At 34.4% G+C, this 288,358-nt stretch overlaps 1 protein-coding gene across 1 annotated transcript; it reads right to left on the reverse strand.

Moving 5' to 3' along the window:
• Positions 1-100,782: 100,782 nt before the first annotated feature.
• Positions 100,783-237,624, reverse strand: LOC102807599 (atrial natriuretic peptide receptor 1-like). The gene is made up of 18 exons (XM_085499906.1): positions 236,955-237,624; positions 210,281-210,405; positions 163,984-164,160; positions 163,441-163,579; positions 162,728-162,961; positions 159,929-160,104; positions 159,324-159,461; positions 158,667-158,744; positions 158,279-158,455; positions 157,964-158,129; positions 157,715-157,867; positions 111,023-111,203; positions 109,906-110,046; positions 109,515-109,707; positions 106,291-106,465; positions 104,424-104,522; positions 104,205-104,296; positions 100,783-101,642 (listed from the first exon to the last, which is right to left on the reverse strand). The coding sequence occupies exons 1-18, from the start codon at positions 237,622-237,624 to the stop codon at positions 101,544-101,546; spliced, it is 3,213 nt and encodes a 1,070-aa protein (XP_085356032.1). The 3' UTR covers positions 100,783-101,543.
• Between the last annotated feature and the right edge of the window lie 50,734 nt (positions 237,625-288,358).

Below are 288,358 nucleotides of genomic sequence, written 5' to 3' on the forward strand. Positions count from 1 at the left end.
AAATTGGATTGTATATATGTATACAATATCTTGTATAACGAATCGGATTGTATATATGTATACAATATCTTGTTTAACGAATCAGATTGTATATATGTATACAATATCTTGTATAACGAATCGGATTGTATATATGTATACCATATCTTGTATAACGAATCGGATTGTATATATGTATACCATATCTTGTATTACGAATCGGATTGTATATATGTATACAATATCTTGTATAACGAATCGGATTGTATATATGTATACAATATCTTGTATAACGAATCGGATTGTATATATGTATACCATATCTTGTATAACGAATCGGACTGTATATATGTATACCATATCTTGTATTACGAATCGGATTGTATATATGTATACAATATCTTGTATAACGAATCGGATTGTATATATGTATACAATATCTTGTATAACGAATCGGATTGTATATATGTATACCATATCTTGTATTACGAATCGGATTGTATATATGTATACAATATCTTGTATAACGAATCGGATTGTATATATGTATACCATATCTTGTATTACGAATCGGATTGTATATATGTATACAATATCTTGTATTACGAATCGGATTGTATATATGTATACCATATCTTGTATTACGAATCGGATTGTATATACATGTATGTATACCATATCTTGTATAACGAATCGGACTGTATATATGTATACCATATCTTGTATTACGAATCGGATTGTATATATGTATACCATACCTTGTATTACAAATTGGATTGTATATATGTATACAATATCTTGTATAACGAATCGGATTGTATATATGTATACAATATCTTGTATAACGAATCAGATTGTATATATGTATACAATATCTTGTATAACGAATCGGATTGTATATATGTATACCATATCTTGTATAACGAATCGGATTGTATATATGTATACCATATCTTGTATAACGAATCGGATGTTATATATGTATTCCATATCTTGTATTATGAATCTGATTGTATATATGTATACCAAATCTTGTATTACGAATCGGATTGTATATATGTATACCATATCTTGTATAACGAATCGGATTGTATATATGTATACCAAATCTTGTATTACGAATCGGATTGTATATATGTATACAATATCTTGTATTACGAATCGGATTGTATATATGTATACCATATCTTGTATTACGAATCGGATTGTATATATGTATACCATATCTTGTATTACGTATCGGATTGTATATATGTATACAATATTTTGTATAGCGAATCAGATTGTATATATGTATACCATATCTTGTATTACGTATCGGATTGTATATATGTATACAATATCTTGTATAACGAATCAGATTGTATATATGTATACCATATCTTGTATTACGAATCTGATTGTATATATGTATACAATATCTTGTATTACGAATCGGATTGTATATATGTATACCATATCTTGTATAACGAATCGGATTGTATGTATGTATACAATATCTTGTATTACGAATCTGATTGTATATATGTATACCAAATCTTGTATTACGAATCGGATTGTATATATGTATACAATATCTTGTATAACGAATCGGATTGTATATATGTATACCATATGTTGTATTACGAATCGGATTGTATATATGTATACAATATCTTGTATTACGAATCGAATTGTATATATGTATACCATATCTTGTATAACGAATCGGATTGTATATATGTATACAATATCTTGCATTACGAATCGAATTCTATATATGTATACCATATCTTGTATTACGAATCGGATTGTATATATGTATACAATATCTTGTATTACGAATCGAATTCTATATATGTATACCATATCTTGTATTACGAATCTGATTGTATATATGTATACCATATCTTGTATTACGAATCTGATTGTATATATGTATACCAAATCTTGTATTACGAATCGGATTGTATATATGTATACAATATCTTGTATTACGAATCGGATTGTATATATGTATACAATATCTTGTATTACGAATCGGATTGTATATATGTATACAATATCTTGTATTACGAATCGGATTGTATATATGTATACAATATCTTGTATAACGAATCGGATTGTATATATGTATACCATATCTTGTATTACGAATCGGATTGTATATATGTATACCAAATCTTGTATTACGAATCGGATTGTATATATGTATACAATATCTTGTATTACGAATCGAATTCTATATATGTATACCATATCTTGTATTACGAATCGGATTGTATATACATGTATGTATACCATATCTTGTATAACGAATCGGACTGTATATATGTATACCATATCTTGTATTACGAATCGGATTGTATATATGTATACCATATCTTGTATTACAAATTGGATTGTATATATGTATACAATATCTTGTATAAAGAATCGGATTGTATATATGTATACAATATCTTGTATAACGAATCAGATTGTATATATGTATACAATATCTTGTATAACGAATCGGATTGTATATATGTATACCATATCTTGTATAACGAATCGGATTGTATATATGTATACCATATCTGGTATTACGAATCGGATTGTATATATGTATACAATATCTTGTATAACGAATCGGATTGTATATATGTATACAATATCTTGTATAACGAATCGGATTGTATATATGTATACCATATCTTGTATAACGAATCGGACTGTATATATGTATACCATATCTTGTATTACGAATCGGATTGTATATATGTATACAATATCTTGTATAACGAATCGGATTGTATATATGTATACAATATCTTGTATAACGAATCGGATTGTATATATGTATACCATATCTTGTATTACGAATCGGATTGTATATATGTATACAATATCTTGTATAACGAATCGGATTGTATATATGTATACCATATCTTGTATTACGAATCGGATTGTATATATGTATACAATATCTTGTATTACGAATCGGATTGTATATATGTATACCATATCTTGTATTACGAATCGGATTGTATATACATGTATGTATACCATATCTTGTATAACGAATCGGACTGTATATATGTATACCATATCTTGTATTACGAATCGGATTGTATATATGTATACCATACCTTGTATTACAAATTGGATTGTATATATGTATACAATATCTTGTATAACGAATCGGATTGTATATATGTATACAATATCTTGTATAACGAATCAGATTGTATATATGTATACAATATCTTGTATAACGAATCGGATTGTATATATGTATACCATATCTTGTATAACGAATCGGATTGTATATATGTATACCATATCTTGTATAACGAATCGGATGTTATATATGTATTCCATATCTTGTATTATGAATCTGATTGTATATATGTATACCAAATCTTGTATTACGAATCGGATTGTATATATGTATACCATATCTTGTATAACGAATCGGATTGTTTATATGTATACCAAATCTTGTATTACGAATCGGATTGTATATATGTATACAATATCTTGTATTACGAATCGGATTGTATATATGTATACCATATCTTGTATTACGAATCGGATTGTATATATGTATACCATATCTTGTATTACGTATCGGATTGTATATATGTATACAATATTTTGTATAGCGGATCAGATTGTATATATGTATACCATATCTTGTATTACGTATCGGATTGTATATATGTATACAATATCTTGTATAACGAATCAGATTGTATATATGTATACCATATCTTGTATTACGAATCTGATTGTATATATGTATACCATATCTTGTATTACGAATCGGATTGTATATATGTATACCATATCTTGTATTACGTATCGGATTATATATATGTATACAATATCTTGTATAACGAATCGGATTGTATATATGTATACCAAATCTTGTATTACGAATCGGATTGTATATATGTATACAATATCTTGTATAACGAATCAGATTGTATATATGTATACCATATCTTGTATTACGAATCTGATTGTATATATGTATACCATATCTTGTATTACGTATCGGATTGTATATATGTATACAATATCTTGTATAACGAATCGGATTGTATATATGTATACCATATCTTGTATTACGTATCGGATTGTATATATGTATACAATATCTTGTATAACGAATCGGATTATATATATGTATACAATATCTTGTATTACGAATCTGATTGTATATATGAATACAATATCTTGTATAACGAATCGGATTGTATATATGTATACCATATCTTGTATTACGAATCGGATTGTATATATGTATACAATATCATATATAATGAATCGGATTGTATATATGTATACAATATCTTGTATTACGAATCAAATAGTATATATGTATACCATATCTTGTGTAACGAATCAGAGTGTATATATGTATACAATATCTTGTATAACAAATCAGATTGTATATATGTATACCATATCTTGTATAACGAATCAGATTGTATATATGTATACCATATCTTGTATAACGAATCGGATTGTATATATGTATACCATATCTTGTATTACGAATCGGATTGTATATATGTATACAATATCTTGTATTACGAATCGGATTGTATATATGTATTCCATATCTTGTATAACGAATTGGACTGTATATATGTATACCATATCTTGTATTACGAATCGGATTGTATATATGTATACAATATCTTGTATTACGAATCGGATTGTATATATGTATACAATATCTTGTATAACGAATCGGATTGTATATATGTATACAATATCTTGTATAACGAATCGGATTGTATATATGTATACCATATCTTGTATAACGAATCGGATTGTATATATGTATACAATATTTTGTATAGCGGATCAGATTGTATATATGTATACCATATCTTGTATTACGTATCGGATTGTATATATGTATACAATATCTTGTATAACGAATCAGATTGTATATATGTATACCATATCTTGTATTACGAATCTGATTGTATATATGTATACCATATCTTGTATTACGAATCGGATTGTATATATGTATACCATATCTTGTATTACGTATCGGATTATATATATGTATACAATATCTTGTATAACGAATCGGATTGTATATATGTATACCAAATCTTGTATTACGAATCGGATTGTATATATGTATACAATATCTTGTATAACGAATCAGATTGTATATATGTATACCATATCTTGTATTACGAATCTGATTGTATATATGTATACCATATCTTGTATTACGTATCGGATTGTATATATGTATACAATATCTTGTATAACGAATCGGATTGTATATATGTATACCATATCTTGTATTACGTATCGGATTGTATATATGTATACAATATCTTGTATAACGAATCGGATTATATATATGTATACAATATCTTGTATTACGAATCTGATTGTATATATGAATACAATATCTTGTATAACGAATCGGATTGTATATATGTATACCATATCTTGTATTACGAATCGGATTGTATATATGTATACAATATCATATATAATGAATCGGATTGTATATATGTATACAATATCTTGTATTACGAATCAAATAGTATATATGTATACCATATCTTGTGTAACGAATCAGAGTGTATATATGTATACAATATCTTGTATAACAAATCAGATTGTATATATGTATACCATATCTTGTATAACGAATCAGATTGTATATATGTATACCATATCTTGTATAACGAATCGGATTGTATATATGTATACCATATCTTGTATTACGAATCGGATTGTATATATGTATACAATATCTTGTATTACGAATCGGATTGTATATATGTATTCCATATCTTGTATAACGAATTGGACTGTATATATGTATACCATATCTTGTATTACGAATCGGATTGTATATATGTATACAATATCTTGTATTACGAATCGGATTGTATATATGTATACAATATCTTGTATAACGAATCGGATTGTATATATGTATACAATATCTTGTATAACGAATCGGATTGTATATATGTATACCATATCTTGTATAACGAATCGGATTGTATATATGTATACAATATCTTGTATTACGAATCGAATTCTATATGTGTATACCATATCTTGTATAACGAATCTGATTGTATATATGTATACCAAATCTTGTATTGCGAATCGGATTGTATATATGTATACAATATCTTGTATAACGAATCGGATTGTATATATGTATACCATATCTTGTATTACGAATCTGATTGTATATATGTATACCATTTCTTGCATTACGAATCTGATTGTATATATGTATACCAAATCTTGTATTACGAATCGTATTGTATATATGTATACAATATCTTGTATTACGAATCGGATTGTATATATGTCTACAATATCTTGTATTACGAATCGGATTGTATATATGTATACAATATCTTGAATTACGAATCGGATTGTATATATGTATACAATATCTTGTATAACGAATCGGATTGTATATATGTATACCATATCTTGTATTACGAATCGGATTGTATATATGTATACCAAATCTTGTATTACGAATCGGATTGTATATATGTATACAATATCTTGTATTACGAATCGAATTCTATATATGTATACCATATTTTGTATTACGTATCGGATTGTATATATGTATACAATATCTTGTATTACGAATCTGATTGTATATATGTATACCAAATCTTGTATTACGAATCGGATTGTATATATGTATACCATATCTTGTATAACGAATCGGATTGTATATATGTATACCATATCTTGTATTACGAATCGGTTTGTATATATGTATACCATATCTTGTGTAACGAATCGGATTGTATATATGTATACAATATCTTGTATTACGAATCGAATTCTATATATGTATACCATATCTTGTATAACGAATCGGATTGTATATATGTATACAATATCTTGTATTACGAATCTGATTGTATATATGTATACCATATCTTGTATAACGAATCGGACTGTATATATGTATACCAAATCTTGTATTACGAATCGGATTGTATATATGTATACAATATCTTGTATAACAAATCGGATTGTATATATGTATACCATATCTTGTATTACGAATCTGATTGTATATATGTATACAATATCTTGTATTACGAATCGGATTGTATATATGTATACCATATCTTGTATAACGAATCGGATTGTATGTATGTATACAATATCTTGTATTACGAATCCGATTGTATATATGTATACCAAATCTTGTATTACGAATCGGATTGTATATATGTATACAATATCTTGTATAACGAATCGGATTGTATATATGTATACCATATCTTGTATTACGAATCGGATTGTATATATGTATACAATATCTTGTATTACGAATCGAATTGTATATATGTATACCATATCTTGTATAACGAATCGGATTGTATATATGTATACAATATCTTGCATTACGAATCGAATTCTATATATTTATACCATATCTTGTATTACGAATCGGATTGTATATATGTATACAATATCTTGTATTACGAATCGAATTCTATATATGTATACCATATCTTGTATTACGAATCTGATTGTATATATGTATACCATATCTTGTATTACGAATCTGATTGTATATATGTATACCAAATCTTGTATTACGAATCGGATTGTATATATGTATACAATATCTTGTATTACGAATCGGATTGTATATATGTATACAATATCTTGTATTACGAATCGGATTGTGTATATGTATACAATATCTTGTATTACGAATCGGATTGTATATATGTATACAATATCTTGTATAACGAATCGGATTGTATATATGTATACCATATCTTGTATTACGAATCGGATTGTATATATGTATACCAAATCTTGTATTACGAATCGGATTGTATATATGTATACAATATCTTGTATTACGAATCGAATTCTATATATGTATACCATATCTTGTATTACGTATCGGATTGTATATATGTATACAATATCTTGTATTACGAATCGGATTGTATATATGTATACCAAATCTTGTTTTACGAATCGGATTGTATATATGTATACCATATCTTGTATAACGAATCGGATTGTATATATGTATAGCATATCTTGTATTACGAATCGTATTGTATATATGTATACAATATCATATATAATGAATCGGATTGTATATATGTATACAATATCTTGTATTACGAATCGAATAGTATATATGTATACCATATCTTGTGTAACGAATCAGATTGTATATATGTATACAATATCTTGTATAACGAATCAGATTGTATATATGTATACCATATCTTGTATAACGAATCAGATTGTATATATGTATACCATATCTTGTATAACGAATCGGATTGTATATATGTATACAATATCTTGTATTACGAATCGGATTGTATATATGTATACAATATCTTGTATTACGAATCGGATTGTATATATGTATTCCATATCTTGTATAACGAATTGGACTGTATATATGTATACCATATCTTGTATTACGAATCGGATTGTATATATGTATACAATATCTTGTATTACGAATCGGATTGTATATATGTATACAATATCTTGTATAACGAATCGGATTGTATATATGTATACAATATCTTGTATAACGAATCGGATTGTATATATGTATACCATATCTTGTATAACGAATCGGATTGTATATATGTATACAATATCTTGTATTACGAATCGAATTCTATATATGTATACCATATCTTGTATAACGAATCTGATTGTATATATGTATACCAAATCTTGTATTGCGAATCGGATTGTATATATGTACACAATATCTTGTATAACGAATCGGATTGTATATATGTATACCATATCTTGTATTACGAATCTGATTGTCTATATGTATACCATATCTTGCATTACGAATCTGATTGTATATATGTATACCAAATCTTGTATTACGAATCGTATTGTATATATGTATACAATATCTTGTATTACGAATCGGATTGCATATATGTATACAATATCTTGTATTACGAATCGGATTGTATATATGTATACAATATCTTGTATTACGAATCGGATTGTATATATGTATACAATATCTTGCATAACGAATCGGATTGTATATATATATATACCATATCTTGTATTACGAATCGGATTGTATATATGTATACCAAATCTTGTATTACGAATCGGATTGTATATATGTATACAATATCTTGTATTACGAATCGAATTCTATATATGTATACCATATTTTGTATTACGTATCGGATTGTATATATGTATACAATATCTTGTATTACGAATCTGATTGTATATATGTATACCAAATCTTGTATTACGAATCGGATTGTATATATGTATACCATATCTTGTATAACGAATCGGATTGTATATATGTATACCATATCTTGTATTACGAATCGGTTTGTATATATGTATACCATATCTTGTATAACGAATCTGATTGTATATATGTATACCAAATCTTGTATTGCGAATCGGATTGTATATATGTATACAATATCTTGTATAACGAATCGGATTGTATATATGTATACCATATCTTGTATTACGAATCTGATTGTATATATGTATACCATATCTTGCATTACGAATCTGATTGTATATATGTATACCAAATCTTGTATTACGAATCGTATTGTATATATGTATACAATATCTTGTATTACGAATCGGATTGTATATATGTATACAATATCTTGTATTACGAATCGGATTGTATATATGTATACAATATCTTGTATTACGAATCGGATTGTATATATGTATACAATATCTTGCATAACGAATCGGATTGTATATATATATACCATATCTTGTATTACGAATCGGATTGTATATATGTATACCAAATCTTGTATTACGAATCGGATTGTATATATGTATACAATATCTTGTATTACGAATCGAATTCTATATATGTATACCATATTTTGTATTACGTATCGGATTGTATATATGTATACAATATCTTGTATTACGAATCTGATTGTATATATGTATACCAAATCTTGTATTACGAATCGGATTGTATATATGTATACCATATCTTGTATAACGAATCGGATTGTATATATGTATACCATATCTTGTATTACGAATCGGTTTGTATATATGTATACCATATCTTGTGTAACGAATCGGATTGTATATATGTATACAATATCTTGTATTACGAATCGAATTCTATATATGTATACCATATCTTGTATAACGAATCGGATTGTATATATGTATACAATATCTTGTATTACGAATCTGATTGTATATATGTATACCATATCTTGTATAACGAATCGGACTGTATATATGTATACCAAATCTTGTATTACGAATCTGATTGTATATATGTATACAATATCTTGTATTACGAATCGGATTGTATATATGTATACCATATCTTGTATTACGAATCTGATTGTATATATGTATACAATATCTTGTATTACGAATCGGATTGTATATATGTATACAATATCTTGTATTACGAATCGGATTGTATATATGTATACAATATCTTGTATTACGAATCGGATTGTATATATGTATACAATATCTTGTATAACGAATCGGATTGTATGTATGTATACCATATCTTGTATTACGAATCGGATTGTATATATGTATACCAAATCTTGTATTACGAATCGGATTGTATATATGTATACAATATCTTGTATTACGAATCGAATTCTATATATGTATACCATATCTTGTATTACGTATCGGATTGTATATATGTATACAATATCTTGTATTACGAATCGGATTGTATATATGTATACCAAATCTTGTATTACGAATCGGATTGTATATATGTATACCATATCTTGTATAACGAATCGGATTGTATATATGTATACCATATCTTGTATTACGAATCGGTTTGTATATATGTATACCATATCTTGTGTAACGAATCGGATTGTATATATGTATACAATATCTTGTATTACGAATCTGATTGTATATATGAATACAATATCTTGTATAACGAATCGGATTGTATATATGTATACCATATCTTGTATAACGAATCGGATTGTATATATGTATACAATATCTTGTATAACGAATCGGATTGTATATATGTATGCAATATCTTGTATTACGAATCGGATTGTATATATGTATACAATATCTTGTATTACGAATCGGATTGTATATATGTATACCATATCTTGTATTACAAATCGGTTTGTATATATGTATACAATATCTTGTATTACGAATCGAATTCTATATATGTATACCATATCTTGTATAACGAATCCGATTGTATATATGTATACCAAATCTTGTATTACGAATCGGATTGTATATATGTATACCATATCTTGTATTACGAATCTGATTGTATATATGTATACCATATCTTGTATTACGAATCGGATTGTATATATGTATACCAAATCTTGTATTACGAATCGGATTGTATATATGTATACAATATCTTGTATTACGAATCGGATTGTATATATGTATACAATATCTTGTATTACGAATCGGATTGTATATATGTATACAATATCTTGTATTACGAATCGGATTGTATATATGTATACAATATCTTGTATAACGAATCGGATTGTATATATGTATACCATATCTTGTATTACGAATCGGTTTGTATATATGTATACAATATCTTGTATTACGAATCGAATTCTATATATGTATACCATATCTTGTATAACGAATCGGATTGTATATATGTATACCATATCTTGTATTACGAATCTGATTGTATATATGTATACAATATCTTGTATTACGAATCGGATTGTATATATGTATACCATATCTTGTATTACGAATCTGATTGTATATATGTATACAATATCTTGTATTACGAATCGGATTGTATATATGTATACAATATCTTGTATTACGAATCGGATTGTATATATGTATACAATATCTTGTATTACGAATCGGATTGTATATATGTATACAATATCTTGTATAACGAATCGGATTGTATGTATGTATACCATATCTTGTATTACGAATCGGATTGTATATATGTATACCAAATCTTGTATTACGAATCGGATTGTATATATGTATACAATATCTTGTATTACGAATCGAATTCTATATATGTATACCATATCTTGTATTACGTATCGGATTGTATATATGTATACAATATCTTGTATTACGAATCGGATTGTATATATGTATACCAAATCTTGTATTACGAATCGGATTGTATATATGTATACCATATCTTGTATAACGAATCGGATTGTATATATGTATACCATATCTTGTATTACGAATCGGTTTGTATATATGTATACCATATCTTGTGTAACGAATCGGATTGTATATATGTATACAATATCTTGTATTACGAATCTGATTGTATATATGAATACAATATCTTGTATAACGAATCGGATTGTATATATGTATACCATATCTTGTATAACGAATCGGATTGTATATATGTATACAATATCTTGTATAACGAATCGGATTGTATATATGTATGCAATATCTTGTATTACGAATCGGATTGTATATATGTATACAATATCTTGTATTACGAATCGGATTGTATATATGTATACCATATCTTGTATTACGAATCTGATTGTATATATGTATACAATATCTTGTATTACGAATCGGATTGTATATATGTATACAATATCTTGTATTACGAATCGGATTGTATATATGTATACAATATCTTGTATTACGAATCGGATTGTATATATGTATACAATATCTTGTATAACGAATCGGATTGTATGTATGTATACCATATCTTGTATTACGAATCGGATTGTATATATGTATACCAAATCTTGTATTACGAATCGGATTGTATATATGTATACAATATCTTGTATTACGAATCGAATTCTATATATGTATACCATATCTTGTATTACGTATCGGATTGTATATATGTATACAATATCTTGTATTACGAATCGGATTGTATATATGTATACCAAATCTTGTATTACGAATCGGATTGTATATATGTATACCATATCTTGTATAACGAATCGGATTGTATATATGTATACCATATCTTGTATTACGAATCGGTTTGTATATATGTATACCATATCTTGTGTAACGAATCGGATTGTATATATGTATACAATATCTTGTATTACGAATCTGATTGTATATATGAATACAATATCTTGTATAACGAATCGGATTGTATATATGTATACCATATCTTGTATAACGAATCGGATTGTATATATGTATACAATATCTTGTATAACGAATCGGATTGTATATATGTATGCAATATCTTGTATTACGAATCGGATTGTATATATGTATACAATATCTTGTATTACGAATCGGATTGTATATATGTATACCATATCTTGTATTACAAATCGGTTTGTATATATGTATACAATATCTTGTATTACGAATCGGATTGTATATATGTATACAATATCTTGTATTACGAATCGGATTGTATATATGTATACAATATCTTGTATTACGAATCGGATTGTATATATGTATACAATATCTTGTATAACGAATCGGATTGTATGTATGTATACCATATCTTGTATTACGAATCGGATTGTATATATGTATACCAAATCTTGTATTACGAATCGGATTGTATATATGTATACAATATCTTGTATTACGAATCGAATTCTATATATGTATACCATATCTTGTATTACGTATCGGATTGTATATATGTATACAATATCTTGTATTACGAATCGGATTGTATATATGTATACCAAATCTTGTATTACGAATCGGATTGTATATATGTATACCATATCTTGTATAACGAATCGGATTGTATATATGTATACCATATCTTGTATTACGAATCGGTTTGTATATATGTATACCATATCTTGTGTAACGAATCGGATTGTATATATGTATACAATATCTTGTATTACGAATCTGATTGTATATATGAATACAATATCTTGTATAACGAATCGGATTGTATATATGTATACCATATCTTGTATAACGAATCGGATTGTATATATGTATACAATATCTTGTATAACGAATCGGATTGTATATATGTATGCAATATCTTGTATTACGAATCGGATTGTATATATGTATACAATATCTTGTATTACGAATCGGATTGTATATATGTATACCATATCTTGTATTACAAATCGGTTTGTATATATGTATACAATATCTTGTATTACGAATCGAATTCTACATATGTATACCATATCTTGTATAACGAATCCGATTGTATATATGTATACCAAATCTTGTATTACGAATCGGATTGTATATATGTATACCATATCTTGTATTACGAATCTGATTGTATATATGTATACCATATCTTGTATTACGAATCGGATTGTATATATGTATACCAAATCTTGTATTACGAATCGGATTGTATATATGTATACAATATCTTGTATTACGAATCGGATTGTATATATGTATACAATATCTTGTATTACGAATCGGATTGTATATATGTATACAATATCTTGTATTACGAATCGGATTGTATATATGTATACAATATCTTGTATAACGAATCGGATTGTATATATGTATACCATATCTTGTATTACGAATCGGTTTGTATATATGTATACAATATCTTGTATTACGAATCGAATTCTATATATGTATACCATATCTTGTATAACGAATCTGATTGTATATATGTATACCAAATCTTGTATTACGAATCGGATTGTATATATGTATACAATATCTTGTATAACAAATCGGATTGTATATATGTATACCATATCTTGTATTACGAATCTGATTGTATATATGTATACAATATCTTGTATTACGAATCGGATTGTATATATGTATACCATATCTTGTATAACGAATCGGATTGTATGTATGTATACAATATCTTGTATTACGAATCTGATTGTATATATGTATACCAAATCTTGTATTACGAATCGGATTGTATATATGTATACAATATCTTGTATAACGAATCGGATTGTATATATGTATACCATATCTTGTATAACGAATCCGATTGTATATATGTATACCAAATCTTGTATTACGAATCGGATTGTATATATGTATACCATATCTTGTATTACGAATCTGATTGTATATATGTATACCATATCTTGTATTACGAATCGGATTGTATATATGTATACCAAATCTTGTATTACGAATCGGATTGTATATATGTATACAATATCTTGTATTACGAATCGGATTGTATATATGTATACAATATCTTGTATTACGAATCGGATTGTATATATGTATACAATATCTTGTATTACGAATCGGATTGTATATATGTATACAATATCTTGTATAACGAATCGGATTGTATATATGTATACCATATCTTGTATTACGAATCGGTTTGTATATATGTATACAATATCTTGTATTACGAATCGAATTCTATATATGTATACCATATCTTGTATAACGAATCTGATTGTATATATGTATACCAAATCTTGTATTACGAATCGGATTGTATATATGTATACAATATCTTGTATAACAAATCGGATTGTATATATGTATACCATATCTTGTATTACGAATCTGATTGTATATATGTATACAATATCTTGTATTACGAATCGGATTGTATATATGTATACCATATCTTGTATAACGAATCGGATTGTATGTATGTATACAATATCTTGTATTACGAATCTGATTGTATATATGTATACCAAATCTTGTATTACGAATCGGATTGTATATATGTATACAATATCTTGTATAACGAATCGGATTGTATATATGTATACCATATCTTGTATTACGAATCGGATTGTATATATGTATACAATATCTTGTATTACGAATCGAATTGTATATATGTATACCATATCTTGTATAACGAATCGGATTGTATATATGTATACAATATCTTGCATAACGAATCGAATTCTATATATGTATACCATATCTTGTATTACGAATCGGATTGTATATATGTATACAATATCTTGTATTACGAATCGAATTCTATATATGTATACCATATCTTGTATTACGAATCTGATTGTATATATGTATACCATATCTTGTATTACGAATCTGATTGTATATATGTATACAATATCTTGTATTACGAATCGGATTGTATATATGTATACAATATCTTGTATTACGAATCGGATTGTATATATGTATACAATATCTTGTATTACGAATCGGATTGTATATATGTATACAATATCTTGTATAACGAATCGGATTGTATGTATGTATACCATATCTTGTATTACGAATCGGATTGTATATATGTATACCAAATCTTGTATTACGAATCGGATTGTATATATGTATACAATATCTTGTATTACGAATCGAATTCTATATATGTATACCATATCTTGTATTACGTATCGGATTGTATATATGTATACAATATCTTGTATTACGAATCGGATTGTATATATGTATACCAAATCTTGTATTACGAATCGGATTGTATATATGTATACCATATCTTGTATAACGAATCGGATTGTATATATGTATACCATATCTTGTATTACGAATCGGTTTGTATATATGTATACCATATCTTGTGTAACGAATCGGATTGTATATATGTATACAATATCTTGTATTACGAATCTGATTGTATATATGAATACAATATCTTGTATAACGAATCGGATTGTATATATGTATACCATATCTTGTATAACGAATCGGATTGTATATATGTATACAATATCTTGTATAACGAATCGGATTGTATATATGTATGCAATATCTTGTATTACGAATCGGATTGTATATATGTATACAATATCTTGTATTACGAATCGGATTGTATATATGTATACCATATCTTGTATTACAAATCGGTTTGTATATATGTATACAATATCTTGTATTACGAATCGAATTCTATATATGTATACCATATCTTGTATAACGAATCCGATTGTATATATGTATACCAAATCTTGTATTACGAATCGGATTGTATATATGTATACCATATCTTGTATTACGAATCTGATTGTATATATGTATACCATATCTTGTATTACGAATCGGATTGTATATATGTATACCAAATCTTGTATTACGAATCGGATTGTATATATGTATACAATATCTTGTATTACGAATCGGATTGTATATATGTATACAATATCTTGTATTACGAATCGGATTGTATATATGTATACAATATCTTGTATTACGAATCGGATTGTATATATGTATACAATATCTTGTATAACGAATCGGATTGTATATATGTATACCATATCTTGTATTACGAATCGGTTTGTATATATGTATACAATATCTTGTATTACGAATCGAATTCTATATATGTATACCATATCTTGTATAACGAATCTGGTTGTATATATGTATACCAAATCTTGTATTACGAATCGGATTGTATATATGTATACAATATCTTGTATAACGAATCGGATTGTATATTAGTATACCATATCTTGTATTACGAATCGGTTTGTATATATGTATACCATATCTTGTATTACGAATCTGATTGTATATATGTATACCAAATCTTGTATTACGAATCGGATTGTATATATGTATACAATATCTTGTATTACGAATCGGATTGTATATATGTATACAATATCTTGTATTACGAATCGGATTGTATATATGTATACCATATCTTGTATAACGAATCGGATTGTATATATGTATACCATATCTTGTATTACGAATCGGATTGTATATATGTATACCATATCTTGTATTACGAATCGGATTGTATATGCATGTATGTATACCATATCTTGTATAACGAATCGGACTGTATATATGTATGCCATATCTTGTATTACGAATCGGATTGTATATATGTATACCATATCTTGTATAACGAATCGGATTGTATATATGTATACAATATCTTGTATAACGAATCGGATTGTATATATGTATGCAATATCTTGTATTACGAATCGGATTGTATATATGTATACAATATCTTGTATTACGAATCGGATTGTATATATGTATACCATATCTTGTATTACAAATCGGTTTGTATATATGTATACAATATCTTGTATTACGAATCGAATTCTATATATGTATACCATATCTTGTATAACGAATCTGATTGTATATATGTATACCATATCTTGTATTACGAATCTGATTGTATATATGTATACCAAATCTTGTATTACGAATCGGATTGTATATATGTATACAATATCTTGTATTACGGATCGGATTGTATTTATGGATACAATATCTTGTATTACGAATCGGATTGTATATATGTATACAATATCTTGTATTACGAATCGGATTGTATATATGTATACAATATCTTGTATAACGAATCGGATTGTATATATGTATACCATATCTTGTATTACGAATCGGTTTGTATATATGTATACAATATCTTGTATTACGAATCGAATTCTATATATGTATACCATATCTTGTATAACGAATCTGATTGTATATATGTATACCAAATCTTGTATAACGAATCGGATTGTATATATGTATACAATATCTTGTATAACGAATCGGATTGTATATATGTATACCATATCTTGTATTACGAATCGGTTTGTATATATGTATACCATATCTTGTGTAACGAATCGGATTGTATATATGTATACAATATCTTGTATTACGAATCGAATTCTATATATGTATACCATATCTTGTATAACGAATCGGATTGTATATATGTATACAATATCTTGTATTACGAATCTGATTGTATATATGTATACCATATCTTGTATAACGAATCGGACTGTATATATGTATACCAAATCTTGTATTACGAATCGGATTGTATATATGTATACAATATCTTGTATAACAAATCGGATTGTATATATGTATACCATATCTTGTATTACGAATCTGATTGTATATATGTATACAATATCTTGTATTACGAATCGGATTGTATATATGTATACCATATCTTGTATTACGAATCTGATTGTATATATGTATACAATATCTTGTATTACGAATCGGATTGTATATATGTATACAATATCTTGTATTACGAATCGGATTGTATATATGTATACAATATCTTGTATTACGAATCGGATTGTATATATGTATACAATATCTTGTATAACGAATCGGATTGTATGTATGTATACCATATCTTGTATTACGAATCGGATTGTATATATGTATACCAAATCTTGTATTACGAATCGGATTGTATATATGTATACCATATCTTGTATTACGAATCGAATTCTATATATGTATACCATATCTTGTATTACGTATCGGATTGTATATATGTATACAATATCTTGTATTACGAATCGGATTGTATATATGTATACCAAATCTTGTATTACGAATCGGATTGTATATATGTATACCATATCTTGTATAACGAATCGGATTGTATATATGTATACCATATCTTGTATTACGAATCGGTTTGTATATATGTATACCATATCTTGTGTAACGAATCGGATTGTATATATGTATACAATATCTTGTATTACGAATCTGATTGTATATATGAATACAATATCTTGTATAACGAATCGGATTGTATATATGTATACCATATCTTGTATAACGAATCGGATTGTATATATGTATACAATATCTTGTATAACGAATCGGATTGTATATATGTATGCAATATCTTGTATTACGAATCGGATTGTATATATGTATACAATATCTTGTATTACGAATCGGATTGTATATATGTATACCATATCTTGTATTACAAATCGGTTTGTATATATGTATACAATATCTTGTATTACGAATCGAATTCTATATATGTATACCATATCTTGTATAACGAATCCGATTGTATATATGTATACCAAATCTTGTATTACGAATCGGATTGTATATATGTATACCATATCTTGTATTACGAATCTGATTGTATATATGTATACCATATCTTGTATTACGAATCGGATTGTATATATGTATACCAAATCTTGTATTACGAATCGGATTGTATATATGTATACAATATCTTGTATTACGAATCGGATTGTATATATGTATACAATATCTTGTATTACGAATCGGATTGTATATATGTATACAATATCTTGTATTACGAATCGGATTGTATATATGTATACAATATCTTGTATAACGAATCGGATTGTATATATGTATACCATATCTTGTATTACGAATCGGTTTGTATATATGTATACAATATCTTGTATTACGAATCGAATTCTATATATGTATACCATATCTTGTATAACGAATCGGATTGTATATATGTATACCATATCTTGTATTACGAATCTGATTGTATATATGTATACAATATCTTGTATTACGAATCGGATTGTATATATGTATACCATATCTTGTATTACGAATCTGATTGTATATATGTATACAATATCTTGTATTACGAATCGGATTGTATATATGTATACAATATCTTGTATTACGAATCGGATTGTATATATGTATACAATATCTTGTATTACGAATCGGATTGTATATATGTATACAATATCTTGTATAACGAATCGGATTGTATGTATGTATACCATATCTTGTATTACGAATCGGATTGTATATATGTATACCAAATCTTGTATTACGAATCGGATTGTATATATGTATACAATATCTTGTATTACGAATCGAATTCTATATATGTATACCATATCTTGTATTACGTATCGGATTGTATATATGTATACAATATCTTGTATTACGAATCGGATTGTATATATGTATACCAAATCTTGTATTACGAATCGGATTGTATATATGTATACCATATCTTGTATAACGAATCGGATTGTATATATGTATACCATATCTTGTATTACGAATCGGTTTGTATATATGTATACCATATCTTGTGTAACGAATCGGATTGTATATATGTATACAATATCTTGTATTACGAATCTGATTGTATATATGAATACAATATCTTGTATAACGAATCGGATTGTATATATGTATACCATATCTTGTATAACGAATCGGATTGTATATATGTATACAATATCTTGTATAACGAATCGGATTGTATATATGTATGCAATATCTTGTATTACGAATCGGATTGTATATATGTATACAATATCTTGTATTACGAATCGGATTGTATATATGTATACCATATCTTGTATTACGAATCTGATTGTATATATGTATACAATATCTTGTATTACGAATCGGATTGTATATATGTATACAATATCTTGTATTACGAATCGGATTGTATATATGTATACAATATCTTGTATTACGAATCGGATTGTATATATGTATACAATATCTTGTATAACGAATCGGATTGTATGTATGTATACCATATCTTGTGTAACGAATCGGATTGTATATATGTATGCAATATCTTGTATTACGAATCGGATTGTATATATGTATACAATATCTTGTATTACGAATCGGATTGTATATATGTATACCATATCTTGTATTACAAATCGGTTTGTATATATGTATACAATATCTTGTATTACGAATCGAATTCTATATATGTATACCATATCTTGTATAACGAATCCGATTGTATATATGTATACCAAATCTTGTATTACGAATCGGATTGTATATATGTATACCATATCTTGTATTACGAATCTGATTGTATATATGTATACCATATCTTGTATTACGAATCGGATTGTATATATGTATACCAAATCTTGTATTACGAATCGGATTGTATATATGTATACAATATCTTGTATTACGAATCGGATTGTATATATGTATACAATATCTTGTATTACGAATCGGATTGTATATATGTATACAATATCTTGTATTACGAATCGGATTGTATATATGTATACAATATCTTGTATAACGAATCGGATTGTATATATGTATACCATATCTTGTATTACGAATCGGTTTGTATATATGTATACAATATCTTGTATTACGAATCGAATTCTATATATGTATACCATATCTTGTATAACGAATCGGATTGTATATATGTATACCATATCTTGTATTACGAATCTGATTGTATATATGTATACAATATCTTGTATTACGAATCGGATTGTATATATGTATACCATATCTTGTATTACGAATCTGATTGTATATATGTATACAATATCTTGTATTACGAATCGGATTGTATATATGTATACAATATCTTGTATTACGAATCGGATTGTATATATGTATACAATATCTTGTATTACGAATCGGATTGTATATATGTATACAATATCTTGTATAACGAATCGGATTGTATGTATGTATACCATATCTTGTATTACGAATCGGATTGTATATATGTATACCAAATCTTGTATTACGAATCGGATTGTATATATGTATACAATATCTTGTATTACGAATCGAATTCTATATATGTATACCATATCTTGTATTACGTATCGGATTGTATATATGTATACAATATCTTGTATTACGAATCGGATTGTATATATGTATACCAAATCTTGTATTACGAATCGGATTGTATATATGTATACCATATCTTGTATAACGAATCGGATTGTATATATGTATACCATATCTTGTATTACGAATCGGTTTGTATATATGTATACCATATCTTGTGTAACGAATCGGATTGTATATATGTATACAATATCTTGTATTACGAATCTGATTGTATATATGAATACAATATCTTGTATAACGAATCGGATTGTATATATGTATACCATATCTTGTATAACGAATCGGATTGTATATATGTATACAATATCTTGTATAACGAATCGGATTGTATATATGTATGCAATATCTTGTATTACGAATCGGATTGTATATATGTATACAATATCTTGTATTACGAATCGGATTGTATATATGTATACCATATCTTGTATTACGAATCTGATTGTATATATGTATACAATATCTTGTATTACGAATCGGATTGTATATATGTATACAATATCTTGTATTACGAATCGGATTGTATATATGTATACAATATCTTGTATTACGAATCGGATTGTATATATGTATACAATATCTTGTATAACGAATCGGATTGTATGTATGTATACCATATCTTGTGTAACGAATCGGATTGTATATATGTATACAATATCTTGTATTACGAATCTGATTGTATATATGAATACAATATCTTGTATAACGAATCGGATTGTATATATGTATACCATATCTTGTATAACGAATCGGATTGTATATATGTATACAATATCTTGTATAACGAATCGGATTGTATATATGTATGCAATATCTTGTATTACGAATCGGATTGTATATATGTATACAATATCTTGTATTACGAATCGGATTGTATATATGTATACCATATCTTGTATTACAAATCGGTTTGTATATATGTATACAATATCTTGTATTACGAATCGAATTCTATATATGTATACCATATCTTGTATAACGAATCCGATTGTATATATGTATACCAAATCTTGTATTACGAATCGGATTGTATATATGTATACCATATCTTGTATTACGAATCTGATTGTATATATGTATACCATATCTTGTATTACGAATCGGATTGTATATATGTATACCAAATCTTGTATTACGAATCGGATTGTATATATGTATACAATATCTTGTATTACGAATCGGATTGTATATATGTATACAATATCTTGTATTACGAATCGGATTGTATATATGTATACAATATCTTGTATTACGAATCGGATTGTATATATGTATACAATATCTTGTATAACGAATCGGATTGTATATATGTATACCATATCTTGTATTACGAATCGGTTTGTATATATGTATACAATATCTTGTATTACGAATCGAATTCTATATATGTATACCATATCTTGTATAACGAATCTGATTGTATATATGTATACCAAATCTTGTATTACGAATCGGATTGTATATATGTATACAATATCTTGTATAACAAATCGGATTGTATATATGTATACCATATCTTGTATTACGAATCTGATTGTATATATGTATACAATATCTTGTATTACGAATCGGATTGTATATATGTATACCATATCTTGTATAACGAATCGGATTGTATGTATGTATACAATATCTTGTATTACGAATCTGATTGTATATATGTATACCAAATCTTGTATTACGAATCGGATTGTATATATGTATACAATATCTTGTATAACGAATCGGATTGTATATATGTATACCATATCTTGTATTACGAATCGGATTGTATATATGTATACAATATCTTGTATTACGAATCGAATTATATATATGTATACCATATCTTGTATAACGAATCGGATTGTATATATGTATACAATATCTTGCATAACGAATCGAATTCTATATATGTATACCATATCTTGTATTACGAATCGGATTGTATATATGTATACAATATCTTGTATTACGAATCGAATTCTATATATGTATACCATATCTTGTATTACGAATCTGATTGTATATATGTATACCATATCTTGTATTACGAATCTGATTGTATATATGTATACAATATCTTGTATTACGAATCGGATTGTATATATGTATACAATATCTTGTATTACGAATCGGATTGTATATATGTATACAATATCTTGTATTACGAATCGGATTGTATATATGTATACAATATCTTGTATAACGAATCGGATTGTATGTATGTATACCATATCTTGTATTACGAATCGGATTGTATATATGTATACCAAATCTTGTATTACGAATCGGATTGTATATATGTATACAATATCTTGTATTACGAATCGAATTCTATATATGTATACCATATCTTGTATTACGTATCGGATTGTATATATGTATACAATATCTTGTATTACGAATCGGATTGTATATATGTATACCAAATCTTGTATTACGAATCGGATTGTATATATGTATACCATATCTTGTATAACGAATCGGATTGTATATATGTATACCATATCTTGTATTACGAATCGGTTTGTATATATGTATACCATATCTTGTGTAACGAATCGGATTGTATATATGTATACAATATCTTGTATTACGAATCTGATTGTATATATGAATACAATATCTTGTATAACGAATCGGATTGTATATATGTATACCATATCTTGTATAACGAATCGGATTGTATATATGTATACAATATCTTGTATAACGAATCGGATTGTATATATGTATGCAATATCTTGTATTACGAATCGGATTGTATATATGTATACCATATCTTGTATTACGAATCGGATTGTATATATGTATACCATATCTTGTATTACAAATCGGTTTGTATATATGTATACAATATCTTGTATTACGAATCGAATTCTATATATGTATACCATATCTTGTATAACGAATCCGATTGTATATATGTATACCAAATCTTGTATTACGAATCGGATTGTATATATGTATACCATATCTTGTATTACGAATCTGATTGTATATATGTATACCATATCTTGTATTACGAATCGGATTGTATATATGTATACCAAATCTTGTATTACGAATCGGATTGTATATATGTATACAATATCTTGTATTACGAATCGGATTGTATATATGTATACAATATCTTGTATTACGAATCGGATTGTATATATGTATACAATATCTTGTATTACGAATCGGATTGTATATATGTATACCATATCTTGTATAACGAATCGGATTGTATATATGTATACCATATCTTGTGTAACGAATCGGATTGTATATATGTATACAATATCTTGTATTACGAATCTGATTGTATATATGAATACCATTTCTTGTATAACGAATAGGATTGTATATATGTATACCATATCTTGTATAACGAATCGGATTGTATATATGTATACCATATCTTGTATAACGAATCGAATTGTATATATGTATACCATATCTTGTATAACGAATCGGATTGTATATATGTATACGATATCTTGTATAACGAATCGGATTGTATATATGTATACCATATCTTGTATTACGAATCGGTTTGTATATATGTATACAATATCTTGTATTACGAATCGAATTCTATATATGTATACCATATCTTGTATAACGAATCTGGTTGTATATATGTATACCAAATCTTGTATTACGAATCGGATTGTATATATGTATACAATATCTTGTATAACGAATCGGATTGTATATTAGTATACCATATCTTGTATTACGAATCGGTTTGTATATATGTATACCATATCTTGTATTACGAATCTGATTGTATATATGTATACCAAATCTTGTATTACGAATCGGATTGTATATATGTATACAATATCTTGTATTACGAATCGGATTGTATATATGTATACAATATCTTGTATTACGAATCGGATTGTATATATGTATACCATATCTTGTATAACGAATCGGATTGTATATATGTATACCATATCTTGTATTACGAATCGGATTGTATATATGTATACCATATCTTGTATTACGAATCGGATTGTATATACATGTATGTATACCATATCTTGTATAACGAATCGGACTGTATATATGTATGCCATATCTTGTATTACGAATCGGATTGTATATATGTATACCATATCTTGTATAACGAATCGGATTGTATATATGTATACAATATCTTGTATAACGAATCGGATTGTATATATGTATGCAATATCTTGTATTACGAATCGGATTGTATATATGTATACAATATCTTGTATTACGAATCGGATTGTATATATGTATACCATATCTTGTATTACAAATCGGTTTGTATATATGTATACAATATCTTGTATTACGAATCGAATTCTATATATGTATACCATATCTTGTATAACGAATCTGATTGTATATATGTATACCATATCTTGTATTACGAATCTGATTGTATATATGTATACCAAATCTTGTATTACGAATCGGATTGTATATATGTATACAATATCTTGTATTACGAATCGGATTGTATTTATGGATACAATATCTTGTATTACGAATCGGATTGTATATATGTATACAATATCTTGTATTACGAATCGGATTGTATATATGTATACAATATCTTGTATAACGAATCGGATTGTATATATGTATACCATATCTTGTATTACGAATCGGTTTGTATATATGTATACAATATCTTGTATTACGAATCGAATTCTATATATGTATACCATATCTTGTATAACGAATCTGATTGTATATATGTATACCAAATCTTGTATAACGAATCGGATTGTATATATGTATACAATATCTTGTATAACGAATCGGATTGTATATATGTATACCATATCTTGTATTACGAATCTGATTGTATATATGTATACCATATCTTGTATTACGAATCTGATTGTATATATGTATACCAAATCTTGTATTACGAATTGGATTGTATATATGTATACAATATCTTGTATTACGAATCGGATTGTATATATGTATACAATATCTTGTATTACGAATCGGATTGTATATATGTATACAATATCTTGTATTACGAATCGGATTGTATATATGTATACAATATCTTGTATAACGAATCGGATTGTATATATGTATACCATATCTTGTATTACGAATCGGATTGTATATATGTATACCAAATCTTGTATTACGAATCGGATTGTATATATGTATACAATATCTTGTATTACGAATCGAATTCTATATATGTATACCATATCTTGTATTACGTATCGGATTGTATATATGTATACAATATCTTGTATTATGAATCTGATTGTATATATGTATACCAAATCTTGTATTACGAATCGGATTGTATATATGTATACCATATCTTGTATAACGAATCGGATTGTATATATGTATACCATATCTTGTATTACGAATCGGATTGTATATACCGGTATGTATACCATATCTTGTTTAACGAATCGGATTGTATATATGTATACAATATCTTGTATAACGAATCGGATTGTATATATGTATACAATATCTTGTATAACGAATCGGATTGTATATATGTATACCATATCTTGTATAACGAATCGGATTGTATACATGTATACAATATCTTGTATTACGAATCGAATTCTATATATGTATACCATATCTTGTAATACGAATAGGATTGTATATACGTATACAATATCTTGTATTACGAATCGAATTCTATATATGTATACCATATCTTGTATTACGAATCAGATTGTATATATGTATACAATATCATGTATAATGAATCGGATTGTATATATGTATACAATATCTTGTATTGCGAATCGAATAGTATATATGTATACCATATCTTGTATAACGAATCAGATTGTATATATGAATACAATATCTTGTATTACGAATCGGATTGTATATATGTATACCATATCTTGTATAACGAATCGGATTGTATATATGTATACCATATCTTGTATAACGAATCAGATTGTATATATGTATACCATATCTTGTATAACGAATCGGATTGTATATATGTATACCATATCTTGTATAACGAATCGGATTGTATATATGTATACCATATCTTGTATTACGAATCGGATTGTATATATGTATACAATATCTTGTATTACGAATCGGATTGTATATATGTATACCATATCTTGTATAACGAATCAGATTGTATATATGTATACCATATCTTGTATAACGAATCGGATTGTATATATGTATACCATATCTTGTATTACGAATCGGATTGTATATATGTATACCATATCTTGTGTAACGAATCGGATTGTATATATGTATACAATATCTTGTATTACGAATCGGATTGTATATATGTATACAATATCATGTATTACGAATCGGATTGTATATATGTATACAATATCTTGTATAACGAATCGGATTGTATATATGTATACCATATCTTGTATTACGAATCTGATTATATATATGTATACCAAATCTTGTATTACGAATCGGATTGTATATATGTATACAATATCTTGTATTACGAATCGGATTGTATATATGTATACAATATCTTGTATTACGAATCGGATTGTATATATGTATACAATATCTTGTATTACGAATCGGATTGTATATATGTATACAATATCTTGTATAACGAATCGGATTGTATATATGTATACAATATCTTGTATTACGAATCTGATTGTATATATGTATACCAAATCTTGTATTATGAATCGGATTGTATATATGTATACAATATCTTGTATTACGAATCGAATTGAATATATGTATACCATATCTTGTATTACGTATCGGATTGTATATATGTATACAATATCTTGCATTACGAATCTGATTGTGTATATGTATACCAAATCTTGAATTACGAATCGGATTGTATATATGTATACAATATCTTGTATTACGAATCGGATTGTATATATGTATACCATATCTTGTATAACGAATCGGATTGTATATATGTATACAATATCTTGTATTACGAATCGAATTCTATATATGTATATCATATCTTGTATTACGTATCGGATTGTATATATGTATACAATATCTTGTATTACGAATCTGATTGTATATATGTATACCAAATCTTGTATTACGAATCGGATTGTATATATGTATACAATATCTTGTATAACAAATCGGATTGTATATATGTATACCATATCTTGTATTACGAATCTGATTGTATATATGTATACCATATCTTGTATAACGAATCGGATTGTATATATGTATACAATATCTTGTATTACGAATCGAATTCTATATATGTATACCATATCTTGTAATACGAATCGGATTGTATATATGTATACCATATCTTGTATAACGAATCAGATTGTATATATGTATACCATATCTTGTATAACGAATCGGATTGTATATATGTATACCATATCTTGTATTACGAATCGGATTGTATATATGTATACCATATCTTGTGTAACGAATCGGATTGTATATATGTATACAATATCTTGTATTACGAATCGGATTGTATATATGTATACAATATCTTGTATTACGAATCGGATTGTATATATGTATACAATATCTTGTATAACGAATCGGATTGTATATATGTATACCATATCTTGTATTACGAATCTGATTATATATATGTATACCAAATCTTGTATTACGAATCGGATTGTATATATGTATACAATATCTTGTATTACGAATCGGATTGTATATATGTATACAATATCTTGTATTACGAATCGGATTGTATATATGTATACAATATCTTGTATTACGAATCGGATTGTATATATGTATACAATATCTTGTATAACGAATCGGATTGTATATATGTATACAATATCTTGTATAACGAATCGGATTGTATATATGTATACCATATCTTGTATAACGAATCGGATTGTATATACCGGTATGTATACCATATCTTGTTTAACGAATCGGATTGTATATATGTATACAATATCTTGTATAACGAATCGGATTGTATATATGTATACAATATCTTGTATAACGAATCGGATTGTATATATGTATACCATATCTTGTATAACGAATCGGATTGTATATATGTATACAATATCTTGTATTACGAATCGAATTCTATATATGTATACCATATCTTGTAATACGAATAGGATTGTATATACGTATACAATATCTTGTATTACGAATCGAATTCTATATATGTATACCATATCTTGTATTACGAATCGGATTGTATATATGTATACAATATCATGTATAATGAATCGGATTGTATATATGTATACAATATCTTGTATTGCGAATCGAATAGTATATATGTATACCATATCTTGTATAACGAATCAGATTGTATATATGAATACAATATCTTGTATTACGAATCGGATTGTATATATGTATACCATATCTTGTATAACGAATCGGATTGTATATATGTATACCATATCTTGTATAACGAATCAGATTGTATATATGTATACCATATCTTGTATAACGAATCGGATTGTATATACCGGTATGTATACCATATCTTGTTTAACGAATCGGATTGTATATATGTATACAATATCTTGTATAACGAATCGGATTGTATATATGTATACAATATCTTGTATAACGAATCGGATTGTATATATGTATACCATATCTTGTATAACGAATCGGATTGTATATATGTATACAATATCTTGTATTACGAATCGAATTCTATATATGTATACCATATCTTGTAATACGAATAGGATTGTATATACGTATACAATATCTTGTATTACGAATCGAATTCTATATATGTATACCATATCTTATATTACGAATCGGATTGTATATATGTATACAATATCATGTATAATGAATCGGATTGTATATATGTATACAATATCTTGTATTGCGAATCGAATAGTATATATGTATACCATATCTTGTATAACGAATCAGATTGTATATATGAATACAATATCTTGTATTACGAATCGGATTGTATATATGTATACCATATCTTGTATAACGAATCGGATTGTATATATGTATACCATATCTTGTATAACGAATCAGATTGTATATATGTATACCATATCTTGTATAACGAATCGGATTGTATATATGTATACCATATCTTGTATAACGAATCGGATTGTATATATGTATACCATATCTTGTATTACGAATCGGATTGTATATATGTATACAATATCTTGTATTACGAATCGGATTGTATATATGTATACCATATCTTGTATAACGAATCAGATTGTATATATGTATACCATATCTTGTATAACGAATCGGATTGTATATATGTATACCATATCTTGTATTACGAATCGGATTGTATATATGTATACCATATCTTGTGTAACGAATCGGATTGTATATATGTATACAATATCTTGTATTACGAATCGGATTGTATATATGTATACAATATCTTGTATTACGAATCGGATTGTATATATGTATACAATATCTTGTATAACGAATCGGATTGTATATATGTATACCATATCTTGTATTACGAATCTGATTATATATATGTATACCAAATCTTGTATTACGAATCGGATTGTATATATGTATACAATATCTTGTATTACGAATCGGATTGTATATATGTATACAATATCTTGTATTACGAATCGGATTGTATATATGTATACAATATCTTGTATTACGAATCGGATTGTATATATGTATACAATATCTTGTATAACGAATCGGATTGTATATATGTATACAATATCTTGTATTACGAATCTGATTGTATATATGTATACCAAATCTTGTATTATGAATCGGATTGTATATATGTATACAATATCTTGTATTACGAATCGAATTCAATATATGTATACCATATCTTGTATTACGTATCGGATTGTATATATGTATACAATATCTTGCATTACGAATCTGATTGTGTATATGTATACCAAATCTTGAATTACGAATCGGATTGTATATATGTATACAATATCTTGTATTACGAATCGGATTGTATATATGTATACCATATCTTGTATAACGAATCGGATTGTATATATGTATACAATATCTTGTATTACGAATCGAATTCTATATATGTATATCATATCTTGTATTACGTATCGGATTGTATATATGTATACAATATCTTGTATTACGAATCTGATTGTATATATGTATACCAAATCTTGTATTACGAATCGGATTGTATATATGTATACAATATCTTGTATAACAAATCGGATTGTATATATGTATACCATATCTTGTATTACGAATCTGATTGTATATATGTATACAATATCTTGTATTACGAATCGGATTGTATATATGTATACAATATCTTGTATAACGAATCGGATTGTATATATGTATACCATATCTTGTATAACGAATCGGATTGTATATACCGGTATGTATACCATATCTTGTTTAACGAATCGGATTGTATATATGTATACAATATCTTGTATAACGAATCGGATTGTATATATGTATACAATATCTTGTATAACGAATCGGATTGTATATATGTATACAATATCTTGTATAACGAATCGGATTGTATATATGTATACCATATCTTGTATAACGAATCGGATTGTATATATGTATACAATATCTTGTATTACGAATCGAATTCTATATATGTATACCATATCTTGTAATACGAATAGGATTGTATATACGTATACAATATCTTGTATTACGAATCGAATTCTATATATGTATACCATATCTTGTATTACGAATCGGATTGTATATATGTATACAATATCATGTATAATGAATCGGATTGTATATATGTATACAATATCTTGTATTGCGAATCGAATAGTATATATGTATACCATATCTTGTATAACGAATCAGATTGTATATATGAATACAATATCTTGTATTACGAATCGGATTGTATATATGTATACCATATCTTGTATAACGAATCGGATTGTATATATGTATACCATATCTTGTATAACGAATCAGATTGTATATATGTATACCATATCTTGTATAACGAATCGGATTGTATATATGTATACCATATCTTGTATAACGAATCGGATTGTATATATGTATACCATATCTTGTATTACGAATCGGATTGCATATATGTATACAATATCTTGTATTACGAATCGGATTGTATATATGTATACCATATCTTGTATAACGAATCAGATTGTATATATGTATACCATATCTTGTATAACGAATCGGATTGTATATATGTATACCATATCTTGTATAACGAATCGGATTGTATATATGTATACCATATCTTGTATTACGAATCGGATTGTATATATGTATACAATATCTTGTATAACGAATCGGACTGTATATATGAATACAATATCTTGTATTACGAATCGGATTGTATATATGTATACCATATCTTGTATAACGAATCGGATTGTATATATGTATACCATATCTTGTATAACGAATCAAATTGTATATATGTATACCATATCTTGTATAACGAATCGGATTGTATATATGTGTACCATATCTTGTATAACGAATCGGATTGTATATATGTATACCATATCTTGTATTACGAATCGGATTGTATATATGTATACAATATCTTGTATTACGAATCGGATTGTATATATGTATACCATATCTTGTATAACGAATCGGACTGTATATATGTATACCATATCTTGTATAACGAATCAGATTGTATATATGTATACCATATCTTGTATAACGAATCGGATTTTATATATGTATACCATATCTTGTATTACGAATCGGATTGTATATATGTATACCATATCTTGTGTAACGAATCGGATTGTATATATGTATACAATATCTTGTATTACGAATCGGATTGTATATATGTATACAATATCTTGTATTACGAATCGGATTGTATATATGCATACAATATCTTGTATAACGAATCGGATTGTATATATGTATACCATATCTTGTATTACGAATCTGATTGTATATATGTATACCAAATCTTGTATTACGAATCGGATTGTATATATGTATACAATATCTTGTATTACGAATCGGATTGTATATATGTATATAATATCTTGTATTACGAATCGGATTGTATATATGTATACAATATCTTGTATAACGAATCGGATTGTATATATGTATACAATATCTTGTATAACGAATCTGATTGTATATATGTATACAATATCTTGTATTACGAATCTGATTGTATATATGTATACCAAATCTTGTATTACGAATCGGATTGTATATATGTATACAATGACTTGTATTGCGAATCGAATTCAATATATGTATACCATATCTTGTATTACGTATCGGATTGTATATATGTATACAATATCTTGCATTACGAGTCTGATTGTATATATGTATACCAAATCTTGTATTACGAATCGGATTGTATATATGTATACAATATTTTGTATTACGAATCGGATTGTATATATGTATACCATATCTTGTATAACGAATCGGATTGTATATATGTGTACCAAATCTTGTATTACGAATCGGTTTGTATATATGTATACAATATCTTGTATTACGAATCGAATTATATATATGTATACCATATCTTGTATTACGTATCGGATTGTATATATGTATACAATAGCTTGTATTACGAATCTGATTGTATATATGTATACCAAATCTTGTATTACGAATCGGATTGTATATATGTATACAATATCTTGAATAACAAATCGGATTGTATATATGTATACCATATCTTGTATTACGAATCTGATTGTATATATGTATACAATATCTTGGATTACGAATCAAATTCTATATATGTATACCATATCTTGTATTACGTATCGGATTGTATATATGTATACAATATCTTGTATTACGAATCTGATTGTATATATGTATACAATATCTTGTATAACGAACCGGATTGTATATATGTATACCAAATCTTGTATTACGAATCGGATTGTATATATGTATACAATATCTTGTATAACGAATCGGATTTTATATATGTATACAATATCTTGTATAACGAATCGGATTGTATATATGTATACCATATCTTGTATAACGAATCGGATTGTATATACCGGTATGTATACCATATCTTGTATAACGAATCGGATTGTATATATGTATACAATATCTTGTATAACGAATCGGATTGTATATATGTATACCATATCTTGTATAACGAATCGGATTGTATATATGTATACCATATCTTGTATAACGAATCGGATTGTATATATGTATACAATATCTTGTATTACGAATCGAATTCTATATATGTATACCATATCTTGTATTACGAATAGGATTGTATATATGTATACAATATCTTGTATTACGAATCGAATTCTATATATGTATACCATATCTTGTATTACGAATCGGATTGTATATATGTATACAATATCATGTATAATGAATCGGATTGTATATATGTATACCAAATCTTGTATTACGAATCGGATTGTATATATGTATACCATATCTTGTATAACGAATCGGATTGTATATATGTATACCATATCTTGTATTACGAATCGGATTGTATATACCGGTATGTATACCATATCTTGTATTACGTATCGGATTGTATATATGTATACAATATCTTGTATTACGAATCTGATTGTATATATGTATACAATATCTTGTATAACGAACCGGATTGTATATATGTATACCAAATCTTGTATTACGAATCGGATTGTATATATGTATACAATATCTTGTATAACGAATCGGATTTTATATATGTATACAATATCTTGTATAACGAATCGGATTGTATATATGTATACCATATCTTGTATAACGAATCGGATTGTATATACCGGTATGTATACCATATCTTGTATAACGAATCGAGTAGTATATATGTATACCATATCTTGTATAACGAATCAGATTGTATATATGTATACAATATCTTGTATTACGAATCGGATTGTATATATGTATACCATATCTTGTATAACGAATCGGATTGTATATATGTATACCATATCTTGTATAACGAATCAGATTGTATATATGTATACCATATCTTGTATAACGAATCGGATTGTATATATGTATACCATATCTTGTATTACGAATCTGATTGTATATATGTATACCAAATCTTGTATTACGAATCGGATTGTATATATGTATACCATATCTTGTATAACGAATCGGATTGTATATATGTATACCATATCTTGTATTACGAATCGGTTTGTATATATGTATACCATATCTTGTGTAACGAATCGGATTGTATATATGTATACAATATCTTGTATTACGAATCGAATTCTATATATGTATACCATATCTTGTATAACGAATCGGATTGTATATATGTATACAATATGTTGTATTACGAATCTGATTGTATATATGTATACAATATCTTGTATAACGAATCGGATTGTATATATGTATACCATATCTTGTATTACGAATCTGATTGTATATATGTATACAATATCTTGTATTACGAATCGGATTGTATATATGTATACCATATTTTGTATAACGAATCGGATTGTATATATGTATACAATATCTTGTATTAAGAATCTGATTGTATATATGTATACCAAATCTTGTATTACGAATCGGGATGTATATATGTATACAATATCTTGTATAACGAATCGGATTGTATATATGTATACCATATCTTGTATTACGAATCGGATTGTATATATGTATATCATATCTTGTATAACGAATCGGATTGTATATATGTATACAATATCTTGTATTACGAATCGAATTATATATATGTATACCATATCTTGTATTACAAATCGGATTGTATATACGTATACAATATCTTGTATTACGAATCGAATTCTATATATGTATACCATATCTTGTATTACGAATCGGATTGTATATATGTATACAATATCATGTATAATGAATCGGATTGTATATATGTATACAATATCTTGTATTACGAATCGAATAGTATATATGTATACCATATCTTGTATAACGAATCAGATTGTATATATGTATACAATATCTTGTATTACGAATCGGATTGTATATATGTATACCATATCTTGTATAACGAATCGGATTGTATATATGTATACCATATCTTGTATAACGAATCAGATTGTATATATGTATACCATATCTTGTATAACGAATCGGATTGTATATATGTATACCATATCTTGTATTACGAATCGGATTGTATATATGTATACAATATCTTGTATTACGAATCGGATTGTATATATGTATACCATATCATGTATAACGAATCGGACTGTATATATGTATACCATATCTTGTATAACGAATCAGATTGTATATATGTATACCATATCTTGTATAACGATTCGGATTGTATATATGTATACCATATCTTGTATTACGAATCGGATTGTATATATGTATACAATATCTTGTATTACGAATCGGATTGTATATATGTATACAATATCTTGTATAACGAATCGGATTGTATATATGTATACCATATCTTGTATTACGAATCTGATTGTATATATGTATACCAAATCTTGTATTGCGAATCGGATTGTATATATGTATACAATATCTTGTATTACGAATCGGATTGTATATATGTATACCATATCTTGTATAACGAATCGGATTGTATATATGTATACCAAATCTTGTATTACGAATCGGTTTGTATATATGTATACAATATCTTGTATTACGAATCGAATTCTATATATGTATACCATATCTTGTATTACGTATCGGATAGTATATATGTATACAATATCTTGTATTACGAATCTGATTGTATATATGTATACCAAATCTTGTATTACGAATCGGATTGTATATATGTATACAATATCTTGTATAACAAATCGGATTGTATATATGTATACCATATCTTGTATTACGAATCTGATTGTATATATGTATACAATATCTTGTATTACGAATCAAATTCTATATATGTATACCATATCTTGTATTACGTATCGGATTTTATATATGTATACAATATCTTGTATTACGAATCTGATTGTATATATGTATACAATATCTTGTATAACGAATCGGATTGTATATATGTATACCAAATCTTGTATTACGAATCGGATTGTATATATGTATACAATATCTTGTATAACGAATCGGATTGTATATATGTATACAATATCTTGTATAACGAATCGGATTGTATATATGTATACCATATCTTGAATAACGAATCGGATTGTATATACCGGTATGTATACCATATCTTGTATAACGAATCGGATTGTATATATGTATACAATATCTTGTATAACGAATCGGATTGTATATATGTATACATTATCTTGTATAACGAATCGGATTGTATATATGTATACCATATCTTGTATAACGAATCGGATTGTATATATGTATACAATATCTTGTATTACGAATCGAATTCTATATATGTATACCATATCTTGTATTACGAATCGGATTGTATATATGTATACAATATCTTGTATTACAAATCGAATTCTATATATGTATACCATATCTTGTATTACGAATCGGATTGTATATATGTATACAATATCATGTATAATGAATCGGATTGTATATATGTATACAATATCTTGTATTACGAATCGAATAGTATATATGTATACCATATCTTGTATAACGAATCAGATTTTATATATGTATACAATATCTTGTATTACGAATCAGATTGTATATATGTATACCATATCTTGTATAACGAATCGGATTGTATATATGTATACCATATCTTGTATAACGAATCAGATTGTATATATGTATACCATATCTTGTATAACGAATCGGATTGTATATATGTATACCATATCTTGTATTACGAATCGGATTGTATATATGTATACAATATCTTGTATTACGAATCGGATTGCATATATGTATACCATATCTTGTATAACGAATCGGACTGTATATATGTATACCATATCTTGTATAACGAATCAGATTGTATATATGTATACCATATCTTGTATAACGAATCGGATTGTATATATGTATACCATATCTTGTATTACGAATCGGATTGTATATATGTATACCATATCTTGTGTAACGAATCGGATTGTATATATGTATACAATATCTTGTATTACGAATCGGATTGTATATATGTATACAATATCTTGTATTACGAATCGGATTGTATATATGTATACAATATCTTGTATAACGAATCGGATTGTATATATGTATACCATATCTTGTATTACGAATCTGATTGTATATATGTATACCAAATCTTGTATTACGAATCGGATTGTATATATGTACACAATATCTTGTATTACGAATCGGATTGTATATATGTATACAATATCTTGTATTACGAATCGGATTGTATATATGTATACAATATCTTGTATTACGAATCGGATTGTATATATGTATACAATATCTTGTATAACGAATCGGATTGTATATATGTATACCATATCTTGTGTTACGAATCTGATTGTATATATGTATACCAAATCTTGTATTACGAATCGGATTGTATATATGTATACAATATCTTGTATTACGAATCGAATTCAATATATGTATACCATATCTTGTATTACGTATCGGATTGTATATATGTATACAATATCTTGCATTACGAATCTGATTGTATATATGTATACCAAATCTTGTATTACGAATCGGATTGTATATATGTATACAATATCTTGTATTACGAATCGGATTGTATATATGTATACCATATCTTGTATAACGAATCGGATTGTATATATGTATACCAAATCTTGTATTACGAATCGGTTTGTATATATGTATACAATATCTTGTATTACGAATCGAATTCTATATATGTATACCATATCTTGTATTACGTATCGGATTGTATATATGTATACAATATCTTGTATTACGAATCGGATTGTATATATGTATACCATATCTTGTATAACGAATCGGATTGTATATATGTATACCAAATCTTGTATTACGAATCGGTTTGTATATATGTATACCATATCTTGTATTACGAATCGGATTGTATATATGTATACAATATCTTGTATAACAAATCGGATTGTATATATGTATACCATATCTTGTATTACGAATCTGATTGTATATATGTATACAATATCTTGTATTACGAATCAAATTCTATATATGTATACCATATCTTGTATTACGTATCGGATTGTATATATGTATACAATATCTTGTATTACGAATCTGATTGTATATATGTATACAATATCTTGTATAACGAATCGGATTGTATATATGTATACCAAATCTTGTATTACGAATTGGATTGTATATATGTATACAATATCTTGTATAACGAATCGGATTGTATATATGTATACCATATCTTGTATTACGAATCTGATTGTATATATGTATACAATATCTTGTATTACGAATCGGATTGTATATATGTATACCATATCTTGTATAACGAATCGGATTGTATATATGTATACCATATCTTGTATTACGAATAGGTTTGTATATATGTATACAATATATTGTATTACGAATCGGATTGTATATATGTATACAATATCTTGTATTACGAATCGGATTGTATATATGTATACCATATCTTGTATTACGAATCGGATTGTATATATGTATACAATATCTTGTATTACGAATCTGATTGTATATATGTATACAATATCTTGTATAACGAATCGGATTGTATATATGTATACCATATCGTGTATTACGAATCTGATTGTATATATGTATACAATATCTTGTATTACGAATCGGATTGTATATATGTATACCATATCTTGTATAACGAATCGGATTGTATATATGTATACAATATCTTGTATTAGGAATCTGATTGTATATATGTATACCAAATCTTGTATTACGAATCGGATTGTATATATGTATACAATATCTTGTATAACGAATCGGATTGTATATATGTATACAATATCTTGTATTACGAATCGGATTATATATATGTATACAATATCTTGTATTACGAATCGGATTGTATATATGTATACAATATCTTGTATTACGAATCGGATTATATATATGTATACAATATCTTGTATTACGAATCGGATTGTATATATGAATACCATATCTTGTATAACGAATCGGATTGTATATATGTATACAATATCTTGTATTACGAATCGAATTCTATATATGTATACCATATCTTGTATTACGTATCGGATTGTATATATGTATACAATATCTTGTATAACGAATCGGATTGTATATATGTATACCATATCTTGAATTACGAATCGAATTGTATATATGTATACAATATCTTGTATTACGAATCGGATTGCATATATGTATACCATATCTTGTATAACGAATCGGACTGTATATATGTATACCATATCTTGTATAACGAATCAGATTGTATATATGTATACCATATCTTGTATAACGAATCGGATTGTATATATGTATACCATATCTTGTATTACGAATCGGATTGTATATATGTATACCATATCTTGTGTAACGAATCGGATTGTATATATGTATACAATATCTTGTATTACGAATCGGATTGTATATATGTATACAATATCTTGTATTACGAATCGGATTGTATATATGTATACAATATCTTGTATAACGAATCGGATTGTATATATGTATACCATATCTTGTATTACGAATCTGATTGTATATATGTATACCAAATCTTGTATTACGAATCGGATTGTATATATGTACACAATATCTTGTATTACGAATCGGATTGTATATATGTATACAATATCTTGTATTACGAATCGGATTGTATATATGTATACAATATCTTGTATAACGAATCGGATTGTATATATGTATACCATATCTTGTGTTACGAATCTGATTGTATATATGTATACCAAATCTTGTATTACGAATCGGATTGTATATATGTATACAATATCTTGTATTACGAATCGAATTCAATATATGTATACCATATCTTGTATTACGTATCGGATTGTATATATGTATACAATATCTTGCATTACGAATCTGATTGTATATATGTATACCAAATCTTGTATTACGAATCGGATTGTATATATGTATACAATATCTTGTATTACGAATCGGATTGTATATATGTATACCATATCTTGTATAACGAATCGGATTGTATATATGTATACCAAATCTTGTATTACGAATCGGTTTGTATATATGTATACAATATCTTGTATTACGAATCGAATTCTATATATGTATACCATATCTTGTATTACGTATCGGATTGTATATATGTATACAATATCTTGTATTACGAATCGGATTGTATATATGTATACCATATCTTGTATAACGAATCGGATTGTATATATGTATACCAAATCTTGTATTACGAATCGGTTTGTATATATGTATACCATATCTTGTATTACGAATCGGATTGTATATATGTATACAATATCTTGTATAACAAATCGGATTGTATATATGTATACCATATCTTGTATTACGAATCTGATTGTATATATGTATACAATATCTTGTATTACGAATCAAATTCTATATATGTATACCATATCTTGTATTACGTATCGGATTGTATATATGTATACAATATCTTGTATTACGAATCTGATTGTATATATGTATACAATATCTTGTATAACGAATCGGATTGTATATATGTATACCAAATCTTGTATTACGAATTGGATTGTATATATGTATACAATATCTTGTATAACGAATCGGATTGTATATATGTATACCATATCTTGTATTACGAATCTGATTGTATATATGTATACAATATCTTGTATAACGAATCGGATTGTATATATGTATACAATATCTTGTATTACGAATCGGATTATATATATGTATACAATATCTTGTATTACGAATCGGATTGTATATATGTATACCATATCTTGTATAACGAATCGGACTGTATATATGTATACCATATCTTGTATAACGAATCAGATTGTATATATGTATACCATATCTTGTATAACGAATCGGATTGTATATATGTATACCATATCTTGTATTACGAATCGGATTGTATATATGTATTCCATATCTTGTGTAACGAATCGGATTGTATATATGTATACAATATCTTGTATTACGAATCGGATTGTATATATGTATACAATATCTTGTATTACGAATCGGATTGTATATATGTATACAATATCTTGTATAACGAATCGGATTGTATATATGTATACCAAATCTTGTATTACGAATTGGATTGTATATATGTATACAATATCTTGTATAACGAATCGGATTGTATATATGTATACCATATCTTGTATTACGAATCTGATTGTATATATGTATACAATATCTTGTATAACGAATCGGATTGTATATATGTATACAATATCTTGTATTACGAATCGGATTATATATATGTATACAATATCTTGTATTACGAATCGGATTGTATATATGTATACCAAATCTTGTATTGCGAATCGGATTGTATATATGTATACAATATCTTGTATTACGAATCGGATTGTATATATATATACAATATCTTGTATTACGAATCGAATTGTATATATGTATACAATATCTTGTATTACGAATCGGATTGTATATATGTATACCATATCTTGTATAACGAATCGGATTGTATATATGTATACCAAATCTTGTATTACGAATCGGTTTGTATATATGTATACAATATCTTGTATTACGAATCGAATTCTATATATGTATACCATATCTTGTATTACGTATCGGATAGTATATATGTATACAATATCTTGTATTACGAATCTGATTGTATATATGTATACCAAATCTTGTATTACGAATCGGATTGTATATATGTATACAATATCTTGTATAACAATTCGGATTGTATATATGTATACCATATCTTGTATTACGAATCTGATTGTATATATGTATACAATATCTTGTATTACGAATCAAATTCTATATATGTATACCATATCTTGTATTACGTATCGGATTTTATATATGTATACAATATCTTGTATTACGAATCTGATTGTATATATGTATACAATATCTTGTATAACGAATCGGATTGTATATATGTATACCAAATCTTGTATTACGAATCGGATTGTATATATGTATACAATATCTTGTATAACGAATCGGATTGTATATATGTATACAATATCTTGTATAACGAATCGGATTGTATATATGTATACCATATCTTGTATAACGAATCGGATTGTATATACCGGTATGTATACCATATCTTGTATAACGAATCGGATTGTATATATGTATACAATATCTTGTATAACGAATCGGATTGTATATATGTATACATTATCTTGTATAACGAATCGGATTGTATATATGTATACCATATCTTGTATAACGAATCGGATTGTATATATGTATACAATATCTTGTATTACGAATCGAATTCTATATATGTATACCATATCTTGTATTACGAATCGGATTGTATATATGTATACAATATCTTGTATTACAAATCGAATTCTATATATGTATACCATATCTTGTATTACGAATCGGATTGTATATATGTATACAATATCATGTATAATGAATCGGATTGTATATATGTATACAATATCTTGTATTACGAATCGAATAGTATATATGTATACCATATCTTGTATAACGAATCAGATTTTATATATGTATACAATATCTTGTATTACGAATCAGATTGTATATATGTATACCATATCTTGTATAACGAATCGGATTGTATATATGTATACCATATCTTGTATAACGAATCAGATTGTATATATGTATACCATATCTTGTATAACGAATCGGATTGTATATATGTATACCATATCTTGTATTACGAATCGGATTGTATATATGTATACAATATCTTGTATTACGAATCGGATTGCATATATGTATACCATATCTTGTATAACGAATCGGACTGTATATATGTATACCATATCTTGTATAACGAATCAGATTGTATATATGTATACCATATCTTGTATAACGAATCGGATTGTATATATGTATACCATATCTTGTATTACGAATCGGATTGTATATATGTATACCATATCTTGTGTAACGAATCGGATTGTATATATGTATACAATATCTTGTATTACGAATCGGATTGTATATATGTATACAATATCTTGTATTACGAATCGGATTGTATATATGTATACAATATCTTGTATAACGAATCGGATTGTATATATGTATACCATATCTTGTATTACGAATCTGATTGTATATATGTATACCAAATCTTGTATTACGAATCGGATTGTATATATGTACACAATATCTTGTATTACGAATCGGATTGTATATATGTATACAATATCTTGTATTACGAATCGGATTGTATATATGTATACAATATCTTGTATTACGAATCGGATTGTATATATGTATACAATATCTTGTATAACGAATCGGATTGTATATATGTATACCATATCTTGTGTTACGAATCTGATTGTATATATGTATACCAAATCTTGTATTACGAATCGGATTGTATATATGTATACAATATCTTGTATTACGAATCGAATTCAATATATGTATACCATATCTTGTATTACGTATCGGATTGTATATATGTATACAATATCTTGCATTACGAATCTGATTGTATATATGTATACCAAATCTTGTATTACGAATCGGATTGTATATATGTATACAATATCTTGTATTACGAATCGGATTGTATATATGTATACCATATCTTGTATAACGAATCGGATTGTATATATGTATACCAAATCTTGTATTACGAATCGGTTTGTATATATGTATACAATATCTTGTATTACGAATCGAATTCTATATATGTATACCATATCTTGTATTACGTATCGGATTGTATATATGTATACAATATCTTGTATTACGAATCGGATTGTATATATGTATACCATATCTTGTATAACGAATCGGATTGTATATATGTATACCAAATCTTGTATTACGAATCGGTTTGTATATATGTATACCATATCTTGTATTACGAATCGGATTGTATATATGTATACAATATCTTGTATAACAAATCGGATTGTATATATGTATACCATATCTTGTATTACGAATCTGATTGTATATATGTATACAATATCTTGTATTACGAATCAAATTCTATATATGTATACCATATCTTGTATTACGTATCGGATTGTATATATGTATACAATATCTTGTATTACGAATCTGATTGTATATATGTATACAATATCTTGTATAACGAATCGGATTGTATATATGTATACCAAATCTTGTATTACGAATTGGATTGTATATATGTATACAATATCTTGTATAACGAATCGGATTGTATATATGTATACCATATCTTGTATTACGAATCGGATTGTATATATGTATACAATATCTTGTATTACGAATCGGATTGTATATATGTATACCATATCTTGTATAACGAATCGGATTGTATATATGTATACCATATCTTGTATTACGAATAGGTTTGTATATATGTATACAATATATTGTATTACGAATCGGATTGTATATATGTATACAATATCTTGTATTACGAATCGGATTGTATATATGTATACCATATCTTGTATTACGAATCGGATTGTATATATGTATACAATATCTTGTATTACGAATCTGATTGTATATATGTATACAATATCTTGTATAACGAATCGGATTGTATATATGTATACCATATCGTGTATTACGAATCTGATTGTATATATGTATACAATATCTTGTATTACGAATCGGATTGTATATATGTATACCATATCTTGTATAACGAATCGGATTGTATATATGTATACAATATCTTGTATTAGGAATCTGATTGTATATATGTATACCAAATCTTGTATTACGAATCGGATTGTATATATGTATACAATATCTTGTATAACGAATCGGATTGTATATATGTATACAATATCTTGTATTACGAATCGGATTATATATATGTATACAATATCTTGTATTACGAATCGGATTGTATATATGAATACCATATCTTGTATAACGAATCGGATTGTATATATGTATACAATATCTTGTATTACGAATCGAATTCTATATATGTATACCATATCTTGTATTACGAATCGGATTGTATATATGTATACAATATCTTGTATTACGAATCGAATTCTATATATGTATACCATATCTTGTATTACGTATCGGATTGTATATATGTATACAATATCTTGTATAACGAATCGGATTGTATATATGTATACCATATCTTGAATTACGAATCGAATTGTATATATGTATACAATATCTTGTATTACGAATCGGATTGCATATATGTATACCATATCTTGTATAACGAATCGGACTGTATATATGTATACCATATCTTGTATAACGAATCAGATTGTATATATGTATACCATATCTTGTATAACGAATCGGATTGTATATATGTATACCATATCTTGTATTACGAATCGGATTGTATATATGTATACCATATCTTGTGTAACGAATCGGATTGTATATATGTATACAATATCTTGTATTACGAATCGGATTGTATATATGTATACAATATCTTGTATTACGAATCGGATTGTATATATGTATACAATATCTTGTATAACGAATCGGATTGTATATATATATACCATATCTTGTATTACGAATCTGATTGTATATATGTATACCAAATCTTGTATTACGAATCGGATTGTATATATGTACACAATATCTTGTATTACGAATCGGATTGTATATATGTATACAATATCTTGTATTACGAATCGGATTGTATATATGTATACAATATCTTGTATAACGAATCGGATTGTATATATGTATACCATATCTTGTGTTACGAATCTGATTGTATATATGTATACCAAATCTTGTATTACGAATCGGATTGTATATATGTATACAATATCTTGTATTACGAATCGAATTCAATATATGTATACCATATCTTGTATTACGTATCGGATTGTATATATGTATACAATATCTTGCATTACGAATCTGATTGTATATATGTATACCAAATCTTGTATTACGAATCGGATTGTATATATGTATACAATATCTTGTATTACGAATCGGATTGTATATATGTATACCATATCTTGTATAACGAATCGGATTGTATATATGTATACCAAATCTTGTATTACGAATCGGTTTGTATATATGTATACAATATCTTGTATTACGAATCGAATTCTATATATGTATACCATATCTTGTATTACGTATCGGATTGTATATATGTATACAATATCTTGTATTACGAATCGGATTGTATATATGTATACCATATCTTGTATAACGAATCGGATTGTATATATGTATACCAAATCTTGTATTACGAATCGGTTTGTATATATGTATACCATATCTTGTATTACGAATCGGATTGTATATATGTATACAATATCTTGTATAACAAATCGGATTGTATATATGTATACCATATCTTGTATTACGAATCTGATTGTATATATGTATACAATATCTTGTATTACGAATCAAATTCTATATATGTATACCATATCTTGTATTACGTATCGGATTGTATATATGTATACAATATCTTGTATTACGAATCTGATTGTATATATGTATTCAATATCTTGTATAACGAATCGGATTGTATATATGTATACCAAATCTTGTATTACGAATTGGATTGTATATATGTATACAATATCTTGTATAACGAATCGGATTGTATATATGTATACCATATCTTGTATTACGAATCTGATTGTATATATGTATACAATATCTTGTATAACGAATCGGATTGTATATATGTATACAATATCTTGTATTACGAATCGGATTATATATATGTATACAATATCTTGTATTACGAATCGGATTGTATATATGTATACCATATCTTGTATAACGAATCGGACTGTATATATGTATACCATATCTTGTATAACGAATCAGATTGTATATATGTATACCATATCTTGTATAACGAATCGGATTGTATATATGTATACCATATCTTGTATTACGAATCGGATTGTATATATGTATTCCATATCTTGTGTAACGAATCGGATTGTATATATGTATACAATATCTTGTATTACGAATCGGATTGTATATATGTATACAATATCTTGTATTACGAATCGGATTGTATATATGTATACAATATCTTGTATAACGAATCGGATTGTATATATGTATACCAAATCTTGTATTACGAATTGGATTGTATATATGTATACAATATCTTGTATAACGAATCGGATTGTATATATGTATACCATATCTTGTATTACGAATCTGATTGTATATATGTATACAATATCTTGTATAACGAATCGGATTGTATATATGTATACAATATCTTGTATTACGAATCGGATTATATATATGTATACAATATCTTGTATTACGAATCGGATTGTATATATGTATACCATATCTTGTATAACGAATCGGACTGTATATATGTATACCATATCTTGTATAACGAATCAGATTGTATATATGTATACCATATCTTGTATAACGAATCGGATTGTATATATGTATACCATATCTTGTATTACGAATCGGATTGTATATATGTATACCATATCTTGTGTAACGAATCGGATTGTATATATGTATACAATATCTTGTATTACGAATCGGATTGTATATATGTATACAATATCTTGTATTACGAATCGGATTGTATATATGTATACAATATCTTGTATAACGAATCGGATTGTATATATGTATACCATATCTTGTATTACGAATCTGATTGTATATATGTATACCAAATCTTGTATTACGAATCGGATTGTATATATGTACACAATATCTTGTATTACGAATCGGATTGTATATATGTATACAATATCTTGTATTACGAATCGGATTGTATATATGTATACAATATCTTGTATAACGAATCGGATTGTATATATGTATACCATATCTTGTGTTACGAATCTGATTGTATATATGTATACCAAATCTTGTATTACGAATCGGATTGTATATATGTATACAATATCTTGTATTACGAATCGAATTCAATATATGTATACCATATCTTGTATTACGTATCGGATTGTATATATGTATACAATATCTTGCATTACGAATCTGATTGTATATATGTATACCAAATCTTGTATTACGAATCGGATTGTATATATGTATACAATATCTTGTATTACGAATCGGATTGTATATACGTATACCATATCTTGTATAACGAATCGGATTGTATATATGTATACCAAATCTTGTATTACGAATCGGTTTGTATATATGTATACAATATCTTGTATTACGAATCGAATTCTATATATGTATACCATATCTTGTATTACGTATCGGATTGTATATATGTATACAATATCTTGTATTACGAATCGGATTGTATATATGTATACCATATCTTGTATAACGAATCGGATTGTATATATATATACCAAATCTTGTATTACGAATCGGTTTGTATATATGTATACCATATCTTGTATTACGAATCGGATTGTATATATGTATACAATATCTTGTATAACAAATCGGATTGTATATATGTATACCATATCTTGTATTACGAATCTGATTGTATATATGTATACAATATCTTGTATTACGAATCAAATTCTATATATGTATACCATATCTTGTATTACGTATCGGATTGTATATATGTATACAATATCTTGTATTACGAATCTGATTGTATATATGTATACAATATCTTGTATAACGAATCGGATTGTATATATGTATACCAAATCTTGTATTACGAATTGGATTGTATATATGTATACAATATCTTGTATAACGAATCGGATTGTATATATGTATACCATATCTTGTATTACGAATCTGATTGTATATATGTATACAATATCTTGTATTACGAATCGGATTGTATATATGTATACCATATCTTGTATAACGAATCGGATTGTATATATGTATACCTTATCTTGTATTACGAATAGGTTTGTATATATGTATACAATATCTTGTATTACGAATCGGATTGTATATATGTATACAATATCTTGTATTACGAATCGGATTGTATATATGTATACCATATCTTGTATTACGAATCGGATTGTATATATGTATACAATATCTTGTATTACGAATCTGATTGTATATATGTATACAATATCTTGTATAACGAATCGGATTGTATATATGTATACCATATCGTGTATTACGAATCTGATTGTATATATGTATACAATATCTTGTATTACGAATCGGATTGTATATATGTATACCATATCTTGTATAACGAATCGGATTGTATATATGTATACAATATCTTGTATTAGGAATCTGATTGTATATATGTATACCAAATCTTGTATTACGAATCGGATTGTATATATGTATACAATATCTTGTATAACGAATCGGATTGTATATATGTATACAATATCTTGTATTACGAATCGGATTATATATATGTATACAATATCTTGTATTACGAATCGGATTGTATATATGAATACCATATCTTGTATAACGAATCGGATTGTATATATGTATACAATATCTTGTATTACGAATCGAATTCTATATATGTATACCATATCTTGTATTACGAATCGGATTGTATATATGTATACAATATCTTGTATTACGAATCGAATTCTATATATGTATACCATATCTTGTATTACGTATCGGATTGTATATATGTATACAATATCTTGTATTACGAATCTGATTGTATATATGTATACAATATCTTGTATAACGAACCGGATTGTATATATGTATACCAAATCTTGTATTACGAATTGGATTGTATATATGTATACAATATCTTGTATAACGAATCGGATTTTATGTATGTATACACTATCTTGTATAACGAATCGGATTGTATATATGTATACCATATCTTGTATAACGAATCGGATTGTATATACCGGTATGTATACCATATCTTGTATAACGAATCGGATTGTATATATGTATACAATATCTTGTATAACGAATCGGATTGTATATATGTATACCATATCTTGTATAACGAATCGGATTGTATATATGTATACCATATCTTGTATAACGAATCGGATTGTATATATGTATACAATATCTTGTATTACGAATCTAATTCTATATATGTATACCATATCTTGTATTACGAATAGGATTGTATATATGTATACAATATCTTGTATTACGAATCGAATTCTATATATGTATACCATATCTTGTATTACGAATCGGATTGTATATATGTATACAATATCATGTATAATGAATCGGATTGTATATATGTATACAATATCTTGTATTACGAATCGAATAGTATATATGTATACCATATCTTGTATAACGAATCAGATTGTATATATGTATACAATATCTTGTATTGCGAATCGGATTGTATATATGTATACCATATCTTGTATAACGAATCGGATTGTATATATGTATACCATATCTTGTATAACGAATCAGATTGTATATATGTATACCATATCTTGTATAACGAATCGGATTTTATATATGTATACCATATCTTGTATTACGAATCAAATTCTATATATGTATACCATATCTTGTATTACGTATCGGATTGTATATATGTATACAATATCTTGTATTACGAATCTGATTGTATATATGTATACAATATCTTGTATAACGAATCGGATTGTATATATGTATACCAAATCTTGTATTACGAATTGGATTGTATATATGTATACAATATCTTGTATAACGAATCGGATTGTATATATGTATACCATATCTTGTATTACGAATCTGATTGTATATATGTATACAATATCTTGTATTACGAATCGGATTGTATATATGTATACCATATCTTGTATAACGAATCGGATTGTATATATGTATACCATATCTTGTATTACGAATAGGTTTGTATATATGTATACAATATATTGTATTACGAATCGGATTGTATATATGTATACAATATCTTGTATTACGAATCGGATTGTATATATGTATACCATATCTTGTATTACGAATCGGATTGTATATATGTATACAATATCTTGTATTACGAATCTGATTGTATATATGTATACAATATCTTGTATAACGAATCGGATTGTATATATGTATACCATATCGTGTATTACGAATCTGATTGTATATATGTATACAATATCTTGTATTACGAATCGGATTGTATATATGTATACCATATCTTGTATAACGAATCGGATTGTATATATGTATACAATATCTTGTATTAGGAATCTGATTGTATATATGTATACCAAATCTTGTATTACGAATCGGATTGTATATATGTATACAATATCTTGTATAACGAATCGGATTGTATATATGTATACAATATCTTGTATTACGAATCGGATTATATATATGTATACAATATCTTGTATTACGAATCGGATTGTATATATGAATACCATATCTTGTATAACGAATCGGATTGTATATATGTATACAATATCTTGTATTACGAATCGAATTCTATATATGTATACCATATCTTGTATTACGAATCGGATTGTATATATGTATACAATATCTTGTATTACGAATCGAATTCTATATATGTATACCATATCTTGTATTACGTATCGGATTGTATATATGTATACAATATCTTGTATAACGAATCGGATTGTATATATGTATACCATATCTTGAATTACGAATCGAATTGTATATATGTATACCATATCTTGTGTTACGAATCTGATTGTATATATGTATACCAAATCTTGTATTACGAATCGGATTGTATATATGTATACAATATCTTGTATTACGAATCGAATTCAATATATGTATACCATATCTTGTATTACGTATCGGATTGTATATATGTATACAATATCTTGCATTACGAATCTGATTGTATATATGTATACCAAATCTTGTATTACGAATCGGATTGTATATATGTATACAATATCTTGTATTACGAATCGGATTGTATATACGTATACCATATCTTGTATAACGAATCGGATTGTATATATGTATACCAAATCTTGTATTACGAATCGGTTTGTATATATGTATACAATATCTTGTATTACGAATCGAATTCTATATATGTATACCATATCTTGTATTACGTATCGGATTGTATATATGTATACAATATCTTGTATTACGAATCGGATTGTATATATGTATACCATATCTTGTATAACGAATCGGATTGTATATATATATACCAAATCTTGTATTACGAATCGGTTTGTATATATGTATACCATATCTTGTATTACGAATCGGATTGTATATATGTATACAATATCTTGTATAACAAATCGGATTGTATATATGTATACCATATCTTGTATTACGAATCTGATTGTATATATGTATACAATATCTTGTATTACGAATCAAATTCTATATATGTATACCATATCTTGTATTACGTATCGGATTGTATATATGTATACAATATCTTGTATTACGAATCTGATTGTATATATGTATACAATATCTTGTATAACGAATCGGATTGTATATATGTATACCAAATCTTGTATTACGAATTGGATTGTATATATGTATACAATATCTTGTATAACGAATCGGATTGTATATATGTATACCATATCTTGTATTACGAATCTGATTGTATATATGTATACAATATCTTGTATTACGAATCGGATTGTATATATGTATACCATATCTTGTATAACGAATCGGATTGTATATATGTATACCTTATCTTGTATTACGAATAGGTTTGTATATATGTATACAATATCTTGTATTACGAATCGGATTGTATATATGTATACAATATCTTGTATTACGAATCGGATTGTATATATGTATACCATATCTTGTATTACGAATCGGATTGTATATATGTATACAATATCTTGTATTACGAATCTGATTTTATATATGTATACAATATCTTGTATAACGAATCGGATTGTATATATGTATACCATATCGTGTATTACGAATCTGATTGTATATATGTATACAATATCTTGTATTACGAATCGGATTGTATATATGTATACCATATCTTGTATAACGAATCGGATTGTATATATGTATACAATATCTTGTATTAGGAATCTGATTGTATATATGTATACCATATCTTGTATAACGAATCGGATTGTATATATGTATACCTTATCTTGTATAACGAATCGGATTGTATATATGTATACAATATCTTGTATTAGGAATCTGATTGTATATATGTATACCATATCTTGTATTACGAATCGGATTGTATATATGTATACAATATCTTGTATAACAAATCGGATTGTATATATGTATACCATATCTTGTATTACGAATCTGATTGTATATATGTATACAATATCTTGTATTACGAATCAAATTCTATATATGTATACCATATCTTGTATTACGTATCGGATTGTATATATGTATACAATATCTTGTATTACGAATCTGATTGTATATATGTATACAATATCTTGTATAACGAATCGGATTGTATATATGTATACCAAATCTTGTATTACGAATTGGATTGTATATATGTATACAATATCTTGTATAACGAATCGGATTGTATATATGTATACCATATCTTGTATTACGAATCTGATTGTATATATGTATACAATATCTTGTATTACGAATCGGATTGTATATATGTATACCATATCTTGTATAACGAATCGGATTGTATATATGTATACCTTATCTTGTATTACGAATTGGTTTGTATATATGTATACAATATCTTGTATTACGAATCGGATTGTATATATGTATACAATATCTTGTATTACGAATCGGATTGTATATATGTATACCATATCTTGTATTACGAATCGGATTGTATATATGTATACAATATCTTGTATTACGAATCTGATTGTATATATGTATACAATATCTTGTATAACGAATCGGATTGTATATATGTATACCATATCGTGTATTACGAATCTGATTGTATATATGTATACAATATCTTGTATTACGAATCGGATTGTATATATGTATACCATATCTTGTATAACGAATCGGATTGTATATATGTATACAATATCTTGTATTAGGAATCTGATTGTATATATGTATACCAAATCTTGTATTACGAATCGGATTGTATATATGTATACAATATCTTGTATAACGAATCGGATTGTATATATGTATACAATATCTTGTATTACGAATCGGATTATATATATGTATACAATATCTTGTATTACGAATCGGATTGTATATATGAATACCATATCTTGTATAACGAATCGGATTGTATATATGTATACAATATCTTGTATTACGAATCGAATTCTATATATGTATACCATATCTTGTATTACGAATCGGATTGTATATATGTATACAATATCTTGTATTACGAATCGAATTCTATATATGTATACCATATCTTGTATTACGTATCGGATTGTATATATGTATACAATATCTTGTATTACGAATCTGATTGTATATATGTATACAATATCTTGTATAACGAACCGGATTGTATATATGTATACCAAATCTTGTATTACGAATTGGATTGTATATATGTATACAATATCTTGTATAACGAATCGGATTTTATGTATGTATACACTATCTTGTATAACGAATCGGATTGTATATATGTATACCATATCTTGTATAACGAATCGGATTGTATATACCGGTATGTATACCATATCTTGTATAACGAATCGGATTGTATATATGTATACAATATCTTGTATAACGAATCGGATTGTATATATGTATACCATATCTTGTATAACGAATCGGATTGTATATATGTATACCATATCTTGTATAACGAATCGGATTGTATATATGTATACAATATCTTGTATTACGAATCTAATTCTATATATGTATACCATATCTTGTATTACGAATAGGATTGTATATATGTATACAATATCTTGTATTACGAATCGAATTCTATATATGTATACCATATCTTGTATTACGAATCGGATTGTATATATGTATACAATATCATGTATAATGAATCGGATTGTATATATGTATACAATATCTAGTATTACGAATCGAATAGTATATATGTATACCATATCTTGTATAACGAATCAGATTGTATATATGTATACAATATCTTGTATTACGAATCGGATTGTATATATGTATACCATATCTTGTATAACGAATCGGATTGTATATATGTATACCATATCTTGTATAACGAATCAGATTGTATATATGTATACCATATCTTGTATAACGAATCGGATTTTATATATGTATACCATATCTTGTATTACGAATCTGATTGTATATATGTATACCAAATCTTGTATTACGAATCGGATTGTATATATGTATACCATATCTTGTATAACGAATCGGATTGTATATATGTATACCATATCTTGTATTACGAATCGGTTTGTATATATGTATACCATATCTTGTGTAACGAATCGGATTGTATATATGTATACAATATCTTGTATTACGAATCGAATTCTATATATGTATACCATATCTTGTATAACGAATCGGATTGTATATATGTAAACAATATGTTGTATTACGAATCTGATTGTATATATGTATACCATATCTTGTATAACGAATCGGACTGTATATATGTATACAATATGTTGTATAACGAATCGGATTGTATATATGTATACCATATCTTGTATTACGAATCGGATTGTATATATGTATACCATATCTTGTATAACGAATCGGATTGTATATATGTATACCTTATCTTGTATTACGAATAGGTTTGTATATATGTATACAATATCTTGTATTACGAATCGGATTGTACATATGTATACAATATCTTGTATTACGAATCGGATTGTATATATGTATACCATATCTTGTATTACGAATCGGATTGTATATATGTATACAATATCTTGTATTACGAATCTGATTGTATATATGTATACAATATCTTGTATAACGAATCGGATTGTATATATGTATACCATATCGTGTATTACGAATCTGATTGTATATATGTATACAATATCTTGTATTACGAATCGGATTGTATATATGTATAACATATCTTGTATAACGAATCGGATTGTATATATGTATACAATATCTTGTATTAGGAATCTGATTGTATATATGTATACCAAATCTTGTATTACGAATCGGATTGTATATATGTATACAATATCTTGTATAACGAATCGGATTGTATATATGTATACAATATCTTGTATTACGAATCGGATTATATATATGTATACAATATCTTGTATTACGAATCGGATTGTATATATGAATACCATATCTTGTATAACGAATCGGATTGTATATATGTATACAATATCTTGTATTACGAATCGAATTCTATATATGTATACCATATCTTGTATTACGAATCGGATTGTATATATGTATACAATATCTTGTATTACGAATCGAATTCTATATATGTATACCATATCTTGTATTACGTATCGGATTGTATATATGTATACAATATCTTGTATTACGAATCTGATTGTATATATGTATACAATATCTTGTATAACGAACCGGATTGTATATATGTATACCAAATCTTGTATTACGAATCGGATTGTATATATGTATACAATATCTTGTATAACGAATCGGATTTTATGTATGTATACACTATCTTGTATAACGAATCGGATTGTATATATGTATACCATATCTTGTATAACGAATCGGATTGTATATATGTATACCATATCTTGTATAACGAATCGGATTGTATATATGTATACAATATCTTGTATTACGAATCGAATTCTATATATGTATACCATATCTTGTATTACGAATAGGATTGTATATATGTATACAATATCTTGTATTACGAATCGAATTCTATATATGTATACCATATCTTGTATTACGAATCGGATTGTATATATGTATACAATATCATGTATAATGAATCGGATTGTATATATGTATACAATATCTTGTATTACGAATCGAATAGTATATATGTATACCATATCTTGTATAACGAATCAGATTGTATATATGTATACAATATCTTGTATTACGAATCGGATTGTATATATGTATACCATATCTTGTATAACGAATCGGATTGTATATATGTATACCATATCTTGTATAACGAATCAGATTGTATATATGTATACCATATCTTGTATAACGAATCGGATTTTATATATGTATACCATATCTTGTATTACGAATCTGATTGTATATATGTATACCAAATCTTGTATTACGAATCGGATTGTATATATGTATACCATATCTTGTATAACGAATCGGATTGTATATATGTATACCATATCTTGTATTACGAATCGGTTTGTATATATGTATATATATGTATACCATATCTTGTGTAACGAATCGGATTGTATATATGTATACAATATCTTGTATTACGAATCGAATTCTATATATGTATACCATATCTTGTATAACGAATCGGATTGTATATATGTAAACAATATGTTGTATTACGAATCGGATTGTATATATGTATACCATATCTTGTATAACGAATCGGACTGTATATATGTATACAATATCTTGTATAACGAATCGGATTCTATATATGTATACCATATCTTGTATTACGAATCGGATTGTATATATGTATACCATATCTTGTATAACGAATCGGACTGTATATATGTATACCATATCTTGTATAACGAATCAGATTGTATATATGTATACCATATCTTGTATAACGAATCGGATTGTATATATGTATACCATATCTTGTATTACGAATCGGATTGTATATATGTATACCATATCTTGTGTAACGAATCGGATTGTATATATGTATACAATATCTTGTATTACGAATCGGATTGTATATATGTATACAATATCTTGTATTACGAATCGGATTGTATACATGTATACAATATCTTGTATAACGAATCGGATTGTATATATGTATACCATATCTTGTATTACGAATCTGATTGTATATATGTATACCAAATCTTGTATTGCGAATCGGATTGTATATATGTATACAATATCTTGTATTACGAATCGGATTGTATATATATATACAATATCTTGTATTACGAATCGAATTATATATATGTATACCATATCTTGTATTACGTATCGGATTGTATATATGTATACAATATCTTGTATTACGAATCTGTTTGTATATATGTATACCAAATCTTGTATTACGAATCGGATTGTATATATGTATACAATATCTTGTATAACAAATCGGATTGTATATATGTATACCATATCTTGTATTACGAATCTGATTGTATATATGTATACAATATCTTGTATTACGAATCAAATTCTATATATGTATACCATATCTTGTATTACGTATCGGATTGTATATATGTATACAATATCTTGTATTACGAATCTGATTGTATATATGTATACAATATCTTGTATAACGAACCGGATTGTATATATGTATACCAAATCTTGTATTACGAATCGGATTGTATATATGTATACAATATCTTGTATAACGAATCGGATTTTATATATGTATACAATATCTTGTATAACGAATCGGATTGTATATATGTATACCATATCTTGTATAACGAATCGGATTGTATATACCGGTATGTATACCATATCTTGTATAACGAATCGGATTGTATATATGTATACAATATCTTGTATTACGAATCGAATTCTATATATGTATACCATATCTTGTATTACGAATCGGATTGTATATATGTATACAATATCATGTATAATGAATCGGATTGTATATATGTATACAATATCTTGTATTACGAATCGAATAGTATATATGTATACCATATCTTGTATAACGAATCAGATTGTATATATGTATACAATATCTTGTATTACGAATCGGATTGTATATATGTATACCATATCTTGTATAACGAATCGGATTGTATATATGTATACCATATCTTGTATAACGAATCAGATTGTATATATGTATACCATATCTTGTATAACGAATCGGATTTTATATATGTATACCATATCTTGTATTACGAATCTGATTGTATATATGTATACCAAATCTTGTATTACGAATCGGATTGTATATATGTATACCATATCTTGTATAACGAATCGGATTGTATATATGTATACCATATCTTGTATTACGAATCGGTTTGTATATATGTATATATATGTATACCATATCTTGTGTAACGAATCGGATTGTATATATGTATACAATATCTTGTATTACGAATCGAATTCTATATATGTATTCCATATCTTGTATAACGAATCGGATTGTATATATGTAAACAATATGTTGTATTACGAATCTGATTGTATATATGTATACCATATCTTGTATAACGAATCGGACTGTATATATGTATACAATATCTTGTATAACGAATCGGATTCTATATATGTATACCATATCTTGTATTACGAATCGGATTGTATATATGTATACCATATCTTGTATAACGAATCGGACTGTATATATGTATACCATATCTTGTATAACGAATCAGATTGTATATATGTATACCATATCTTGTATAACGAATCGGATTGTATATATGTATACCATATCTTGTATTACGAATCGGATTGTATATATGTATACCATATCTTGTGTAACGAATCGGATTGTATATATGTATACAATATCTTGTATTACGAATCGGATTGTATATATGTATACAATATCTTGTATTACGAATCGGATTGTATACATGTATACAATATCTTGTATAACGAATCGGATTGTATATATGTATACCATATCTTGTATTACGAATCTGATTGTATATATGTATACCAAATCTTGTATTGCGAATCGGATTGTATATATGTATACAATATCTTGTATTACGAATCGGATTGTATATATATATACAATATCTTGTATTACGAATCGAATTATATATATGTATACCATATCTTGTATTACGTATCGGATTGTATATATGTATACAATATCTTGTATTACGAATCTGTTTGTATATATGTATACCAAATCTTGTATTACGAATCGGATTGTATATATGTATACAATATCTTGTATAACAAATCGGATTGTATATATGTATACCATATCTTGTATTACGAATCTGATTGTATATATGTATACAATATCTTGTATTACGAATCAAATGCTATATATGTATACCATATCTTGTATTACGTATCGGATTGTATATATGTATACAATATCTTGTATTACGAATCTGATTGTATATATGTATACAATATCTTGTATAACGAACCGGATTGTATATATGTATACCAAATCTTGTATTACGAATCGGATTGTATATATGTATACAATATCTTGTATAACGAATCGGATTTTATATATGTATACAATATCTTGTATAACGAATCGGATTGTATATATGTATACCATATCTTGTATAACGAATCGGATTGTATATACCGGTATGTATACCATATCTTGTATAACGAATCGGATTGTATATATGTATACAATATCTTGTATTACGAATCGAATTCTATATATGTATACCATATCTTGTATTACGAATCGGATTGTATATATGTATACAATATCATGTATAATGAATCGGATTGTATATATGTATACAATATCTTGTATTACGAATCGAATAGTATATATGTATACCATATCTTGTATAACGAATCAGATTGTATATATGTATACAATATCTTGTATTACGAATCGGATTGTATATATGTATACCATATCTTGTATAACGAATCGGATTGTATATATGTATACCATATCTTGTATAACGAATCAGATTGTATATATGCATACCATATCTTGTATATCGAATCGGATTGAATATATGTATACCATATCTTGTATTACGAATCTGATTGTATATATGTATACCAAATCTTGTATTACGAATCGGATTGTATATATGTATACCATATCTTGTATAACGAATCGGATTGTATATATGTATACCATATCTTGTATTACGAATCGGTTTGTATATATGTATACCATATCTTGTGTAACGAATCGGATTGTATATATGTATACAATATCTTGTATAACGAATCGGATTGTATATATGTATACAATATCTTGTATAACGAATCGGATTGTATATATGTATACCATATCTTGTATAACGAATCGGATTGTATATACCGGTATGTATACCATATCTTGTATAACGAATCGGATTGTATATATGTATACAATATGTTGTATTGCGAATCTGATTGTATATATGTATACCATATCTTGTATAACGAATCGGACTGTATATATGTATACCAAATCTTGTATTACGAATCGGATTATATATATGTATACAATATCTTGTATAACGAATCGGATTGTATATATGTATACCATATCTTGTATTACGAATCTGATTGTATATATGTATACAATATCTTGTATTAAGAATCTGATTGTATATATGTATACCAAATCTTGTATTACGAATCGGGATGTATATATGTATACAATATCTTGTATAACGAATCGGATTGTATATATGTATACCATATCTTGTATTACGAATCGGATTGTATATATGTATATCATATCTTGTATAACGAATCGGATTGTATATATGTATACCATATCTTGTATTACGAATCGGATTGTATATATGTATACAATATCATGTATAATGAATCGGATTTTATATATCTATACAATATCTTGTATTACGAATCGAATAGTATATATGTATACCATATCTTGTATAACGAATCAGATTGTATATATGTATACAATATCTTGTATTACGAATCGGATTGTATATATGTATACCATATCTTGTATTACAAATCGGATTGTATATACGTATACAATATCTTGTATTACGAATCGAATTCTATATATGTATACCATATCTTGTATTACGAATCGGATTGTATATATGTATACAATATCATGTATAATGAATCGGATTGTATATATCTATACAATATCTTGTATTACGAATCGAATAGTATATATGTATACCATATCTTGTATAACGAATCAGATTGTATATATGTATACAATATCTTGTATTACGAATCGGATTGTATATATGTATACCATATCTTGTATAACGAATCGGATTGTATATATGTATACCATATCTTGTATAACGAATCAGATTGTATATATGTATACCATATCTTGTATAACGAATCGGATTGTATATATGTATACCATATCTTGTATTACGAATCGGATTGTATATATGTATACAATATCTTGTATTACGAATCGGATTGTATATATGTATACCATATCTTGTATAACGAATCGGACTGTATATATGTATACCATATCTTGTATAACGAATCAGATTGTATATATGTATACCATATCTTCTATAACGAATCGGATTGTATATATGTATACCATATCTTGTATTACGAATCGGATTGTATATATGTATACAATATCTTGTGTAACGAATCGGATTGTATATATGTATACAATATCTTGTATTACGAATCGGATTGTATATATGTATACAATATCTTGTATTACGAATCGGATTGTATATATGTATACAATATCTTGTATAACGAATCGGATTGTATATATGTATACCATATCTTGTATTACGAATCTGATTGTATATATGTATACCAAATCTTGTATTGCGAATCGGATTGTATATATGTATACAATATCTTGTATTACGAATCGGATTGTATATATATATATACAATATCTTGTATTACGAATCGAATTGTATATATGTATACAATATCTTGTATTACGAATCGGATTGTATATATGTATACAATATCTTGTATAACGAATCGGATTGTATATATGTATACCATATCTTGTATTACGAATCTGATTGTATATATGTATACCAAATCTTGTATTACGAATCGTTTTGTATATATGTATACAATATCTTGTATTACGAATCGAATTCAATATATGTATACCATATCTTGTATTACGTATCGGATTGTATATATGTATACAATATCTTGCATTACGAATCGAATTATATATATGTATACCATATCTTGTATTACGAATCGGATTGTATATACGTATACAATATCTTGTATTACGAATCGAATTCTATATATGTATACCATATCTTGTATTACGAATCGGATTGTATATATGTATACAATATCATGTATAATGAATCGGATTGTATATATGTATACAATATCTTGTATTACGAATCGAATAGTATATATGTATACCATATCTTGTATAACGAATCAGATTGTATATATGTATACAATATCTTGTATTACGAATCGGATTGTATATATGTATACCATATCTTGTATAACGAATCGGATTGTATATATGTATACCATATCTTGTATAACGAATCAGATTGTATATATGTATACCATATCTTGTATAACGAATCGGATTGTATATATGTATACCATATCTTGTATTACGAATCGGATTGTATATATGTATACAATATCTTGTATTACGAATCGGATTGTATATATGTATACCATATCTTGTATAACGAATCGGACTGTATATATGTATACCATATCTTGTATAACGAATCAGATTGTATATATGTATACCATATCTTGTATAACGAATCGGATTGTATATATGTATACCATATCTTGTATTACGAATCGGATTGTATATATGTATACAATATCTTGTGTAGCGAATCGGATTGTATATATGTATACAATATCTTGTATTACGAATCGGATTGTATATATGTATACAATATCTTGTATTACGAATCGGATTGTATATATGTATACAATATCTTGTTTAACGAATCGGATTGTATATATGTATACCATATCTTGTATTACGAATCTGATTGTATATATGTATACCAAATCTTGTATTGCGAATCGGATTGTATATATGTATACAATATCTTGTATTACGAATCGGATTGTATATATATATACAATATCTTGTATTACGAATCGAATTGTATATATGTATACAATATCTTGTATTACGAATCGGATTGTATATATGTATACAATATCTTGTATAACGAATCGGATTGTATATATGTATACCATATCTTGTATTACGAATCTGATTGTATATATGTATACCAAATCTTGTATTACGAATCGGATTGTATATATGTATACAATATCTTGTATTACGAATCGAATTCAATATATGTTTACCATATCTTGTATTACGTATCGGATTGTATATATGTATACAATATCTTGCATTACGAATCTGATTGTATATATGTATACCAAATCTTGTATTACGAATCGGATTGTATATATGTATACAATATCTTGTATTACGAATCGGATTGTATATATGTATACCATATCTTGTATAACGAATCGGATTGTATATATGTATACCAAATCTTGTATTACGAATCGGTTTGTATATATGTATACAATATCTTGTATTACGAATCGAATTCTATATATGTATACCATATCTTGTATTACGTATCGGATAGTATATATGTATACAATATCTTGTATTACGAATCTGATTGTATATATGTATACCAAATCTTGTATTACGAATCGGATTGTATATATGTATACAATATCTTGTATAACAAATCGGATTGTATATATGTATACCATATCTTGTATTACGAATCTGATTGTATATATGTATACAATATCTTGTATTACGAATCAAATTCTATATATGTATACCATATCTTGTATTACGTATCGGATTTTATATATGTATACAATATCTTGTATTACGAATCTGATTGTATATATGTATACAATATCTTGTATAACGAATCGGATTGTATATATGTATACCAAATCTTGTATTACGAATCGGATTGTATATATGTATACAATATCTTGTATAACGAATCGGATTGTATATATGTATACAATATCTTGTATAACGAATCGGATTGTATATATGTATACCATATCTTGTATAACGAATCGGATTGTATATACCGGTATGTATACCATATCTTGTATAACGAATCGGATTGCATATATGTATACAATATCTTGTATAACGAATCGGATTGTATATATGTATACAATATCTTGTATAACGAATCGGATTGTATATATGTATACCATATCTTGTATAACGAATCGGATTGTATATATGTATACAATATCTTGTATTACGAATCGAATTCTATATATGTATACCATATCTTGTATTACGAATCGGATTGTATATATGTATACAATATCTTGTATTACGAATCGAATTCTATATATGTATACCATATCTTGTATTACGAATCGGATTGTATATATGTATACAATATCATGTATAATGAATCGGATTGTATATATGTATACAATATCTTGTATTACGAATCGAATAGTATATATGTATACCATATCTTGTATAACGAATCAGATTGTATATATGTATACAATATCTTGTATTACGAATCGGATTGTATATATGTATACCATATCTTGTATAACGAATCGGATTGTATATATGTATACCATATCTTGTATAACGAATCAGATTGTATATATGTATACCATATCTTGTATAACGAATCGGATTGTATATATGTATACCATATCTTGTATTACGAATCGGATTGTATATATGTATACATTATCTTGCATTACGAATCGGATTGCATATATGTATACCATATCTTGTATAACGAATCGGACTGTATATATGTATACCATATCTTGTATAACGAATCAGATTGTATATATGTATACCATATCTTGTATAACGAATCGGATTGTATATATGTATACCATATCTTGTATTACGAATCGGATTGTATATATGTATACCATATCTTGTGTAACGAATCGGATTGTATATATGTATACAATATCTTGTATTATGAATCGGATTGTATATATGTATACAATATCTTGTATTACGAATCGGATTGTATATATGTATACAATATCTTGTATAACGAATCGGATTGTATATATGTATACCATATCTTGTATTACGAATCTGATTGTATATATGTATACCAAATCTTGTATTACGAATCGGATTGTATATATGTATACAATATCTTGTATTACGAATCGAATTCAATATATGTATACCATATCTTGTATTACGTATCGGATTGTATATATGTATACAATATCTTGCATTACGAATCTGATTGTATATATGTATACCAAATCTTGTATTACGAATCGGATTGTATATATGTATACAATATCTTGTATTACGAATCGGATTGTATATATGTATACCATATCTTGTATAACGAATCGGATTGTATATATGTATACCAAATCTTGTATTACGAATCGGTTTGTATATATGTATACAATATCTTGTATTACGAATCGAATTCTATATATGTATACCATATCTTGTATTACGTATCGGATTGTATATATGTATACAATATCTTGTATTACGAATCGGATTGTATATATGTATACCATATCTTGTATAACGAATCGGATTGTATATATGTATACCAAATCTTGTATTACGAATCGGTTTGTATATATGTATACCATATCTTGTATTACGAATCGGATTGTATATATGTATACAATATCTTGTATAACAAATCGGATTGTATATATGTATACCATATCTTGTATTACGAATCTGATTGTATATATGTATACAATATCTTGTATTACGAATCAAATTCTATATATGTATACCATATCTTGTATTACGTATCGGATTGTATATATGTATACAATATCTTGTATTACGAATCTGATTGTATATATGTATACAATATCTTGTATAACCAATCGGATTGTATATATGTATACCAAATCTTGTATTACGAATCGGATTGTATATATGTATACAATATCTTGTATAACAAATCGGATTGTATATATGTATACCATATCTTGTATTACGAATCTGATTGTATATATGTATACAATATCTTGTATTACGAATCAAATTCTATATATGTATACCATATCTTGTATTACGTATCGGATTGTATATATGTATACAATATCTTGTATTACGAATCTGATTGTATATATGTATACAATATCTTGTATAACGAATCGGATTGTATATATGTATACCAAATCTTGTATTACGAATCGGTTTGTATATATGTATACAATATCTTGTATTACGAATCGAATTCTATATATGTATACCATATCTTGTATTACGTATCGGATAGTATATATGTATACAATATCTTGTATTACGAATCTGATTGTATATATGTATACCAAATCTTGTATTACGAATCGGATTGTATATATGTATACAATATCTTGTATAACAAATCGGATTGTATATATGTATACCATATCTTGTATTACGAATCTGATTGTATATATGTATACAATATCTTGTATTACGAATCAAATTCTATATATGTATACCATATCTTGTATTACGTATCGGATTTTATATATGTATACAATATCTTGTATTACGAATCTGATTGTATATATGTATACAATATCTTGTATAACGAATCGGATTGTATATATGTATACCAAATCTTGTATTACGAATCGGATTGTATATATGTATACAATATCTTGTATAACGAATCGGATTGTATATATGTATACAATATCTTGTATAACGAATCGGATTGTATATATGTATACCATATCTTGTATAACGAATCGGATTGTATATACCGGTATGTATACCATATCTTGTATAACGAATCGGATTGCATATATGTATACAATATCTTGTATAACGAATCGGATTGTATATATGTATACCATATCTTGTATAACGAATCGGATTGTATATATGTATACCATATCTTGTATAACGAATCGGATTGTATATATGTATACAATATCTTGTATTACGAATCGAATTCTATATATGTATACCATATCTTGTATTACGAATCGGATTGTATATATGTATACAATATCTTGTATTACGAATCGAATTCTATATATGTATACCATATCTTGTATTACGAATCGGATTGTATATATGTATACAATATCATGTATAATGAATCGGATTGTATATATGTATACAATATCTTGTATTACGAATCGAATAGTATATATGTATACCATATCTTGTATAACGAATCAGATTGTATATATGTATACAATATCTTGTATTACGAATCGGATTGTATATATGTATACCATATCTTGTATAACGAATCGGATTGTATATATGTATACCATATCTTGTATAACGAATCAGATTGTATATATGTATACCATATCTTGTATAACGAATCGGATTGTATATATGTATACCATATCTTGTATTACGAATCGGATTGTATATATGTATACAATATCTTGCATTACGAATCGGATTGCATATATGTATACCATATCTTGTATAACGAATCGGACTGTATATATGTATACCATATCTTGTATAACGAATCAGATTGTATATATGTATACCATATCTTGTATAACGAATCGGATTGTATATATGTATACCATATCTTGTATTACGAATCGGATTGTATATATGTATACCATATCTTGTGTAACGAATCGGATTGTATATATGTATACAATATCTTGTATTATGAATCGGATTGTATATATGTATACAATATCTTGTATTACGAATCGGATTGTATATATGTATACAATATTTTGTATAACGAATCGGATTGTATATATGTATACCATATCTTGTATTACGAATCTGATTGTATATATGTATACCAAATCTTGTATTACGAATCGGATTGTATATGTGTACACAATATCTTGTATTACGAATCGGATTGTATATATGTATACAATATCTTGTATTACGAATCGGATTGTATATATGTATACAATATCTTGTATTACGAATCGGATTGTATATATGTATACAATATCTTGTATAACGAATCGGATTGTATATATGTATACCATATCTTGTATTACGAATCTGATTGTATATATGTATACCAAATCTTGTATTACGAATCGGATTGTATATATGTATACAATATCTTGTATTACGAATCGAATTCAATATATGTATACCATATCTTGTATTACGTATCGGATTGTATATATGTATACAATATCTTGCATTACGAATCTGATTGTATATATGTATACCAAATCTTGTATTACGAATCGGATTGTATATATGTATACAATATCTTGTATTACGAATCGGATTGTATATATGTATACCATATCTTGTATAACGAATCGGATTGTATATATGTATACCAAATCTTGTATTACGAATCGGTTTGTATATATGTATACAATATCTTGTATTACGAATCGAATTCTATATATGTATACCATATCTTGTATTACGTATCGGATTGTATATATGTATACAATATCTTGTATTACGAATCGGATTGTATATATGTATACCATATCTTGTATAACGAATCGGATTGTATATATGTATACCAAATCTTGTATTACGAATCGGTTTGTATATATGTATACCATATCTTGTATTACGAATCGGATTGTATATATGTATACAATATCTTGTATAACAAATCGGATTGTATATATGTATACCATATCTTGTATTACGAATCTGATTGTATATATGTATACAATATCTTGTATTACGAATCAAATTCTATATATGTATACCATATCTTGTATTACGTATCGGATTGTATATATGTATACAATATCTTGTATTACGAATCTGATTGTATATATGTATACAATATCTTGTATAACGAATCGGATTGTATATATGTATACCAAATCTTGTATTACGAATCGGATTGTATATATGTATACAATATCTTGTATAACGAATCGGATTGTATATATGTATACCATATCTTGTATTACGAATCTGATTGTATATATGTATACAATATCTTGTATTATGAATCGGATTGTATATATGTATACCATATCTTGTATAAAGAATCGGATTGTATATATGTATACCATATCTTGTATTACGAATAGGTTTGTACATATGTATACAATATCTTGTATTACGAATCGGATTGTATATATGTATACAATATCTTGTATTACGAATCGGATTGTATATATGTATACCATATCTTGTATTACGAATCGGATTGTATATATGTATACAATATCTTGTATTACGAATCTGATTGTATATATGTATACAATATCTTGTATAACGAATCGGATTGTATATATGTATACCATATCGTGTATTACGAATCTGATTGTATATATGTATACAATATCTTGTATTACGAATCGGATTGTATATATGTATACTATATCTTGTATAACGAATCGGATTGTATATATGTATACAATATCTTGTATTAGGAATCTGAATGTATATATGTATACCAAATCTTGTATTACGAATCGGATTGTATATATGTATACAATATCTTGTATTAGGAATCGAATTCTATATATGTATACCATATCTTGTATTACGAATCGGATTGTATATATGTATACAATATCTTGTATTACGAATCGAATTCTATATATGTATACCATATCTTGTATTACGAATCGGATTGTATATATGTATACAATATCTTGTATTACGAATCGAATTCTATATATGTATACCATATCTTGTATTACGAATCGGATTGTATATATGTATACAATATCATGTATAATGAATCGGATTGTATATATGTATACAATATCTTGTATTACGAATCGAATAGTATATATGTATACCATATCTTGTATAACGAATCAGATTGTATATATGTATACAATATCTTGTATTACGAATCGGATTGTATATATGTATACCATATCTTGTATAACGAATCGGATTGTATATATGTATACCATATCTTGTATAACGAATCAGATTGTATATATGTATACCATATCTTGTATAACGAATCGGATTGTATATATGTATACCATATCTTGTATTACGAATCGGATTGTATATATGTATACAATATCTTGTATTACGAATCGGATTGCATATATGTATACCATATCTTGTATAACGAATCGGACTGTAAATATGTATACCATATCTTGTATAACGAATAAGATTGTATATATGTATACCATATCTTGTATAACGAATCGGATTGTATATATGTATACCATATCTTGTATTACGAATCGGATTGTATATATGTATACCATATCTTGTGTAACGAATCGGATTGTATATATGTATACAATATCTTGTATTACGAATCGGTTTGTATATATGTATACAATATCTTGTATTACGAATCGAATTCTATATATGTATACCATATCTTGTATTACGTATCGGATAGTATATATGTATACAATATCTTGTATTACGAATCTGATTGTATATATGTATACCAAATCTTGTATTACGAATCGGATTGTATATATGTATACAATATCTTGTATAACAAATCGGATTGTATATATGTATACCATATCTTGTATTACGAATCTGATTGTATATATGTATACAATATCTTGTATTACGAATCAAATTCTATATATGTATACCATATCTTGTATTACGTATCGGATTTTATATATGTATACAATATCTTGTATTACGAATCTGATTGTATATATGTATACAATATCTTGTATAACGAATCGGATTGTATATATGTATACCAAATCTTGTATTACGAATCGGATTGTATATATGTATACAATATCTTGTATAACGAATCGGATTGTATATATGTATACAATATCTTGTATAACGAATCGGATTGTATATATGTATACCATATCTTGTATAACGAATCGGATTGTATATACCGGTATGTATACCATATCTTGTATAACGAATCGGATTGCATATATGTATACAATATCTTGTATAACGAATCGGATTGTATATATGTATACCATATCTTGTATAACGAATCGGATTGTATATATGTATACCATATCTTGTATAACGAATCGGATTGTATATATGTATACAATATCTTGTATTACGAATCGAATTCTATATATGTATACCATATCTTGTATTACGAATCGGATTGTATATATGTATACAATATCTTGTATTACGAATCGAATTCTATATATGTATACCATATCTTGTATTACGAATCGGATTGTATATATGTATACAATATCATGTATAATGAATCGGATTGTATATATGTATACAATATCTTGTATTACGAATCGAATAGTATATATGTATACCATATCTTGTATAACGAATCAGATTGTATATATGTATACAATATCTTGTATTACGAATCGGATTGTATATATGTATACCATATCTTGTATAACGAATCGGATTGTATATATGTATACCATATCTTGTATAACGAATCAGATTGTATATATGTATACCATATCTTGTATAACGAATCGGATTGTATATATGTATACCATATCTTGTATTACGAATCGGATTGTATATATGTATACAATATCTTGCATTACGAATCGGATTGCATATATGTATACCATATCTTGTATAACGAATCGGACTGTATATATGTATACCATATCTTGTATAACGAATCAGATTGTATATATGTATACCATATCTTGTATAACGAATCGGATTGTATATATGTATACCATATCTTGTATTACGAATCGGATTGTATATATGTATACCATATCTTGTGTAACGAATCGGATTGTATATATGTATACAATATCTTGTATTATGAATCGGATTGTATATATGTATACAATATCTTGTATTACGAATCGGATTGTATATATGTATACAATATTTTGTATAACGAATCGGATTGTATATATGTATACCATATCTTGTATTACGAATCTGATTGTATATATGTATACCAAATCTTGTATTACGAATCGGATTGTATATGTGTACACAATATCTTGTATTACGAATCGGATTGTATATATGTATACAATATCTTGTATTACGAATCGGATTGTATATATGTATACAATATCTTGTATTACGAATCGGATTGTATATATGTATACAATATCTTGTATAACGAATCGGATTGTATATATGTATACCATATCTTGTATTACGAATCTGATTGTATATATGTATACCAAATCTTGTATTACGAATCGGATTGTATATATGTATACAATATCTTGTATTACGAATCGAATTCAATATATGTATACCATATCTTGTATTACGTATCGGATTGTATATATGTATACAATATCTTGCATTACGAATCTGATTGTATATATGTATACCAAATCTTGTATTACGAATCGGATTGTATATATGTATACAATATCTTGTATTACGAATCGGATTGTATATATGTATACCATATCTTGTATAACGAATCGGATTGTATATATGTATACCAAATCTTGTATTACGAATCGGTTTGTATATATGTATACAATATCTTGTATTACGAATCGAATTCTATATATGTATACCATATCTTGTATTACGTATCGGATTGTATATATGTATACAATATCTTGTATTACGAATCGGATTGTATATATGTATACCATATCTTGTATAACGAATCGGATTGTATATATGTATACCAAATCTTGTATTACGAATCGGTTTGTATATATGTATACCATATCTTGTATTACGAATCGGATTGTATATATGTATACAATATCTTGTATAACAAATCGGATTGTATATATGTATACCATATCTTGTATTACGAATCTGATTGTATATATGTATACAATATCTTGTATTACGAATCAAATTCTATATATGTATACCATATCTTGTATTACGTATCGGATTGTATATATGTATACAATATCTTGTATTACGAATCTGATTGTATATATGTATACAATATCTTGTATAACGAATCGGATTGTATATATGTATACCAAATCTTGTATTACGAATCGGATTGTATATATGTATACAATATCTTGTATAACGAATCGGATTGTATATATGTATACCATATCTTGTATTACGAATCTGATTGTATATATGTATACAATATCTTGTATTATGAATCGGATTGTATATATGTATACCATATCTTGTATAAAGAATCGGATTGTATATATGTATACCATATCTTGTATTACGAATAGGTTTGTACATATGTATACAATATCTTGTATTACGAATCGGATTGTATATATGTATACAATATCTTGTATTACGAATCGGATTGTATATATGTATACCATATCTTGTATTACGAATCGGATTGTATATATGTATACAATATCTTGTATTACGAATCTGATTGTATATATGTATACAATATCTTGTATAACGAATCGGATTGTATATATGTATACCATATCGTGTATTACGAATCTGATTGTATATATGTATACAATATCTTGTATTACGAATCGGATTGTATATATGTATACTATATCTTGTATAACGAATCGGATTGTATATATGTATACAATATCTTGTATTAGGAATCTGAATGTATATATGTATACCAAATCTTGTATTACGAATCGGATTGTATATATGTATACAATATCTTGTATTAGGAATCGAATTCTATATATGTATACCATATCTTGTATTACGAATCGGATTGTATATATGTATACAATATCTTGTATTACGAATCGAATTCTATATATGTATACCATATCTTGTATTACGAATCGGATTGTATATATGTATACAATATCTTGTATTACGAATCGAATTCTATATATGTATACCATATCTTGTATTACGAATCGGATTGTATATATGTATACAATATCATGTATAATGAATCGGATTGTATATATGTATACAATATCTTGTATTACGAATCGAATAGTATATATGTATACCATATCTTGTATAACGAATCAGATTGTATATATGTATACAATATCTTGTATTACGAATCGGATTGTATATATGTATACCATATCTTGTATAACGAATCGGATTGTATATATGTATACCATATCTTGTATAACGAATCAGATTGTATATATGTATACCATATCTTGTATAACGAATCGGATTGTATATATGTATACCATATCTTGTATTACGAATCGGATTGTATATATGTATACAATATCTTGTATTACGAATCGGATTGCATATATGTATACCATATCTTGTATAACGAATCGGACTGTAAATATGTATACCATATCTTGTATAACGAATAAGATTGTATATATGTATACCATATCTTGTATAACGAATCGGATTGTATATATGTATACCATATCTTGTATTACGAATCGGATTGTATATATGTATACCATATCTTGTGTAACGAATCGGATTGTATATATGTATACAATATCTTGTATTACGAATCGGATTGTATATATGTATACAATATCTTGTATTACGAATCGGATTTATATATGTATACAATATCTTGTATAACGAATCGGATTGTATATATGTATACCATATCTTGTATTACGAATCTGATTGTATATATGTATACCAAATCTTGTATTACGAATCGGATTGTATATATGTACACAATATCTTGTATTACGAATCGGATTGTATATATGTATACAATATCTTGTATTACGAATCGGATTGTATATATGTATACAATATCTTGTATTACGAATCGGATTGTATATATGTATACAATATCTTGTATAACGAATCGGATTGTATATATGTATACCATATCTTGTATTACGAATCTGATTGTATATATGTATACCAAATCTTGTATTACGAATCGGATTGTATATATGTATACAATATCTTGTATTACGAATCGAATTCAATATATGTATACCATATCTTGTATTACGTATCGGATTGTATATATGTATACAATATCTTGCATTACGAATCTGATTATATATGTATACCAAATCTTGTATTACGAATCGGATTGTGTATATGTATACAATATCTTGTATTACGAATCGGATTGTATATATGTATACCATATCTTGTATAACGAATCGGATTGTATATATGTATACCGAATCTTGTATTACGAATCGGTTTGTATATATGTATACAATATCTTGTATTACGAATCGAATTCTATATATGTATACCATATCTTGTATTACGTATCGGATTGTATATATGTATACAATATATTGTATTACGAATCGGATTGTATATATGTATACCATATCTTGTATAACGAATCGGATTGTATATATGTATACCAAATCTTGTATTACGAATCGGTTTGTATATATGTATACCATATCTTGTATTACGAATCTGATTGTATATATGTATACCATATCTTGTATAACGAATCGGATTGTATATATGTATACCAAATCTTGTATTACGAATCGGTTTGTATATATGTATACCATATCTTGTATTACGAATCGGATTGTATATATGTATACAATATCTTGTATAACAAATCGGATTGTATATATGTATACCATATCATGTATAACGAATCGGATTGTATATATGTATACCATATCTTGTATAACAAATCGGATTGTATATACCGGTATGTATACCATATCTTGTATAACGAATCGGATTGTATATATGTATACAATATCTTGTATTACGAATCGGATTGTATATATGTATTCCATATCTTGTATAACGAATCGGACTGTATATATGTATACCATATCTTGTATTACGAATCGGATTGTATATATGTATACAATATCTTGTATTACGAATCGGATTGTATATATGTATACAATATCTTGTATAACGAATCGGATTGTATATATGTATACAATATCATGTATAACGAATCGGATTGTATATATGTATACCATATCTTGTATAACGAATCGGATTGTATATACCGGTATGTATACCATATCTTGTATAACGAATCGGATTGTATATATGTATACAATATCTTGTATAACGAATCGGATTGTATATATGTATACAATATCTTGTATAACGAATCGGATTGTATATATGTATACCATATCTTGTAAAACGAATCGGATTGTATATATGTATACCATATCTTGTATAACGAATCGGACTGTATATATGTATGCCATATCTTGTAAAACGAATCGGATTGTATATATGTATACCATATCTTGTATAACGAATCGGATTGTATATACCGGTATGTATACCATATCTTGTATAACGAATCGGATTGTATATATGTATACAATATCTTGTATAACGAATCGGATTGTATATATGTATACAATATCTTGTATAACGACTCGGATTGTATAAATGTATACAATATCTTGTATAACGAATCGGATTGTATATATGTATACCATATCTTGTATAACGAATCGGATTGTATATACCGGTACGTATACCATATCTTGTATAACGAATCGGATTGTATATATGTATACGATATCTTGTATAACAAATCGGATTATATATATGTATACAATAACTTGTATAACGAATCGGATTGTATATATGTATACCATATCTTGTATTACGAATCTGATTGTATATATGTATACCATATCTTGTATTACGAATCAGATTGTATATATGTATACCATATCTTGTATAATGAATCAGATTGTATATATGTATACCATATCTTGTATAACGAATCGGATTGTATATATGTATACCATATCTTGTATTACGAATCGGATTGTATATATGTATACAATATCTTGTATTACGAATCGGATTGTATATATGTATTCCATATCTTGTATAACGAATCGGACTGTATATATGTATACTATATCTTGTATTACGAATCGGATTGTATATATGTATACAATATCTTGTATAACGAATCGGATTGTATATATGTATACCATATCTTGTATAACGAATCGGATTGTATATACCGGTATGTATACCATATCTTGTATAACGAATCGGATTGTATATATGTATACAATATCTTGTATAACGAATCGGATTGTATATATGTATACAATATCTTGTATAACGAATCGGATTGTATATATGTATACCATATCTTGTATAACGAATCGGATTGTATATATGTATACCATATCTTGTATAACGAATCGGACTGTATATATGTATGCCATATCTTGTATTACGAATCGGATTGTATATGTGTATACCATATCTTGTATAACGAATCGGATTGTATATATGTATACAATATCTTGTATAACGACTCGGATTGTATAAATGTATACAATATCTTGTATAACGAATCGGATTGTATATATGTATACCATATCTTGTATAACGAATCGGATTGTATATACCGGTATGTATACCATATCTTGTATAACGAATCGGATTGTATATATGTATACGATATCTTGTATAACGAATCGGATTATATATATGTATACAATAACTTGTATAACGAATCGGATTGTATATATGTATACCATATCTTGTATAACGAATCGGACTGTATATATGTATACAATATCTTGTATAACGAATCGGATTGTATATATGTATACAATATCTTGTATAACGAATCGGATTGTATATATGTATACCATATCTTGTATAACGAATCGGATTGTATATATGTATACCATATCTTGTATAACGAATCGGACTGTATATATGTATGCCATATCTTGTATTACGAATCGGATTGTATATATGTATACCATATCTTGTATAACGAATCGGATTGTATATATGTATACAATATCTTGTATAACGACTCGGATTGTATAAATGTATACAATATCTTGTATAACGAATCGGATTGTATATATGTATACCATATCTTGTATAACGAATCGGATTGTATATACCGGTATGTATACCATATCTTGTATAACGAATCGGATTGTATATATGTATACGATATCTTGTATAACGAATTGGATTATATATATGTATACAATAACTTGTATAACAAATCGGATTGTATATATGTATACCATATCTTGTATTACGAATCTGATTGTATATATGTATACCATATCTTGTATTACGAATCAGATTGTATATATGTATACCATATCTTGTATAATGAATCAGATTGTATATATGTATACCATATCTTGTATAACGAATCGGATTGTATATATGTATACCATATCTTGTATTACGAATCGGATTGTATATATGTATACAATATCTTGTATTACGAATCGGATTGTATATATGTATTCCATATCTTGTATAACGAATCGGACTGTATATATGTATACCATATCTTGTATTACGAATCGGATTGTATATATGTATACAATATCTTGTATTACGAATCGGATTGTATATATGTATACAATATCTTGTATAACGAATCGGATTGTATATATGTATACAGTATCTTGTATAACGAATCGGATTGTATATATGTATACCATATCTTGTATAACGAATCGGATTGTATATACCGGTATGTATACCATATCTTGTATAACGAATCGGATTGTATATATGTATACAATATCTTGTATAACGAATCGGATTGTATATATGTATACAATATCTTGTATAACGAATCGGATTGTATATATGTATACCATATCTTGTATAACGAATCGGATTGTATATATGTATACCATATCTTGTATAACGAATCGGACTGTATATATGTATGCCATATCTTGTATTACGAATCGGATTGTATATATGTATACAATATCTTGTATAACGAATCGGATTGTATATATGTATACCATATCTTGTATAACGAATCGGATTGTATATATGTATACCATATCTTGTATAACGAATCGGACTGTATATATGTATGCCATATCTTGTATTACGAATCGGATTGTATATATGTATACCATATCTTGTATAACGAATCGGATTGTATATATGTATACAATATCTTGTATAACGACTCGGATTGTATAAATGTATACAATATCTTGTAAAACGAATCGGATTGTATATATGTATACCATATCTTGTATAACGAATCGGATTGTATATACCGGTATGTATACGATATCTTGTATAACGAATCGGATTGTATATATGTATACGATATCTTGTATAACGAATTGGATTATATATATGTATACAATAACTTGTATAACAAATCGGATTGTATATATGTATACCATATCTTGTATTACGAATCTGATTGTATATATGTATACCATATCTTGTATTACGAATCAGATTGTATATATGTATACCATATCTTGTATAATGAATCAGATTGTATATATGTATACCATATCTTGTATAACGAATCGGATTGTATATATGTATACCATATCTTGTATTACGAATCGGATTGTATATATGTATACAATATCTTGTATTACGAATCGGATTGTATATATGTATTCCATATCTTGTATAACGAATCGGACTGTATATATGTATACCATATCTTGTATTACGAATCGGATTGTATATATGTATACAATATCTTGTATTACGAATCGGATTGTATATATGTATACAATATCTTGTATAACGAATCGGATTGTATATATGTATACAGTATCTTGTATAACGAATCGGATTGTATATATGTATACCATATCTTGTATAACGAATCGGATTGTATATACCGGTATGTATACCATATCTTGTATAACGAATCGGATTGTATATATGTATACAATATCTTGTATAACGAATCGGATTGTATATATGTATACAATATCTTGTATAACGAATCGGATTGTATATATGTATACCATATCTTGTATAACGAATCGGATTGTATATATGTATACAATATCTTGTATAACGAATCGGACTGTATATATGTATGCCATATCTTGTATTACGAATCGGATTGTATATATGTATACAATATCTTGTATAACGAATCGGATTGTATATATGTATACCATATCTTGTATAACGAATCGGATTGTATATATGTATACCATATCTTGTATAACGAATCGGACTGTATATATGTATGCCATATCTTGTATTACGAATCGGATTGTATATATGTATACCATATCTTGTATAACGAATCGGATTGTATATATGTATACAATATCTTGTATAACGACTCGGATTGTATAAATGTATACAATATCTTGTATAACGAATCGGATTGTATATATGTATACCATATCTTGTATAACGAATCGGATTGTATATACCGGTATGTATACCATATCTTGTATAACGAATCGGATTGTATATATGTATACGATATCTTGTATAACGAATCGGATTATATATATGTATACAATAACTTGTATAACGAATCGCATTGTATATATGTATACCATATCTTGTATAACGAATCGGACTGTATATATGTATACAATATCTTGTATAACGAATCGGATTGTATATATGTATACAATATCTTGTATAACGAATCGGATTGTATATATGTATACCATATCTTGTATAACGAATCGGATTGTATATATGTATACCATATCTTGTATAACGAATCGGACTGTATATATGTATGCCATATCTTGTATTACGAATCGGATTGTATATATGTATACCATATCTTGTATAACGAATCGGATTGTATATATGTATACAATATCTTGTATAACGACTCGGATTGTATAAATGTATACAATATCTTGTATAACGAATCGGATTGTATATATGTATACCATATCTTGTATAACGAATCGGATTGTATATACCGGTATGTATACCATATCTTGTATAACGAATCGGATTGTATATATGTATACGATATCTTGTATAACGAATTGGATTATATATATGTATACAATAACTTGTATAACAAATCGGATTGTATATATGTATACCATATCTTGTATTACGAATCTGATTGTATATATGTATACCATATCTTGTATTACGAATCAGATTGTATATATGTATACCATATCTTGTATAATGAATCAGATTGTATATATGTATACCATATCTTGTATAACGAATCGGATTGTATATATGTATACCATATCTTGTATTACGAATCGGATTGTATATATGTATACAATATCTTGTATTACGAATCGGATTGTATATATGTATTCCATATCTTGTATAACGAATCGGACTGTATATATGTATACCATATCTTGTATTACGAATCGGATTGTATATATGTATACCATATCTTGTATAACGAATCGGATTGTATATATGTATACAATATCTTGTATAACGACTCGGATTGTATAAATGTATACAATATCTTGTATAACGAATCGGATTGTATATATGTATACCATATCTTGTATAACGAATCGGATTGTATATACCGGTATGTATACCATATCTTGTATAACGAATCGGATTGTATATATGTATACGATATCTTGTATAACGAATCGGATTATATATATGTATACAATAACTTGTATAACGAATCGCATTGTATATATGTATACCATATCTTGTATAACGAATCGGACTGTATATATGTATACAATATCTTGTATAACGAATCGGATTGTATATATGTATACAATATCTTGTATAACGAATCGGATTGTATATATGTATACCATATCTTGTATAACGAATCGGATTGTATATATGTATACCATATCTTGTATAACGAATCGGACTGTATATATGTATGCCATATCTTGTATTACGAATCGGATTGTATATATGTATACCATATCTTGTATAACGAATCGGATTGTATATATGTATACAATATCTTGTATAACGACTCGGATTGTATAAATGTATACAATATCTTGTATAACGAATCGGATTGTATATATGTATACCATATCTTGTATAACGAATCGGATTGTATATACCGGTATGTATACCATATCTTGTATAACGAATCGGATTGTATATATGTATACGATATCTTGTATAACGAATTGGATTATATATATGTATACAATAACTTGTATAACAAATCGGATTGTATATATGTATACCATATCTTGTATTACGAATCTGATTGTATATATGTATACCATATCTTGTATTACGAATCAGATTGTATATATGTATACCATATCTTGTATAATGAATCAGATTGTATATATGTATACCATATCTTGTATAACGAATCGGATTGTATATATGTATACCATATCTTGTATTACGAATCGGATTGTATATATGTATACAATATCTTGTATTACGAATCGGATTGTATATATGTATTCCATATCTTGTATAACGAATCGGACTGTATATATGTATACCATATCTTGTATTACGAATCGGATTGTATATATGTATACAATATCTTGTATTACGAATCGGATTGTATATATGTATACAATATCTTGTATAACGAATCGGATTGTATATATGTATACAGTATCTTGTATAACGAATCGGATTGTATATATGTATACCATATCTTGTATAACGAATCGGATTGTATATACCGGTATGTATACCATATCTTGTATAACGAATCGGATTGTATATATGTATACAATATCTTGTATAACGAATCGGATTGTATATATGTATACAATATCTTGTATAACGAATCGGATTGTATATATGTATACCATATCTTGTATAACGAATCGGATTGTATATATGTATACCATATCTTGTATAACGAATCGGACTGTATATATGTATGCCATATCTTGTATTACGAATCGGATTGTATATATGTATACCATATCTTGTATTACGAATCGAATTCTATATATGTATACCATATCTTTTATTACGAATCGGATTGTATATATGTATACAATATCATGTATAATGAATCGGATTGTATATATGTATACAATATATTGTATTACGAATCGAATAGTATATATGTATACCATATCTTGTATAACGAATCAGATTGTATATATGTATACAATATCTTGTATTACGAATCGGATTGTATATATGTATACCATATCTTGTATAACGAATCGGATTGTATATATGTATACAATATCTTGTATTACGAATCTGATTGTATATATGTATACCAAATCTTGTATAACGAATCGGATTGTATATATGTATACAATATCTTGTATAACGAATCGGATTGTATATATGTATACAATATCTTGTATTACGAATCGGATTGTATATATGTATACAATATCTTGTATTACGAATCGGATTGTATATATGTATACCATATCTTGTATTACGAATCGGATTGTATATATGTATACAATATCTTGTATTACGAATCGAATTCTATATATGTATACCATATCTTGTATTACGAATCGGATTGTATATATGTATACAATATCTTGTATTACGAATCGGATTGCATATATGTATACCATATCTTGTATAACGAATCGGACTGTATATATGTATACCATATCTTGTATAACGAATCAGATTGTATATATGTATACCGTATCTTGTATAACGAATCGGATTGTATATATGTATACCATATCTTGTATTACGAATCGGATTGTATATATGTATACCATATCTTGTGTAACGAATCGGATTGTATATATGTATACAATATCTTGTATTACGAATCGGATTGTATATATGTATACAATATCTTGTATTACGAATCGGATTGTATATATGTATACAATATCTTGTATAACGAATCGGATTGTATATATGTATACCATATCTTGTATTACGAATCTGATTGTATATATGTATACCAAATCTTGTATTACGAATCGGATTGTATATATGTACACAATATCTTGTATTACGAATCGGATTGTATATATGTATACAATATCTTGTATTACGAATCGGATTGTATATATGTATACAATATCTTGTATTACGAATCGGATTGTATATATGTATACAATATCTTGTATAACGAATCGGATTGTATATATGTATACCATATCTTGTATTACGAATCTGATTGTATATATGTATACCAAATCTTGTATTACGAATCGGATTGTATATATGTATACAATATCTTGTATTACGAATCGAATTCAATATATGTATACCATATCTTGTATTACGTATCGGATTGTATATATGTATACAATATCTTGCATTACGAATCTGATTATATATGTATACCAAATCTTGTATTACGAATCGGATTGTGTATATGTATACAATATCTTGTATTACGAATCGGATTGTATATATGTATACCATATCTTGTATAACGAATCGGATTGTATATATGTATACCAAATCTTGTATTACGAATCGGTTTGTATATATGTATACAATATCTTGTATTACGAATCGAATTCTATATATGTATACCATATCTTGTATTACGTATCGGATTGTATATATGTATACAATATCTTGTATTACGAATCGGATTGTATATATGTATACCATATCTTGTATAACGAATCGGATTGTATATATGTATACCAAATCTTGTATTACGAATCGGTTTGTATATATGTATACCATATCTTGTATTACGAATCTGATTGTATATATGTATACCAAATCTTGTATTACGAATCGGATTGTATATATGTACACAATATCTTGTATTACGAATCGGATTGTATATATGTATACAATATCTTGTATTACGAATCGGATTGTATATATGTATACAATATCTTGTATTACGAATCGGATTGTATATATGTATACAATATCTTGTATAACGAATCGGATTGTATATATGTATACCATATATTGTATTACGAATCTGATTGTATATATGTATACCAAATCTTGTATTACGAATCGGATTGTATATATGTATACAATATCTTGTATTACGAATCGAATTCAATATATGTATACCATATCTTGTATTACGTATCGGATTGTATATATGTATACAATATCTTGCATTACGAATCTGATTATATATGTATACCAAATCTTGTATTACGAATCGGATTGTGTATATGTATACAATATCTTGTATTACGAATCGGATTGTATATATGTATACCATATCTTGTATAACGAATCGGATTGTATATATGTATACCAAATCTTGTATTACGAATCGGTTTGTATATATGTATACAATATCTTGTATTACGAATCGAATTCTATATATGTATACCATATCTTGTATTACGTATCGGATTGTATATATGTATACAATATCTTGTATTACGAATCGGATTGTATATATGTATACCATATCTTGTATAACGAATCGGATTGTATATATGTATACCAAATCTTGTATTACGAATCGGTTTGTATATATGTATACCATATCTTGTATTACGAATCGGATTGTATATATGTATACAATATCTTGTATAACAAATCGGAATGTATATATGTATACCATATCTTGTATTACGAATCTGATTGTATATATGTATACAATATCTTGTATTACGAATCAAATTCTATATATGTATACCATATCTTGTATTACGTATCGGATTGTATATATGTATACAATATCATGTATAACGAATCGGATTGTATATATGTATACCATATCTTGTATAACGAATCGGATTGTATATACCGGTATGTATACCATATCTTGTATAACGAATCGGATTGTATATATGTATACAATATCTTGTATTACGAATCGGATTGTATATATGTATTCCATATCTTGTATAACGAATCGGACTGTATATATGTATACCATATCTTGTATTACGAATCGGATTGTATATATGTATACAATATCTTGTATTACGAATCGGATTGTTTATATGTATACAATATCTTGTATAACGAATCGGATTGTATATATGTATACAATATCATGTATAACGAATCGGATTGTATATATGTATACCATATCTTGTATAACGAATCGGATTGTATATACCGGTATGTATACCATATCTTGTATAACGAATCGGATTGTATATATGTATACAATATATTGTATAACGAATCGGATTGTATATATGTATACAATATCTTGTATAACGAATCGGATTGTATATATGTATACCATATCTTGTAAAACGAATCGGATTGTATATATGTATACCATATCTTGTATAACGAATCGGACTGTATATATGTATGCCATATCTTGTATTACGAATCGGATTGTATATATGTATACCATATCTTGTATAACGAATCGGATTGTATATATGTATACAATATCTTGTATAACGACTCGGATTGTATAAATGTATACAATATCTTGTATAACGAATCGGATTGTATATATGTATACCATATCTTGTATAACGAATCGGATTGTATATACCGGTATGTATACCATATCTTGTATAACGAATCGGATTGTATATATGTATACGATATCTTGTATAACGAATCGGATTATATATATGTATACAATAACTTGTATAACGAATCGGATTGTATATATGTATACCATATCTTGTATTACGAATCTGATCGTATATATGTATACCATATCTTGTATTACGAATCAGATTGTATATATGTATACCATATCTTCTATAATGAATCAGATTGTATATATGTATACCATATCTTGTATAACGAATCGGATTGTATATATGTATACCGTATCTTGTATTACGAATCGGATTGTATATATGTATACAATATCTTGTATTACGAATCGGATTGTATATATGTATTCCATATCTTGTATAACGAATCGGACTGTATATATGTATACTATATCTTGTATTACGAATCGGATTGTATATATGTATACAATATCTTGTATTACGAATCGGATTGTATATATGTATACAATATCTTGTATAACGAATCGGATTGTATATATGTATACAATATCTTGTATAACGAATCGGATTGTATATATGTATACCATATCTTGTATAACGAATCGGATTGTATATACCGGTATGTATACCATATCTTGTATAACGAATCGGATTGTATATCGTTATACAATATCTTGTATAACGAATCGGATTGTATATATGTATACAATATCTTGTATAACGAATCGGATTGTATATATGTATACCATATCTTGTATAACGAATCGGATTGTATATATGTATACCATATCTTGTATAACGAATCGGACTGTATATATGTATGCCATATATTGTATTACGAATCGGATTGTATATATGTATACCATATCTTGTATAACGAATCGGATTGTATATATGTATACAATATCTTGTATAACGACTCGGATTGTATAAATGTATACAATATCTTGTATAACGAATCGGATTGTATATATGTATACCATATCTTGTATAACGAATCGGATTGTATATACCGGTATGTATACCATATCTTGTATAACGAATCGGATTGTATATATGTATACGATATCTTGTATAACGAATCGGATTATATATATGTATACAATAACTTGTATAACGAATCGGATTGTATATATGTATACCATATCTTGTATAACGAATCGGACTGTATATATGTATACAATATCTTGTATAACGAATCGGATTGTATATATGTATACAATATCTTGTATAACGAATCGGATTGTATATATGTATACCATATCTTGTATAACGAATCGGATTGTATATATGTATACCATATCTTGTATAACGAATCGGACTGTATATATGTATGCCATATCTTGTATTACGAATCGGATTGTATATATGTATACCATATCTTGTATAACGAATCGGATTGTATATATGTATACAATATCTTGTATAACGACTCGGATTGTATAAATGTATACAATATCTTGTATAACGAATCGGATTGTATATATGTATACCATATCTTGTATAACGAATCGGATTGTATATACCGGTATGTATACCATATCTTGTATAACGAATCGGATTGTATATATGTATACGATATCTTGTATAACGAATTGGATTATATATATGTATACAATAACTTGTATAACAAATCGGATTGTATATATGTATACCATATCTTGTATTACGAATCTGATTGTATATATGTATACCATATCTTGTATTACGAATCAGATTGTATATATGTACACCATATCTTGTATAATGAATCAGATTGTATATATGTATACCATATCTTGTATAACGAATCGGATTGTATATATGTATACCATATCTTGTATTACGAATCGGATTGTATATATGTATACAATATCTTGTATTACGAATCGGATTGTATATATGTATTCCATATCTTGTATAACGAATCGGACTGTATATATGTATACCATATCTTGTATTACGAATCGGATTGTATATATGTATACAATATCTTGTATTACGAATCGGATTGTATATATGTATACAATATCTTGTATAACGAATCGGATTGTATATATGTATACAGTATCTTGTATAACGAATCGGATTGTATATATGTATACCATATCTTGTATAACGAATCGGATTGTATATACCGGTATGTATACCATATCTTGTATAACGAATCGGATTGTATATATGTATACAATATCTTGTATAACGAATCGGATTGTATATATGTATACAATATCTTGTATAACGAATCGGATTGTATATATGTATACCATATCTTGTATAACGAATCGGATTGTATATATGTATACCATATCTTGTATAACGAATCGGACTGTATATATGTATGCCATATCTTGTATTACGAATCGGATTGTATATATGTATACCATATCTTGTATTACGAATCGAATTCTATATATGTATACCATATCTTTTATTACGAATCGGATTGTATATATGTATACAATATCTTGTATAACGAATCGGATTGTATATATGTATACAGTATCTTGTATAACGAATCGGATTGTATATACCGGTATGTATACCATATCTTGTATAACGAATCGGATTGTATATATGTATACAATATCTTGTATAACGAATCGGATTGTATATATGTATACAATATCTTGTATAACGAATCGGATTGTATATATGTATACCATATCTTGTATAACGAATCGGATTGTATATATGTATACCATATCTTGTATAACGAATCGGACTGTATATATGTATGCCATATCTTGTATTACGAATCGGATTGTATATATGTATACCATATCTTGTATTACGAATCGAATTCTATATATGTATACCATATCTTTTATTACGAATCGGATTGTATATATGTATACAATATCTTGTATAACGAATCGGATTGTATATATGTATACAGTATCTTGTATAACGAATCGGATTGTATATATGTATACCATATCTTGTATAACGAATCGGATTGTATATACCGGTATGTATACCATATCTTGTATAACGAATCGGATTGTATATATGTATACAATATCTTGTATAACGAATCGGATTGTATATATGTATACAATATCTTGTATAACGAATCGGATTGTATATATGTATACCATATCTTGTATAACGAATCGGATTGTATATATGTATACCATATCTTGTATAACGAATCGGACTGTATATATGTATGCCATATCTTGTATTACGAATCGGATTGTATATATGTATACCATATCTTGTATAACGAATCGGATTGTATATATGTATACAATATCTTGTATAACGAATCGGATTGTATATATGTATACAGTATCTTGTATAACGAATCGGATTGTATATATGTATACCATATCTTGTATAACGAATCGGATTGTATATACCGGTATGTATACCATATCTTGTATAACGAATCGGATTGTATATATGTATACAATATCTTGTATAACGAATCGGATTGTATATATGTATACAATATCTTGTATAACGAATCGGATTGTATATATGTATACCATATCTTGTATAACGAATCGGATTGTATATATGTATACCATATCTTGTATAACGAATCGGATTGTATATATGTATACAATATCTTGTATAACGAATCGGATTGTATATATGTATACAATATCTTGTATTACGAATCGGATTGTATATATGTATACAATATCTTGTATTACGAATCGGATTGTATATATGTATACCATATCTTGTATAACGAATCGGATTGTATATATGTATACAATATCTTGTATTACGAATCGAATTCTATATATGTATACCATATCTTGTATTACGAATCGGATTGTATATATGTATACAATATCTTGTATTACGAATCGAATTCTATATATGTATACCATATCTTGTATTACGAATCGGATTGCATATATGTATACAATATCATGTATAATGAATCGGATTGTATATATGTATACAATATCTTGTATTACGAATCGAATAGTATATATGTATACCATATCTTGTATAACGAATCAGATTGTATATATGTATACAATATCTTGTATTACGAATCGGATTGTATATATGTATACCATATCTTGTATAACGAATCAGATTGTATATATGTATACCATATCTTGTATAACGAATCAGATTGTATATATGTATACCATATCTTGTATAACGAATCGGATTGTATATATGTATACCATATCTTGTATTACGAATCGGATTGTATATATGTATACAATATCTTGTATAACGAATCGGATTGTATATATGTATACAATATCTTGTATAACGAATCGGATTGTATATATGTATACCATATCTTGTATAACGAATCGGATTGTATATATGTATGCCATATCTTGTATTACGAATCGGATTGTATATATGTATACCATATCTTGTATTACGAATCGAATTCTATATATGTATACAATATCTTGTATTACGAATCGAATTCTATATATGTATACCATATCTTGTATTACGAATCGGATTGTATATATGTATACAATATCATGTATAATGAATCGGATTGTATATATGTATACAATATCTTGTATTACGAATCGAATAGTATATATGTATACCATATCTTGTATAACGAATCAGATTGTATATATGTATACAATATCTTGTATTACGAATCGGATTGTATATATGTATACCATATCTTGTATAACGAATCAGATTGTATATATGTATACCATATCTTGTATAACGAATCAGATTGTATATATGTATACCATATCTTGTATAACGAATCGGATTGTATATATGTATACCATATCTTGTATTACGAATCGGATTGTATATATGTATACAATATCTTGTATTACGAATCGGATTGTATATATGTATTCCATATCTTGTATAACGAATCGGACTGTATATATGTATAGCATATCTTGTATTACGAATCGGATTGTATATATGTATACAATATCTTGTATTACGAATCGGATTGTATATATGTATACAATATCTTGTATAACGAATCGGATTGTATATATGTATACAATATCATGTATAACGAATCGGATTGTATATATGTATACCATATCTTGTATAACGAATCGGATTGTATATACCGGTATGTATACCATATCTTGTATAACGAATCGGATTGTATATATGTATACAATATCTTGTATAACGAATCGGATTGTATATATGTATACAATATCTTGTATAACGAATCGGATTGTATATATGTATACCATATCTTGTATAACGAATCGGATTGTATATATGTATACCATATCTTGTATAACGAATCGGACTGTATATATGTATGCCATATCTTGTATTACGAATCGGATTGTATATATGTATACCATATCTTGTATAACGAATCGGATTGTATATATGTATACAATATCTTGTATAACGACTCGGATTGTATAAATGTATACAATATCTTGTATAACGAATCGGATTGTATATATGTATACCATATCTTGTATAACGAATCGGATTGTATATACCGGTATGAGTACCATATCTTGTATAACGAATCGGATTGTATATATGTATACGATATCTTGTATAACGAATCGGATTATATATATGTATACAATAACTTGTATAACGAATCGGATTGTATATATGTATACCAAATCTTGTATTACGAATCGGATTGTATATATGTATACAATATCATGTATAATGAATCGGATTGTATATATGTATACAATATCTTGTATAACGAATCGGATTGTATATATGTATACAATATCTTGTATTACGAATCTGATTGTATATATGTATACCATATATTGTATTACGAATCAGATTGTATATATGTATACCATATCTTGTATAACGAATCGGATTGTATATATGTATACCATATCTTGTATTACGAATCGGATTGTATATATGTATACAATATCTTGTATTACGAATCGGATTGTATATATGTATTCCATATCTTGTATAACGAATCGGACTGTATATATGTATACCATATCTTGTATTACGAATGGGATTGTATATATGTATACAATATCTTGTATTACGAATCGGATTGTATATATGTATACAATATCTTGTATAACGAATCGGATTGTATATATGTATACAATATCTTGTAAAACGAATCGGATTGTATATATGTATACCATATCTTGTATTACGAATCGGATTGTATATATGTATACAATATCTTGTATTACGAATCGGATTGTATATATGTATACAATATCTTGTATAACGAATCGGATTGTATATATGTATACAGTATCTTGTATAACGAATCGGATTGTATATATGTATACAATATCTTGTATAACGAATCGGATTGTATATATGTATACAATATCTTGTATAACGAATCGGATTGTATATATGTATACCATATCTTGTATAACGAATCGGATTGTATATATGTATACCATATCTTGTATAACGAATCGGACTGTATATATGTATGCCATATCTTGTATTACAAATCGGATTGTATATATGTATACCATATCTTGTATTACGAATCGAATTCTATATATGTATACCATATCTTTTATTACGAATCGGATTGTATATATGTATACAATATCATGTATAATGAATCGGATTGTATATATGTATACAATATATTGTATTACGAATCGAATAGTATATATGTATACCATATCTTGTATAACGAATCAGATTGTATATATGTATACAATATCTTGTATTACGAATCGGATTGTATATATGTATACCATATCTTGTATAACGAATCGGATTGTATATATGTATACAATATCTTGTATTACGAATCTGATTGTATATATGTACACCAAATCTTGTATTACGAATCGGATTGTATATATGTATACAATATCTTGTATAACGAATCGGATTGTATATATGTATACAATATCTTGTATTACGAATCGGATTGTATATATGTATACAATATCTTGTATTACGAATCGGATTGTATATATGTATACCATATCTTGTATAACGAATCGGATTGTATATATGTATACAATATCTTGTATTACGAATCGAATTATATATATGTATACCATATCTTGTATTACGAATCGGATTGTATATATGTATACAATATCTTGTATTACGAATCGAATTCTATATATGTATACCATATCTTGTATTACGAATCGGATTGTATATATGTATACAATATCAGGTATAATGAATCGGATTGTATATATGTATACAATATCTTGTATTACGAATCGAATAGTATATATGTATACCATATCTTGTATAACGAATCAGATTGTATATATGTATACAATATCTTGTATTACGAATCGGATTGTATATATGTATACCATATCTTGTATAACGAATCAGATTGTATATATGTATACCATATCTTGTATAACGAATCAGATTGTATATATGTATACCATATCTTGTATAACGAATCGGATTGTATATATGTATACCATATCTTGTATTACGAATCGGATTGTATATATGTATACAATATCTTGTATTACGAATCGGATTGTATCTATGTATTCCATATCTTGTATAACGAATCGGACTGTATATATGTATACCATATCTTGTATTACGAATCGGATTGTATATATGTATACAATATCTTGTATTACGAATCGGATTGTATATATGTATACAATATCTTGTATAACGAATCGGATTGTATATATGTATACAATATCATGTATAACGAATCGGATTGTATATATGTATACCATATCTTGTATAACGAATCGGATTGTATATACCGGTATGTATACCATATCTTGTATAACGAATCGGATTGTATATATGTATACAATATCTTGTATAACGAATCGGATTGTATATATGTATACAATATCTTGTATAACGAATCGGATTGTATATATGTATACCATATCTTGTATAACGAATCGGATTGTATATATGTATACCATATCTTGTATAACGAATCGGACTGTATATATGTATGCCATATCTTGTATTACGAATCGGATTGTATATATATGTATACCATATCTTGTATAACGAATCGGATTGTATATATGTATACAATATCTTGTATAACGACTCGGATTGTATAAATGTATACAATATCTTGTATAACGAATCGGATTGTATATATGTATACCATATCTTGTATAACGAATCGGATTGTATATACCGGTATGTATACCATATCTTGTATAACAAATCGGATTGTATATATGTATACGATATCTTGTATAACGAATCGGATTATATATATGTATATAATAACTTGTATAACGAATCGGATTGTATATATGTATACCATATCTTGTATTACGAATCTGATTGTATATATGTATACCATATCTTGTATTACGAATCAGATTGTATATATGTATACCATATCTTGTATAACGAATCGGATTGTATATATGTATACCATATCTTGTATTACGAATCGGATTGTATATATGTATACAATATCTTGTATTACGAATCGGATTGTATATATGTATTCCATATCTTGTATAACGAATCGGACTGTATATATGTATACCATATCTTGTATTACGAATCGGATTGTATATATGTATACAATATCTTGTATTACGAATCGGATTGTATATATGTATACAATATCTTGTATAACGAATCGGATTGTATATATGTATACAATATCTTGTATAACGAATCGGATTGTATATATGTATACCATATCTTGTATAACGAATCGGATTGTATATATGTATACCATATCTTGTATAACGAATCGGACTGTATATATGTATACAATATCTTGTATAACGAATCGGATTGTATATATGTATACAATATCTTGTATAACGAATCGGATTGTATATATGTATACCATATCTTGTATAACGAATCGGATTGTATATATGTATACCATATCTTGTATAACGAATCGGACTGTATATATGTATGCCATATCTTGTATTACGAATCGGATTGTATATATGTATACCATATCTTGTATAACGAATCGGATTGTATATATGTATACAATATCTTGTATAACGACTCGGATTGTATAAATGTATACAATATCTTGTATAACGAATCGGATTGTATATATGTATACCATATCTTGTATAACGAATCGGATTGTATATACCGGTATGTATACCATATCTTGTATAACGAATCGGATTGTATATATGTATACGATATCTTGTATAACGAATCGGATTATATATATGTATACAATAACTTGTACAACAAATCGGATTGTATATATGTATACCATATCTTGTATTACGAATCTGATTGTATATATGTATACCATATCTTGTATTACGAATCAGATTGTATATATGTATACCATATCTTGTATAATGAATCAGATTGTATATATGTATACCATATCTTGTATAACGAATCGGATTGTATATATGTATACCATATCTAGTATTACGAATCGGATTGTATATATGTATACAATATCTTGTATTACGAATCGGATTGTATATATGTATTCCATATCTTGTATAACGAATCGGACTGTATATATGTATACCATATCTTGTATTACGAATCGGATTGTATATATGTATACAATATCTTGTATTACGAATCGGATTGTATATATGTATACAATATCTTGTATAACGAATCGGATTGTATATACCGGTATGTATACCATATCTTGTATTACGAATCGGATTGTATATATGTATACAATATCTTGTATAACGAATCGGATTGTATATATGTATACAATATCTTGTATAACGAATCGGATTGTATATATGTATACCATATCTTGTATAACGAACCGGATTGTATATACCGGTATGTATACCATATCTTGTATAACGAATCGGATTGTATATATGTATACAATATCTTGTATAACGAATCGGATTGTATATATGTATACAATATCTTGTATAACGAATCAGATTGTATATATGTATACCATATCTTGTATAACGAATCGGATTGTATATATGTATACGATATCTTGTATAACGAATCGGATTATATATATATGTATACAATAACTTGTATAACGAATCGGATTGTATATATGTATACCATATCTTGTATAACGAATCGGACTGTATATATGTATACAATATCTTGTATAACGACTCGGATTGTATAAATGTATACAATATCTTGTATAACGAATCGGATTGTATATATGTATACCATATCTTGTATAACGAATCGGATTGTATATACCGGTATGTATACCATATCTTGTATAACGAATCGGATTGTATATATGTATACCATATCTTGTATTACGAATCTGATTGTACATATGTACACCATATCTTGTATTACGAATCAGATTGTATATATGTATACCATATCTTGTATTACGAATCAGATTGTATATATGTATACCATATCTTGTATTACGAATCGGATTGTATATATGTATACAATATCTTGTATAACGACTCGGATTGTATAAATGTATACAATATCTTGTATAACGAATCGGATTGTATATATGTATACCATATCTTGTATAACGAATCGGATTGTATATACCGGTATGTATACCATATCTTGTATAACGAATCGGATTGTATATATGTATACGATATCTTGTATAACGAATCGGATTATATATATGTATACAATAACTTGTATAACAAATCGGATTGTATATATGTATACCATATCTTGTATTACGAATCTGATTGTATATATGTATACCATATCTTGTATTACGAATCAGATTGTATATATGTATACCATATCTTGTATAATGAATCAGATTGTATATATGTATACCATATCTTGTATAACGAATCGGATTGTATATATGTATACAATATCTTGTATTACGAATCGGATTGTATATATGTATACAATATCTTGTATTACGAATCGGATTGTATATAAACAAAACCACTACGTTAACTGATGATTCTTATATAATTGATTTGAAACATCGTTATTTATAATAATGAAAAATTACCACATTTTTTTCATTTATAATGAGTTTATATCCTTAAAAACGCGATATAAATAAATGCACAAACGACACCCATACTACCTCAGTTTTACATCGCATTGTGTGTTAAATTAGCCTCGTAGCGTCAATTTGCTTGTACAGCATTTTGACTTGTTCATTTGTATGTGGCAATATTCAAACAAAAAAGGTTACCGTAGAAGCCTACTTGTAAAATTGGTCATAAATCGCATGACAATGTTCATTGGTTTATTATGTACAATCATAGAACTAGTAATCTTAAAAAGAAGTGAAAATGGTTTCTAAATGGCAATCCTGTAAACCGTTGGGTACTATAAATATTTGGCTATACTTATTTCAAGTAGAAACACTTGGGGTAAAGCGCAACCACGCTTACACAACAAGCGCGAAAGGACATGAACACAATTTTTCGTATGATAAGAAAAACTGCTTGCCTCACCAAGATTATTTTAAATTATTTGATAGTATGGTTTTGCCTGTTTTAAGCTATGATGCTGAAATATGGGGGCATAGTAAATACCAGGTGATGGAGAGAGTACAGCTAAAATATTGTAAAGCATTTTTAGGAAGTAGTTTGGGAGAATGTGGCAGGTTCCAATTTTCTTGCATACATATAAGAAATGTTTCGAATACTTGTTTGAACTACTAAAAATGTCCCAAAATAGTCACTAGACAAGCATATGATTTGGCTATTTCACTTCATAATAACTTTTAATGCATTTTTAGACCTGTTTATGATCAGAGCATCTGATATATTTCAAAAGAAAAGCTGCGGACATATCGAAATATCACGTAGTATGGTGTGACGCCACTCACTGACCATTTCATAGAACGTAAACAAATTCTTCTTTTGAAAGTAGAAAAAGTATGTTTGAAATATGGTAAATCTGAATGTTTGCTCCATGTTTTCGTTTTAAGTCACGTATGCGGACATCGCTTTTCCTAATTCTCCCAACCTGTAATCATATCCAATGCAGTGATTTGATTACATGTGAGATGTGTGAACGCCGCTGATGGAATTTAAATTTAGTTACAATTGTCGTTTTGTCGTATTGATGGCTCCAAATTAAAAAAAAAAAACATTTTCTTCGTGGCAGGTAATGAACTGAAGATAATCTGCGTTCATGTATGCAAATAATATGGATTGGACCCGATAATAAGATTTGGGTGCCACTGATTCTGATATTAGTTATTTTGACAAATATCAAAATTCGTGATTCATGAGATCAAATTTAATACACTCTTTCCGTAATTTCCATACCACTACACTCATTTAATCTAATATGATATGATAAATCCCTCATTACATAGTCTCTTTTCATCGTGTTGTATACAATGCATAGTGTACATTTCAAATAAATTTGTAATGTGAGGTCTAGTGTTATATAGGGCCAAATACACAACAATCAATTTAATTGAATGCACTATTTGAATTAGATGTTCTATTTTTGAATTACATAAATCGTTCGTGAAAAAATAAGTTTGATTTCAATAAATTTAGTCAGTTTATTGAAAATAATTATAGCAATAACCTGTATCTTTTACTGTCAATAATTGTTTCGTCCCCACTAAATATGACATACAACAAAATCACAAGTTGCTAAGTGACTTATACTTATACGATTCACTTTTTGGCAGATAGCAACGAACCTCAGAAAAATATTTCTCATAAGGTATTTATTTATAAGTACTTGATAAATATTTTTAATTTTTGTTTTAGAAATAAGTACAATTCTTTCACATTAGCTTCAATGTGTCTTCTCTTATAGCAGTACTGGATGTACACCCAGTCGCACATAAATGATTTCAATGTGTCTTCTCTTATAGCAGTACTGGATGCAGTTGTAAGATTTCACGGTGAAATAAAATAAACAATGTTGCAATAAAGTCTGTATATAGATCACTCATTCGGGTCAAAGAAGTTCGTATTTGATAATTTTGATGAATGCCACAAGCAATTTTAGTGTCCATCAGAGAATTAGTCTACCAGTACCGAGTTTACGTCCTCCACTCTTGGTAGGGGTTTGTCGAAATTACTTTTTCCTGTCAGCCAATATGTCGTTTGAGTGCCTATCCCCTGGAAAGTGAAATAAATTGAACGTGAATCGCTAGAATGTTTGATATAGGAATATAATAGCAATATATCATGTGTTTTGACATAGGAATAGAAATATATCGTCAGTCTGACACGGAAACAGATATATATATCATGTGTTTGCCATGGTAATATAAATATATCGTGTGTTTGACATGGGAATAGAAATATATCATGTGTTTGACATGGGAATAGAAATATATCATGTGTTTGCCATGGGAATAGAAATATATCATGTGTTTGACATGGGAATAGAAATATATCATGTGTTTGACATGGGAATAGAAATATATCGTGTGTTTGACATGGGAATAGAAATATATCATGTGTTTGACATGGGAATAGAAATATATCATGTGTTTGACATGGGAATAGAAATATATCATGTGTTTGACATGGGAATAGAAATATATCATGTGTTTGACATGGGAATAGAAATATATCATGTGTTTGACATGGGAATATAAATATATCATGTGTTTGACATGGGAATAGAAATATATCATGTGTTTGACATGGGAATAGAAATATATCATGTGTTTGACATGGGAATAGAAATATATCGTGTGTTTGACATGGGAATATAAATATATCGTGTATCTGACATGGGAATAGAAATTTATCGTGTATCTGACATGGGAATATAAATATATCGTGTATCTGACATGGGAATATAAATATATCGTGTGTTTGACATGGGAATAGAAATATATCGTGTGTTTGACATGGGAATAGAAATATATCGTGTGTCTGACATGGGAATATAAATATATCGTGTGTTTGACATGGGAATAGAAATATATTGTGTGTTTGACATGGGAATATAAATATATCGTGTGTTTGACATGGGAACAGAAATATATCGTGTATCTGACATGGGGATAGAAATATATCGTGTATCTGACATGGGAATATAAATATATCGTGTGTTTTACATGGGAATATAAATATATCGTGTGTTTTACATGGGAATATAAATATATCGCGTGTTTGACATGGGACTATAAATATATCGTGTGTTTTACATGGGAATATAAATATATCGCGTGTTTGACATGGGACTATAAATATATCATGTGTTTGACATGGGAATAGAATTATATCATGTGTTTGACATGGGAATATAAATATATCATGTGTTTGACATGGGAATAGAAATATATCATGTGTTTGACATGGGAATAGAAATATATCATGTGTTTGACATGGGAATAGAAATATATCATGTGTTTGACATGGGAATATAAATATATCATGTGTTTGACATGGGAATAGAAATATATCATGTGTTTGACATGGGAATAGAAATATATCGTGTGTTTGACATGGGAATATAAATATATCGTGTATCTGACATGGGAATATAAATATATCGTGTATCTGACATGGGAATAGAAATATATCGTGTGTTTGACATGGGAATAGAAATATATCGTGTGTCTGACATGGGAATATAAATATATCGTGTGTTTGACATGGGAATATAAATATATTGTGTGTTTGACATGGGAATATAAATATATCGTGTGTTTGACATGGGAACAGAAATATATCGTGTATCTGACATGGGGATAGAAATATATCGTGTATCTGATATGGGAATATAAATATATCGTGTGTTTTACATGGGAATATAAATATATCGCGTGTTTGACATGGGAATAGAAATATATCGCGTATCTGACATGGGAATATAAATATATCGTGTGTTTTACATGGGAATATAAATATATCGCGTGTTTGACATGGGACTATAAATATATAGTGTGTTTGACATGGGAATAGAAATATATCATGTGTTTGACATGGGAATATAAATATATCGTGTGTTTGACATGGGAATATAAATATATCGTGTGTTTGCCATGGGAATAGAAATCTGTCATGTGTTTGACATGGGAATAGAAATATATCATGTGTTTGACATGGGAATATAAATATATCGTGTGTTTGACATGTGAATAGAAATATATCGTGAGTTTGACATGGGAATATAAATATATCGTGTGTTTGACATGGGAATATAAATATATCGTGTATCTGACATGGGAATATAAATATATCGTGTGTTTGAAATGGGAATATAAATATATTGTGTGTTTGACATGGGAATATAAATATATCGTGTGTTTGACATGGGAATAGAAATATATCGTGTATCTGACATGGAAATAGAAATATATCGTGTGTTTGACATGGGCACATAAATATATCGTGTGTTTGACACGGGAATATAAATATATCGTGTGTTTGACATGGGAATAGAAATCTATCATGTGTTTGACATGGGAATAGAAATCTATCATGTGTTTGACATGGGAATAGAAATATATCGTGAGTTTGACATGGGAATATAAATATATCGATATAATAATTGATATAACATCTGAAACAAACAAACAAGCAAACAAACGAAAACACTAAATGACAACAAATGAATCCGAGTCTCAATTTCCATATAAACTCACCTACGAACAAAGAAAACTACAATATGAGTTTCGGAACGACATGACTCATGGATCTTATCGGAAGCATTATAAATACCTTCATTTCGATAAATCCTCTCTTTCCGTACTTATAGTCACCAAGCTCGTCTAGGTGTGTTATAGTTGTGAGGCTTACGTGGATCCTAAGAGCTAAACATAGATGTATTTAAAAAATAAGTCAACATATTAGCGATATTGTGTGGAGCACTTTCGACTGTAGCAGCACGGTCATTTACATGCTTACGTCAACATGTTGGAGAGAATAAAACCAACATACCTTCGCCCGTAGATTCGTATCTTGATGCCGTATTCACCGTGTCACCAAACAGACAATATCGTGGCATAGTTAGGCCCACAACTCCCGCCACACATGCTCCTATCATATTTAAGACAAATGAGTATTTAAAGAAAAAAACAAAATCAAAAATTATTGCTACTACTTTAGTAGCTTGTTGGCAGTCTGTCGACAATATAGTTTGCTGGCAGTCCAACAAAATTGTCCTCATAGTGTGTCAATCGGTTCATTGAGGGCGTCCTCACAGTATATTTCGTGATCGGTAATCTGAACAATCCCGCTATGAAACCCGATTAAAGATGTCGGACAGCAAGTATATAAAGGTTTTCAAAAAGTTTACAAATTTTAGCTAATTTCATGTGCTATTTTATACACTTTTACATCATTTCGTAAAATTGAGTGAAAGTGTACGGTTAAAAAAGAACAATCATGATTGATTCTGTAATTTGTTTACAGCCTCGATTTCAGTAATGGCGTGAACTAATCATAAGACCACACTGATTTAATTTTATGGATGACATCCTCTGAAGGCCCCAAAACTAATGCGAGAGGGCGAAAAAAAAATTTGGCCAAAAAAAAAAATGCAGCTAAAACAACAGGACTACGGAGCTATTATTACGAATTTAACCACAGTGTATCAAAAAAAACAAGTCTTAATTTGTAGGAGGCACATGCTGATGTACACATTTCGTACTGTATTACTGTCACAGGTATCATCACTTTTGATTTTGAAAAGGCAAGAGGATAAGTCAGATGTTAGCTTTGCCAAAGGCATACACATCAACTCAATAATAAAGAAAAACTCACTGTGTTGTATTGAAAAAAAAAAAAATTAAAAATGAACAATAAGTTTGTCAACAGCAACCTGGAAATTAACTTCTTTGACATTCAAACTACAGCTTTTAAAGTGACACTTCAGATAGACTAAGTGTAGACACAAATGCTCTAGAACTACTTCAACTATGTAACAAATTATAAGAGGCTCGATATTGAAAAAAAAAACACCAACAGAGAGTCAGCAAAAATTTGGATGCAGAAAATTATGTACATGTATCTTGATGAAGATGGGTCATATGATCAAAATATTACTGAATGTGTGTGCAAGCAAATTATCTGAATCAGAAAATGAAAAAAAAAATAATAAGGGGACTTCGGCCAAGGAGCTTCTGCTGCTTTCGTTGCAGTTTTGTCGACTTCAATGCAGACAAAGCAACCGAACTGATTTGTCGCCTGACCGACTTTTATGCCACCATACACCTCCACTCCTCTCCCATTTCTCTCATCATTGCAGAAGAAACGCGGGACAGCCACTCTGGACAATATGTTCTCAAAGTTGTCTGGGCGAAACTCGCTTGCCGCTACCGACCTCTCGTATAGCTGTGTAAACGTCTCCCTGGCCAACGTCAATTGCGTACCAGTCTACAACAATCCCTCCGTTTCACCTCTGAACTTTTATGCTCACGTATTTTGGTGGTGTGGTCGCCATGTTGGATCACTTATGGCAAAATTTGCATGTTTTGAGGCAATCTCTTTCCCATAGGTCTTTGCGCTTTACGTAACGCGCATCTAACTGTGCGGAGTTTGGTTTTGAGGTAGTATAAAACGAGTTTTACGACAAGTCGGCGCTTTGCGACAATATGAGTCGGCAAGTTCCGAACAGAAAACCGATCTGTGGAGACTCGTCATCGGAGGTTTTTTTTGAGAACAGGCGAAAACTAATGCGCGCGCGGATGTCATCCATAAAATTAAATCGGTGTAGCCTAATCATGACTTTCCAAGTCGAATGAACCCCTGAATGAATGAGGGCGTCCTCACAGTACCTGAATGCATGAGGACGTCCTCATAGTACCTGAATGAATGCCAATCCTAAGCTGTAATACTTTGTGTGGAAGATGACGTATTGTAAATTTGGACACAGCGCTCAACAGATCCAGTGCCATTGTAGCTATCTCACCAGCATGTCTATTTCCATTACGGATGGGCAAACCACTGGCTACCATGTAGGCATCGCCGATAGTTTCCACCTTGGTAAACAGAAATACAATCATAGCTTAGTTCTGTTCAAGTAATAAAAAAAAAACATTCGCCACGGCTGAACTTGATATAATGCCATCAAATATTTTATCTAGTATACGTCACAACTTGATTACTACCTTTTACTAAAATATGTTTGGATATTTAGATTACTAACAAAATCCCACTTCCGGTCCGGTTAGAGGTAAAATGCACCACGAATATTCACTTTTGAGATATTTTTTTGTATGTGTTGGTTCTTGGATATCTAAGCTTCGTTGTCCTGTACTTCGTTTAGTAATTCGAACTCTCCAGTTTGCGTAAAAAGGGGGAGTTTTGCGATTTCGACATCGAAAATTCCTTTGCTTCATTATTTGCTGAGGGACGGCCGCTTTGGTATGTCCTCTGTAACTTGCAGCACATGAACCTAAAAGCCTTAGGTAATCAAACAAAAATGACTTAGTACTAAAGTCCAAAAAGTACGTTCAAGGTCTTCATTTTTTCGTAGCATAAACACGATTTGCTCCCTCGCTTATTGTGACACCCTCAAATCAACTGATTTCCATTCCCCCCAAGCGTCAAAATGGTATGTGCCTCAATTTTACGCCACGACTTTTTTGCCTGACGTGTTCATTTGCCTTCAATAACGTTTCAGTGGCTGTAGCTGTCTTGCCGATATCATTTTGATTCAAATTCATGTACCTATCGCTAACTTAAGCTAATTTGTATAAAAATGTTTTTGCCCTTGGTCGCCATATTGGACACCGCATACAATTAGAGAAGTTAGTAGGGAAATTCACTCGCATTGAAATGCGTTCGCCGTGATAAGCAAAAATGTATTCCCACTAAAATACGTTCAAGATCTGCACTTTCTCATAGCATAAACACGGGTTTTTCCCTAGCTTAGTAAAATTAAAATATGATTGGGGTCGCAGTCACCGTAGCTGCATGTCGCCGCGGTAAGTAGTCTCTCACCTCTTGGTTATAATTGTCGTCCAAATAATTCACGTCCCAAATTTTGGTTCTCTGGCGCTTCTAATAAATAAACTACCGAAAATGGATGAATGGGCGAAAATAGTTTCTTTTTTTTTACCCCCGACATTTTTCGCTCGGAAAGCCATTCACGCTAAATTACCCGGGCGCCTCTAATAAATAACCTATCTAAGCGCTCTGCTGAATCATTCATATCGCCAAATAAACATGGAAGAATAGGCGAACATTCGTCGTGATATTGCATTACTTGCATTACATTCCGACTTAATTTCAAAGGACGCGGGTCGTTTGGATCGAACGATTTCTTTTGTTTCAAGTTCGTGAAATTCACGTGCAGTAAGTTACGTTTTCGGATTCCCCCAAATATTTGTTTTGACCTTTGTCACCTATTCCCACATCAAAGTGAAATACAGCATGAATATTTGTTCCCCGGGAATCTTCGCTGGTATTTTCGCTCAGAAACACCAGGGCCATAAGACTTGTTTGCCAAGGACGCAGGTCGTTTGGATCGAACGATTAATTTTGTTTCAAGTTCGTTGCACAGTATTAATGGAAAAATGACAATCCCCCTTATTTAAAATCTCATTTACTAGGATTTCCGCATAAAGTAACATATCATTATATCAAGGAAAAATAAGAATTTCTTTTGTCCAGGTTGTATAATGAATTATATAATTAATATATCATGGGTATTTTTGTAAAGTGTACCTTTATATACTACCGGTAAAATATATTGAAATTTCTTAATTTTATTAAATCGCGGATGTCTGGATCTAAACATACAACCGACATATCAGGGTTCGTGGGGAAGGTTCATGCGTTGAAAACGGATAAATAGCACATATACACACGTGTTCGTAAGTAAGTTTACTTTATTGAAAAACATCACAGCTTCCATGCCCACCAAATATCTTACCTTGTATACGCCATAACTTGATATACTCAGTAATGCCATCAAATATCTCATCTTGTAAACGTCATAACTTGATATAATGCCATAAAATATCTCACCTAGTATACGTCATAACTTGATATAATGCCATAAAATATCTCACCTAGTATACGTCATAACTTGATATACTGCCATCAAATATCTTACCTAGTAAACGTCATAACTTGATATAATGCCATCAAATATCTTACCTTGTATACGTCATAGCTTGATATAATGCCATCAAATATCTTACCTAGTAAACGTCATAACTTGATATAATGCCATCAAATATCTTACCTAGTACACGTAATAACTTGATATACTGCCATGAAATATCTTACCTTGTATACGTCATAACTTGATATAATGCCATCAAATATCTTACCTTGTAAACGTCATAACTTGATATAATGCCATCAAATATCTTACCGAGTAAACGTCACAACTTGATATACTGCCATAAAATATCTTACCTAGTAAACGTAATAACTTGATATTATGCCATGAAATACCTTACCTTGTATACGTCATAACTTGATATAATGCCATCAAATATCCTACCTAGTAGACGTCATAACTTGATATACTGCCATGAAATATCTTACCCTGTATACGTCATAACTTGATATACTGCCATGAAATATCTTACCTTGTATAGGTAATAACTTGATATACTGCCATGAAATATCTTACCTTGTATACGTCATAACTTGATATAATGCCATCAAATATCTTACCTTGTATACGTCATAGCTTGATATAATGCCATCAAATATCTTACCTAGTAAACGTCATAACTTGATATAATGCCATCAAATATCTTACCTAGTAAACGTAATAACTTGATATACTGCCATGAAATATCTTACCTTGTATACGTCATAACTTGATATAATGCCATCAAATATCTTACCTTGTAAACGTCATAACTTGATATAATGCCATCAAATATCTTACCGAGTAAACGTCATAACTTGATATAATGCCATCAAATATCTTACCTTGTATACGTCATAACATGATATAATGCCATCAAATATCTTACCTTGTATACGTCATAACTTGATATAATGCCATCAAATATCTTACCTAGTAAACGTCATAACTTGATATACTGCCATGAAATATCTCACCTTGTATACGTCATAACTTGATATAATGCCATCAAACAAAGAGTACAAATCGTTAAGCAGCATCACGACTTGCATAGGGGTGCTCATAGCTGATAGGCTCGTGAAACCAACAATGTCAGAAAAAAATATTGTGACGTCGTCAAAGCTTTCTGGTTCCACAGATTTCCCGCACTTTAAATGTTCAGCCACCGATCTGTAAAACAAAACGTTTCATGTCAAATATTTTGGTGTGCGTACCACCACATGCCATGTCCGGTTGTGACTATAACCCTACTATCTATTTATTACACAGCCTCATCACGTCTGTATTCGGTTTGTGAATTATCCACCTTCTATGATTTATTGAACAGTGATATAATGTCGAATCAGTTCACACACAGTTAATACTCACGGTGGTACCATTCGATGTAACAGTTCGTCCGTTTTTTTCTTTTCTTCCGTGAGTTGCATTGTCCTTTGGGCGACAAGATCTTCAAGGTTATTGGCATACGTTTCGAGCATAAAAACCATGTTATCCATTATGCTAGCATGTCTGAAAAAAATTATACGACAAATCTTTTTTCGGTGAAAAACAATTCCAATTACTAGTACAATGTTTTATCATTTCATGTGGAGTGGATACAACAAAATATTAGACTAATGTCAATACAAATATCTATAAAAATGGATAACAAATGACGGATATAGATACATTGAATAGACTGGATGTCGGCTTTCATTAGAACAGTTAGCATGCATCTACAAATAATGTAAATAAGTGATGGCTTAAAGCGCGGTGGTCGTCGCGCAGCGCGTGTTCGAATTTCATGTAAATAAACAATGTATTTTACACGCGTTATATACGTCGCTATCAGTCCCAAACAGTATGAGTATCAAACAGGACGCGGTACGACGACTGCCGCCATTAAAGTAAGTAGTGATTTATTTGACATCTCGAGGAAAAGGAACTTATTGATTGACATATCCACTATACTACTGTCGGTACTTATGTCTGGTGACAAAATCCACATGTCAAAGTCTTTACTGATAATTTCATTAAATATTATAAAAATCAAAATAAATTATTACTCACAACACAAAAATTACTAAACAACTATCGCGTTCCATTTTCCACAAATTGTCAATTGGTGGTTAGTGAAAATAGATAACTTTGATACAAACTCTAGTACTAAACTATAGGGATATGATTTTATATGTAAGTAATGGTCGTCACTGAATTCATCGACACAATTGTAGAAAACACTGTCTCAGAGAAGTACTGTGTTAATTCGTATAACCGTGGAACACATTCAGTAGTACCAGTCGTCTCCTCGAAAAAAATGATGGGGGCGTCGCCCTTCTGAAATCAAGCTGAAACCCTTTGTGTCAGCACAATTTGCCCCTCAAACTGCAGGAAATAGCGTTTCAGAGGGTCTAGATTTCAAAATGTTGCCCCCGCATGCACAATTTCGTGCCGCCGCCCCTGAGGACAATATGTGTGCATTACATATGTTCTATATGCTATTTACCTTCCATAATTAGCCGAGCGTAGCATTCTCATCAACATTTGTGTATCGGGTCGATGGTTAGCATTCTCACTTAAACATCTCTCCATTATATACAGTAAATGAGGCATACCAGGCGCCGATGAACGTTCTACTTGGGGACGAAATGGCTTCTTGCCACCGTTTTTAACGAGCTCTACAATATCTGCAAATCATAGTGAACATGTATTGTGATTTTATAAAGCAAGATTACGTGCTTAGTGTATAGTGAAAGGCACACGCGTTATATATATATATTTATAAATCAACATGATTGACAGAAATTTACCAATCCAGAAACGAAATGGCGCTATCATCGTGAGTTCTAATTAATATTAATCAGTTAATTCAACATCATCCAATCGGCATTTTGAATAAGTGGGCGGTCACAGTTGTGACGTCACTTAGAGACTTGTGCGCGCAATCTTAGTGTAGACAATGTGAAGCTCTCGAGCCAATCAACGTTAAATATCGAATTTGAATGAAAGACGATGATGGTTTATTCATGTATATATGTTTATATTGAAACTAAGGTACCCCTATTCTATTACCGATGGTCACTGCCAACACATACCCCTATTCTATTACCGATGGTCACTGCCAACACATACCCCTATTCTATCACCGATGGTCACTGCCAACACATACCCCTATTCTATTACCGATGGTCACTGCCAACACATACCCCTATTCTATTACCGATGGTCACTGCCCACACATACCCCTATTCTATTACCGATGGTCACTACCAACACATACCCCTATTCTATTACCGATGGTCACTACCAACACATACCCCTATTCTATTACCGATGGTCACTGCCAACACATACCCCTATTCTATTACCGATGGTCACTGCCAACACATACCCCTATTCTATTACCGATGGTCACTACCAACACATATCCCTATTCTATTACCGATGGTCACTACCAACACATACCCCTATTCTATTACCGATGGTCACTACCAACACATACCCCTATTCTATTACCGATGGTCACTGCCAACACATACCCCTATTCTATTACCGATGGTCACTGCCAACACATACCCCTATTCTATTACCGATGGTCACTACCAACACATACCCCTATTCTATTACCGATGGTCACTACCAACACATATCCCTATTCTATTACCGATGGTCACTACCAACACATACCCATATTCTATTACCGATGGTCACTACCAACACATACCCCTATTCTATTACCGATGGTCACTACCAACACATACCCATATTCTATTACCGATGGTCACTACCAACACATACCCCTATTCTATTACCGATGGTCACTACCAACACATACCCCTATTCTATTACCGATGGTCACTACCAACACATACCCCTATTCTATTACCGATGGTCACTGCCAACACATACCCCTATTCTATTACCGATGGTCACTACCAATACATACCGATGGTCACTACCAACACATACCCCTATTCTATTACCGATGGTCACTACCAACACATACCCATATTCTATTACCGATTGTCACTACCAACACATACCCCTATTCTATTACCGATGGTCACTACCAACACATACCCCTATTCTATTACCGATGGTCACTACCAACACATACCCCTATTCTATTACCGATGGTCACTACCAACACATACCCCTATTCTATTACCGATGGTCACTGCCAACACATACCCCTATTCTATTACCGATGGTCACTACCAACACATATCCCTATTCTATTACCGATGGTCACTACCAACACATACCCATATTCTATTACCGATGGTCACTGCCAACACATACCCCTATTCTATTACCGATAGTCACTACCAACACATACCCCTATTCTATTACCGATAGTCACTGCCAACACATACCCCTATTCTATTACCGATGGTCATTGCCAACACATACCCCTATTCTATTACCGATGGTCACTGCCAACACATACCCCTATTCGAAAACCGATGGTCACTGCCAACACATATCCATATTCTATTACCGATGGTCACTACCAACACATACCCATATTCTATTACCGATGGTCACTGCCAACACATACCCATATTCTATTACCGATGGTCACTGCCAACACATACCCATATTCTATTACCGATGGTCATTGCCAACACATACCCCTATTCTATTACCGATGGTCACTGCCAACACATACACCTATTCTATTACCGATGGTCACTGCCAACACATACCCCTATTCTATTACCGATGGTCATTGCCAACACATACCCATATTCTATTACCGATGGTCACTACCAACACATACCCCTATTCTATTACCGATGGTCACTACCAACACATATCCCTATTCTATTACCGATGGTCACTACCAACACATACCCCTATTCTATTACCGATGGTCACTACCAACACATACCCCTATTCTATTACCGATGGTCACTGCCAACACATACCCCTATTCTATTACCGATGGTCACTACCAACACATATCCCTATTCTATTACCGATGGTCACTACCAACACATACCCATATTCTATTACCGATGGTCACTACCAACACATACCCCTATTCTATTACCGATGGTCACTACCAACACATACCCATATTATATTACCGATGGTCATTGCCAACACATACGCATATTCTATTACCGATGGTCACTACCAACACATACCCATATTCTATTACCGATGGTCACTACCAACACATACCCATATTCTATTACCGATGGTCACTGCCAACACATACCCATATTCTATTACCGATGGTCACTGCCAACACATACCCATATTCTATTACCGATGGTCACTACCAACACATACCCATATTCTATTACCAATGGTCACTGCCAACACATACCCATATTCTATTACCGATGGTCACTGCCAACACATACCCCTATTCTATTACCGATGGTCACTACCAACACATAACCCTATTCTATTACCGATGGTCACTGCCAACACATACCCCTATTCTATTACCGATAGTCACTACCAACACATACCCCTATTCTATTACCGATGATCACTGCCAACACATACCCCTATTCTATTACCGATGGTCACTGCCAACACATACCCATATTCTATTACCGATGGTCACTGCCAACACATACCCCTATTCTATTACCGATGGTCACTGCCAACACATACCCATATTCTATTACCGATGGTCAATGCCAACACATACCCATATTCTATTACCGATGGTCACTGCCAACACATACCCCTATTCTATTACCGATGGTCACTGCCAACACATACCCATATTCTATTACCGATGGTCACTACCAACACATACCCCTATTCTATTACCGATGGTCATTACCAACACATACCCATATTATATTACCGATGGTCACTACCAACACATATCCCTATTCTATTACCGATGGTCACTACCAACACATACCCATATTCTATTACCGATGGTCACTACCAACACATACCCCTATTCTATTACCGATGGTCACTACCAACACATACCCATATTATATTACCGATGGTCATTGCCAACACATACCCATATTCTATTACCGATGGTCACTACCAACACATACCCATATTCTATTACCGATGGTCACTACCAACACATACCCATATTCTATTACCGATGGTCACTGCCAACACATACCCATATTCTATTACCGATGGTCACTGCCAACACATACCCATATTCTATTACCGATGGTCACTACCAACACATACCCATATTCTATTACCGATGGTCACTGCCAACACATACCCATATTCTATTACCGATGGTCACTGCCAACACATACCCCTATTCTATTACCGATGGTCACTACCAACACATAACCCTATTCTATTACCGATGGTCACTGCCAACACATACCCCTATTCTATTACCGATAGTCACTACCAACACATACCCCTATTCTATTACCGATGGTCACTGCCAACACATACCCCTATTCTATTACCGATGGTCACTGCCAACACATACCCATATTCTATTACCGATGGTCACTGCCAACACATACCCCTATTCTATTACCGATGGTCACTGCCAACACATACCAATATTCTATTACCGATGGTCAATGCCAACACATACCCATATTCTATTACCGATGGTCACTGCCAACACATACCCCTATTCTATTACCGATGGTCACTGCCAACACATACCCATATTCTATTACCGATGGTCACTGCCAACACATACCCCTATTCTATTACCGATGGTCACTACGAACACATAACCATATTCTATTACCGATGGTCACTGCCAACACATACCCCTATTCTATTACCGATGGTCACTACCAACACATACCCCTATTCTATTACCGATGTTCACTGCCAACACATACCCCTATTCTATTACCGATGGTCACTGCCAACACATACCCATATTCTATTACCGATGGTCACTGCCAACACATACCCATATTCTATTACCGATGGTCACTGCCAACACATACCCCTATTCTATTACCGATGGTCACTGCCAACACATAACCCTATTCTATTACCGATGGTCACTACCAACACATACCCCTATTCTATTACCGATGGTCACTACCAACACATATCCCTATTATAATACCGATGGTCATTGCCAACACATACCCCTACTTTATTACCGATGGTCACTACCAACACATATCCCTATTCTATTACAGATGGTCACTGCCAACACATACCCCTATTCTATTACCGATGGTCACTGCCAACACATACCCCTATTCTATTACCGATGGTCATTGCCAACACATACCCCTATTCTATTACCGATGGTCACTGCCAACACATACCCCTATTCGAAAACCGATGGTCACTGCCAACACATATCCATATTCTATTACCGATGGTCACTACCAACACATACCCATATTCTATTACCGATGGTCACTGCCAACACATACCCATATTCTATTACCGATGGTCACTGCCAACACATACCCATATTCTATTACCGATGGTCATTGCCAACACATACCCCTATTCTATTACCGATGGTCACTGCCAACACATACCCCTATTCTATTACCGATGGTCACTGCCAACACATACCCCTATTCTATTACCGATGGTCATTGCCAACACATACCCATATTCTATTACCGATGGTCACTGCCAACACATACCCCTATTCTATTACCGATGGTCACTGCCAACACATTACCATATTCTATTACCGATGGTCACTGCCAACACATACCCCTATTCTATTACCGATGGTCACTGCCAACACATTACCATATTCTATTACCGATGGTCACTGCCAACACATACCCCTATTCTATTACCAATGGTCATTGCCAACACATACCCCTATTCTATTACCGATGGTCACTGCCAACACATACCCATATTCTATTACCGATGGTCACTGCAAACTCATACCCCTATTCTATTACCGATGGTCATTGCCAACACATACCCCTATTCTATTACCGATGGTCACTGCCAACACATACCCCTATTCTATTACCGATGGTCACTGCCAACACATACCCCTATTCTATTACCGATGGTCATTGCCAACACATACCCATATTCTATTACCGATGGTCACTACCAACACATACCCCTATTCTATTACCGATGGTCACTACCAACACATACCCCTATTCTATTACCGATGGTCACTTCCAACACATACCCCTATTCTATTACCGATGGTCACTACCAACACATACCCCTATTCTATTACCGATGGTCACTGCCAACACATACCCCTATTCTATTACCGATGGTCACTACCAACACATATCCCTATTCTATTACCGATGGTCACTACCAACACATACCCATATTCTATTACCGATGGTCACTACCAACACATACCCCTATTCTATTACCGATGGTCACTACCAACACATACCCATATTCTATTACCGATGGTCACTACCAACACATAACCCTATTCTATTACCGATGGTCACTACCAACACATACCCATATTCTATTACCGATGGTCACTGCCAACACATACCCCTATTCTATTACCGATGGTCACTACCAACACATAACCCTATTCTATTACCGATGGTCACTGCCAACACATACCCCTATTCTATTACCGATAGTCACTACCAACACATACCCCTATTCTATTACCGATGGTCACTGCCAACACATACCCCTATTCTATTACCGATGGTCACTACCAACACATACCCATATTCTATTACCGATGGTCACTACCAACACATACCCCTATTCTATTACCGATGGTCACTACCAACACATACCCCTATTCTATTACCGATGGTCACTACCAACACATACCCCTATTCTATTACCGATGGTCACTGCCAACACATACCCCTATTCTATTACCGATGGTCACTACCAACACATATCCCTATTCTATTACCGATGGTCACTACCAACACATACCCATATTCTATTACCGATGGTCACTACCAACACATACCCCTATTCTATTACCGATGGTCACTACCAACACATACCCATATTCTATTACCGATGGTCACTACCAACACATAACCCTATTCTATTACCGATGGTCACTACCAACACATACCCATATTCTATTACCGATGGTCACTACCAACACATACCCCTATTCTATTACCGATGGTCACTACCAACACATACCCATATTATATTACCGATGGTCATTGCCAACACATACCCATATTCTATTACCGATGGTCACTACCAACACATACCCATATTCTATTACCGATGGTCACTGCCAACTCATACCCCTATTATATTACCGATGGTCACTACCAACACATAACCCTATTCTATTACCGATGGTCACTGCCAACACATACCCCTATTCTATTACCGATAGTCACTACCAACACATACCCCTATTCTATTACCGATGGTCACTGCCAACACATACCCCTATTCTATTACCGATGGTCACTGCCAACACATACCCATATTCTATTACCGATGGTCACTGCCAACACATACACCTATTCTATTACCGATGGTCGCTGCCAACACATACCCATATTCTATTACCGATGGTCAATGCCAACACATACCCATATTCTATTACCGATGGTCACTGCCAACACATACCCCTATTCTATTACCGATGGTCACTGCCAACACATACCCATATTCTATAACCGATGGTCACTGCCAACACATACCCCTATTCTATTACCGATGGTCACTACCAACACATACCCATATTCTATTACCGATGGTCACTGCCAACACATACCCCTATTCTATTACCGATGGTCACTACCAACACATACCCCTATTCTATTACCGATGTTCACTGCCAACACATACCCCTATTCTATTACCGATGGTCACTGCCAACATACCCATATTCTATTACCGATGGTCACTGCCAACACATACCCATATTCTATTACCGATGGTCACTGCCAACACATACCCCTATTCTATTACCGATGGTCACTGCCAACACATACCCCTATTCTATTACCGATGGTCATTGCCAACACATACCCCTATTCTATTAACGATGGTCACTGCCAACACATACCCCTATTCGAAAACCGATGGTCACTGCCAACACATATCCATAATCTATTACCGATGGTCACTACCAACACATACCCATATTCTATTACCGATGGTCACTGCCAACACATACCCATATTCTATTACCGATGGTCACTGCCAACACATACCCATATTCTATTACCGATGGACACTGCCAACACATACCCCTATTCTATTACCGATGGTCACTGCCAACACATACCCCTATTCTATTACCGATGGTCACTGCCAACACATACCCCTATTCTATTACCGATGGTCATTACCAACACATACCCATATTCTATTACCGATGGTCACTGCCAACACATACCCCTATTCTATTACCGATGGTCACTGCCAACACATTACCATATTCTATTACCGATGGTCACTGCCAACACATACCCCTATTCTATTACCGATGGTCACTGCCAACACATTACCATATTCTATTACCGATGGTCACTGCCAACACATACCCCTATTCTATTACCGATGGTCATTGCCAACACATACCCCTATTCTATTACCGATGGTCACTGCCAACACATACCCATATTCTATTACCGATGGTCACTGCAAACTCATACCCATATTCTATTACCGATGGTCATTGCCAACACATACCCCTATTCTATTACCGATGGTCACTGCCAACACATACCCCTATTCTATTACCGATGGTCATTGCCAACACATACCCCTATTCTATCACCGATGGTCACTGCCAACACATACCCATATTCTATTACCGATGGTCATTGCCAACACATACCCATATTCTATTACCGATGGTCACTGCCAACACATACCCATATTCTATTTCCGATGGTCACTGCCAACACATACCCATATTCTATTACCGATGGTCACTGCCAACACATACCCCTATTCTATTACCGATGGTCATTGCCAACACATACCCCTATTCTATTACCGATGGTCACTGCCAACACATACCCATATTCTATTACCGATGGTCACTGCCAACACATACACCTATTCTATTACCGATGGTCACTGCCAACACATACCCCTATTCTATTACCGATGGTCACTACCAACACATACCCCTATTCTATTACCGATGGTCACTGCCAACACATACCCATATTCTAATACCGATGGTCACTGCCAACACATACCCCTATTCTATTACCGATGGTAACTGCCAACACATACCCATATTCTATTACCGATGGTCACTGCCAACACATACCCATATTCTATTACCGATGGTCACTGCCAACACATACCCCTATTCTATTACCGATGGTCACTACCAACACATATCCCTATTATAATACCGATGGTCATTGCCAACACATACCCCTATTCTATTACCGATGGTCACTACCAACACATATCCCTATTCTATTACCGATGGTCACTACCAACACATACCCATATTCTATTACCGATGGTCACTACCAACACATACCCATATTCTATTACCGATGGCCACTGCCAACACATACCCCTATTCGAAAACCGATGGTCACTGCCAACACATATCCATATTCTATTACCGATGGTCACTGCCAACACATACCCATATTCTATTACCGATGGTCACTGCCAACACATACCCATATTCTATTACCGATGGTCAGTGTCAACACATACCCATATTCTATTACCAATGGTCACTGCGAACACATACCCATATTCTATTACCGATGGTCATTGCCAACACATACCCCTACTCTATAACCGACGAACACTGCCAACACATACCCCTATTCTATTACCGATGGTCACTACCAACACATACCCATATTCTATTACCGATGGTCACTGCCAACACATACCCATATTCTATTACCGATGGTCACTGCCAACACATACCCATATTCTATTACCGATGGTCACTGCCAACACATACCCATATTCTATTACCGATGGTCACTGCCAACACATACCCCTATTCTATTACCGATGGTCACTGCCAACACATACCCATATTCTATTACCGATGGTCACTGCCAACACATACCCCTATTCTATTACCGATGGTCATTACCAACACATACCCCTATTCTATTACCGATGGTCACTACCAACACATATCCCTATTATAATACCGATGGTCATTGCCAACACATACCCCTATTCTATTACCGATGGTCACTACCAACACATATCCCTATTCTATTACCGATGGTCACTACCAACACATACCCATATTCTATTACCGATGGTCACTACCAACACATACCCATATTCTATTACCGATGGTCACTGCCAACACATACCCCTATTCGAAAACCGATGGTCACTGCCAACACATATCCATATTCTATTACCGATGGTCACTGCCAACACATACCCATATTCTATGACCGATGGTCAGTGTCAACACATATCCATATTCTATTACCGATGGTCACTGCCAACACATACCCATATTCTATTACCGAAGGTCAGTGTCAACACATACCCATATTCTATTACCAATGGTCACTGCGAACACATACCCATATTCTATTACCGATGGTCATTGCCAACACATACCCCTACTCTATAACTGACGAACACTGCCAACACATACCCCTATTCTATTACCGATGGTCACTACCAACACATACCCATATTCTATTACCGATGGTCACTGCCAACACATACCCATATTCTATTACCGATGGTCACTGCCAACACATACCCATATTCTATTACCGATGGTCACTGCCAACACATACCCATATTCTATTACCGATGGTCACTGCCAACACATACCCCTATTCTATTTTCAATGGTCACTACCAACACATACCCCTATTCTATTACCGATGGTCACTACCAACACATACCCCTATTCTATTACCGATGGTCACTACCAACACATATCCCTATTATAATACCGATGGTCATTGCCAACACATACCCATACTTTATTACCGATGGTCACTACCAACACATATCCCTATTCTATTACAGATGGTCACTGCCAACACATACCCCTATTCTATTACAGATGGTCACAGCCAACACATAGCCCTATTCTATTACCGATGGTCATTGCCAACACATACCCCTATTCTATTACCGATGGTCACTGCCAACACATACCCCTATTCGAAAACCGATGGTCACTGCCAACACATATCCATATTCTATTACCGATGGTCACTACCAACACATACCCATATTCTATTACCGATGGTCACTGCCAACACATACCCATATTCTATTACCGATGGTCATTGCCAACACATACCCATATTCTATTACCGATGGTCACTGCCAACACATACCCATATTCTATTACCGATGGTCACTGCCAACACATACCCCTATTCTATTACCGATGGTCACTGCCAACACATACCCCTATTCTATTACCGATGGTCATTGCCAACACATACCCCTATTCTATTACCGATGGTCACTGCCAAAACATACCCATATTCTATTACCGATGGTCACTGCCAACACATACACCTATTCTATTACCGATGGTCACTGCCAACACATACCCCTATTCTATTACCGATGGTCACTACCAACACATACCCCTATTCTATTACCGATGGTCACTGCCAACACATACCCATATTCTAATACCGATGGTCACTGCCAACACATACCCATATTCTATTACCGATGGTCACTGCCAACACATACCCATATTCTATTACCGATGGTCACTGCCAACACATACACCTATTCTATTACCGATGGTCACTGCCAACACATACCCCTATTCTATTACCGATGGTCACTACCAACACATGCCCATATTCTATTACCGATGGTCTCTGCCAACACATACCCATATTCTATTACCGATGGTCACTGCCAACACATACCCCTATTCTATTACCGATGGTCACTACCAACACATACCCCTATTCTATTACCGATGGTCACTACCAACACATACCCCTATTCTATTACCGATGGTCACTACCAACACATATCCCTATTATAATACCGATGGTCATTGCCAACACATGCCCCTATTCTACTACCGATGGTCACTACCAACACATATCCCTATTCTATTACCGATGGTCACTACCAACACATACCCATATTCTATTACCGATGGTCACTACCAACACATACCCCTATTCTATTACCGATGGTCACTACCAACACATACCCATATTCTATTACCGATGGTCACTGCCAACACATACCCCTATTCGAAAACCGATGGTCACTGCCAACACATATCCATATTCTATTACCGATGGTCACTGCCAACACATACCCATATTCTATTCCCGATGGTCAGTGTCAACACATACCCATATTCTATTACCAATGGTCACTGTACTGCGAACACATACCCATATTCTATTACCGATGGTCATTGCCAACACATACCCCTACTCTATAACCGACAAACACTGCCAACACATACCCCTATTCTATTACCGATGGTCACTACCAACACATACCCATATTCTATTACCGATGGTCACTGCCAACACATACCCATATTCTATTACCGATGGTCACTGCCAACACATTACCATATTCTATTACCGATGGTCACTGCCAACACATACCCCTATTCTATTACCGATGGTCACTGCCAACACATTACCATATTCTATTACCGATGGTCACTGCCAACACATACCCCTATTCTATTACCGATGGTCATTGCCAACACATACCCCTATTCTATTACCGATGGTCACTGCCAACACATACCCATATTCTATTACCGATGGTCACTGCAAACTCATACCCATATTCTACTACCGATGGTCATTGCCAACACATACCCCTATTCTATTACCGATGGTCACTGCCAACACATACCCCTATTCTATTACCGATGGTCATTGCCAACACATACCCCTATTCTATCACCGATGGTCACTGCCAACACATACCCATATTCTATTACCGATGGTCATTGCCAACACATACCCATATTCTATTACCGATGGTCACTGCCAACACATACCCACATTCTATTTCCGATGGTCACTGCCAACACATACCCATATTCTATTACCGATGGTCACTGCCAACACATACCCCTATTCTATTACCGATGGTCATTGCCAACACATACCCCTATTCTATTACCGATGGTCACTGCCAACACATGCCCATATTCTATTACCGATGGTCACTGCCAACACATACACCTATTCTATTACCGATGGTCACTGCCAACACATACCCCTATTCTATTACCGATGGTCACTACCAACACATACCCCTATTCTATTACCAATGGTCACTGCCAACACATACCCATATTCTATTACCGATGGTCACTGCCAACACATACCCCTATTCTATTACCAATGGTCAGTGTCAACACATACCCATATTCTATTACCGATGGTCACTGCCAACACATACCCCTATTCGAAAACCGATGGTCACTGCCAACACATATCCATATTCTATTACCGATGGTCACTACCAACACATACCCATATTCTATTACCGATGGTCACTGCCAACACATACCCATATTCTATTACCGATGGTCACTGCCAACACATACCCATATTCTATTACCGATGGTCATTGCCAACACATAACCCTATTCTATTACCGATGGTCACTGCCAACACATACCCCTATTCTATTACCGATGGTCACTGCCAACACATACCCCTATTCTATTACCGATGGTCATTGCCAACACATACCCATATTCTATTACCGATGGTCACTGCCAACACATACCCCTATTCTATTACCGATGGTCACTGCCAACACATTACCATATTCTATTACCGATGGTCACTGCCAACACATACCCCTATTCTATTACCGATGGTCACTGCCAACACATTACCATATTCTATTACCGATGGTCACTGCCAACACATAACCCTATTCTATTACCGATGGTCATTGCCAACACATACCCCTATTCTATTACCGATGGTCACTGCCAACACATACCCATATTCTATTACCGATGGTCACTGCAAACTCATACCCATATTCTATTACCGATGGTCATTGCCAACACATACCCCTATTCTATTACCGATGGTCACTGCCAACACATACCCCTATTCTATTACCGATGGTCATTGCCAACACATACCCCTATTCTATCACGGATGGTCACTGCCAACACATACCCATATTCTATTACCGATGGTCATTGCCAACACATACCCATATTCTATTACCGATGGTCACTGCCAACACATACCCATATTCTATTTCCGATGGTCACTGCCAACACATACCCATATTCTATTACCGATGGTCACTGCCAACACATACCCCTATTCTATTACCGATGGTCATTGCCAACACATACCCCTATTCTATTACCGATGGTCACTGCCAACACATACCCATATTCTATGACCGATGGTCACTGCCAACACATACACCTATTCTATTACCGATGGTCACTGCCAACACATACCCCTATTCTATTACCGATGGTCACTACCAACACATACCCCTATTCTATTACCGATGGTCACTGCCAACACATACCCATATTCTATTACCGATGGTCACTACCAACACATACCCATATTCTATTACCGATGGTCACTGCCAACACATACCCCTATTCGAAAACCGATGGTCACTGCCAACACATATCCATATTCTATTACCGATGGTCACTGCCAACACATACCCATATTCTATTACCGATGGTCAGTGTCAACACATACCCATATTCTATTACCAATGGTCACTGCGAACACATACCCATATTCTATTACCGATGGTCATTGCCAACACATACCCCTACTCTATAACCGACGAACACTGCCAACACATACCCCTATTCTATTACCGATGGTCACTACCAACACATACCCATATTCTATTACCGATGGTCACTGCCAACACATACCCATATTCTATTACCGATGGTCACTGCCAACACATACCCATATTCTATTACCGATGGTCATTGCCAACACATACCCCTATTCTATTACCGATGGTCACTGCCAACACATACCCCTATTCTATTACCGATGGTCACTGCCAACACATACCCCTATTCTATTACCGATGGTCATTGCCAACACATACCCATATTCTATTACCGATGGTCACTGCCAACACATACCCCTATTCTATTACCGATGGTCACTGCCAACACATTACCATATTCTATTACCGATGGTCATTGCCAACACATACCCCTATTCTATTACTGATGGTCACTGCCAACACATACTCATATTCTATTACCGATGGTCACTGCGAAGACATACCCATATTCTATTACCGATGTCATTGCCAACACATACCCCTATTCTATTACTGATGGTCACTGCCAACACATACCTATATTCTATTACCGATGGTCATTGCCAACACATACCCATATTCTATTACCGATGGTCACTGCCAACACATACCCATATTCTATTACCGATTGTCATTGCCAACACATACCCCTATTCTATTACCGATGGTCATTGCCAACACATACCCATATTCTATTACCAATGGTCACTGCGAACACATACCCATATTCTATTACCGATGGTCACTGCCAACACAAACCCATATTCTATTACCGATGGTCACTGCCAACACATACCCCTATTCTATTACCGATGGTCATTGCCAACACATACCCCTATTCTATTACCGATGGTCACTGCCAACACATACCCCTATTATATTACCGATGGTCATTGCCAACACATACCTCTATTCTATTACCGATGGTCACTGCCACCACATACCCATATTCTATTACCGATGGTCACTGCCAACACATACCCATATTCTATTACCGATGATCACTGCCAACACATACACATATTCTATTACCGATGGTCACTGCCAACACATACCCATATTCTATTACCGATGGTCACTGCCAACACATACCCCTATTCTATTACCGATGGTCACTGCCAACACATACCCATATTCTATCACCGATGGTCACTGCCAACATATACCCATATTCTATTACCGATGGTCACTGCCAACACATTACCATATTCTATTACCGATGGTCACTGCCAACACATACCCCTATTCTATTACCGATGGTCACTGCCAACACATACCCCTATTCTGTTACCGATGGTCATTGCCAATACATACCCATATTCTATTACCGATGGTCACTGCCAACACATACCCCTATTCTATTACCGATGGTCACTGCCAACACATTACCATATTCTATTACCGATGGTCACTGCCAACACATAGCCCTATTCTATTACCGATGGTCACTGCCAACACATTACCATATTCTATTACCGATGGTCACTGCCAACACATACCCCTATTCTATTACCGATGGTCATTGCCAACACATACACCTATTCTATTACCGATGGTCACTGCCAACACATACCCATATTCTATTACCGATGGTCACTGCGAACACATACCCATATTCTATTACCGATGGTCACTGCCAACACATACCCATATTCTATTACCGATGGTCACTGCGAACACATACCCATATTCTATTACCGATGGTCATTGCCAACACATTACCATATTCTATTACCGATGGTCACTGCCAACACATACCCATATTCTATTACCGATGGTCACTGCCAACACATACCCATATTCTATTACCGATGGTTACTGCCAACACATACCCCTATTCTATTACCGATGGTCACTGCCAACACATACCCCTATTCTGTTACCGATGGTCACTGCCAACACATACCCCTATTCTATTACGGATGGTCATTGCCAACACATACCCCTATTCTATTACCGATGGTCACTGCCAACACATACCCCTATTCTATTACTGATGGTCACTGCCAACACATACCCCCATTCTATTACCGATGGTCACTGCCAACACATACCCATATTCTATTACCTATGGTCATTGCCAACACATTACCATATTCTATTACTGATGGTCGCTGCCAACATATACCGCTATTCTATTACCGATGGTCATTGCCAACACATACATCTATTCTATTACTGATGGTCACTGCCAACACATACTCATATTCTATTACCGATGGTCACTGCCAACACATACCCCTATTCTATTACCGATGGTCACTGCCAACACATACCCCTATTCTATTACCGATGGTCACTGCCAACACATACCCCTATTCTATTACCGATGGTCACTGCCAACACATACCCCTATTCTATTACCGATGGTCACTACCAACACATACCCCTATTCTATTACCGATGATCACTACCAACACATATCCCTATTCTATTACCGATGGTCACTACCAACACATACCCATATTCTATTACCGATGGTCACTACCAACACATACCCCTATTCTATTACCGATGGTCACTACCAACACATACCCATATTCTATTACCGATGGTCACTACCAACACATACCCCTATTCTATTACCGATGGTCACTACCAACACATACCCCTATTCTATTACCGATGGTCACCACCAACACATACCCCTATTCTATTACCGATGGTCACTGCCAACACATACCCCTATTCTATTACCGATGGTCACTACCAACACATATCCCTATTATATTACCGATGGTCACTACCAACACATACCCATATTCTATTACCGATGGTCACTACCAACACATACCCCTATTCTATTACCGATGGTCACTACCAACTCATACCCATATTATATTACCGATGGTCATTGCCAACACATACCCATATTCTATTACCGATGGTCACTGCCAACACATACCCCTATTCTATTACCGATGGTCACTACCAACACATACCCCTATCATATTACCGATGGTCACTGCCAACACATACCCCTATTCTATTACCGAAGGTCACTACCAACACATACCCCTATTCTATTACCGATGGTCACTGCCAACACATAACCCTATTCTATTACCGATGGTCACTGCCAACACATACCCATATTCTATTACCGATTGTCACTGCCAACACATACCCCTATTCTATTACCGATGGTCACTGCCAACACATACCCATATTCCATTACCGATGGTCACTGCCAACACATACCCATATTCTATTACCGATGGTCACTGCCAACACATACCCCTATTCTATTACCGATGGTCACTGCCAACACATACCCATATTCTATTACCGATGGTCACTGCCAACACATACCCCTATTCTATTACCGATGGTCACTACCAACACATACCCATATTCTATTACCGATGGTCACTGCCAACACATACCCCTATTCTATTACCGATGGTCACTACCAACATTTACCCCTATTCTATTACCGATGGTCACTACCAACACATACCCCTATTCTATTACCGATGGTCACTACCAACACATATCCCTATTATAATACCGATGGTCATTGCCAACACATACCCCTATTCTATTACCGTTTGTAACAGCCAACTCATACCCCTATTCTATTACCGATGGTCACTGCCAACACATACCCCTATTCTATTACCGATGGTCACTGCCAACACATACCCCTATTCTATTACCGATGGTCACTACCAACACATACCCCTATTCTATTACCGATGGTCACTGCCAACACATACCCATATTCTATTACCGATGGTCACTGCCAACACATACCCCTATTCTATTACCGATGGTCACTGCCAACACATACCCATATTCTATTACCGATGGTCACTGCCAACACATACCCATATTCTATTACCGATGGTCACTGCCAACACATACACCTATTCTATTACCGATGGTCACTACCAACACATACACCTATTCTATTACCGATGGTCACTACCAACACATACCCCTATTCTATTACCGATGGTCACTACCAACACATATCCCTATTATAATACCGATGGTTATTGCCAACACATACCCCTACTTTATTACCGATGGTCACTACCAACACATATCCCTATTCTATTACAGATGGTCACTGCCAACACATACCCCTATTCTATTACCGATGGTCACTGCCAACACATACCCCTATTCTATTACCGATGGTCATTGCCAACATATACCCCTATTCTATTACCGATGGTCACTGCCAACACATACCCCTATTCGAAAACCGATGGTCACTGCCAACACATATCCATATTCTATTACCGATGGTCACTACCAACACATACCCATATTCTATTACCGATGGTCACTGCCAACACATACCCATATTCTATTACCGATGGTCACTGCCAACACATACCCATATTCTATTACCGATGGTCATTGCCAACACATACCCCTATTCTATTACCGATGGTCACTGCCAACACATACCCCTATTCTATTACCGATGGTCACTGCCAACACATACCCCTATTCTATTACCGATGGTCATTGCCAACAAATACCCATATTCTATTACCGATGGTCACTGCCAACACATACCCCTATTCTATTACCGATGGTCACTGCCAACACATTACCATATTCTATTACCGATGGTCACTGCCAACACATACCCCTATTCTATTACCGATGGTCACTGCCAACACATACCCATATTCTATTACCGATGGTCACTACCAACACATACCCCTATTCTATTACCGATGGTCACTACCAACTCATACCCATATTATATTACCGATGGTCATTGCCAACACATACCCATATTCTATTACCGATGGTCACTGCCAACACATACCCCTATTCTATTACCGATGGTCACTACCAACACATACCCCTATTATATTACCGATGGTCACTGCCAACACATACCCCTATTCTATTACCGAAGGTCACTACCAACACATACCCCTATTCTATTACCGATGGTCACTGCCAACACATAACCCTATTCTATTACCGATGGTCACTGCCAACACATACCCATATTCTATTACCGATGGTCACTGCCAACACATACCCCTATTCTATTACCGATGGTCACTGCCAACACATACCCATATTCTATTACCGATGGTCACTGCTAACACATACCCAAATTCTATTACCGATGGTCACTGCCAACACATACCCCTATTCTATTACCGATGGTCACTGCCAACACATACCCATATTCTATTACCGATGGTCACTGCCAACACATACCCCTATTCTATTACCGATGGTCACTACCAACACATACCCATATTCTATTACCGATGGTCACTGCCAACACATACCCCTATTCTATTACCGATGGTCACTACCAACATTTACCCCTATTCTATTACCGATGGTCACTACCAACACATACCCCTATTCTATTACCGATGGTCACTACCAACACATATCCCTATTATAATACCGATGGTCATTGCCAACACATACCCCTATTCTATTACCGTTTGTAACAGCCAACTCATACCCCTATTCTATTACCGATGGTCACTGCCAACACATACCCCTATTCTATTACCGATGGTCACTGCCAACACATACCCCTATTCTATTACCGATGGTCACTACCAACACATACCCCTATTCTATTACCGATGGTCACTGCCAACACATACCCATATTCTATTACCGATGGTCACTGCCAACACATACCCCTATTCTATTACCGATGGTCACTGCCAACACATACCCATATTCTATTACCGATGGTCACTGCCAACACATACCCATATTCTATTACTGATGGTCACTGCCAACACATACACCTATTCTATTACCGATGGTCACTACCAACACATACACCTATTCTATTACCGATGGTCACTACCAACACATACCCCTATTCTATTACCGATGGTCACTACCAACACATATCCCTATTATAATACCGATGGTCATTGCCAACACATACCCCTACTTTATTACCGATGGTCACTACCAACACATATCCCTATTCTATTACAGATGGTCACTGCCAACACATACCCCTATTCTATTACCGATGGTCACTGCCAACACATACCCCTATTCTATTACCGATGGTCATTGCCAACATATACCCCTATTCTATTACCGATGGTCACTGCCAACACATACCCCTATTCGAAAACCGATGGTCACTGCCAACACATAACCATATTCTATTACCGATGGTCACTACCAACACATACCCCTATTCTATTACCGATGGTCACTACCAACACATACCCCTATTATATTACCGATGGTCACTGCCAACACATACCCCTATTCTATTACCGAAGGTCACTACCAACACATACCCCTATTCTATTACCGATGGTCACTGCCAACACATAACCCTATTCTATTACCGATGGTCACTGCCAACACATACCCATATTCTATTACCGATGGTCACTGCCAACACATACCCCTATTCTATTACCGATGGTCACTGCCAACACATACCCATATTCCATTACCGATGGTCACTGCCAACACATACCCATATTCTATTACCGATGGTCACTGCCAACACATACCCCTATTCTATTACCGATGGTCACTGCCAACACATACCCATATTCTATTACCGATGGTCACTGCCAACACATACCCCTATTCTATTACCGATGGTCACTACCAACACATACCCATATTCTATTACCGATGGTCACTGCCAACACATACCCCTATTCTATTACCGATGGTCGCTACCAACATTTACCCCTATTCTATTACCGATGGTCACTACCAACACATACCCCTATTCTATTACCGATGGTCACTACCAACACATATCCCTATTATAATACCGATGGTCATTGCCAACACATACCCATATTCTATTACCGTTTGTAACAGCCAACTCATACCCCTATTCTATTACCGATGGTCACTGCCAACACATACCCCTATTCTATTACCGATGGTCACTGCCAACACATACCCCTATTCTATTACCGATGGTCACTACCAACACATACCCCTATTCTATTACCGATGGTCACTGCCAACACATACCCATATTCTATTACCGATGGTCACTGCCAACACATACCCCTATTCTATTACCGATGGTCACTGCCAACACATACCCATATTCTATTACCGATGGTCACTGCCAACACATACCCATATTCTATTACCGATGGTCACTGCCAACACATACACCTATTCTATTACCGATGGTCACTACCAACACATACACCTATTCTATTACCGATGGTCACTACCAACACATACCCCTATTCTATTACCGATGGTCACTACCAACACATATCCCTATTATAATACCGATGGTCATTGCCAACACATACCCCTACTTTATTACCGATGGTCACTACCAACACATATCCCTATTCTATTACAGATGGTCACTGCCAACACATACCCCTATTCTATTACCGATGGTCACTGCCAACACATACCCCTATTCTATTACCGATTGTCATTGCCAACATATACCCCTATTCTATTACCGATGGTCACTGCCAACACATACCCCTATTCGAAAACCGATGGTCACTGCCAACACATATCCATATTCTATTACCGATGGTCACTACCAACACATACCCATATTCTATTACCGATGGTCACTACCAACACATATCCCTATTATAATACCGATGGTCATTGCCAACACATACCCATATTCTATTACCGTTTGTAACAGCCAACTCATACCCCTATTCTATTACCGATGGTCACTGCCAACACATACCCCTATTCTATTACCGATGGTCACTGCCAACACATACCCCTATTCTATTACCGATGGTCACTACCAACACATACCCCTATTCTATTACCGATGGTCACTGCCAACACATACCCATATTCTATTACCGATGGTCACTGCCAACACATACCCCTATTCTATTACCGATGGTCACTGCCAACACATACCCATATTCTATTACCGATGGTCACTGCCAACACATACCCATATTCTATTACCGATGGTCACTGCCAACACATACACCTATTCTATTACCGATGGTCACTACCAACACATACACCTATTCTATTACCGATGGTCACTACCAACACATACCCCTATTCTATTACCGATGGTCACTACCAACACATATCCCTATTATAATACCGATGGTCATTGCCAACACATACCCCTACTTTATTACCGATGGTCACTACCAACACATATCCCTATTCTATTACAGATGGTCACTGCCAACACATACCCCTATTCTATTACCGATGGTCACTGCCAACACATACCCCTATTCTATTACCGATGGTCATTGCCAACATATACCCCTATTCTATTACCGATGGTCACTGCCAACACATACCCCTATTCGAAAACCGATGGTCACTGCCAACACATATCCATATTCTATTACCGATGGTCACTACCAACACATACCCATATTCTATTACCGATGGTCACTGCCAACACATACCCATATTCTATTACCGATGGTCACTGCCAACACATACCCATATTCTATTACCGATGGTCATTGCCAACACATACCCCTATTCTATTACCGATGGTCACTGCCAACACATACCCCTATTCTATTACCGATGGTCACTGCCAACACATACCCCTATTCTATTACCGATGGTCATTGCCAACACATACCCATATTCTATTACCGATGGTCACTGCCAACACATACCCCTATTCTATTACCGATGGTCACTGCCAACACATTACCATATTCTATTACCGATGGTCACTGCCAACACATACCCCTATTCTATTACCGATGGTCACTGCCAACACATACCCATATTCTATTACCGATGGTCACTACCAACACATACCCCTATTCTATTACCGATGGTCACTACCAACTCATACCCATATTATATTACCGATGGTCATTGCCAACACATACCCATATTCTATTACCGATGGTCACTGCCAACACATACCCCTATTCTATTACCGATGGTCACTACCAACACATACCCCTATTCTATTACCGATGGTCACTGCCAACACATACCCCTATTCTATTACCGAAGGTCACTACCAACACATACCCCTATTCTATTACCGATGGTCACTGCCAACACATAACCCTATTCTATTACCGATGGTCACTGCCAACACATACCCATATTCTATTACCGATGGTCACTGCCAACACATATCCCTATTCTATTACCGATGGTCACTGCCAACACATACCCATATTCTATTACCGATGGTCACTGCCAACACATTACCATATTCTATTACCGATGGTCACTGCCAACACATACCCCTATTCTATTACCGATGGTCACTGCCAACACATACCCATATTCTATTACCGATGGTCACTACCAACACATACCCCTATTCTATTACCGATGGTCACCACCAACTCATACCCATATTATATTACCGATGGTCATTGCCAACACATACCCATATTCTATTACCGATGGTCACTGCCAACACATACCCCTATTCTATTACCGATGGTCACTACCAACACATACCCCTATTCTATTACCGATGGTCACTGCCAACACATACCCCTATTCTATTACCGAAGGTCACTACCAACACATACCCCTATTCTATTACCGATGGTCACTGCCAACACATAACCCTATTCTATTACCGATGGTCACTGCCAACACATACCCATATTCTATTACCGATGGTCACTGCCAACACATATCCCTATTCTATTACCGATGGTCACTGCCAACACATACCCATATTCTATTACCGATGGTCACTGCCAACACATACCCATATTCTATTACCGATGGTCACTGCCAACACATACCCCTATTCTATTACCGATGGTCACTGCCAACACATACCCATATTCTATTACCGATGGTCACTGCCAACACATACCCCTATTCTATTACCGATGGTCACTACCAACACATACCCATATTCTATTACCGATGGTCACTGCCAACACATACCCATATTCTATTACCGATGGTCACTGCCAACACATACCCCTATTCTATTACCGATGGTCACTACCAACACATACCCATATTCTATTACCGATGGTCACTGCCAACACATACCCCTATTCTATTACCGATGGTCGCTACCAACATTTACCCCTATTCTATTACCGATGGTCACTACCAACACATACCCTATTCTATTACCGATGGTCACTACCAACACATATCCCTATTATAATACCGATGGTCATTGCCAACACATACCCATATTCTATTACCGTTTGTAACAGCCAACTCATACCCCTATTCTATTACCGATGGTCACTGCCAACACATACCCCTATTCTATTACCGATGGTCACTGCCAACACATACCCCTATTCTATTACCGATGGTCACTACCAACACATACCCCTATTCTATTACCGATGGTCACTGCCAACACATACCCATATTCTATTACCGATGGTCACTGCCAACACATACCCCTATTCTATTACCGATGGTCACTGCCAACACATACCCATATTCTATTACCGATGGTCACTGCCAACACATACCCATATTCTATTACCGATGGTCACTGCCAACACATACACCTATTCTATTACCGATGGTCACTACCAACACATACACCTATTCTATTACCGATGGTCACTACCAACACATACCCCTATTCTATTACCGATGGTCAGTACCAACACATATCCCTATTATAATACCGATGGTCATTGCCAACACATACCCCTACTTTATTACCGATGGTCACTACCAACACATATCCCTATTCTATTACAGATGGTCACTGCCAACACATACCCCTATTCTATTACCGATGGTCACTGCCAACACATACCCCTATTCTATTACCGATTGTCATTGCCAACATATACCCCTATTCTATTACCGATGGTCACTGCCAACACATACCCCTATTCGAAAACCGATGGTCACTGCCAACACATATCCATATTCTATTACCGATGGTCACTACCAACACATACCCATATTCTATTACCGATGGTCACTACCAACACATATCCCTATTATAATACCGATGGTCATTGCCAACACATACCCATATTCTATTACCGTTTGTAACAGCCAACTCATACCCCTATTCTATTACCGATGGTCACTGCCAACACATACCCCTATTCTATTACCGATGGTCACTGCCAACACATACCCCTATTCTATTACCGATGGTCACTACCAACACATACCCCTATTCTATTACCGATGGTCACTGCCAACACATACCCATATTCTATTACCGATGGTCACTGCCAACACATACCCCTATTCTATTACCGATGGTCACTGCCAACACATACCCATATTCTATTACCGATGGTCACTGCCAACACATACCCATATTCTATTACCGATGGTCACTGCCAACACATACACCTATTCTATTACCGATGGTCACTACCAACACATACACCTATTCTATTACCGATGGTCACTACCAACACATACCCCTATTCTATTACCGATGGTCACTACCAACACATATCCCTATTATAATACCGATGGTCATTGCCAACACATACCCCTACTTTATTACCGATGGTCACTACCAACACATATCCCTATTCTATTACAGATGGTCACTGCCAACACATACCCCTATTCTATTACCGATGGTCACTGCCAACACATACCCCTATTCTATTACCGATGGTCATTGCCAACATATACCCCTATTCTATTACCGATGGTCACTGCCAACACATACCCCTATTCGAAAACCGATGGTCACTGCCAACACATATCCATATTCTATTACCGATGGTCACTACCAACACATACCCATATTCTATTACCGATGGTCACTGCCAACACATACCCATATTCTATTACCGATGGTCACTGCCAACACATACCCATATTCTATTACCGATGGTCATTGCCAACACATACCCCTATTCTATTACCGATGGTCACTGCCAACACATACCCCTATTCTATTACCGATGGTCACTGCCAACACATACCCCTATTCTATTACCGATGGTCATTGCCAACACATACCCATATTCTATTACCGATGGTCACTGCCAACACATACCCCTATTCTATTACCGATGGTCACTGCCAACACATTACCATATTCTATTACCGATGGTCACTGCCAACACATACCCCTATTCTATTACCGATGGTCACTGCCAACACATACCCATATTCTATTACCGATGGTCACTACCAACACATACCCCTATTCTATTACCGATGGTCACTACCAACTCATACCCATATTATATTACCGATGGTCATTGCCAACACATACCCATATTCTATTACCGATGGTCACTGCCAACACATACCCCTATTCTATTACCGATGGTCACTACCAACACATACCCCTATTCTATTACCGATGGTCACTGCCAACACATACCCCTATTCTATTACCGAAGGTCACTACCAACACATACCCCTATTCTATTACCGATGGTCACTGCCAACACATAACCCTATTCTATTACCGATGGTCACTGCCAACACATACCCATATTCTATTACCGATGGTCACTGCCAACACATATCCCTATTCTATTACCGATGGTCACTGCCAACACATACCCATATTCTATTACCGATGGTCACTGCCAACACATACCCATATTCTATTACCGATGGTCACTGCCAACACATACCCCTATTCTATTACCGATGGTCACTGCCAACACATACCCATATTCTATTACCGATGGTCACTGCCAACACATACCCCTATTCTATTACCGATGGTCACTACCAACACATACCCATATTCTATTACCGATGGTCACTGCCAACACATACCCCTATTCTATTACCGATGGTCACTACCAACATTTACCCCTATTCTATTACCGATGGTCACTACCAACACATACCCCTATTCTATTACCGATGGTCACTACCAACACATATCCCTATTATAATACCGATGGTCATTGCCAACACATACGCCTATTCTATTACCGTTTGTAACAGCCAACTCATACCCCTATTCTATTACCGATGGTCACTGCCAACACATACCCCTATTCTATTACCGATGGTCACTGCCAACACATACCCCTATTCTATTACCGATGGTCACTACCAACACATACCCCTATTCTATTACCGATGGTCACTGCCAACACATACCCATATTCTATTACCGATGGTCACTGCCAACACATACCCCTATTCTATTACCGATGGTCACTGCCAACACATACCCATATTATATTACCGATGGTCACTGCCAACACATACCAATATTCTATTACCGATGGTCACTGCCAACACATACACCTATTCTATTACCGATGGTCACTACCAACACATACACCTATTCTATTACCGATGGTCACTACCAACACATACCCCTATTCTATTACCGATGGTCACTACCAACACATATCCCTATTATAATACCGATGGTCATTGCCAACACATACCCCTACTTTATTACCGATGGTCACTACCAACACATATCCCTATTCTATTACAGATGGTCACTGCCAACACATACCCCTATTCTATTACCGATGGTCACTGCCAACACATACCCCTATTCTATTACCGATGGTCATTGCCAACATATACCCCTATTCTATTACCGATGGTCACTGCCAACACATACCCCTATTCAAAAACCGATGGTCACTGCCAACACATATCCATATTCTATTACCGATGGTCACTACCAACACATACCCCTATTCTATTACCGATGGTCACTACCAACACATACCCCTATTATATTACCGATGGTCACTGCCAACACATACCCCTATTCTATTACCGAAGGTCACTACCAACACATACCCCTATTCTATTACCGATGGTCACTGCCAACACATAACCCTATTCTATTACCGATGGTCACTGCCAACACATACCCATATTCTATTACCGATGGTCACTGCCAACACATACCCCTATTCTATTACCGATGGTCACTGCCAACACATACCCATATTCCATTACCGATGGTCACTGCCAACACATACCCCTATTCTATTACCGATGGTCACTGCCAACACATACCCATATTCTATTACCGATGGTCACTGCCAACACATACCCATATTCTATTACCGATGGTCACTGCCAACACATACCCCTATTCTATTACCGATGGTCACTGCCAACACATACCCATATTCTATTACCGATGGTCACTGCCAACACATACCCATATTCTATTACCGATGGTCACTGCCAACACATACACCTATTCTATTACCGATGGTCACTACCAACACATACACCTATTCTATTACCGATGGTCACTACCAACACATACCCCTATTCTATTACCGATGGTCACTACCAACACATATCCCTATTATAATACCGATGGTCATTGCCAACACATACCCCTACTTTATTACCGATGGTCACTACCAACACATATCCCTATTCTATTACAGATGGTCACTGCCAACACATACCCCTATTCTATTACCGATGGTCACTGCCAACACATACCCCTATTCTATTACCGATGGTCATTGCCAACATATACCCCTATTCTATTACCGATGGTCACTGCCAACACATACCCCTATTCGAAAACCGATGGTCACTGCCAACACATATCCATATTCTATTACCGATGGTCACTACCAACACATACCCATATTCTATTACCGATGGTCACTGCCAACACATACCCATATTCTATTACCGATGGTCACTGCCAACACATACCCATATTCTATTACCGATGGTCATTGCCAACACATACCCCTATTCTATTACCGATGGTCACTGCCAACACATACCCCTATTCTATTACCGATGGTCACTGCCAACACATACCCCTATTCTATTACCGATGGTCATTGCCAACACATACCCATATTCTATAACAGATGGTCACTGCCAACACATACCCCTATTCTATTACCGATGGTCACTGCCAACACATTACCATATTCTATTACCGATGGTCACTGCCAACACATACCCCTATTCTATTACCGATGGTCACTGCCAACACATACCCATATTCTATTACCGATGGTCACTACCAACACATACCCCTATTCTATTACCGATGGTCACTACCAACTCATACCCATATTATATTACCGATGGTCATTGCCAACACATACCCATATTCTATTACCGATGGTCACTGCCAACACATACCCCTATTCTATTACCGATGGTCACTACCAACACATACCCCTATTCTATTACCGATGGTCACTGCCAACACATACCCCTATTCTATTACCGAAGGTCACTACCAACACATACCCCTATTCTATTACTGATGGTCACTGCCAACACATAACCCTATTCTATTACCGATGGTCACTGCCAACACATACCCATATTCTATTACCGATGATCACTGCCAACACATACCCCTATTCTATTACCGATGGTCACTGCCAACACATACCCATATTCTATTACCGATGGTCACTGCCAACACATACCCATATTCTATTACCGATGGTCACTGCCAACACATACCCCTATTCTATTACCGATGGTCACTGCCAACACATACCCATATTCTATTACCGATGGTCACTGCCAACACATACCCCTATTCTATTACCGATGGTCACTACCAACACATACCCATATTCTATTACCGATGGTCACTGCCAACACATACCCCTATTCTATTACCGATGGTCACTACCAACACATATCCCTATTATAATACCGATGGTCATTGCCAACATATACCCCTATTCTATTACCGTTTGTAACAGCCAACTCATACCCCTATTGTATTACCGATGGTCACTGCCAACACATACCCCTATTCTATTACCGATGGTCACTGCCAACACATACCCCTATTCTATTACCGATGGTCACTACCAACACATACCCTTATTCTATTACCGATGGTCACTGCCAACACATACCCATATTCTATTACCGATGGTCACTGCCAACACATACCCCTATTCTATTACCGATGGTCACTGCCAACACATACCCATATTCTATTACCGATGGTCACTGCCAACACATACCCATATTCTATTACCGATGGTCACTGCCAACACATACACCTATTCTATTACCGATGGTCACTACCAACACATACACCTATTCTGTTACCGATGGTCACTACCAACACATACCCCTATTCTATTACCGATGGTCACTACCAACACATATCCCTATTATAATACCGATGGTCATTGCCAACACATACCCCTACTTTATTACCGATGGTCACTACCAACACATATCCCTATTCTATTACAGATGGTCACTGCCAACACATACCCCTATTCTATTACCGATGGTCACTGCCAACACATACCCCTATTCTATTACCGATGGTCATTGCCAACATATACCCCTATTCTATTACCGATGGTCACTGCCAACACATACCCCTATTCGAAAACCGATGGTCACTGCCAACACATATCCATATTCTATTACCGATGGTCACTACCAACACATACCCATATTCTATTACCGATGGTCACTGCCAACACATACCCATATTCTATTACCGATGGTCACTGCCAACACATACCCATATTCTATTACCGATGGTCATTGCCAACACATACCCCTATTCTATTACCGATGGTCACTGCCAACACATACCCCTATTCTATTACCGATGGTCACTGCCAACACATACCCCTATTCTATTACCGATGGTCATTGCCAACACATACCCCTATTCTATTACCGATGGTCACTGCCAACACATACCCCTATTCTATTACCGATGGTCACTGCCAACACATTACCATATTCTATTACCGATGGTCACTGCCAACACATACCCCTATTCTATTACCGATGGTCACTGCCAACAGATACCCCTATTCTATTACCGATGGTCATTGCCAACACATACCCCTATTCTATTACCGATGGTCATTGCCAACACATACCCCTATTCTATTACCGATGGTCATTGCTAACACATACCCATATTCTATTACCGATGGTCATTGCCAACACATACCCATATTCTATTACCGATGGTCACTGCGAACACATACCCATATTCTATTACCGATGGTCACTGCCAACACATACCCATATTCTATTACCGATGGTCACTGCCAACACATACCCCTATTCTATTACTGATGGTCATTGCCAACACATACCCCTATTCTATTACCGATGGTCACTGCCAACACATACCCCTATTCTATTACCGATGGTCATTGCCAACACATACCTCTATTCTATTATCGATGTTCACTGCCAACACATACCCATATTCTATTACCGATGGTCACTGCCAACACATACCCATATTCTATTACCGATGGTCACTGCCAACACATACCCCTATTCTATTACCGATGGTCACTGCCAACACATATCCCTATTCTATTGCCGATGGTCACTACCAACACATACCCCTATTGTATTACCGATGGTCACTGCCAACACATACCCATATTCTATTACCGATGGTCACTGCCAACACATACCCCTATTCTATTACCGATGGTCACTGCCAACACATACCCATATTCTATTACCGATGGTTACTGCCAACACATACCCATATTCTATTACCGATGGTCACTGCCAACACATACCCCTATTCTATTACCGATGGTCACTACCAACACATACCCCTATTCTATTACCGATGGTCACTGCCAACACATACCCATATTCTATTACCGATGGTCATTGCCAACACATTACCATATTCTATTACTGATGGTCGCTGCCAACACATACCCCTATTCTATTACCGATGGTCATTGCCAACACATACCTCTATTCTATTACCGATGGTCACTGCCAACACATACCCATATTCTATTACCGATGGTCACTGCCAACACATACCCCTATTCTATTACTGATGGTCATTGCCAACACATACCCTATTCTATTACCGATGGTCACTGCCAACACATACCCCTATTCTATTACCGATGGTCACTGCCAACACATACCCATATTCTATTACCGATGGTCACTGCCAACACATACCCCTATTCTATTACCGATGGTCACTACCAACACATACCCATATTCTATTACCGATGGTCACTGCCAACACATACCTCTATTCTATTACCGATGGTCACTACCAACATTTACCCCTATTCTATTACCGATGGTCACTACCAACACATACCCCTATTCTATTACCGATGGTCACTACCAACACATATCCCTATTATAATACCGATGGTCATTGCCAACACATACCCCTATTCTATTACCGTTTGTAACAGCCAACTCATACCCCTATTCTATTACCGATGGTCACTGCCAACACATACCCCTATTCTATTACCGATGGTCACTGCCAACACATACCCCTATTCTATTACCGATGGTCACTACCAACACATACCCCTATTCTATTACCGATGGTCACTGCCAACACATACCCATATTCTATTACCGATGGTCACTGCCAACACATACCCCTATTCTATTACCGATGGTCACTGCCAACACATACCCATATTCTATTACCGATGGTCACTGCCAACACATACCCATATTCTATTACCGATGGTCACTGCCAACACATACACCTATTCTATTACCGATGGTCACTACCAACACATACACCTATTCTGTTACCGATGGTCACTACCAACACATACCCCTATTCTATTACCGATGGTCACTACCAACACATATCCCTATTATAATACCGATGGTCATTGCCAACACATACCCCTACTTTATTACCGATGGTCACTACCAACACATATCCCTATTCTATTACCGATGGTCACTGCCAACACATACCCCTATTCTATTACTGATGGTCACTGCCAACACATACCCCTATTCTATTACCGATGGTCATTGCCAACACATACCCCTATTCTATTACCGATGGTCACTGCCAACACATACCCCTATTCGAAAACCGATGGTCACTGCCAACACATATCCATATTCTATTACTGATGGTCACTGCCAACACATACCCATATTCTATTACCGATGGTCACTGCCAACACATACCCCTATTCTATTACCGATGGTCACTACCAACACATACCCCTATTCTATTACCGATGGTCACTACCAACACATATCCCTATTCTATTACCGATGGTCACTACCAACACATACCCATATTCTATTACCGATGGTCACTACCAACACATATCCCTATTCTATTACCGATGGTCACTACCAACACATACCCATATTCTATTACCGATGGTCACTACCAACACATACCCCTATTCTATTACCGATGGTCACTACCAACACATACCCATATTCTATTACCGATGGTCACTACCAACACATACCCCTATTCTATTACCGATGGTCACTACCAACACATACCCCTATTCTATTACCGATGGTCACTACCAACACATACCCCTATTCTATTACCGATGGTCACTGCCAACACATACCCCTATTCTATTACCAATGGTCACTACCAACACATATCCCTATTCTATTACCGATGGTCACTACCAACACATACCCATATTCTATTACCGATGGTCACTACCAACACATACCCCTATTCTATTACCGATGGTCACTACCAACTCATACCCATATTATATTACCGATGGTCATTGCCAACACATACCCATATTCTATTACCGATGGTCACTGCCAACACATACCACTATTCTATTACCGATGGTCACTACCAACACATACCCCTATTCTATTACCGATGGTCACTGCCAACACATACCCCTATTCTATTACCGAAGGTCACTACCAACACATACCCCTATTCTATTACCGATGGTCACTGCCAACACATACCCCTATTCTATTACCGATGGTCACTGCCAACACATACCCATATTCTATTACTGATGGTCACTGCCAACACATACCCCTATTCTATTACCGATGGTCACTGCCAACACATACCCATATTCTATTACCGATGGTCACTGCCAACACATACCCATATTCTATTACCGATGGTCACTGCCAACACATACTCCTATTCTATTACCGATGGTCACTGCCAACACATACCCATATTCTATTATAGATGGTCACTGCCAACACATACCCCTATTCTATTACCGATGGTCACTACCAACACATACCCATATTCTATTACCGATGGTCACTGCCAACACATACCCCTATTCTATTACCGATGGTCACTACCAACATTTACCCCTATTCTATTACCGATGGTCACTACCAACACATACCCCTATTCTATTACCGGTGGTCACTACCAACACATATCCCTATTATAATACCGATGGTCATTGCCAACACATAACCCTATTCTATTACCGATGGTCACTGCCAACACATACCCCTATTCTATTACCGATGGTCACTGCCAACACATACCCCTATTCTATTACCGATGGTCACTGCCAACACATACCCCTATTCTATTACCGATGGTCACTACCAACACATACCCCTATTCTATTACCGATGGTCACTGCCAACACACACCCATATTCTATTACCGATGGTCACTGCCAACACATACCCCTATTCTATTACCGATGGTCACTGCCAACACATACCCATATTCTATTACCGATGGTCACTGCCAACACATATCCATATTCTATTACCGATGGTCACTGCCAACACATACACCTATTCTATTACCGATGGTCACTACCAACACATACCCCTATTCTATTACCGATGGTCACTACCAACACATACCCCTATTCTATTACCGATGGTCACTACCAACACATATCCCTATTATAATACCGATGGTCATTGCCAACACATACCCCTACTTTATTACCGATGGTCACTGCCAACACATACCCCTATTCTATTACAGAGGGTCACTGCCAACACATACCCCTATTCTATTACCGATGGTCACTACCAACACATACCCCTATTCTATTACCGATGGTCACTGCCAACACATACCCATATTCTATTACCGATGGTCACTGCCAACACATACTCCTATTCTATTACCGATGGTCACTGCCAACACATACCCATATTCTATTATAGATGGTCACTGCCAACACATACCCCTATTCTATTACCGATGGTCACTACCAACACATACCCATATTCTATTACCGATGGTCACTGCCAACACATACCCCTATTCTATTACCGATGGTCACTACCAACATTTACCCCTATTCTATTACCGATGGTCACTACCAACACATACCCCTATTCTATTACCGGTGGTCACTACCAACACATATCCCTATTATAATACCGATGGTCATTGCCAACACATACCCCTATTCTATTACCGATGGTCACTGCCAACACATACCCCTATTCTATTACCGATGGTCACTGCCAACACATACCCCTATTCTATTACCGATGGTCACTGCCAACACATACCCCTATTCTATTACCGATGGTCACTACCAACACATACCCCTATTCTATTACCGATGGTCACTGCCAACACATACCCATATTCTATTACCGATGGTCACTGCCAACACATACCCCTATTCTATTACTGATGGTCACTGCCAACACATACCCATATTCTAGTACCGATGGTCACTGCCAACACATACCCATATTCTATTACCGATGGTCACTGCCAACACATACACCTATTCTATTACCGATGGTCACTACCAACACATACCCCTATTCTATTACCGATGGTCACTACCAACACATACCCCTATTCTATTACCGATGGTCACTACCAACACATATCCCTATTATAATACCGATGGTCATTGCCAACACATACCCCTACTTTATTACCGATGGTCACTACCAACACATATCCCTATTCTATTACAGATGGTCACTGCCAACACATACCCCTATTCTATTACCAATGGTCACTACCAACACATATCCCTATTCTATTACCGATGGTCACTACCAACACATACCCATATTCTATTACCGATGGTCACTACCAACACATACCCCTATTCTATTACCGATGGTCACTACCAACTCATACCCCTATTCTATTACCGATGGTCACTGCCAACACATACCCCTATTCTATTACCGATGGTCATTGCCAACATATACCCCTATTCTATTACCGATGGTCACTGCCAACACATACCCCTATTCGAAAACCGATGGTCACTGCCAACACATATCCATATTCTATTACCGATGGTCACTACCAACACATACCCATATTCTATTACCGATGGTCACTGCCAACACATACCCATATTCTATTACCGATGGTCACTGCCAACACATACCCATATTCTATTACCGATGGTCATTGCCAACACATACCCCTATTCTATTACCGATGGTCACTGCCAACACATACCCCTATTCTATTACCGATGGTCACTGCCAACACATACCCCTATTCTATTACCGATGGTCATTGCCAACACATACCCATATTCTATTACCGATGGTCACTGCCAACACATACCCCTATTCTATTACCGATGGTCACTGCCAACACATTACCATATTCTATTACCGATGGTCACTGCCAACACATACCCCTATTCTATTACCGATGGTCACTGCCAACACATACCCCTATTCTATTACCGATGGTCATTGCCAACACATACCCCTATTCTATTACTGATGGTCATTGCCAACACATACCCCTATTCTATTACCGATGGTCATTGCCAACACATACCCATATTCCATTACCGATGGTCATTGCCAACACATACCCATATTCTATTACCGATGGTCACTGCGAACACATACCCATATTCTATTACCGATGGTCACTGCCAACACATACCCATATTCTATTACCGATGTTCACTGCCAACACATACCCCTATTCTATTACTGATGGTCATTGCCAACACATACCCCTATTCTATTACCGATGGTCACTGCCAACACATACCCCTATTCTATTACCGATGGTCATTGCCAACACATACCTCTATTCTATTATCGATGTTCACTGCCAACACATACCCATATTCTATTACCGATGGTCACTGCCAACACATACCCATATTCTATTACCGATGGTCACTGCCAACACATACCCCTATTCTATTACCGATGGTCACTGCCAACACATACCCCTATTCTATTGCCGATGGTCACTGCCAACACATACCCATATTCTATTACCGATGGTCACTGCCAACACATACCCCTATTCTATTACTGATGGTCACTGCCAACACATACCCCTATTCTATTACCGATGGTCACTGCCAACACATACCCATATTCTATTACCGATGGTTACTGCCAACACATACCCATATTCTATTACCGATGGTCACTGAAAACACATACCCCTATTCTATTACCGATGGTCACTACCAACACATACCCCTATTCTATTACCGATGGTCACTGCCAACACATACCCATATTCTATTACCGATGGTCATTGCCAACACATTACCATATTCTATTACTGATGGTCGCTGCCAACACATACCCCTATTCTATTACCGATGGTCATTGCCAACACATACCTCTATTCTATTACCGATGGTCACTGCCAACACATACCCATATTCTATTACCGATGGTCACTGCCAACACATACCCCTATTCTATTACTGATGGTCATTGCCAACACATACCCTATTCTATTACCGATGGTCACTGCCAACACATACCCCTATTCTATTACCGATGGTCACTGCCAACACATACCCATATTCTATTACCGATGGTCACTGCCAACACATACCCCTATTCTATTACCGATGGTCACTACCAACACATACCCATATTCTATTACCGATGGTCACTGCCAACACATACCTCTATTCTATTACCGATGGTCACTACCAACATTTACCCCTATTCTATTACCGATGGTCACTACCAACACATACCCCTATTCTATTACCGATGGTCACTACCAACACATATCCCTATTATAATACCGATGGTCATTGCCAACACATACCTCTATTCTATTACCGTTTGTAACAGCCAACTCATACCCCTATTCTATTACCGATGGTCACTGCCAACACATACCCCTATTCTATTACCGATGGTCACTGCCAACACATACCCCTATTCTATTACCGATGGTCACTACCAACACATACCCCTATTCTATTACCGATGGTCACTGCCAACAAATACCCATATTCTATTACCGATGGTCACTGCCAACACATACCCCTATTCTATTACCGATGGTCACTGCCAACACATACCCATATTCTATTACCGATGGTCACTGCCAACACATACCCATATTCTATTACCGATGGTCACTGCCAACACATACACCTATTCTATTACCGATGGTCACTACCAACACATACACCTATTCTGTTACCGATGGTCACTACCAACACATACCCCTATTCTATTACCGATGGTCACTACCAACACATATCCCTATTATAATACCGATGGTCATTGCCAACACATACCCCTACTTTATTACCGATGGTCACTACCAACACATACCCCTATTCGAAAACCGATGGTCACTGCCAACACATATCCATATTCTATTACCGATGGTCACTGCCAACACATACCCATATTCTATTACCGATGGTCACTGCCAACACATACCCCTATTCTATTACCGATGGTCACTACCAACACATACCCCTATTCTATTACCGATGGTCACTACCAACACATATCCCTATTCTATTACCGATGGTCACTACCAACACATACCCATATTCTATTACCGATGGTCACTACCAACACATATCCCTATTCTATTACCGATGGTCACTACCAACACATACCCATATTCTATTACCGATGGTCACTACCAACACATACCCCTATTCTATTACCGATGGTCACTACCAACACATACCCATATTCTATTACCGATGGTCACTACCAACACATACCCCTATTCTATTACCGATGGTCACTACCAACACATACCCCTATTCTATTACCGATGGTCACTACCAACACATACCCCTATTCTATTACCGATGGTCACTGCCAACACATACCCCTATTCTATTACCAATGGTCACTACCAACACATATCCCTATTCTATTACCGATGGTCACTACCAACACATACCCATATTCTATTACCGATGGTCACTACCAACACATACCCCTATTCTATTACCGATGGTCACTACCAACTCATACCCATATTATATTACCGATGGTCATTGCCAACACATACCCATATTCTATTACCGATGGTCACTGCCAACACATACCCCTATTCTATTACCGATGGTCACTACCAACACATACCCCTATTCTATTACCGATGGTCACTGCCAACACATACCCATATTCTATTACCGATGGTCATTGCCAACACATTACCATATTCTATTACTGATGGTCGCTGCCAACACATACCCCTATTCTATTACCGATGGTCATTGCCAACACATACCTCTATTCTATTACCGATGGTCACTGCCAACACATACCCATATTCTATTACCGATGGTCACTGCCAACACATACCCCTATTCTATTACTGATGGTCATTGCCAACACATACCCTATTCTATTACCGATGGTCACTGCCAACACATACCCCTATTCTATTACCGATGGTCACTGCCAACACATACCCATATTCTATTACCGATGGTCACTGCCAACACATACCCCTATTCTATTACCGATGGTCACTACCAACACATACCCATATTCTATTACCGATGGTCACTGCCAACACATACCTCTATTCTATTACCGATGGTCACTACCAACATTTACCCCTATTCTATTACCGATGGTCACTACCAACACATACCCCTATTCTATTACCGATGGTCACTACCAACACATATCCCTATTATAATACCGATGGTCATTGCCAACACATACCCCTATTCTATTACCGTTTGTAACAGCCAACTCATACCCCTATTCTATTACCGATGGTCACTGCCAACACATACCCCTATTCTATTACCGATGGTCACTGCCAACACATACCCCTATTCTATTACCGATGGTCACTACCAACACATACCCCTATTCTATTACCGATGGTCACTGCCAACAAATACCCATATTCTATTACCGATGGTCACTGCCAACACATACCCCTATTCTATTACCGATGGTCACTGCCAACACATACCCATATTCTATTACCGATGGTCACTGCCAACACATACCCATATTCTATTACCGATGGTCACTGCCAACACATACACCTATTCTATTACCGATGGTCACTACCAACACATACACCTATTCTGTTACCGATGGTCACTACCAACACATACCCCTATTCTATTACCGATGGTCACTACCAACACATATCCCTATTATAATACCGATGGTCATTGCCAACACATACCCCTACTTTATTACCGATGGTCACTACCAACACATACCCCTATTCGAAAACCGATGGTCACTGCCAACACATATCCATATTCTATTACCGATGGTCACTGCCAACACATACCCATATTCTATTACCGATGGTCACTGCCAACACATACCCCTATTCTATTACCGATGGTCACTACCAACACATACCCCTATTCTATTACCGATGGTCACTACCAACACATATCCCTATTCTATTACCGATGGTCACTACCAACACATACCCATATTCTATTACCGATGGTCACTACCAACACATATCCCTATTCTATTACCGATGGTCACTACCAACACATACCCATATTCTATTACCGATGGTCACTACCAACACATACCCCTATTCTATTACCGATGGTCACTACCAACACATACCCATATTCTATTACCGATGGTCACTACCAACACATACCCCTATTCTATTACCGATGGTCACTACCAACACATACCCCTATTCTATTACCGATGGTCACTACCAACACATACCCCTATTCTATTACCGATGGTCACTGCCAACACATACCCCTATTCTATTACCAATGGTCACTACCAACACATATCCCTATTCTATTACCGATGGTCACTACCAACACATACCCATATTCTATTACCGATGGTCACTACCAACACATACCCCTATTCTCTTACCGATGGTCACTACCAACTCATACCCATATTATATTACCGATGGTCATTGCCAACACATACCCATATTCTATTACCGATGGTCACTGCCAACACATACCCCTATTCTATTACCGATGGTCACTACCAACACATACCCCTATTCTATTACCGATGGTCACTGCCAACACATACCCCTATTCTATTACCGAAGGTCACTACCAACACATACCCCTATTCTATTACCGATGGTCACTGCCAACACATACCCCTATTCTATTACCGATGGTCACTGCCAACACATACCCATATTCTATTACTGATGGTCACTGCCAACACATACCCCTATTCTATTACCGATGGTCACTGCCAACACATACCCATATTCTATTACCGATGGTCACTGCCAACACATACCCATATTCTATTACCGATGGTCACTGCCAACACATACTCCTATTCTATTACCGATGGTCACTGCCAACACATACCCATATTCTATTATAGATGGTCACTGCCAACACATACCCCTATTCTATTACCGATGGTCACTACCAACACATACCCATATTCTATTACCGATGGTCACTGCCAACACATACCCCTATTCTATTACCGATGGTCACTACCAACATTTACCCCTATTCTATTACCGATGGTCACTACCAACACATACCCCTATTCTATTACCGGTGGTCACTACCAACACATATCCCTATTATAATACCGATGGTCATTGCCAACACATACCCCTATTCTATTACCGATGGTCACTGCCAACACATACCCCTATTCTATTACCGATGGTCACTGCCAACACATACCCCTATTCTATTACCGATGGTCACTGCCAACACATACCCCTATTCTATTACCGATGGTCACTACCAACACATACCCCTATTCTATTACCGATGGTCACTGCCAACACATACCCATATTCTATTACCGATGGTCACTGCCAACACATACCCCTATTCTATTACCGATGGTCACTGCCAACACATACCCATATTCTATTACCGATGGTCACTGCCAACACATACCCATATTCTATTACCGATGGTCACTGCCAACACATACACCTATTCTATTACCGATGGTCACTACCAACACATACCCCTATTCTATTACCGATGGTCACTACCAACACATACCCCTATTCTATTACCGATGGTCACTACCAACACATATCCCTATTATAATACCGATGGTCATTGCCAACACATACCCCTACTTTATTACCGATGGTCACTACCAACACATATCCCTATTCTATTACAGATGGTCACTGCCAACACATACCCCTATTCTATTACCGATGGTCACTACCAACTCATACCCATATTATATTACCGATGGTCATTGCCAACACATACCCATATTCTATTACCGATGGTCACTGCCAACACATACCCCTATTCTATTACCGATGGTCACTGCCAACACATACCCCTATTCTATTACCGATGGTCACTGCCAACACATACCCCTATTCTATTACCGAAGGTCACTACCAACACATACCCCTATTCTATTACCGATGGTCACTGCCAACACATACCCCTATTCTATTACCGATGGTCACTGCCAACACATACCCATATTCTATTACCGATGGTCACTGCCAACACATACCCCTATTCTATTACCGATGGTCACTGCCAACACATACCCATATTCTATTACCGATGGTCACTGCCAACACATACCCCTATTCTATTACCGATGGTCACTGCCAACACATACCCCTATTCTATTACCGATGGTCACTACCAACACATACCCATATTCTATTACCGATGGTCACTACCAACACATACCCCTATTCTATTACCGATGGTCACTACCAACACATACCCCTATTCTATTACCGATGGTCACTACCAACACATACCCCTATTCTATTACCGATGGTCACTGCCAACACATACCCCTATTCTATTACCAATGGTCACTACCAACACATATCCCTATTCTATTACCGATGGTCACTACCAACACATACCCATATTCTATTACCGATGGTCACTACCAACACATACCCCTATTCTCTTACCGATGGTCACTACCAACTCATACCCATATTATATTACCGATGGTCATTGCCAACACATACCCATATTCTATTACCGATGGTCACTGCCAACACATACCCCTATTCTATTACCGATGGTCACTACCAACACATACCCCTATTCTATTACCGATGGTCACTGCCAACACATACCCCTATTCTATTACCGAAGGTCACTACCAACACATACCCCTATTCTATTACCGATGGTCACTGCCAACACATACCCCTATTCTATTACCGATGGTCACTGCCAACACATACCCATATTCTATTACTGATGGTCACTGCCAACACATACCCCTATTCTATTACCGATGGTCACTGCCAACACATACCCATATTCTATTACCGATGGTCACTGCCAACACATACCCATATTCTATTACCGATGGTCACTGCCAACACATACTCCTATTCTATTACCGATGGTCACTGCCAACACATACCCATATTCTATTATAGATGGTCACTGCCAACACATACCCCTATTCTATTACCGATGGTCACTACCAACACATACCCATATTCTATTACCGATGGTCACTGCCAACACATACCCCTATTCTATTACCGATGGTCACTACCAACATTTACCCCTATTCTATTACCGATGGTCACTACCAACACATACCCCTATTCTATTACCGGTGGTCACTACCAACACATATCCCTATTATAATACCGATGGTCATTGCCAACACATACCCCTATTCTATTACCGATGGTCACTGCCAACACATACCCCTATTCTATTACCGATGGTCACTGCCAACACATACCCCTATTCTATTACCGATGGTCACTGCCAACACATACCCCTATTCTATTACCGATGGTCACTACCAACACATACCCCTATTCTATTACCGATGGTCACTGCCAACACATACCCATATTCTATTACCGATGGTCACTGCCAACACATACCCCTATTCTATTACCGATGGTCACTGCCAACACATACCCATATTCTATTACCGATGGTCACTGCCAACACATACCCATATTCTATAACCGATGGTCACTGCCAACACATACACCTATTCTATTACCGATGGTCACTACCAACACATACCCCTATTCTATTACCGATGGTCACTACCAACACATACCCCTATTCTATTACCGATGGTCACTACCAACACATATCCCTATTATAATACCGATGGTCATTGCCAACACATACCCCTACTTTATTACCGATGGTCACTACCAACACATATCCCTATTCTATTACAGATGGTCACTGCCAACACATACCCCTATTCTATTACCGATGGTCACTACCAACTCATACCCATATTATATTACCGATGGTCATTGCCAACACATACCCATATTCTATTACCGATGGTCACTGCCAACACATACCCCTATTCTATTACCGATGGTCACTGCCAACACATACCCCTATTCTATTACCGATGGTCACTGCCAACACATACCCCTATTCTATTACCGAAGGTCACTACCAACACATACCCCTATTCTATTACCGATGGTCACTGCCAACACATACCCCTATTCTATTACCGATGGTCACTGCCAACACATACCCATATTCTATTACCGATGGTCACTGCCAACACATACCCCTATTCTATTACCGATGGTCACTGCCAACACATACCCATATTCTATTACCGATGGTCACTGCCAACACATACCCCTATTCTATTACCGATGGTCACTACCAACACATACCCCTATTCTATTACCGATGGCCACTGCCAACACATACCCCTATTCTATTACCGATGGTCACTGCCAACACATACCCCTATTCTATTACCGATGGTCATTGCCAACACATACCCCTATTCTATTACCGATGGTCACTGCCAACACATACCCATATTCTATTACCGATGGTCACTGCCAACACATACCCCTATTCTATTACCGATGGTCACTGCCAACACATACCCATATTCTATTACCGATGGTCACTGCCAACACATACCCATATTCTATTACCGATGGTCACTGCCAACACATACCCCTATTCTATTACCGATGGTCACTGCCAACACATACCCCTATTCTATTACTGATGGTCACTGCCAACACATACCCCCTATTCTATTACCGATGGTCACTGCCAACACATACCCATATTCTATTACCGATGGTCATTGCCAACACATTACCATATTCTATTACTGATGGTCGCTGCCAACACATACCCCTATTCTATTACCGATGGTCATTGCCAACACATACCCCTATTCTATTACCGATGGTCATTGCCAACACATACCCCTATTCTATTACTGATGGTCACTGCTAACACATACCCATATTCTATTACCGATGGTCACTGCCAACACATACCCCTATTCTATTACCGATGGTCATTGCCAACACATACCCCTATTCTATTACCGATGGTCATTGCCAACACATACCCATATTCTATTACCGATGGTCACTGCCAACACATACCCCTATTCTATTACTGATGGTCACTGCTAACACATATCCATATTCTATTACCGATGGTCACTGCCAACACATACCCATATTCTATTACCCATGGTCATTGCCAACACATACCCCTATTCTATTACCGATGGTCATTGCCAACACATACCCATATTCTATTACCGATGGTCACTGCCAACACATACCCCTATTCTATTACCGATGGTCACTGCCAACACATACCCCTATTCTATTACCGATGGTCACTGCCAACACATACCCCTATTCTATTACCGATGGTCATTGCCAACACATACCTCTATTCTATTACCGATGGTCACTGCCAACACATACCCATATTCTATTACCGATGGTCACTACCAACACATACCCATATTCTATTACCGATGGTCACTGCCAACACATACCCATATTCTATTACCGATGGTCACTGCCAACACATACCCATATTCTATTACCGATGGTCACTGCCAACACATACCCCTATTCTATTACCGATGGTCACTACCAACACATACCCATATTATATTACCGATGGTCACTACCAACACATACCTATATTCTATTACTGATGGTCACTGCCAACACATACCCCTATTCTATTACCGATGTTCAGTGCCAACACATACCCATATTCTATTACCGATGGTCACTGCCAACACATACCCCTATTCTATTACCGATGTTCATTGCCAACACATACCCCTATTCTATTACCGATGTTCATTGCCAACACATACCCCTATTCTATTACCGATGGTCACTGCCAACACATACCCATATTCTATTACCGATGTTCATTGCCAACACATACCCATATTCTATTACCGATGTTCATTGCCAACACATACCCATATTCTATTACCGATGTTCATTGCCAACACATACCCCTATTCTATTACCGATGGTCACTGCCAACACATACCCCTATTCTATTACCGATGGTCACTGCCAACACATACCCCTATTCTATTACAGATGGTCACAGCCAACACATACCCCTATTCTATTACCGATGTTCATTGCCAACACATACCCATATTCTATTACCGATGTTCATTGCCAACACATACCCCTATTCTATTACCGATGTTCATTGCCAACACATACCCATATTCTATTACCGATGTTCATTGCCAACACATACCCCTATTCTATTACCGATGGTGACTGCCAACACATACCCATATTCTATTACCGATGGTCACTGCCAACACATACCCCTATTCTATTACCGATGGTCACTGCCAACACATACTCCCATTCTATTACCGACATGTATATGCTATACCATTCCTTTAGATTTCTTACCCTTTGGAGACAAGTCGGGAAACATACAGTATGGTTCATCCCGCAACGCGATCTCTTGAAAAATTATGCCAAGGCTGTAAATATCTCCTTTTTTATACCCAATAACAGAAGAATTAGGTTCTCGTAGTAATTCAGGTGCTCTCCAGAGAAGTTCTTAAGAATAAACAAAACAAACCATTTTAATGTGATTAATTAGTTGGGCATTTTTTGGTTAAATTTTGTGGTTAACGAATATGATTTCAAACTTACTTTTGTAATGTGCATGTTCACTGTGTTCATATTCTTGACCGTCTTTAAAGAGACGCAATCCATAATCTGATATCTTTACCACCCATCGGTTATCAACTAAACAATCAGATGACTTGAAGTTTCCATGGAAACCAATGGGAGTTTTGTTGTGAAGAAAATGAAGGCCCTGTATTTGACAACATCGTGTACTATTAATAGTAGTTATATATGCAATTAAACTCTTCATAAATATCTGCTGTGAATACATATTATTTCCCATAGAATCTGAATACGATTAAATATATTGTTTTAAATGACGACATTGTTATCACTTACATTCAGAATGTCTGCCGCAAATGACATTTTGAAAACCCGATCTAATTTGATATCTTCGTTTTCCAGTATGTCTTGTAAACTGCCCTTAGCACAGTATTCGCTGACTATGCATATATTGGGCGCATCAATGCAAACGCCGATAAACCTACACAGGTTGTCGTGCTGGAATTCTTTCATCTGCTAGATGGATCAGAAGGGTACCAAGAACAAAATCGAAACAATTTAATTGTAAACTGTAATATGTATCCTAATATTAACATTGTGTTTATAACTGACATAACTAAAATAAATAAATAAACAAACAAATAAAAACAAACAAACAAATAAACAAATAAATAAATAAATAAATAAATAAATAAATAAATAAATAAATAAATAAATAACTTACCATTCGAAGTTCTAGTAATTGTTCTCGGTTTAGAACGATATTTTTCTTGTTAATCATCTTCAAAGCAACAATCTGTCCCTGAAGATAAAACAAAATAACAACCAAATAATGTCAATCAAAACCTAGCACACAGTAATACTAAAGTCACACTAATATTGAAATCACGCTGTCATTAGAATCACACTAACATTGAAATCACGCTGTCATTAGAATCACACTAACATTGAAATCACGCTGTCATTAGAATCACACTAACATTAAAATCACGCTGTCATTAGAATCACACTAACATTAAAATCACACTGTCATTGAATTCACACTTACATTAAAATCACACTGCCATTGGAATCACACTAACATTAAAATCACGCTGTCATTAGAATCACACTAACATTGAAATCACGCTGTCATTAGAATCACACGAACATTGAAATCACGCTGTCATTAGAATCACACTAACATTTAAATGACGCTGTCATTAGAATCAAACTAACATTAAAATCACGCTGTCATTGGAATCAAACTAACATTAAAATCACACTGTCATTAGAATCACACTAATATTGAAATCACGCTGTCAGTAGAACAAAACTAACATTAAAATCACGTTGTCATTAGAATCACACTAACATTAAAATCACGCTGATCAGTATTTACCTTGTATGTTCCCCTCGTCGTAAAAATCTGTACTCTTTTCCCACTGAATGTACTGGATGACGTGATCGTCGTACATATACTTCGTCCGTCCTCATCAGAAGTTATGTCGGATATGCCCGAGTACACCGACCCGAGTGACTGCATTAAAGGCAGAATTCCATCATTATGACAACATAGCAACAGAAACCTTAAATGCAATTGACTACACCGATCTAATATATCGCGCCCTCTATTGTTCACAATGACGCTATTTCTTTGATCTATGGTCAACCGTCAATAACAAATACGAGCTTTTAAAGAGACTATCTAAACGCAGAACGACTACACTAAAAGCATAGTCACATATTGAAACAACAATTCTTACAAACATGTGACGTCATAGAATCACCCCATCGCGAGAGGGCGTAACTTATATTAACGGAGTACTGCTATCAAAGCAGTGAATTAATACGTCATCATGTCTGGAAGAGGATACATTTATTTAATTGTCAACTGAATTAATATTTAGATTAAACTAAAATCTCTATTTTTATTACTGAGATACATTTCTGAATCAAATTCTCAAATTCACTAAAACTATTGAAGTTTAAGACTGTAGTACATACCTTTCCTCTTCTGTTCTGATGAATATCACTATAGTTTATTTTCCAATTAAACGTCATCAGCTCTTTCTCAAATTTGCGTTTCCGTCTAACTTTGATGATGTATGACAGGAGGAAAGGAGACAACACGAGTACACAACCAAGCATTGCACCAACAGTAATTCCACTTATATACAGCGCTATTCAAAAAAAAAACATGCAGCCATAACATCATCACATTAAGTTGTTAAATGTAACAATGTGTGAAAAATGTAACGCGATAGCTGTGTTGTAACTAGATTCATGGTTGAAAATGAATTCTCCCAAATTAGTTCATGTGTTTAACCCAGGGAAATCAATTGTTTTGCACAGCATTCATGTACCTGACACCCCCGTGATCAAAATGGGTTGATCACAACAACCAAAAATGGATATTGCGCAGTCAATGGTTTTGTGCAATTTATTTTGGACTAATATAATAAAGCTAAGCGTAGCTTAGTGATGATTAACTCTAACCATTCTTGTTCATGTTAAATAGTAAATGTGTACAGTGAGTAATTAGACAAGAAATGCTGGATCAGAATTTGCTGATGGCCTGGTAAACGTTTCAGTTGCTGTGCTAGTAAATTCTGCTGCTCTCAATTCTCCACGGAAGGTACCACACCACCAACATACAGCATTTATTTTGATGGCAACCTCTCATATATATGTAGGTTTTTGATCTTATAAACAAACGTTGTCATAACAACCAGCCAGGTGATGCTGATTGTCTGCGACAATTTACAATTAATTTTGAAGGGAATTCTATCTGCCACTTCATATATCTGTGCTGTGAGTTTACTCGTATAGACACAAGTCTCGTGAGATTGAGTTGATGCTATACGTGCAAATTCAGTCTGAGCGAAACATTTACGTAGTTTTAAACACCGTACTCGAAACATTGACCATGTTTTAGTGACACCGAAATCGCAAAAGTGTGAGATGAAACGTTTTTTTAAGCCAGGCATTTCAAAACTGAAGTAAATGATATATAACGTTGTCAGCTGAGAACATTTCAATGGACATTCACCACTGCTGTTGCCATCATCGGAACCTGACTTTTAAGTGTTAAAATACACAAATGTAAGACCCTCGGTTAATTAAAAATATAAAGAAAAAAACGAAGTTACATCAAAATCCGCAGCGAGGTTTTGTTTTTAAACAACGGGGAAAAATCATGCACTCCGCGCTGCCACCATGTTTACCTCGATCGTAATCTTCTTTATTACCTAGCATGCATCGGACGCGATACCACAGCGTGTGTCGCCTCGATGGGCGTTCTTGGGTACTGGGGCACTCTATGAATGGGGTGTGATCATGGCCTGTCTCGTTTTTTATCAGCCTCCATTCACAGACAGAGGTTTCTCTTCAAATACGGATTTATTTCGAATTTGTTTTCTGTCTTTTACAATTTGTGTTACCAGTGACAGAGTAATAAAAACTGCGAAATACTGTTGTGCAGCAAATCGGGATAGACCTTTATGACGTACGGTGCGTTGTAAGACTTGTTTTTGTAACATTGTTGCCTCTAATACGCAAATTACGACTCTCGTAATCATCGCGATCGAGTGTACAACTGACATTTGAACGTTTTAATATTTATTACTCGTAACCCGATTGTATGTAAGAATTGTATACGAGTGATTTGTTGTTTGTCTTCCGCCCACTTTATCGTAAATGACACCTTCCGTGTTCGCGTTGAATTTAATTCCGCGCAAAACAACCTTCTGCGAACACAGCTAACGCAAAGACAATTCACCAAAAACTAAAGTATTTCACGATACTTTTTTCTAAGAATATGTTGTACATGTGAATATTTTCTTTTACGCCAAGAATTATGCTAGAATCATTTTAATATTTCTGAAGTCACATGTAGTTTTACGTCTGCAAATGCAGTAAGTGTGGCCTGGTATCGATCGGGTCTATTTTTCACATCAATTCAGAATCATCGAACTTAGAGTTTACGCATGCGTGTCAGACGACATACATTGATTAATTTCATTTTCCGTGGTGGTGAGTGCGGTCAGTGATGGTTTAAACAGTGCCCCCTGAGATATGCCGATTTGTGTAGCATAATGAACACATAGGGGAAGGAGATTCACCTTAAGGCTAGTATTCATATCAAGTACACTGTACCAGTAACTAATGGATTGACGAGGGCATTCATTAATTCATACACAGACTCTGCAGTGTACATGATCCATTCTACCGCTCTCTTCAGTATCAATCAAGTTGGCTAGATTGTGACCAATTATAGTTATCAAATGTCCAATTATAATAATTTCACTTACATACATTATACAAAACATTTCATTTTATCAGCAAATATATTGAACGAACAAATGGTATATACTCATATGACATAACACAATTCACTGCTTGTTTCGTCCCTAGTGTATATTATTATTCAGTTTTCGTAAGTTCTTTACCACATTGTATGTGCATGCATGTACGCGAGAGCGTGGACTACATGCAGCTCGTTTGGCGTTGGTCGGTCACAATAATGCAATGACAATGATATGACTACACGGTGTGCAGATGGTATCTAGACTATTTAAGGGCAAATTAATGGCGACTGGTTGATATGTGCAAATCAGATATAATAGTCTTTACACACCAACAATATTCCCCGCAAAATAATCAACGCAAGAGTTTCAGGGAAAAAGTCCAATTAGACATTAACAGAAAGATGGTTGGTGCATGACTATGAACGAAGCATATACATACTGCATACTAATGATAGAGTCGAGAATTCACAATCATACAAGTATATATATCGTTTACCTTCGTCCCTGTATACACAAAGGGCACCATCAAATCCACACTTCGGTGCGTCCGCTGGCGGCGTGTTCTCACTGTTACCCCATTGTATTTCCGCTTCCGATGAGGGTACGTATGTGCGCAAATGAGCATCGTAAATCCCAACACTCAAGAATTCTCGGCTGTCACGAAAATCGTACAAAGAATAGTCTTGGCGACGGTCACCGTTGTTATCAAATGTCACGTGACCAGTCAAACCTGCCAATTTAATTGCCATACATGTAAGTCACATGATATAAAATTTAAAATCTAGTGAAAAAAGTGCATCTTATCTCAAAAATATATTTTTATCGTCAGTGTTTTGTTTGAATGACAATAATGCTTACGACTACACTCGACTGCATAGAAATTCTATTTAAACATTTCAAATTCGTAGATGGTAGACGTCGGATGATTTTTTGTTGTGTTCAGACCGCATCAAATTCCAAATCTCTGCTCACCCCTCCCCCTCAAACGACTTCGCATGTGAATTAATATAACAGAGCATACTCATTTAAATAATGGCGATGTTTGTAATGTGAGTGCGTTTAATTATTGCCCAGGGGACATAAAGTGCAATGTACGTGATTTCTCCACAATAGTAATATACCCTAGGCACATCAAATACATCCACATCGTTTCTTCTTAGCTTGTAGTCATGCAAGATTTCTAAATGTTATGAATATATTTAAATATACCTGTAAATGAAACTGTGGGTAGAATTTGTCTAAAAAGACGTCCATCACGTGGATTTCCTCCCTGTTGTAGCATTTCATCCAGAGTTATTGCGTAGCCCAGCACGGCATCGTGCAAGTAACTAGCGTAAGTACCGTCAATCTAAGACATACATAAATAAGTTTGCTTTCATTATATGCAATTATACCTACATGCGCACATCTTTATCTCTGAGTTCGTTTAATCATAATCTTTGTATTAAAGTTCTTAAAATATGTGCCAGTTTCACATATTTTACTTTGGACCACAACACACACACACTAGTAAAATTATATCGTCCACGGAGACGAATCGTTACTAGTACACCGACAGTAAAATTATATTGCATATAAATCACGTATTTTGTAGTGTAACATATATAAATTACTTATTTGTAGTATATTGTATATGAATAATGTAACTTGTAGTATATTGTATATAGATCACGTCCCTTGAGATATATTATTTGGTAAATTGTAGTATATTCAATATGGATCACGTATGGATCATCTAAATGAATCACATACCTTGGTTATGTTCTCCCGTGGAATGTTGAACGGAGAGTCAGCCATCTTAGATGCAACTGATTCCAAGAAATTATCGTATTCTTGTCCATTGAATGGCGTTGGGGCCATTAAAAGAACATAATTAAATGCTTCAATTGCGTCGTTATCTCGACCATCAGAACGTTGCCAAAACGACTCCTAGAATGAGAAATTACATATTGATTATACACAGCATGTAAGGCACTTATTTGTATTAACCAGGTATATTTCATCGTGTAAACATTTGGGAGATACCACGATGTTCAAACAAATCCATATGCGAAAGGTGAACGCGGTCTTTATTCTAACTTGGTGTGTATTGCACATACGACGTTGATATTTCAATATCATCAGGTATTTACTTCTCACACTGAGAAAGTGATGTTAGAGATGCGCACATGCTTTCAAAAAAGAAATTGTGGTATTATAATTATTGGTGAAATATGAACGGACAGAGACACAGATAGGCACTGATAATAATAAGGCCAGACTGGGTATCAGCAGATACACTCCGTCATTTTATAACAACATTCCTATAGTATAACACTCATCAAACAACAGTGCTATCTGTGAAGGCTCAAAATATTGGCATTCAATAATATTCGTCCGAAAAATCAATAAATGGTTTTGAGTTTATCCAGTTTATTTGCACTTATTCATGCAAGACACAATACAATGTCAACCAAGGCCAATTATTGAACTGACAAATCACAATAAAGTTGATTGATGAATTGTTATTAACGTAAGGTCATCTATGCACCTGATACATATGGTGTTAATAGGAAACTTGACATTCAAAGCACCCACTCAACTGCCTTCGTTCACTGCCATTTAACGGCCAGTTATTCAAAATACTTTTTATAATGTCTGTTTCCTCCAATGATTGCTATCACATATGTGAACATCAAAGTTAAATAGTGGGAGATTAAGCAAAATGTTATCATTATAAATTGGTGTTCTGACACAAGACATTATATCGTATTGTATAATTCATTATATATTGGTGTTCTGACACAAGACATTATATCGTATTGAATAATTCATTATATATTGGTGTTCTGACACAAGACATTATATCGTATTGTGGGTTTCCGTTATATATTAGTGTTCTGACACAAGACATTATATCGTATTGTGTGTTTCCGTTATATATTAGTGTTCTGACATAAGACATTATATCGTATTGTATAATTCATTATATATTAGTGTTCTGAAACAAGACATTATATCGTATTGTATAATTCACTATATATTGGTGTTCTGACACAAGACACTATATCGTATTGTACAATTCATTATATATTAGTGTTCTGACATAAGACATTATATCGTATTGTATAATTCATTATATATTAGTGTTCTGACACAAGACATTATATCGTATTGTACAAGTCATTATATATTGGTGTTCTGACACAAGACATTATATCGTATTGTATAATTCATTATATGTTGGTGTTCTGACAAAAGATATTATATCGTATTGTACAATTCATTATATATTGGTGTTCTGACACAATACAGTATATCGTATTGAATAATTCATTATATATTGGTGTTCTGACACAAGACATTATATCGTATTGTGTGTTTCCGTTATATATTAGTGTTCTGACACAAGACATTATATCGTATTGTACAATTCATTATATATTGGTGTTCTGACACAAGACATTATATCGTATTGTATAATTCATTATATATTGGTGTTCTGACACAAGATATTATATCGTATTGTACAATTCATTATATATTGGTGTTCTTACACAATACAGTATATCGTATTGTATAATTCATTATATATTAGTGTTCTGACACAAGACATTATATCGTATTGTATAATTCATTATATATTGGTGTTCTGACACAAGACATTATATCGTATTGTATAATTCATTATATATTGGTGTTCTGACACAAGACATTATATCGTATTGTATAATTCATTATATATTAGTGTTCTGACGCAAGACATTATATCGTATTGTATAATTCATTATATATTGGTGTTCTGACACAAGACATATATCGTATTGAATAATTCTTTATATATTGGTGTTCTGACACAAGACATTATATCGTATTGTGTGTTTCCGTTATATATTAGTGTTCTGACACAAGACATTATATCGTATTGTATAATTCACTATATATTGGTGTTCTGACACAAGACACTATATCGTATTGTATAATTCATTATATATTAGTGTTCTGACATAAGACATTATATCGTATTGTATAATTCATTATATATTAGTGTTCTGACACAATACAGTATATCGTATTGTATAATTCATTATATATTAGTGTTCTGACACACGACATTATATCGTATTGTATAATTCATTATATATTGGTGTTCTGACACAATACATTATATCGTATTGTATAATTCATTATATATTAGTGTTCTGACACAAGACATTATATCGTATTGTATAATTCATTATATATTGGTGTTCTGACACAATACTTTATATCGTATTGTATAATTCATTATATATTAGTGTTCTGACACAAGACATTATATCGTATTGTATAATTCATTATATATTGGTGTTCTGACACAATACATTATATCGTATTGTATAATTCATTATATATTGGTGTTCTGACACAAGACATATATCGTATTGAATAATTCTTTATATATTGGTGTTCTGACACAAGACATTATATCGTATTGTGTGTTTCCGTTATATATTAGTGTTCTGACACAAGACATTATATCGTATTGTATAATTCACTATATATTGGTGTTCTGACACAAGACACTATATCGTATTGTATAATTCATTATATATTAGTGTTCTGACACAAGACATTATATCGTATTGTATAATTCATTATATACTGGTGTTCTGACACAATACATTATATCGTATTGTATAATTCATTATATATTAGTGTTCTGACACAAGACATTATATCGTATTGTATAATTCATTATATATTGGTGTTCTGACACAAGACATTATATCGTATTGAATAATTCATTATATATTGGTGTTCTGACACAAGACATTATATCGTATTGTGTGTTTCCGTTATATATTAGTGTTCTGACACAAGACATTATGTCGTATTGTGTGTTTCCGTTATATATTAGTGTTCTGACATAAGACATTATATCGTATTGTATAATTCATTATATATTAGTGTTCTGAAACAAGACATTATATCGTATTGTATAATTCACTATATATTGGTGTTCTGACACAAGACACTATATCGTATTGTACAATTCATTATATATTAGTGTTCTGACATAAGACATTATATCGTATTGTATAATTCATTATATATTAGTGTTCTGACACAAGACATTATATCGTATTGTACAATTCATTATATATTGGTGTTCTGACACAAGACATTATATCGTATTGTATAATTCATTATATATTGGTGTTCTGACACAAGATATTATATCGTATTGTACAATTCATTATATATTGGTGTTCTGACACAATACAGTATATCGTATTGTATAATTCATTATATATTGGTGTTCTGACACAAGACATTATATCGTATTGAATAATTCATTATATATTGGTGTTCTGACACAAGACATTATATCGTATTGTGTGTTTCCGTTATATATTAGTGTTCTGACACAAGACATTATATCGTATTGTACAATTCATTATATATTGGTGTTCTGACACAAGACATTATATCGTATTGTATAATTCATTATATATTGGTGTTCTGACACAAGATATTATATCGTATTGTACAATTCATTATATATTGGTGTTCTTACACAATACAGTATATCGTATTGTATAATTCATTATATATTAGTGTTCTGACACAAGACATTATATCGTATTGTATAATTCATTATATATTGGTGTTCTGACACAAGACATTATATCGTATTGTATAATTCATTATATATTGGTGTTCTGACACAAGACATTATATCGTATTGTATAATTCATTATATATTAGTGTTCTGACGCAAGACATTATATCGTATTGTATAATTCATTATATATTGGTGTTCTGACACAAGACATATATCGTATTGAATAATTCTTTATATATTGGTGTTCTGACACAAGACATTATATCGTATTGTGTGTTTCCGTTATATATTAGTGTTCTGACACAAGACATTATATCGTATTGTATAATTCACTATATATTGGTGTTCTGACACAAGACATTATATCGTATTGTATAATTCATTATATATTAGTGTTCTGACACAATACAGTATATCGTATTGAATAATTCATTATATATTAGTGTTCTGACACAAGACATTATATCGTATTGTATAATTCATTATATATTGGTGTTCTGACACAATACATTATATCGTATTGTATAATTCATTATATATTAGTGTTCTGACACAAGACATTATATCGTATTGTATAATTCATTATATATTGGTGTTCTGACACAATACATTATATCGTATTGTATAATTCATTATATATTGGTGTTCTGACATAAGACATTATATCTTATTGCATATTTCATTATACATTGGTGTGCTGACACCATTATTGCGTTATTACATTGCTCGGATGGGGTATTCACCAAAAATAATGGACACAACTGCGTTCCTAACGAATAACAAGGAACTTCTTTGATTGCTAATGCAAAATGCATTGCTGGAAACGATTGTTGTCACGTGATGTTATTGCTAACAAACAAACAAACAAACAAACATGAAATTGTATTCTCTACAACATTAATGTTCGGTGCGTTCTTTAGCCGGATACATAGATCGTCATGGCAACATATAGATGCATGCTAAACAGTGGAACAATGACAGCCTTCTAAACATCAACTTGACGTTTCATAAATAGGTGCCATTTTATTCAATCAATTTAACTCATACATAGTTTTCTGAGTGTTTCCGTTGTTATGAAGAGAGTTATCTCGGACTTCTACTTTTCCCGGTTGCCCACTTGCTTGCGGATGCAGTGGCAATATGTTAAATAGGTCATCGGCGGCTATTACCGGATATGACGTGTCATCGGCGGCCATTACCGTTTATAACGTATGGCTAGAAGCAGTATTGTTAGTTTTGTCGCGTGAAATAACGTCTATATAGTTTTGTTCACGAACACATATTTGTTGTGAGTTTGACTTTAAAACATATACATAATACTCTGAACATTTTATCCCAAAAAGTGAAACATGAATTGAAAAATTAACCAATTATCCGGAAGATATGCAACTAGCGAGCTGATGATAGATATAATGCTGAGCTCATACAATAGTGGAATATCATTATATGTATTGCTATGGAAACACAGTCTTGCATTATATTAAACATATTATCATCAACTGTAGGCTGTTATCTGATCAACAGTATTTGCTATAGCATCTCATGTAAACATTGGGGCCAAGATGGCGCCTTCACTGTGCCCCAATGATCATATATCAATTGACAGTTAGGTGACATGAAAAACAACCGATAGCATGGCAAAAATGATTGACATATCGATTGAATGTTATCAGTATACGCAAATGAGCTTTGTTATCCCAAATATCCAATACGACAAGGTCAGACTACTCTGCAGGATCCCATATGTTCAACAGTGACGTGAAATTCACACTGCAAATGATTTCTAACTGACTGCACCATGTATATTTCTTACACCGGGGAATTAAAAGGAAAACAAACATTAAAAAAAAAATATCAGTCATACATTTGTAGGTATACTAGAAGTATCAATAATTTTAACACTTCCACAATAAAATAACATTCTAAACATAGTGTTGTGCTTTAATTACTTTTTTTTTTATATCATTCTGGTTTTTTTCTGTCCGTCGTTTAAACTATTACATTTTTTTAACAAAATGTCGCGTGCCTGTTTGTTTGGTTGTTAACGCATTTTCCAATTATAGGGCTTGAATTACGGTTTACTTCTACGCAGACTAGATAAACCTAATCAGGGATATGTCCATGAATAGAGTAATTTGAGCTTTTAATTAGTGATGGAAAAACTCGCACGTTTCCCCTAGATGACAAAGTACCAAACATTTCTCAACTCCAGTCAAAATTAAAATTTCTAATCCAGTTACTCAACACGTATTGAATAATAAGAAAGTATTTTGTAAAATAGTTAACATTTGAAATGGCCGTTACGTTTTGCTTTGCGTGTCGCCAAGGTAGACTTTGCTGATGAAATTGAACTTTTTGATCAACCAAGTAAATACGTCACTTTGCTTGAATGATTAAACTGTAATGGCGACGTCATACATGACACAATGTCTATAAACCCGGGATTTACGAGATACTTGTGTTTTATTTAGTGATAGTTCAGTAGAAAGGCTTTGATAATAATGTTACTACGAAACAAAACGAGTGATCTCACTCGTCCAACTCCAGGCATTCAACTACGTACCATGTATATCGTGAAATGTACGCTTAAATTCACATCACTTTTTAGATATCTCAAATTAGAATAGCCAATGTTGTATAAGTAAATACAAAGTGCCATGGCCAGACAAGTTTTTAGTCTACAGCAAAATAAATGAACTAATTTTTGGATATAGTAGGTAGTCCATCTGTATCATGCTTTCGTATCGATAGTTAATTCTGCCTATTTATTATTGGTAATCAATTTATATGAAAGTATTCTCCTGTGAGTATAAAGTAAGTTCAATTGATTAGGAATATAATAACGTACTGAAGGACGTCCAAGGTCAAGTTCTTATCCTAAGTACAGCAGTATTAACATAATCACACCACAAGGTGATTGAGTCTTAGACATTCTGTATAAAAGAAGCAACCATATGGTCACGTGACATACTGGTGCAGTGCCTAGTATATACACTTGAATTAAACCACAGGGGATATTTAAGATAATAGTTTTGATAGGGTGGTAGTTATCGGCGGTGGTTTTGATAGGTTAGTATTTCTCGGCGACCAGAAACGACGGTTTTGATAGGTTGATATTTCTCGGCGACCAGAAACGACGGTTTTGATAGGTTGATATTTATCGGCGACAAGAAACAATGTTTCTACAAAGGAGATGTGTGTGACTGTAAGGCTTCCAATAACATAAACTGCATTTTATTTGCAGTTGAATAAATCGCTTTTGAAAAGTTAACTTTCAAAATTTCAAATTTAATGGTCTTCTTGGTGATGCATTATGGGATGTTAATTATGATCTAGGAGAAGTAACCCCAAAGGCTTTTAGGAAATTCCTTTCTAATTTATAGACATTTAGGAAGGACAACTTAAATTAACAGTTCAACTGCCTGTGGACTGCTTTTGCTGTTTCTAATGTAACGAGGTTTATTATTGTGACATTTTGCGACCGTTGTGAATAAAGATTATTATAATTAAAATTGCAATTCTATCCTGTGCATCATAAGGGCTCGGGGTTTTTATGGAGTGCATGATAATCTTATCCAAAAAATCCTGGCATCGAAGGATTTAAAAGATTTTCTATATTAGACTGAAGTGACCTTGAGTGATTATAACAATAATAACCGTTTTACTCGACTGAGTCATCTGGATGCAGTATAGTGAATGAACAAGTACCGTACTATAGACTCGGCTCCAAAAAAACACGCTTTTTAGAGGGTTTGATGCTTAGTAGAGCACCCCCTGAAAAAAAAGCAGATAACAAAAAAATTATGAAACAATCTTTAACTTATTTTTATTTATACATGTTTTTTCAGTGAAATGCTGATGGTTTTTATTATTGTTGTGAAGATAACTTCTTTATTGAGTTATTTTTATTTATACATGTTTTTTCAGTGAAATGCTGATGGTTTTTATTATTGTTGTGAAGATAACTTCTTTATTGAGTTATTTTTATTTATGCATGTTTTTTCAGTGAAATGCTGATGGATTTTATTATTGTTGTGAATATAACTTCTTTATTGAGTTATTTTTATTTATACATGTTTTTTCAGTAAAATGCTGATGGTTTTTATTATTGTTGTGAAGATAACTTCTTTATTGAGTTATTTTTATTTATACATGTTTTTTCAGTGAAATGCTGATGGTTTTTATTATTGTTGTGAAGATAACTTCTTTATTGAGTTATTTTTATTTATACATGTTTTTTTCAGTGAAATGTTGATGGTTTTTATTATTGTTGTGTGAAGATAACTTCTTTATTGAGTTATTTTTATTTATACATGTTTTTTCAGTGAAATGCTGATGGTTTTTATTATTGTTGTGAAGATAACTTCTTTATTGAGTTATTTTTATTTATACATGTTTTTTCAGTGAAATGCTGATGGTTTTTATTATTGTTGTGAAGATAACTTCTTTATTGAGTTATTTTTATTTATACATGTTTTTTCAGTGAAATGCTGATGGTTTTTATTATTGTTGTGAAGATAACTTCTTTATTGAGTTATTTTTATTTATACATGTTGTTTTCAGTGAAATGCTGATGGTTTTTATTATTGTTGTGTGAAGATAACTTCTTTATTGAGTTATTTTTATTTATACATGTTTTTTTCAGTGAAATGCTGATGGATTTTATTATTGTTGTGAAGATAACTTCTTTATTGAGTTATTTTTATTTATACATGTTTTTTTCAGTGAAATGCTGATGGATTTTATTATTGTTGTGAAGATAACTTCTTTATTGAGTTATTTTTATTTATACATGTTTTTTTCAGTGAAATGCTGATGGTTTTTATTATTGTTGTGAAGGTAACTTCTTTATTGAGTTATTTTTATTTATACATGTTTTTTCAGTGAAATGTTGATGGTTTTTATTATTGTTGTGAAGATAACTTCTTTATTGAGTTATTTTTATTTATACATGTTTTTTCAGTGAAATGCTGATGGTTTTTATTATTGTTGTGTGAAGATAACTTCTTTATTGAGTTATTTTTATTTATACATGTTTTTTCAGTGAAATGTTGATGGTTTTTATTATTGTTGTGAAGATAACTTCTTTATTGAGTTATTTTTTTATACATGTTTTTGCAGTGAAATGCTGATGGTTTTTATTATTGTTGTGAAGATAACTTCTTTATTGAGTTATTTTTATTGATACATGTTTTTTCAGTGAAATGCTGATGGTTTTTATTATTGTTGTGAAGATAACTTCTTTATTGAGTTATTTTTTTATATATATATATTTCTTTTGTGCCATAATTTGCACATTCTAAAATAGAATGTTTCTCATCTTCAAATTGATCTCTCCACATTTCTTATATATTTGGGGTTTTCTGCTGATCACCGAGCATAAAGGTTGATAATACTCTGCACGGAGTGAAATATCTATTTAAATTATATCTGTTAATAATAGTATTTTTATTTATAGTGCTATAAAAACGAATTGGTAAGTAACTCCATTGCCCTCTATCAACAACTGTGGCAGTTAGACTCACTCTAAATCTGTAAACATGTGTATTCGCTTGTTCCAGTGAATTGGTGCCGTTGCTTTTCTCATCTACCCAAATTTCAGCTTCATACATCATAATTATCATAATAAGTTGATCAAATAATATGTGAATGTTGATATTATTTTATAATTTATTTCTGCTTGACGCATATTGAGAATAACCTTCACTGCTTTACTTTTTGCCATACAGAGATTTCTGTTTCCAAGTAACAGCATTCTTCAACAGCTGTTACCTAGCATTATTGATTGTAGTGATGTTTTAAAATTATCTTTTCTATAGTGAATGCGATCATCTTTTTTTTCTTTATATTTACTTTCAGGTTCCGCTTATCTCAGTTTGTGGGAAATGTCTTTGTAAGTCTAGCTAGGTTCACAAATGTCATGACATTGCAATGTCTTTGTAAGTCTAGCTAGGTACACAAATGTCATGACATTGCAATGTCTTTGTAAGTCTAGCTAGGTTCACAAATGTCATGACATTGCATGGTCTTTGTAAGTCTAGCTAGGTACACAAATGTCATGACATTGCAATGTCTTTGTAAGTCTAGCTAGGTTCACAAATGTCATGACATTGCAATGTCTCTGTAAGTCTAGCTAGGTTCACAAATGTCATGACATTGCAATGTCTTTGTAAGTCTAGCTAGGTACACAAATGTCATGACATTGCAATGTCTTTGTAAGTCTAGCTAGGTTCACAAATGTCATGACATTGCAATGTCTTTGTAAGTCTAGCTAGGTTCACAAATGTCATGACATTGCAATGTTTTTGTAAGTCTAGCTAGGTTCACAAATGTCATGACATTGCAATGTCTTTGTAAGTCTAGCTAGGTACACAAATGTCATGACATTGCAATGTCTTTGTAATTCTAGCTAGGTACACAAATGTCATGACATTGCAATGTCTTTGTAAGTCTAGCTAGGTTCACAAATGTCATGACATTGCAATGTCTTTGTAAGTCTAGCTAGGTACACAAATGTGATGACATTAAAATGTCTTTGTAAGTCTAGCTAGGTTCACAAATGTCATGACATTGCAATGTCTTTGTAAGTCTAGCTAGGTACACAAATGTCACGACATTGCAATGTCTTTGTAAGTCTAGCTAGGTTCACAAATGTCATGACATTGCAATGTCTTTGTAAGTCTAGCTAGGTTCACAAATGTCATGACATTGCAATGTCTTTGTAAGTCTAGCTAGGTTCACAAATGTCATGACATTGCAATGTCTTTGTAAGTCTAGCTAGGTACACAAATGTCATGACATTGCAATGTCTTTGTAAGTCTAGCTAGGTTCACAAATGTCATGACATTGCAATGTCTTTGTAAGTCTAGCTAGGTTCACAAATGTCATGACATTGCAATGCCTTTGTAAGTCTAGCTAGGTACACAAATGTGATGACATTAAAATGTCTTTGTAAGTCTAGCTAGGTTCACAAATGTCATGACATTGCAATGTCTCTGTAAGTCTAGCTAGGTTCACAAATGTCATGACATTGCAATGTCTCTGTAAGTCTAGCTAGGTTCACAAATGTCATGACATTGCAATGTCTTTGTAAGTCTAGCTAGGTACACAAATGTCATGACATTGCAATGTCTTTGTAAGTCTAGCTAGGTTCACAAATGTCATGACATTGCAATGTCTTTGTAAGTCTAGCTAGGTTCACAAATGTCATGACATTGCAATGTTTTTGTAAGTCTAGCTAGGTTCACAAATGTCATGACATTGCAATGTCTTTGTAAGTCTAGCTAGGTACACAAATGTCATGACATTGCAATGTCTTTGTAATTCTAGCTAGGTACACAAATGTCATGACATTGCAATGTCTTTGTAAGTCTAGCTAGGTTCACAAATGTCATGACATTGCAATGTCTTTGTAAGTCTAGCTAGGTACACAAATGTGATGACATTAAAATGTCTTTGTAAGTCTAGCTAGGTTCACAAATGTCATGACATTGCAATGTCTTTGTAAGTCTAGCTAGGTACACAAATGTCACGACATTGCAATGTCTTTGTAAGTCTAGCTAGGTTCACAAATGTCATGACATTGCAATGTCTTTGTAAGTCTAGCTAGGTTCACAAATGTCATGACATTGCAATGTCTTTGTAAGTCTAGCTAGGTTCACAAATGTCATGACATTGCAATGTCTTTGTAAGTCTAGCTAGGTACACAAATGTCATGACATTGCAATGTCTTTGTAAGTCTAGCTAGGTTCACAAATGTCATGACATTGCAATGTCTTTGTAAGTCTAGCTAGGTTCACAAATGTCATGACATTGCAATGCCTTTGTAAGTCTAGCTAGGTTCACAAATGTCATGACATTGCAATGTCTTTGTAAGTCTAGCTAGGTTCACAAATGTCATGACATTGCAATGTCTCTGTAAGTCTAGCTAGGTTCACAAATGTCATGACATTGCAATGTCTTTGTAAGTCTAGCTAGGTACACAAATGTCATGACATTGCAATGTCTTTGTAAGTCTAGCTAGGTTCACAAATGTCATGACATTGCAATGTCTTTGTAAGTCTAGCTAGGTTCACAAATGTCATGACATTGCAATGTCTTTGTAAGTCTAGCTAGGTTCACAAATGTCATGACATTGCAATGTCATTGTAAGTCTAGCTAGGTACACAAATGTCATGACATTGCAATGTCTTTGTAAGTCTAGCTAGGTTCACAAATGTCATGACATTGCAATATCTTTGTAAGTCTAGCTAGGTTCACAAATGTCATGACATTGCAATGTCTTTGTAAGTCTAGCTAGGTTCACAAATGTCATGACATTGCAATGTCTTTGTAAGTCTAGCTAGGTTCACAAATGTCATGACATTGCTATGTCTTTGTAAGTCTAGCTAGGTTCACAAATGTCATGACATTGCAATGTCTCTGTAAGTCTAGCTAGGTTCACAAATGTCATGACATTGCAATGTCTCTGTAAGTCTAGCTAGGTTCACAAATGTCATGACATTGCAATGTCTCTGTAAGTCTAGCTAGGTTCACAAATGTCATGACATTGCAATGTCTTTGTAAGTCTAGCTAGGTTCACAAATGTCATGACATTGCAATGTCTTTGTAAGTCTAGCTAGGTTCACAAATGTCATGACATTGCAATGTCTTTGTAAGTCTAGCTAGGTTCACAAATGTCATGACATTGCAATGTCTTTGTAAGTCTAGCTAGGTTCACAAATGTCATGACATTGCAATGTCTTTGTAAGTCTAGCTAGGTTCACAAATGTCATGACATTGCTATGTCTTTGTAAGTCTAGCTAGGTTCACAAATGTCATGACATTGCAATGTCTCTGTAAGTCTAGCTAGGTTCACAAATGTCATGACATTGCAATGTCTCTGTAAGTCTAGCTAGGTTCACAAATGTCATGACATTGCAATGTCTCTGTAAGTCTAGCTAGGTTCACAAATGTCATGACATTGCAATGTCTTTGTAAGTCTAGCTAGGTTCACAAATGTCATGACATTGCAATGTCTTTGTAAGTCTAGCTAGGTTCACAAATGTCATGGCATTGCAATGTCTTTGTAAGTCTAGCTAGGTTCACAAATGTCATGACATTGCAATGTCTTTGTAAGTCTAGCTAGGTTCACAAATGTCATGACATTGCAATGTCTTTGTAAGTCTAGCTAGGTTCACAAATGTCATGACATTGCAATGTCTTTGTAAGTCTAGCTAGGTTCACAAATGTCATGACATTGCAATGTCTTTGTAAGTCTAGCTAGGTTCACAAATGTCATGACATTGCAATGTCTTTGTAAGTCTAGCTAGGTTCACAAATGTCATGACATTGCAATGTCTTTGTAAGTCTAGCTAGGTTCACAAATGTCATGACATTGCAATGTCTTTGTAAGTCTAGCTAGGTTCACAAATGTCATGACATTGCAATGTCTCTGTAAGTCTAGCTAGGTTCACAAATGTCATGACATTGCAATGTCTTTGTAAGTCTAGCTAGGTTCACAAATGTCATGACATTGCAATGTCTTTGTAAGTCTAGCTAGGTTCACAAATGTCATGACATTGCAATGCCTTTATAAGTCTAGCTAGGTTCACAAATGTCATGACATTGCAATGTCTTTGTAAGTCTAGCTATGTACACAAATGTCATGACATTGCAATGTCTTTGTAAGTCTAGCTAGGTACACAAATGTCATGACATTGCAATGTCTCTGTAAGTCTAGCTAGGTTCACAAATGTCATTACATTGCAATGTCTTTGTAAGTCTAGCTAGGTTCACAAATGTCATGACATTGCAATGTCTTTGTAAGTCTAGCTAGGTTCACAAATGTCATGACATTGCAATGTCTTTGTAAGTCTAGCTATGTACACAAATGTCATGACATTGCAATGTCTTTGTAAGTCTAGCTAGGTACACAAATGTCATGACATTGCAATGTCTCTGTAAGTCTAGCTAGGTTCACAAATGTCATTACATTGCAATGTCTTTGTAAGTCTAGCTAGGTTCACAAATGTCATGACATTGCAATGTCTTTGTAAGTCTAGCTAGGTTCACAAAAACCGTACTAAAACCAATCTCTGTTGTGAACAATTCAAATAACACATCAATTAATACAATGAAAACATCTGGCATAACCCGAGTAGTATATACATAGATAAAGCCGACAGAGGGAGTTTATGCATCTTTGGTAGTTTTATGTTAATAAACCTATTCATTATCCAATTGTCACAGAATGTTTAATGACACAATTGTCAATTTGATTATCTGTAGCGTGTGAGCATTACCGTGCACGTGGATAGGGGGTCGATGGTACTCGTAAGTGGTTAATACACATTCACAATTAGTCCCACGGCAGTCAATTTGAATTAATGTTCAACATCATTATAATGTAATGCGTACAATGATAATTAGTATAACATTCAACATGTCACGAATTGTGTTCAAATTACCATGACAACGAATACGAGATTACACATTAATATCTGAATTAATAACTAATTGGACGACACAGTCTCCCATAATGCATTGTTCTTCATGTGATATCCTGGGGGTAATTTATATTTCCTGAAAATATCAATTGATTTGATCCGTTCAAGTGAACACAAAGTATTTTACAGTACGCGGTGAAATGTTAAAATAAAATGTTCATAGTAACTTTACTAGTTAAGAATTATATTGATATGTAACATAACACATGACCACGAGCCTACTTGCATTATTGCCTGCATATAAGCCGTTGGTGTTTACAAATTGTAGATGAGTCAATCAAATAGTGACTTGTAGATGAGTCAATTAAATAGTGACTTGTAGATGAGTCAATCAAATAGTGACTTGTATATGAGTCAATCGAATAGTGACTTGTAGATGAGTCAATCAAATAATAACTTGTAGATGAGTCAATCAAATAGTGACTTGTAGATGAGTCAATTAAATAGTGACTTGTAGATGAGTCAATCAAATAGTGACTTGTAGATGAGTCAATTAAATAGTGACTTGTAGATGAGTCAATTAAATAGTGACTTGTAGATGAGTCAATCGAATAGTGACTTGTAGATGAGTCAATCAAATAATAACTTGTAGATGAGTCAATCAAATAGTGACTTGTAGATGAGTCAATTAAATAGTGACTTGTAGATGAGTCAATCAAATAGTGACTTGTAGATGAGTCAATTAAATAGTGACTTGTAGATGAGTCAATTAAATAGTGACTTGTAGATGAGTCAATCAAATAGTGACTTGTAGATGAGTAAATCAAATAGTGACTTGTAGATGAGTAAATCAAATAGTGACTTGTAGATGAGTCAATCAAATAGTGACTTGTGGATGAGTCAATCAAATAGTGACTTGTGGATGAGTCAATCAAATAGTGACTTGTAAGATGAGTCAATCAAATAGTGACTTGTAGATGAGTCAATGAAATAGTGACTTGTAGATGAGTAAATCAAATAGTGACTTGTGGATGAGTCAATCAAATAGTGACTTGTAGATGAGTCAATTAAATAGTGACTTGTAGATGAGTCAATTAAATAATGACTTGTAGATGAGTCAATTAAATAGTGACTTGTAGATGAGTCAATCAAATAGTGACTTGTGGATGAGTCAATCAAATAGTGACTTGTAGATATGAGTCAATCAAATACTGACTTGTGGATGAGTCAATCAAATAATGACTTGTAGATGAGTCAATCAAATAATGACTTGTAGATGAGTCAATTAAATAGTGACTTGTAGATGAGTCAATTAAATAATGACTTGTAGATGAGTCAATTAAATAGTGACTTGTAGATGAGTCAATCAAATAGTGACTTGTGGATGAGTCAATCAAATAGTGACTTGTAGATATGAGTCAATCAAATACTGACTTGTGGATGAGTCAATCAAATAATGACTTGTAGATGAGTCAATCAAATAATGACTTGTAGATGAGTCAATCAAATAGTGACTTGTGAATGAGTCAATCAAATAGTGACTTGTAGATGAGTCAATCAAATAGTGACTTGTAGATGAGTCAATCAAATAGTGACTTGTGGATGAGTCAATCAAATAGTGACTTGTAGATGAGTTAATCAAATAGTGACTTGTGAATGAGTCAATCAAATAGTGACTTGTAGATGAGTCAATCAAATAGTGTCTTGTGGATGAATCAATCAAATAGTGACTTGTAGATGAGTCAATCAAATAGTGACTTGTGGATGAGCCAATCAAATAGTGACTTGTAGATGAGTCAATCAAATAGTGACTTGTGGATGAGTCAATCAAATATTGACTTGTGGATGAGTCAATCAAATAGTGACTTGTGGATGAGTCGATCAAATAGTGACTTGTGGATGAGTCGATCAAATAGTGACTTGTAGATAAGTCAACCAAATAGTGACTTGTAGATGATTCAAACAAATAATGACTTGTAGATGAGTCAATCAAATAGTGACTTGTGGATGAGTCAATCAAATAGTGACTTGTAGATGAGTCAATCAAATAATAACTTGTAGATGAGTCAATCAAATAGTGACTTGTAGATGAGTCAATTAAATAGTGACTTGTAGATGAGTCAATCAAATAGTGACTTGTAGATGAGTCAATTAAATAGTGACTTGTAGATGAGTCAATTAAATAGTGACTTGTAGATGAGTCAATCAAATAGTGACTTGTAGATGAGTAAATCAAATAGTGACTTGTAGATGAGTAAATCAAATAGTGACTTGTAGATGAGTCAATCAAATAGTGACTTGTGGATGAGTCAATCAAATAGTGACTTGTGGATGAGTCAATCAAATAGTGACTTGTAAGATGAGTCAATCAAATAGTGACTTGTAGATGAGTCAATGAAATAGTGACTTGTAGATGAGTAAATCAAATAGTGACTTGTGGATGAGTCAATCAAATAGTGACTTGTAGATGAGTCAATTAAATAGTGACTTGTAGATGAGTCAATTAAATAATGACTTGTAGATGAGTCAATTAAATAGTGACTTGTAGATGAGTCAATCAAATAGTGACTTGTGGATGAGTCAATCAAATAGTGACTTGTAGATATGAGTCAATCAAATACTGACTTGTGGATGAGTCAATCAAATAATGACTTGTAGATGAGTCAATCAAATAATGACTTGTAGATGAGTCAATTAAATAGTGACTTGTAGATGAGTCAATTAAATAATGACTTGTAGATGAGTCAATTAAATAGTGACTTGTAGATGAGTCAATCAAATAGTGACTTGTGGATGAGTCAATCAAATAGTGACTTGTAGATATGAGTCAATCAAATACTGACTTGTGGATGAGTCAATCAAATAATGACTTGTAGATGAGTCAATCAAATAATGACTTGTAGATGAGTCAATCAAATAGTGACTTGTGAATGAGTCAATCAAATAGTGACTTGTAGATGAGTCAATCAAATAGTGACTTGTAGATGAGTCAATCAAATAGTGACTTGTGGATGAGTCAATCAAATAGTGACTTGTAGATGAGTTAATCAAATAGTGACTTGTGAATGAGTCAATCAAATAGTGACTTGTAGATGAGTCAATCAAATAGTGTCTTGTGGATGAATCAATCAAATAGTGACTTGTAGATGAGTCAATCAAATAGTGACTTGTGGATGAGCCAATCAAATAGTGACTTGTAGATGAGTCAATCAAATAGTGACTTGTGGATGAGTCAATCAAATATTGACTTGTGGATGAGTCAATCAAATAGTGACTTGTGGATGAGTCGATCAAATAGTGACTTGTGGATGAGTCGATCAAATAGTGACTTGTAGATAAGTCAACCAAATAGTGACTTGTAGATGATTCAAACAAATAATGACTTGTAGATGAGTCAATCAAATAGTGACTTGTGGATGAGTCAATCAAATAGTGACTTGTGGATGAGTCAATCAAATAGTGACTTGTGGATGAGTCAATCAAATAGTGACTTGTGGATGAGTCAATCAAATAGTGACTTGTGGATGAGTCAATCAAATAGTGACTTGTGGATGAGTCAATCAAATAGTGACTTGTGGATGAGTCAATCAAATAATGTTGTGGATGAGTCAATCAAATAGTGACTTGTGGATGAGTCAATCAAATAGTGACTTGTGGATGAGTCAATCAAATAGTGTTGTGGATGAGTCAATCAAATAGTGACTTGTGGATGAGTCAATCAAATAGTGACTTGTGGATGAGTCAATCAAATAGTGACTTGTGGATGAGTCAATCAAATAGTGACTTGTAGATGAGTCAATTAAATAGTGACTTGTAGATGAGTAAATCAAGTAGTAACTTGTAGATGAGTCAATTAAATAGTGACTTGTAGATGAGTCAATCAAATAGTGACTTGTGGATGAGTCAATCAAATAATGTTGTGGATGAGTCAATCAAATAGTGACTTGTGGATGAGTCAATCAAATAGTGACTTGTGGATGAGTCAATCAAATAGTGTTGTGGATGAGTCAATCAAATAGTGACTTGTGGATGAGTCAATCAAATAGTGACTTGTGGATGAGTCAATCAAATAGTGACTTGTGGATGAGTCAATCAAATAGTGACTTGTAGATGAGTTAATCAAATAGTGACTTGTGAATGAGTCAATCAAATAGTGACTTGTAGATGAGTCAATCAAATAGTGTCTTGTGGATGAGTCAATCAAATAGTGACTTGTAGATGAGTCAATCAAATAGTGACTTGTGGATGAGTCAATCAAATAGTGACTTGTAGATGAGTCAATCAAATAGTGACTTGTGGATGAGTCAATCAAATAGTGACTTGTGGATGAGTCAATCAAATAGTGACTTGTGGTTGAGTCGATCAAATAGTGACTTGTAGATAAGTCGACCAAATAGTGACTTGTAGATGATTCAAACAAATAATGACTTGTAGATGAGTCAATCAAATAGTGACTTGTGGATGAGTCAATCAAATAGTGACTTGTGGATGAGTCAATCAAATAGTGACTTGTGGATGAGTCAATCAAATAGTGACTTGTGGATGAGCCAATCAAATAGTGACTTGTGGATGAGTCAATCAAATAGTGACTTGTGGATGAGTCAATCAAATAGTGACTTGTGGATGAGTCAATCAAATAATGTTGTGGATGAGTCAATCAAATAGTGACTTGTGGATGAGTCAATCAAATAATGTTGTGGATGAGTCAATCAAATAGTGACTTGTGGATGAGTCAATCAAATAGTGACTTGTGGATGAGTCAATCAAATAGTGTTGTGGATGAGTCAATCAAATAGTGACTTGTGGATGAGTCAATCAAATAGTGACTTGTGGATGAGTCAATCAAATAGTGACTTGTGGATGAGTCAATCAAATAGTGACTTGTAGATGAGTCAATTAAATAGTGACTTGTTGATGAGTAAATCAAGTAGTAACTTGTAGATGAGTCAATTAAATAGTGACTTGTAGATGAGTCAATCAAATAGTGACTTGTGGATGAGTCAATCAAATAATGTTGTGGATGAGTCAATCAAATAGTGACTTGTGGATGAGTCAATCAAATAGTGACTTGTGGATGAGTCAATCAAATAGTGTTGTGGATGAGTCAATCAAATAGTGACTTGTGGATGAGTCAATCAAATAGTGACTTGTGGATGAGTCAATCAAATAGTGACTTGTGGATGAGTCAATCAAATAGTGACTTGTAGATGAGTCAATTAAATAGTGACTTGTAGATGAGTAAATCAAGTAGTAACTTGTAGATGAGTCAATTAAATAGTGACTTGTAGATGAGTCAATCAAATAGTGACTTGTGGATGAGTAAATCAAATAATGACTTGTAGATGAGTCAATCAAATAGTGACTTGTGGATGAGTCAATCAAATAATGACTTGTAGATGAGTCAATTAAATAGTGACTTGTAGATGAGTCAATTAAATAGTGACTTGTGGACGAGTTAATCAAATAATGACTTGTAGATGAGTCAATCAAATAGTGACTTGTAGATGAGTCATTTCAAATAGTGACTTGTAGATGAGTCAATCAAATAGTGACTTGTAGATGAGTCAATCAAATCGTGACTTGTAGATGAGTCAATCAAATAGTGACTTGTAGATGAGTCATTTCAAATAGTGACTTGTAGATGAGTCAATCAAATAGTGACTTGTGGATGAGTCAATCAAATAGTGACTTGTAGATGAGTCAATCAAATAGTGACTTGTAGATGAGTCAATCAAATAGTGACTTGTAGATGAGTCAATCAAATAGTGACTTGTAAGATGACTTATTTCAAAGTAGTGGTTCTCTACAGACCAATACATGCACCTTTATTGTAATTTGACTGCAGTACGGTACACATTACGACATGTATAAACTAATATATTCTTAAAGATTTTCTGTAATTTCCCAGTAGAAAATCTTCAGTATCAAAGCGAATATCCGCATTTTGGAATTTCAGGAATCGTATTCAGTTTGTTAGTGTGCGTGCATACAAATAAGTCGTTAAACCTATTGACATGCAAGAACAGCATACAGACAAATGACAAATCAAAACAAGTCGTTGTCAGAGACACAAGTCGACTTATTTTTAGCTTTAGGATAATCCATGTGCAGAATGTGCAGTATTTGTGCCGTGCTATGTCACACATGCTTACATTGAACCCCAAATATATTCATTTTGTGCCATAAATCTTAGTTTGGCTCAGTAACAAATTCAAATATATTCATTTTGTGCCATAAATCTTAGGTTGGCTCAGTAACAAATTCAAATATATTCATTTTGTGCCATAAATCTTAGTTTGGCTCAGTAACAAATTCAAATAAAACACGCATCCTCTGCTGTTGCTAACTAAAAGTATTTGTAATTATTAAGTTTAGATGATTGGTTATCATGAAATATCATTGCTGCGAAATTTCCACTTTTTGAATTTTGTAATTTTCTTCATAATGTGGCGCATTAAATGTCCCTTGAGTTCAAATATTAATGTTTTAGTTGCAATTTCCATGCACATTGTTTTACTCACATCCCAAAGGGGTAAAACTCACCAACGATTTAAGCAACGAACACAGATAAATTGATAAATACTGCCCTTTTGCTGCCCATACCTGATATTAATCGATGCATCGTTCACTGAGCATTGCCCTAACACGTTTCTGGGGCAAGCTTACATATTTATCGGTGTAGATAATCAATACCAACGCTAATGTACATATAAATTGTGCATGGTCAAAAAAGCAAAATGGACATTATCAGTTCTGTATTTAATGAAATGGAAGAATTCCTGTTCACTATGTCAAGGACATACAGATTAAAAAGTATTAAGATGTTCAAGTTTAAGCTAGGTAAGCAAGGTTGTAAGATTTTACTTATAGTACATTGGTGAGACATTACTTGCCATGTGCTTCTATAGAGAACCACACATAGTACATTCGTAAGATATATATTGCCTTGTGGTTCTGAGGTAAGACATCTCTCGTGTTGCGGCTTTTCAGTAAACTGCACTTAGTAAAAAATATATATATTGAGTATAGCTGAGTATAAATGACATCAATATATATATAATTAAGAAATTCTGTTTTTCGCTGCAGACGATTTAATTTAAATTTATTGTGGCTGAAAGGTGTCTCCGAATAATCGAATTTGTGTTGATTAATTTGCACTTCGTATCACAATATATCTATTTTGTTATATAAGACAATGCAATGTCCCTGCTAGGCGCCGATTACGGAGTTACTCTAGTCAAACAAAAACACATAAAAATGTTTGTAAAATCCCGCGACAACTTCAAGTGCAGGTCATGATCCGTATTTACAATAAGGTAGACACCTAAGATTTTGTCATCGTTACATAGTGTTCTGAGCCCCTATTCATATGGTTATTAATACATATAACCTAATGTCTTTTGTCGTTAGGATTATCCGTGGGTGACAGTGCCAGAGAATTATTCGAAACTAATCTCCTTGGTTGCTAGGTTATGGATGCTTTCTTTATTGCATTACCTGACAAATTCCATCTTATGCCTCATTTAACAGATCTAATCACGTGACTACATGACCGTTAAGCCTGGCACATTCACAAATTAAAATTTAATCTGGCAATAAGTGGCGTCAACACCTGATCCAGGAAACACATATCACGATATATAACAACATATCACTATGTATAACAACAATTCAACAGTTATTTTCAGAACTATGACCGTTGTACATTCCTTACAAATATGAATATTGTGCCAAGATTGTTTAGGTAGTGTTGTCATGACGTGAACAACATGGCTACATGTTTAAAACGAAATGAACATTATCAAGGGAGCTCCTGTCTAATCTAATTCATTATTATATCGAACTCTGTTACAATTGGACGATGATAATCAAATGAAACGCGAACGACGAAAATGAAGCTAACATTACAGAGACACAAATGAAGCTAACATTACAAAGACAAAAATGAAGCTAACATTACAGAGACACAAATGAAGCTAACATTACAGAGACACAAATGAAGCTAACATTACAGAGACACAAATGAAGCTAACATTACAGAGACACGAATGAAGCTAACATTACAGAGACACAAATGAAGCTAACATTACAGAGACACAAATGAAGCTAACATTACAGAGATACGAATGAAGCTAACATTACAGAGACACAAATGAAGCTAACATTACAGAGACACAAATGAAGCTAACATTACAGAGACACAAATGAAGCTAACATTACAGAGACACAAATGAAGCTAACATTACAGAGACACAAATGAAGCTAACATTACAGAGACACAAATGAAGCTAACATTACAGAGACACAAATGAAGCTAACATTACAGAGACACGAATGAAGCTAACATTACAGAGACACAAATGAAGCTAACATTACAGAAACACAAATGAAGCTAACATTACAGAGACACAAATGAAGCTAACATTACAGAGACACAAATGAAGCTAACATTACAGAGACACAAATGAATCTAACATTACAGAGACACAAATGAAGCTAACATTACAGAGACACAAATGAAGCTAACATTACAGAGACACAAATGAAGCTAACATTACAGAGACACAGATGAAGCTAACATTACAGAGACACGAATGAAGCTAACATTGCAGAGACACAAATGAAGCTAACATTACAGAGACACGAATGAAGCTAACATTACAGAGACACAAATGAAGCTAACATTACAAAGACACAAATGAAGCTAACATTACAGAGACACGAATAAAGCTAACATTACAGAGACACAAATGAAGCTAACATTACAGAGACACAAATGAAGCTAACATTACAAAGACAAAAATGAAGCTAACATTACAGAGAGACACAAATGAAGCTAACATTACAGAGACACAAATGAAGCTAACATTACAGAGACACGAATGAAGCTAACATTACAGAGACACAAATGAAGCTAACATCACAGAGACACGAATAAAGCTAACATTACAGAGACACAAATGAAGCTAACATTACAGAGACACAAATGAAGCTAACATTACAAAGACAAAAATGAAGCTAACATTACAGAGAGACACAAATGAAGCTAACATTACAGAGACACAAATGAAGCTAACATTACAGAGACACGAATGAAGCTAACATTACAGAGACACAAATGAAGCTAACATCACAGAGACACGAATGAAGCTAACATTACAGAAACACAAATGAAGCTAACATTACAGAGACACAAATGAAGCTAACATTACAGAGACACAAATGAAGCTAACATTACAGAGACACAAATGAAGCTAACATTACAGAGACACAAATGAAGCTAACATTACAGAGACACAAATGAAGCTAACATTACAGAGACGCAAATGGTTAATAGTGCGGTTGTGTGTTTGTTCATAGTTAGGCAGTTAGTGACAATTATCTGTCATTGATTGTTATATTTAGTCTAGCATTGCTTGTTTTATCTTATCTAGCACTGGTTGTATTTAGTCAAGCATTGGTTGTATTTAGTCTAGCATTGGTTGTATTTAGTCTAGCATTGCTTGTTTTATTTTATCTAGCATTGCTTGTTTTATTTTATCTAGCATTGGTTGTATTTAGTCTAGCATTGGTTGTATTTAGTATAGCATTGCTTGTTTTATTTTATCTAGCATTGCTTGTATTTAGTCTAGCATTGCTTGTATTTAGTCTAGTATTGCTTGTATTTAGTCTAGCATTGCTTATATTTAGTCTAGCATTGCTTGTGTTATTTTATCTAGCAGTGGTTGTATTCAGTCTAGCATTTGTTGTTTTATTTTATCTAGCATTGCTTGTTTTATTTTATCTAGCATTGGTTGTATTTAGTCTAGCATTGGTTGTATTTAATCTAGCATTGCTTGTTTTATTTTATCTAGCATTGCTTGTTTTATTTTATCTGGCATTGGTTGTATTTAGTCTAGCTTTGCTTTTATTTAGTCTTGCATTGTTTGTATTTAGTTTAGCATTGCTTGTTTTATTTTATCTAGCAATGATTGTATTTAGTCTAGCATTGGTTGTATTTAGTCTAGCATTGGCTGTATTTAGTCTAGCATTGCTTGTTTTATTTTATCTAGCATTGCTTGTTTTATTTTATCTAGCATTGGTTGTATTTAGTCTAGCATTGGTTGTATTTAGTATAGCATTGCTTGTTTTATTTTATCTAGCATTGCTTGTATTTAGTCTAGCATTGCTTGTATTTAGTCTAGCATTGCTTGTATTTAGTCTAGCATTGCTTGTATTTAGTCTAGCATTGCTTATATTTAGTCTAGCATTGCTTGTGTTATTTTATCTAGCAGTGGTTGTATTCAGTCTAGCATTGGGTGTTTTATTTAGTCTAGCATTTATTGTTATATTTAGTCTAGCATTGCTTTTATTTAGTCTAGCATGGCTTGTATTTAGTCTAGCATTGCTTGTATTTAGTCTAGCATTGCTTGTATTTAGTCTGGCATTGGTTGTATTTAGTCTAGCATTGGTTGTTTTATTTAGTCTAGCATTGGTTGTTTTATTTAGTCTAGCATTGGTTGTTTTATTTAGTCTAGCATTGGTTGTTTTATTTAGTCTAGCATTGCTTGTATTTAGTCTAGCATTGCTTGTATTTAGTCTAGCATTGCTTGTTGTATTTTATCTAGCAGTGGTTGTATTCATTCTCGCATTGGATGTTTTATATAGTCTAGCATTGGTTCTTATATTTAGTCTAGCATTGCTTTTATTTAGTCTAGCATTGCTTGTATTTAGTCTAGCATTGCTTGTATTTAATCTAGCATTGCTTCTATTTAGTCTAGCATTGCTTGTATTTGGTCTAGCATTGGTTGTTTTATTTAGTCTAGCATTGGTTGTATTCAGTCTAGCATTGGTTGTATTTAGTCTAGCATTGCGTTTATTTAGTCTAGCATTGCTTGTATTTAGTCTAGCATTGGTTGTATTTAGTCTAGCATTGCTTGTATTTAGTCTAGCATTGGTTGTATTTAGTCTAGCATTGGTTGTATTTAGTCGAACATTGGTTGTATTTAGTCTAGCATTGCTTGTATTTAGTCTAGCATTGCTTGTTTTTTTATCTAGCAGTGGTTGTATTCAGTCTAGCATTGGTTGTTTTATTTAGTCTAGCATTGGTTGTTTTATTTAGTCTAGCATTGGTTGCATTTAGTCTAGCATTGCTTTTATTTAGTCTAACATTGATTGTATTAAGTCTAGCATTGTTTGTATTTAGTCTAGCATTGCTTTTATTTAGTCTAGCATTGCTTTTATTTAGTCTAGCATTGCTTTAATTAGTCTAGCATTGCTTTTATTTAGTCTAGCATTGCTTGTATTTAGCCTAGCATTGCTTGTATTTAGTCTAGCATTGCTTCTATTTAGTCTAGCATTGCTTGTATTTGGTCTAGCATTGGTTGTTTTATTTAGTCTAGCATTGGTTGTTATATTTAGTCAAACATTGGTTGTTTTATTTAGTCTAGCATTGGTGGTATTTAGTCTAGCATTGGTTGTATTTAGTCTAACATTGCTTGTATTTAGTCTAGCATTGCGTTTATTTAGTCTAGCATTGCTTGTATTTAGTCTAGCATTGCTTGTATTTAGTCTAGCATTGGTTGTATTTAGTCGAGCATTGGTTGTATTTAGTCTAGCATTGCGTTTATTTAGTCTAGCATTGCTTGTATTTAGTCTAGCATTGGTTGTTTTTTATCTAGCAGTGGTTGTATTCAGTCTAGCATTGGTTGTTTTATTTAGTCTAGCATTGGTTGTTTTATTTCATCTAGCATTGCTTGTATTTAGTCTAGCATTGCTTGTATTTAGTCTAGTATTGCTTGTATTTAGTCTAGCATTGCTTGTATTTAGTCTAGCATTGCTTGTATTTAGTCTAGCATTGCTTGTATTTAGTCCAGTATTGCTTGTATTTAGTCTAGCATTGCTTGTATTTAGTCTAGCATTGCTTGTATTTAGTCTAGCATTGCTTGTATTTAGTCTAGTATTGCTTGTATTTAGTCTGGCATTGCTTGTATTTAGTCTAGTATTGCTTGTATTTAGTCTAGCATTGCTTGTATTTAGTCTAGTATTGCTTGTATTTAGTCTAGCATTGCTTGTATTTAGTCTAGCATTGCTTGTATTTAGTCTAGCATTGCTTGTATTTAGTCTAGCATAGCTTGTTTTTTTATCTAGCAGTGGTTGTATTCAGTCTAGCATTGGTTTTATTTTATCTAGCAGAAGTTGTATTTAGTCTAGCATTGCTTTTATTTAGTCTAGCATTGGTTGTTTTATTTAGTCTAGCATTGGTTGTTATATTTAGTCTAGTATTGCTTGTATTTAGTCTAGCATTGCTTGTATTTAGTCTAGCATTGCTTGTATTTAGTCTAGCATTGCTTGTATTTAGTCTAGCATTGCTTGTATTTAGTCTAGCATTGGTTGTATTTAGTCTAGCATTGCTTGTATTTAGTCTAGCATTGCTTGTATTTAGTCTAGCATTGGTTGTATTCAGTCTAGCATTGGTTGTTTTATTTAGTCTAGCATTGGTTGTTATATTTAGTCTAACATTGCTTGTATTTAGTCTAGCATTGCTTGTATTTAGTCTAGCATTGCTTGTATTTAGTCCAGCATTGGTTGTATTTAGTCTAGCATTGCTCGTATTTAGTCTAGCATTGCTTGTAATTAGTCTAGCATTGCTTGTATTTAGTCTAGCATTGCTTGTATTTAGTCTAGCATTGCTTGTATTTAGTCTAGCATTGGTTGTATTCAGTCTAGCATTGCTTGTATTTAGTCTAGCATTGCTCGTATTTAGTCCAGCATTGCTTGTATTTAGTCTAGCATTGGTTGTATTCAGTCTAGCATTGCTTGTATTTAGTCTAGCAGTGGTTGTATTTAGTCTAGCATTGCTTGTATTTAGTCTAGCAGTGGTTGTATTTAGTCTAGCATTGCTTGTATTTAGTCTAGCATTGCTTGTATTTAGTCCAGCATTGCTTGTATTTAGTCTAGCATTGCTTGTATTTAGTCTAGCATTGCTTGTATTTAGTCCAGCATTGCTTGTATTTAGTCTAGCAGTAGTTGTATTTAGTCTAGCATTGGTTGTATTCAGTCTAGCATTGGTTGTATTTAGTCTAGCATTGCTTGTATTTAGTCCAGCATTGCTTGTATTTTGTCTAGCATTGGTTGTATTCAGTCTAGCATTGCTTGTATTTAGTCTAGCAGTGGTTGTATTTAGTCTAGCATTGCTTTTATTTAGTCTAGCATTGCTTGTATTTAGTCCAGCATTGCTTGTATTTAGTCTAGCATTGCTTGTATTTAGTCTAGCATTGCTTGTATTTAGTCTAGCATTGCTTGTTTTATTTTATCTAGCAGTGGTTGTATTTAGTCTAGCATTTGTTGTTTTATTTTGTCTAGCATTGGTTGTTATATTTAGTATAGTATTGGTTGTTTTATTTAGTCTAGCATTGGTTTTTATATTTAGTCTAGTATTGGTTGTTTTATTTAGTCTAGCATTGGTTGTTTTATTTAGTCTAGCATTGGTTGTTATATTTAGTCTAGTATTGGTTGTTCTATTTAGTCTAGCATTGGTTGATATTTAGTCTAGCATTGCTTGTATTTAGCCTAGCATTGCTTGTATTTAATCTAGCATTGGTTGTATTTAGTCTAGCATTGGTTGTATTCAGTCTAGCATTGGTTGTTTTATTTAGTCTACCATTGGTTGTTATATTTAGTCTAGCATTGCTTGTATTTAGTCTAGCATTGCTTGTATTTAGTCTAGCATTGCTTGTATTTAGACCAGCATTGTTTGTATTTAGTCTAGCAGTGGTTGTATTTAGTCTAGCATTGCTTGTTTTATTTTATCTAGCAGTGGTTGTATTTAGTCTAGCATTGGTTGTTCTATTTTGTCTAGCATTGGTTGTTATATTTAGTCTAGTATTGGTTGTTTTATTTAGTCTAGTATTGCTTGTATTTAGTCTAGCATTGCTTGTATTTAGTCCAGCATTGCTTGTATTTAGTCTAGCATTGCTTGTATTTAGTCTAGCATTGCTTGTTTTATTTTATCTAGCAGTGGTTGTATTTAGTCTAGCATTTGTTGTTTTATTTTGTCTAGCATTGGTTGTTATATTTAGTCTAGTATTGGTTGTTTTATTTAGTCTAGCATTGGTTTTTATATTTAGTCTAGTATTGATTGTTTTATTTAGTCTAGCATTGGTTCTTTTATTTAGTCTAGCATTGGTTCTTTTATTTAGTCTAGCATTGGTTGTTATATTTAGTCTAGTATTGGTTGTTCTATTTAGTCTAGCATTGGTTGATATTTAGTCTAGCATTGGTTGTTATATTTAGTCTAGTATTGGTTGTATTTAGTCTAGCATTGCTTGTATTTAATCTAGCATTGCTTGTATTTAGTCTAGCATTGGTTGTATTCAGTCTAGCATTGGTTGTTTTATTTAGTCTACCATTGGTTGTTATATTTAGTCTAGCATTGCTTGTATTTAGTCTAGCATTGCTTGTATTTAGTCCAGCATTGCTTGTATTTAGTCTAGCAGTGGTTGTATTTAGTCTAGCATTGCTTGTTTTATTTTATCTAGCAGTGGTTGTATTTAGTCTAGCATTGGTTGTTTTATTTTGTCTAGCATTGGTTGTTATATTTAGTCTAGTATTGGTTGTTTTATTTAGTCTAGCATTGGTTTTTATATTTAGTCTAGTATTGGTTGTTTTATTTAGTCTAGCATTGCTTGTATTTAGTCTAGCATTGCTTGTATTTAGTCTAGCATTGCTTGTATTTAGTCTAGCATTGCTTGTATTTAGTCTAGCATTGCTTGTTTTATTTTATCTAGCAGTGGTTGTATTTAGTCTAGCATTTGTTGTTTTATTTTGTCTAGCATTGGTTGTTATATTTAGTATAGTATTGGTTGTTTTATTTAGTCTAGCATTGGTTTTTATATTTAGTCTAGCATTGGTTGTTTTATTTAGTCTAGTATTGGTTGTTTTATTTAGTCTAGCATCGGTTGTTATATTTAGTCTAGCATTGGTTGTTATATTTAGTCTAGTATTGTTGTTTTATTTAGTCTAGCATTGGTTGTTATATTTAGTATAGTATTGGTTGTTTTATTTAGTCTAGCATTGGTTGTTCTATTTAGTCTAGCATTGGTTTTTATATTTAGTCTAGTATTGGTTGTTCTATTTAGTCTAGCATTGGTTGTTACATTTAGTCTAGCATTGGTTGTTATATTTAGTATAGTATTGGTTGTTTTATTTAGTCTAGCATTGGTTGTTCTATTTAGTCTAGCATTGGTTTTTATATTTAGTCTAGTATTGGTTGTTCTATTTAGTCTAGCATTGGTTGTTACATTTAGTCTAGCATTGGTTGTTATATTTTGTCTAGTATTGGTTGTTCTATTTAGTCTAGCATTAGTTTTTCTATTTAGTCTAGCATTGGTTGTTATATTTAGTCTAGCATTGGTTGTTATATTTAGTCTAGTATTGGTTGTTCTATTTAGTCTAGCATTGGTTGTTATATTTAGTCTAGTATTGGTTGTTCTATTTAGTCTAGCATTGCTTGTTTTATTTTATCTAGCAGTGGTTGTATTTAGTCTAGCATTTGTTGTTTTATTTTGTCTAGCATTGGTTGTTATATTTAGTATAGTATTGGTTGTTTTATTTAGTCTAGCATTGGTTTTTATATTTAGTCTAGCATTGGTTGTTTTATTTAGTCTAGTATTGGTTGTTTTATTTAGTCTAGCATTGGTTTTTATATTTAGTCTAGTATTGGTTGTTCTATTTAGTCTAGCATTGGTTGTTACATTTAGTCTAGCATTGGTTGTTATATTTAGTCTAGTATTGTTGTTTTATTTAGTCTAGCATTGGTTTTTATATTTTGTCTAGTATTGGTTGTTTTATTTAGTCTAGCATTGGTTGTTCTATTTAGTCTAGCATTGGTTTTTATATTTAGTCTAGTATTGGTTGTTTTATTTAGTCTAGCATTGCTTGTATTTAGTCTAGCATTGCTTGTATTTAGTCTAGCATTGCTTGTATTTAGTCTAGCATTGCTTGTATTTAGTCTAGCATTGCTTGTTTTATTTTATCTAGCAGTGGTTGTATTTAGTCTAGCATTTGTTGTTTTATTTTGTCTAGCATTGGTTGTTATATTTAGTATAGTATTGGTTGTTTTATTTAGTCTAGCATTGGTTTTTATATTTAGTCTAGCATTGGTTGTTTTATTTAGTCTAGTATTGGTTGTTTTATTTAGTCTAGCATCGGTTGTTATATTTAGTCTAGCATTGGTTGTTATATTTAGTCTAGTATTGTTGTTTTATTTAGTCTAGCATTGGTTGTTATATTTAGTATAGTATTGGTTGTTTTATTTAGTCTAGCATTGGTTGTTCTATTTAGTCTAGCATTGGTTTTTATATTTAGTCTAGTATTGGTTGTTCTATTTAGTCTAGCATTGGTTGTTACATTTAGTCTAGCATTGGTTGTTATATTTAGTATAGTATTGGTTGTTTTATTTAGTCTAGCATTGGTTGTTCTATTTAGTCTAGCATTGGTTTTTATATTTAGTCTAGTATTGGTTGTTCTATTTAGTCTAGCATTGGTTGTTACATTTAGTCTAGCATTGGTTGTTATATTTTGTCTAGTATTGGTTGTTCTATTTAGTCTAGCATTAGTTTTTCTATTTAGTCTAGCATTGGTTGTTATATTTAGTCTAGCATTGGTTGTTATATTTAGTCTAGTATTGGTTGTTCTATTTAGTCTAGCATTGGTTGTTATATTTAGTCTAGTATTGGTTGTTCTATTTAGTCTAGCATTGCTTGTTTTATTTTATCTAGCAGTGGTTGTATTTAGTCTAGCATTTGTTGTTTTATTTTGTCTAGCATTGGTTGTTATATTTAGTATAGTATTGGTTGTTTTATTTAGTCTAGCATTGGTTTTTATATTTAGTCTAGCATTGGTTGTTTTATTTAGTCTAGTATTGGTTGTTTTATTTAGTCTAGCATTGGTTTTTATATTTAGTCTAGTATTGGTTGTTCTATTTAGTCTAGCATTGGTTGTTACATTTAGTCTAGCATTGGTTGTTATATTTAGTCTAGTATTGTTGTTTTATTTAGTCTAGCATTGGTTTTTATATTTTGTCTAGTATTGGTTGTTTTATTTAGTCTAGCATTGGTTGTTCTATTTAGTCTAGTATTGGTTTTTATATTTAGTCTAGTATTGGTTGTTTTATTTAGTCTAGCATTGCTTGTATTTAGTCTAGCATTGGTTGTTTTATTTAGTCTAGTATTGGTTGTTCTATTTAGTCTAGTATTGGTTTTTATATTTAGTCTAGCATTGGTTGTTTTATTTAGTCTAGTATTGGTTGTTCTATTTAGTCTAGTATTGGTTGTTCTATTTAGTCTAGCATTGGTTTTTATATTTAGTCTAGCATTGGTTGTTTTATTTAGTCTAGTATTGGTTGTTATATTTAGTCTAGTATTGGTTGTTCTATTTAGTCTAGTATTGGTTTTTATATTTAGTCTAGCATTGGTTGTTTTATTTAGTCTAGTATTGGTTGTTCTATTTAGTCTAGCATTGGTTGTTTTATTTAGTCTAGCTTTGGTTCTATTTAGTCTAGTATTGGTTGTTATATTTAGTCTAGTATTGGTTGTTCTATTTAGTCTAGTATTGGTTTTTATATTTAGTCTAGCATTGGTTGTTTTATTTAGTCTAGTATTGGTTGTTCTATTTAGTCTAGCATTGGTTGTTTTATTTAGTCTAGTATTGGTTCTATTTAGTCTAGTATTGGTTGTTTTATTTAGTCTAGCATTGGTTTTTATATTTAGTCTACTATTGGTTGTTTTATTTAGTCTAGCATTGGTTTTTACATTTAGTCGAGCATTGGTTGTTATATTTAGTCTAGCATTGGTTGTTCTATTTAGTCTAGCATTGGTTGTTATATTTAGTCTAGTATTGGTTGTTATATTTATTCTAGTATTGGTTGTTATATTTAGTCCAGCATTGGTTGATATTTTGTCTAGCATTGGTTGTTATATTTAGTCTAGTATTGGTTGTTATATTCAGTCTAGCATTGGTTGTTTTATTTAGTCTACCATTGGTTGTTATATTTAGTCTAGCATTGCTTGTATTTAGTCTAGCATTGCTTGTATTTAGTCTAGCATTGCTTGTATTTAGACCAGCATTGTTTGTATTTAGTCTAGCAGTGGTTGTATTTAGTCTAGCATTGCTTGTTTTATTTTATCTAGCAGTGGTTGTATTTAGTCTAGCATTGGTTGTTCTATTTTGTCTAGCATTGGTTGTTATATTTAGTCTAGTATTGGTTGTTTTATTTAGTCTAGTATTGCTTGTATTTAGTCTAGCATTGCTTGTATTTAGTCCAGCATTGCTTGTATTTAGTCTAGCAGTGGTTGTATTTAGTCTAGCATTGCTTGTATTTAGTCTAGCATTGCTTGTTTTATTTTATCTAGCAGTGGTTGTATTTAGTCTAGCATTTGTTGTTTTATTTTGTCTAGCATTGGTTGTTATATTTAGTCTAGTATTGGTTGTTTTATTTAGTCTAGCATTGGTTTTTATATTTAGGGTTGTTTTATTTAGTCTAGCATTGGTTGTTATATTTAGTCTAGTATTGGTTGTTCTATTTAGTCTAGCATTGGTTGATATTTAGTCTAGCATTGGTTGTTATATTTAGTCTAGTATTGGTTGTATTTAGTCTAGCATTGCTTGTATTTAATCTAGCATTGCTTGTATTTAGTCTAGCATTGGTTGTATTCAGTCTAGCATTGGTTGTTTTATTTAGTCTACCATTGGTTGTTATATTTAGTCTAGCATTGCTTGTATTTAGTCTAGCATTGCTTGTATTTAGTCCAGCATTGCTTGTATTTAGTCTAGCAGTGGTTGTATTTAGTCTAGCATTGCTTGTTTTATTTTATCTAGCAGTGGTTGTATTTAGTCTAGCATTGGTTGTTTTATTTTGTCTAGCATTGGTTGTTATATTTAGTCTAGTATTGGTTGTTTTATTTAGTCTAGCATTGGTTTTCATATTTAGTCTAGTATTGGTTGTTTTATTTAGTCTAGCATTGCTTGTATTTAGTCTAGCATTGGTTGTTTTATTTAGTCTAGTATTGGTTGTTTTATTTAGTCTAGCATTGGTTTTTATATTTAGTCTAGTATTGGTTGTTCTATTTAGTCTAGCATTGCTTGTATTTAGTCTAGCATTGGTTGTTTTATTTAGTCTAGTATTGGTTGTTTTATTTAGTCTAGCATTGGTTTTTATATTTAGTCTAGCATTGGTTGTTACATTTAGTCTAGCATTGGTTGTTATATTTAGTCTAGTATTGGTTGTTTTATTTAGTCTAGCATTGGTTTTTATATTTTGTCTAGTATTGGTTGTTCTATTTAGTCTAGTATTGGTTGTTCTATTTAGTCTAGCATTGGTTGTTATATTTAGTCTAGCATTGGTTGTTATATTTAGTCTAGTATTCTTTGTTCTATTTAGTCTAGCATTGGTTGTTATATTTAGTCTAGTATTGGTTGTTCTATTTAGTCTAGCATTGCTTGTTTTATTTTATCTAGCAGTGGTTGTATTTAGTCTAGCATTGGTTGTTTTATTTTGTCTAGCATTGGTTGTTATATTTAGTCTAGTATTGGTTGTTTTATTTAGCCTAGCATTGGTTTTTATATTTAGTCTAGTATTGGTTGTTTTATTTAGTCTAGCATTGCTTGTATTTAGTCTAGCATTGGTTGTTTTATTTAGTCTAGTATTGGTTGTTTTATTTAGTCTAGCATTGGTTTTTATATTTAGTCTAGTATTGGTTGTTCTATTTAGTCTAGCATTGGTTGTTACATTTAGTCTAGCATTGGTTGTTATATTTAGTCTAGTATTGGTTGTTTTATTTAGTCTAGCATTGGTTTTTATATTTAGTCTAGTATTGGTTGTTCTATTTAGTCTACCATTGGTTGTTCTATTTAGTCTAGCATTGGTTGTTATATTTAGTCTAGCATTGGTTGTTATATTTAGTCTAGTATTGGTTGTTCTATTTAGTCTAGCATTGGTTGTTATATTTAGTCTAGTATTGGTTGTTCTATTTAGTCTAGCATTGGTTGTTTTATTTAGTCTAGCATTGGTTGTTATATTTCGTCTAGTATTGGTTGTTCTATTTAGTCTAGTATTGGTTTTTATATTTAGTCTAGCATTGGTTGTTATATTTAGTCTAGTATTGGTTGTTCTATTTAGTCTAGCATTGGTTGTTTTATTCAGTCTAGCATTGGTTGTATTTAGTCTAGCATTGGTTGTTCTATTTAGTCTAGCATTGGTTGTTATATTTAGTCTAGCATTGGTTGTTTTATTTAGTCTAGCATTGGTTGTTATATTTAGTCTAGTATTGGTTGTTCTATTTAGTCTAGTATTGGTTTTTATATTTAGTCTAGCATTGCTTGTTTTATTTAGTCTAGTATTGGTTGTTCTATTTAGTCTAGTATTGGTTGTTCTATTTAGTCTAGTATTGGTTTTTATATTTAGTCTAGCATTGGTTGTTTTATTTAGTCTAGTATTGGTTGTTATATTTAGTCTAGTATTGGTTGTTCTATTTAGTCTAGTATTGGTTTTTATATTTAGTCTAGCATTGGTTGTTTTATTTAGTCTAGTATTGGTTGTTATATTTAGTCTAGTATTGGTTGTTATATTTAGTCTAGTATTGGTTGTTTTATTTAGTCTAGCATCGGTTGTTATATTTAGTCTAGTATTGGTTGTTCTATTTAGTCTAGTATTGGTTTTTATATTTAGTCTAGCATTGGTTGTTTTATTTAGTCTAGTATTGGTTGTTCTATTTAGTCTAGCATTGGTTGTTTTATTTAGTCTAGCTTTGGTTCTATTTAGTCTAGTATTGGTTGTTATATTTAGTCTAGTATTGGTTGTTTTATTTAGTCTAGCATTGGTTTTTATATTTAGTCTAGTATTGGTTGTTTTATTTAGTCTAGTATTGGTTGTTATATTTAGTCTAGTATTGGTTGTTTTATTTAGTCTAGCATTGGTTGTTATATTTAGTCTAGCATTGGTTGTTCTATTTAGTCGAGCATTGGTTGTTATATTTAGTCTAGCATTGGTTGTTCTATTTAGTCTAGCATTGGTTGTTATATTTAGTCTAGTATTGGTTGTTATATTTAGTCTAGTATTGGTTGTTATATTTAGTCTAGCATTGGTTGTTATATTTAGTCTAGTATTGGTTGTTCTATTTAGTCGAGCATTGGTTGTTATATTTAGTCTAGCATTGGTTGTTCTATTTAGTCTAGCATTGGTTGTTATATTTAGTCTAGTATTGGTTGTTATATTTAGTCTAGTATTGGTTGTTATATTTAGTCCAGCATTGGTTGATATTTAGTCTAGCATTGGTTGTTATATTTAGTCTAGTATTGGTTGTTATATTTAGTCTAGTATTGGTTGTTATATTTAGTCTAGCATTGGTTGTTATATTTAGTCTAGTATTGGTTGTTCTATTTAGTCGAGCATTGGTTGTTATATTTAGTCTAGCATTGGTTGTTCTATTTAGTCTAGCATTGGTTGTTATATTTAGTCTAGTATTGGTTGTTATATTTAGTCTAGTATTGGTTGTTATATTTAGTCTAGCATTGGTTGTTCTATTTAGTCTAGCATTGGTTGTTATATTTAGTCTAGTATTGGTTGTTATATTTAGTCTAGTATTGGTTGTTATATTTAGTCCAGCATTGGTTGATATTTAGTCTAGCATTGGTTGTTATATTTAGTCTAGTATTGGTTGTTCTATTTAGTCTAGCATTGGTTTTTATATTTAGTCTAGTATTGGTTGTTTTATTTAGTCTAGTATTGGTTGTTATATTTAGTCTAGTATTGGTTGTTTTATTTAGTCTAGCATTGGTTGTTATATTTAGTCTAGTATTGGTTGTTCTATTTAGTCGAGCATTGGTTGTTATATTTAGTCTAGCATTGGTTGTTCTATTTAGTCTAGCATTGGTTGTTATATTTAGTCTAGTATTGGTTGTTATATTTAGTCTAGTATTGGTTGTTATATTTAGTCCAGCATTGGTTGATATTTAGTCTAGCATTGGTTGTTATATTTAGTCTAGTATTGGTTGTTATATTTAGTCTAGTATTGGTTGTTATATTTAGTCTAGTATTGGTTGTTCTATTTAGTCTAGCATTGGTTGTTACATTTAGTCTAGCATTGGTTGTTATATTTAGTCTAGTATTGGTTGTTTTATTTAGTCTAGCATTGGTTTTTATATTTAGTCTAGTATTGGTTGTTCTATTTAGTCTAGCATTGGTTGTTCTATTTAGTCTAGCATTGGTTGTTATATTTAGTCTAGCATTGGTTGTTTTATTTAGTCTAGCATTGGTTGTTATATTTAGTCTAGTATTGGTTGTTCTATTTAGTCTAGTATTGGTTTTTATATTTAGTCTAGCATTGGTTGTTTTATTTAGTCTAGTATTGGTTGTTCTATTTAGTCTAGTATTGGTTGTTCTATTTAGTCTAGTATTGGTTTTTATATTTAGTCTAGCATTGGTTGTTTTATTTAGTCTAGTATTGGTTGTTATATTTAGTCTAGTATTGGTTGTTCTATTTAGTCTAGTATTGGTTTTTATATTTAGTCTAGCATTGGTTGTTTTATTTAGTCTAGTATTGGTTGTTATATTTAGTCTAGTATTGGTTGTTCTATTTAGTCTAGTATTGGTTTTTATATTTAGTCTAGCATTGGTTGTTTTATTTAGTCTAGTATTGGTTGTTCTATTTAGTCTAGCATTGGTTGTTTTATTTAGTCTAGCATTGGTTGTATTTAGTCTAGCATTGGTTGTTATATTTAGTCTAGTATTGGTTGTTTTATTTAGTCTAGCATTGGTTGTTATATTTAGTCTAGTATTGGTTGTTCTATTTAGTCTAGTATTGGTTTTTATATTTAGTCTAGCATTGGTTGTTTTATTTAGTCTAGTATTGGTTGTTCTATTTAGTCTAGCATTGGTTGTTTTATTTAGTCTAGCATTGGTTCTATTTAGTCTAGTATTGGTTGTTATATTTAGTCTAGTATTGGTTGTTTTATTTAGTCTAGCATTGGTTTTTATATTTAGTCTACTATTGGTTGTTTTATTTAGTCTAGCATTGTTTTTTATATTTAGTCTAGTATTGGTTGTTTTATTTAGTCTAGTATTGGTTGTTATATTTAGTCTAGTATTGGTTGTTTTATTTAGTCTAGCATTGGTTGTTATATTTAGTCTAGTATTGGTTGTTATATTTAGTCCAGCATTGGTTGATATTTAGTCTAGCATTGGTTGTTATATTTAGTCTAGTATTGGTTGTTCTATTTAGTCTAGCATTGGTTTTTATATTTAGTCTAGTATTGGTTGTTTTATTTAGTCTAGTATTGGTTGTTATATTTAGTCTAGTATTGGTTGTTTTATTTAGTCTAGCATTGGTTGTTATATTTAGTCTAGTATTGGTTGTTCTATTTAGTCGAGCATTGGTTGTTATATTTAGTCTAGCATTGGTTGTTCTATTTAGTCTAGCATTGGTTGTTATATTTAGTCTAGTATTGGTTGTTATATTTAGTCTAGTATTGGTTGTTATATTTAGTCCAGCATTGGTTGATATTTAGTCTAGCATTGGTTGTTATATTTAGTCTAGTATTGGTTGTTATATTTAGTCTAGTATTGGTTGTTATATTTAGTCTAGTATTGGTTGTTCTATTTAGTCTAGCATTGGTTGTTACATTTAGTCTAGCATTGGTTGTTATATTTAGTCTAGTATTGGTTGTTTTATTTAGTCTAGCATTGGTTTTTATATTTAGTCTAGTATTGGTTGTTCTATTTAGTCTAGCATTGGTTGTTCTATTTAGTCTAGCATTGGTTGTTATATTTAGTCTAGCATTGGTTGTTATATTTAGTCTAGTATTGGTTGTTCTATTTAGTCTAGCATTGGTTGTTATATTTAGTCTAGTATTGGTTGTTCTATTTAGTCTAGCATTGGTTGTTTTATTTAGTCCAGCATTGGTTGTATTTAGTCTAGCATTGGTAATTATATTTAGTCTAGCATTGGTTGTTTTATTTAGTCTAGCATTGGTTGTTATATTTAGTCTAGTATTGGTTGTTCTATTTAGTCTAGTATTGGTTTTTATATTTAGTCTAGCATTGGTTGTTTTATTTAGTCTAGTATTGGTTGTTCTATTTAGTCTAGTATTGGTTGTTCTATTTAGTCTAGTATTGGTTTTTATATTTAGTCTAGCATTGGTTGTTTTATTTAGTCTAGTATTGGTTGTTATATTTAGTCTAGTATTGGTTGTTCTATTTAGTCTAGTATTGGTTTTTATATTTAGTCTAGCATTGGTTGTTTTATTTAGTCTAGTATTGGTTGTTCTATTTAGTCTAGCATTGGTTGTTTTATTTAGTCTAGCATTGGTTGTATTTAGTCTAGCATTGGTTGTTATATTTAGTCTAGTATTGGTTGTTTTATTTAGTCTAGCATTGGTTGTTATATTTAGTCTAGTATTGGTTGTTCTATTTAGTCTAGTATTGGTTTTTATATTTAGTCTAGCATTGGTTGTTTTATTTAGTCTAGTATTGGTTGTTCTATTTAGTCTAGCATTGGTTGTTTTATTTAGTCTAGCATTGGTTCTATTTAGTCTAGTATTGGTTGTTATATTTAGTCTAGTATTGGTTGTTTTATTTAGTCTAGCATTGGTTTTTATATTTAGTCTACTATTGGTTGTTTTATTTAGTCTAGCATTGTTTTTTATATTTAGTCTAGTATTGGTTGTTTTATTTAGTCTAGTATTGGTTGTTATATTTAGTCTAGTATTGGTTGTTTTATTTAGTCTAGCATTGGTTGTTATATTTAGTCTAGTATTGGTTGTTCTATTTAGTCTAACATTGGTTGTTATATTTAGTCTAGCATTGGTTGTTCTATTTAGTCTAGCATTGGTTGTTATATTTAGTCTAGTATTGGTTGTTATATTTAGTCTAGTATTGGTTGTTATATTTAGTCCAGCATTGGTTGATATTTAGTCTAGCATTGGTTGTTATATTTAGTCTAGTATTGGTTGTTATATTTAGTCTAGTATTGGTTGTTATATTTAGTCTAGTATTGGTTGTTATATTTAGTCTAGCATTGGTTGATATTTAGTCTAGCATTGGTTGTTATATTTAGTCTAGCATTGGTTGATATTTAGTCTAGATCCAGCACGTCATTCATCTACGCAAACTATTGCCTTGGTTATTTATTATTATGCACACGTGAAACAAAGCTGCAACATTAATATTGTGGGGGATTTCGGCATAACATGGCTATAACACAAATTGAAAAGACCGAAACGCAAAGCAAGCTTTTCCATGTACTTGACTGACACCCTGTTGTGTACCAGGGATGAATGTACTTGACTGACACCCTGTTGTGTACCAGGGATGAATGTACTTGACTGACACCCTGTTGTGTACCAGGGATGAATGTACTTGACTGACACCCTGTTGTGTACCAGGGATGAATGTACTTGACTGACACCCTGTTGTGTACCAGGGATGAATGTACTTGACTGACACCCTGTTGTGTACCAGGGATGAATGTACTTGACTGACACCCTGTTGTGTACCAGGGATGAATGTACTTGACTGACACCCTGTTGTGTACCAGGGATGAATGTACTTGACTGACACTCTGTTGTGTACCAGGGATGAATGTACTTGACTGACACCCTGTTGTGTACCAGGGATGAATGTACTTGACTGACACCCTGTTGTGTACCAGGGATGAATGTACTTGACTGACACCCTGTTGTGTACCAGGGATGAATGTACTTGACTGACACCCTGTTGTGTACCAGGGATGAATGTACTTGACTGACACCCTGTTGTGTACCAGGGATGAATGTACTTGACTGACACCCTGTTGTGTACCAGGGATGAATGTACTTGACTGACACCCTGTTGTGTACCAGGGATGAATGTACTTGACTGACACCCTGTTGTGTACCAGGGATGAATGTACTTGACTGACACCCTGTTGTGTACCAGGGATGAATGACTTGACTGACACCCTGTTGTGTACCAGGGATGAATGTACTTGACTGACACCCTGTTGTGTACCAGGGATGAATGTACTTGACTGACACCCTGTTGTGTACCAGGGATGAATGTACTTGACTGACACCCTGTTGTGTACCAGGGATGAATGTACTTCACTGACACCCTGTTGTGTACCAGGGATGAATGTACTTCACTGACACCCTGTTGTGTACCAGGGATGAATGTACTTGACTGACACCCTGTTGTGTACCAGGGATGAATGTACTTGACTGACACCCTGTTGTGTACCAGGGATGAATGTACTTGACTGACACCCTGTTGTGTACCAGGGATGAATGTACTTGACTGACACCCTGTTGTGTACCAGGGATGAATGTACTTGACTGACACCCTGTTGTGTACCAGGGATGAATGTACTTGACTGACACCCTGTTGTGTACCAGGGATGAATGTACTTCACTGACACCCTGTTGTGTACCAGGGATGAATGTACTTGACTGACACCCTGTTGTGTACCAGGGATGAATGTACTTGACTGACACCCTGTTGTGTACCAGGGATGAATGTACTTGACTGACACCCTGTTGTGTACCAGGGATGAATGTACTTGACTGACACCCTGTTGTGTACCAGGGATGAATGTACTTGACTGACACCCTGTTGTGTACCAGGGATGAATGTACTTGACTGACACCCTGTTGTGTACCAGGGATGAATGTACTTGACTGACACCCTGTTGTGTACCAGGGATGAATGTACTTGACTGACACCCTGTTGTGTACCAGGGATGAATGTACTTGACTGACACCCTGTTGTGTACCAGGGATGAATGTACTTGACTGACACCCTGTTGTGTACCAGGGATGAATGTACTTGACTGACACCCTGTTGTGTACCAGGGATGAATGTACTTGACTGACACCCTGTTGTGTACCAGGGATGAATGTACTTGACTGACACCCTGTTGTGTACCAGGGATGAATGTACTTGACTGACACCCTGTTGTGTACCAGGGATGAATGTACTTGACTGACATCCTGTTGTGTACCAGGGATGAATGTACTTGACTGACACCCTGTTGTGTACCAGGGATGAATGTACTTGACTGACACCCTGTTGTGTACCAGGGATGAATGTACTTGCCTGACACCCTGTTGTGTACCAGGGATGAATGTACTTGACTGACACCCTGTTGTGTACCAGGGATGAATGTACTTGACTGACACCCTGTTGTGTACCAGGGATGAATGTACTTGACTGACACCCTGTTGTGTACCAGGGATGAATGTACTTGACTGACACCCTGTTGTGTACCAGGGATGAATGTACTTGACTGACACCCTGTTGTGTACCAGGGATGAATGTACTTGACTGACACCCTGTTGTGTACCAGGGATGAATGTATCGCTCCACACATTCTCCCTTTACTTTACCCCAATCTATCAGACTGTCATATTTTTAAGAGTCGTGTATTTGAATCTCAGTAAAAGTTCATGTTTATCCGTTCACAATAGCCCTACACAAAGAGCATACATGTATAATCATAACAGTGTGAAAAAGATATTAAGAGCTTCAGTTAATGAAGTCAAACTAATTTGTTCCTATCAAAGTTAATGAAAGGGAAATGTGGATGTTGGCACTTTATGGAAGTTCTGTCTCTTAATGGGGTATATTTATCCGCAGTTAAGTTTCAAACAAGATATATTAACACTTTCCTAGTTTCCAGTGAAATTCATTTCACAACATGCATTATTAATCACGTTAAAAACAGGTATAATAGTATTGTTGTTGTAGTAAGTCAAAATGAAAAATACATAGTTATGTGTTCACTGGGAGTCAAAGGTGTGACAACACCACACATTTCTATATTGATGTCCAAGGTTAACACCCAACATATTTTTAGCTTTGACAATATGACAATTTAGGGTAATTCCTATTAAACACCCCCGTTAGTTATAGTGATACAAAAGTGCATCTCAACTCTTTTTACTAGCTCATTAAAATCGTACTTCCAGGGGAATTTCAGGGTCTATTTGAAAAACAACGTGCCATGGTGATGACAGCTATGGGCAGTAACGAACAACATCATTAACAGTTGTAGTTCAGTCCAATTTATACATTGTAATTATATCTAACAAGGCAACATACTGAGTAAATGTTGAATGACATTCTAAAGTAAGTATTCCTTCACATAGATTTATTCGTGTAACTCCTATGTAATAATCAATTGACATCTATTCTTTGAAATATTTTATTCAGAAAACATGAGTGACTGCACGGTGTACATTTCAATTCATAATATCCTTACCGACTGACATGGAAGTTACATGTTACGACCATGATTATAAACTGAACGAAACATATTTATAGCTTGATTAAATCCTCCTTTCCGACTTTAATTAATCTCTTCATTGTTATGAGAATTGCTTATGTTGTCATTTTAACGTACAGTATGCAGCGAACATATGAGCACATGATTTATATGTTTGAGACATGTCTAATACTGCGTTTAATCTAGTTGATATTTTCAGTTTAGGGTCAGTAATATGAAAGCTAACATGCTAGAAATAATGTGAGACTTAATAACATATCCAACCATAAATATTCATGCGACAGTCGTATACAGATATTACATGTTCAAGAATACAAAACAAACTATTGACTAAAAAATCCACAATAACAAAACAACTGATAAATTGTATATAAGAATACATAGTGTACAGGAAGTGATGTGAGGTTTCTGAGAGGGTTTTTATGTGCAACTATACGTCTACAGCAATAAGTGGCATTAATGATGAGATCAAAGTTGTTCTGTAATACTATTATGTATTATTGTAACTACAAACTCATTATATGGAATGTCATTCTCTACAATATCTTTGGTTTGAAAAGACAATGATAAGTTTAAAAAGTCGAGTTTGATAAGTCGCCATCACTATGTTGACATGAGGTAGTAGGTTGATTCACCTCTACGTACAAAGAGATTTTACAATTGATTCTAAAGTGTACTGCCGGAAATCCTACTTCTCCTACCTTGTAAATGTATATACATCTGTGAGAGATGCGTCTTTTTTAACTGGTTTTTAGAAAACTAACTTGCCGTAAAGCTAGCTTGATCACCTCATGAATAATTCACCAGATTAATACCTTAATTGCGTAATCAACTATTATCGGATCATGCCTAAATATGCGGTAAAACAAAGAATGTCACACTCACGGATAATGATATACCATTGCGTAAAAAATGTGAAAGTAGCCGACTGGAGAGTTTGGAGACAGTTCATGGAGAAAAACAACCATCCTTAGTTAAAATTATGAAGGAATTGTCTTGTATTAGAAAGGATATTGCTGAATTAAAATCAGGACAAGAGGGCGTAGTTAAATCTGTAACATTCATGAGTGACAAATTTGAAGAAATGCCGACAGAAATTGCGCTACTCAAGAAGGCGAACGCAGAGCTAAACCAAGATAATCACCGACTACGCAGTCAAGTTAATACTATAGGAAAGGACCTCAATGAACTGAATAAGTACCATCGCAGGATTAATTTAGAGATTACTGGCATCCCAGAGACACGTGATGTTACACGTCGTATTGGTAAACGTGAAGATTCACAGCGGGACGATCGACCAAGACGTATAATCGTACGGTTCACCACCAGAAAGAAAAGAAATGTAATCCATGACGGAAGACGTAAACTGAAAAATATTACCACGAGAAATATCGGATTTGATGCTAAACCTGCACCATAGCACACGGCAACTACTCGGGAAAGCGAACGAAGCCAGAAAGAGAGCTAAATATAAGTATGTGTGGACAAACGACTGCCGTATATATAAAAAATCAGCCGGCAAAGATATTATTAGTAAGAAATGCTAGCATACCGATGATGTCATATCCATTCTGGACAAGTTTCGGATTATTCTTGTTGAAGTAGGTAGAATCATACCAAACGACTTTGTCTATTGTACTTAAAACATGCCTGATAAACAATGTTCTTAATGTGTAGCTTATAATATTTATCAGCAAACGAAATTTCACATAACTGCACACAACACAAGAGTCGAACTGGCACAAAAGCGGTCATGAATCCAACTTTATAAGTCATGGCATCCAATACAATATGGACAAGTCATCCATGTCATCGTTAATATGAATCTTAGTATAATTCATGAATGACATTTTACATTTTTGCTAAATGTTATAAGTTTATTATTATTATTTCCCGTAAGACCATTTTTTTAATAATAGTTGCTGACATTGATAACATAAATTTCTTTATTTGCACAATATAGATGTAAAACGTGATAATATTTATTTGTCAAACTGAAAGCTCTGATCGAACCGCCTTGAAATTTGGAATCCATTTCTGACATTCCAGATACATAATGTCATAAGTATTTCAAGTAACAGAGTAGAAAAACAAGTAGCGAAGTTCGTATGTGATAATGACCCAGATAACCTGTCTAAGTTTTGAATCAGTTAGATTATGAAGAGTTAGTACAAGCTCTACTTAGCTGGTGGTATGTACGCAACGAGTTATTAGATGGTCTTATCACATTAACTTTACTACACCAAGGACTTGACAAATTACTGACATCGGATATGTTACTATTGTAGCACAGCAATAACAAGTTGTCAAATCCAGTAATTTGCTCTCATACTACGGAGTGTGAAGCTTTCTAAAATGCGGACTCGTATAGAGGGCACACCATGATCTACTTGGTTAAAATTACCAGTTTCACTAACACAGATAAATTCACACAAAAACAGCCCTCAATTCCATAGATAACATTTTCAGTAGACAATCAAGAAGTTCCATACATTTTGTTTGATATAATTTACCTATCAAATTGCGACTAAGATTCTATGATGTAATGAGGATATTGCATATTACGTACGACACTTCGCTATTGAAGCACCGAGTCGCTGACTAGAGATGACAGGCTGTCACAAAGCTGCATTTCACAAGGTTATCTTGCCTGTCCCATGTACTTTTCAATCACTTGACCAGATATTCTGTTGTCATGTTGTTGAAAATAAAAATTATTCTCTGATTGTACACGGGTAATCTTAATCCTAGCTACTGTTAGGACCTTTGTAATGCAACAGTCATCGTACGAGACTTAGTCGAATGTGAGGCTCAGTGCGAGACTTATTGGAATGCGAGCCATAGTAAGTGACTTAAGGTAGAAGCCTAGTCATAATTTTTGACAAAATTGGTCATAAATCGCACGACAATGTTCATTAGTTTATTATGTACAATAATGAAGCAAATGTCATATGGTACAATGAAATAGCATTATTTTGTGTTTCTAATATTTCTTGAAAATTGCTATTTTTAGAACAATTTCATAGAACACACTGTTTTAAATCCCAGATTATTTAAATAATTCAGAACAACAAAAAGTTCTCCATCATTGACAATATATAATTTATTCAGCCTATGTCACCAGGCTACAATTTGAGATATTGCATATCTCTACCATAGGAACCTGTGGTAAAAATGTTATAATACTGCCAATATGGCGACTTTCCACTAAAATACAACCAATTTTTCGAAAAAAAGGCTGGTGACCCCCAACTTTTTTAGGTCAATATCCTTATATTGCCTTAGAGTACAATTTATTGCAAAATGAATAAATTCTGGGTTTTTAAATTCATGAGTAGGCTTCTACCTTAATAGAACGCAGAATGAAAAATACTACTGTGATACTTAGTGGAAGCGAGACTTAGTACGAGACTTGATGGAATGCGAGACTTAGTACGAGACTTGATGGAATGCAAGATTAGTACGAGACTTGATGGAATGCAAGACTTGGTACGAGACTTGATGGAATGCAAGACTTAGTACGAGACTTGATGGAATGCAAGACTTGGTACGAGACTTGATGGAATGCAAGACTTAGTACGAGACTTGATAGAATGCAATAATTAGTACGAGACTTGGTGGAATTGCGAGACTTAGTTCGAGACTTGATGGAATGCAAGACTTAGTACGAGACTTGGTGGAATTGCCAGACTTACTGCGAGACTTGGTAAAATGCGAGAGTAGGTAATCTTTATACTTACGGCCAAGTCATATTCCGAGTACAGATCCATAAAAAAGAAGACGTAATCGCCATTTGTGTATCCTAGTGATGATGCCACCAATAACATTTCTCGTGATGCATTCTTACTGGCAGCCAGAATAATAACTAGAATTAAGGAACAGTACATGTAAGAATAATACTTTCACTAGAAAATCTGTTAACCATCATATAAGTTACAAAATTATATATTGTATTAATGAAATAAAAGTTAGAGATTGTCACATGCAACGTAATATTACCGTAATTGGTATAGTACAGGTGTGATGGTTCAAATACCAAAATGGCAACAGTAACAGAAAGACTTCCCTGGCGGCGATGATAACATACGAACACGGAGCCAACAGATGAGGTTTCAACTGGTACTGGTATTATTATACTCTGCAAACATCAAGTACAATAACGCGGTAAAACTCCACTACTCCACTAACTAGATACTTAAATTCCAATACAATTCAACGGGATCTCCGATCTGAAATCAGTGCTGAACAACTCCCCTATATTTACCCCCACTGTCTATAAATAGACCATTACATCAGCATACATAATGAGTCTGGAATTTACTACAAATTTCTAGAATGTTCCATTACCTTCTATTGCCTCCTACAGTGTTCTATTACCTATTCAACCATTTTCTAAAAAATCTAGAATATTCCACCCAGACACAGTACGGTTCTAGAACATTCTCAGTGACACGGAAGTGGTAAATAAGTCGTATGCGACAGAGATGTTCAGCTTGTACACACACATTCCATGTACATGTCACCACGTGACTCTAAAATTGAGATAGTGAATGGAGCAGATAGAACACTCTTGTAAAATATACACATTTATCCAGTGACAAGCAAGGGAATGTAACACGTGACTTCAAAGGTGTTTTGACGTCATCTCTCGTATAGAATCATCAGATCATTTCCTAATTATTTTGTTCCATGTGCCAGAATTTAACTGCCATCTGTGATATACCTTATTTTAGGCATGTCTCCTTTCACTCGAAGGGTCAATCAGTAGATTGTCTAGGCATGTGTACTTTCACTTGAAGGGACAATCAGTAGATTGCCTAGGCATGAGTACTTTCACTTGAAGGGACAATCAGTAGATTGCCTAGGCATGTCTCCTTTCACTTGAAGGAACAATCAGTAGATTGCCTAGGCATGTCTCCTTTCACTTGAAGGGACAATCAGTAGATTGCCTAGGCATGTCTCGTTTCAGTTGAAGGGACAATCAGTAGACATGCCTAGGCATGTCTCCTTTCACTTGAAGGAACAATCAGTAGATTGCCTAGGCATGTGTACTTTCACTTGAAGGGACAATCAGTAGATTGCCTAGGCATGTCTCCTTTCACTTGAAGGGACAATCAGTAGACATGCCTCGGCATGTCTCCTTTCACTCGAAGGGACAATCAGTAGATTGCCTAGGCACGTCTCCTTTCACTTGAAGGGACAATCAGTAGATTGCCTAGGCATGTCTCCTCTACTTGAAGGGACAATCAGTAGATTGCCTAGGCATGTCTTCTTTCACTTGAAGGGACAATCAGAAGACATGCCTAGGAATGTCTTCTTTCACTTGAAGGGACAATCAGTAGATTGCCTAGGCATGTCTTCTTTCACTTGAAGGAACAATCAGTAGATTGCCTAGGCATCTCTCCTTTCACTTGAAGGGACAATCAGTAGATTGCCTAGGCAAGTCTCCTTTCACTTGAAGGGACAATCAGTATATTGCCTAGGCATGTCTTCTTTCACTTGAAGGAACAATCAGTAGATTGCCTAAGCATGTCTCCTTTCACTTGAAAGGACAATCAGAAGACATGCCTAGGCATGTCTTCTTTCATTTGAAGGGACAATCAGTAGATTGCCTATGCATGTCTCCTTTCACTTGAAGGGACAATCAGTAGATTGCCTAGACATGTCTCCTTTCACTTGAAGGGACAATCAGTAGATTGCCTAGGCATGTCTCCTTTCAGTTGAAGGGACAATCAGTAGATTGCCTATGCATGTCTCCTTTCACTTGAAGGGACAATCGGTAGATTGCCTAGGCATGTCTCCTCTACTTCAAGGGACAATCAGTAGATTGTATATGCATGTTTCCTTTCACTTGAATGGACAATCAGTAGATTGCCTAGGTATGTATTCTTTCAGTTGAAGGGACAATCAGTAGATTGCCTAGACATGTCTCTTTTCACTTGAAGGGACAATCAGTAGATTGCCTAGGCACGTCTTCTTTCGCTCGAAGGAACAATCAGTAGATTGCCTAGGTATGTCTTCTTTCACTTGAATGGACAATCAGTAGATTGCCTAGGCATGTCTTCTTTCACTTGAAGGGACAATCAGTAGATTGCCTAGGCATGTCTTCTTTCACTCGAAGGAACAATCAGTAGATTGCCTAGGCATGTCTTCTTTCATTTGAAGGGACAATCAGTAGATTGCCTAGACATGTCTCCTTTCACTTGAAGGGACAATCAGTAGATTGCCTAGGCATGTCTTCTTTCACTTGAAGAGACAATCAGTAGATTGCCTAGGCATGTCTTCTTTCACTCGAAGGGACAATCAGTAGATTGCCTAGGCATGTCTCCTTTCACTTGAAGGGACAATCAGTAGATTGCCTAGACATGTCTCTTTTCACTTGAAGGGACAATCAGTAGATTGCCTAGGCATGTCTCCTTTCACTTGAAGGGACAATCAGTAGATTGCCTAGGCATGTCTTCTTTCACTCGAAGGAACAATCAGTAGATTGCTTAGGTATGTCTTCTTTCACTTGAAGGGACAATCAGTAGATTGCCTAGGCATGTCTCCTTTCACTTGAAGGGACAATCAGTAGATTGCCTAGGCATGTCTCTTTTCACTTGAATGGACAATCAGTAGATTGCCTAGGTATGTCTTATTTCACTTGAAGGGACAATCAGTAGATTGCCTAGGCATATTTTATACTCAGATTGATACACCATTCGATATATATCACGCTGTTTACCAGACACTGACCATACTATTTTTTCAATTAATACCTTGGAGACCGGTCGGTGTACAATCAACGCAATTGAAAGCAGCCATGTTTTATTAAACAGTTAAGTGGCCTATTTATGATAAACTCAAGTGACAATCAATCAAAAATGTTACGTTTCAAATAACATTGATATTCAGACGTACCTCATTTGTCAGTGAGTTTATGCGGTCTATGGATGACGTAATACACTCTTCTTTGCTATCTAATAATTTAGGGGTAGATGAAGGGGATACGGGCAGATTTCACAATGAAAGTATCACGGAATGAATAATTGTAAATAGTAAATTGGGAAAAGCTATCAGACGTGGCAAGCTGTCAGGTGATTTTAGTAAACACTCAGCCAATGTTATTTTACTTTTGTTGAAAATATCTAAATTTTTTAGTACCCCTGAACAGAAAAGTACCAATTCGGGAACGTTCGATTTCCCGGTATAATTTTTAATTAAAGAAATTGAACACAATGTTTACTGATGTCACATGTTGACACATGACTTTTTTCCCCATTTTATGCTGACAATGTGGCCATTTTTGCTACCTCTACGTCCACATAAAGAAATCCACAGAAGCCTATTAATGCTCTCGGTAATTTTTGAAAAAATATGAGATCATAACAGTCGGTTCGCAGTTGTATCTCATTATAAATATTTAGGTCAAGTTTTATCATGTCAAAATCTGGTCAAACTTAGCCAGACGAGCAAATAAACATGAGGAAATGATGACGGTTACTTTCCTTTAAAAGTTCACTTTAAACTGTTTGAGCTCTGTCATACTTTCAATTTTTAGTTACGTGATTTCAATATTGCGAGGCAATTGTAAGGGTGCATAGAAAATAGTGTAGACGTCTACTATTCAAACGGCGAACGCGGCTGTGACAGGTGAACGAGGCTGTGACAAGCGAACGAGGCTGTGGCAGGTGAATGTGGATATCTAAACCGTTGTATGCGTTTTGGGGTAAGGTGGCTTGAGATGTCTCTGGGACGATTTCAGACAATTTAAAAAAGAAATTGGCAATAAATTTTATCTCATTTTGAGTATAAGAATTTCAGACATTAAAACAGAATAATGGAAAGTAACATGCCAATAGAACTAACATTACGTACGTATTTAGGTCTTATGGTCTCCTTGAGTCAAAAAAGTCTATTTCGTATACCATCAAAATATTGTAATGTCATCTTTTCCTGAAGTGGTATAAATCAAATGTGGAAATTAAAAACTTCCTAAAAACTTTCTGAAAAATTGAAATCAATGATATGCTTGGGTATTTAGCACATATGCAGACTTTTAATAGAGACATAGTTTTTTTCCATCAAAAATATGAAATTAAGGATTTGTTTGAGAATGTGTTCCGGGTATAATAGGATTGTGGTTAAAAACAATAAAAATGTTACAAAGATGATATCAATGGCATCGATGTCATCAGGTTTCATACAGAAACCACCTTGTTTATGACTCGTATATATGGAGTCCATATTTCGTTCTCTTACTGATTTCATTGTGAAGGTTTTGTCAAAGAAAAAAATATATTAACCAAATGATGTACTTTTTACCCCAAACACTTTAAATTATGTACGCCTTTTAAGAACTTCCGTCAAAACAGAGTTATTGAACCTATGCCAATTACCGATGATTTATCATAATTAATTTAGTTCTTATTGTATTCTTGCTTAATTTCTCTTTATGTAAAGGCTAGTACCTTGTAATGAAATAAAATGAATTAATGAATGAATGAATGAGATAATGGTGGACCCATGGCAACGAAAGAGCAGAAGAAAGTCATGTAGGGGAGCGTAATACATGAATGTTTTGGCAATTAATTGATTGTTATACGCATGAATCTCGTGTAAAACTTGGAACAATTATTTAGAAACACGCAATCTTGTTCATATGTTGCAGAAAATTACCTAAATGTGGTGAGTTTTAAGGAAGGCGCTTCATACCGTAATATTTGCAATATCTGCTAAATTGATTTGCTTAATTCAACTGATGTGAGACAATCTACTTCTGTCTTTAAACGCAGCATAGTAATATACTATGTATGTACTTCGGTAAATTGTGATGTATACACCATATATACCACAGATTATATTGCGATGTATACACCATATATACCACTGACTATATTGTAATGTATACACCATATATACCACAGACTATATTGTGATGCATACACCACATATACCACAGATTATATTGCGATGTATACACCATATATACCACAGACTATATTGTGATGTATACACCATATATACCACAGACTATATTGTGATGTATACACCATATATACCACTGACTATATTGCGATGTATACACCATATATAACACTGACTACATTGTGATGTATACACCACATATACCACAGACTATATTGTGATGTATACACCACATATACCACTGACTATATTGTGATGTATACACCACATATACCACTGACTATATTGTGATGTATACACCACATATACCACAGACTATATTGTGATGTATACACCATATATACCACTGACGATATTGTGATGTATACACCATATATACCACTGACTATATTGCGATGTATACACCATATATAACACTGACTACATTGTGATGTATACACCACATATACCACAGACTATATTGTGATGTATACACCACATATACCACTGACTATATTGTGATGTATACACCACATATACCACTGACTATATTGTGATGTATACACCACATATACCACAGACTATATTGTGATGTATACACCATATATACCACTGACTATATTGTGATGTATACACCACATATACCACTGACTATATTATGATGTATACACCACATATACCACAGACTATAGTGTGATGTATACACCACATATACCACAGACTATATTGTGATGTATACACCATATATACCACTGACTATATTGTGATGTATACACCACATATACCACTGACTATATTGTGATGTATACACCACATATACCACTGACTATATTGTGATGTATACACCACATATACCACAGACTATATTGTGATGTATACACCACATATACCACAGACTATATAGTGATGTATACACCATATATACCACTGACTATATTGTGATATATACACCATATATACCACTGACTATATTGCGATGTATACACCATATATACCACAGATTATATTGCGATGTATACACCATATATAACACTGACTACATTGTGATGTATACACCACATATACCACAGATTATATTGCGATGTATACACCATATATACCACAGATTATATTGCGATGTATACACCATATATAACACTGACTACATTGTGATGTATACACCACATATACCACAGACTATATTGCGATGTATACACCATATATACCACTGAGTATATTGTAATGTATACACCATATATAACAATGACTACATTGTGATGTATACACCATATATACCACTGAGTATATTGTTATGTATACACCATATATACCACTGAGTATATTATCATGTATACACCATATATACCACTGACTATATTGTGATATATACACCATATATACCACTGACTATATTGTGATATATACACCATATATACCACTGACTCTATTGTAATGTATACCACAGACTATATTGCGATGTATACACCATATATACCACTGAGTATATTGTTATATATACACCATATATACCACTGAGTATATTATCATGTATACACCATATATACCACAGATTATATTGTGATATATACACCATATATACCACTGACTATATTGTGATATATACACCATATATACCACTGACTCTATTGTAATGTATACCACAGACTATATTGCGATGTATACACCACATATACCACAGACTATATTGTTATGTATACACCATATATACCACTGACTATATTGTTATGTATACACCATATATACCACTGATTATATTGTTATGTATACACCATATATACCAGACTATATTGTGATATATACACCATATATACCACAGATTATATTGTGATATATACACCATATATAACACTGACTATATTGTGATATATACACCATATATTCCACTGACTCTATTGTAATGTATACCACAGACTATATTGTGATGTATACACCATATATACCACAGAGTATATTGCGATGTATACACCATATATACCACTGAGTATATTGTTATGTATACACCATATATACCACTGACGATATTGTGATATATACACCATATATACCACTGACTATATTGTTATGTATACACCATATATACCACTGACTATATTGTTATGTATACACCATATATACCAGACTATATTGTGGTGTATACACCATTTATACCACTGACTACATTGTTATGTATACACCATATATACCACTGAGTATATTGTTATGTATACACCGTATATACCACTGACTATACTGTAATGTATACCACAGACGATATTATGATGTATACACTATATAAACCACATACTATATTGCGATGTATACACCATATATACCACTGACTATATTGTGGTGTATACACCATTTATACCACTGACTATATTGTGATATATACCACTGAGTATATTGTTATGTATACACCATATATACCACTGAGTATATTGCGATGTATACACCATATATACCACAGACGATATTGCGATGTATACACCATATATACCACTGACTATATTGTGGTGTATACACCATTGATACCACTGACTATAATGTGATATATAAACCGTATATACCACTGACTATATTGTTATGTATACACCATATATACCACAGACTATATTGTGATATATACACCATATATACCACAGACAATATTGCGATGTATACATTATATATACCACAGACTATATTGTTATGTATACACAATATATACCACAGACTATATTGTGATATATACTCCATATGTACCACTGACTATATTGTGATGCATAAACCATATATACTACTGAATATATTGTGATGTATACACCATATATACCACAGACTATATTGCGATGTATACACCATATAGAGCACAGACTATATTGTTATGTATACACCATATATACCACAGACTATATTGTGATATATACTCCATATGTACCACTGACTATATTGTGATGCATATACCATATATACTACTGACTATATTGTGATGTATACACCATATATACCACATACTATATTGCGATGTATATACCATATAGAGCACAGACTATATTGCGATGTATACACCATATATACCACTGAGTATATTGTTATGTATACACCATATATACCACTGACTATAATGTGATGCATACACCATATATGCCACAGACTATATTGTTATGAATACACCATATATACCACACACTGTATTGTTATGTATACACCATATATACCACTGACTATATTGTGATGTATACACCATATATACCACTGACTATATTGTGATGTATACACCATATATACCACACACTATATTGTTATGTATACACCATATATACCACTGACTATATTGTGATGTATACATTATATATACCACAGACTATATTGTTATGTATACACTATATATACCACTGACTACACTGTGACATATACACCATATATACCACTGACAATATTGTGATGTATACACCATATATACCACAGACTATATTGTGATATATACACCATATATACCACAGACAATATTGCGATGTATACATTATATATACCACAGACTATATTGTTATGTATACACCATATATACCACAGACTATATTGTGATATATACTCCATATGTACCACTGACTATATTGTGATGCATATACCATATATACTACTGACTATATTGTGATGTATACACCATATATACCACATACTATATTGCGATGTATGCACCATATAGAGCACAGAATATATTGTGATGTATACACCATATAAACCACATACTCTATTGCGATATATACACCATATATACCACTGATTATATTGTGGTGTATACACCATATATACCACTAACTACATTGTTATGTATACATCATATAGACCACAGACTATATTGTTATGTATACACCATATATACCACAGACTATATTGTTATGTATACACCATATAAACCACATACTCTATTGCGATGTATACACCATATATACCACTGACTATATTGTTATGTATACACCATATATACCACTGACTATATTGTGATGAATACACCATATATACCACTGACTATATTGCGATGTATACATTATATATACCACTGACTATATTGTGATATATACACCAGATATACCACAGACTATATTGTTTGTATACACCATATATACCACTGACTATATTGTGATATATACACCATATATACCACGGACTATAATGTTATGTATACACCATATATACCACTGACTATATTGCGATGTATACAATATATATATATACCACTGACTATATTGCGATGTATACGCGATATATAGCATTGAGTATATTATGTATACACCATATATACCACTGAATATATTGCGATGTATACACTATATATACCACAGACTATATTGTGATATATACACTATATATACCCCAGACTATATTGTTATGTATACACCATATATACCACTGACTATATTGTGATATATACACCATATATACCACTGACTATATTGTGATGTATACACCATATATACCACTGACTATATTGTGATGTATACACCATATATACCACTGACTATATTGTGATGTATACACCATATATACCACTGACTATATTGTGATGTATACACCATATATACCACTGACTATATTGTGATGTATACACCATATATACCACAGACTATATTGTTATGTATACACCATATATACCACTGACTATATTGTGATGTATACACCATATATACCACACACTATATTGTTATGTATACATCATATATACCACACACTATATTGTGATATATACACCATATATACCACACACCATATTGTTATGTATACACCATATATACCACTGACTATATTTTGATGTATACACCATATATACCACACACTATATTGTTATGTATACACCATATATACCACAGACTACATTGTTATGTATACACCATATATACCACTGACTACATTGTGATGTATACACCATATATACCACAAACTATATTGTTATGTATACACCATATATACCACTGAGTATATTGTTATGTATACACCATATATTCCACTGACTATATTGCGATGTATACACCATATATACCACGGACTATATTGCGATGTATACATTAAATATACCACAGACTATATTGTTATGTATACACCATATATACCACAGACTATATTGTGATATATACTCCATATGTACCACTGACTATATTGTGATGCATATACCATATATACTACTGACTATATTGTGATACATACACCATATATACCACAGACTATATTGCGATGTATACACCATATAAACCACATACTCTATTGCGATGTATACACCATATATACCACTGACTATATTGTTATGTATACACCATATATACCACTGACTATATTGTGATGAATACACCATATATACCACTGACTATATTGCGATGTATACATTATATATACCACTGACTATATTGTGATATATACACCAGATATACCACAGACTATATTGTTTGTATACACCATATATACCACTGACTATATTGTGATATATACACCATATATACCACGGACTATAATGTTATGTATACACCATATATACCACTGACTATATTGCGATGTATACAATATATATATATATATACCACTGACTATATTGCGATGTATACGCGATATATAGCATTGAGTATATTATGTATACACCATATATACCACTGAATATATTGCGATGTATACACTATATATACCACAGACTATATTGTGATATATACACTATATATACCCCAGACTATATTGTTATGTATACACCATATATACCACTGACTATATTGTGATGTATACACCATATATACCACTGACTATATTGCGATGTATACACCATATATAACACTGACTACATTGTGATGTATACACCACATATACCACAGACTATATTGTGATGTATACACCACATATACCACTGACTATATTGTGATGTATACACCACATATACCACTGACTATATTGTGATGTATACACCACATATACCACAGACTATATTGTGATGTATACACCATATATACCACTGACGATATTGTGATGTATACACCATATATACCACTGACTATATTGCGATGTATACACCATATATAACACTGACTACATTGTGATGTATACACCATATATAACACTGACTACATTGTGATGTATACACCACATATACCACAGACTATATTGTGATGTATACACCACATATACCACTGACTATATTGTGATATATAAACCGTATATACCACTGACTATATTGTTATGTATACACCATATATACCACAGATTATATTGTGATATATACACCATATATACCACAGACAATATTGCGATGTATACATTATATATACCACAGACTATATTGTTATGTATACACAATATATACCACAGACTATATTGTGATATATACTCCATATGTACCACTGACTATATTGTGATGCATATACCATATATACTACTGAATATATTGTGATGTATACACCATATATACCACAGACTATATTGCGATGTATACACCATATAGAGCACAGACTATATTGTTATGTATACACCATATATACCACAGACTATATTGTGATATATACTCCATATGTACCACTGACTATATTGTGATGCATATACCATATATACTACTGACTATATTGTGATGTATACACCATATATACCACATACTATATTGCGATGTATATACCATATAGAGCACAGACTATATTGCGATGTATACACCATATATACCACTGAGTATATTGTTATGTATACACCATATATACCACTGACTATAATGTGATGCATACACCATATATGCCACAGACTATATTGTTATGAATACACCATATATACCACACACTGTATTGTTATGTATACACCATATATACCACTGACTATATTGTGATGTATACACCATATATACCACTGACTATATTGTGATGTATACACCATATATACCACACACTATATTGTTATGTATACACCATATATACCACTGACTATATTGTGATGTATACATTATATATACCACAGACTATATTGTTATGTATACACTATATATACCACTGACTACACTGTGACATATACACCATATATACCACTGACAATATTGTGATGTATACACCATATATACCACAGACTATATTGTGATATATACACCATATATACCACAGACAATATTGCGATGTATACATTATATATACCACAGACTATATTGTTATGTATACACCATATATACCACAGACTATATTGTGATATATACTCCATATGTACCACTGACTATATTGTGATGCATATACCATATATACTACTGACTATATTGTGATGTATACACCATATATACCACATACTATATTGCGATGTATGCACCATATAGAGCACAGAATATATTGTGATGTATACACCATATAAACCACATACTCTATTGCGATATATACACCATATATACCACTGATTATATTGTGGTGTATACACCATATATACCACTAACTACATTGTTATGTATACATCATATAGACCACAGACTATATTGTTATGTATACACCATATATACCACAGACTATATTGTTATGTATACACCATATAAACCACATACTCTATTGCGATGTATACACCATATATACCACTGACTATATTGTTATGTATACACCATATATACCACTGACTATATTGTGATGAATACACCATATATACCACTGACTATATTGCGATGTATACATTATATATACCACTGACTATATTGTGATATATACACCAGATATACCACAGACTATATTGTTTGTATACACCATATATACCACTGACTATATTGTGATATATACACCATATATACCACGGACTATAATGTTATGTATACACCATATATACCACTGACTATATTGCGATGTATACAATATATATATATACCACTGACTATATTGCGATGTATACGCGATATATAGCATTGAGTATATTATGTATACACCATATATACCACTGAATATATTGCGATGTATACACTATATATACCACAGACTATATTGTGATATATACACTATATATACCCCAGACTATATTGTTATGTATACACCATATATACCACTGACTATATTGTGATATATACACCATATATACCACTGACTATATTGTGATGTATACACCATATATACCACTGACTATATTGTGATGTATACACCATATATACCACTGACTATATTGTGATGTATACACCATATATACCACTGACTATATTGTGATGTATACACCATATATACCACTGACTATATTGTGATGTATACACCATATATACCACAGACTATATTGTTATGTATACACCATATATACCACTGACTATATTGTGATGTATACACCATATATACCACACACTATATTGTTATGTATACATCATATATACCACACACTATATTGTGATATATACACCATATATACCACACACCATATTGTTATGTATACACCATATATACCACTGACTATATTTTGATGTATACACCATATATACCACACACTATATTGTTATGTATACACCATATATACCACAGACTACATTGTTATGTATACACCATATATACCACTGACTACATTGTGATGTATACACCATATATACCACAAACTATATTGTTATGTATACACCATATATACCACTGAGTATATTGTTATGTATACACCATATATTCCACTGACTATATTGCGATGTATACACCATATATACCACGGACTATATTGCGATGTATACATTAAATATACCACAGACTATATTGTTATGTATACACCATATATACCACAGACTATATTGTGATATATACTCCATATGTACCACTGACTATATTGTGATGCATATACCATATATACTACTGACTATATTGTGATACATACACCATATATACCACAGACTATATTGCGATGTATACACCATATAAACCACATACTCTATTGCGATGTATACACCATATATACCACTGACTATATTGTTATGTATACACCATATATACCACTGACTATATTGTGATGAATACACCATATATACCACTGACTATATTGCGATGTATACATTATATATACCACTGACTATATTGTGATATATACACCAGATATACCACAGACTATATTGTTTGTATACACCATATATACCACTGACTATATTGTGATATATACACCATATATACCACGGACTATAATGTTATGTATACACCATATATACCACTGACTATATTGCGATGTATACAATATATATATATATATACCACTGACTATATTGCGATGTATACGCGATATATAGCATTGAGTATATTATGTATACACCATATATACCACTGAATATATTGCGATGTATACACTATATATACCACAGACTATATTGTGATATATACACTATATATACCCCAGACTATATTGTTATGTATACACCATATATACCACTGACTATATTGTGATGTATACACCATATATACCACTGACTATATTGCGATGTATACACCATATATAACACTGACTACATTGTGATGTATACACCACATATACCACAGACTATATTGTGATGTATACACCACATATACCACTGACTATATTGTGATGTATACACCACATATACCACTGACTATATTGTGATGTATACACCACATATACCACAGACTATATTGTGATGTATACACCATATATACCACTGACGATATTGTGATGTATACACCATATATACCACTGACTATATTGCGATGTATACACCATATATAACACTGACTACATTGTGATGTATACACCATATATAACACTGACTACATTGTGATGTATACACCACATATACCACAGACTATATTGTGATGTATACACCACATATACCACTGACTATATTGTGATGTATACACCACATATACCACTGACTATATTGTGATGTATACACCACATATACCACAGACTATATTGTGATGTATACACCATATATACCACTGACTATATTGTGATGTATACACCACATATACCACTGACTATATTGTGATGTATACACCACATATACCACAGACTATATTGTGATGTATACACCACATATACCACAGACTATATTGTGATGTATACACCACATATACCACTGACTATATTGTGATGTATACACCACATATACCACTGACTATATTGTGATGTATACACCACATATACCACAGACTATATTGTGATGTATACACCACATATACCACAGACTATATTGTGATGTATATACCATATATACCACTGACTATATTGTGATATATACACCATATATACCACTGACTATATTGCGATGTATACACCATATATACCACAGATTATATTGCGATGTATACACCATATATAACACTGACTACATTGTGATGTATACACCACATATACCACAGATTATATTGCGATGTATACACCATATATAACACTGACTACATTGTGATGTATACACCACATATACCACAGACTATATTGCGATGTATACACCATATATACCATTGAGTATATTGTAATGTATACACCATATATAACAATGACTACATTGTGATGTATACACCACATATACCACAGACTATATTGTGATATATACACCATATATACCACTGACGATATTGTTATGTATACACCATATATACCACTGAGTATATTGTTATGTATACACCATATATACCACTGAGTATATTATCATGTATACACCATATATACCACTGACTATATTGTGATATATACACCATATATACCACTGACTATATTGTGATATATACACCATATATACCACTGACTCTATTGTAATGTATACCACAGACTATATTGCGATGTATACACCATATATACCACTGAGTATATTGTTATATATACACCATATATACCACTGAGTATATTATCATGTATACACCATATATACCACAGATTATATTGTGATATATACACCATATATACCACTGACTATATTGTGATATATACACCATATATACCACTGACTCTATTGTAATGTATACCACAGACTATATTGCGATGTATACACCACATATACCACAGACTATATTGTTATGTATACACCATATATACCACTGAATATATTGTTATGTATACACCATATATACCACTGATTATATTGTTATGTATACACCATATATACCAGACTATATTGTGATATATACACCATATATACCACAGATTATATTGTGATATATACACCATATATAACACTGACTATATTGTGATATATACACCATATATTCCACTGACTCTATTGTAATGTATACCACAGACTATATTGTGATGTATACACCATATATACCACAGAGTATATTGCGATGTATACACCATATATACCACTGAGTATATTGTTATGTATACACCATATATACCACTGACGATATTGTGATATATACACCATATATACCACTGACTATATTGTTATGTATACACCATATATACCACTGACTATATTGTTATGTATACACCATATATACCAGACTATATTGTGGTGTATACACCATTTATACCACTGACTACATTGTTATGTATACACCATATATACCACTGACTATACTGTAATGTATACCACAGACGATATTATGATGTATACACTATATAAACCACATACTATATTGCGATGTATACACCATATATACCACTGACTATATTGTGGTGTATACACCATTTATACCACTGACTATATTGTGATATATACCACTGAGTATATTGTTATGTATACACCATATATACCACTGAGTATATTGCGATGTATACACCATATATACCACAGACGATATTGCGATGTATACACCATATATACCACTGACTATATTGTGGTGTATACACCATTTATACCACTGACTATAATGTGATATATAAACCGTATATACCACTGACTATATTGTTATGTATACACCATATATACCACAGACTATATTGTGATATATACACCATATATACCACAGACAATATTGCGATGTATACATTATATATACCACAGACTATATTGTTATGTATACACCATATATACCACAGACTATATTGTGATATATACTCCATATGTACCACTGACTATATTGTGATGCATATACCATATATACTACTGACTATATTGTGATGTATACACCATATATACCACAGACTATATTGCGATGTATACACCATATAGAGCACAGACTATATTGTTATGTATACACCATATATACCACAGACTATATTGTGATATATACTCCATATGTACCACTGACTATATTGTGATGCATATACCATATATACTACTGACTATATTATGATGTATACACCATATATACCATAGACTATATTGCGATGTATATACCATATAGAGCACAGACTATATTGCGATGTATACACCATATATACCACTGAGTATATTGTTATGTATACACCATATATACCACTGACTATATTGTGATGCATACACCATATATGCCACAGACTATATTGTTATGAATACACCATATATACCACACACTGTATTGTTATGTATACACCATATATACCACTGACTATATTGTGATGTATACACCATATATACCACTGACTATATTGTGATGTATACACCATATATACCACACACTATATTGTTATGTATACACCATATATACCACTGACTATATTGTGATGTATACATTATATATACCACAGACTATATTGTTATGTATACACTATATATACCACTGACTACACTGTGATATATACACCATATATACCACTGACAATATTGTGATGTATACACCATATATACCACAGACTATATTGTGATATATACACCATATATACCACAGACAATATTGCGATGTATACATTATATATACCACAGACTATATTGTTATGTATACACCATATATACCACAGACTATATTGTGATATATACTCCATATGTACCACTGACTATATTGTGATGCATATACCATATATACTACTGACTATATTGTGATGTATACACCATATATACCACAGACTATATTGCGATGTATGCACCATATAGAGCACAGAATATATTGTGATGCATACACCATATAAACCACATACTCTATTGCGATATATACACCATATATACCACTGATTATATTGTGGTGTATACACCATATATACCACTAACTACATTGTTATGTATACATCATATAGACCACAGACTATATTGTTATGTATACACCATATATACCACAGACTATATTGTTATGTATACACCATATAAACCACATATTCTATTGCGATGTATACACCATATATACCACTGACTATATTGTTATGTATACACCATATATACCACTGACTATATTGTGATGAATACACCATATATACCACTGACTATATTGCGATGTATACATTATATATACCACTGACTATATTGTGATATATACACCAGATATACCACAGACTATATTGTTTGTATACACCATATATACCACTGACTATATTGTGATATATACACCATATATACCACGGACTATAATATTATGTATACACCATATATACCACTGACTATATTGCGATGTATACAATATATATATATACCACTGACTATATTGCGATGTATACGCGATATATAGCATTGAGTATATTATGTATACACCATATATACCACTGAATATATTGCGATGTATACACTATATATACCACAGACTATATTGTGATATATACACTATATATACCCCAGACTATATTGTTATGTATACACCATATATACCACTGACTATATTGTGATATATACACCATATATACCACTGACTATATTGTGATGTATACACCATATATACCACTGACTATATTGTGATGTATACACCATATATACCACTGACTATATTGTGATGTATACACCATATATACCACTGACTATATTGTGATGTATACACCATATATACCACTGACTATATTGTGATGTATACACCATATATACCACAGACTATATTGTTATGTATACACCATATATACCACTGACTATATTGTGATGTATACACCATATATACCACACACTATATTGTTATGTATACATCATATATACCACACACTATATTGTGATATATACACCATATATACCACACACTATATTGTTATGTATACACCATATATACCACAGACTACATTGTTATGTATACACCATATATACCACTGACTACATTGTGATGTATACACCATATATACCACAAACTATATTGTTATGTATACACCATATATACCACTGAGTATATTGTTATGTATACACCATATATTCCACTGACTCTATTGCGATGTATACACCATATATACCACGGACTATATTGCGATGTATACATTAAATATACCACAGACTATATTGTTATGTATACACCATATATACCACAGACTATATTGTGATATATACTCCATATGTACCACTGACTATATTGTGATGCATATACCATATATACTACTGACTATATTGTGATACATACACCATATATACCACAGACTATATTGCGATGTATACACCATATAAACCACATACTCTATTGCGATGTATACACCATATATACCACTGACTATATTGTTATGTATACACCATATATACCACTGACTATATTGTGATGAATACACCATATATACCACTGACTATATTGCGATGTATACATTATATATACCACTGACTATATTGTGATATATACACCAGATATACCACAGACTATATTGTTTGTATACACCATATATACCACTGACTATATTGTGATATATACACCATATATACCACGGACTATAATGTTATGTATACACCATATATACCACTGACTATATTGCGATGTATACAATATATATATATATATATACCACTGACTATATTGCGATGTATACGCGATATATAGCATTGAGTATATTATGTATACACCATATATACCACTGAATATATTGCGATGTATACACTATATATACCACAGACTATATTGTGATATATACACTATATATACCCCAGACTATATTGTTATGTATACACCATATATACCACTGACTATATTGTGATGTATACACCATATATACCACTGACTATATTGTGATGTATACACCATATATACCACTGACTATATTGTGATGTATACACCATATATACCACTGACTATATTGTGATGTATACACCATATATACCACTGACTATATTGTGATGTATACACCATATATACCACAGACTATATTGTTATGTATACACCATATATACCACTGATTTATTGTGATGTATACACCATATATACCACACACTATATTGTTATGTATACATCATATATACCACACACTATATTGTGATATATACACCATATATACCACACACTATATTGTTATGTATACACCATATATACCACTGACTATATTGTGATGTATACACCATATATACCACACACTATATTGTTATGTATACACCATATATACCACACACTATATTGTTATGTATACACCATATATACCACAGACTACATTGTTATGTATACACCATATATACCACTGACTACATTGTGATGTATACACCATATATACCACAAACTATATTGTTATTTATACACCATATATACCACTGACTATATTGTTATGTATACACCATATATACCACTGACTATATTGCGATGTATACAATATATATATCACTGACTATATTGCGATGTGTACATAAATAAATAAATAAATAAATAAATAAATAAATAAATAAATAAATAAATAAATAAATAAATAAATAAATAAATAAATAAATAAATAAATAAATAAATAAATAAATAAATAAATAAATAAATAAATAAATAAATAAATAAATAAATAAATAAATAAATAAATAAATAAATAAATAAATAAATATTATACTAAACGGTTGAATTGATCCTTATTGTGTTTAGGTAGGGTATCTTTAGGTAACTTAGTATTATTCTAAGTATGCTAAAGTTTGTGCCAATGTCCACCCAATATAAACTATGAGCAAATGCCAACCTTTCCCAGTATAGGGATCATTGGCAGTCGATGTTTGAATATGCAATTACATATCTTAGAAAGTTGAATATTGTGGATCACACGTGCCACACAGTTTTCACAACGTTTCTTTTCGTATGAAGTTTGACGAGAATTCAAAATGGCGGCGACCCAAATAACCGATTGAAATGTGTCAATTCAATTTATCGACGACCTAGTCGCAATCAGCATCTCAATAATAAACGTTGTTACGTAAGTTTAAGCTTCTTATTGCAAATATAATTTCTATTACTACATATTTAAATTATTATATAACATTATACAGTGATAGGTATAAAGCTAGAGATATTATAAAGATTTTATTAATATATTTTTTATAAATCAAAATGACTGGTAAAATTCAAATTGAGCAACATAATTATTATTAATCAGTTATTTCAACGTCATCCAATCAGCACGTTCTAAGGAATAAGTGGGCGGTCACAGTTGTGACTTGTGCGCACATTCTAGGTATAGACAATGTGAAGCTCTTGAACCAATCATCATTAAATATGGAGTTTGAATGAAAATTGTTATAAATATGTTTTTAAACTACAGCTTTGTGTCTTTAACTGTATGTGCACTTTGTAGGCTTCGGCTCAGTTTTACTCTATTGAGACTAAATATATTAAGAAATGTTCTCACCACAGCCTAAATTGTGTTCAAAACGATTCGGAGTTCGAGTTCAAGTATGATCATTTTGTGGGGGGGGGGGGTGATGCTGTACGTCAGACGCCTCTCCTATTGGTTATGACTACGTTACATTCGTACATTTGTGATGGTTAACATCCAAGGATGAATAGAATAGAATAGAATAGAATAGAATAGAATTCTTTTTTAATACCGTAAAGATAATGTGACATTTCTTTTTTGGTTAACGAGTTAATAACGTTTTTACATAGTTGAGCGGACACAAAACTATCCGTGAATAGTAAGACAATTTACAATTTTCATCGTTGACAATTTTCATCGTTTCGGCCCATTTGAGGTTCTGGACGGAACTCGACTCAGTGATTTTGAACTAATTACGAGATAACCGTCGCTATTCTGACTACTATTTCTGACAGTTGGTATTCGCAATTATTAATGTAGTGAAAGATATGACGTGTTCAGTACTTAGTGTGATTAGTCGAACGTGTGAAGGCCACGCCTTAGAGTCTTAATACTCCTTTGTAATTGGTTAAGGTTTTGAAAGTGAATAAAGATGTTTTAGTTGGTCTTGGCGAGTACACCAGAACAGACGCAGTCCTGGAGAGTCTTGGGGCGAGTCTTGACGCAGTCTAGAGGCAGTCTTGGGTCAACCTTGCGATAGTCTTGGGGACTTTTCCCCAGGGCGCTGTGTCTTATAGAGTGCTCGACTGACCGACTAAGACGAGAGTTGAAACGTATTTCGTTGTGTGTGTCTTATTTGACTAAAAATGTGACTTTCCCGATCCCGTACCTCAAGGGGACGCAATAGAGAGACGAGACGAGATTCCCCCCTGACACGTGTGGAGAACCCAGAGGCCGAAGAATTTTCCCCCGTGATAATATACAGGATTTGGCTGTTGAATATAGAATGTCTCTGTTGTTTGCATATAAGGTGCATTCTGTTGTGAAATGTTGTTCATCTTCAAATTTGAGACAGTTTTGACATATATTTTGATATATATTGAACTTTCATTACAACGACAACGGCCAAATCGACACTGGCGGAGGTGTATTAACGCTATGTTAAAGCCTTGCACCGCGACTGTCACGTGGCACGACGACTGTCACGTGGTATGTTACAAGGTACGACGACCGCCACGTGGTACGACTGTCACGTGGTACGTACAAGCGCATGTGCCTTTGCATAACGCTCATTATTTCAGCAAATGAAAACTGTTATTTATGGAAACAACAATACTTTATGTTTAAAATGTTTTAATTTTGCGAGATTTCACACTAATCAAAAGAAGCGGCTTTCTTGTTGTGTACTACTAGTAATCTTATTATTAAATATATTAAAACGTTCTGTTTTCAACAACGAAATTTATAGAAACGGGTTGTTTTGTGTATAGGTAGACTACTTCAACATACTAGTCTTTATTTCCACTCTTATTTTGTCAAAAGTACTAACGAGGTTTCTTGAGATCAAAAGTGCACACTGGAACGGAAATGAATATGTCTAGACTTTATTGCTATAAACAAACACGAAGAACATTGAAAGATGATCACGTCAAATAACGCGATTCAGTCCACATAGCGTCATTTTATTTTGAGTAGAATAGGATCGACGAGACCTTAAGACAAGTTCCGACAATACAGATAATAGATACATCTTTGTTAACCCCTTATATGTGTATTTGTCTGCCAGCCTTTAAACTAATTCATTATGGCGTCACACTATGACTCTCAAATTAAACACATTGTCAAGGTGAAATACATTGTTTTCACGAACACCAGAATTACCTCATCTCTGCCTAGTTATTAGAATTGCTCCTTGCTGGGGTAATTTACCATGTGAATGAAAAATACCGTTCGGATTAGACCGTGAAATATGAAATTCTTTGTGGGATACATAGGAGCGATCACTTACACGTCTGGTCGTAGTATGGTGAAGCGATCACTTACACGTCTGGTCGTAATACGGTGAAGCGATGACTTACACATCTGGTCGTAATACAGTGAAGCGATGACTTACACGTCTGGTCGTAATACGGTGAAGTGACGACTTACACGTCTGGTCGTAATACAGTGAAGCGATGACTTACATGTCTGGTCGTAATACGGTGAAGCGATCACTTACACGTCTGGTCGTAATACGGCGAAGCGATCACTTACACGTCTGGTAGGAATACGGTGAAGCGATCACTTACACGTCTGGTAGGAATATGGTGAAGCGATCACTTACACGTCTGGTCGTAATACGGTGAAGCGATCACTTACACGTCTGGTCGTAATACAGTGAAGCGATCACTTACACGTCTGGACGTAATACGGTGAAGCGATCACTTACACGTCTGGTCGTAATACAGTGAAGCGATCACTTACACGTCTGGTCGTAATACGGTGAAGCGATCACTTACACGTCTGGTCGTAATACGGTGAAGCGATCACTTACACGGCTGGTAGGAATACGGTGAAGCGATCACTTACACGTCTGGACGTAATACGGTGAAGCGATCACTTACACGTCTGGTCGTAATACGGTGAAGCGATCACTTACACGTCTGGTCGTAATACGGTGAAGCGATCACTTACACGTCTGGACGTAATACGGTGAAGCGATCACTTACACGTCTGGTAGGAATACGGTGAAGCGATCACTTACACGTCTGGTAGGAATACGGTGAAGCGATCACTTACACGCCTGGTCGTAATACGGTGAAGCGATCACTTACACGTCTGGTCGTAATACAGTGAAGTGATCACTTACACGTCTGGACGTAATACGGTGAAGCGATCACTTACACGTCTGGTCGTAATACGGTGAAGCGATCACTTACACGTCTGGTCGTAATACGGTGAAGCGATCACTTACACGGCTGGTAGGAATACGGTGAAGCGATCACTTACACATCTGGACGTAATACGGTGAAGCGATCACTTACACGTCTGGTCGTAATACGGTGAAGCGATCACTTACACGTCTGGTCGTAATACGGTGAAGCGATCACTTACACGTCTGGACGTAATACGGTGAAGCGATCACTTACACGTCTGGTAGGAATACGGTGAAGCAATCACTTACACGTCTGGTAGGAATACGGTGAAGCGATCACTTACACGTCTGGTCGTAATACGGTGAAGCAATCACTTACACGTCTGGTAGGAATACGGTGAAGCGATCACTTACACGTCTGGTAGGAATACGGTGAAGCCATCACTTACACGTCTGGTCGTAATACGGTGAAGCGATCACTTACAAGTCTGGTAGGAATATGGTGAAGCGATCAATTACACGTCTGGTCGTAATACCGTGAAACGATCACTTACACGTCTGGTAGGAATACGGTGAAGCGATCACTTACACGTCTGGTCGTAATACGGTGAAGCGATCACTTACACGTCTGGTAGGAATACGGTGAAGCGATCACTTACATGTCTGGTCGTAATACGGTGAAGCGATCACTTACACGTCTGGTACGGAATACGGTGAAGCGATCACTTACACGTCTGGTCGTAATACGGTGAAGCGATCACTTACACGTCTGGTAGGAATACGGTGAAGCCATCACTTACACGTCTGGTCGTAATACAGTGAAGCGATCACTTACACGTCTGGTCGTAATACGGCGAAGCAATCACTTACACGTCTGGTAGGAATACGGTGAAAACGATCACTTACACGTCTGGACGTAATACGGTGAAGCGATCACTTACAAGTCTGGTAGGAATACGGTGAAGCGATCACTTACACGTCTGGTCGTAATACGGTGAAGCGATCACTTACACGTCTGGTCGTAATACGGTGAAGCGATCACTTACACGTCTGGTCGTAATACGGTGAAGCGATCACTTACACGTCTGGTCGTAATACGGTGAAGCGATCACTTACACGTCTGGTCGTAATACGGTGAAGCGATCACTTACACGTCTGGTCGTAATACGGTGAAGCGATCACTTACACGTCTGGTCGTAATACGGTGAAGCGATCACTTACACGTCTGGTCGTAATACGGTGAAGCGATCACTTACACGTCTGGTCGTAATACGGTGAAGCGATCACTTACACGTCTGGTCGTAATACGGTGAAGCGATCACTTACACGTCTGGTCGTAATACGGTGAAGCGATCACTTACACGTCTGGTAGGAATACGGTGAAGCGATCACTTACACGTCTGGTAGGAATACGGTGAAGCGATCACTTACACGTCTGGTAGGAATACGGTGAAGCGATCACTTACAGGTCTGGTTGGAATCGAGATTACATAAATTCGTCCATTTTTATAAACCGTCGGAATTATCAAACTGATATTGAACAAATTATTCAGAAATTTGAAAAGCTTATATACAGACAAACAGACATCTACGTAAATCAGCTAGTAGACACGTGTTATATAATACGCTAAGACAGTAACACAATGTACGTACACGTGTCACGTGACATTACAATACCACTGAATTCTGTAAATATGCCCACACTAAATATTAGCCAGTATATGGTAGAGTACTTTCACTTGGCTCGATCGATGGTTAGATTTGATAAGCAAGACGAATTGCAGACACCTAACAAACACCAGTTGGATAGATATTTAGAATAAAACTCACATTCAACTGTAACACGAGATGCATTTAATACAATTAAGAATTCACCCTTTACTACGTCTAAGCTGCTTTCTCGGTGTAAATACCATCCACCGTCAGTCTGTGATATATGTTTTAACCAAAAACATTTCACATCGCTGAACCCTGCTGAGCGGTGGTATGCGATTTAAGCAATTATTTCGTGCCTTTGGGCATAGGTTATGTTTTTTTCAGTTATTTGAATTAATAGTTCTTTTGAATACCACAGGTATCAATTGAACATTTCGAGTCAAGGTTGGCGTATCCTTGCATAGAAAACTGAATATGAAAAAAATATACACGTAAAACGTTGATTCAACTGTTATCGCATTTTTTCATCTTATCATGCCCGAGTTCTATTTATCTGTATAAATCGTGACGTATTTCACTATTCAATATTATACCTAGTACCAATCTATTAGATGGATAGGGTGGTATTGACATAAATGTTGAACGTATCCGCTATGACTTACTTCGTGCCTTTGACGCTACTTGTCTCATACTATCTTCATATAAAGCTGGGTTTTCTGTATCAAAAATGACGCTTGGCGCCATGGTAAAATTTTCCTCTTGGAACACGTGTAAAATAGCTTCTTCCACGTCTCCCCAAGGGTGTTCATGGTTACTGCCGATAAGGGCTACGTGATTCCACTGGAAATGTTGGCACACACGAACAATCGCTTCAGCAATGTTTGTAACAGGGCTGATACTTCGTCCATATGTAGGATATTTGTGTTTATCGCTGAGTTCCAACGAAAGTGACATAAAACCCATGACGGGAACGTTCCATGTTTTTGCTAACTGTGAAATACTGATAGTCACCTCCGGACACGCTGCTCCAATGATAGCGGCTGAACCCTGGAGGTAAACTGACTTGACTACTTTGTCCAATGCAGTGCCCACATCACACCCTGTATCGTCCCATGTAAAATCCAATACTATGTGCTGTACAATGCTTGTATTACTATTAATTTTGTCAATTGCGATAGTCATAGCTGAACCGAGAGTTGTGGCCTGTCCTGGCACGTTGTCCAAATTATGACACATAAAGGTCAAGTTCAAAGCTGTAGCTGTCGATGCCAGGGTGCGCACGAGAAACGGTACCCATAACAATGAAATATGAAGCGCGTACGTCGAAGCCATATTATTGAATGAATGCCAGGGACGGATGCAAGCTATTAAGTATGCACGATATATACGTACGCGATATCCAATCACATCCCTTGTAATAACCATACGTTGTATTCCCACTGGTGTCCTGTCGTAGTATCAGTGAACAATATGCTATATATACACGTACCAACAGAGAACAGAAACACAAATTAAAAATTGTCGTTAAAAAGATATTATTTCATGTAACTAGGTCTTAATCGCTCACAACTGAAATAGTCGACGGATTAACGGCTCGTGCCTCCTGTAATCGGCAAATACCTCACAATGTCCTATAATAAAACAGTTACGAGATTATATATTAGATTCTTGTGTTCACGGTGTCTAACAGACACTCGAAAACACTAACCCACCCTTTCATTTACGATAACATTTTTTGTGTGTTGATTAATTTGTCCTTCTCCACAAATCTATGTAATTCGGCGAAGTTGATCACACCAGCATGGTGGTGAATATTAATACAGTCCAGAATCTACTCCAAATTCTACTGATATCTTCATGCCATAATGTAAAGATGAGTATGGAGTTGTGTACGACAAAATACATTATGCAATGCTGGATCCCAGCATGGTTTCGTTAAATTCAGACACATTTCGTGCCACGCCCTCTGTGGTCGAAACACGTTATGTTTTCACTCGTGTCTGGTTACGATTGGCGATAAAGACAATGATTTCCCACCATTGGAGTTTTATTGTATTTGATGTTATTTGTACGCGTAAAGCGAACTACTACTATTGTTTACGTGTTTTGAATCACTACGATTGGTACAACAACTATATGCAATCATATTAACCGTAGTTATATCTAAAGAATTAGTATGACTACTCCAATTTCGAAAACTAACGCGATCACATTATGGACTATGGTTTCAGTTGTTACCTAGCAATGAAAGTTATTCAATTCTTGGAAGTGCCAAATTCTGCATATCGAGTATAAGCCAATCTCTCACCCCAATGATATATTATGAATTTGAAGGCATATGTGGATGCATAATTAAGGTTTAGGTATATCTTGTCATCATTTCTAAAACAAATTTATAAATCTACATTATAGCTGATACAATGATTGCTCTTTTAGGACAGTGAGTGTGGTGTAAGCTGCGTCTTTTGAGAAAACGTCAACAAAACTGATAATCCATACACGGATTACACAATTCTACAAATACATGCGAGGAGATTATACAAGTTTTCTCGATTTATTGACCCTCACACTAAAGCCATCAATAAAACAAGGTAGCATTATGAGACCTGCTGGTTCACCAGGCGAAAGATTGACACCTCTATGGCACATTCATTCTATTCTCCCGCTTAAGGTAGAAGTCTACTCATAATTTTGGGAACGTTGGTCATATATCAATGTCAACTTACAATATCCATTGTTTTATTATGTAAAATTGTAAAGGTATAATCTCATTGCAATATGAAATAGAAATATTTTGTGTATTACAGTGTCGTATTTTGAGACACTCATTTAAAAAAAAATCCAAAAAGCACAATGCATTTATTTTTTTATTTGACAATTTTTAAAACCAAGATTTTTGAAATAATTGAGGACAACGATAACTATCCCATCATTCACAACATAATATGGTATACTATAACACTACACAAACGACCACTATTCACTAAATTACAACCAACAGTTTTTGAATTAATGCAGACACTTTTCTGAAAGGAAACTCGCAGTGATGGGTATTTAAACATTATAATATTAAAGTTAGAGGAGTAAAGAAAGCCGTGTTCTGTGATTTGAATTCCAGCTAAACCTGATTGGTATACATGTAGTGACAATCAGCCGGGTGAATTTTTCTAAGATTGCAAAACGGCTTCATATGTAGGAATGTCATTATCTGTGGTGATGCTGTTTACTATTTTCCTGTGCGTACCAATACATTTGTCAAATTAACATTGCGCAGTGATTTGCAAGTGATCAAGTATATTACTAGTTTCATTGTTTTTTTGTAAGATGTCGAAGTGTATCTGTTATGCTCATGTTATATGACTCTTGCCTAGAAAGAGTTCTGATCTTTGTTATTATGGGTTGATATGAATATTGCTATTAAAGAAATCTGTACTGATTGGTTTCTCCTCTAGTCTAGTTTTGAAATACGATAAATATTTTCTGATATGTTCTACTAATTACCTGCACCGGAAGCAGCACGCACTTTCAGTACCGTTTTTATGTATATATGTATTAATAGTCGATCGGCCATCTTGGGTGTATGGTCAACTTAATGACTCAGTATGCAATAATATATAAAATGATACGTCTAGTTTGGGATTTCAAAAGTGGTGCAGTTTACAGAAAATTTTAGTTTACGTGTCAATAAAACAATTTTCATTCTTGAAGTTTAGCTTAGTCCGATAAGTGCTATCTAGTGTTTAATCTATGAATTGAAAAATAGATATTTTATTTAATATAAATATATTAATAAAAAACCTACCATTGCTAATATATGGGTTGCTGAATTAAGGGATGCACCATTGTTGTATTTGGGGGTAACTGATAATGAGACTCCAGACGATATACAATGATATATTTGAAGAATAATCATTTAGATTTATTCATTCCAAATTCTAACCATTAAAACACAAGTTAAAACACAATATTACAATACTGCCAGTCTAATAGTAATAATTCCTCCCCTTTCCCATTCTTTCTCTTCATTTATTAATGTTGGGGTGGGTAGGTTGTAAATACAGTCACTCAATATGTTCAGTATAATATTATATTTCACTTGGAATAAACTACATTTATCATTTTAAATACTTGTCTGTCTATTAATTTTATTTAAAAAGTGTTGACTATATTTATATTTATTACATATTTATTTTGATTCGTTCCTGAAATCGAAATCGGTATTTCCACATCCCATATGCAAATGAGGTCTGAGAGCAAACAGAGTAGTCCTTTTAAGAGTATCGTTTTTAGAAACATAGCAAAGATAAACAATATTTATAAGTACGATATTTTCCCCTTGGGGTACATGAATATACTTGCCGAGGGGAATGAAATTTGAACAACAGTAATGGTACTTTTAGAAAGTCACTATTTTGATTAAAATATTTTGATATCACCCATGCAATAATGTTTTCGGTATTTTCACGGTCGATATGCAAATGAACATGCTATTACAATTGGCTACCGAACAATTTTTATCTTGTAAACGCATTTTCGTCTGCTATTTTTGGCCGATTCAAATCGTTCAGCAACATTGTTGGCATGTTAGATATACATCACATGGAATACTACGGTTGAGAGAACTTAATGTATGTTGACCACCTGGAAACTGAGTTTTATAAATCTTGAAGGGCTCTCGGAAGATTCACCCGCAGTAAAATCAGCGATTACTATGGAGCTGCAACCATCAGCATCGAGATACCAGGAGGTTTCTGCTGGCGGCGTTGCAGCGTTATTCAGTTCCAAATAAAAATTACCAACGCCAAATGAGCAACGTTTTAACCGGTAACTAAGACCCATTCAATCCACGAGAGATGCGTTGTAATTCTGCTGTACTTTCGTGAAAGTGCGGCCGCAGGATACACCGCATCACTCGTGAAAATAACTTCCGTACACAACAAAGCCACGAGAAGGGTGTGGGGTTCTGTCATAGTATTCATAACTGAAATTTCACAAGTGTACGTGCAGCATTCAGACTGTCAAGTTGTTCATTTACAAAACTACACCTGTAACAGCTACAACTTGCCTAATATTAAATTAGACATATATACCTAAAAAGAAAATGTTTTATATATTTGTGTACAGTGGGGTCATTGAACTCGAAATTTATACATTATTTTAATCGATTGTTGCCACTCAACCAATCATCTGCCAAATCCCTTCGTGCACTGCCCCTGTGCGACTCACACACGAACAAATTGGATAAAGAGTTTTCGACTATACTGGCGATTTTCGCCAAGCCTATGGACATATGCAAATATAACAAACCTTCCAGGCGAATTTTCTCACAAGAATGTCATAATATTTTTGTACAATTTTGGATTACAAGAGCCTAATATCTAAGGCCTTCAAACTTAGCACGCATGTTTCCCGTGAGACTCACAAAACGTGGGTATATTTTCGGAACAAATTGTCAAGGTCATTATGTGTTCAGTATTGAACCATTATTCTCATGACCTGATTATAAATTTGATCAAGGTTTTATTATTTTTGGATTAAGACTACGAAAGTAAAAATAGCGATTGGCTTTGGGCTAGGCATACACAATCGTCACGTGATCTATGACAAAAGTCAAAGTAAATGTGTATATATGTTCACAATAAAGCTTATTAAAAGAAAAACATTGACCAGCCTTTAATTCTACACGGGTCACACAGGTCGAAGGTAACATTGACCAGCCTTTAATTCTACACGAGTCACACAGGTCGAAGGTAACATTGACCAGCCTTTAATTCTACACGGGTCACACAGGTCGAAGGTAACATTGACCAGCCTTTAATTCTACACGGGTCACACAGGTCGAAGGTAACATTGACCAGCCTTTAATTCTACACGGGTCACACAGGTCGAAGGTAACATTGACCAGCCTTTAATTCTACACGGGTCACACAGGTCGAAGGTAACATTGACCAGCCTTTAATTCTACACGGGTCACACAGGTCGAAGGTAACATTGACCAGCCTTTAATTCTACACGGGTCACACAGGTCAATGGTAACATTGACCAGCCTTTAATTCTACACGGGCCACACAGGTCGAAGGTAACATTGACCAGCCTTTAATTCTAGACGGGTCACACAGGTCGAAGGTAACATTGACCAGCCTTTAATTCTACACGGGTCACACGGGTCGAAGGTAACATTGACCAGCCTTTAATTCTACACGGGTCACACAGGTCGAAGGTAACATTGACCAGCCTTTAATTCTACACGGGTCACACAGGTCGAAGGTAACATTGACCAGCCTTTAATTCTACACGGGTCACACAGGTAGAAGGTAACATCAGTTTAAGATCTATAAAAAAAGTGTAGCTCGTAGCATTAACTACTGACACAGCTTGCACGACACGACATATTTTGTTAAACACAGCTTGTCTCTGGTTACTACTGCGTTACAGGAAACGAGGCTATCAGACAAATCATTCTGGTAAAGCTCGCAAAAAGCAATTTACCACGTATTTTATAAAAGAAGCAATTCAAAGTTTCTTTGATATACCATCAAACTAAATTAATTTTTATGACACTCCAGAAATTCTTTTTAGATTATATTTTGCGTCAGATTAGTCCCTGAGACGATAACAAAAGAATGCTCTCATGAACAACTGTCGTTTTTAATCTGTATCTCCATAGTTACCAGCCATTTGTGGCGATTTTCTTAAATATTCAAGAAACTAATCACTCATATTAAACTCCCGGGATAAAGTCTTACTATCTTTTCAAACATGCATATATTGATTGATCGTGTATTACGTTCATGCAAGTCTGTTTAGTTGCTAGCTTTATTTAAATTCCATTTTTGAGTATTCTGGTCAATGATGGGCGAATACGCATACACATTATGCCAATACACATCAAACTATAAGAACAGTTTTATGGATTCAAGTCAAAAGAGTGTTATATTCATACACGATATGATTTGTATCTTAGTTTACGGGGAACATGCTGCGGTACATTACGTGTTAGTACCAGCCGTTGATGTCTCAAAGATGTGATTTACGTCACGAAATAACTATAACTGAAATATGATATATTAGAGTAACGTGTCATTATACAATTGCTGCATAATATGAGGTTATTAAGAGGATACCTCAGAGTATGCACGAAGACACTACAGCGGGAGTATTGACCGACACGCAGCGGAGGTTGATGCGCGGCGTACTGTCTGAGTTCATACTTTGATGTATTCTCGTAATAACTTTATTATTATACATCTTTTACCTCCAAGGATACATCATTGGAATGCTGAAATCCAAGTTCCGTTCCATTCACTATTTTTATTATGTAAAACACTATTTTTAAACACCTCAAAATCGCCTATAAAATGAAACATTGATCCCACAATTATTAAACTGCGGATTTTTTTAGACATCTTTAGTTTATTATTAAAGTTATTCAGCAGACGATCTCAGATGTTTTTTTTGAAGAATATTGGATCCCGGTCTTTGATTTTCAACAAAGGTTTGTGCCTCGAATACTTGTTTGCATCCTCCCTGGGTTTCACATACGCATACATACATACGACGGATGTGATATATAAAGCAGAACGTTCCACACCATATCAACACTGTATACGTTTCTCTCACTGCTGTATTGTACTTACCAATTGCAGGTAAATTGTGTGTCGTGTAATTCTGCCAGTTGTTTGTTTGTTTTTTGTGGAACATGTAAATTATATTTAGAAAATGATGAATTTGGTTATTATGTAACTCATAAATGACGTATCAAGCATACATCAAGCAACGAACGTAAACTTGGATTTACGTTAGATTTGGAGCTTTTGTCATTTTGTTTATAAATCAAATGTCACGTGATTCCGAATCATTCCCAAATATCACACTCGTGTATCAAGCTCATTTAATATGCATTTTCATATGTTATATATGCATAATTTTTAAAGTGAAATTGTATATATATTTCCCACATTATCTATTTTAATATGTACTGATTGAGTGAGAATAGTTTGGCAACATGGTTTTCTGTAGACTGAGTTTATCAACGTAAATGATCATTGGTGTTCTTTATGATATTTGCATTTAGGAACTATTCCAATATGAGATATTTCAAGAAGATGATATTCATTTATTACCAATAGAAAGCTTGGTGTTCCATAAAATGGTAAAATATTTCCAACATTGATTATTTCCGCTTCCCATAATGGGCAATTTCTGCCAAGAGTAGAACACACAGCAGATGAATGTTTCTAATTGTGTGGCTAATGGATAGATTAGAGGAGTGTTTCAAACAGTTTAGGAGTTCACACAGCAGTGGATTGTGCCCAATATTAACTGGTGTCCACTGATTCCATGAAACAGAAGAATATTTCGCACATCGTGTTATGCCAATGAGCAGCCTAGGATTCCACACAACGGGGGATATCTTTTAATCGCAGGTTAAGCTAACGGTGTTCTTAGTGACCTTTATGCACTCTACGATGTTTTGAATACGCGCTAACAAATTAAGATCACTACGTTTGTTTTAGAAGCTGCGAATTGGATACATGGGATATAGAAAGCCTGGCCTTTGGCAAAATGAAACGAACAAATGAAAATTAATACACCAGTTAAATAAATCAGATATTGTAGGATCACTCATGAAATATCCTCTATATATCTTTTTCATTTCGCATTTTGAATGGCGGCTGTCTTCGCGCAAAGTTGGGGATACAAAAGCAAGAATATGTCATAACATATAAAACGCTGCATTACTTATAGACAACGTTTAATTCACAGTAAAACAATACACAATGTGAGTGATATGTATGTCCCCTTCGTATGTAACATTAGTGCTCTTAGTTTAAGTCTCAATTGAATCAAGTTTCAAGATGTTGTATAGGTGTGAAATAAATCAAACCTCACACCAACGTAATATTGTGATGCTGTATTAGTGTGTGATATATATCAAACATCACATCAATGTAATATTGTGATGCTGTATTGGTGTGTGATATAAATCAAACCTCACATCAATGTAATATTGTGATGCTGTATTGGTGTGTGATATAAATCAAACCTCACATCAATGTAATATTGTGATGCTGTATTGGTGTGTGATATAAATCAAACCTCACATCAATGTAATATTGTGATGCTGTATTGGTGTGTGATATAAATCAAACCTCACATCAATGTAATATTGTGATGCTGTATTGGTGTGTGATATAAATCAAACCTCACATCAATGTAATATTGTGATGCTGTATTGGTGTGTGATATAAATCAAACCTCACATCAATGTAATATTGTGATGCTGTATTGGTGTGTGATATAAATCAAACCTCACATCAATGTAATATAGTGGTGCTGTATAGATGTGTGATATAAATCAAACCTCACATCAATGTAATATTGTGATGCTGTATTGGTGTGTGATATAAATCAAACCTCACATCAATGTAATATTGTGATGCTGTATTGGTGTATGATATAAATCAAACCTCACATCAATGTAATATTGTGATGCTGTATAGGTGTGTGATATAAATCAAACCTCACATCAATGTAATATTGTGATGCTGTATTGGTGTATGATATAAATCAAACCTCACACCAATGTAATATTGTGATGCTGTATTGGTGTATGATATAAATCAAACCTCACATCAATGTAATATTGTGATGCTGTATTGGTGTATGATATAAATCAAACCTCACATCAATGTAATATTGTGATGCTGTATTGGTGTGTGATATAAATCAAACCTCACATCAATGTAATATTGTAAATGCTGTGTTGGTGTGTGATATAAATAAAACCTCACATCAATGTAATATTGTGATGTTGTATAGGTGTGTGATATAAATCAAACCTCACATCAATGTAATATTGTGATGCTGTATTGGTGTGTGATATAAATCAAACCTCACATCAATGTAATATTGTGATGCTGTATTGGTGTGTGATATAAATAAAACCTCACATCAATGTAATATTGTGATGCTGTATTGGTGTGTGATATAAATCAAACCTCACATCAATGTAATATTGTGATGTTGTATTGGTGTGTGATATAAATAAAACCTCACATCAATGTAATATTGTGATGCTGTATTGGTGTGTGATATAAATAAAACCTCACATCAATGTAATATTGTGATGCTGTATTGGTGTGTGATATAAATAAAACCTCACATCAATGTAATATTGTGATGCTGTATTGGTGTGTGATATAAATCCAACCTCACATCAATGTAATATTGTGATGCTGTATTGGTGTGTGATATAAATCCAACCTCACATCAATGTAATATTGTGATGCTGTATTGGTGTGTGGTATAAATCCAACCTCACATCAATGTATTGTGATGCAGCATTGGTGTGTGATATAAATCAAACCTCACATCAATGTAATATTGTGATGCTGTATTGGTGTGTGATATAAATAAAACCTCACATCAATGTTATATTGTGATGCTGCATTGGTGTGTGATATAAATCAAACCTCACATCAATGTAATATTGTGATACTGTATAGATGTGTGATATAAATCAAACCTCACATCAATGTAATATTGTGATGCTGTATTGGTGTATGATATAAATCAAACCTCACATCAATGTAATATTGTGATGCTGTATTGGTGTGTGGTATAAATCAAACCTCACATCAATGTATTGTGATGCAGCATTGGTGTGTGATATAAATCAAACCTCACATCAATGTTATATTGTGATGCTGTATTGGTGTGTGGTATAAATCAAACCTCACATCAATGTATTGTGATGCAGCATTGGTGTGTGATATAAATCAAACCTCACATCAATGTTATATTGTGATGCTGCATTGGTGTGTGATATAAATCAAACCTCACATCAATGTAATATTGTGATGCTGTATTGGTGTGTGGTATAAGTCAAACCTCACATCAATGTATTGTGATGCAGCATTGGTGTGTGATATAAATCAAACCTCACATCAATGTAATATTGTGATGCTGTATTGGTGTATGATATAAATCAAACCTCACATCAATGTTATATTGTGATGCTGCATTGGTGTGTGATATAAATCAAACCTCACATCAATGTAATATTGTGATGCTGTATTGGTGTGTGGTATAAATCAAACCTCACATCAATGTATTGTGATGCAGCATCGGTGTGTGATATAAATCAAACCTCACATCAATGAAATATTGTGATGCTGTATTGGTGTGTGATATAAATCAAACCTCACATCAATGTAATATTGTGATGCTGTATTGGTGTGTGATATAAATAAAACCTCACATCAATGTAATATTGTGGTGCTGTATTGGTGTGTGATATAAATCAAACCTCACATCAATGTAATATTGTGATGCTGTATTGGTGTGTGGTATAAATCAAACCTCACATCAATGTATTGTAATGCTGTATTTGTGTGTGATATAAATCAAACATCATATCAATTTATATTGTGATGCTGTATTGGTGTATGATATAAATTAAACCTCACATCAATGTAATATTGTGATGTTGTATTGGTGTATGATATAAATTAAACCTCACATCAATGTAATATTGTGATGTTGTATTGGTGTGTGATATAAATCAAACCTGACATCAATGTAATATTGTGATGCTGTATTGGTGTATGATATAAATTAAACCTCACATCAATGTAATATTGTGATGTTGTATTGGTGTATGATATAAATTAAACCTCACACCAATGTAATATTGTGATGTTGTATTGGTGTATGATATAAATCAAACCTGACATCAATGTAATATTGTGATGCTGTATTGGTGTATGGTATAAATTAAACCTCACATCAATGTTATATTGTGATGCTGTATTGGTGTATGATATAAATTAAACCTCACATCAATGTAATATTGTGATGTTGTATTGGTGTATGATATAAATTAAACCTCACACCAATGTAATATTGTGATGCTGTATTGGTGTATGATATAAATTAAACCTCACACCAATGTAATATTGTGATGCTGTATTGGTGTGGTATAAATCAAACTTCACATCAATGGAATATTGTGATGCTGTATAGGTGAGTGTTATAAAATGATATGAAAATAATGTGAAATAATTGAATGTATGAATGTGAGAAAAACGTGGAAAATACGCGCAAACATTTGGAAGTTTGGAGATTTGTTGCCTATTATTGAAAACGCGACTCAACTATATAGTAACATATAGTCACGTTTCAGTGAAGAATAGTCACGTGTCAAGGAAGTATAGTCACGTGTTAATGAAGTATAGTCACGTGTTAATTATAGCAAGACTTGCAAGGTTTATAGACGTTCACACGACAATATTTGGGTCATACCCATGTACAGTGATTTATGGTAGCAAACATACTAGGGTTTACTACGTGGCGTCCAACCTGATGATCGATGAGTTCAACCTGTGAAAACACTATAGGCATCCATGCACATCCATTTCCTGCTGACGTCATATTTGCTGTTTATATGCATATATGCTTATGTAACTACCGTCACTGGAGAAATGTTATGCCAAATTGTAAAAAGGGTAAAATATATGTACAGACAAGCATGCATCATGGGGGTGTAACTAACTGTGGTATCGCATGCAATCTGTCCATCACAATAATTACATTTTTACTGTTCTTATCTTCATTGTCTTTTAAAACAATGAGTGATGGAGCTGCAAGTCCGGGTTGAGAATAATACTAGTATGATGTATTCAATCATATGAAGCTGTATCAATGATGATTCACATGAAGAAACCATTCAAACAAAGAGAAACAATGGGACGTCTATAAATGTCAAACATTTGTAAAACCCTCGTTTAAAAATATAACACACTGGTAGTAACTGTGATTGAAATAGGTATACAGCTTAATACAACTTTCCCCAATACTTAATACTTTGTTGTCATTTGTAGTGTAAGCCATCGTTATGGCTTTATATGGCTTTAATGATGCAAAGAAATACAGTTTATTTTGTGTACGTCGTTATATTATTGTGACATTTCACTACTTATCGTGTCAATGGCGAAACTGTAGGAAATAACCCATGTTAGATGATTCAGAATGACATAACATATACTTTTATTAAATCAGTCTGTTAATAGCGGTTCATACGATGTGGATGCAGTCAAGATACTGCAAGTTCTTTGTTAGGTAGAGACTCGTTACCGCCAAGATATGAGGTAGAGGATCGTTACCGCCAAGATATGAGGTAGAGACTCATTACCCCCAAGAGATGAGGTAGAGACTCGTTACCCCCAAGAGATGAGGTAGAGACTCGTTACCCCCAAGAGATGAGGTAGAGACTCCTTACCGCCAAGAGATGAGGTAGAGACTCGTTACCCCCAAGAGATGAGGTAGAGACTCATTACCCCCAAGAGATGAGGTAGAGACTCGTTACCACCAAGAGATGAGGTAGAGACTCGTTACCCCCAAGAGATGAGGTAGAGACTCGTTACCCCAAGATATGAGGTAGAGACTCGTTACCGCCAAGAGATGAGGTAGAGACTCGTTACCGCCAAGAGATGAGGTAGAGACTCGTTACCCCCAAGAGATGAGGTAGAGACTCCTTACCGCCAAAAGATGAGGTAGAGACTCGTTACCGCCAAGAGATGAGGTAGAGACTCGTTACCGCCAAAAGATGAGGTAGAGACTCGATACCCCCAAGATATGAGGTAGAGACTCATTACCCCCAAGATATGAGGTAGAGACTCGTTACCGCCAAGAGATGAGGTAGAGACTCGTTACCGCCAAGAGATGAGGTAGAGACTCATTACCCCCAAGAGATGAGGTAGAGACTTGTTACCCCCAAGAGATGAGGTAGAGACTCGTTACCACCAAGAGATGAGGTAGAGACTCGTTACCCCCAAGAGATGAGGTAGAGACTCGTTACCCCCAAGAGATGAGGTAGAGACTCGTTACCCTCAAGAGATGAGGTAGAGACTCGTTACCCCCAAGAGATGAGGTAGAGACTCATTACCACCAAGAGATGAGGTAGAGACTCGTTACCACCAAGAGATGAGGTAGAGACTCGTTACCGCCAAGAGATGAGGTAGAGACTCGTTACCGCCAAGAGATGAGGTAGATACTCGTTACCCCCAAGAGATGAGGTAGAGACTCGTTACCGCCAAGAGATGAGGTAGAGACTCATTACCACCAAGAGATGAGGTAGAGACTCGTTACCACCAAGAGATGAGGTAGAGACTCGTTACCCCCAAGATATGAGGTAGAGACTCGTTACCCCCAAGAGATGAGGTAGAGACTCGTTACCCCCAAGAGATGAGGTAGAGACTCGTTACCACCAAGAGATGAGGTAGAGACTCGTTACCGCCAAGAGATGAGGTAGATACTCGTTACCCCCAAGAGATGAGATAGAGACTCGTTACCGCCAAGAGATGAGGTAGAGACTCGTTACCGCCAAGAGATGAGGTAGAGACTCGTTACCACCAAGAGATGAGGTAGAGACTCGTTACCGCCAAGAGATGAGGTAGAGACTCGTTACCCCCAAGAGATGAGGTAGAGACTCGTTACCCCCAAGATATGAGGTAGAGACTCGTTACCGCCAAGAGATGAGGTAGAGACTCGTTACCCCCAAGAGATGAGGTAGAGACTCGTTACCGCCAAGAGATGAGGTAGAGACTCGTTACCCCCAAGAGATGAGGTAGAGACTCATTACCGCCAAGAGATGAGGTAGAGACTCGTTACCCCCAAGAGATGAGGTAGAGACTCGTTACCCCCAAGAGATGAGGTAGAGACTCATTACTGCCAAGAGATGAGGTAGAGACTCGTTACCGCCAAGAGATGAGGTAGAGACTCGTTACAGCCAAGAGATGAGGTAGAGACTCGTTACTGCCAAGAGATGAGGTAGAGACTCGTTACCGCCAAGTGATGAGGTAGAGACTCGTTACCCCCAAGAGATGAGGTAGAGACTCGTTACCGCCAAGAGATGAGGTAGAGACTCGTTACCCCCAAGAGATGAGGTAGAGACTCATTACCGCCAAGAGATGAGGTAGAGACTCGTTACCCCCAAGAGATGAGGTAGAGACTCCTTACCGCCAAGAGATGAGGTAGAGACTCGTTACCCCCAAGATATGAGGTAGAGACTCGTTACCACCAAGATATGAGGTAGAGACTCGTTACCCCCAAGAGATGAGGTAGAGACTCGTTACCGCCAAGAGATGAGGTAGAGACTCGTTAACGCCAAGAGATGAGGTAGAGACTCATTACCGCCAAGAGATGAGGTAGAGACTCGTTACCCCCAAGAGATGAGGTAGAGACTCGTTACCGCCAAGAGATGAGGTAGAGACTCGTTACAGCCAAGAGATGAGGTAGAGACTCGTTACCGCCAAGAGATGAGGTAGAGACTCATTACCCCCAAGATATGAGGTAGAGACTCGTTACCCCCAAGATATGAGGTAGAGACTCGTTACCGCCAAGAGATGAGGTAGAGACTCGTTACTGCCAAGAGATGAGGTAGAGACTCGTTACCCCCAAGAGATGAGGTAGAGACTCGTTACCGCCAAGAGATGAGGTAGAGACTCGTTACCGCCAAGATATGAGGTAGAGACTCATTACCGCCAAGATATGAGGTAGAGACTCGTTACCCCCAAGAGATGAGGTAGAGACTCGTTACCCCCAAGAGATGAGGTAGAGACTCGTTACCACCAAGAGATGAGGTAGAGACTCGTTACCCCCAAGATATGAGGTAGAGACTCGTTACCCCCAAGAGATGAGGTAGAGACTCGTTACCACCAGGAGATGAGGTAGAGACTCGTTACCGCCAAGAGATGAGGTAGAGACTCGTTACCCCCAAGAGATGAGGTAGAGACTCGTTACCGCCAAGAGATGAGGTAGAGACTCGTTACAGCCAAGAGATGAGGTAGAGACTCGTTACCGCCAAGAGATGAGGTAGAGACTCATTACCCCCAAGATATGAGGTAGAGACTCGTTACCCCCAAGATATGAGGTAGAGACTCGTTACCGCCAAGAGATGAGGTAGAGACTCGTTACTGCCAAGAGATGAGGTAGAGACTCGTTACCCCCAAAAGATGAGGTAGAGACTCGTTACCGCCAAGAGATGAGGTAGAGACTCGTTACCGCCAAGATATGAGGTAGAGACTCATTACCGCCAAGATATGAGGTAGAGACTCGTTACCCCCAAGAGATGAGGTAGAGACTCGTTACCCCCAAGAGATGAGGTAGAGACTCGTTACCGCCAAGAGATGAGGTAGAGACTCGTTACCCCCAAGATATGAGGTAGAGACTCGTTACCCCCAAGAGATGAGGTAGAGACTCGTTACCACCAAGAGATGAGGTAGAGACTCGTTACCCCCAAGAGATGAGGTAGAGACTCGTTACCCCCAAGAGATGAGGTAGAGACTCATTACCCCCAAGAGATGAGGTAGAGACTCGTTACCGCCAAGAGATGAGGTAGAGACTCGTTACCCCAAGAGATGAGGTAGAGACTCGTTACCGCCAAGAGATAAGGTAGAGACTCGTTACCCCAAGATATGAGGTAGAGACTCGTTACACCCAAGAGATGAGGTAGAGACTCGTTACCACCAAGAGATGAGGTAGAGACTCCTTACCGCCAAGAGATGAGGTAGAGACTCGTTACACCCAAGAGATGAGGTAGAGACTCGTTACCACCAAGAGATGAGGTAGAGACTCCTTACCGCCAAGAGATGAGGTAGAGACTCGTTACACCCAAGAGATGAGGTAGAGACTCGTTACCCCCAAGAGATGAGGTAGAGACTCGTTACCGCCAAGAGATGAGGTAGAGACTCGTTACCGCCAAGAGATGAGGTAGAGACTCGTTACCGCCAAGATATGAGTTAGAGACTCATTACCGCCAAGATATGAGGTAGAGACTTGTTACCCCCAAGAGATGAGGTAGAGACTCGTTACCCCCAAGAGATGAGGTAGAGACTCGTTACCGCCAAGAGATGAGGTAGAGACTCGTTACCGCCAAGAGATGAGGTAGAGACTCGTTACCCCAAGATATGAGGTAGAGACTCGTTACCCCCAAGAGATGAGGTAGAGACTCATTACCTCCAAGAGATGAGGTAGAGACTCGTTACCGCCAAGAGATGAGGTAGAGACTCGTTACCGCCAAGAGATGAGGTAGAGACTCATTACCCCCAAGATATGAGGTAGAGACTCGTTACCCCCAAGATATGAGGTAGAGACTCGTTACCCCCAAGAGATGAGGTAGAGACTCGTTACCCCCAAGAGATGAGGTAGAGACTCGTTACCCCGAAGAGATGAGGTAGAGACTCGTTACCCCCAAGAGATGAGGTAGAGACTCGTTACCGCCAAAAGTTGAGGTAGAGGATCGTTACCCCCAAGAGATGAGGTAGACTCGTTACCTCCAAGATATGAGGTAGAGACTCGTTACCCCCAAGAGATGAGGTAGAGACTCGTTACCCCCAAGAGATGAGGTAGAGACTCGTTACCGCCAAGAGATGAGGTAGAGACTCGTTACCCCCAAAAGATGAGGTAGAGACTCGTTACCCCCAAGAGATGAGGTAGAAACTCGTTACCGCCAAGATATGAGGTAGAGACTCATTACCGCCAAGATATGAGGTAGAGACTCATTACCCCCAAGAGATGAGGTAGAGACTCGTTACCGCAAAGAGATGAGGTAGAGACTCGTTACCGCCAAGAGATGAGGTAGAGACTCGTTACCCCAAGAGATGAGGTAGAGACTCGTTACCGCCAAGAGATGAGGTAGAGACTCGTTACCCCAAGATATGAGGTAGAGACTCGTTACCCCCAAGAGATGAGGTAGAGACTCGTTACCGCCAAGAGATGAGGTAGAGACTCGTTACCGCCAAGAGATGAGGTAGAGACTCGTTACCCCCAAGAGATGAGGTAGAGACTCGTTACCGCCAAGAGATGAGGTAGAGACTCGTTACCGCCAAGATATGAGGTAGAGACTCATTACCGCCAAGATATGAGGTAGAGACTCGTTACCCCAAGAGATGAGGTAGAGACTCGTTACCCCCAAGAGATGAGGTAGAGACTCGTTACCCCCAAGAGATGAGGTAGAGACTCGTTACCCCCAAGAGATGAGGTAGAGACTCGTTACCCCCAAGAGATGAGGTAGAGACTCGTTACCGCCAAGAGATGAGGTAGAGACTCGTTACCCCCAAGATATGAGGTAGAGACTCGTTACCCCCAAGAGATGAGGTAGAGACTCGTTACCGCCAAGAGATGAGGTAGAGACTCGTTACCCCAAGATATGAGGTAGAGACTCGTTACCCCCAAGAGATGAGGTAGAGACTCGTTACCACCAAGAGATGAGGTAGAGACTCGTTACCGCCAAGAGATGAGGTAGAGACTCGTTACCCCAAGAGATGAGGTAGTGACTCGTTACCCCCAAGATATGAGGTAGAGGATCGTTAACGCCAAGAGATGAGGTAGAGACTCATTACCGCCAAGAGATGAGGTAGAGACTCGTTACCCCCAAGAGATGAGGTAGAGACTCGTTACCGCCAAGAGATGAGGTAGAGACTCGTTACAGCCAAGAGATGAGGTAGAGACTCGTTACCGCCAAGAGATGAGGTAGAGACTCATTACCCCCAAGATATGAGGTAGAGACTCGTTACCCCCAAGATATGAGGTAGAGACTCGTTACCGCCAAGAGATGAGGTAGAGACTCGTTACCGCCAAGAGATGAGGTGGAGACTCGTTAATCCCAAGAGATGAGGTAGAGACTCGTTACCGCCAAGATATGAGGTAGAGACTCGTTACCGCCAAGATATGAGGTAGAGACTCGTTACCGCCAAGAGATGAGGTAGAGACTCGTTACCCCCAAGAGATGAGGTAGAGACTCGTTACCCCCAAGAGATGAGGTAGAGACTCGTTACCGCCAAGAGATGAGGTAGAGACTCGTTACCGCCAAGATATGAGGTAGAGACTCATTACCGCCAAGATATGAGGTAGAGACTCGTTACCCCCAAGAGATGAGGTAGAGACTCGTTACCCCCAAGAGATGAGGTAGAGACTCGTTACCGCCAAGAGATGAGGTAGAGACTCGTTACCCCCAAGATATGAGGTAGAGACTCGTTACCCCCAAGAGATGAGGTAGAGACTCGTTACCGCCAAAAGATGAGGTAGAGGATCGTTACCCCCAAGAGATGAGGTAGACTCGTTACCGCCAAGATATGAGGTAGAGACTCGTTACCCCCAAGAGATGAGGTAGAGACTCGTTACCCCCAAGAGATGAGGTAGAGACTCGTTACCGCCAAGAGATGAGGTAGAGACTCATTACCGCCAAGAGATGAGGTAGAGACTCGTTACCGCCAAGAGATGAGGTAGAGACTCGTTACCCCCAAGAGATGAGGTAGAGACTCGTTACCCCCAAGAGATGAGGTAGAGACTCGTTACCGCCAAGAGATGAGGTAGAGACGCGTTACCCCAAGATATGAGGTAGAGACTCGTTACCCCCAAGAGATGAGGTAGAGACTCGTTACCACCAAGAGATGAGGTAGAGACTCGTTACCGCCAAGAGATGAGGTAGAGACTCGTTACCCCAAGAGATGAGGTAGTGACTCGTTACCCCCAAGATATGAGGTAGAGGATCGTTAACGCCAAGAGATGAGGTAGAGACTCATTACCGCCAAGAGATGAGGTAGAGACTCGTTACCCCCAAGAGATGAGGTAGAGACTCGTTACCGCCAAGAGATGAGGTAGAGACTCGTTACAGCCAAGAGATGAGGTAGAGACTCGTTACCGCCAAGAGATGAGGTAGAGACTCATTACCCCCAAGATATGAGGTAGAGACTCGTTACCCCCAAGATATGAGGTAGAGACTCGTTACCGCCAAGAGATGAGGTAGAGACTCGTTACCGCCAAGAGATGAGGTAGAGACTCGTTAACCCCAAGAGATGAGGTAGAGACTCGTTACCGCCAAGAGATGAGGTAGAGACTCGTTACCGCCAAGATATGAGGTAGAGACTCATTACCGCCAAGATATGAGGTAGAGACTCGTTACCCCCAAGAGATGAGGTAGAGACTCGTTACCCCCAAGAGATGAGGTAGAGACTCGTTACCGCCAAGAGATGAGGTAGAGACTCGTTACCCCCAAGAGATGAGGTAGAGACTCGTTACCGCCAAAAGATGAGGTAGAGGATCGTTACCCCCAAGAGATGAGGTAGACTCGTTACCGCCAAGATATGAGGTAGAGACTCGTTACCCCCAAGAGATGAGGTAGAGACTCGTTACCCCCAAGAGATGAGGTAGAGACTCGTTACCGCCAAGAGATGAGGTAGAGACTCGTTACCGCCAAGAGATGAGGTAGAGACTCGTTACCGCCAAGAGATGAGGTAGAGACTCGTTACCCCCAAGAGATGAGGTAGAGACTCGTTACCCCCAAGAGATGAGGTAGAAACTCGTTACCGCCAAGAGATGAGGTAGAGACTCGTTACCGCCAAGATATGAGGTAGAGACTCATTACTGCCAAGATATGAGGTAGAGACTCGTTACCCCCAAGAGATGAGGTAGAGACTCGTTACCCCCAAGAGATGAGGTAGAGACTCGTTACCCCCAGGGATGAGGTAGAGACTCGTTACCCCCAAGAGATGAGGTAGAGACTCGTTACCCCCAAGAGATGAGGTAGAGACTCGTTACCCCCAAGAGATGAGGTAGAGACTCGTTACCGCCAAGAGATGAGGTAGAGACTCGTTACCCCCAAGAGATGAGGTAGAGACTCGTTACCGCCAAGAGATGAGGTAGAGACTCGTTACCCCAAGATATGAGGTAGAGACTCGTTACCCCCAAGAGATGAGGTAGAGACTCGTTACCCCCAAGAGATGAGGTAGAGACTCGTTACCACCAAGAGATGAGGTAGAGACTCGTTACCGCCAAGAGATGAGGTAGAGACTCGTTACCCCAAGAGATGAGGTAGTGACTCGTTACCCCCAAGATATGAGGTAGAGGATCGTTAACGCCAAGAGATGAGGTAGAGACTCATTACCGCCAAGAGATGAGGTAGAGACTCGTTACCCCCAAGAGATGAGGTAGAGACTCGTTACCGCCAAGAGATGAGGTAGAGACTCGTTACAGCCAAGAGATGAGGTAGAGACTCGTTACCGCCAAGAGATGAGGTAGAGACTCATTACCCCCAAGATATGAGGTAGAGACTCGTTACCCCCAAGATATGAGGTAGAGACTCGTTACCGCCAAGAGATGAGGTAGAGACTCGTTACCGCCAAGAGATGAGGTAGAGACTCGTTAACCCCAAGAGATGAGGTAGAGACTCGTTACCGCCAAGAGATGAGGTAGAGACTCGTTACCGCCAAGATATGAGGTAGAGACTCGTTACCGCCAAGAGATGAGGTAGAGACTCGTTACCCCCAAGAGATGAGGTAGAGACTCGTTACCCCCAAGAGATGAGGTAGAGACTCGTTACCGCCAAGAGATGAGGTAGAGACTCGTTACTGCCAAGATATGAGGTAGAGACTCATTACCGCCAAGATATGAGGTAGAGACTCGTTACCCCCAAGAGATGAGGTAGAGACTCGTTACCCCCAAGAGATGAGGTAGAGACTCGTTACCGCCAAGAGATGAGGTAGAGACTCGTTACCCCCAAGAGATGAGGTAGAGACTCGTTACCGCCAAAAGATGAGGTAGAGGATCGTTACCCCCAAGAGATGAGGTAGACTCGTTACCGCCAAGATATGAGGTAGAGACTCGTTACCCCCAAGAGATGAGGTAGAGACTCGTTACCCCCAAGAGATGAGGTAGAGACTCGTTACCGACAAGAGATGAGGTAGAGACTCGTTACCGCCAAGAGATGAGGTAGAGACTCGTTACCGCCAAGAGATGAGTTAGAGACTCGTTACCCCCAAGAGATGAGGTAGAGACTCGTTACCCCCAAGAGATGAGGTAGAGACTCGTTACCGCCAAGAGATGAGGTAGAGACTCGTTACCGCCAAGATATGAGGTAGAGACTCATTACCGCCAAGATATGAGGTAGAGACTCGTTACCCCCAAGAGATGAGGTAGAGACTCGTTACCCCCAAGAGATGAGGTAGAGACTCGTTACCGCCAAGAGATGAGGTAGAGACTCGTTACCCCCAAGAGATGAGGTAGAGACTCGTTACCGCCAAAAGATGAGGTAGAGGATCGTTACCCCCAAGAGATGAGGTAGACTCGTTACTGCCAAGATATGAGGTAGAGACTCGTTACCCCCAAGAGATGAGGTAGAGACTCGTTACTGCCAAGAGATGAGGTAGAGACTCGTTACAGCCAAGAGATGAGGTAGAGACTCATTACCGCCAAGAGATGAGGTAGAGACTCATTAGCCCCAAGATATGAGGTAGAGACTCGTTACCCCCAAGATATGAGGTAGAGACTCGTTACCGCCAAGAGATGAGGTAGACACTCGTTACCGCCAAGAGATGAGGTAGAGACTCGTTACCCCCAAGATATGAGGTAGAGACTCATTACTGCCAAGATATGAGGTAGAGACTCGTTACCCCCAAGAGATGAGGTAGAGACTCGTTACCCCCAAGAGATGAGGTAGAGACTCGTTACCCCCAGGGATGAGGTAGAGACTCGTTACCCCCAAGAGATGAGGTAGAGACTCGTTACCCCCAAGAGATGAGGTAGAGACTCGTTACCCCCAAGAGATGAGGTAGAGACTCGTTACCGCCAAGAGATGAGGTAGAGACTCGTTACCCCCAAGAGATGAGGTAGAGACTCGTTACCGCCAAGAGATGAGGTAGAGACTCGTTACCCCAAGATATGAGGTAGAGACTCGTTACCCCCAAGAGATGAGGTAGAGACTCGTTACCGCCAAGAGATGAGGTAGAGACTCGTTACCACCAAGAGATGAGGTAGAGACTCGTTACCGCCAAGAGATGAGGTAGAGACTCGTTACCCCCAAGAGATGAGGTAGAGACTCGTTACCACCAAGAGATGAGGTAGAGACTCGTTACCCCCAAGAGATGAGGTAGAGACTCGTTACCGCCAAGAAATGAGGTAGAGACTCGTTACCCCCAAGAGATGAGGTAGAGACTCGTTACTGCCAAGAGATGAGGTAGAGACTCGTTACCCCCAAGATATGAGGTAGAGGATCGTTAACGCCAAGAGATGAGGTAGAGACTCATTACCGCCAAGAGATGAGGTAGAGACTCGTTACCCCCAAGAGATGAGGTAGAGACTCGTTACCGCCAAGAGATGAGGTAGAGACTCGTTACCCCAAGAGATGAGGTAGAGACTCGTTACCACCAAGAGATGAGGTAGAGACTCGTTACCGCCAAGAGATGAGGTAGAGACTCGTTACCCCCAAGAGATGAGGTAGAGACTCGTTACCCCAAGAGATGAGGTAGAGACTCGTTACCCCCAAGATATGAGGTAGAGACTCGTTACCCCAAGAGATGAGGTAGAGACTCGTTACCACCAAGAGATGAGGTAGAGACTCGTTACCCCCAAGAGATGAGGTAGAGACTCGTTACCCCCAAGAGATGAGGTAGAGACTCGTTACTGCCAAGAGATGAGGTAGAGACTCGTTACCCCCAAGATATGAGGTAGAGGATCGTTAACGCCAAGAGATGAGGTAGAGACTCATTACCGCCAAGAGATGGGGTAGAGACTCGTTACCCCCAAGAGATGAGGTAGAGACTCGTTACCGCCAAGAGATGAGGTAGAGACTCGTTAACCCCAAGAGATGAGGTAGAGACTCGTTACCGCCAAGAGATGAGGTAGAGACTCGTTACCGCCAAGATATGAGGTAGAGACTCGTTACCGCCAAGAGATGAGGTAGAGACTCGTTACCCCCAAGAGATGAGGTAGAGACTCGTTACCCCCAAGAGATGAGGTAGAGACTCGTTACCGCCAAGAGATGAGGTAGAGACTCGTTACTGCCAAGATATGAGGTAGAGACTCATTACCGCCAAGATATGAGGTAGAGACTCGTTACCCCCAAGAGATGAGGTAGAGACTCGTTACCCCCAAGAGATGAGGTAGAGACTCGTTACCGCCAAGAGATGAGGTAGAGACTCGTTACCCCCAAGAGATGAGGTAGAGACTCGTTACCGCCAAAAGATGAGGTAGAGGATCGTTACCCCCAAGAGATGAGGTAGACTCGTTACCGCCAAGATATGAGGTAGAGACTCGTTACCCCCAAGAGATGAGGTAGAGACTCGTTACCCCCAAGAGATGAGGTAGAGACTCGTTACCGACAAGAGATGAGGTAGAGACTCGTTACCGCCAAGAGATGAGGTAGAGACTCGTTACCGCCAAGAGATGAGTTAGAGACTCGTTACCCCCAAGAGATGAGGTAGAGACTCGTTACCCCCAAGAGATGAGGTAGAGACTCGTTACCGCCAAGAGATGAGGTAGAGACTCGTTACCGCCAAGATATGAGGTAGAGACTCATTACCGCCAAGATATGAGGTAGAGACTCGTTACCCCCAAGAGATGAGGTAGAGACTCGTTACCCCCAAGAGATGAGGTAGAGACTCGTTACCGCCAAGAGATGAGGTAGAGACTCGTTACCCCCAAGAGATGAGGTAGAGACTCGTTACCGCCAAAAGATGAGGTAGAGGATCGTTACCCCCAAGAGATGAGGTAGACTCGTTACTGCCAAGATATGAGGTAGAGACTCGTTACCCCCAAGAGATGAGGTAGAGACTCGTTACTGCCAAGAGATGAGGTAGAGACTCGTTACAGCCAAGAGATGAGGTAGAGACTCATTACCGCCAAGAGATGAGGTAGAGACTCATTAGCCCCAAGATATGAGGTAGAGACTCGTTACCCCCAAGATATGAGGTAGAGACTCGTTACCGCCAAGAGATGAGGTAGACACTCGTTACCGCCAAGAGATGAGGTAGAGACTCGTTACCCCCAAGATATGAGGTAGAGACTCATTACTGCCAAGATATGAGGTAGAGACTCGTTACCCCCAAGAGATGAGGTAGAGACTCGTTACCCCCAAGAGATGAGGTAGAGACTCGTTACCCCCAGGGATGAGGTAGAGACTCGTTACCCCCAAGAGATGAGGTAGAGACTCGTTACCCCCAAGAGATGAGGTAGAGACTCGTTACCCCCAAGAGATGAGGTAGAGACTCGTTACCGCCAAGAGATGAGGTAGAGACTCGTTACCCCCAAGAGATGAGGTAGAGACTCGTTACCGCCAAGAGATGAGGTAGAGACTCGTTACCCCAAGATATGAGGTAGAGACTCGTTACCCCCAAGAGATGAGGTAGAGACTCGTTACCGCCAAGAGATGAGGTAGAGACTCGTTACCACCAAGAGATGAGGTAGAGACTCGTTACCGCCAAGAGATGAGGTAGAGACTCGTTACCCCCAAGAGATGAGGTAGAGACTCGTTACCACCAAGAGATGAGGTAGAGACTCGTTACCCCCAAGAGATGAGGTAGAGACTCGTTACCGCCAAGAAATGAGGTAGAGACTCGTTACCCCCAAGAGATGAGGTAGAGACTCGTTACTGCCAAGAGATGAGGTAGAGACTCGTTACCCCCAAGATATGAGGTAGAGGATCGTTAACGCCAAGAGATGAGGTAGAGACTCATTACCGCCAAGAGATGAGGTAGAGACTCGTTACCCCCAAGAGATGAGGTAGAGACTCGTTACCGCCAAGAGATGAGGTAGAGACTCGTTACCCCAAGAGATGAGGTAGAGACTCGTTACCACCAAGAGATGAGGTAGAGACTCGTTACCGCCAAGAGATGAGGTAGAGACTCGTTACCCCCAAGAGATGAGGTAGAGACTCGTTACCCCAAGAGATGAGGTAGAGACTCGTTACCCCCAAGATATGAGGTAGAGACTCGTTACCCCAAGAGATGAGGTAGAGACTCGTTACCACCAAGAGATGAGGTAGAGACTCGTTACCCCCAAGAGATGAGGTAGAGACTCGTTACCCCCAAGAGATGAGGTAGAGACTCGTTACTGCCAAGAGATGAGGTAGAGACTCGTTACCCCCAAGATATGAGGTAGAGGATCGTTAACGCCAAGAGATGAGGTAGAGACTCATTACCGCCAAGAGATGGGGTAGAGACTCGTTACCCCCAAGAGATGAGGTAGAGACTCGTTACCGCCAAGAGATGAGGTAGAGACTCGTTACAGCCAAGAGATGAGGTAGAGACTCGTTACCGCCAAGAGATGAGGTAGAGACTCGTTACAGCCAAGAGATGAGGTAGAGACTCGTTATCCCCAAGAGATGAGGTAGAGACTCGTTACCCCCAAGAGATGAGGTAGAGACTCGTTACCCCCAAGAGATGAGGTATAGACTCGTTACCCCCAAGAGATGAGGTAGAGACTCGTTACCACCAAGAGATGAGGTAGAGACTCGTTACCCCCAAGAGATGAGGTAGAGACTCGTTACCCCCAAGAGATGAGGTAGAGACTCGTTACCGCCAAGAGAGGAGGTAGAGACTCATTACCCCCAAGATATGAGGTAGAGACTCGTTACCGCCAAGATATGAGGTAGAGACTCATTACCGCCAAGAGATGAGGTAGAGACTCGTTACCCCCAAGAGATGAGGTAGAGACTCGTTACCGCCAAGAGATGAGGTAGAGACTCGTTACCGCCAAGAGATGAGGTAGAGACTCGTTATCCCCAAGATATGAGGTAGAGACTCGTTACCCCCAAGAGATGAGGTAGAGACTCGTTACCGCCAAGAGATGAGGTAGAGACTCGTTACCCCCAAGAGATGAGGTAGAGACTCGTTACCCCCAAGAGATAAGGTAGAGACTCGTTACCGCCAAGAGATGAGGTAGAGACTCGTTACCCCCAAGAGATGAGGTAGTGACTTGTTACCCCCAAGATATGAGGTAGAGGATCGTTAACGCCAAGAGATGAGGTAGAGACTCATTACCGCCAAAAGATGAGGTAGAGACTCGTAACCCCCAAGAGATGAGGTAGAGACTCGTTACCCCCAAGAGATGAGGTAGAGACTCGTTACAGCCAAGAGATGAGGTAGAGACTCGTTACCGCCAAGAGATGAGGTAGAGACTCGTTACCCCCAAGATATGAGGTAGAGACTCGTTACCCCCAAGGGATGAGGTAGACTCATTACCCCCAAGATATGAGGTAGAGACTCGTTACCCCCAAGATATGAGGTAGAGACTCGTTACCCCCAAGAGATGAGGTAGAGACTCGTTACCGCCAAGAGATGAGGTAGAGACTCGTTACCCCCAAAAGATGAGGTAGAGACTCGTTACCGCCAAGAGATGAGGTAGAGACTCGTTACCCCAAGAGATGAGGTAGAGACTCGTTACCGCCAAGAGATGAGGTAGAGACTCGTTACCCCAAGATATGAGGTAGAGACTCGTTACCCCCAAGAGATGAGGTAGAGACTCGTTACCGCCAAGAGATGAGGTAGAGACTCGTTACCCCCAAGAGATGAGGTAGAGACTCGTTACCGCCAAGAGATGAGGTAGAGACTCGTTACCGCCAAGATATGAGGTAGAGACTCGTTACCGCCAAGATATGAGGTAGAGACTCATTACCGCCAAGATATGAGGTAGAGACTCGTTACCCCAAGAGATGAGGTAGAGACTCGTTACCCCCAAGAGATGAGGTAGAGACTCGTTACCCCCAAGAGATGAGGTAGAGACTCGTTACCCCCAAGAGATGAGGTAGAGACTCGTTACCCCCAAAAGATGAGGTAGAGACTCGTTACCCCCAAGAGATGAGGTAGAGACTCGTTACCCCCAAGAGATGAGGTAGAGACTCGTTACCACCAAGAGATGAGGTAGAGACTCGTTACCCCCAAGAGATGAGGTAGAGACTCGTTACCCCAAGAGATGAGGTAGAGACTCGTTACCCCCAAGAGATGAGGTAGAGACTCGTTACCCCCAAGAGATGAGGTAGAGACTCGTTACCCCCAAGAGATGAGGTAGAGACTCGTTACCCCCAAGAGATGAGGTAGAGACTCGTTACCCCCAAGAGATGAGGTAGAGACTCGTTACCCCCAAAAGATGAGGTAGAGACTCGTTACCCCCAAGAGATGAGGTAGAGACTCGTTACCCCCAAGAGATGAGGTAGAGACTCGTTACCCCCAAGAGATGAGGTATAGACTCGTTACCGCCAAGAGATGAGGTAGAGACTCGTTACCCCAAGATATGAGGTAGAGACTCATTACCCCCAAGAGATGAGGTAGAGACTCGTTACCCCCAAAAGATGAGGTAGAGACTCGTTACCCCCAAGAGATGAGGTAGAGACTCGTTACCCCCAAGAGATGAGGTAGAGACTCGTTACCCCCAAAAGATGAGGTAGAGACTCGTTACCCCCAAGAGATGAGGTAGAGACTCGTTACCCCCAAGAGATGAGGTAGAGACTCGTTACCCCCAAGAGATGAGGTATAGACTCGTTACCGCCAAGAGATGAGGTAGAGACTCGTTACCCCCAAGAGATGAGGTATAGACTCGTTACCGCCAAGAGATGAGGTAGAGACTCGTTACCCCCAAGAGATGAGGTAGAGACTCGTTACCCCCAAGAGATGAGGTAGAGACTCGTTACCCCCAAGAGATGAGGTAGAGACTCGTTACCCCCAAAAGATGAGGTAGAGACTCGTTACCCCCAAGAGATGAGGTAGAGACTCGTTACCCCCAAGAGATGAGGTAGAGACTCGTTACCCCCAAGAGATGAGGTATAGACTCGTTACCGCCAAGAGATGAGGTAGAGACTCGTTACCCCAAGATATGAGGTAGAGACTCGTTACCCCCAAGAGATGAGGTAGAGACTCGTTACCCCCAAAAGATGAGGTAGAGACTCGTTACCCCCAAGAGATGAGGTAGAGACTCGTTACCCCCAAGAGATGAGGTAGAGACTCGTTACCCCCAAGAGATGAGGTATAGACTCGTTACCGCCAAGAGATGAGGTAGAGACTCATTACCGCCAAGAGATGAGGTAGAGACTCATTACCCCCAAGATATGAGGTAGAGACTCGTTACCCCCAAGATATGAGGTAGAGACTCGTTACCGCCAAGAGATGAGGTAGAGACTCGTTACCCCCAAGAGATGAGGTAGAGACTCGTTACCCCCAAGAGATGAGGTAGAGACTCGTTACCACCAAGAGATGAGGTAGAGACTCGTTACCCCCAAGAGATGAGGTAGAGACTCGTTACCGCCAAGAGATGAGGTAGAGACTCGTTACCCCCAAGAGATGAGGTAGAGACTCGTTACCGCCAAGAGATGAGGTAGAGACTCGTTACCCCCAAGAGATGAGGTAGTGACTCGTTACCCCCAAGATATGAGGTAGAGGATCGTTAACGCCAAGAGATGAGGTAGAGACTCATTACCGCCAAGAGATGAGGTAGAGACTCGTTACCCCCAAGAGATGAGGTAGAGACTCGTTACCGCCAAGAGATGAGGTAGAGACTCGTTACAGCCAAGAGATGAGGTAGAGACTCATTACCCCCAAGATATGAGGTAGAGACTCGTTACCCCCAAGATATGAGGTAGAGACTCGTTACCGCCAAGAGATGAGGTAGAGACTCGTTACTGCCAAGAGATGAGGTAGAGACTCGTTACCCCCAAGAGATGAGGTAGAGACTCGTTACCGCCAAGAGATGAGGTAGAGACTCGTTACCGCCAAGATATGAGGTAGAGACTCATTACCGCCAAGAGATGAGGTAGAGACTCGTTACCCCCAAGAGGTGAGGAAGAGACTCGTTACCCCCAAGAGATGAGGTAGAGACTCGTTACCGCCAAGAGATGAGGTAGAGACTCGTTACCGCCAAGATATGAGGTAGAGACTCATTACCGCCAAGATATGAGGTAGAGACTCGTTACCCCCAAGGGATGAGGTAGAGACTCATTACCCCCAAGATATGAGGTAGAGACTCGTTACCCCCAAGATATGAGGTAGAGACTCGTTACCCCCAAGAGATGAGGTAGAGACTCGTTACCGCCAAGAGATGAGGTAGAGACTCGTTACCCCCAAAAGATGAGGTAGAGACTCGTTACCGCCAAGAGATGAGGTAGAGACTCGTTACCCCCAAGATATGAGGTAGAGACTCGTTACCCCAAGAGATGAGGTAGAGACTCGTTACCCCAAGAGATGAGGTAGAGACTCGTTACCCCAAGAGATGAGGTAGAGACTCGTTACCGCCAAGAGATGAGGTAGAGACTCGTTACCCCAAGATATGAGGTAGAGACTCGTTACCCCCAAGAGATGAGGTAGAGACTCGTTACCGCCAAGAGATGAGGTAGAGACTCGTTACCCCCAAGAGATGAGGTAGAGACTCGTTACCGCCAAGAGATGAGGTAGAGACTCGTTACCGCCAAGATATGAGGTAGAGACTCGTTACCGCCAAGATATGAGGTAGAGACTCATTACCGCCAAGAGATGAGGTAGAGACTCGTTACCCCCAAGAGATGAGGTAGAGACTCGTTACCCCCAAGAGATGAGGTAGAGACTCGTTACCCCCAAGAGATGAGGTAGAGACTCGTTACCCCCAAGAGATGAGGTAGAGACTCGTTACCCCCAAGAGATGAGGTAGAGACTCGTTACCGCCAAGAGATGAGGTAGAGACTCGTTACCCCCAAGAGATGAGGTAGAGACTCGTTACCCCCAAGAGATGAGGTAGAGACTCGTTACCACCAAGAGATGAGGTAGAGACTCGTTACCCCCAAGAGATGAGGTAGAGACTCGTTACCGCCAAGAGATGAGGTAGAGACTCGTTACCCCCAAGAGATGAGGTAGAGACTCGTTACCGCCAAGAGATGAGGTAGAGACTCGTTACCCCCAAGAGATGAGGTAGTGACTCGTTACCCCCAAGATATGAGGTAGAGGATCGTTAACGCCAAGAGATGAGGTAGAGACTCATTACCGCCAAGAGATGAGGTAGAGACTCGTTACCCCCAAGAGATGAGGTAGAGACTCGTTACCGCCAAGAGATGAGGTAGAGACTCGTTACAGCCAAGAGATGAGGTAGAGACTCATTACCCCCAAGATATGAGGTAGAGACTCGTTACCCCCAAGATATGAGGTAGAGACTCGTTACCGCCAAGAGATGAGGTAGAGACTCGTTACCGCCAAGAGATGAGGTAGAGACTCGTTACCCCCAAGAGATGAGGTAGAGACTCGTTACCGCCAAGAGATGAGGTAGAGACTCGTTACCGCCAAGATATGAGGTAGAGACTCATTACCGCCAAGAGATGAGGTAGAGACTCGTTACCCCCAAGAGGTGAGGAAGAGACTCGTTACCCCCAAGAGATGAGGTAGAGACTCGTTACCGCCAAGAGATGAGGTAGAGACTCGTTACCGCCAAGATATGAGGTAGAGACTCATTACCGCCAAGATATGAGGTAGAGACTCGTTACCCCCAAGAGATGAGGTAGAGACTCGTTACTGCCAAGATATGAGGTAGAAACTCGTTACTCCCAAGAGATGAGGTAGAGACTCGTTACCCCCAAGAGATGAGGTAGAGACTCGTTACCCCCAAGAGATGAGGTAGAGACTCGTTACCCCCAAGAGATGAGGTAGAGACTTGTTACTGCCAAGATATGAGGTAGAAACTCGTTACTCCCAAGAGATGAGGTAGAGACTCGTTACCCCCAAGAGATGAGGTAGAGACTCGTTACCCCCAAGAGATGAGGTAGAGACTCGTTACCCCCAAGAGATGAGGTAGAGACTCGTTACCCCCAAGAGATGAGGTAGAGACTCGTTACCCCAAGATATGAGGTAGAGACTCGTTACCCCCAAGAGATGAGGTAGAGACTCGTTACCCCCAAGAGATGAGGTAGAGACTCGTTACCCCCAAGAGATGAGGTAGAGACTCGTTACCCCAAGATATGAGGTAGAGACTCGTTACCCCCAAGAGATGAGGTAGAGACTCGTTACCGCCAAGATATGAGGTATAGACTCGTTACCCCCAAGAGATGAGGTAGAGACTCGTTACTGCCAAGAGATGAGGTAGAGACTCGTTACCCCCAAGAGATGAGGTAGTGACTCGTTACCCCCAAGATATGAGGTAGAGACTCGTTACCGCCAAGAGATGAGGTAGAGACTCGTTACCGCCAAGATATGAGGTAGAGACTCATTACCGCCAAGAGATGAGGTAGAGACTCGTTACCGCCAAGAGATGAGGTAGAGACTCGTTACCGCCAAGAGATGAGGTAGAGACTCGTTACCGCCAAGATATGAGGTAGAGACTCATTACCGCCAAGAGATGAGGTAGAGACTCGTTACCGCCAAGAGATGAGGTAGAGACTCGTTACCGCCAAGAGATGAGGTAGAGACTCGTTACCCCCAAGAGATGAGGTAGAGACTCGTTACCCCCAAGAGATGAGGTAGAGACTCGTTACCGCCAAGAGATGAGGTAGAGACTCGTTACCCCCAAGAGATGAGGTAGAGACTCGTTACCCCAAGAGATGAGGTAGAGACTCGTTACCCCCAAGAGATGAGGTAGAGACTCGTTACCCCCAAGAGATGAGGTAGAGACTCGTTACCGCCAAGAGATGAGGTAGAGACTCGTTACCCCCAAGATATGAGGTAGAGACTCGTTACCCCCAAGAGATGAGGTAGAGACTCGTTACCGCCAAGAGATGAGGTAGTGACTCGTTACTGCCAAGAGATGAGGTAGAGACTCATTACCCCCAAGATATGAGGTAGAGACTCGTTACCCCCAAGATATGAGGTAGAGACTCGTTACCGCCAAGAGATGAGGTAGAGACTCGTTACCGCCAAGTGATGAGGTAGAGACTCGTTACCCCCAAGAGATGAGGTAGAGACTCGTTACCCCAAGAGATGAGGTAGAGACTCGTTACCCCCAAGAGATGAGGTAGAGACTCGTTACCCCCAAGAGATGAGGTAGAGACTCGTTACCCCCAAGAGATGAGGTAGAGACTCGTTACCCCCAAGAGATGAGGTAGAGACTCGTTACCCCCAAGAGATGAGGTAGAGACTCGTTACCGCCAAGAGATGAGGTAGAGACTCGTTACCCCCAAGAGATGAGGTAGAGACTCGTTACCCCCAAGAGATGAGGTAGAGACTCGTTACCACCAAGAGATGAGGTAGAGACTCGTTACCCCCAAGAGATGAGGTAGAGACTCGTTACCGCCAAGAGATGAGGTAGAGACTCGTTACCCCCAAGAGATGAGGTAGAGACTCGTTACCGCCAAGAGATGAGGTAGAGACTCGTTACCCCCAAGAGATGAGGTAGTGACTCGTTACCCCCAAGATATGAGGTAGAGGATCGTTAACGCCAAGAGATGAGGTAGAGACTCATTACCGCCAAGAGATGAGGTAGAGACTCGTTACCCCCAAGAGATGAGGTAGAGACTCGTTACCGCCAAGAGATGAGGTAGAGACTCGTTACAGCCAAGAGATGAGGTAGAGACTCATTACCCCCAAGATATGAGGTAGAGACTCGTTACCCCCAAGATATGAGGTAGAGACTCGTTACCGCCAAGAGATGAGGTAGAGACTCGTTACCGCCAAGAGATGAGGTAGAGACTCGTTACCCCCAAGAGATGAGGTAGAGACTCGTTACCGCCAAGAGATGAGGTAGAGACTCGTTACCGCCAAGATATGAGGTAGAGACTCATTACCGCCAAGAGATGAGGTAGAGACTCGTTACCCCCAAGAGGTGAGGAAGAGACTCGTTACCCCCAAGAGATGAGGTAGAGACTCGTTACCGCCAAGAGATGAGGTAGAGACTCGTTACCGCCAAGATATGAGGTAGAGACTCATTACCGCCAAGATATGAGGTAGAGACTCGTTACCCCCAAGAGATGAGGTAGAGACTCGTTACTGCCAAGATATGAGGTAGAAACTCGTTACTCCCAAGAGATGAGGTAGAGACTCGTTACCCCCAAGAGATGAGGTAGAGACTCGTTACCCCCAAGAGATGAGGTAGAGACTCGTTACCCCCAAGAGATGAGGTAGAGACTTGTTACTGCCAAGATATGAGGTAGAAACTCGTTACTCCCAAGAGATGAGGTAGAGACTCGTTACCCCCAAGAGATGAGGTAGAGACTCGTTACCCCCAAGAGATGAGGTAGAGACTCGTTACCCCCAAGAGATGAGGTAGAGACTCGTTACCCCCAAGAGATGAGGTAGAGACTCGTTACCCCCAAGAGATGAGGTAGAGACTCGTTACCCCCAAGAGATGAGGTAGAGACTCGTTACCCCAAGATATGAGGTAGAGACTCGTTACCCCCAAGAGATGAGGTAGAGACTCGTTACCACCAAGAGATGAGGTAGAGACTCGTTACCGCCAAGAGATGAGGTAGAGATTCGTTACCCCCAAGAGATGAGGTAGAGACTCGTTACCACCAAGAGATGAGGTAGAGACTCGTTACCCCCAAGAGATGAGGTAGAGACTCGTTACCGCCAAGAGATGAGGTATAGACTCGTTACCCCCAAGAGATGAGGTAGAGACTCGTTACTGCCAAGAGATGAGGTAGAGACTCGTTACCCCCAAGAGATGAGGTAGTGACTCGTTACCCCCAAGATATGAGGTAGAGACTCGTTACCGCCAAGAGATGAGGTAGAGACTCGTTACCGCCAAGATATGAGGTAGAGACTCATTACCGCCAAGAGATGAGGTAGAGACTCGTTACCGCCAAGAGATGAGGTAGAGACTCGTTACCGCCAAGAGATGAGGTAGAGACTCGTTACCGCCAAGATATGAGGTAGAGACTCATTACCGCCAAGAGATGAGGTAGAGACTCGTTACCGCCAAGAGATGAGGTAGAGACTCGTTACCGCCAAGAGATGAGGTAGAGACTCGTTACCCCCAAGAGATGAGGTAGAGACTCGTTACCCCCAAGAGATGAGGTAGAGACTCGTTACCGCCAAGAGATGAGGTAGAGACTCGTTACCCCCAAGAGATGAGGTAGAGACTCGTTACCCCAAGAGATGAGGTAGAGACTCGTTACCCCCAAGAGATGAGGTAGAGACTCGTTACCCCCAAGAGATGAGGTAGAGACTCGTTACCGCCAAGAGATGAGGTAGAGACTCGTTACCCCCAAGATATGAGGTAGAGACTCGTTACCCCCAAGAGATGAGGTAGAGACTCGTTACCGCCAAGAGATGAGGTAGTGACTCGTTACTGCCAAGAGATGAGGTAGAGACTCATTACCCCCAAGATATGAGGTAGAGACTCGTTACCCCCAAGATATGAGGTAGAGACTCGTTACCGCCAAGAGATGAGGTAGAGACTCGTTACCGCCAAGTGATGAGGTAGAGACTCGTTACCCCCAAGAGATGAGGTAGAGACTCGTTACCCCCAAGGGATGAGGTAGAGACTCATTACCCCCAAGATATGAGGTAGAGACTCGTTACCCCCAAGATATGAGGTAGAGACTCGTTACCCCCAAGAGATGAGGTAGAGACTCGTTACCGCCAAGAGATGAGGTAGAGACTCGTTACCCCCAAAAGATGAGGTAGAGACTCGTTACCGCCAAGAGATGAGGTAGAGACTCGTTACCCCAAGAGATGAGGTAGAGACTCGTTACCGCCAAGAGATGAGGTAGAGACTCGTTACCCCAAGATATGAGGTAGAGACTCGTTACCCCCAAGAGATGAGGTAGAGACTCGTTACCGCCAAGAGATGAGGTAGAGACTCGTTACCCCCAAGAGATGAGGTAGAGACTCGTTACCGCCAAGAGATGAGGTAGAGACTCGTTACCGCCAAGATATGAGGTAGAGACTCGTTACCGCCAAGATATGAGGTAGAGACTCATTACCGCCAAGATATGAGGTAGAGACTCGTTACCCCAAGAGATGAGGTAGAGACTCGTTACCCCCAAGAGATGAGGTAGAGACTCGTTACCCCCAAGAGATGAGGTAGAGACTCGTTACCCCCAAGAGATGAGGTAGAGACTCGTTACCCCCAAGAGATGAGGTAGAGACTCGTTACCCCCAAGAGATGAGGTAGAGACTCGTTACCGCCAAGAGATGAGGTAGAGACTCGTTACCCCCAAGAGATGAGGTAGAGACTCGTTACCCCCAAGAGATGAGGTAGAGACTCGTTACCGCCAAGAGATGAGGTAGAGACTCGTTACCCCCAAGAGATGAGGTAGAGACTCGTTACCCCCAAGAGATGAGGTAGAGACTCGTTACCCCCAAGAGATGAGGTAGAGACTCGTTACCCCCAAGAGATGAGGTAGAGACTCGTTACCCCCAAGAGATGAGGTAGAGACTCGTTACCACCAAGAGATGAGGTAGAGACTCGTTACCCCCAAGAGATGAGGTAGAGACTCGTTACCGCCAAGAGATGAGGTAGAGACTCGTTACCCCCAAGAGATGAGGTAGAGACTCGTTACCGCCAAGAGATGAGGTAGAGACTCGTTACCCCCAAGAGATGAGGTAGTGACTCGTTACCCCCAAGATATGAGGTAGAGGATCGTTAACGCCAAGAGATGAGGTAGAGACTCATTACCGCCAAGAGATGAGGTAGAGACTCGTTACCCCCAAGAGATGAGGTAGAGACTCGTTACCGCCAAGAGATGAGGTAGAGACTCGTTACAGCCAAGAGATGAGGTAGAGACTCATTACCCCCAAGATATGAGGTAGAGACTCGTTACCCCCCAAGATATGAGGTAGAGACTCGTTACCGCCAAGAGATGAGGTAGAGACTCGTTACCGCCAAGAGATGAGGTAGAGACTCGTTACCCCCAAGAGATGAGGTAGAGACTCGTTACCGCCAAGAGATGAGGTAGAGACTCGTTACCCGCCAAGATATGAGGTAGAGACTCATTACCGCCAAGAGATGAGGTAGAGACTCGTTACCCCCAAGAGGTGAGGAAGAGACTCGTTACCCCCAAGAGATGAGGTAGAGACTCGTTACCGCCAAGAGATGAGGTAGAGACTCGTTACCGCCAAGATATGAGGTAGAGACTCATTACCGCCAAGATATGAGGTAGAGACTCGTTACCCCCAAGAGATGAGGTAGAGACTCGTTACTGCCAAGATATGAGGTAGAAACTCGTTACTCCCAAGAGATGAGGTAGAGACTCGTTACCCCCAAGAGATGAGGTAGAGACTCGTTACCCCAAGAGATGAGGTAGAGACTCGTTACCCCCAAGAGATGAGGTAGAGACTTGTTACTGCCAAGATATGAGGTAGAAACTCGTTACTCCCAAGAGATGAGGTAGAGACTCGTTACCCCCAAGAGATGAGGTAGAGACTCGTTACCCCCAAGAGATGAGGTAGAGACTCGTTACCCCCAAGAGATGAGGTAGAGACTCGTTACCCCCAAGAGATGAGGTAGAGACTCGTTACCCCAAGATATGAGGTAGAGACTCGTTACCCCCAAGAGATGAGGTAGAGACTCGTTACCACCAAGAGATGAGGTAGAGACTCGTTACCGCCAAGAGATGAGGTAGAGATTCGTTACCCCCAAGAGATGAGGTAGAGACTCGTTACCACCAAGAGATGAGGTAGAGACTCGTTACCCCCAAGAGATGAGGTAGAGACTCGTTACCGCCAAGAGATGAGGTATAGACTCGTTACCCCCAAGAGATGAGGTAGAGACTCGTTACTGCCAAGAGATGAGGTAGAGACTCGTTACCCCCAAGAGATGAGGTAGTGACTCGTTACCCCCAAGATATGAGGTAGAGACTCGTTACCGCCAAGAGATGAGGTAGAGACTCGTTACCGCCAAGATATGAGGTAGAGACTCATTACCGCCAAGAGATGAGGTAGAGACTCGTTACCGCCAAGAGATGAGGTAGAGACTCGTTACCGCCAAGAGATGAGGTAGAGACTCGTTACCGCCAAGATATGAGGTAGAGACTCATTACCGCCAAGAGATGAGGTAGAGACTCGTTACCGCCAAGAGATGAGGTAGAGACTCGTTACCGCCAAGAGATGAGGTAGAGACTCGTTACCCCCAAGAGATGAGGTAGAGACTCGTTACCCCCAAGAGATGAGGTAGAGACTCGTTACCGCCAAGAGATGAGGTAGAGACTCGTTACCCCCAAGAGATGAGGTAGAGACTCGTTACCCCAAGAGATGAGGTAGAGACTCGTTACCCCCAAGAGATGAGGTAGAGACTCGTTACCCCCAAGAGATGAGGTAGAGACTCGTTACCGCCAAGAGATGAGGTAGAGACTCGTTACCCCCAAGATATGAGGTAGAGACTCGTTACCCCCAAGAGATGAGGTAGAGACTCGTTACCGCCAAGAGATGAGGTAGTGACTCGTTACTGCCAAGAGATGAGGTAGAGACTCATTACCCCCAAGATATGAGGTAGAGACTCGTTACCCCCAAGATATGAGGTAGAGACTCGTTACCGCCAAGAGATGAGGTAGAGACTCGTTACCGCCAAGTGATGAGGTAGAGACTCGTTACCCCCAAGAGATGAGGTAGAGACTCGTTACCCCCAAGAGATGAGGTAGAGACTCGTTACCGCCAAGAGATGAGGTAGAGACTCGTTACCCCAAGATATGAGGTAGAGACTCGTTACCCCCAAGAGATGAGGTAGAGACTCATTACCTCCAAGAGATGAGGTAGAGACTTGTTACCGCCAAGAGATGAGGTAGAGACTCGTTACCCCCAAGAGATGAGGTAGAGACTCGTTACCGCCAAGATATGAGGTAGAGACTCATTACCCCCAAGATATGAGGTAGAGACTCGTTACCGCCAAGATATGAGGTAGAGACTCGTTACCCCCAAGATATGAGGTAGAGACTCGTTACCGCCAAGAGATGAGGTAGAGACTCGTTACCCCCAAGAGATGAGGTAGAGACTCGTTACCGCCAAGATATGAGGTAGAGACTCGTTACCGCCAAGAGATGAGGTAGAGACTCGTTACCCCCAAGAGATGAGGTAAAGACTCGTTACCGCCAAGAGATGAGGTAGAGACTCGTTACCGCCAAGATATGAGGTAGAGACACGTTACCGCCAAGAGATGAGGTAGAGACTCGTTACCGCCAAGAGATGAGGTAGAGACTCGTTACCGCCAAGAGATGAGGTAGAGACTCGTTACCCCAAGAGATGATGTAGAGACTCGTTACCGCCAAGAGATGAGGTAGAGACTCGTTACCGCCAAGAGATGAGGTAGAGACTCGTTACCCCCAAGAGATGAGGTAGAGACTCGTTACCGCCAAGATATGAGGTAGAGACTCGTTACCGCCAAGAGATGAGGTAGAGACTCATTACCGCCAAGAGATGAGGTAGAGACTCGTTACCCCAAGAGATGATGTAGAGACTCGTTACCGCCAAGAGATGAGGTAGAGACTCGTTACCGCCAAGAGATGAGGTAGAGACTCGTTACCCCCAAGAGATGAGGTAGAGACTCGTTACCGCCAAGAGATGAGGTAGAGACTCGTTACCGCCAAGAGATGAGGTAGAGACTCGTTACCCCCAAGAGATGAGGTAGAGACTCGTTACCGCCAAGAGATGAGGTAGAGACTCGTTACACCCAAGAGATGAGGTAGAGACTCGTTACCGCCAAGAGATGAGGTAGAGACTCGTTACCCCCAAGAGATGAGGTAGAGACTCGTTACCGCCAAGAGATGAGGTAGAGACTCGTTACCGCCAAGAGATGAGGTAGAGACTCATTACCGCCAAGAGATGAGGTAGAGACTTGTTACCCCAAGAGATAAGGTAGAGACTCGTTACCGCCAAGAGATGAGGTAGAGACTCGTTACCGCCAAGAGATGAGGTAGAGACTCGTTACCCCAAGAGATGAGGTAGAGACTCATTACCTCCAAGAGATGAGGTAGAGACTCGTTACCCCCAAGATATGAGGTAGAGACTCATTACCGCCAAGAGATGAGGTAGAGACTTGTTACTGCCAAGAGATGAGGTAGAGACTCGTTACCCCCAAGAGATGAGGTAGAGACTCGTTACCCCCAAGAGATGAGGTAGAGACTCGTTACCCCCAAGATATGAGGTAGAGACTCGTTACCCCCAAGAGATGAGGTAGAGACTCGTTACCCCCAAGAGATGAGGTATAGACTCGTTACCCCCAAGAGATGAGGTAGAGACTCGTTACCCCCAAGAGATGAGGTAGAGACTCATTACCCCCAAGAGATGAGGTATAGACTCGTTACCCCCAAGAGATGAGGTAGAGACTCGTTACCCCCAAGAGATGAGGTAGAGACTCGTTACCCCCAAGAGATGAGGTAGAGACTTGTTACTGCCAAGAGATGAGGTAGAGACTCGTTACCCCCAAGAGATGAGGTAGAGACTCGTTACCCCCAAGATATGAGGTAGAGACTCGTTACCCCCAAGAGATGAGGTTGAGACTCGTTACCCCCAAGAGATGAGGTATAGACTCGTTACCCCCAAGAGATGAGGTAGAGACTCGTTACCCCCAAGAGATGAGGTAGAGACTCGTTACCCCCAAGAGATGAGGTAGAGACTCGTTACAGCCAAGAGATGAGGTAGAGACTCGTTACCGCCAAGAGATGAGGTAGAGACTCGTTACCGCCAAAAGATGAGGTAGAGACTCGATACCCCCAAGATATGAGGTAGAGACTCATTACCCCCAAGATATGAGGTAGAGGATCGTTAACGCCAAGAGATGAGGTAGAGACTCGTTACCGCCAAGAGATGAGGTAGAGACTCGTTACCCCCAAGAGATGAGGTAGAGACTCGTTACCCCCAAGAGATGAGGTAGAGACTCGTTACAGCCAAGAGATGAGGTAGAGACTCGTTACCCCCAAGATATGAGGTAGAGACTCGTTACCCCAAGATATGAGGTAGAGACTCGTTACCACCAAGAGATGAGGTAGAGACTCGTTACCCCCAAGATATGAGGTAGAGGATCGTTAACGCCAAGAGATGAGGTAGAGACTCGATACCCCCAAGATATGAGGTAGAGACTCGTTACCCCCAAGAGATGAGGTAGAGACTCGTTACAGCCAAGAGATGAGGTAGTGACTCGTTACTGCCAAGAGATGAGGTAGAGACTCATTACCGCCAAGAGATGAGGTAGAGACTCGTTACCCCCAAGAGATGAGGTAGAGACTCGTTACCGCCAAGAGATGACGTCACGTAAACCCTCTTGTGATGAAATACTCTCGATTTTCGAACGTCGTCACAGATTTTATTGCTTTGCGTCTAGTGTTCGTTGGCTCATTTATAAATTAAAAGATGTCAGATGGTATGGTTACAGGTGCACATACCGCGGGGTAAAAAAAACAATGCCTTGACACATTATAACGGACACGAGCATCTTAATCTAAACTCAATTCAATTCAGTATTTAAAATTACATAATGTATATCACGAGTAGGCATGGGCACACGATTTCTATTCATTGATTTTACAAATAATACAAATCTTACTTACGGAGTGATAAATAAAGTTCTCAAAATTTAACAAATAAAGAACTTCTGTATACAGAGTAATTAAGATATCAGTTTATTGACATTTGGCATTTGGATAATCCCAATACTGCATACAGAGTAGTAAAAAATATCAGTTCATTACCATTTGGCAATTGGATAATCCTACTTCTGTATACAGAGTAGTGAAGATATCAGTTTATTGACATTTGGCATTTGGATAATCCTACTGCTGCGTACAAAGTAGTGAAGATATAAGTTCATTGCCATTTGGCAATTGGATAATCCGACTTCTGCATACAGAGTAGTGAAAATATCAGTTCATTGCCATTTGGCAATTGGATAATCCAACTTCTGTATACAGAGTAGTGAAGATATCAGTTTATTGACATTTGGCATTTGGATAATCCTACTGCTGCGTACAGAGTCGTGAAGATATAAGTTCATTGCCATTTGGCAATTGGATAATCCGACTTCTGCATACAGAGTAGTGTAAATATCAGTTCATTGACATTTGGCAATTGGATAATCTGACTTGTGCATACAGAGTAGTGAAGATACCAGTTCTGTGACATTTGGCATTTGGATAATCCGACTTCTGCATACAGAGTAGTGAAATTATCAGTTCATTGACATTTGGCATTTGGATAATCCAACTTCTGCATACAGAGTAGTGAAAATATCAGTTCATTGACATTTGGCATTTGGATAATCCTACTTCTGCATACAGAGCAGTGAAAATATCAGTTCATTGACATTTGGCAATTGGATAATTCTTCTTCTGCATACAGAGTAGTGAAGATATCAGTTCATTGACATTTGGCATTTGGATAATCCAACTTCTGCATACAGAGTAGTGAAGATACCAGTTCTGTGACATTTGGCATTTGGATAATCCAACTTCTGCATACAGAGTAGTGAAGATATCAGTTCATTGACATTTGGCAATTGGATAATCCAACTTCTGCATACAGAGTAGTGAAAATATCAGTTCATTGACATTTGGCATTTGGATAATCCAACTTCTGCATACAGAGTAGTGAAGATATCAGTTCATTGACATTTGGCATTTGGATAATCCAACTTCTGCGTACAGAGTAGTGAAGATATCAGTTCATTGCCATTTGGCAATTGGATAATCTGACTTGTGCATACAGAGTAGTGAAGATATCAGATCTGTGACATTTGGCATTTGGATAATCCGACTTCTGCATACAGAGTAGTGAAGATATCAGTTCATTGACATTTGGCATTTGGATAATCCAACTTCTGCATACAGAGTAGTAAAAATATCAGTTCATTGACATTTGGCAATTGGATAATTCTTCTTCTGCATACAGAGTAGTGAAGATATTAGTTCATTGACATTTGGCATTTGGATAATCCGACTTCTGCATACAGAGTAGTGAAGATATTAGTTCATTGACATTTGGCATTTGGATAATCCGACTTCTGCATACAGAGTAGTGAAGATATTAGTTCATTGACATTTGGCAATTGGATAATCCGACTTCTGCATACAGAGTAGTGAAGATATCAGTTCATTGACATTTGGCATTTGGATAATCCAACTTCTGCGTACAGAGTAGTGAAAATATCAGTTCATTGCCATTTGGCAATTGGATAATCTGACTTGTGCATACAGAGTAGTGAAGATACCAGTTCTGTGACATTTGGCATTTGGATAATCCGACTTCTGCATACAGAGTAGTGAAATTATCAGTTCATTGACATTTGGCATTTGGATAATCCAACATCTGCATACAGAGTAGTGAAGATATCAGTTCATTGACATTTGGCATTTGGATAATCCAACTTCTGCGTACAGAGTAGTGAAGATATCAGTTCATTGACATTTGGCATTTGGATAATCCAACTTCTGCATACAGAGTAGAGAAAATATCAGTTTATTGACATTTGGCATTTGGATAATCCAACTTCTGCATACAGAGTAGTGAAGATATCAGTTCTGTGACATTTGGCATTTGGATAATCCAACTTCTGCATACAGAGTAGTGAAGATATTAGTTCATTGACATTTGGCAATTGGATAATCTGACTTCTGCATACAGAGTAGTGAAGATATCAGTTCATTGACATTTGGCATTTGGATAATCCAACTTCTGCGTACAGAGTAGTGAAGATATCAGTTCATTGCCATTTGGCAATTGGATAATCTGACTTGTGCATACAGAGTAGTGAAGATACCAGTTCTGTGACATTTGGCATTTGGATAATCCGACTTCTGCATACAGAGTAGTGAAATTATCAGTTCATTGACATTTGGCATTTGGATAATCCAACTTCTGCATACAGAGTAGTGAAGATATCAGTTCATTGACATTTGGCATTTGGATAATCCAACTTCTGCGTACAGAGTAGTGAAGATATCAGTTCATTGACATTTGGCATTTGGGTAATCCAACTTCTGCATACAGAGTAGTGAAGATATTAGTTCATTGACATTTGGCATTTGGATAATCCAACTTCTGCATACAGAGTAGTGAAGATATCAGTTCATTGACATTTGGCATTTGGATAATCCAACTTCTGCATACAGAGTAGTGAAGATATCAGTTCATTGACATTTGGCATTTGGATAATCCGACTTCTGCATACAGAGTAGTGAAGATATCAGTTCATTGACATTTGGCATTTGGATAATCCAACTTCTGCATACAGAGTAGTGAAGATATCAGTTCATTGACGTTTGACATTTGGATAATCCGACTTCTGCATACAGAGTAGTGAAGATATTAGTTCATTGACATTTGTCATTTGGATAATCCGATTTCTGGATACATAGTAGTGAAGATATTAGTTCATTGACATTTGGCAATTGGATTATCCGACTTCTGCATACAGAGTAGTGAAAATATCAGTTCATTGACATTTGGCAATTGGATAATCCGACTTCTGCATACAGAGTAGTGAAGATATCAGTTCATTGACATTTGACATTTGGATAATCCAACTTCTGCATACAGAGTAGTGAAAATATCAGTTCATTGACATTTGGCATTTGGATAATCCAACTTCTGCATACAGAGTAGTGAAGATATCAGTTCATTGCCATTTGGCAATTGGATAATCCGACTTCTGTATACAGAGTAGTGAAGATATCAGTTCATTGCCATTTGGCAATTGGATAATCTGACTTGTGCATACGGAGTAGTGAAAATATCAGTTCATTGACATTTGGCATTTGGATAATCCAACTTCTTTGTACAGAGTAGTGAAGATATCAGTTCATTGCCATTTGGCAATTGGATAATCTGACTTGTGCATACAGAGTAGTGAAAATATCAGTTCATTGACATTTGGCATTTGGATAATCCAACTTCTGCATACAGAGTAGTGAAGATATCAGTTCATTGACATTTGGCATTTGGATAATCCAACTTCTGCATACAGAGTAGTAAATATATCAGTTCATTGACATTTGGCAATTGGATAATTCTTCTTCTGCATACAGAGTAGTGAAGATATTAGTTCATTGACATTTGGCATTTGGATAATCCGACTTCTGCATACAGAGTAGTGAAGATATTAGTTCATTGACATTTGGCATTTGGATAATCCGATTTCTGCATACATAGTAGTGAAGATATTAGTTCATTGACATTTGGCAATTGGATTATCCGACTTCTGCATACAGAGTAGTGAAAATATCAGTTCATTGACATTTGGCAATTGGATAATCCGACTTCTGCATACAGAGTAGTGAAGACATCAGTTCATTGACATTTGGCATTTGAATAATCCGACTTCTGCATCTGAGTAGTGAAGATATCAGTTCATTGACATTTGGCATTTGGATAATCCAACTTCTGCATACAGAGTAGTGAAAATATCAGTTCATTGTCATTTGGCAATTGGATAATCCGACTTCTGTATACAGAGTAGTGAAGATATCAGTTCATTGCCATTTGGCAATTGGATAATCTGACTTGTGCATACAGAGTAGTGAAAATATCAGTTCATTGACATTTGGCAATTGGATAATCTGACTTGTGCATACAGAGTAGTGAAAATATCAGTTCATTGACATTTGGCATTTGGATAATCCAACTTCTGCATATAGAGTAGTGAAAATATCAGTTCATTGACATTTGGCATTTGGATAATCCAACTTCTGCATACAGAGTAGTGAAGATATCAGTTCATTGACATTTGGCATTTGGATAATCCAACTTCTGCGTGCAGAGTAGTGAAGATATCAGTTCATTGCCATTTGGCATTTGGATAATCTGACTTGTGCATACAGAGTAGTGAAAATATCAGTTCATTGACATTTGGCATTTGGATAATCCAACTTCTGCGTACAGAGTAGTGAAGATATCAGTTCATTGCCATTTGGCAATTGGATAATCTGACTTGTGCATACAGAGTAGTGAAAATATCAGTTCATTGACATTTGGCATTTGGATAATCCAACTTCTGCATATAGAGTAGTGAAAATATCAGTTCATTGACATTTGGCATTTGGATAATCCTACTGCTGCGTACAGAGTAGTGAAGATATCAGTTCATTGACATTTGGCATTTGGATAATCCTACTGCTGCGTACAGAGTAGTGAAGATATCAGTTCATTGACATTTGGCATTTGGATAATCCTACTGTTGCATACAGAGTAGTGAAGATATAAGTTTATTGACATTTGGCAATTGGATAATCCAACTTCTGCATACAGAGTAGTGAAGATATTAGTTTATTGACATTTGGCAATTGGATAATCCAACTTGTGCATACAGAGTAGTGAAAATATCAGTTTATTGACATTTGGCAATTGGATAATCCGACTTCTGCATACAGAGTAGTGAAGATATAAGTTTATTGACATTTGGCATTTGGATAATTCTACTTCTGCATACAGAGTAGTGAAGATATCAGTTCATTGACATTTGCCATTTGGATAATCCAACTTCTGCGTACAGAGTAGTGAAGATATCAGTTCATTGCCATTTGGCAATTGGATAATCTGACTTGTGCATACAGAGTAGTGAAAATATCAGTTCATTGACATTTGACATTTGGATAATCCAACTTCTGCGTACAGAGTAGTGAAGATATCAGTTCATTGCCATTTGGCAATTGGATAATCTGACTTGTGCATACAAAGTAGTGAAAATATCAGTTCATTGACATTTGGCATTTGGATAATCCAACTTCTGCATACAGAGTAGTGAAGATATCAGTTCATTGACATTTGGCATTTGGATAATCCAACTTCTGCGTACAGAGTAGTGAAGATATCAGTTCATTGACATTTGGCATTTGGGTAATCCAACTTCTGCATACAGAGTAGTGAAGATATTAGTTCATTGACATTTGGCATTTGGATAATCCAACTTCTGCATACAGAGTAGTGAAGATATCAGTTCATTGACATTTGGCATTTGGATAATCCAACTTCTGCATACAGAGTAGTGAAGATATCAGTTCATTGACATTTGGCATTTGGATAATCCGACTTCTGCATACAGAGTAGTGAAGATATCAGTTCATTGACATTTGGCATTTGGATAATCCAACTTCTGCATACAGAGTAGTGAAGATATCAGTTCATTGACGTTTGACATTTGGATAATCCGACTTCTGCATACAGAGTAGTGAAGATATTAGTTCATTGACATTTGTCATTTGGATAATCCGATTTCTGGATACATAGTAGTGAAGATATTAGTTCATTGACATTTGGCAATTGGATTATCCGACTTCTGCATACAGAGTAGTGAAAATATCAGTTCATTGACATTTGGCAATTGGATAATCCGACTTCTGCATACAGAGTAGTGAAGATATCAGTTCATTGACATTTGACATTTGGATAATCCAACTTCTGCATACAGAGTAGTGAAAATATCAGTTCATTGACATTTGGCATTTGGATAATCCAACTTCTGCATACAGAGTAGTGAAGATATCAGTTCATTGCCATTTGGCAATTGGATAATCCGACTTCTGTATACAGAGTAGTGAAGATATCAGTTCATTGCCATTTGGCAATTGGATAATCTGACTTGTGCATACGGAGTAGTGAAAATATCAGTTCATTGACATTTGGCATTTTGATAATCCAACTTCTTTGTACAGAGTAGTGAAGATATCAGTTCATTGCCATTTGGCAATTGGATAATCTGACTTGTGCATACAGAGTAGTGAAAATATCAGTTCATTGACATTTGGCATTTGGATAATCCAACTTCTGCATACAGAGTAGTGAAGATATCAGTTCATTGACATTTGGCATTTGGATAATCCAACTTCTGCATACAGAGTAGTAAAAATATCAGTTCATTGACATTTGGCAATTGGATAATTCTTCTTCTGCATACAGAGTAGTGAAGATATTAGTTCATTGACATTTGGCATTTGGATAATCCGACTTCTGCATACAGAGTAGTGAAGATATTAGTTCATTGACATTTGGCATTTGGATAATCCGATTTCTGCATACATAGTAGTGAAGATATTAGTTCATTGACATTTGGCAATTGGATTATCCGACTTCTGCATACAGAGTAGTGAAAATATCAGTTCATTGACATTTGGCAATTGGATAATCCGACTTCTGCATACAGAGTAGTGAAGATATCAGTTCATTGACATTTGGCATTTGAATAATCCGACTTCTGCATCTGAGTAGTGAAGATATCAGTTCATTGACATTTGGCATTTGGATAATCCAACTTCTGCATACAGAGTAGTGAAAATATCAGTTCATTGACATTTGGCAATTGGATAATCCGACTTCTGTATACAGAGTAGTGAAGATATCAGTTCATTGCCATTTGGCAATTGGATAATCTGACTTGTGCATACAGAGTAGTGAAAATATCAGTTCATTGACATTTGGCATTTGGATAATTCAACTTCTGCGTACAGAGTAGTGAAGATATCAGTTCATTGCCATTTGGCAATTGGATAATCTGACTTGTGCATACAGAGTAGTGAAAATATCAGCTCATTGACATTTGGCATTTGGATAATCCAACTTCTGCATACAGAGTAGTGAAGATATCAGTTCATTGACATTTGGCATTTGGATAATCCAACTTCTGCGTGCAGAGTAGTGAAGATATCAGTTCATTGCCATTTGGCATTTGGATAATCTGACTTGTGCATACAGAGTAGTGAAAATATCAGTTCATTGACATTTGGCATTTGGATAATCCAACTTCTGCGTACAGAGTAGTGAAGATATCAGTTCATTGCCATTTGGCAATTGGATAATCTGACTTGTGCATACAGAGTAGTGAAAATATCAGTTCATTGACATTTGGCATTTGGATAATCCAACTTCTGCATATAGAGTAGTGAAAATATCAGTTCATTGACATTTGGCATTTGGATAATCCTACTGCTGCGTACAGAGTAGTGAAGATATCAGTTCATTGACATTTGGCATTTGGATAATCCTACTGCTGCGTACAGAGTAGTGAAGATATCAGTTCATTGACATTTGGCATTTGGATAATCCTACTGTTGCATACAGAGTAGTGAAGATATAAGTTTATTGACATTTGGCAATTGGATAATCCAACTTCTGCATACAGAGTAGTGAAGATATTAGTTTATTGACATTTGGCAATTGGATAATCCAACTTGTGCATACAGAGTAGTGAAAATATCAGTTTATTGACATTTGGCAATTGGATAATCCGACTTCTGCATACAGAGTAGTGAAGATATAAGTTTATTGACATTTGGCATTTGGATAATTCTACTTCTGCATACAGAGTAGTGAAGATATCAGTTCATTGACATTTGCCATTTGGATAATCCAACTTCTGCGTACAGAGTAGTGAAGATATCAGTTCATTGCCATTTGGCAATTGGATAATCTGACTTGTGCATACAGAGTAGTGAAAATATCAGTTCAATGACATTTGACATTTGGATAATCCAACTTCTGCGTACAGAGTAGTGAAGATATCAGTTCATTGCCATTTGGCAATTGGATAATCTGACTTGTGCATACAAAGTAGTGAAAATATCAGTTCATTGACATTTGGCATTTGGATAATCAAACTTCTGCATATAGAGTAGTGAAAATATCAGTTCAATGACATTTGGCATTTGGATAATCCTACTGCTGCGTACAGAGTAGTGAAGATATCAGTTCATTGACATTTGGCATTTGGATAATCCTACTGCTGCGTACAGAGTAGTGAAGATATCAGTTCATTGACATTTGGCATTTGGATAATCCTACTGTTGCGTACAGAGTAGTGAAGATATAAGTTTATTGACATTTGGCAATTGGATAATCCAACTTGTGCATACAGATTAGCGAAGATATCAGTTCATTGACATTTGCCATTTGGATAATCCAACTTCTGCGTACAGAGTAGTGAAGATATCAGTTCATTGCCATTTGGCAATTGGATAATCTGACTTGTGCATACAGAGTAGTGAAGATACCAGTTCTGTGACATTTGGCATTTGGATAATCCGACTTCTGCATACAGAGTAGTGAAATTATCAGTTCATTGACATTTGGCATTTGGATAATCCAACTTCTGCATACAGAGTAGTGAAGATATCAGTTCATTGACATTTGGCATTTGGATAATCCAACTTCTGCGTACAGAGTAGTGAAGATATCAGTTCATTGACATTTGGCATTTGGGTAATCCAACTTCTGCATACAGAGTAGTGAAGATATTAGTTCATTGACATTTGGCATTTGGATAATCCAACTTCTGCATACAGAGTAGTGAAGATATCAGTTCATTGACATTTGGCATTTGGATAATCCAACTTCTGCATACAGAGTAGTGAAGATATCAGTTCATTGACATTTGGCATTTGGATAATCCGACTTCTGCATACAGAGTAGTGAAGATATCAGTTCATTGACATTTGGCATTTGGATAATCCAACTGCTGCATACAGAGTAGTGAAGATATCAGTTCATTGACATTTGACATTTGGATAATCCGACTTCTGCATACAGAGTAGTGAAGATATTAGTTCATTGACATTTCGCATTTGCATAATCCGATTTCTGGATACATAGTAGTGAAGATATTAGTTCATTGACATTTGACAATTGGATTATCCGACTTCTGCATACAGAGTAGTGAAAATATCAGTTCATTGACATTTGGCAATTGGATAATCCGACTTCTGCATACAGAGTAGTGAAGATATCAGTTCATTGACATTTGACATTTGGATAATCCAACTTCTGCATACAGAGTAGTGAAAATATCAGTTCATTGACATTTGGCATTTGGATAATCCAACTTCTGCATACAGAGTAGTGAAGATATCAGTTCATTGCCATTTGGCAATTGGATAATCCGACTTCTGTATACAGAGTAGTGAAGATATCAGTTCATTGCCATTTGGCAATTGGATAATCTGACTTGTGCATACAGAGTAGTGAAAATATCAGTTCATTGACATTTGGCATTTGGATAATCCAACTTCTGCATACAGAGTAGTGAAGATATCAGTTCATTGACATTTGGCATTTGGATAATCCAACTTCTGCATACAGAGTAGTAAAAATATCAGTTCATTGACATTTGGCAATTGGATAATTCTTCTTCTGCATACAGAGTAGTGAAGATATTAGTTCATTGACATTTGGCATTTGGATAATCCGACTTCTGCATACAGAGTAGTGAAGATATTAGTTCATTGACATTTGGCATTTGGATAATCCGATTTCTGCATACATAGTAGTGAAGATATTAGTTCATTGACATTTGGCAATTGGATTATCCGACTTCTGCATACAGAGTAGTGAAAATATCAGTTCATTGACATTTGGCAATTGGATAATCCGACTTCTGCATACAGAGTAGTGAAGATATCAGTTCATTGACATTTGGCATTTGAATAATCCGACTTCTGCATACAGAGTAGTGAAGATATCAGTTCATTGACATTTGGCATTTGGATAATCCAACTTCTGCATACAGAGTAGTGAAAATATCAGTTCATTGACATTTGGCAATTGGATAATCCGACTTCTGTATACAGAGTAGTGAAGATATCAGTTCATTGCCATTTGGCAATTGGATAATCTGACTTGTGCATACAGAGTAGTGAAAATATCAGTTCATTGACATTTGGCATTTGGATAATTCAACTTCTGCGTACAGAGTAGTGAAGATATCAGTTCATTGCCATTTGGCAATTGGATAATCTGACTTGTGCATACAGAGTAGTGAAAATATCAGTTCATTGACATTTGGCATTTGGATAATCCAACTTCTGCATACAGAGTAGTGAAAATATCAGTTCATTGACATTTGGCATTTGGATAATCCAACTTCTGCGTACAGAGTAGTGAAGATATCAGTTCATTGCCATTTGGCATTTGGATAATCTGACTTGTGCATACAGAGTAGTGAAAATATCAGTTCATTGACATTTGGCATTTGGATAATCCAACTTCTGCGTACAGAGTAGTGAAGATATCAGTGCATTGCCATTTGGCAATTGGATAATCTGACTTGTGCATACAGAGTAGTGAAAATATCAGTTCATTGACATTTGGCATTTGGATAATCCAACTTCTGCATATAGAGTAGTGAAAATATCAGTTCATTGACATTTGGCATTTGGATAATCCTACTGCTGCGTACAGAGTAGTGAAGATATCAGTTCATTGACATTTGGCATTTGGATAATCCTACTGCTGCGTACAGAGTAGTGAAGATATCAGTTCATTGACATTTGGCATTTGGATAATCCTACTGTTGCATACAGAGTAGTGAAGATATAAGTTTATTGACATTTGGCAATTGGATAATCCAACTTCTGCATACAGAGTAGTGAAGATATTAGTTTATTGACATTTGGCAATTGGATAATCCAACTTGTGCATACAGAGTAGTGAAAATATCAGTT

Source organism: Saccoglossus kowalevskii, chromosome 6 (genome assembly GCF_978046115.1).
Source record: "Saccoglossus kowalevskii chromosome 6, keSacKowa6.1, whole genome shotgun sequence".
Lineage (NCBI taxonomy): Eukaryota > Metazoa > Hemichordata > Enteropneusta > Harrimaniidae > Saccoglossus > Saccoglossus kowalevskii.

Coding starts and splice junctions, on each gene's coding strand:
- LOC102807599 (XM_085499906.1), bottom strand. CDS start 237,624: ATGGCTTCGACGTACGCGCTTCATATTTCATTGTTATGGGTACCGTTT. Junction 157,868..157,963: donor TGAACATGCACATTACAAAA/GTAAGTTTGAAA, acceptor TTTATTCTTAAG/AACTTCTCTGGAGAGCACCT. Junction 110,047..111,022: donor CGCTCGGCTAATTATGGAAG/GTAAATAGCATA, acceptor AATTTTTTTCAG/ACATGCTAGCATAATGGATA.